Source organism: Dendrobates tinctorius, unplaced genomic scaffold, assembly GCF_039654945.1.
Source record: "Dendrobates tinctorius isolate UK_male_01 unplaced genomic scaffold, ASM3965494v1 ptg000034l, whole genome shotgun sequence".
NCBI lineage: Eukaryota > Metazoa > Chordata > Amphibia > Anura > Dendrobatidae > Dendrobates > Dendrobates tinctorius.
Window position 1 is genome coordinate 9,532,867 of NW_027361702.1, and position 285,370 is coordinate 9,818,236.

The window sequence follows — 285,370 nt, forward strand, 5'->3', positions numbered from 1 at the left end:
CACCCATCTGTGCACTGAAAAATTGTAAACCTAATCCTTTTGCTTGGCCAATAAAGGGATCACTCCTAAAATACATTAGTTATTTTTTGGGCTTTAAAGTGTTTCCATAGATCCATCATAAAAACATTTTAGTGCACAAACTGCAAACCTAAACTAGAGGACATATTTAGTTAAAATGTGTATTTGCTGTCACTTTGCATAACTTAGTTGATTCAAACCACACGTCCAAACTCTTGCCACCTCCTGTCGCCTCCAACTCAAAAATATTTCCAGAATCCTTCCCTTCCTCAACCCTCAATCTAGTAAAACTCTTGTACATGCCCTCATCATCTCCCGCCTTGACTACTGCAGCACTCTCCTCTGTGGCCTCCCTGCTAAATCTCTTGCACCACTCCAGTCTGTCCTCAATTCTGCTGCCTGATTAATCCACCTCTCTCCTCGCTACTCCCGTCTCTCCCCTCTGCAAATCTCTCCACTGGATCCCAATTCACCAACGAATCCTGTTCAAACTACTAACACTGACCTACAAAGCCATCCACAACCTGTCCCCTCCCTATATCTCTGAACTAATCTCCCAATATCTTCCCTCATGTAATCTTTGATCCTCCCAAGACCTCCTACTCTCCTCCACACTTATTCGTTCCTCACAAAACGCCTCCAAGATTTCTCCCAAATATCATCTATCCTCTGGAATTCCATGCCTCAACACATCCGATTATCCACCACCCTCGGATCCTTCAAACGGAACCTGAAAACCCATCTTTTCAGGAAAGCTTACAGCCTTCAATAACCATTCTGCCGCCTCACCACCACCCGAGCCGAGCTTCATCACCACCAGAGCTGCTGCACCCACGACCTTCTGTCTCTTCCCCACTATCCCGTAGAATGTAAGTCCGCAAGGACAGGGTCCTCTCCCCTCTGTACCAGTCTGTCATTGTAAATTAGTTTACTGTTAACGATATCTATAACTTTGTATGTAACCCCCCTTCTCATGTACAGCACCATGGAATTAAAGGCGCTATATAAATAAATAATAATAATTAGTTTTGTGGTTGATCAAAACTATACTTCTATACTGGGGAAAAAAAAACAACGAAAAACTGCATTATGTAGTCAATTTTAAAAACCTTTCTTTTTATTTGGCCCAAACATGGTGATTGTTTATTTAAAGAAAAAAAGTGTTACAGTTTAATATCCAATTAAATTCCTGCCAGTTCCATCAATTTTACTGGTCCATTATCCGAAAGCTGTAAATAGACACTATCTATGTTCTCATTCTCTTCCTGTCCATTGGTTTAGTTATAAGAAATATATATAGTTATATAGAAATATATATACTGCTCAAAAAAATAAAGGGCGCACTATTCCATCGGCAACAGGCTGTTTGTGTTCCCTTGATTTTTTTGAGCAGTATATAAATATATAGCTATAAGAAGTCTCTGCTCTGTTCACTTATTTCAATGGTTGGAATGTAACGTCGCCCAGATTCCGCCTACCCGGCCAGAATGGCTGATCGTGGTAAGATTATCATTTATTAGAGCTTTTAAAAGAATGGTTTATTAAAATATATTTCTTGAAGATAAAAAGTAAATAAGCTGCTGACCGGTCTCCAAAACGTAGACTTCCACGCTTCCTAAATGGCTTCTATCGGAGCCTCTGTTCCTCCGCAGTCCACCCCATTATTTCTCGTATTTCATATGTAAACTAATTATAGATCACCTGTCCCTAGATCAAACTTGTCCAGTGTTGGATCCCCTTCCCCTACTGCGTATTCTTGATTCGTGATATGGTTCCATAGATATTAGTCTTTTTATTTGGTGCTAACTTTGTTTTTACCAAGGGGGCGGTGCTCGCTGGGTAATTATGCAGAACAGCTTAGAGACACGCCTCCATGTATAAAAATTAGCATTCAACAAAAGGCCCATATTTCTGGAACCATAAGGCGAGTTAGGAACAAAATACTCCGTAGGGTAGTGGAAATAAAATCCGAGCAAAAACTGCCAACTTTTGACTTGGTGCCAGGTTGTCTTGGTTTTTACCTTTTGGGGGGTGAACCTGAGCTGCTTTGTCACTGTCCAACCTGCAGTGTCTTCAGCAGTGTGATCACGAGTCTGCTGCCATCCTGTAAGATCGTGCAGACCGCTCACAGGGCTACAAGGAGCTCAGGGTCCGAGTCAGCAAGATGGGGAAGGAGAGGCCGCAGTCTGAAGTTTCTGCGGCATGTGGATTTTTGTAACTTTGCTCCTCTTTTTGCCAAGTTACAGAGTTACACATTTCAATTTTTGATATGATTTGTGAGTGTCACAGACCATAACTTCACAATGTAAAAAGCAGCCTCACTTATAGGAGGAAGCATTCAGAGATGCCTGCCAAACTCAGAAATAGGACGCACACTGGACTCAAGTCGCTGTGAATTGTTACAGGGAAGCTGGAGAGACAGAGACCCTGATTCCAGAAATCTCACTTACTGGGCTGCTTGCTGTAGTTTTGTTAAATTCGATGTTTTATCAACAGATTATCACTAGAGGACTAGTAATCCTGCTACCATGTAGGCCTCCATATTTATGAGCTCTGCATAACCCACACCACTGATTGGCAGCTTTCTGCCTATTCAAAGTGTATACAGAAAGCGGCCAATCAGCAGTGCGGGTGGAGTTATACTGAGCTCTGCATTCATTCAGAGAACTGCTAGATTTGCAGCAGAGAAAACCTGGATTCTATCAAAACTGCAGCAAGCAGCCCAGTAAGTGACACATCGCTGGAATCAGGGTCTCTGGGTCAGCAGACTGCACTCTGACCTATGAAAGTCACGTGCTTGTAGTGGCAGCGTCTGTTCTGGAGATAAGACAGTGCTGGTTTTACTCCCTGTCCTTGGTGCAGATGAGCGCAGGGAATATCACATCATTTCTGCAGAACAGGAGAATGTCTGAAACTTGACAAGGGACACAAGTGTCTCGTCACCGTCCCAAGTTGTTCTACCCAACTTCATTTCTGACTCTGAATCACTTCTCAAAAATAAAACACACAGAAAATATAAACCATTAGAGGGGTTATTGAGGTATGTTAGAGCGTTAGAGTGCAGGGATTGTATTTGCCACTTAATATGATTTTCATCCGTACATTGAGATTTACCCAACACAAAACCTCATTTGTAGTAGTCGTTATGAAACGCTTTGCCGCATATACTGCTAGTAGTGGGTGACGGCTGTTATACAGGGTAGATCCTTAGTGAACAAGTTTTTGGATTTTTTTTTTCTACACATAAGCTTGTAAAACAAAAACAAAAACCAGCCTAAATTTCAAGCATTTTTCATGGCGCTTTTTTTTTTTTTGTTGTTAATTCTGTACAAGGATTTTTATGGCCAACAAAATAAAGTGTATAGTAAAAGGTTAACAATTCTACATACACAGCAAAGTAACATCTGGCTCTCGGATTTTAAAGGGTAATCGTCTTTTAAATTTTTATTTCTTAAATCAGCAGAACACATGACAATAAGTAACTTTGTAATATATCTTATCAGAGAAATCCGCTTCTTTCTCCACCAGGACTGATCATTCATTTTCATTCTATGTAGATGGGAGTGGTGTGGTGGGAGGAGCTCTGACTCCAGCTCCTCCCCCCGGTCCTCAACATAGGAGATGGCAGTTGCTACAGATTCTACCTCAATAATGTAATAATCGTCACTGAATACAGATTTTACCCAGGAATTGAAAATAAAAAATCAGAAGAAGCAGATTTCTTAGAGAAAATATATTACAAAGTTGCTTATTTTCATGTGTAAGCAGTAAGACGACTCTTTAAGCGTTGAATGTTTGAGAATTTTGCCTCCTACTCAAGCTATATTCTTTTGCGCTCGTCAAATGCATCCAGTAAGGCTAGTTTCACACTAGCGTTCTCGGGTGCAGTGCAGGGCCCGCCACTAAGCTCCGCCCCGGCCACGCCCCCTCCAGTCAGCTCCTCCTATGATCGCATGACGCTACATGCGATCAGTGTACCCTATAGTTAGCGTTGGGTACACTGGTCATGCGCTGGTATAATTTTGCTGGCGCTGCGCCCAGCGCACAAAAGCACGCTGTGTTGCACTTTTGTGCACTGGGCGCAGCGCCAGCAAAATCATACCAGCGCATGACCAGCATACCCAGCGCTAAATATAGGGTACACTGATCGCATGCAGCGTCATGCGATCATAGGAGGAGCTGACTAAAGGGGGCACGGCCGGGAGTGGAGCTTAGCGGCGGCCTGCACCCGAGAACGCTAGTGTGAAACTAGCCTAAGGACGTGTTCAGACAAATGTTTTGTTTATTAACCTTGTGCGTATTGGCACACACATGGGCAGAAGACCGACTAACTAACAATGTGCAAGTGTGCACTAGGGTGACCGCAAAAAATCGATGTCGGAATTTTGTCCGTCTGGACCCCACAAAACGATTCCCCTTTCCAGATATTGAGAGAGCCAAAATTTGAGCTCGATCAAACGACGTTAACCCGTGCCGCTCGTCGCTCAAAGTTTGAAAAAATCCAAATTGAGGTATTTTAAGATTTAGGTATTTTGCATAGTCTGTTAGACTATAAAGAATGTGACAACAACATTGCAGAAATAGCCCTGACCAAATTTTCGAACCATTTGTGGTATTTGAATGCAGAGTTGGTGGGATTATCGTTTTTTGATCCCACCATTACAGACAATGAAAAGTTGTTAATGGCTAATAAATTGCTCAGTAGCACAGATGAACCATCAGAGCACGCTAGGGTTGTAAATCCAAAAGTTAGGAAAGAAAAATTAAAAGAGGTAGGAAGTAACCGACTTTAACGACCTTCTGACAAAAGATGAAGAACAAAAGCAATATGTCCTGCAAGTTGTAAGCAAATGCCGAGCATTATATTCTGACGTTTCAAAAACTACTTTAACAAAAGCTCTAGAATAGATTAGATAACTATGTAAAATTATCAACTCATGTAGGTTAGCGTGCTCTGATGGTTCATCTGTGCTACTGAGCAATTTATTAGCCATTAACAACTTTTCATTGTCTGTAAAAAAAAATTGTAGTATGCTGTGTAGCACACTGACAATGACATCTGCAATTTGATAATGTGACTAACTCGATTTTTCATATGGCTGTCTGAATGCGGCCCAGCCTAGAAAAAGCTTGCCACTAGTGTCTTGAAAAGACTTATTAACCAGAAGGTCCTTATTTCGCACACTTTTAGGTCGAATTCAGACCAACTTATATCACAGTCCCAAGTACTGACTGTGCGTCTCTTGGAGGCTATTGAGTTGGATGCAGGAGACCCATGGTCGGCACTTGGACCGTGACATATACATGTGTGAATTTGGCCTTAGTTATTATAGACATGCCTGATTTCTTATATAGTTTTTTGAGGGGAGGTTTTGGTACAAATTAATTGGAATAAAAGGGAAGAAATATTTGTGCCATGTTCAACGCTGGTGTTGAAACATTTCAAAATATGTTTGCCAATTTGTTAGCTTTTGGCCCACTTCATCCCACCACATACTTGGCCTAAACTGTAACTGCTCTGTGTTACTGGCGCTTTGTTTGAGGTGCATGGCGAATGTCAAATCCAACAATAAAGTGCTGGGTCAGAGAATTACCAAACTAGAAAAGAAAAAGTAAATCTAAGACTTTTTCCTCTTGTCTACAGCTACTTCTGAAGAATGAATGTAACAAATCATCACTTTCAATATAAAAACTGTCAGTCTTTAATTCTTGATGCATCTTTGATTGGCCGTGAAGTGCAAATATTGCTTCTTCAAAGTTAATTTTTGTGATGCCAATTAATACTTTTTGCAGGATGTGTAAAAAGAGAATCCAGTATCACGAAGGCAGAGTTGGAGATTCCTGGTTTGTAGTGTCGCCACCTACGGCATAAAAAAAGCAAGTAAGAATTTCTCATTCTCGTTTTAAAGAGGACCTTTAACCATATTTTTCACATTCAACTGGACACAGAATGTAATCGTGAATGCAGAGCAGAATAAAATGTGGAGATATTAGCAATCAAAGTGTTTGGCAGCTGAGCTAACTTTCATTGAGTCCAAATAGAGAGAGTTTTTCACTGGTGGCGTGTACTTCTTGCCCCTGTATGGCACTGACCAATCATAAGCAGGCAGCAACACAGGAAAAAGAAAATGCCCCAACAGAGCTCAGAACAGGCTACTCCTGTGTGTGAGGCATATAATAACACACAAACAGCACAGAATGACAATTGTGCAGAAATATCCTGCAGTAAAACATATACCAGTAATCAGCAAGTGCTGATAAAAAGATGATAACAAATACAGGGTATTTAGTCGATAATTTTTTTGCAAAAAAAAGTATACCAAGCTGCTCCACCGCGTCAAGGTAAACCCTATTGAAGCAGTCCCTATCTAATGTATTTAAAACCTGAACATGTGAACAGTGTCTAAATGAACAGGATGAAGACAGGCGCTTCCTGACTCAATAGGGACTGCTTCAATAGGGGTTACCTTGACGCAGTGGAGCAGCTTGGTATACATTTTTTTGCAAAAAAAGTATCGACTAAATACCCTGTATTTGTTATCATCTTTTTATCAGCACTTGCTGATTACTGGTATATGTTTTACTGCAGAATATTTCTGCATAATTGTCATTCTGTGCTCTCTGTTTGTGTTTGAGTCAGAGGGTGGTATGAACAGTGTCCTACCGACTTGTTCATATGTGTGCATGTCACATGTGTTTTTAATCCAGTTTTTTCCGTGCCTATGCATGATTTGAGAGACCTCACCCCTCTCTTGTGTAACATGCACATAAAGAGCTGGCTTACACCACGTGCCCATACCAGGAAGCGCCTGTCTTCATCTTGTTCATTTAGACACTGTTCACATGTTCAGGTTTTAAATACATTAGATAGGGACTGCTTCAATAGGAGTTACCTTGACGTGGTGGAGCAGCTTTTGGTATACATTTTTTTGCAAAAAAAAAACCGTATCGACTACCCTATATTTGTTATCATCTTTTTATCAGCACTTGCTGATTACTGGTATATGTTTTACTGCAGGATATTTCTGCACAATTGTCATTCTGTGCTCTCTGTGTTTGAGTCAGTGGGTGGTATGAACAGTGTCCTACCGACTTGTTCATATGTGTGCATGTCACATGTGTTTTTAATATAATAACACACAGCCTGATCTTACTGCAGATCTATTACAACAGCAGACAAGTGTGTCGTTGCTGACACCTTTGAGCTTTTATCTAGCAGTCTGGTAGATGGAGAGGAATCACAGCCAGGAGGTGTAAGTAATAGCACACAGGTCTGCTGTGCTCACAAAATTTGTAATGGTTCTGCAGTCAGTTAAGGCTGTCTGTCATTCATTATATGTCTCACAAAGGAGAAAGTCTGCTCTAAGCTATGGTGGGGGTGTGTGTACTTTTTTTCCAGTGTGTTGTTGACCAATCAGCGCTGGCGTCACTGTCCCCGCCTCCTGTCGACTTGCGCATGAAGAGGAAGTCCGAGATCAGATCCAGCCCGGACTTCCTCTTCATGTTTTATTTTTCTGAAGGCGGAGACACTGATGCCAGCACTGATTGGGTCACGTCTCACATCACACAAGAGCATTGGGAGAGCGAGTGTCTAGACCGCAGGACCGGCGCCAACATGGGAGGTGAGTATAGGCTTTATGATTTTATGGGGGCCAAACATTTTGATCAAGAAGAGGTTGTCCTAGTACTGGAAATCCCCTTTAAAAAGAGTTCTTCTGATAGCAATGAGTCTGGCTGTGGAGCCCCCAGTTCAGAATACATTTTGTATGAATACATTAATCAAACACAATATGCAACTTTGATGTCACTGCTGCACAGTTAAAATATCAATTAATAATTTGGGTACATAAAAGTGACAAGTTTCATGACTCTCACTGTCATGCAAAAGTCACGACTGAAAGCATTGGTGGGGGTTTTGGCGATTACACCCCCACTGAACAGTCCCTATGTCATGAAAATAGCAAATAGAAAAAAAAGGGTTACGATAATTAATACAGACAAGATACAAATGAGATACAAGGCTTGATGAAACAACTGTATTAATAGAACATTTTTGTACAAATTGACATACCGCATAATTCCTTATCTTTTGTGTTTGGGAAAGCGTTCCTTAGTTTTTCCATGATGTCCTCCAGATGTAAGCTGACCTCCCTAGTTCCACTGTCCATGTCGTCTAGAGAGAATCATACAGAAATGTGATTGTGTGGGCCTCTAAATGTCTTCATGAAGGTTATGTGAGAAATACACAGAGATTTTTTAAATGCCGTGTGTTTAACAGAAGGTTCTCACAGACAGCCCTTGTCCATATGCTCTATTATGTCTACTAAAAAGTACACTAAAAGGTGACCCCCTCCCCCAAAACTCACCAGCTGATTACCACAAGAGATGCTGCAACATTTTTTCCATGCCAGCCTTAACCTTTGCAAATTCAGAATGCTTTAAAAAATAGAAGTGTTAAAGGGAATCTGTCTGCAGGTTTTCATTATGTAATCCGAGAGCAGCATGATGTAGGAACAGAGATCCTGATTCCAGTGATGTGTCACTTATTGGGCTGTGTTTTGCTGATTTAATACAATCAGTGTTTTATCAGCATAAGATTATCACTACAGGACAAACTGACCTTTGTCTCTTAGGCCCCCTTCACATGTCAGTGTGTCCAGTACATGGGGTGACACTTTTAACACGTACTGGAGACACTTACACAAGTACACCCATTATAATCTATGGGGCTGAGCACAAATCCGTGACATTCTTCTGTGATCTGATTTTGTACTTTGCCTGATTCTGACCCGCTGACCTGACTAGGTCTGCCAGCCTGCACCACCAGCCAGCATCCAATTCCTATTTAATAGTCCTAACCAAGGGACAACTGTGTAAGTCCAGATTCCTGGGACTATAAGTATGAAGACTAGTGATGAGCGAGTATACTCGTTACTTGAGATTTCCCGAGCATGCTCGGTGGTCTCCGAGGAATTTGGAAGTTTTCGGAGATTTAGTTTCTGTTGCCATAGCTGCATGATTTGCGGCTGCTAGACGGCCTGAATACATGTGAGGACTGCCTGTTTGTTTGGGAATCCCCACATGTATTCAGGCTGTCTAGCAGCCGCAAATCATGCAGCTACTGCGACAGAAACTAAATCTCTGAGGACATCCAAATACTCAGAGATCACCCGAGCATGCTCGGAAATTCTCGAGTAACCAATATACTTGCTCATCACTAATGAACACCAGTTCTTCCTCTGGTTTTTCTGCTCCTCAAACTCCTGATCATCTCCTGTTTTATCTTTAGGTGTCTTGTTCTTCCCTCAGCCCATTTATTATTCTTCTGCCTTCTGGGATTTTGTACTTTGCCTGCCCTCCCGATTCTGTCCCGGCTGCACCTGCCAGCCTGCACCACCAGCCAGCTGCCTAGCCCACAGCCCTAACCCTGGGACAACTGTGTAAGTCCAGATTCCTGGGATTTGAAGGGTGAAGGCCGGGGCAAGTCCTGGGATCTGGGAAACGGAGTGGCTACCACTAAGACTGTCTGTGGTAGCTGTATATAACATATATTTATTGGGACAATTTGAGATTTTTTTGAGTGTGGATTTCTTACTAATGACTTTTATTTATTTTTGGGGGGTGGGGCGACTCTGTACTAATTTTTGCCTAAAGCAGCAGAAAACTAGACTTGGCTTTGAGGTCAAACTAATGCCGTAAATTACATAGTTATTTATCTTTCCCAGCTTTATTAAAGTGATTAAAAAAATATATATTTTTTAGGTACGATACATCCTCCTAGCCATGACTTCACAACACATGGAAGACAAGATAGATAATGTAACCTACTCTGATTTCTTTTCTCAATCAACCCCACTCTATAGAGGCGAGCGTTCCCCCAGTACCACTCTTGGTTCTCCGGAGGACCTTCTCCACTACTCCACAAATCTACTAGGTCAACCTATTTCATTGCATGGCTAACACCGAACCTGTAAAAAATCCAATATTCCACCGCGTGTTTTCCCCCACCCTCTGTTTCCATGGCATGGCGGTCCGCAGCTTCAGACCTTAGCTGTTTATTACATACGTGCCTGCTACTTTCTACTGCTCTGATATACTAGCAGTAGGAGCTTTTTCCTAAATCGACCCTTGTACGCTTCTGAACCTATATATTTATATATATATTTTCACTTTCATTAATGCTTAATAAATTTTGATTACAAAACAAAAATATTAAAAAACATAAATTTTAAATCATCCCATGTATCCACAAACAGCAAACAAAATATATATCATATTTGGTATTGCCCGCCAAAACTAATAAAATGTAAAACTATCTCACACGGAGAACACAGAAATAAAGAATACCATTGAAACATCGGCATTCGTTTTTGGTTTTTGTTTTTTTCAGTTGCTGCAATTTTCCTGAAAAAATGTAATAAAATCCATCAAAACGTTGAGTTGACCCCAAAAAATGGTATCGATAAAAATGTCCGTTTGATGCCATCACACAGGTCCATCGATGGAAAAAGAAAAAAAAGTTACAGATCTCATAATATTTTTTTTTTCTAAATTTCTGAATTTTTTTTAACCACTAAGATATGATGATACCTATACGAGTTTGGTATTGCTGATACTGACCATGGGAATCAAGCGGCCAGGTCATAGTGCACAGCACAGAACGCAGTAAAGAAAAATCCATCCTAAAAATTGCATTTTTTTTCCACCACACTTGGAATTTTTCATTACATTGTATGATAAAATAAATGATGTCCTTTAAAACAACACCTCATACTAAAACGAAAAAACAAGCTGTATGTCTGTAAAGCTATGTCCATGGAAACAAAAAAGTTACGGCTGCTGGAAACCACAAAAATGAAAAATCACCCATTCCTTAAATGAGAATCTTACATGAGGTTTTTGCCACCTAATCTGAGAACAGCATAATGTAGAGACGGAGACCCTGATTCCAGCTATGTGTCACTTACTGAGCCACTTGCAGCAGCCTGGCAATGCAATCACAAAGGACTGATGGTTCCCTACCGCAACCGGAGGCCTAACAATGTCCTCCAGGTCGGACATCTTTAACGACCTCCTATGAATATAAGGCCACGTTCACACGCTCAGTATTTTTACATCAGTATTTGAAGCCAAAACCAGGAGTGGGTGATATATACAGAAGTGGTGACGTGTTTCTATTAGACTTTTCCTCTGATTGTTCTTCTCTTTGTTATGGCTACAAATAATGGAGGTAAAATACTGACCGTGTGACCATAACTTAACACTGATAGTCTGGATTAAAAAAAAATTGTTCATCAGCTCATGAAATACATTTACATTTGACCAGGTTGCTTTTTCTGAAATTGCCTGTGCCCCCGACGACCAATGTGTGAAAATTTCGCACGGGCCAAACTAGTTGTTACATATTCCAAAATGATACCAATAAAAATGACAGATAACGACAAGCCCTTACAACGTTCTGTAACATCAAACTGATTTTGTTTGTTTTTTTTACAATGATTTTCTTGTGCAAATGTAGAAACACAAACAAAACTACCGTATTTTTCGGACCATAAGACGCACTTTTTCCCCAAAAAATTTTTGGGGAAAGTGGGGGGTGCATCTTATGGTCGAAATACACTAACCTCCGGAGGCTGGTGCGGGTGCCGCGGGGCTCTGTAGTGCGGTGGTGGCAGCGTGCTGTGCTTCGGTGCAGAGGTAGCGGCTCTCTGTGCTCCGGAGCAGGGGTGGTGGCTCCGCCGGCATTTCCTCCAAGCCCGGAGGCCCCCGCACATCCCTTGCTGGCCGCCGCCATGTTGCCGTGGCCTCCGGGAACATGGACGCCGGGAAGATGGCCGCCGGTCCGGGGACGGCGCATGCGCAGGTTCAGATCTCGTCCCGAGATCTCGGGGGACGAGATCTCGTTGCCAAGATTTGAATCTCGTCCCCCGAGATCTCGGGACGAGATCTGAACCTGCGCATGCGCCGTCCCCGGACCGGCGGCCATCTTCTCGGCGTCCATGTTCCCGGAGGCCACCGCAACATGGCGGCGGCCAGCGAGGGATGTGCGGGGGCCTTTGGGCTTGGAGGAAATCCCGGCGGAGCCACCGCCCCTGCATCGGAGCACAGAGAGCCGCCACCCTCACCCCACAGAGCCCACCTGCTCCAGCCCCAGCACAGCACAGCTGCCCCAGCACAGGTGCCCCAGCACAGCCCAGCTGCCCCAGCACAGCCCAGCTGCCCCTGCACAGCTGCCCCAGCCCCAACACAGCTGCCCCAGCACAGCCCACCTGCCCCAGCACAGCCCAGCTGCCCCAGTACAGCCCAGCTGCTCCAGCACAACCAACCTGCCCGAGCACAGAGTCGCCACCACACGAACCTGGACCACTGAATGACCCCTGTGACCACTCCTCCACCTGTGCCGGATCCCTTCCCAGGTAAGCTGAATTCGGACTGTAAGACGGACCCCCATTTGACACATTATTATTTTTTTCCCTATTTTCCTTCTGAAAATTGGGGTGCGTCTTATGGTCCGGTGCGTCTTATACTCCGAAAAATACGGTAAGCTAAGGCCGACTTCACGCATCAATGTCTCTCGGGCTACAGACCCAAACTTGACAGTCTCATAGCTATATACAGGTAGGTCCAGAAATATTTTGCCAGTGCCAGGATCTTGGTGATTTCAGCTTTGCAGGCCGATATTTTTGATCAAAGATGAAACAACTGAGATATAATTTACATGGAGACTTTTCAGGTTTAATTAAAGGGGTTAAACAGAAATCTCCTGTGAAACGTTTAGAATTGCAGCCATTTTTCTGCAGATCCTCCTCATTTCAGGGGCTCAGAAGTAATTGGACAAATTAACTTTCCCACAAATAAAATGTGCATTTTTAACCCTTTGTAGAGAATCCTTTGCAGCAATGACGGCCTGAAGTCTGGAGGCCATGGACGTCATCATCGCTGGAGTCCTCCTGTGTGAGTCTTTGCCACCTTTACCGCAGTAACTTCAGTTGTTCCTTATTTGTGGGTCTTTCTGTTTTCAGTTTTGTCTTCAGCCTGTGAAAAGCAGCTTGATGACATCTGGTGATGACTCGGCCATTGCAGGATATTCTATTTCTTTCTTTCGCAGGATGTTTTGGGTGATTGTCTATCTGTCCTATGAAGCGTCATAAAATCAACCGTGCTGCATTTGGTTGAATCTGAGCAGAAAGTATCACCCTGTACACCCAAGTCACATCATCAATAAACCCTTGTGACCCTGCACCATTGTAAGCCATGCTTGCCCGTGCCATCACACCGCCTCCACCATGTGTTACAGAGGATGTGCTGTGCCGAGGATCAGGAACCATTCCAAGCCTTCTCCAGACTGTTTATTTCTCATCATTCTGGTACAGGTTGCACTTAGTTTTGCTTTTATGGAAATGGGGGACTGTTTAACATTTTTTTGGACAAAGTCTAATCTGACTTTTCTATTTTAAGATTTATTAATGGTTCGCAACTTGAGATGAACCCTCAGTGAAACTCTCAGAAAGTCTTCTCTTTATGGTAGACTTAGATACTGAGACACCGAGTTCCTGGTGAGTGTCTAGACTTGGGTGGATGTTGCCTTTTTCTGTTCCCAAGATCACCTGTGAGAACTCTTTTTTTTCAGAATGTACCAAACTATTGATTTGGCCACTCCTAACATTTGTGATATCTCTGATGGATTTCTTCTTTTGTTTCCAGCCTAATGATGGTCCGCTTCTCTTCTACTGCGCGCTGCTTTCACTGAATGTTGTGGGTTCACGGCATACCACGCCTGGAATCAGCTCCAGACCTTTTCACTGCTTAACTGATGATGGAATAATAAGGGAAAAGCTCATGCAGCCCATTAGAGAGCTTTGAGGATAATTGTTCAATTAATTTTGGTCCCTTTAAAAAGAGGCAGCTACATATTAAAGAGACTGTGATTCCTAAACCCTTACTCTGATTAGGATGTTGTTAGAATCTGCTCAGTTTGTGACTATCCGCCATTTTCTGGAGGTGTTCTGGTTGCTGGTCTTTTTCCTCTGGTGCTGGGTTTGTCTTAGGTCAGATGATTGTATCACTCTATATTACCCAGCACCTGCCTCCCAGTCCTTGCTGGACAACAGTGTTAATCCACTTGAGTTCTGGCTTGGTGCTTTGCCTTCTGTGTGTGTAATTTGTACATTGCTGGGACCTCTGGTTCCGCTAGTCTTTGTTTCTGTATTCCGTTGGTTTCTGCAGCCTTCTCTGTGCTATATATTAGGAGGTCACCCGTTTTTTGCCCAGTCCTTAGATCTTTCAGGGACCACCTTCCCCCATCTATAGGTCTTCAATTGAGATTAACCTAGGATCGTCGATGGGTCTATTCACAAGGAATGGGTCGCCCACTCCATCGTAGGGTATCAGCCTAGACATAGTGCAGGGTCAGTTTTCCCCCTTCTATCCTAGTCCTGTGTTGCAGATCCGTAACAGATGTGACTACCCACAAATCAAAACTGTGAGTCGGCACCTTAAGCCAAGATTGATAATAAAACTGGATCTTGAAAATGTTTGGATAAAGACGTAAAATAATAAAACGTGTCAGTGTCCAAATATTTCTGGACGTAAGACGTAAAATAATAAAACGTGTCACTGTCCAAATATTTCTGGACGTAGCTGTATAAGGCTTACAAATGTGGGACAGCAGACCTAAGGCTGGTCCATGCATTACAACCAGCCTAAAGTTAAACACTTTTTTGTGCAGCATGGTGAATAGCCTAAAATGTAAAACATAAAAAACAATGTTATAAAATTTGATTTTGACCCTTTCTCTCCATAATGAGTTTATAAAAGTTAAGTAATAAGTCAAATATACCCCCAAAAAATCAAATTTTCAATCATACCAATAGAGAAATGTGATAATATGTTACAATTCATGTACAATATATATTAATTGAACATCCTCAGATTCTGTGAAGTCATCACGCCTTCTGTTTGCCCTCATTTTTGTCTACACTCTTGTATTTTACCTGCAGCTTCAGTATCTGGCGTTCCCCTCTTATCATCCGTCATACACTTGCTCTCCGAGTCCATCTGTGAAGTGCAGGAAGACTTGCTGTCATCTATACTTGGCTAGAAAAAATAGAAACGACAGTTATGCAAAATCGAAGTAAACACAGAAATGCAAAAAAAAATTGAGGTTTATTTATAAATCCCCTGACAAAGCGTTAAAGGTAGCTTAAACCTAAAATCATTAATTTTTATTCTAATGTGATTTTTGTAATGCAAAAAAATTTACCTATTTTGTTACATTACAACCTATATATTTTTGTAATCCAAAATCATAAGACAGATGCTTAGTGACAGGACGTCCACCTGTGTGCAATCTAAGTGTTACATCTCTGTCAGTATATACACGTTACCTTTTCTGAAAGGCCACAGAGGCTGCAACGCCATTAACAAGAGATACCACTAACCAAACACCAGGGAGACCAAGGAGATCAGCAAACAACACCATGAAGACCAAGGAGGTCTCCAAACACCACCATGAAGACCAAGGAGATCTCCAAACAACACCATGAAGACCAAGGAGATCTCCAAACAACACCATGAAGACCAAGGAAATCTCAAAACAACACAATGAAGACCAAGGGGATCTCTAACAACACAATGAAGTCCAAGGAGATCTCCAAACAATACCATGAAGACCAAGGAGATCTCCAAATGGGTCGCCCTCCCAGGGCTGTGGGGTACTCGGTACCGGGCTGGTATCAGTGGGATGTGTCACAGCAGTGGTGACCCGGTCCGTGGCCCTGGGCGCCCAAGTAATAGGAAGATGTGAATGGTTTGAATGAATAGTTCGTGACGCCACCTGTGGTGTTCGGCAAGGGAGGTGTTAAGCCGACGCTGCAGACAGATACTCTGGGACAGATGGTGTGGTGCAGCAAGGATGGTATAGCCCTCCACAGACAGGGCTGTTGCCCCAGGGCAGTGTAGATGTGGAGACACTTAGATGGTGTAGTGTCCGGCGCAGGGGACGTAGCAGTGCCAGGCGGACGGACGCAGGAAGGAATGGAGGACACCAGGGCATGTAGTTCCAAAGCTTTACTCACAGTCTGTAGTGCCCGCTTCTGTGCCATGTCCTCCGGGTCAGGGATTCAGTCAACCTCCAGGCAAGATGGAATGCTCTCTTCCACACTCCGCCAACTTATGTGCCTTTCCTGAACGTCTCCTCTATAGCGCCTTTAAATGTGAAGATCTCCTAGTACTGTGTTACACTGGAGTTCCTCCGGACAGATGTTCCCAAGAACTCTACTTGCATGGCAGACAGCTGTAGCCTGCTTCGGGGACTCTCTACTCCTAAGTCCCGGCTCTCTATCCGTGTTACTGTTGTGCTCTCAAGTCTTAGATGGGAGTAGTGCATTTACAGCCCACTACTCCACCGGTGTCTGCTGCAGAACCATTGGTGTCCATACAACCTCGGAGACCAGGCCCCGGCCTTGCGCTTAGATCTTCTAGGCAGGGTTCTTCCTCTAACCCATGTCCTCTGTGTTCCCTTTTACTACTACGTTCCGTACTTGTCTTTCTCTCCTATGGAAGCTCAGGCTCCAGTTCAACGTCCTTCTCCTTCTTTCCTTTCCCGTGCCAGCTGGCTCAGATCACTGAGGCAGCTGCAGCACTCCTTCCTCCATCCGTCTTCCAGAGATCCCCACTCCTCCCGAGTGGCTTCCTCTCTCCTACTCCACCTCGGAACTCAACTGAACTACTCACCTCAATCCTGGAACTGTCCCGCTCTTGTATATATATTCTGAACTCCACCCACCTCCCAGCATGTCTAGTGTTCCAAGCAGGGAACCACCAAAGGTGCTCTGCCTCTCTCTAAGCAAGGAGCCGCAATGTGGTTTTGCTGAACTACTCTATTGTGTGGGGTGCGAGTGTTGGAGCGTGGTCAGGAGTCCCCAACTTACCTGAATGGTGGGGCACCACACCTTAGGAGAAGTTGCAGTACCTCTGTGGCGACTGAGCCTCAGGGGCACCACACAAACAAGTCAGGGACAAAGTTGTTGAGAAGTACAAGTCAAGGGTTGGGTTATAAAAAATATCCCAATCTCTGATGATCACACGGAGCACCACCAAACCCATTATCAAATGGAAAGAGCATGGTACCACAACAAACCTGCCAAAGAGGGCCGTCCACCCAAACTGTCAGCCCAGGCAAGGAGGTCATTAATCAGAGAGACAGCAGAAAGACCAAAGGTAACCCTGTCCACATGACCACATTAAGCCATACACTCCATAGAGGTGGCCTTTATGGAAGAGTGGGCAGAAAAAGCCTTTAATTATCTCCAAACTGTAAGGCTCGTTTTGAGTTTGCCAAAAGACATGTCAGAGCCTCCCCAAATGTATGGAGGAAGTTGCTGTGGTCAGATGAGACCAAATTTGAACTTTTTATACACCATGGTAAACGCTATGTCTGGCACTAAACCAACACAACTCATCATCTTAAGAACACCACCATGTTTCACTGTGGGCATGTTTTTCAGCAGCAGGGACAGGGAAAATAGTCCTAGTCGAAGGGAAGATGGATGGTGCGAAATACAGGGATATTCTTGAGCAAAACCTGTTTCAGTCTCTCAGTGATTTGAAACTGGGACGGAGGTTCACCATCCAACAAGACAAAGACCCAAAGCATACTGCTAAAGCAATAAAGCAAGTGGTTTAAGAGGAAATCTGTAAATGTTTTGGAGTGGTCGAGTCAAAGCCCAGACTTTAATACAATGGAGAATCTGATTTCAGACTTGAACATTGCTGTTCACCAAATAAAACCATCTAACTTAGAGCAGTTTTGCCTTGTGGAAATATGTGCAAAGCTCATAGAGACTTATCCACAGTGACTTATAGCTGTCATTGCTGCAAAAGTAGGTTCTACAAAGTACTGACTTTAGAGGGGTGAAAAGTTATGCACACTGAAGTTTTCAGTTGTTTTGTCCTATTTGTTGTTTCTTTCACAATAAAAAGAAAAACAAATGTTCACAGTTGTTGGCATGAACTGATGCAAACCCTAAAAAAACAGAAATTCCAGGTTGTGAGGTAGCAAAACATTAAAAATGCCAAAGGGGTGAATACTTTTACAAACAACTGTAAATATCTGCGGCACCCGTACTCTATCAGGATGACACAGCTAGTCAGGTCCACAACTAGCAGATGTGATGGTTCTGGTAAATTCTGCTCTGATAAATTCTGCAGCTGTCGGCTGCATCCACAAATGTAGTTTTCTGAGTCAGAGCCGAGAATGTTATAATGATAAATAATAATAATGAGAATGATATAAAAAGAAGGAAAAAATAAAGTCCTCTTTCAGATGAGTGTATTTGTAAAATTTTAGATGTTTTCTGCGATATGAATTATGGTTCTAATTTAAAGTAACAGGGCTGCTCATATGGTCATGTTTTTTTTTGTTTTGAAATATTTCAAAACTACAACATGAGCCTCAGATAAAAAATGCCCATTAAAGTCTAAGGAGAGTGTTTAACCACTTCCTGACACTGGACAACCTGGTATTTCCAATATCCTGCTCTGTATCTCTGTATATGATGCATGCTCAGGAGCTGATCCTGAATCACACCCTGCAATCACTGACCGTGGCACTTAAAGTGAGTGGTCCAAATGGACAAGCCTTTTCACGTGCAAATTGCCTTCCCTCATGACGCAATTGCGGGATACCGATGGGTTACCATGGCAGTCGCACCTCTGTGAAGACTAGATTGTGGCTGGGCTTCATAGGAGACTACGATTTTCTTTATACAGTGGGTAATGAAAGTATTCAGACCCCTTTACATTTTTCACTCTTTCATTGCAGCCATTTGGTAAATTCAAAAAGTTCACTTTTTTATCATTGGTGTACACTCTGCACCTCATCTTGACTGAAAAAAAAAAACAGAAATGTAGAAATTTTTGCAAATTTACTAAAAAAGAAAAACTGAAATATCACATGGTCATAAGTATTCAGACCCTTTACTCAGACACTCATATTTAAGCCACATGCTGTCCATTTCCTTGTGATCCTCCTTGAGATGGTTCTTCTCCTTCATTGGAGTCCAGCCGTGTTTAATGAAACTGATAGGACTTGATTTGTAAAGGCACACACCTGTCTATATAAGACCTCACAGCTCACAGTGCATGTGTACGTTCCCACAATGAGTTTCTGGTGAGTTTTTACTGAGTTTCAACTCAACCTCTCCAAAACTGAACTTCTTCTGCTCCCGCCATCTACTAACCTCCCTAAATCTGACATTTCCCTCTCCGTGGGTGGCACCATAATAACACTCCGACAGCAGGCACGCTATCTGGGCGTTATGTTTGACTCCGATCTCTCCTTCACCTCCCACATACAATCTCTTGCCCGCTCGTGCCGCTTACACCTAAAGAACGTCTCTAGAATTCGCCCTTTTCTCACCATGGAGACAACAAAAACCCTCACTGTCGCCCTGATCCACTCCTGCCTGGACTACTGTAACGCTCTATTAATTGGCCTCCCCCTCACTCGACTCTCCCCTCTCCAGTCCATCCTTAATGCAGCAGCCAGGGTTGTCCATCTGGCTAATCGTTTCTCTGACGCGTCCGCTCTTCACCAGTCGTTACACTGGCTGCCCATTCATTACAGGATACAATTCAAAGTACTTGTTCTCACCCACAAAGCTATCCACAGTGCGGCACCCCCTTACATCTCCTCCCTCATTTCTGTCTATCGGCCTAACTGACCACTGCGCTCTGCAAATGACTTTCAACTAACCTCTGCCCTAATCCGTACCTCCCACTCCTGACTCCAAGACTTCTCCCGTGCTGCGCCAATCCTCTGGAATGCTCTACCCCAAGACATTAGGACCATCCACAATTTGCATTGTTTTAGGCGCTCGCTCAAAACACATTTGTTCAGAGCGGCCTAACACATTCAGTAATCAAAGTCATTTTATGCTTCTGTGTGTGTGTAGCCCATTCTCTATCATCATCTATCCCCCACCCCCTGAAGATGGCTGGACCATCATTGTAAATACATCATTGTAAATACAAACCTGTGCTTTGTATCGCCCCCACCTCATTGTAGATTGTAAGCTCCCACGAGCAGGGTCGTCTTATTTCGCTTTAATTATTGTATTGTTAACGTTATTACTTATGACTGTTGTGTTTGAAACTGTTCAACTGTAAAGCGCTGCGGAATATGTTGGCGCTATATAAATAAAGATTATTATTATAAGTGACATATTTTACTTAATCGGTGCAGAAAATCTGCAACATCAAAAACTCACCAAAAGTTCATTGTGGAAATGTAGCCTAAGGGTATGTGCTCACACTGACTATTTGCAGATTTTTCTGCAGTAAAAAACAGTGTTGGTAAAAATATGCTATTTTTATGCATTTTTGGATGCATTTGTACCTGTATTTTTTCCTCATTCATTTGAACCTTTTACTTGCCTGAAATCCAGTGACTTGATTGTAGACTAAAAATGTAAAAGTTATTTTTTTTAGATTCATGTGACAAAATGTAAAAATTATTTCAATTACAAGCCGTCATCCTTCGTCATACCTGTAGCAATAGTTCCCTGAGTCGATGTAGCTGGGATTCAAGTTGCTTGTTGTGATCCTCCAATATCTGCATACGAGTCTCTAAACGATTTTTGTGATGGCGCAGTATCCGGGCTTCACTTAACAATTCTTCACTTTGGACATCCCCACTGCCACTACCACCAGAATCGGGTGATACCTCCCCAAGTAAAGGAACCTCTCCCACCTCTGCATGCTGCCATTTCAATCTTTTCAACTCTCCCTGGAGAATTCTGCAATGAAAGAAGTCGCCTAAATGTTCTAATATATCAATATGCACAACAAAGAGCCTAGTAACCAGGGACCTTCCCAGCCTGATAATATAAGCCCGCAGCTGTCAACTTTACCTTTGCTGGTTATTAAAAATAGAGGGGACCCCACATTTTTTTCATGTTTTATTTATTAGCTAACTACAAGTACAGTAAGCTACACATGCACAGCACTAATTATATATTTAACGGATATCTATCTATCTTCTATCTATCTAATGAGAGAGAGAGATAATGTTTTAAGGCATTTTTATTACTTACTGCAAAGTCAAGTTTCCATACACTAAGGGTCCCATTACACTAAACGATGCACCAGCGATCCCAACAACGATATGACCTGGTCAGGATCACTGGTGAGCTCTCAAACAGGCAGACTCACCAGTGATCAGGACCAGCGAGGACGCTAGTATCCAAGGTAAATAGCGGGTAACTAAGCGCGCGCGTGGCTTAGTTACCCTCTGTGCACCCTGGATACCAGCGTGCTCGCGCTGGGAGCTGGTATCCAGATTAAACAGCGGGTAGCCAGGCGCGTCCCCTTTGCACGCGCCTGGCCTTCCCTCGCTCGCCTGTTTGTGCCTAAGCCGTGCCCGCATTTGCCGTGCCCACATTAGCCGTGCTTGTCGGCCAGTGACTTAGCTGTGTCCGTCTGTTGTGCCTCAGCCATGCTCGCCTTACGTCTTGCCCGCCCAGCTAGCCAGAGCCCCAGCCATGCTCTGTGCTTCCTTGCACTCATGCTGTCTCTGCACTGTGCATTGCGTGCCCTCTTGGCACGCGCAGGCCCTTGCCTGCTCTTTGGCATACCTACCCGTGCTTCTCTAAAGCACGCGCAGGTTCTACCATGAACCCTGGCGTGCCTCCTAGCACGCACAGGCCCTAGCCTGAACCCTAGCGTGCCCCTTAGCACGCACAGGCCCTAGCCTGCACCCTGCCGTGCCCTCTAGCACGCACAGGCCCTAGCCTGTACCCTGGCGTGCCCTCTAGCACGCACAGGCCTAGCCTGTACCCTGGCGTGCCCTCTAGGACGCACAGGCCCTAGCTTGTACCCTGGCGTGCCCTCTAGCACGCACAGGCCCTGGCCTGAATCCTGGCGTGCCCTCTAGCACGCACAGGCCCTGGCCTGAATCCTGGCGTGCCTCCTAGCATGCGCAGGCCGTTGCCCTAGCCTGAACCCTGGCGTGTCCCTTAGCACGCACCCTGACTTGGACCCTGGTGTGCCCCCTAGCACACACCCTGCCTTGCACCCTGGTGTGCCCCCTAGCACGCACCCTGCCTTGAACCCTGCCCTGGACCCTGGTGTGTCTCCTAGCATGCATCCTGCCTGGAACCCTGCCTTGGACCTTGGTGTGTCTTCTAACACGCACCATGTCTTGAAATCTGGCGTGCCTCCTTGCCTGAACCCTGGCTTGCCTGCAGGGTGCTGCCAGAGGTCCAGAGCCTGATGACTGCGGCCTGATGACCGGAGCTGATTTCCGCAGCCTGATGTCCGGAGCCTGTCGATCGTTGCCAGATGTCCGGAGTCCAATGCCACCTAGCCCTTGCCTGAACCCAGGCATGCCACCTAGCACGTACCATACCTTGGCGTGCCACACGCACACACCTTGCTTGTTTCACTTTGTCCTCGTAATTATGTTTTGCACTTGATGTTACCCTGAGACCACGCTTTAATGAAGATACCCTGAGATCACACTTTGTCTTTTCTTGTATCCTGCACGTTCCCTGTTGCCTGACACTCACACTGGTGTCTTCCTTGAACCGGCCGTCCGGTTCCAGCAGTCGTGGTGACTCACCCCCTTGGTCTTGCCCCTGACACTACCTGTATAGGGGGTGGTTCCTCACAAGGTCAGCTCGCCTTAGGTGGGTGGGTGCCACGACCCAGAGGATCCACTCAAAAAATCGACTCAGCAGAAGCTGACTCCATCACAGAATACTCAGGCCATGGACTCCGCTGGTACCTCGGCTACTGCTTTAATTGGACTGGAGTTTTCTACTGAAGAATTGGACCTGGTTTATGTCCTCTGAACTTGCTTGGAATATTGTGGCAGCCAGAGAAAGAAGACTTCCTCGTCTACTAGCAGCCCTCTCCACTGGATACCCATGTCTTTGTCTGCGGCTCCTGTATCTTAACCAATGCAGGTGTCCGTTTCAAGATGGCGGATCAACTTTGTGAGGAGTGGCTTGCTCTGAAACTCTGGATTCTGTCCAAAAAAATTTTTTTCCAGCCCCGGTAAGAGGGGGCTTAAAGAGGGGGGTACTGTCATGCCCGTCATGTCTGTTATGCTGCATGACCCCTGGAGTAGTGTGCACGCACACCTCACTGTTAGGCCTGTCGTGTCTGTTATGCTGCATGACCCCTGGAGCAGCGTGCACGCGCATCTCATCATGGCTGCATGCCGTTGCTGTGCGCATGTGTGCCTTACCTTACAGTTGCGCGCCATTGCTGGTGCGCACGCGCATCTCCAGTGCTGGATCCTCCAGCTGGATGCCTGTGCTCGGCGCTGGTGTGCGTGCTCATCTCCATGCTGCCTGCAGCGGCGGTTCCTCTCTATGCTCCTGGAGGACCCAATCCAGCTATCCTCTCTATGGTCCTGGAGGACTCGACCATGTGATCCTCTCTATGGTCCTGGAGGACCCGACCATGTGATCCTCTCTATGGTCCTGGAGGACCCGACCATGTGATCCTCTCTATGGTCCTGCAGGACCCGACCATGTGATCCTCTCTATGGTCCTGGAGAACCCGACAGTGATCCTCTCTATGGTCCAGGAGGACCTCATCGAGCAATCCTCTCTATGCTTCTAGAGGACCTGACCTAGACGTCCTCTCTATGATCCTGGAGGACTCGACCCGGAAGTCCTCCCCATGGTCCTGACCCGGAAGTTCAGGTGCTAATGCCCTATATCAGACCACCCCTTCCTATGGTCGGGGCCTAAGTATCGTGTTGCTTCCCTGCTAGGCTGTTTGGTCCTGCTTGGTCGCTCCCTGTATTCTGTGCCCCTGCACTCTGCCCTGTTGTGCTTCTCTGCACACACTCTGTGCTTGTACTCTGTCTATTGTCCTGTGCCATCTCTTGTGTTGTCTTTTGTGCCATGTTTTGTCTTTGCTATTCTTAGCCTTGTAGTACTCTTCATGTTCTCTTGCTTTGCCTGGCTTTCCTATCCTCTGTCTTATTGTGCTCCTTTTGCACAAGCTCTGCTTCCTTCCCTTGCTCTGCCCTATCGTGCTCTCTTGCACAAGCCTGTTTCCGTACTGTGCCTCTCCGTGCGGTCTGTACACGCTTTGGCCATGTACTCTGCTTTAAGCCTTATCTTTGTATTCTGCCTTCCCGTGCTCCTTTAGCACAAGTCTTGTCTTATACTCTGTGCTTTGCCATATACCCGGCTCTGTGCTCTGGCATACGCTCCGCTTTTCCCTTGTACCCAGCTCTGTGCCTCAGCATACGTTCCGCTACCTGTCTGTACTCTGCTCTATGTCTCTGACCTGGCTCTGGGCTCTAGCATACGCTCCGCTTCTCTTTCTTGTACCCGGCTCTGTGCTTCTGCCTACGTTCCGCTCCTTGTTCTGTACTTTGCCTAGCCTTGCCTTGTTTCTTCGCATGCCCTTTGCACGCGCCTGGCCTTCCCTCGCTCGCCTATTTGTGCCTCAGCCATGCCCGCCTTAGCCGCTCCCACCTGTTTGTGCCTCAGCCGTGTTCGTCGGTCAGTGACTTAGCTGTGTCCCCCTGTTGTGCCTCACCCGTGCTCGCCTCAGTCTTGCCCGCCTGTCTGAGCCTCAGCCCGACCAGCTAGCTAGTGCCCCAGCCGTGCTCTGTGTTTCCTTGCACTCATGCTGTCTCTGCACTGTGCACTGCGTGCCCTCTTGGCACACGCAGGCCCTAGCCTGCTCCTTGGCATACCTCCCGGTGCTTCTCTAAAGCACGCGCAGGTCCTGCCATGAACCCTGACGTGCCTCCTAGCACGCACAGGCCCTAGCCTGAGCCCTAGCATTCCCCTTAGCACGCAGAGGCTCTAGCCTGTACCCTGGCGTGCCTTCTAGCACGCACAGGCCTAGCCTGTACCCTGCTGTGCCCTCTAAAACGCACAGGCCCTAGCCTGTACCCTGGCGTGCCCTCTAGCACGCACAGGCCCTAGCCTGTACCCTGGCGTGCCCTCTAGCATACACAGGCGCTAGCCTGAATCCTGGCGTGCCTCCTAGCACAAACAGGCCCTTGCCCTAACCTGAACCCTGGCGTGTCCCTTAGCATGCACCCTGACTTGGACCCTGGTGTGCCCCCTAGCACACACCCTGCCTTGCATCCTAGTGTGCCCCCTAGCACGCACCCTGTCCTGGACCCTGGTGTGTCTGCTAGCACGCATCCTGCCTGGAACCCTGCCTTGGACCTTGGCGTGTCTTCTAACACGCACCATGTCTGGCGTGCCTCCTTGCCTGAACCCTGACTTGCCTGCCGGATGCCCGGAGCCTGCCGATCGCTGCCAGAGGTCCAGAGCCTGATGACTGCGGCCTGATGTCCGCAGCCTGATGTCCGCAACCTGATGTCCGGAGTCTGTCGATCATTGCCAGATGTCCGGAGTCCGATGCCACCTAGCCCTTGCCTGAACCCAGACATGCCACCTAGCACGTACCATGCCTTGGACCTTGGCATGCCCATGCACGCATCTTGCTATGTTTCACTTTGTCCTCGTAATTATGTTTTGCACCTGATGTTACCCTGAGACCACGCTTTAATGAAGATACCCTGACATCACGCTTTGTCTTGTCTTGTATCCTGCACGTTCCCTGTTGCCTGACACTCACACTGGTGTCTTCCTTGAACCAGCCGTCTGGTTCCAGCAGTCGTGGTGATTCACCCCCTTGGTCTTGCCCCTGACACTCCCTGTATAGGGGGTGGTTCCTCACAAGGTCAGCTCGCCCTAGGTTGGTGGGTGCCACGACCCAGAGGGTCCAATCAAAAAATCGACTCAGCAGAAGCTGACTCCGTCACATTTTGCTTAAGGATTGTTCATTTATTACTGATGTTCAATATTCTTTGTTCTGGGAATGTGTGAAGACTTTATAGCTGTGAGACAAAATTCTGATTTGAATAGTGTACCCTTTTACAGCAGGTCTGACCCCTCTATCATAGTCATAGAGGTTCCCCTATACTTTTTAAAGCTTATCTTTATTACTTTTTTTATTTGTAACTTTTATTCTAAATAATTTCCTTTTTTCCCTGGGAGAAAAGGCCATGCAAAGCACAACAGATCAATTAGTATGGAGACTAAAAGGCTAAAAATGGTTGTGCAATATTTATTGCTGATAAAAGGGACAGTGTTTCCAGTTATCCAATAATTGGACCATTAACAAGGGCATGTACCGAACAAGAAATATATTGATCAATATAATAAAATGAGGGAATGGTAAAAAACCCCAAACATTTATTTTCTAGTTTACTCTTCCCATTTTTGCCCATACACAATTCATTAGGTACTTTACTATAGGCTGATCAGATTTTCAAATAGTTCCCACACATTTTGTTCCACCAGGTGATCAGTAGAGAAAGTGATAACTTATCTATATATATTGTATCATTGAAGATCAAATATTCGTATATGCACACATTAAAAAAAAAAAAGTTCATTTGAGGTATCCTTACTTTTTCACACTGGTGTGCATACTTTTCGTTGAGGTATATATACAGCAAAAAAAGTGATGAAAGTATAAAAAAAGATAGAGAGTAAACAACTACTTTATCATAGTACCTGTTTTCATGCTCCAGTTGGGCCAGTATTTTTTCTAAGCTCCCCTGTTCTTCCTCTGGGTTTAGTCCTCCCATGATCTGTGTAGTAGTACATGGATCCCGATCTGTGATGGGACTGGAGTGGCGCAGAAGATAATGATCCTCGTCACTGTTTACAAAAGAGAGAATATTGGTTCAATACATTTTGACTTTTATATATAATATAATAATAGTTGCAAGTCAGCTGTATGCCCCAATCCCAAGACTCTCAACTTCATGTGCTGCAGATAGATCATGAATCAAGACTAGGATGTGCATATAACATGTCCCCTTCGTTAAAAGATCTCTTAGGCTGGTGTCTAATTCCTGTTTTGCTTTCTAACTAGCCCTATTGTGCAGTGGTTTTATGGTTTTGGTTCATGGTATGCAGTGCTTGATACTTCTAGGCTGTATGCTATAGAACAGGGGTCCCCAACCGGTGGCTCAGGAGCTACATGTGGCACAGGACCACGATGTGTGGCTCGCAGCTGTCTGCCAGCCTGGTGCATTAGCACCTGATCTAGCAAATAGCTATGAAATGCAGGTCTCCAGGTGGTGATTTTTGTGAGTGGGACCACACAGATTGGAGCAGATCTGGATGCGCATATACTGGCCTTACTGTTGGAAAGATAAATAAAGTAAGTGCTAAGCTGGGCATAGGATGATTCGGTCAGATAGATGGGGTGCTTGAGACTGCAATAGCAATAGCGTGTTGGTAGTAGTGCCTGATGCAAGAATACTGAATGATGATAAGGTGGGAACCCCTCCCTCTATGCAAGTATACTGCCTTGGTGTGATTTCTGTGGGGAAGCTTTGGCTATTTTTATACCGAAAACGGGCCTTTGAGTGTCAACACTGTGGGGGACAGAAGAACTGGATGTTACTACTCAGGGGAAGGGGTTCTTGATCTGGCTCGCGACCCTCTTCCAGAGCTGATTGTGACTCTCAAGATGAAAAAGTTTGGAGTCACTTGCTTTAGAGCAGGGGTCTCAAAGTTGCGGGCCAACTGCGGCCCTCGGGACAAAAGTTTCCGGCCCTCACCTCATGGGCCCTCGGCACAATAGTTTGCGGCCTTCACCTCATGGGCCCTCGGGACAATAGTTTGTGGTCCTCATCTCGACCGGGATCACACATGCGAGAAACACGGCCAAGTCTCGCATGTGAAATCCCAGTCACACGTAGTACTGCTCATTAAGGTCATGAATATGGACGCTATTCCACTCTCATAGGCGTAGCGCCCATATTCATGAGCTTAATGAGCAGTACCACGTGACGTGTGACCGCGCGCTCATACAGGAAGAAGATGTCGGTGCTGGACCATCGGAGCTGCAGCAGGAGGAGGTGAGTATGATGATGGCTAGACAGTCACAGCAGCCTGCTGTCAGTAGGCAAGGCGTATGAGTCACACTCACAACACATGGAGCAGGAGCAGCCGAGCAGGGACCGGGCCGCGCCACAGACTCAGGTGCGCCGGGTTCAGAATGAGCGGTGGGGCGATGTGGTATATTGCTCTCGGAGGCGGGACATCAGCCGGCCTTATTGCGAACTTGCGCCATTACCCCGGGCTCAGAAGCAGAGGCGACCGCGGAAATTGCTACTCAGCGGGACAGAAAAAAAAGTAGAAAAGACGCATCGGCTAACACTGAAACAGTGACACCAAGTGGAATTATCTATTACACAGCTCCAAACATGTCATTTTCAAAGCCTGCAGTGAAGAGAAAGGTTGGTGATGAGCACAGACTATTTCAGGAAAAGTGGGAAGTGCAATATTTCTTTGTTGAGCACAGGAGCATCCCGACGTGTCTTATTTGCACATAGAAAGTTGCAGTGCACAAAGAATACAATTTGAAATGTCATTACATAACTAGACATGCTGAGGAGTATGCAAAATACCAGGGAGATGAAAGAGCCAACCGGGTTGCTAATCTTCTGATATCTACTGAGGCAACAAGATTTCTTTAACACCTTCACCCCCAAGGGTGGTTTGCATGTTCATGACCGGGCCAATTTTTACAATTCTGACCACTGTACCTTTATGAGGTCATAACTCTGGAACGCTTCCATGGATCCCGGTGATTCTGACATTGTTTTCTCGTGCCATATTGTACTTCATGTTAGTGGTAAAATTTCATTCAAATAACTTGCGTTTATTTGTGAGAAAAACGGAAATTTGGCGAAAATTTTGAAAATTTCGCAATTTTCCAACTTTGAATTTTTATGCCCTTAAATCACAGAGATATGGCACCCAAAAAACTTGATAACTAACATTTCCCACATGTTTACTTTACATCAGCACAATTTTGGAACCAAAATTTTTTTTGTTAGGAAGTTATAAGGGTTAAAAGTTGACCAGCGATTTCTCATTTTTAAAACACCATTTTATTTTTACGGACCACATCACATTTGAAGCCACTTTGAGGGGTCTATATGATAGAAAATACCCAAAAGTGACACCATTCTAAAAACTGCACCCCTTAAGGTGCTCAAAACCACATTCAAGAAGTTTATTAACCCTTTAGGTGCGTCACAGGAATTTTTTTGAATATTTAAAAAAAAATGAACATCTAACTTTTTTTCACAAAAAAAGTACTTCAGGTTCAATTTTTTTTATTTTACCAAGGGTAACAGGAGAAATTGGACTGCAAAATTTTTTTGCAATTTGTCCTGAGTACGCTGATACCTGATATGTGGGGGGAACGACTGTTTCGGCGCATGGCAGAGCTCAGAATGGAAGGAGCGCCGTTTGACTTTTTCAATGCAAAATTGTCTGGAATTCAGATCGGACGCCATGTCACGTTTGGAGAGTCCTTGATGTACCTAAACAGTGGAAACCCCCTACAAGTGACCCCATTTTGGAAACTAGACCCCCCAAGGAACTTATCTAGATGTATGGTGAGAACTTTGAACCCCCAAGGGCTTCACAGAAGTTTATAACATAAAGCCGTACAATTAAAAAATCATATTTTTTCCACAAAAATGATCTTTTCACCCTCAATTCTTATTTTTCCAAGGGTAACAGGACCCTAAAAGTTATTGTGCAATTTGTCCTGAGTACGCTGATACCCCACATGTGGGGGTAAACCACTATTTGGGCGCATGGCAGAGCTCGGAAGGGAAGCAGCGCCATTTGACGTTTTTGGCTGGAATTGGGATCGGACACCATGTCGCGATTGGAAAACCCCTGATGTACCTAAACAGTGGAAACCCCCCACAAATGACACCATTTTGTAAACTAGACCCCCCAAGGAACTTATCTAGATGTGAGGTGAGCACTTTGAACCTCCAAGGGCTTCACATAAGTTTATAATGCCCGGGCATGAAAATAAAAAAATTGTATTTTTTCCACAAACATGATCAATTAGTCCCCAATTTTTTCATTTTCCCAAGGGTAACAGGAGAAATGGGACCCCAAAAGTTGTTGTCCAATTTGTCATGAGTACGCTGACACCCCATATGTGGGAGAAAACTTCTGTATGGACACACGTCGGGGCTCGGAAGGGAAGTAGTGATGTTTTGGAATGCAGACTTTGATGGAATGGTCTGCGGGTGTCATGTGCGTTTGGAGAGCCCCTGATGTACCTAAACTATTGAAACTCCCCACAAGTGACCCCATTTTGGACACTAGACCCCCCACGGAACTTATCTAGATGTGTGGTGAGCACTTTAAACCCCCAAGTGCTTCACAGAATTTTATAACGCTCGGACGTGAAAATAAAAAAATCATTTTTTTCCACAAAAATGATATTTTTGCCCCCAATTTTTTATTTTCCTATGGGTAACAGGAGAAATTGGACCCCAAAATCGTTTTGCAATTTGTCCTGAGTAGGCTGATACCCTACATGTGGGGGTAAAACACTGTTTGGGCGCATGTCAGAGCTTGGAAGGGAAGGAGCACCATTTGACTTATTCAACTCAGAATTGGCTGGAATTGAAATCAGACGCCATGTTGCATTTGGAGAGCCCCTGATGTGCCCAAACAGTGGAAACCCCCAATTCTAACTCCAACCCGAACCCCAACACACCCCTAACCCTAATCTCAACCCTAACCCTAGCCCTAACCCTAGCCCTAACCCTAACCCTAACCCTAGCCCTAACCCTAACCCTAACGGAAAAATGGAAATAAATACATTTTTTTTATTTTATTATTTTTCCCTAACTAAGGGGGTGATAACGGGGGGTTTGATTTACTATTCATGGCGGTTTCTATGTTTGGCGGCTGTCGCACGCTAAAAGACGCTTTTTATTGTAAAAATAGTTTTTGCATCACCACATATTGAGAGCTATAATTTTTCCGTATTTTAATCCACCGAGTCATGTGAGGTCTTATTTTTTGCGGGATGAGTTGATGTTTTTATTGGTACCATTTTTGGGCACGTGACTTTTTTTGATCGCTTTTTATTCCGATTTTTGGGACGCAGAATGAACAAAAACCAGCGTTTCATGAATTTCTTTTGGGGGGGGTGCGTTTACACCGTTCCGCGTGCGGTAAAATTGATAAAGCGGTTTTATTCTTCGGGTCAGTACGGTTACAGCGATACCTCATTTAGGTCTTTTTTTATGTTTTGTCGGTTTTATGCAATGAAAACTATTTTATATAAAAAATAATTATATTTGCATCGCTTTATTCTGCGAGCTATAACCTTTTTTATTTTTTAGCTGATGATGCTGTGTGGTGGCTCGTTTTTTGCGGGACAAGATGACGTTTTCAGCGGTACCATGGATATTTATATGCGTCTTTTTGATCGTGCGTTATTACACTTTTTGTTTGGCGGTATGATAATAAATCACTATTTTTTGCTTCGTTTTTTATTTTTATTTTTTAAGGGGTTCGCTAAAGGGGTTAACTAATGGGACAGTTTTATAGGGCAGGTCGTTACGGACGCGGCGATACCTAATATATGTACTTTTATTGTTTTTTTGTTTTTTTTTTTATTTTCAAAAAATGGATTTATTTGGGGGAATATTTTTTTTTTTTTGTAATTTATTTGGCGATTTTTTTTAAATTATTTTAACACTTTATTTTTATTTTTTTTTACTTTATTAAATAGTCCCAGGTGGGACATCACTGTTCTGTGACAGATCGCTGATCTGTCGCATCACAGATCACTGTGACAGATCAGCGATCTGTCACAGGCAGTGCACAAGGCTTCCTCATGCCTGCGCTTTGCAGGCACTGAGGAAGCCAGCTTCCTGCAGGCCCCCGAAGGCCCCCGTCGCCATCTTGCAGGAAAGGAGCCCCCGGCAGCAGCGCTGCACATTGCGCTGCCGTGGGGGGCTCAGGGAAGCACGGAGGGAGCCCCCTCCATGCCGATGCTTCCCTTTAACTCCCGGTACACCGCGATCATGTTTGATCGCGGTGTGCAGGGGGTTAACGTGTCGGGGGCGGTCCGTGACCGCCCCTGACACATTGTGCCGGGTGTCAGCTGTGATAATCAGCTGACACCCGGCCGCGATCAGCGGTGCTCACCACGTGGGCTCCGCTGATCGCGGTAGACGTACTATCCCGTCCATGGGCATAGGGGCCCGGGTCCCATGGACGGGATAGTACGTCGGATGTCAGGAAGGGGTTAAGAAAGCAACCAAAGAGAATGCTCCAGCAGTCGAAGCTAGCTACGTGGTTAGTGAGATGATTGCTAAAGCTGGAAAGCCATTCAAAGAAGGTGAATTTGTAAAAAAAGTGCATATTACAGGCTGCAAGTATTGTCTGTCCAGAAAAGAAAGGTCAGTTTAGCAACATCAGCCTTTCTGCCAACACCGTAGCAGAGCGCATTTATGATCTGTCAAGCGACATTTATGATCAACTGTGTGAGAAAGCAAAATGTTTCAGTGTATACTCAGCCGCTCTTGATGAGACCACAGACATCACCGACACTGCCCAGCTCGCAATCTATGTCCGTGGTGTTGATGACAATTTTGAAGTCATAGAGGAGTTGCTCACAGTGATTCCAATGCATGGCCAGACCACCGCTCAGGAGATATTTCACCAGCTGTGTGATGCCATTGAGAATGCCGGTTTACCTTGGAGGAGGTTTGTTGGAATAACAACTGATGGAGCGCCATCAATGACAGGGAGGAAAAATGGACTGGTGGCACTTGTTAAAAAAAAACTGGAAGAGGAAGGTGTGGAGGAGGTCATTGCTCTGCACTGCATTATCCATCAGCAGGCGCTTTGCAGCAAATGCCTGAAGTTTGACAATGTGATGTCTTTCGTTGTGAAATGCATCAACCAAATCCGATCCAGGGGCTTAATCCACAGAAGGTTTCGTGCTTTTTTAGAGGAAATGGAGGCAGAACATGGGGATGTGCTCTACTTCACCGAGGTACGTTGGCTCAGCAGGGGAAACATATTGAAGAGATTTATTGAGTTGAGAGCGGAAGTGAAAGCCTTCATGGAGAAAGATGGGGCTGCTGTTCCTGTGCTAAGTGATCCAAAATGGCTCATGGACTTAGCTTTTTTTGTTGATATCACACATGAGCTTAATGTACTGAACAAGAAGTTACAAGGCCAGGGGCAACTTGTCAGTGCTGCCTATGACAACGTGAGAGCATTCTCTACAAAACTTATGTTATGGAAAGCCCAGCTTTCTCAGACAAACCTTGGCCATTTCCCATCATGCAAGGCACTCATGGAAGCAGGCACACCATTCAGTGGTGAGGAGTATATGGATGTCATTTTGAAGCTACAGGAGGAATTTGATCACAGATTTGCAGACTTCAAGACGCACAGAGCCACATTTCCAATTTTTGCGGACCCCTTCTTCTTTGATGTGCAAGATGCCCTTCCTGTGCTTCATATGGAGCTCAATGACCTGCAGTGCAACTCTGAACTCAAAGCCAAGTTCAGGGAGGTGAGTGGAAAAGCAGACAAGCTCGGGCAATTTTTGAGAGAATTGCCCCCCAGTTTCCCTGAGCTTTCCCGAATGTTCAAGCGGACCATGTGTCTTTTTGGGAGCACATACTTGTGCGAAAAGCTCTTCTCTACCTTGAACTTCAATAAGTCCAAGTACAGGTCCCGACCTACTGATAAGCATCTCCAAGTCCTACTGAGGGTCTCAACTGCTTCCCTCCTTAAGCCAAATGTGGCTCGGCTATGCGAGAGTAAGCGCTGCCAGATCTCTAGCAGCAAGAAGTAGGCAGAAGAAGCCATGTTCAAAACAGTTTATGCTCAATGTTCCATTCATGTTCAGAAAGATAAATGTTAAAGCATTGTTAATACAGATGGAGCGCCCTCACTCACCAGGGCCGTGGGGTACTCGGTACCGGGCCGGTTGATCTTCTCAACGGGGGGGTTGTCACGGCAGCGGTGACCCGGTCCGTGGCCCTGGGGCTCCATTGCAAAGGGGGTTGTTCCAGTGTGCTTATGGTGGTGAAAGTTTATAAGTGTTTTGTGACGCCACCTGTGGTGTTCAGCAATAGAGATGTAAGCCGACGCTGCAGACAGATCCTCTGGGACAGATGGTGTGGTGCAGCAGTGATGTTATAGCCCTCCACAGGCAGGGCTGTAGTCCCAGGGCAGTGTAGGAGAAGTGACACGTAGATGGTGTAGTGTCAGGCGCCAGGGATGTAGCAGTGCTGGGCAGGTTGGCGCCGGAATAAGTGGAGGACACCAGGGCATGTAGTTCCAAAGCTTTACTCACAGTCTATTGAGCATACAGGTGCCTGCATCGGTGCCGTGTCCTCCGGGTCAGGAGCTCAGCCAACTTCCAGGCAAGATGAAGTACTCCTTTCCAAAACTCCGCCAACAACATATGTGCCTTTTCTGAACGTCTCCTCTTATAGCGCCTAAGAAAGAAGTACTCTCAGTACTGAGTTACACTGGAGTGCCTCCTATCAGATGTTCCTATGAAATCTACTTGTACGGCAGACAGCTGTAGCCTGCTTTGGGGACTCCTTGCTACCAAGTCCCGGCTCACTAATACGTTGTTGTTGTGCCCCCAAGTCTTGTGTGGGAATAATGTGGTCACTACTTCTATTCCTCCGGTGTCTGCTGCAGGACCATTAGTATCCATACAACCTCGGGGACCGGACCCCGGCCTTGCGCTTAGAACTTGAAAAGGGTTCTCCTCTAACACTGGTCCTTGTTCTCTTATTCTCCTTACGTTCCGTGCTAATCCTTCTTCCCAATGGAGAATCAAGCTTCCTTTCTCTGTCTCCTTCCTGTGCCAGCAGACCCAGATCACTGTGGCCTGCTGCAGCACTTCCTTCTTCCATCCCTCTTCCGGGGATCTTCTCTGTCTCACACTCCGTCCGTCTACATCCTCACTCTCTGACTGAGTGCAATGACTGACCGACTAACTCAACTCTTCCCGCTCTTTTGTTTCAACTAAACTCCACTCACCTCCCAGCACGTTTCATGTTCCAAGCAGGGAGCCACCAAGGGGTGCTATGCTATACTCCAAGCAGGGAGCCGCCGAAGTTGCTTTGCTACACTACTTTGTGGTGTGGGGTGCATGTGTTGGAGTGTGGTCAGGTGTCTCCACCTTACCTGGATAGTGGGGCACCACACCTCAGGAGGAGGTGCAGTACCTCTGTGGCGACTGAACCCTCAAAGGCGCCACACAGACATCTGAATCTGAATAATAATAATAATTACATTTCTCTAGTCAGCAACTATATGTGGTTTCTTCAGTCTTCTATATCTGCGGTATTATTATCATTTTCATTTTATTTATTTATTACTGATTGATTTATTTTTTTTCTTATGATTTTGTTAATTTATTTTTATTTTTTTAACACAAAATAAGATGAAAAAATAAAGACATTTGATAACATTGGAATGTTTTTGTAAGAGCTTTTCTTGTGGAAAACCTGATGCGGCCCAGCCTCACCCAGATTCTACCTCCAGCGGCCCCCGGGTAAATTGAGTTTGAGACCCCTGCTTTAGAGCCATCAAGTGCCAGTCTGAAGATGGCCAATTCACTTGATCACAGAAGGTCACGAAGACATCTACAACACCAAAGACCCAAAGAACAGACACAATTATGGCTACAGTGGCCTCTATTTCCCAGCTTTCTGACTATCACAACACTACGGCACTAGTAACTGAAGCTCCAACATCTTCATTTTCCTGGTATTTCCATTTTGTCCGGCTGAAGTTCTCCAGCTGATAGTCAGACTGCTACGATTGCAAAGGATGTCTCCAGACTTCTAATGCTTATCCTACATAAAAGACCTGATCTTCAGTACTACACAATGCTACAACTCTGACTTCTCACATATCACTGCAATTACACAGCACCTTGAAGAGCTTGATGCTCACACAGCATAATGCAAGACAGACATAGCCCCAACAACCCAATCAGTCTCTAATAAAAATCATACCGCCCAACAGCTCCTGGAAAAGACTGACGACTAAAGCCCCCGTTACACACTGCGATATCGCTAGCAATATCGCTGTAAAGTCACCGATTTTGTGACGTTACAGCGATATTACTAGCGATATCGCTGCATGTGATACTTACCTCCGACCGGCTCCCCCGCTGGTTATCGCTGATCGCGCGAGAAGCTGCTGGACCATTCCTCGTTGTCCACTTCCTGCGGTGCTTCCTGCTATGACGACGAGCGACGCGTGGAGCCGAGCGGGAGGACGTCAGGATCGCCGCGTCTGACAGGTAAGTATCGATCCCCGTCCCCAGCGATGTCGCTGGTGAGATCTGCCTGAGTGGCAGCTCACTAGCGACGACCCAGCGATTCACCAGCGATCCTGACCGCGTCATATCGCTGGTCAGGATCGCTGGTGAGTCGCTAGGTGTAACGGTACCCTAAGAGTGGGGACATACATAGTACTTGGTGCGGGTGTGTATGTCTGCTAAGATGATGCTTCCTAAATGTCAACCGTTGCTTTCTACTGAAACATTAGAAATTAATAGCTAATGGTTTGCTAATTGTTAATGGTTTTGCTGAAACTGTGCATCATTGACATTAGACAAACAATTGGCAATTATCTTCTTATGACACTTAGGGTACCGTTACACTTAGCATTGCACCAGTGATCCCGACAACGATATGACCCAGTCAAGATCGCTGGTGCATCACTAAGTGGTCGCTAGTGAGCTGCCAAACAGGCAGATCTCACCAGTGACATAGCAGTGGTCGGCGGTCGCTACTTACCTGTCAGACGATGCGATGAAGACGTCCTCCCGCCCGCGTCCACACGTCGCTCGTCGCCACAGCAGGAAGCCCAGCAGGAAGCAGACGACGAGAAATGGCCCAGGACGTTCTCGCACGATCAGCGATAACCAGCGGGGGAGCCAGTTGGAGGTAAGTATCACACATAGCGATATCGCTAGCGATATCGCTGCTGCGTCACAAAACCAGTGACGTTATAGCGATATTACTAACGATATCGCTATGTGTAACAGGCCCTTTAAGAAGTTCCATCTCAGCAGATGCACTTTGGATGCATGCTGAGAAAAAGGAATTCATTAAAGCAGTTGAGGGCCACAATCTGATTAAATTCCTTCCTTTATACCTGTGAGCGGCCTTCAAACTGGCCTTTCATTTCAATCTAAGGGCCCCGTTACATTTAGCGATGCACCAGCGATCCCAACAACGGTATGACCCGGTCAGGATCGCTGGTGCATTGCTAAATGGTCGCTAGTGAGCTGCCAAACAGGCAGATCTCAGCAGCGACACAGCAGCGGTCGTTACTTACCTGTCAGACGCGGCGGTGATGACGTCCTCCACACGTCGCTCGTCGGCGCCAGCAGGAAGCCACCAACAAGAAACGGCCCAGGACGTTCTCGCGCGATCACCGATAGCCAGCGGGGGAGCTGGTCGGAGGTAAGTATCACATGTAGCGATATCGCTAGAAATATCGGTGCTGTGTCACAAAATCGGTGACGCTTTAGCGATACTGCTAGCGATATCGCTATGTGTAAAGCCCCCCTTAACAATAGGAAAACATAGCCATCAGCAAAGAGATGGAACGCCACAAGAAACATTGGCTGATGATTGCAAAATTCCTACATTTCACAACAATTAAGGCCCATTGTTGTAAACACACAGATGCCTTCAGAGATCACCAAGATTTTTTAACCACTGTAACTGCCAAACAGAAATGTTTCCTACAAGCAAAAGCCTATTTGAGGAAAATGTAGAATGCTTACTTTCAGGAATTTCCTTCCCTGAAGATATGCAGAGCCCCTAATCAATTCACTTACCTAGAATGTCCTGATAACTGGAAGAGATTACCTGGAATCTTCACAATGCACCAATCCATCTTATGGGATCCACATATTGATGTTGGATGAGTACCCAAACACTTTCTCTATGCAATGACATTAAAACATTTTACTAAACATCTCATGAACCCAACACAACTTTTTTCTATTTTCTTCCAGTTGCTCTTCACTAAGAACTTAGAAAACATCATCCATTGGGTGATTTTAATGCAGTTCTTTCCCGGCACTTGGATAGAACCTCCATGACCCTTCATGACAAAAAGGCCGCTTCCATAATTTTGTTATATATTTTTTAACAGCCTTCAGCTCGATCTTGAGCCATGGCAGACTTGATGGATGAACGCTCTGTAGGAAGATCAATCTTGTACAAGCCTAGATAGGTCCACCAGGGTCTTCTACACCGTTATCTTGATAGTATTAAGCCACCAGGTTGCTAGTCTTCCTCTTCGCCTTGTTCCTTCTATTTTTCCGACCATGATGTCCTTCTCCAGTGATTGCACTGTTCGTATGATGTGTCCAAAGTAGGCAAGTCGTAGCTTGGTGATCTTCGCTTTGAGTCTGACTTGATTTGCTCCAAAATTGATTTACTTTACTTGTTCCATAATACTTGCTTCCATCATTTTACCAGCAATACAAGATTTTTTTTCTGTGAACCCTGCAATTTATTCTACTCCACAGACAGGGATTACACTCACTTCTCAAATGTTCATAATATCCACTCCCCTATAGACTACTTCTTATTTGCAGATATCCCTTTTCCCCATGTCACACAATCTACAATAGAGCATATTATTATTATTTGGGATCTGGGGCTGGATGAGGGCTTAATTTTTGCATCCTTCCACTTACCTCACCCTGTTACTTTTTTGGTTAATTATTGTAAAATCAATAAAACAGTTTGTGGGAAAAAAAGACACGATTTTACCACATCACAATTACATTTATGATTTAAGATTATTATTGGAGTAAACTGCATTTTCCCATTGTGTGTGGCTACTGGGGCACATGGGGTGAGCGTCAGACAACATACTAACCTAGAGAAGAGGAAAAGAACGTCCGTTGTATGATCTTTGCAGGACGAGGTAATGACTATGTTCTCTTAAGCTGCCTTGTCATCGTATGTTATAGCTTCATATGACATAATGGCGAGTATAATTTTAATAAGAAATCTTTAACACAGGATGGAAATAATGACGCCATAATAGCTGCATAGATTATGCAATCCAAAGACCGAAGATTGTTTTCATTACTATCAGTAGGAATGGAGCGGCGGAGCACATTTCTGTAGCGCTTATCTTCAGCACCCCTACCCATCTAGATTTTACTCATTTGTCTGCATCCCCAGTGTAAGGATTCATGCTCTCAGGTAGGCAGTAGGAAGCATTCACAAGCACTGGATTCTTGCATCCAAACAATGTGACGTTTATTTTTCACTGGTTGCACAGCACCAAACAAAACCATAAACATAGACCCTAACCTTGTCCAGACACTAACTAAACAAAGTAGACCCTGGCTACTCATACACTACTGAGCTAGTTCCAATCCGGTCAAACAGAACACTTATCGTCCATAACAACCAGTGCTACTTGCAGTTTGGCACACACGGCCTCTGCAGACTCTTCACAGAGAGAAATTCTGGCTTGTCTCTCTCCTCAACGCCAACACAATCCATTATGTTCAACTTCCCTGAGTGAACAGACTAAGGAGAACAGTTAGCCTAGTTATATGCAAAGTCAGCCAGGTGATCTAATCAGAACCTGTAGAGCTAGGAGTTAACCCTAGACTACCTGGTTTTGCTAGATACCCCACCCTTTCCCTAAAACCAAGTGCTGGACACCCCATGCCAACACACAGAGCCTACAGGACTTTCAATTGACCCAAACGTGATGCTCATACTTGCTGATATGAGGGTTATCTAGTAACTCCAAGAACCAGCCTCTATTTTTGGGTACAAATTTTCAGCTGTGCTGATTTTTGGAAGATAGCAGAATTCCTGCCACTTTGACAGCTGCAAGGTTAGCTTTTGACAGGGCAAATCAACAAGGGGTTTCGCGCAGGTTCCTACTTTTCCAAGGTTTTAGTAAGTTGCCATAATATATGGGAAAGGCCTTCCCTTTCCCTGATCGGTGTACTTTGTACATGACCTCTCCCACCTTTTCTACAACCTTATAGGGACTCTGCCACTGAGTAAGGAACTTGCTCTCCTCTATGAGCACTAACACAAGTATGCTTTACCAAGGCTTAAATTGTCGCACTTGAGCTGACTGATTATTCCACCTGGGTTTTTCCTCTTGGGCCTTGATGAGGTGCTCTCTTACCTGTCCCTTCACTTTGTTCCCACGATACAACAAGTCTTTATGCCAGGCCCCTTGCGGAAACCGATTATCGGCTCCCATCTCCAGGGTAACCGCATTTACATTTTCCAGAGTACCTTTTACTATTAAGTCTCTGAGCTGGGAAATCCCAAAGATGTCCTGGAACTCCTCCAGGTCAGGGATACTGGCTTAAGGGGATGCTTCCTCATCCTCCTTCTTAACCAGTACAGTGAATGGAAATCAACTGTTTACATCATGTGCCTTTGTTAGCAAAGCTGACTCCAGGCGACATACCAGATTACTGAGTGCTACAGCTTTATTCCCAGAACAAGGAAAATCTCCATCGATAATAATAGCATGCAACAAGTCCTTGACCAATCCCACTTTGTGGAATATGGAATCAGTCTGCATGGATGCCCACCTGGGCCATAGCATTGCTATTGGCGTCTCCATGGGTACACTTTACTCCCATCCCCTTCCCTGAGTCCAGGAGTCCCATCACTTGGATACTGTTCACAGTCACCTGGCATTCCTGAGACCCTTCACAGTGAAGAGGGACAGCACTGCATTAGGGTAGGCAAAGTAGGGGTAGCGCTGGCCTACACTGCAGTCCATGGGCTTCAAGGTCAAGGGACAATTTGCTGATATATTACTCGAGACTTGACACCTCAAACAGATAATGGTACGATATTTACCCTTTGAACCTGGCTCTGACCCCTCTTAGGTCTTTGTGCACCCCCCAGACGTGGACATGGTTGCCTTATTTATTTGGATCTCCCAGAAATGCGAGCTCAGGCTCCCTTGATTGCTCAGGGAGTTTTCCATAGACAAGTATCTTTCCATGAGACTTACAAGGTCATCTGCATTCTGGGGATCTCCTTGGGCAATGCAGCTTTGCACAGATTTCGGTAGTGAGTGGACAAATCGGTCCACTTCCACTCTTTCCACCCTCTGAAGAGCAGGTTTCGGGCTGCAGCTATTTTAGCACCAGGTATAACAGGTCAAACATCTGGGACCGAGGAGGTGTGTTCCTTTTGTAGCGCCACAGGTGAACCCATTGTTCCTGGACTGCCAGGGTGACACTCAAATGTGCCATAATATACAACTTCAGCTTGTCGTACTCTTTGGCATCCTGCAGAGCAAGGTTATAGTATGCTTTCTTCGGTTCCCCAGTAAGTTATAGAGCAAGGATATCTGCCCATTGCTGCCAGCCTCTCAAATACAGTTAGATTAGACTCGAAATCATCCTCCACAGTAAATTTCTGTAAAATCTCCCGTACCATTCGCCTCACACAGGGACGGACTGGGACTGAAATTCAGCCCTGGCCTTTGAAATCACACAGGCCCATGTTGTCCCCGTCCCCAAGCTCCAGACTGGAAATATTACTAATATTACCCTGGATGGAGGAAATCAAGATTTACTGCAAGACCAATATTTCTAATGATACCTGTGGCCTTGTGGGGTAAGTGATGGAGTCAGCGACTTTGTGCTCCGTCACAACTTTTAACAGTATGGGTGTCTTGAGAACAATGATTCTGTTAACAATATAGCAGACAAGGCGGCCCATGACCAGATAGGCCCTTCTGGTATTTGCCAGAATTGCCAGATGGCCAGTCCGTCCCTGGCCTCACCTGAATACCTTCACTTTGGCTGGCGGGTGGTGCCATATCCGGACATTTTCTGTCAGGAGAGCCATCTGCTGCCGATCCTGCTGCTGTTGTAACTGCTGCCGCAAATCCTGCTGCTGCTGAAACTGCTGCTGCTTTATCTCCTGCTGCTGCTGTTTAAACTGCTGGATCAGGAGTTTGCTAGTCTCCTGTTGGATTTGCTTCTGCTGGACTAATCTCTTAACAAGCTCCTCCATGCTTTCAGACTGTGTTCACAATGCTGTAGCTGAATTTACTCAGGACATTCAATTTTTCCACTGCAATTGCCTGTGCTCTCTGGGACTTCACACCCACATTTCATTCACCAATTGTAGGGATTCACACTTTCAGGTAGGCAGTAGGTAGCATTCACACAGTAACTGTCATGATATGTGACTGGCCCTGCGTGACTCAACCCGGTCGGTCACCAAACAACAAGACAAACAAGGGAACACAGGAGACACAATTACAACGGTGGGCCCTGCTATAGGGAACGGGGAAAGGGACACTTCCTGCACTGTCCTACGGATGTGCCCTGATCTCCCTGACGTCCCTATACAGGTTCTTTCAACCTGTCGCCGACCAGGATACCTTAGCCCTCACTTGCCCTGCACCTAACCCTCAATAGGGAATTGGTAAGTCCCACCGCTGCACTAATATAACAACAAGGAAAGATAACAGACAAGGTAAGACAAACAACACTTTGCTTACTCTGCTGCCAATGCTCTGAGCAGCAGAGTAAGGCACCAGATCAGCATTCAGCAGAAGCACCACTGCTCTCAGCCAGCTCCTGTCTTGGCCACGGTTGGTACCCAAAAGGAAGTATATCACCAACACCAGCTGATGCCTCAGGTGACCTTACATAGGAAGGTGGGAGTGGTCACCACCAGCAGACTAACTAAACATGTAGTAACACCAGCGGCCACCGGGGGGGAAAACTGACATTAACCCCCAATAGCCACAAAGGAAAAAAGTTTATATGTGAGCATCTCAAACTGACACAGATCCAAAAATGGATCGTGATTTTTGGATCGTGACATCACGCCCCTATGAGGGGCCTCTGGACCCTCAACACCGCACCTCACCAGAAAACCACCTACAGTGAGGACGCCTAGATCCACCAGAGTTCACCTCAGCAACCACCTGACTCTCAGGTTCATGGCAAATGTGGACTGATGGAGGTGACAACGTATGCTGCGGAGGTACCACAAATCCCCAGAGCACTGACCTGGGTAATGAGTTGAGTATGGGTATTACTGGGGGTAACTCCAGCTGGTAAGTCCCCGGGCCAAGGATGGCCGACATCCGATACGGCCCAATCACCCGAGAACTCCAGACGCCTGCAGCACACCTCTACTGGATGTTTTTGGTGGACACCCATACATACTTGTTCAAACACAGGTCCGGACCTGAACTTTTATTGCCATGCACACGTTTTCCACAAGATGGTGAATTCTTTAAGGAACTGACAACAGAGGCGTCCCCCTGTGTCACAACACTCACACAATTCAGAGAGGGGACCACCACCCTCCTCCGACCCCTCCTCCTACGAGGACTCTGCCTCTTAGAGTTGGCTAATGGTGAGGGTTGAGACTTGCCCCTACTCTCTGGCAGCAACTCTGCTGCCCCCACTGGAGAAGGGGATGATTGGGATGATTGTAGAATGACGGCAGAGACAGTAGCCCCAGGGCAGCAGCCCTCACACAACTGATCCCAGCTGACTATTTCCCTAGACCGCCAATCTATGACCGGGCTGTGTCTTTTCAACCAAGGGAGGCCTAAAACGATAGGTGATAGCATTCCCCCCAAGACGTAGCATGACAGGGACTCATCATGATGAGTCCCTATACGCAGATATACAGTCATGGCCAAAAGTATTGACACCCCTGCAATTCTGTCAGATAATATTCAGTTTCTTCCTGAAAATGATTGCAAACACAATTTCTTTGGTATTATTATCTTCATTTAATTTGTCTTAAATGAAAAAACACAAAATAGAATGAAGCAAAAAGCAAAACATTGATCATTTCACACAAAACTCCAAAAATGGGCCGGACAAAAGTATTGGCACCCTCAGCCTAATACTTGATTGCACAACCTTTAGCCAAAATAACTGCGACCAACCGCTTCCGGTAACCATCAATGAGTTTCTTACAATGCTCTGCTGGAATTTTAGACCATTCTTCTTTGGCAAACTACTCCAGGTCCCTGATATTTGAAGGGTGCCTTCTCCAAACTGCCATTTTTAGTTCTCTCCACAAGTGTTCTATGGGATTCAGGTCTGGACTCATTGCTGGCCACCTTAGAAGTCTCCAGTGCTTCCTCTCAAACCATTTTCTAGAGCTTTTTGAAGTGTGTTTTGGGTTATTGTCCTGCTGGAAGACCCATGACCTCTGAGGTAGACCCAGCTTTCTCACACTGGGCTCTAAATTATGCTGCAAAATTTGTTGGTAGTCTTCTGACTTCATAATGCCATGCACACGGTCAAGCAGTCCAGTGCCAGAGGCAGCAAAGCAACCCCAAAACATCAGGGAACCTCCGCCATGTTTGACTGTAGGGACCGTGTACTTTTCTTTGAATGCCTCTTTTTTCTCCTGTAAACTCTATGTTGATGCTTTTGCCCTAAAAGCTCTACTTTTGTCTCATCTGACCAGAGAACATTCTTCCAAAATGTTTTAGGCTTTTTCAGGTAAGTTTTGGCAAACTCCAGCCTGGCTTTTTTATGTCTCGGGGTAAGAAGTGGAGTCTTCCTGGGTCTCCTACCATACAGTCCCTTTTCATTCAGATGCCGACGGATAGTACGGGTTGACACCGTTGTACCCTCGGACTGCAGGGCAGCTTGAACTTGTTTGGATGTTAGTGGAGGTTCTTTATTCAACATCCGCACAATCTTGCGTTGAAATCTCTTGTCAATTTTTCTTTTCCGGCCACATCTAGGGAGGTTAGCCACAGTGCCATGGGCTTTAAACTTCTTGATGACACTGCGCACGGTAGACACAGGAACATTCAGGTCTTTGGAGATGGACTTGTAGCCTTGAGATTGCTCATGCTTCCTCACAATTTGGTTTCTCAAGTCCTCAGACAGTTCTTTGGTCTTCTTTCTTTTCTCCATGCTCAATGTGGTACACACAAGGACATAGGACAGAGGTTGAGTCAACTTTAATCCATGTTAACTGGCTGCAAGTGTGATTTAGTTATTGCCAACACCTGTTAGGTGCCACAGGTAAGTTACAGGTGCTGTTAATTACACAAATTAGAGAAGCATCACATGATTTTTCGAACAGTGCCAATACTTTTGTCCGCCCTCTTTTTTAAGTTTGGTGTGGAATTATATCCAATTTGGCTTTAGGACAATTCTTTTTGTGTTTTTTCATTTAAGACAAATTAAATGAAGAGACTAATACCAAAGAATTTGTGTTTGCAATCATTTTCAGGAAGAAACTGAGTATTATCTGACAGAATTTCAGGGGTGTCAATACTTTTGGCCATGACTGTATATTATCCACGACTAGGGTCAACCTCCCCTGGCTCAGTGGGACAGACTCAATGGCCTGGACGCTTAGGGGTTTAGCCAGCATCCTACACCTCAGGCCATGGGTCTGGACAAAGTGAGCATTCACCAGATGGACTCCTGCTCCACTGTCCACAAGCACCGGTATACCCTCAGTTACTCTGCCAATCAACACTTCTGCTGACAAGGTACACTGAGGGGAAAAAATGGAGGAAATTACACTCCCTGGTCGTCTCCCTCCACACGACCAGGGGGACGTGGCTTCGTAGGTGGTACAAATGTTTTGGCGCGAGCTGGGCAGACCCCGATAAAATGACCTGTCTGCGCACAGTAAAAACATGCCCCAAACCACGACAAACCGCAGGCGACACCGTTTGGGAACTAGCTCCTCCCACCTGCATGGGTTCGTCCGTCAGCACTGGTGTGTCCTCCTCCCTAGCAAGGACTACAGGGGGCACATTTGGTGTTTGCCTTTCCCTGAGGCATCTATCCACCCGGATGGCAAGGGACAAGGCGGCCTCCAACGACCTGGGGGCGGCGTACTGCACCAGAGCATCCTGCAATTTTGGGGACAGACCCTGCACAAAATGACTCCTAAGGGCAGGGTCATTCCACTGAGTGTCAGTGGCCACCTCCTAAACGCTGAGCAGTACTCCTCAGCAGGCTGACCCCCCTGCTTGATCTTACAGAGTCGGGTTTCAGGCAGGGAGACGCCATCAGGATCTCCATACACCAGCGCCAATGCCGCAAAATCGTCCACTGATCGTAGAGACGGTGAATCAACCGGCAGGGAGAAGGCCCAGGATTGGGGATCACCCTTAAGAAAGGACATAATGATTCCCACCCATTGTTCCTCACTCCCTGATGAACGAGGACGGAGCCTGAAGTATAACTTGCAGGTCTACTGAAAAAACAAAAATGTATCTGTCCCTCCAGAAAACCTGTCAGGGAGAGATATCTTGGGTTCTGGTTGAGCCTGCACCTGAACCAAGGCCCCAAACCCCACCAATTGCTGCAACTGCTGCACCACCTCACCACGCAGCACCCTAAGTTCATCAGTGAGGGTCTGAAGCAGTTGGGCAAAGGCTGCATTTGGGCCATGGCTCACCAGACAAAATGGGACGGCTGGGGATAATGTCACGATATGTGACTGGCCCTGCGTGACTCGACGATCGGTCGGTCACCAAACAACAAGACAAACAAGTGAACACCGGGGAAACAATTACAACGGTGGGCCCTGCTAAAAGGAACGGGGAAAGGGACACCTCCTGCACTCTCCTACGGATGTGCCCCGATCTCCCTGACATCCCTAAACAGGTTCTTTCAACCTGTCACTGAGCTGGATACCTTAGCTCTCACTTGCCTTACATCTAACCCTCAATAGGAAATTGGTAAGTGCAGACACTGGTCCCACCGCTGCACTAATATAACACCAAGGAAAGATAACAGACAAGGTAAGACAAACAACACTTAGCTTTCTCTGCTGCCAATGCTCCGAGCAGCAGAGTAAGGCACCAGATCAGCATTCAGCAGAAGCACCACTGCTCTCTGTTAGGAGTGGCGGAAGGCACTAAAAAAAAATAAAGTGCCTTCGCCACTTGTGGTCCACCGTGCGGTGGATGGTAAAACCGCTGCTGAGAGAGGCAGAGCACAAATATGCACAGGGTTCTAACACACCCAGAAGCAATAAGGCAAGCTCTGTTAAGGGACACAGAGCTGCAGGGAAAATAATACCCAAATAGTATCGCTGAGCCTGTTAACAGCAAAGGATCTCAGCGGCACACGTGCGGTAGCCGGAAACCGGAGTAGTTAAATACAGTCACTACAACCGAGCGGACTTACCGTGTACACGTGTGCTCGGCGTCGCAACTGCGCACGCCTGGACAAGCTGCAACCACAAATATCGCAAGCGCGATGCAGGACGCTAAGCTGTTGGAAAGATGGAGCTTGTGCGCGCTGGCGCTAGCGCAGGTACTAACTGAAAACCACTCACACACACAGACGTATTATCAGAGGGAAGGGGTTTCTTAATGAGTCAGTCACCAATCCAAGCATCTGTCACCATACACACAGCAGCAGTATGAAAATATTAGCGCATGGCATAACGGCCATGCGCACTTTTTAAAGCGTACGGGATCTGCCGGAAATCTCCAGACCCCTGAGCTAAACCAATGGAATCAGGAGCAGGACCTGAGCACCTGACTCCTGAACTCCAAAGGGAGCTCGTCCCGTGGGCATGCTCAGAAGCTGGAAAAAAGGACTTAGCCTCTGGACACAAATGTGAGAATCTGGATTCCCGCATAGGCATCATAGAACCCAGATTCCTAACACTTTCAGCCAGCTCCTGTCTTGACCACGGTTGGTATCCAAAAGGAAGTGTATCAACAACACCAGCTGATGCCTCACGTGACCTTATATAGGAAGGTGGGAGTGGTCACCACCAGCAGACTAACTAAACATGTAGTAACACCAGCGGCCACCGGGGGAAAAAACTGACATTAACCCCCGATGGCCAGAAAGGAAAAAAGTTTATATGTGAGCAGCCCAAACTGACACAGATCCAAAAATGGATCGTGACAGTAACTGGATTCTTGTATCAAAACAAAGTGATGTTTACTTTTCACTGCTTGCACAGCATATAACAAAACCATAAACATAAATCCCTAGCCTTTTCCAAAAGCTAACTAAACAACACAGACCCTTACTACTCATACACGGCTGTGCTAGTCCCAATCCGGTCAAAAACAACAGCTATTTTCCATAGCAACCAGTGATACTTGCAGTTTGGTGAACACGGCCTGTGTAGTCTCTTCTACGAGAGATAAGTCTGTCTTGTCTCTTGAGCTTCAACACAAATCCGCTCTGGTCAGCTTCCCTGAACTGACTAAGGAAAACGGCTAGCCTGGTTATATGCAGGACTAGCCAGATGCAATCAGAGCCTGTAGTGCTAGGATTTAACTATAGTCTACCTGACTTTGTTACACTAGACTGAAAGAAAATAGAAAGAACTCAGCACTAATACACCCAACGGTTGCGCCTTTGGATTTGTGAACTCACTGTGCCACAGGACCGATCCTGCCCAAGGGTGTAGCTAAGCGGTTACCTGGTGTTAATTGGTGCTCCTGATGGTGGAGACAGACTGAGCTACAGATAGCTGCCAGGTACCACTTCTGGGCAGATCCCGGTACTGCACTTCTGGACCCCAAGGGTCGGGTTCGCTGACATGAACTAGGTCTATGTTCATATACACCGGTATAGGATACTAGGTCAGGGACTGGACGCACACAGGCAGGGGACAATATTCAGGCACTGGCCACACTGGACCAGGGGACGTCGGGAACAGGACAATGGCTGCACTGGGACCAGCGGACTTCAGGAACAGGACTGGCCATAACAGGATCAGGGGACAACATTCAGGCACTAACAGGAACGGGACTAGGAAACAATGTTTAGGCACTGGCTGCACTGATACCAGGGGACTTTGGGAACAGGACTGGCGGCACCAGGACCAGGGGACAACATTCAGTCACTGGGAGCACCGAGACCAGGGAATAGACCAGGAGTGCCAGCCATACCACTACAAGCACTCCGTTATCACTTGTGAATTGGATGAGTGTACTATTGCATAAACCATGGATATAATGTGATGCTTAAGTCAAATCACATAACAGTGCTGTTACTTCTTAGTGGTTCATCCACCATCCCATATGCAGTAAGACCGACATACCACCAATCCATCTGCAATCTGACTTTTGATGAAGGTCACATAAGATGACTGATACATTGTGTTACATTCTTGGATTGTACAACAATAAACTCATCCAATTTGCAAGTGATAACTGAGATTGTATTTGTCTTTCTATTGTACTGGAAGGGATTGGGGCGCTACTCAAGCTCCAGAACCTTCATCACGAGAGCCTTATTCTATCCTCTAGATTGAGACATGGCGTGGAGCCTGTGAATAATGTAGGTGCTATGCTTCGCTATGCTCACTTACACATCAGTGTCATCTTTCTTGTTATTACTTGCATGGCTACTTTTGCTTTTCGCTAAATTATTGTGACTAACAGCCTAATATAGTAGATTTACTTGCTGATCTGTCCATTTGGGTCAATAAAAGGCAGCAGCCCTATGAACGTATCATAGGCGGTGCCATCATCCCAACAGATGGCATCCTTGCCACAACATATAACATTCTTAGCACATGCATGACACCCATCATCAGCAAACCGTGTCAGGACTAATCTGAATGACAATGAAAGAGGCTCCAGACTCAAAGAAATTGCTCATTTCGCCTCTCTCCAGCTTGTATACTTTTATGATACAGCAGCAGGAGTAATATACTGGCTGTTGTAACTTGATTCGCGCAGCAGTGAAGAGGGAGGGGAAGGAATTGTAAAGATGCTTGGTCCTTTGCGGTAGGTTCAAGGACAAGTTGAAGTGCTAGATCCACCATATGACGGATATCAAGCCTGCATGCAAGGCTATTAATTTCTTCAAGCTTGATGGAATCTAAAACAGTCTTTTGTGTGTAATATACAGTATATGCAGAATATGTTTAAATAAGGTATATATAAGTGTATTATGCATGAGTATCAATGCGGTGCATGAGCATTATGTGTGCAGTATGCATGTTAAGTTACATTTAAGTGCACTGGGGAAAATTCAGATAGTGAATGAAAGCATTTTTGTACATGTACACCGGATACTTTGAGACAGTGACCGACGTTGTTGTGAATGGCCGGTATGTGTCGCTGAGGAGGAGGTCCTCTACACTGTAAGCCTGAAATGTTGCTCTGGGACCTGTAGTTCCACGAGCTTTGTTTTGCTTATAAGTGGCTGGACTTACAGGGTTGGCCGGAGAGCTGAGCAGCACTGGCCAACCACCTACCTCCCATCAAGGGGCTGTGTCTCATAGGCTCTAATGAGACTGTGGTGTGGTCATATGGTCTCTGTGGTGGAAGGTCCTGCAAGAGGACAGAATTCTTGAATAGCACATGGTGAGGCCATGTACCTGCGGAGCCTGTGAAGGCTGTGTTGGGGAAGCTACCGACCTTCTAAGAGTATGGAACTGTCAGGTGGGACCTTGCTGAGCAAGTCATTGTACGGGAAGTGATCCTAGTAAAGCAGCTTTCCTGGAAGTCAGGACTGACAAGGAGTCAGCATGTGGAGCAGAGCTCCTGGAAGGTAACCTCAGAAAAGGGTTGTAAGAAAAGCCAGAGGGGTTTATCTGCTATATGAACAGAATGGTGGTCATAATGTGGTGGTTTCGTTAATGTAATGAAATGGACTTTAAATTATGCGGTTTATGCTGAGTAAGTAAACCGAATAGACTGGTTTCAGTGAGAAACTGTTCCTGTGTGCCTTAATCCCATTGCCAAGCGAGTGTCCCCCAACACATACAGTGAGCGCTATTTTACACTACAAACTTGTCCAGAGCAAGTCTCACCCTTAGATAAAGGGAATCTGTCAAGTCCCTAAATGCTATTACAGTTGTGCTCAAAAGTTTAGATACCCCAGCAGAATTTGTACTTTCTTGCTCTTTTTTCAGAGAATATGAATGATAACACCAAAACTTTTTCTCCACTCATGGTTAGTGGTTGGGTGAAGCCATTTATTGTCAAACTACTGTGTTTTCTCTTTTTAAATCTTAATGACAAGCCCAAAACCATCAAATGACCCTGATCAAAAGTTCACATACCCTGGTGATTTTGGCCTGATAACATGCACAGAAGTTGACACAAATGGGTTTGAATGGCTACTAAAGGTAACATCCTCACCTGTGACCTGTTTGCTTGTAATCAGCATGTGTTCATAAAAGCTGAGTGAGTTTCTGGGATCCAGACAGACTCTTGCATCTTTCAGCCAGCCACTGACATTTCTGGATTGTGAGTCATAGGGAAAGCAAAAAAACTGTCAAAGGATCTACTGGAAAAGGTAGTTGAACTGTATAAAACAGGAAAGGGATACAAAAAGATATCCAAGGAATTGATAATGCCAGTCAGCAACTGTGAATAACAAATGGAAAATCAGGGGTTCTGTAAAAACAAAACCATGATCAGGTAGATCAACAAACATTTTGTCCACAACTGCCAGGAAAATTGTTCGGGATTCATAGAAAAACCCACAAATAACATCAGCTGAAATATTGGACTCCCTGAAAACTAGCGGTGTGGCTGTTTCAAGATGCATAATAAGGAGGCACTTGTAGAAAAATGGGCTGCATGGTCGAGTCGCCAGAAGAAAGCCATTACTGCACAAATGCCACAAACTATCTCATCTACAATATGCAAAACAGCACAGAGACAAGCCTCAAAACTTCTGGAACAAGGTAATTTGGAGTAATGAGACCAAGATTGAAGTTTTTGGCCACAACCATAAATGTTACCTTTGGAGGTCAACAAGGCTTATGATGAAGGGAACACCATTCCTACTGGAAGTGGATGGCTGATGTTTTGAGAATGTGTGAGCTACAAAGGCACAGGATACTTGGTTAAAGTTGAAGGAAAGATGAACGCAGCATGTTATCAGCAAATACTTGAGGCAAATTTTCAATCATCAGCCCGGAAGCTGCGCATGATGGGACGTACTTGGACGTTCCAACATGACAACAATCCAAAAAACAAGGCCAAGTTGGTGTGTTATTGGCTACAGCAGAACAAAGTGAAGGTTGTGGAGTGGCCATCTCAGTCTCCTGACCTCAATATCATTGAGCCATTCTGGGGAGATCTCGAGAGCGCAGTTCATGCTAGAGAGCCCTGGAATTTACAGGTACTGGAGGCTTTTTGCCAAGAATTGTGGGCACCTTTACCATCTGAGAAAATAAAGAACCTCATCCATAACTACCACAAAAGACTTCAAGCCGTCATTGATGTTAGAGGGGCAATACACGGTATTAAGAAATGGGGTATTTAAACTTTTGATCAGGGTCATTTGGATTTTTTGGGTTGTCATTATGATTTAAAAAGAGAAAACACAGTAGTTTGACAATAAATGGCTTCACCCAACCACTAACCATGAGTGGAGAAAGTTTTGGCGTTATCATTCATATTCTCTGAAAAAAGGCCAAGAAAGTAAGGGTATGTGCACATGCTGCGGATTCTGCTGCGGATCCGCAAAGGATTTGCCTCTGCGGATCCGCACCAGTTCCGCAGACATGGTACAGTACAATGTTATCCTATGGGATTTGAAATCCGCAGTGCACATGCTGCGGATTGTTCCCTGCGGAAAGGCTGCGGTATCAAATCTGCAGCATGCCAATTCTTTCCGCAGATTCCACTGCGGTATGACACCTACCGTATTTTTCGGACCATAAGACGCACTTTTTTCCCCCCAAATTTTGGGTGAAAGTGGGGGGTGCGTCTTATGGTCGCAATATACTCACACTGGTGCGGGTGCGGTGTGGCTCTGTGGTGTGGTGGTGGCAGGCTATGCACCGATGCAGGGGCAGCGGCTTTCCGTTCTCTGTGGGGCAGAGGCTCTGCTGGCATTTTCTCACAGCCCGGAGGCCCCCGCACATCCGTAGCTGCCATGTTGCGGTGGCCTCCGGGAACATGGACGCTGGGAAGATGACCGCCGGTCTGGTTACTGCGCATGCTCAGGTACAGATCTCATCCCGAAATCTCAGGAGACGAGATTCAAATCTCGGCAACGAGATCTCATCTCCCGAGATCTCGGGACGAGATCTGTACCTAAGCATACACAGTACCGGGACCTGCGGCCATCTTGCCGTCGTCCATGTTCCCGGAGGCCACCGCAACATGGCATCTACGGATGTGCGGGGGGCCTCCGGGCTGTGAGAAAATGCCGGCGGAGCCTCCGCCCCTGCACCGGAGCCACTGCCCCTGCACCAGAGTACAGCACCCCTGAGCACAGCACCGTAAGCCCCAGCACAGCACAGAGCCCCCAGCAGAGCACGGCACCCCACAGCCCCCCTTCCCAGCACAGCACGGCGCCCCACAGCGCCCAGTACAGCACAGAGCCCCCAGCACAGCACTCCACAGCCCCCCTTCCCAGCACAGCGCCCCAGCACAATGCCCCCAGTACAGCACAGAGCCCCCAGCACCCCACCCCACAGCCCCAGTACAGCACAGAGCCCCTGTACAGCACGGCGCCCCACAGCCCCCTTCCCAGCACAGCGCCCCAGCACAGTGCCACCAGTACAGACAGCGCCCCAGGAAAGTGCCCCCAGTACAGCACGGTGCCCACAGCACAGCGCCCCAGCACAGTGCCCCCAGTACACCACTGTGCCCACAGCACAGACCCCCTTCCCAGCACAGCATAGTGCTCCCAGCACAGCAAGGTGCCCCAGCACAGTGCCCCCAGCACAGCCCCCCTTCCCCAGCACAGCACCCCTGTCCCAGCACAGAGCCACCACCACACCAGCTTGGGATGGGATTTCCTAGAGGCCACTGCACCAGCCTGGAACACCGAACGACCCCTGTGACCACTCCTCCACCTGTGCCGGATCCCTTCCCTGGTAAGCTGAATTCGGACTGTAAGACGGACCCCCATTTGACACATTATTTTTTTCCCTATTTTCCTTCTGAAAATTTGGGGTGTGTCTTATGGTCCGGTGTGTCTTATAGTCCGAAAAATACGGTATTCCATTGTCCAGGTGTCAAACCGCAGGGGAAAACCGCTGTTCAATCCACAAGAAAACCGCAGGTCACTTTACCTGCGGTTTTACCTGCGGATCCGCAGGGAAAAATACGCAGGTGCATCCGCAGCGTGTCCACACACTCTAAAAATTCAGCCGGGGTATATAAACTTTTGAGCACAACTGCAAATGGCAGATTTAGGGTATGTGCACATGCTGCGGATTCTGCTGCGGATCCGCAGCGGATTTGCCTCTGCGGATCCGCAGCAGTTCCGCAGACATGGTACAGTATAATGTTATCCTATGGGATTTGAAATCCGAAGTGCACATGCTGCGGATTGTTCCCTGAGGAAAAGCTGCGGTTTCAAATCCGCAGCATGTCAATTCTTTCTGCGAATTCCACTGCGGTTTGACACCTATTCCATTGTCCAGGTGTCAAACCGCAGGGGAAAACCGCTGGCCAATCCTCAGGAAAACCGCAGGTCACTTTACCTGTGGTTTTACCTGCGGATCCGCAGGGAAAAATCCGCAGGTGATTCCGCGGCGTGTGCACATAGCCTTAGGGTTATAATATCGCCCGCCGCTTTACTGAAAGTGAGGCTACTAGGAGAAAATAAACTGATTTTCTCCCAGGAGCTGCAAAACGAGTTTCAATCATGGGGGCAGTGCAGGGAACAACTATAATCTCCGCTCTGTATACAGTGAGCAGCTGTTTGCACAACCTGGCACAATGATTGACAGATCGCTCTTCACAGATGAGCTGCAGAGCAAGCTGTCAATGAAGAAGTCGGGGCATGCTTACAGAAGCTCACTGGGTACTGAGCCGTGACTGCAGCTGCACCGGCCGCACCTGTTAGGAATCTGGGTTCTATAATGCCTATGCGGGAATCCAGATTCACACATTTGTCTCCAGAGGCTAAGTCCTTTTTCCCAGCTTCTGAGCTTGCCCACGGCATGAGCTCTCATTGGAGTCCAGGAGTCAGGTGCTCAGGTCCTGCTCCTGATTTCATTGGCTTGGCTCAGGGCTCTGGAGATTTCTGGCAGGTCCCATACGCTATAAAAAGTGACCATGGCCGTTATGCCATGCGCTAGTATTTTTTTTATACTGCTGCTGTGTGTATGGTGACGGATGCTTGGACTGGTGTCTGACTCATTAAGAAACCCCTTCCCTTGGTTATTATGTCTGTGTGAGTAAGTGGTATTCTGTCAGCACCTGCGCTAGCGCCAGCGCGCACAAGCTCCATCTTTCCAGCAGCTTAGTGTCCTCCATCGCGCTTGCGATATTTGCGGTTGCAGCCTGTCCAGGCGTGCGCAGTTGCGACGCCGAGCACACGTGTACACGGTAAGTCCGCTCGGTTGTAGTGACTGTATTTAACTACTCCGGTTTCCGGCTACCGCACTTGTGCCGCTGAGATCCTGTGCTGTTAACAGGCTCAGCGATACTTTGGTATTATTTTTCCCTGCAGCTCTGTGTCATTTAACAGAGCTTGCCTTTTTGCACTTGGGTGAGTTAGAACCCTGTGCATATTACCGCTGTAGTGCTCTGCCTCTCTCAGCAGCGGTTTTGTCATCCACCACACGGTGGACCCCGAGTGGCGAAGGCACTTTAATTATTTATTTTTTTTAGTGCCTTCCGCCACTCCTAACAGCACGTCTATGACTGAAAGCCGGCAATTCCCTGGAGGAATAAAGTTCCCAGTACCAGCATTTTCAGTAAGGTGGCCGGGAGGCATTGTAACGCTATTAACCTGCAGATGGTTTAGTAATCTAATGACGGAGAATGTGGAAGAGGTGAAGAAAGGTTGGACGGGGTGAATCTGTATCAGTAAAAGGGAAAACCCATCTAATGTTTATTTGCTTTTATAAGTGTAAATGTTGCTAATGTAATGTCTGTGATACTCACAGGCTATCATCAGGAGAGAGGCTGTCAGTGAAGAAGGAGCAACTCTGATTTTCCATCTCGGCAAGTCTACAGAAAGAAAGGCAGAAATGTCAGGAATACAGCAGTCATGTATCACTTCTCGCAGCTTTGAAATTGTAGTCACATTATAAGCTCCCTGGTGAATAAGATGAATACTCATATTAAATCCAGGAAAGCTCGAGATTATGCCAAGGTACAAGTAATTAATCTCAAGTAGTTAAATATGAAGCAATTCTAATACATACTATTATTTGTTTTCCCAAAATACACACGTTAGGCTCTAGTTACATCATGTGTTTGTACTCCCTGCACCCCCACCAAGCTGCATAGATGGTAATGAAGGTCTTTAAAATGTAAATCTATCAACACTTTTATATCTTTGATCTGTTTCTGCGTTCACAAGAATTTAATTTGATTTTAATATACAGACCTGCTAGCGAAGTGCTCGATTCTGGAATGTGTGTCAGCGTGAGGAAGCATCGGAGAAGACAATGGCCTGTAGCAGCGAAAAGATGAAAGGCATGAAAAACATGACATGACAATGATCATTGATGAAGATTTTCACTGCTCAGCCTGGATCCTTCACCGTTACCCTGAGCTTAGAAATTTTAAAATTTAGAAATAGAAATATCAGGACTTCATTTGCTTGCTGTAACCGTGAGTGCCATGTAATGACTGCTAGATCCAGAGGAGCCACGCGGCGGTTCTTCCAGCATGCCCCACCACAAAGCAGGACTGCTCTGGAAGGTCTATGTCCGAACATTTGGTGAAAGTAATTCTGCTTATGTTTCACTCTTCATTCTCAAATATCACTTTTTGTTTACAGGCGATGACCACAAGTAAACCCTACAACTTACACTAAGTCTACTCCTGGAAATGCCACCCGTTCCGCAACCTAAAAATCGCCAACTACTTTACGTTTTTAACGTTTACAGCCATATTGGAGTTCTGACACATCATATATACATGTCTACATGCCTGATCCTCCAGTCTTCAAAAGAGCAAAACAATTAAGCCGTCTATATACTTTAGTTGGATTTCGGTCAAATGATGATTTGGTCAGCACACAACTCAACTGGCTCTTCCATACGCAGTCGTGCTTGTTCAGCTCGTTGTTATACATGTCTTTCTGAGATAAGCCATCATCAGATAATACAATTGGCAATCTAACGTCCCGGATCAATATATCTGGAGCTCTACTGCACTTTAGACTGCTAATATAGGTGGATTTGGCCTATAATAGTCGTTAGATCCCATTCACACGCCTGCCGGAGCGCCAATGCTCCCCCTTTCATTTATAATAATCTCTGGAGGTAGATTCTCTTGGAGATCTATGTCCAGCCCAGAGATCTTAACAGCTCATTTACATATAAAACATCAGATCGCTGATATCAAGGTATCATGTTCCTCAGCTTTATATGACCTACATGACCATATAGAGGGCTCAATAGGGCTGATCCTACTGACGGATCCCCTTTAACAACTGTAATGCAAATTTTCCTCCAATTTACATCTCTATGTGTCATTCATCAATAAAAATACTGAAACCCATTTTTGTTGCATATTTAATCGCATGCAAAGCCTGTCAATTACAGTATGGGGGTTATACATCAGGAGGCACTTGTCAGATTAATCCCCCAGCTAGAAACCTTTCTGTGGTTTTTCCACACTTTGCTCAGGAACGCAGTAGTAACATCTCCTCTCTAGGCACCGATTTGTTTAGACCGGAAATTGTCATGCCACTCTTGATGAAGGGGTGGGGTAGAGTCAGGCTCTTACTCCTATCAGGGACTGGAGTGATTTCTGGCGTAAAGAATCAACATGAATAAGAGAAGTGCCTCTTCTGACCTAGCTTCACCCATATTGGTGGAGTTGGGAGAAATTGGTGTGAAAACGCCAAAAGTCACAAAACATTTTCTGAGCTTTCAAAGCAATTTATGCCAGAAATCTGGAGTTACCACTTTGATGAATTAGGTACTATGGGGTCCAGGGTATCGTGCAGGTTAGTCCACATGCTTAATAGAGAATCCTATTGGATTTTTCTTCTTGGTACCTTTATGGGCAGATTGTCCATTTGTTCCACTGAATTGTAGAGTTCACTCTATTTGCTATGTAAGTGTAATATTTTATTTTCCTATGAATTTTTTTGTGGTTTGAACCTATAGATGTGCGGCCACTTTCATGTGATGATTAAGGAGAGTAAAAGCCTTAGGGCTAATTTTTTCTCAAGTACGACAGATTTTTATCAGTGTTATCTGAGTTTCATCCATTTTTCTTAGATGAGAAAGTAAAAAGATTCTCAACCTTCTCCTATCCTGCAGTCCGTGTATCGCGCACAGCACTCGGCTGGCATACGAATGCTGTCCAATTTTTTCACCGATTAATACACTTGCATTGCCACTTTTGGTCAGACACGCGGACATGTCTTAATGCTTTTGTGCGACACAAAAAAATCGGACATACAAACAGTCCAATAGACTAAGCTACAGTAGCTACAAGTTCTAACAAAAAAAAAAAACAGAAAAGAACTTGTACGTGAAAAAGCATGTCCCAGTTTTAATCTAACAAATGCTTTTTTTTAAATGTCTCCATAACTTTCTGATGGTTTTCTAATGCGTCTAATATTGGGGATAAAAACTGTGCGGGTTACGTTGATCTTATTCATAGGACACTTACGTGTCAGATACTTCGACTTCAAGAACAGACTGCACCGGCAGATAGCCCCGCTGTGGATGTCGACTGAAGTAATGACGGGTCCTAAATTTATTCTTTAAAGTGGTCGCAAAATCTCTCATCTTCTCTCCTGAAGTTGTCTGAAGAAAAAAAAAAGAGTAATGTGCGGAATTAAAGAATAAATTAACATGAGAACGTACATACGGTAATGTTATCCCACACGATACCGTATATCAGCGATTAAATCTGATAGGAAAGACACAAATCATCAGCCCCACTGTGCATTATTACATAGGGAATAATCGGGTACTAGAGAATGAAATTGTGGTTACAGATTAGGGGCATAGCTGGGCAAAGGTGCCGTAAGAATTGGGTGACAGGCAAGATACACCACTTTTCACACACTTTTTTTTACATTTTTAGGGCATCCTATATTTTTGACATAAGTACATTTTCAACTAGTTTTTTCCATGGAGATATAGTATATTTGTGTGGGAAAATCATAGTTTGTGGGAGCAATATACTACGTGAGGGCATTGTGGGTGAATTATAGTATGTGGGGGAACTGTGGGAGACTTGTACTAAGTGGGGACACTGTGGGGGAATTATACTACGTGGGGGCACTGTGGGGGAATTATACTACATGGGGGAACTGGGGAAAAATTATAATACGTGGGGGGACTGTGGGGCCATTAAAAGCAGGCAAGAACACTCAAAGGAAAGGAGAACATGAATGGAGTGGCAGTGCTCTTTTAGTATTATTATTTATTTATATAGCGTAATTGATGCCATTGTGCTGTACATGAGAAGGGGTTACATACAAAATACAGATATAAATTACAGTTAATCAACTGAAAATGACAGACCAGTACGGAGGGGAGAGGGCCCTGCCTCTGTGGGTTAACACATGGTGGGGAAGGAGACAGTAGGGTGGGGTGGTTGCAGCAGCTCCGCTGGTAGTGGTGAAGAAGCATTAGTGTCAGTGCAGGCTGTAGCTTTCTTGACAAGATGCGTTTTCAGGTTCTGTCTGAAAGTTCCAAGTGTGGTGGATAATCAAACCCTTGAGGCACAGAATTCCAGAGGATAAGGGATACTCAGGAAACATCTTGGAGGAGATTGGGTGTAGAACGTATAAGATAAGAAGATCTTGGGAAGACCACAGATTGTGTTGGAAGATATCGGGGATTAGTTTGGCAATATGCGCAGGAGACAGATTATGGATGGTTTGTAGGTCAATGTTAGTAGCTTGAACTGGATACATTGGACAATTGGGAGCCAATGAAGGGATCTACAGAGGGGAAAAGCTGAGGAGTAACAATGTTAGATGGATTAGTCAGGCAGCAGAGTTAAGGACAAACTGGAGAGGTGCGAGAGTGTTAGAAGGGAGGTCTCAGAGGAGGATGTTGGAGTAGTCCAGGAGGGAGATGATACGGGGAGAGCTCCAGAGAGCTTTTCCGAGCGACATTTCTTGGAATCAGTGCAGGTTCCAGCTGGCAGACCCCCAGCAATTGGGAAGTTATTGTGATACCTTCTAAATTTGAAAATACCCTTTAGGCCTCTATCACACGTCCCTGTCTCCGGTACGTGTGGTGACAGTTATCACACGTACCGGAGACACGTACACACGATGTCAGTGTGTTTTCACGGACCGTGTGTCCGTGTGCAAAACACGCAGACATGTCCGTTTTAACAGGGACACACGGCCCGCAACACGTGCTGCACACATGCAAACGGAGAACAGTGCACACTGTCCTCTGTGATCACGGATGGCCACCGGGGAAGAAGCGGCTACTGTAAGCCACTGTTCCCCTGCATGTGGTGCTGAACTCGGCTGTCATTCTTCCCTGCTCTGCCGGCAACAGCTTGAGCAGGGAAGAATGAATGAAAACAAACCGACAAGGGGTTCCCCTTATTTTTTAACCAACCCAGTAAAACTATACAGGTGCGGGCTGCTATTCTCAGGCTGGTAAGGGGCCATTAATATGGGCCACCCCCCAGCCTAAAAACAGCAGCGCGTAGCTGTCCAGAAAAGGTGCATCTATTAGATGCGCCTATTCTGGAGTTTTGTCGGGTTCTGCCCACTTGTCCTGTAGCAGTGACAAGTGGGATTAATAAGGGGTTAATGTCACCTTGCTATTGTAAGGTGACATTAAGTCCCGCTTAGTAATGGAGAGATGTCAATAAGACACCTATCCATTACTAATCTTATAGTAATTAAAGGGTTAATTAAACACACGCGCATTAAGAATACATCACAGACTGCTAATTCCATCTTGAAGCCAATGATCACCTGTAAAAAAATTAAAATAAAACAAATCAACAATATAGCATACCTGTCCGGCGCTCAGTCATGTCCCGTGTAAATCCATCTCTGGGGGATGATAAGTTTACAGGCAGAGCGATGCTAATGTGACCACTCGGACTGTAAATTTCTGGGGAATGAATGGGAAGCAGCGTGCACAGGCTCAGTGAATAGCAGTGACATCACTGAGCCTGTGTACGCTGCTTCCCATTCATTCCCCAATAGTTTACAGCCTGAGCGGTTGCATTAGCACCGCTCCGCCTGTAAACTTATTAACCCCCAGAGATGTATTTACACCGTGGGTCATAACTGAGTGCAGGACAGGTATGCTACATTGTTAGTTTGTTTATTTATTTATTTTTTTTACAGGTGATCAATGGCTTCAAGATGGAATTAGCAGTCTAATAAAGATGGAAAAATGTGTGGTGTATTCTTTCATTAAAAGACTTTATTCTTAATGCGTGTGTTTAATTAACCCTTTACTTACTATAGGATTAGTAATGGATCGCTGTCTTATTGACACCTCTCTATTACTAAGCCGGGCTTAATGTCACCTTACAATAGCAAGGTGACATTAACCCCTTATTAACCCCACTTGCCACCGCTATAGGGCAAGTGGGCAGAACCCGACAAAGCTCCAGAATAGGTCGCATCTAATAGTTGTGCCTTTTCTGGGCAGCTGCGGGCTGCTGTTTTTAGGCTGGGGGGGGGCCCATATTAATGGCCCCTTACCAGCCTGAGAATAGCAGCTATAGTTTTGCCGGGTTGGTTACAAAAATAAGGGGAACCCCATGTCGGTTTGTTTTCATTCATTCTTCCCTGCTCACGCTATTGCTGGCAGAGCTGGGAGAATGACAGCCGTGTTCAGCACCACATGCAGGGGAACAGTGCTTGCTGTGGTGCTATTTCCTCTGCGGCAGTCCGTGTGGTACTGATGCGGCACATGGGCGGCACACGTGTGCCACACGGATGTGCCACGTATACACACGGACACGGATATCTCCAGTATCGTTTTTTTTTTGGTACCGGAAATATCTGTGAAAGGACCTTATACATTTGTTAAATATTCCTATACACTTTTAGAGGTGGACCGAAAACTAATGATGAGTATCTTGCAATGTATCCAGTGTGTGTAGGGAATACTTTGTTAAACAGGCAAAATGTTTTATCTAACTAAAACAATGCAGCAGGAATTTGTACTTCCAATTCTATAAGCACACAAAGGATTTTCTACACTGTATACAGAGAGATTATGGACAAGAATGTTTCCTTCCAGCGACTGTGAGTAAAAAAAGATCAAAACTTTACATGCAAGTTTAATAGAAAGTTGCTAAATACTTTAGAGACTGATGGGGAAAAAAGTCTGGTGTCAAAACATGATATGTAAATATATGGAAATATCTATGAAAATATAAGGTGGTCATACCGGTGTGAAATATTCCATGATCGGATAATGGAGTTTGTTTCCTTTCCCTGCCTGTCCGGTTAAAAAGCAGGACTGGCATATATCCACACCAAACTGCTTTAAGCTGCGGTATCTGGAGAACCATAAATAGTTCCATTAATAAGAGTAATTCAAAGCTTAAAGAGTAACTAAACACACACACATATATACTGTATATTATTATTTTCTCAGGCGTGGAAAGTTCTGAAATGGCAAATCATTTTATTAGGAATTTAGCTTTCATTCTATATAGACATAGCATATAAGTAGCTTCCAATCCCAGCTTTTCCCCAATCTATTTTCCTGCCTTTAGCTACAGTAATAACAGAGCGTACTCACTTGGAGCACAGATGATAGCAGTGATGGGTCATCTCTGCCTCAGTGTCTCATTAACTCTAAAGATAAGCTGCAGCAGCAGATTGTTTGTAAAAGTAAAGCACTCAGGGAAGGAAACAGAGGCCGATCCATTACTGCCATCACCAGTACTCCAATTATATCAATGCAACTGAAGGCAGGGAAATAGTCTGGGGAAAAACAGGGGTTTGGAAGCTGATTACATGCAATTTTTTTTTACAGGAATGAAAACAAAATCCCGTAAAAAAGTGATTTGTTAAGTTTCATAACTTGTGTAATGCCATCTCTACATGTTTTTTCCCCCTCTCCCCGGCTTGGACGCTCACCACCACTGTCGCTCTGTTGTTCCTGCTCCCACTGCAGCTCCCAGGTCACAGAGCCTGAGCACACCTCGCAGGTCTCCTGGCAAAGCGTTTGGGGCTGTAAGGTAGCGCTGTTATTCAAGTAGGGGATACTCGCTTAGCCGCCACAAAACCAGATCCGGCACGGATTTTCCATAAAACAATTATAATCCATGCAGTTTATTCAGCATCATAAACCCACAGCAGTAACATAAAGTTCATCACATCAGCATAGCGTCCATGACAGAGTTCAGCTCTGTAACCCTTGTGGTTACACAGGTAAGGCATACACAGGCTCTTCAGTCTCAGTTATCTCACCACGTCAGGGTTTCCTCATGACTGCTTCACCTCATCATGCTGCAGACGTCCATTCGCTCCAGGGAATCATCAGGCCCGTGCAGCCATTCAACACAGCATTCCTTGCAGTCAGGAAGACAGCCCCCATCTCTCCCAGACAGGGCCTTCCAAAACGGACCAATCAGGTATCAGCATTCACCCATGTGACCTACCCTGGCCACCTTATATGGTCTGTAGCCACGCCCACCGGGTCACATGGCTATGACCTAATCACAGGTCCTTCAACCATTCTCACACTCTTTCAATATCGTTCTTAACCACACCCCTGGGTGGATTTGTAGGTAACGCGAGTCCTGCCCGTCTCCCCAGGTACCTGGAGACTTCTCCCGGACACATTGAAACAGCACCTCAGCAGTATCACTGCTGATCAACACACACACACAAGTCTCCATCTCAAGGCCACCCACCTTGAGATACACAATGGTCATTCAGTATTCTGCCATTCATCCTCTCTCCTAGGACATCCACACAGCGCCCCTTAGTGGAAACAGTGGTCACTGCACCACAGGGCATACATGCTCCCTGCTTCTTAAAGGGAGCGACCACACTCTGGAAGTGTCCCTAGCAAATTGGTGGGAGGCATCATGTATTTAAGGCACCCTCCCCTGTACGGAGGTGCCTGAGCAATTTTAGTTTCTACACTGTCTTCTAACCTTCTAGCTCATTGTAAGGTTCCAGCCCTGTCTAAACCAGTACCTGTGATCCTGAACTTGTCTTGTCTAAATCAGCCATCCTGTCTGAACCAGCACCAGTATCCTTTCTGCTAGTTTTCCTGTCCCTGTCTCGCCAGACACTCCGAGTCCGTACCTGCATTCCTGATGCTTGAGGTCAGTCGCTACAGTACCAGGGACTGCCCTGGAGTGGTACCTGGTGGCTACCTGCAGCTCAAGCCTAACACATCAGGGGATTCAAGTGAAAACCAGGCAACTGCTTAGTTACATCCCTCCAGGGTATCCTGGTCTCGTGGTGCCCACCACTACAACAACTTTCAAAGCTGAACAAATTCTTAAAAATGTTGTTGCTTGATATAATCAGTTACGACCAGCCATCTTCCGCACCAAGAGCATTTCATGGTCACATATACAAACCTAAATCCCTTTATTGGACACAGTTTACAGATGGAGCACTTAGTCTGGTGCTTCACAGTCTCCGCTAACGTCACTCGATGTAACACTGGGAGCCATACTAAGGACTGTGGCTCCAGACTTCCCCAATCAAGAAACTGAGACAACTCCAGAAATGATGTTCCATTTCCCTTTTAAAACAATAAAAAATGCATTTGTTTTGGAAATCAGATTCCAAAGTAAAACGAAAATAAAAAATATGAATAAATTCATCAAAACAGAAATTGCAGAAATATAAAACAGTGCAAAAATACATAAATAGTTTAATTCTTGTGACAATCAAGAAAAATGACTAATGAAAATAAAGGAACATCCAGTACATCTAGAAAAAAGCAGTCTGGGTTTTTCGCTGTGAGAGGGATTGTTATTTTTTTACACTGGATATGGTGATCACTAATTTGTTAAACTTAAAGGGTCAGTTCTGTCAAATAAAGGATTAAAAAAAATATATGAGACAATGTTTCTTAAGATTTTATGTATGCTTGTTTTTAAAAAGTGGTATAAGGAGGAACGTTTCTTCTTGTGGAGAGTGCCAAGCTGGTGTAAGGAGACTTATAGGCAATGCAATGCTCCCCTGGCAATTTCAGAGAGGAAGAGGACTTGAAATAGCGCCACTTATATCAACATTAATGGTTTCAGTACTGAAATGATTAAGCAGCGCCATCATGATGCCATACTAAAGTTTCCGTGACCTTGAATTGTTTTTCTCTTACTTCACACTACATTCACTGCTCTCTTTCCTGAGGTCATTTTTGTAAAGTACAGAAGTGACTAATAGGACTTTTTTTTAATTTTATCAGGAGTAAATTAATTAAACTTAAAGAAAAAAAAAATTAACCGTGTAATAAAATGTTTGTACACCTACAAATCGAAAGCAGCTCCTGACACTGGGTTCAACGTTACTTCCTCCAAATGCGGCAACCTCCCCTAGTTGTCGGGGGATCTGGATGGCCTCGTGCAGTAGAAGGCCGAGCTGCCGCTGATCACAAGTTCCTTCAGCTCCCGCTACTTGTGAAAATAAATCTAAGAAAGATAAACAATGTATTAGAGAAACAAGAGTGATACTAAGAAAAGTACTGGGGTTATATCTAACAGCAGGAGACAAGTGTTGGCATAAAACTATGGTCGTCTTGCTTAGTAAACTCATTTTGAGAAGTAGACGATTGGTAATTCTGAGTAATTGGTGCGAAATCTCACAGACTTATGCCTCCTTCACATGTACTGGTGATGACAAACCAGTACTGAGAAAGTCTCACGGTGCAAAGGAGAGTTCAATGCAGTGAAAGTCTCCTGGTGAACTGCGGTGAACTCGCCTCTGCACCATGAGACTTTCTAATGGTGTTAGCGGGGATCTCACCGAGGTCACCACAGTTCAGCCCGGCAAGAAACGCAGCCTCAGGGACTGGCAGTGACCTCAATGACGTCACCACTAGTCACTAGAGATGGGCAAACCCAAACAGTAAAGTCCGGTGTCCGTGCACAAAACTTCACCAGGAAGTCAATGTTACTGTTCGGGTTCGGTCCCCTGAACACCTGGTGCTTGTCATGCTGTTATGTGCATGAGAGCATGGCAAACAACACTTCTGATCAAAAAGCCGCTGGTCAGACAAACGCGGTTCCCATCAGCTGCCGCCTGCTGCCGCTAATAACAGTGAGAGCTGGAGCATCTGATGAGAGCATTCATCAGCTGTCTCCTGCACTGTAAAAAAATAATTAAAAAAAACCGCTGTGGGTTCTCCTGTGTTTTTGATAACCAGCTAGGTAAAACTGACAGCTGTGGGCTGCAACCCTCAGCTGTCAGCATTAGCAAGGCTGGTTATCAAGAACAGAGAGGTCCCCACGCGTTTTTTTTTATTAAATAAATAATTGAAAGAAAAGGCATGGGGTCTCACCCATTTTTGACAACCAGCCTTGCTAACGCTGACAGCTGAGATTTTTTTTTAAAATTATTTATTTAAAGCTCAGGCACCGGCTGATGAATACTCCCATCAGCCGCTCCTGCTCTCACTTTTATTAGCGGCAGCAGGCATTGGCTGATAGGAGCAGTAGTCCAATCAGCCGTCACCAATGACCGGAGGTAAACTTTATACTTCCGATCACAGCTGCGTGCTCACACTGTCATTTGACAGGGTGGTAACTGCGGCTGTCTGACCAGCGGCTGTCTGATCAGAAGCGGTGTTTGCTGTGCTCTCATGCACATGACAGCACGACAAACACTAGGTGTTCATGGGGCCGAACCCGAACAGTAACAATGACTTCCTGGTAAAATCCATGTTCGGTGTCCGTACACAAATAGTAGGTGTTCTGCACGGACGCCGAACTTTACTTTTCAGGTTCACCCATCCATTGTCACTTGCTCAGTATTATCATATTATCATTAGACGACTAGGTGTCATGTGCCAGGCAGTCCAGCTAATTTGTATAACCCCATACCCACCAATGATTGGCAGCTTGCAGAAATAATTATACCTTTTAATGGCTAAATAATAGGACAATGACAATTCAGAAGTTTTTGAGACTACTCAGGTTACTCCAAAAGTAACAGAGTGGCCTGAAAACTTGCAGTTTATAATTATTGTGGTTTGTTTACATATTGCATTTTGGGGCATAAAGTTTTGTAACTGTCCCATTTTGCTGAAACAACCCTAATCATATGAACAAAACTGATTTTCTGTTGCAGAAATTTCTGCAACAAAATCTACATTGTGAAAATGCATCATAGCTTATATTTCAGATAGAAATAAGGCCTCATTCAGACTTCCATTTTCAAATACGTGTTCTGCCTGCAGTTTTCATCAATAGAACATGTATACGTTAAACTCTGTGGTGCTATTCACACGTCTGTGTTTTCTGTTTTGCGATTCTGGCTTTACCTACTTTTACGAATAGAATAAAGCACAAAAACCACTGAACATAGACGAAAATGAAAATCTGCACGTTAAACAACCTGAAGCATGCAGTAGAATACTTACACTGTAGTTTTCCTTTCACATCACAATCACATAAACACACTATTCCAGCCTTAAAGGAAAGGGCCCGTATTCTTCCAACGCGAGCACTGGAATAGTTAAAGGAGACAGCCTTATCAGATTTCAGTTTTAAGAACATCATTAACCATCATCACTTAAGGGTAATCTATCAGCAGGTTTAATATATGTAATCCAAGAGCAGCATGATATCGGGGTAGAGATCCTGATTCCAGGTTGGGTTTTACTGTTTCAAAAAAATCAGAAGTGGATTATCACTACAGGACAAGCTGTCTCGTGACCCCTAGTCAACTGCTCTGTGGAGCTCCGCCCCCACCACTAAGGTACAGAAAAAATCAGTCAATCATTGGTGTGGGCGGGGTTACACACAGCTCAGCATTCTGAGCTCTGCTAGATCTGCAGCACAGAAAACTGTGATTGTATTAAAATCACAGCATACAGAGCAGTAAGTGACACATTGCTGGAATCTGGCACCGTATGTTTGCCTCTGAAACGATGCGGTGTTTCACAGAAAACTATACATTTAATAGCCGCAGGTGGCCGAATTGCACTATTAACTAGTCATACAGGCGGGTCCCCAGCAGCTTCCTCCCACCCACTGACAGTGACTGACAAGCATGTATTAACTGACAGGTCCCCTGTAAAAACAGGGGTCCGGGCACTTTAGCTTCCATGTTATTAAATCTGCTTTGGTTCAGCTCTTTTTAAAGACCTGGCTGCAAAGGGCTTAGTTACACTTAGTTTTGCTAAATATCCTCCAATACATGTTCACACCAGTAATATTAATACCAGCTTTCTGCAGTTAATCTTTTTTACATAAAGCATTTTCCTATCTTTATTGTATTCTATCCTTGCAGTTTTCATAAGCATCAATAGATGGGATCTGCAATCTTTACTCCGGACTGTTCAGGAGACAGAAAACAATGTTGTTGAGCGGGATTCAAGATAGATACAGTATTGTGCAAAAGTGTTAGGCAGGTGTGGAAAAATGCTGGAGAGTAAGAACGACATAAAAAGAAAAGTTTATTTCCATCAATTAACAAAACGGAAAGAGAATGAACAAAACACAAAGGTAAATCATCTCATTATTTGGTGATCGCCCTTTGTCTTCATTACAGTATCAATTCTTCTAGGTACACTTGCACACAGTTTAAGGAACTCTGCAGGGCGGATGTTCCAGACATCATGGAGACCTGACCCCAGATCTTCTGTGTATGAGGCTTGTACAAATGCTTCTGTCTCTTCATGCCAGGCAAACTGGATGATGTGAGATCAGGGCTCCGCGGGGGAGGGATCATCACTTCCAGGACTCCTTGCTTTTCTTTACGCTGAAGATAGGTCTTAATGACATTAGCTGGATGCTGGGGGTTGTTATCCTGCTGCAGAATAAATGTGGATCCAATCAGATGCCTGTGTGATGTTATTACATACACACGTCGACAAAATTGTTGGTACCCCTCGTTTAATGACAGAAAAAGCCACAATGGTCAGAAATAACTTGAATCTGACAAAAGTAATAATAAATAAAAAATCTATCAAAATGAACAAATGAAAGTCAGACATTGCTTTTCAACCATGGTTCCACAGAATTTTTTAAAAATAAAACTCATGAAATAGGCCTGGACAGAAGTGATGGTACCCTTAACTTAATATTTTCTTTCACAACCTTTTGAGGCAATCATTGCAATCAAACGTTTCCTGTAACTGTCAATGAGACTTCTGCATCTCTCAACAGGTATTTTGGCCCACTCCTCAAGAGCAAACTGCTCCAGTTGTCTGGTGTTTGAAGGTTGCCTTTTCCAGACGGCATGTTTCAGCTCTTTCCAAAGATTTATTTTTTAACCCCTTAAGCCCCAAGGGTGGTTTGCTCGTTCATGACCGGGCCAATTTTTACAATTCTGACCACTGTCCCTTTATGAGGTAATAACTCTGAAACGCTTCCAAGGATCCCGGTGATTCTGACATTGTTTTCTCGTGACATATTGTATTTCATGTTAGTGGTAAAATTTCATTCAAATAACTTGCGTTTATTTGTGAAAAAAAACAGAAATTTGGTGAAAATTTTGAAAATTTCGCAATTTTCCAACTTTTAATTTTTATGCCTTTAAATCACAGAGATATGGCCCACAAAAAACTTAATAAGTAACATTTCCCACATGTTTACTTTACATCAGCACAATTTTGGAACCAAATTTTTTTTTTGTTAGGAAGTTATGTGTTAAAAGTTGACCAGCGATTTCTCATTTTTACAACACCATTTTATTTTTACAGACCACATCACATTTGAAGTCACTTTGAGGGGTCTATATGATAGAAAATACCCAAAAGTGACACCATTCTAAAAACTGCACCCCTTAAGGTGCTCAAAACCACATTCAAGAAGTTTATTAACCCTTCAGGTGCTTCACAGGAATTTTTTGAATGTTTAAAAAAAAATGAACATTTAACATTTAATCTCAAAAAAATTACTTCAGGTCCAATTTTTTTTATTTTACCAAGGGTAACAGTAGAAATTGGACTGTAAAAGTTATTGTGCACTTTCTCCTGAGTTCGCTGATACCTGATATGTGGCTGGGAACCACTGTTTCGGCGCATGGCAGAGCTCAGAAGGGAAGGAGCGCCGTTTGACTTTTTCAATGCAAAATTGGCTGGAATTCAGATCGGACGCCATGTCACGTTTGGAGAGCCCCTGATGTGCCTAAACAGTGGAAACCCTCCACAAGTGACCCCATTTTGGAAACTAGACTCCCGCAAAGAACTTATATAGATGTGTGGTGAAAACTTTGAACCCACAAGGGCTTCACAGAAGTTTATAATGTACAGCCGTACAATTAAAAAATCATATTTTTTCCACAAAAATGATCTTTTCACCCCCAATTTTTATTTTCCCAAGGGTAACAGGACCCTAAAAGTTATTGTGCAATTTGTCCTGAGTACGCTGATACCCCATATGTGGGGGTAAATTACTATTTTGGCGCATGGCAGAGCTCGGAAGGGAAGCAACGCCATTTGACTTTTATGGCTGGAATTGAGATTGGACGCCATGTCGTGTTTGGAAAGCCCCTCATGTGCCAAAACAGTGGAAACCCCCCACAAATGACACCAATTTGGAAACTGGACCCCCCAAGGAACTTATATAGATGTATGGTGAGAACTTTGAACCTCCCAGGGCTTTACAGAAGTTTATAACGTACAGTCGTAAAATTAAAAAATCACATTTCTTCCGCAAAAATAATCTTTTCACCCACAATTTTTATTTTCCCAAGGGTAACAGGACCCTAAAAGTTATTATGCAATTTGTCCTGAGTACGCTAATACCCCACATGTGGGGGTAAACCACTATTTGGGCACATGGCAGAGCTCGGAAGGGAAGCAGCGCCATTTGACTTTTTTGGCTGGAATTGGGATTGGACGCCATGCCGCGTTGGAGAGCCCCTGATGTACCTAAACAGTGGAAACCCCCCACAAGTGACCCCATTTTGGAAACTAGACCCCTGAGGAACTTATCTAGATGTGTGGTGAGCACTTTGAACCCCCAAGGGCTTCACAGAAGTTTATAATGCCCGGGCGTGAAAATAAAAAAATCATATTTTTTCCACAAACATGATCTTTTAGTCCCCAATTCTTTTATTTTCCCAAGGGTAACAGGAGAAATTGGACCCCAAAAGTTGTTGTCCAATTTATACTGAGTATGCTGATACTCCATATGTGGGAGAAAACTACTGTATGGGGACTCGTCGGGGCTCAGAAGGGAAGGAGTGACGTTTTGGAATGCAGACTTTGATGGAATGGTCTGCGGGTGTCATGTCGCGTTTGGAGAACCTCTGATGTGCCTAAACTGTTGAAACTCCCCACAAGTGACCCTATTATGGAAACTAGACCCCTAAGGAATTTATCTAGTTGTGTGGTGAGCACTTTGAACCCCCAAGTGCTTCACAGAAGTTTATAATGCCCGGTAGTGAAAATAAAAAAATCATATTTTTTTTCCACAAAAATGATATTTTTGCCCCCAATTTTTTATTTTCCTAAGGGTAACTGGAGAAATTGGACCCCAAAAGTTGTTTTGCAATTTGTCCTGAGTAGGCTGATACCCCATATGTGGGGGTAAAACATTGTTTGGGCACATAGCAAAGCTTGGAAGGGAAGGAGCACCGTTTGACTTTTTCAACGCAGAATTGGCTGGAATTGAGATCAGACGCCATGTTGCGTTTGGAGAGCACCTGATGTGCCCTAACAGTGGAAACCCCCCAATTATAACTCCAACCCTAACCCCAACACACTCCTAACCCTAATCTCAGCCCTAACCCTAGCCCTAACCCTAGCCCTAAACCTAACCATAGCCCTAAACCTAGCCCTAACCCTAACCCTAATGGGAAAATGGAAATAAATACATTTTTTTATTTTATTATTTTTCCCTAACTAAGGGGTGATAATGGAGGGTTTGATTTACTATATATGGTGGGTTTTTATGTTTGGCAGCTGTCATACGCTAAAAGACGCTTTTTATTGTAAGAATAGCTTTTGCATCACCACATATTGAGAGCTATAATTTTTCCATATTTTGACCCACCGAGTCATGTGAGATCTTATTTTTTGCGGGACGAGTTGACGCTTTTATTGGTACCATTTTCGGGCACATGACATTTTTTGATCGCTTTTTATTGATTTTTGGGACACAGAATGAACAAAAACCAGCATTTCAAGAATTTCTTTTGGAGGGTGCGTTTACACCATTCCGCGTGTGGTAAAAGCAGTTTTATTCTTCGGGTCAGTATGGTTACAGCGATACCTCATTTACATCGCTTTTTTATGTTTTGGCGCTTTTATGCAATAGAAACAATTTTATATAAAAAATAATTATTTTTGCATCGCTTTATTCTGCAAGCTATAACTTTTTTATTTCTGATGATGCTGTATGGCAGCTTGTTTTTTGCGGGACAAGATGACGTTTTCAGCAGTACCATGGTTATTTATATCCGTCTTTTTGATCACGCGTTATTGCACTTCTTGTTCGGCAGTATGATAGTTAAGCATTATTTTTTGCTTTGTTTTTTATTTTTATATTTTAAGGGGTTAGCTAAAGGGGTTAACTAATGGGAGAGTTTTATAGGGCAGGTCGTTACGGACACGGCGATACTAAATATGTGTACTTTTATTGTTTTATTTTTATTACCAAAAAATAAATTTATTAGGGAATATTTTTTTTTTAATTTATTTAGCAATTTTTTTTATAAATTATTTTTACACTTTTTTTTTTTTTTTACTTTATTACAATGTCCCAGAAAGGAGCAGAGAGCACAACAGAAATGAATCCCCCTTCCCGTGCCCATATACACATCACACATCCTCCATCCAATAGGCACATCTTCCCACTTAAAGGGATCATTGGTATGGAAGTTAGGGCAAATCCATCCAGCGCTTTGGTACTGACCCTAAGGCCTCTCTTAAAGGGATCTCCGGTATGGAAGTCAGGGCAAATCCCCCAGTGCTCTGATTCTGACCCCAGGCTTCTCTTAAAGGGATCATTGGTATGGAAGTCAGAGGAAATCCATCCAGCGCTTTGATTCTAACACCAGGCCTCTCTTAAAGGGATCCCCGGTATGGAAGCTAGGAAAATTCCACTCAACATTCTGGTTCTGACACCAGACTCTCATAAAGGGATCCCCGGTATGGAAGTCAGGGCAATTGCCTTCAAATACTCTGGTACTGACCCCAGGCTCTCTTAAAGGGATCCCCAGTAAGGAAGTGAAGGCAAATCCACTCTGCGCTTTGGTACAGACCCCAGGCCTCTCTTAAAGGGATCTCCGGTATGGAAGTTAGGGCAAATCCCTCAGTGCTCTGAATCTGACCCCAGGATTCTATTAAAAGGATCATTGGTGGGGGCGGAGCCGGATGTTGATGGAGTAGGACGTGTGGCAGAGAACTCCCCGCAGCCACAGCTACAAAAACGTCCGTAACAACTCACAGACTCACCGGGGGTGTCCAGGATATGGTTAAAAAGCATCAGCAGAAGCCGCCAGACCGATCGGTGCCCTCCTCACAGCACACCCATCAGTTGGGACCTCTGGACGCGTTCCTCCATTCCTCATCAGGGAGGACGCGCTCAGGTAACATGGCGGCGGCGAAGCGGGAAGCACAGGGAGGAAAAGCTACACCGCTGCAGCTGGAGGATTACCGGGCCCAGCTAAGCCCCGTGTCTCCACATAAAGAGTAGAGGGCGCCGGACAGAGGAGGGGGAGGGGAAGGCATAGAGGAATGCGACTCCCGGCGCTGTGCAGTGGAACAGAGAGGGGGGCTGAAAACATGGAAACTTCAGCAGGCGCACAGGCATCACAGCAGCCAGTACAGCAAGGGGTTATGCAGTCCCCAGCGCCCCAAAATGATGCAGCCAAGGGAAGACGATATGATCCTCCACAAACGCAGGGATCTGCAGAAGATTTTTGTCTGTCTGCCACCCCCTCCATGTCCAGATATACACATCCGACCGCCTTTCGTTCCAGCACCCCAGATACCCCTCTTCTACCAGATGAAGACTCACAGAGTATATCCCTGAGGGACTGGAAGCTATATATGGCACACTTGTCCACGAAAGAAGACTTACAATCCATGGTACAGGAAATTAAGGAGGTCTGCAGGGCAGAAATCTCGGCTGTCAGACAGGACATCCAACATATGGCTTATAGAGTAGAATCTCTGGAGAATGACCATGACGAGACGAGGAAATATATGGCTAACCTACAAGCTACCATGACAGCACAACACGACACCCTCCGTGAGTACCAGCGCCATCTTGAGGATTTAGACAACAGGGGACAGCGTCATAATATAAGAATCAGAGGCCTGCCTGAACATAACGGAGAGGAAAACCTATTCATAATTTTACAAAATATATTCAACAAAATTCTGAAGGCTCCGCCATCTCACAAAATAAGCCTAGATAGAGCTCACAGAGCCCTCCGGCCAAAAAATTCCTCCCAAACACCTAGAGACGTCATCTGCTGTGTCACTGACTATAAGCTTAAGGAGGAAATCATGCAGCAGGCACGGAAGCTACGTAATATAGAATATGAAAGTCACTCTCTCCAATTACTGGCAGACCTCTCCTGGATGACCCTACAAAAGAGGAAGATGCTCAGACCTCTCCTGGACACTCTGAGGGAACACCAGATTCTCTATAGGTGGGGATTCCCCTTTAGCCTCTCGGCCAGGAAAAACGGTCGTACAGCCACGCTCAGAGAAGCATCTGATCTTCCCCAATTCTGCGAAATTCTGGAGATTCCTATCCCGAAGTTGTCCAACTGGGGGCTGGTTCCCCCTCCGCCGCCCCCTCCGGAGGTCTGGCGTCGGGTGTCTTCTAAAAGGCAACATTCCCCTGCGTCCCCGGGTTCCGGTGGAGTGGGGGGGGCCAAACACCCCATAAGAAATGAGACACAAAACACAGCCACACTGCAAATATTGAGCAATCCTTGTTGGCCATACTATTCATCACTTACTAAAGATGACTGCGGGGAGTAGACATGCATAAAGCTAGTTGTATACTCTTTTTCTTTTCTATATACATCTTTGTTCAAAGATCCTGGTTTCGAAGCGGAGGCTCTGTTATATAGCCGAATGCGTAGACCCTTACGAGTGAATCTGACTCCTAGAGCACCTACAGCTCTAGAGGGAACAACTCTATTGTTATTCAAGCGTTAATTATAGACACTCGACCACAGTTCTTCTTAACTTTTTGAAGACCGGAAAGACTGATTCCCGATAACTCACTGTCATTGTTGACATACTCATCTGTGATGGTTCTAAATGTTGTTTGTTGTCTCCCTCCTTTCCTAATGTGTTTTCCTAATGTGATTTATCTTTACTTGATTTACATGATGCATGCTGATGTGTTGGCGACGATGGGGAGCAGTCTGGCGGAGATCCACCACGCGGGGATAAGAAAACTACATCTACAGAAGCGGGGTAGGACTAGGACCCATTCTCAACTAAACACTTACAAACACAACCATGATTCGTATAATAACTATAAATGTTAAAGGGCTTAACTCCAATGTTAAGCGACGATTAGCCCTACAGGAGTTAAAAACCTCAAAGGCAGATGTGGCGTTTATACAAGAAACGCACCACGACGACACAGGCTCATTTCACTTTGCACGGAGTAAATTTCCCACAGCATACACGGCTCCCTGTGATAAAAAAAGAGCAGGGGTGGCTATCCTCATAGCCAATGGCTGCCCAATTCAAATCACTAAGGTTATCAAAGATCCCAAGGGTCGATACATCATCCTGACCGGACAACTAAAAGGAGCCCCAATTGTTTTATGCAACATATACGCCCCAAACGTAGGTCAAAAACCCATCCTTGAGCGGGTCCTAAATAAGGTTACTCGGGAGCTCCCTTCCACATTGTTTATTGGTGGCGATTTTAATGTCCCGTTCTCAGAGGTCAGGGATAGACACTCACTGAGTGGCCGACAGACGGGAGCGCACATAGCCAGGCAAGCAAAAGCCTTTCGGGCTCTGATTCACAAGCATGCCCTTTTTGATTTATGGCGAGTGGCGAACCCCACCTCCCGACAATATACATTCTACTCACACCCCCATTCCACACATACACGCATCGACACCTTCCTGGGGAACCTTCCGGCAATGCGCATCACTGGGAGTTCTGAGATTGGCTAGATTACCTGGTCCGACCACGCCCCCGTATTGTTGGACGTATGTGACTCTACCACAACCAGGAGGGTATGCCATTGGAGACTCAATGATCATCTCCTAAAGGTCCCCATGTACCAAACTAAGCTACAAGGCCAATTGGAGGACTACTTTCAACTAAATAAGGGATCTGTCTCCTCCCAATCTGTTTTATGGGAAGCACACAAATCTGTCATGAGGGGTAATTGCATTTCATTGGCATCCCACATGAAAATAGACGCGGAGAGACAGCACCGGGAGCTCACCAGTCAGCTTGTAACACTAGAACGAGACATGCTCACTAGACCCTCCATTGCTAAATTAAAATCCATCGTAACTGTAAGGGGTAAGCTAAAGGATCTGGCGGTTGGGAAGGTGGAGAAAATGATGGCGTTTACTTAACATCGATATTATGAGAGGGGTAATAAGGCCCACTCCCTTCTCGCAGCACAGCTTAGGGACCGAAAGGCGCAATCCACACCCTTGGTTATCAGAGATGCACGAGGACATCTGACATATGACCCCCAGGGACATGCAGATACCTTCAGGGACTACTATGCCGGGTTGTACTCGCTTCCCTCAACTCTTCCGGCAGACCCAGAAACAAGAACCCATTTAATTGATGAGTATCTCGCCGCTCGATCACTCCCAACACTAGACGCGGAAGCTCTTAACACACTTAACACCCCTATTACCACGGAGGAATTGAACTCCGCAATCAAAGAGCTCCCAAGTGGAAGAGCCCCAGGACCAGACGGTTTCTCATATTTATATTATAAAGTATTCCAAGATACACTTGTCCCTCACATGCAGACTCTATTTAATTCATTCCTCAGTGGTAACCCGATCCCTACCTCGATGCTGAAATCCCACATAACAGTGATTCCAAAACCTGGAAAGGACCCCTCGAACTGTGCAAGCTATCGCCCAATATCATTGCTAAACACAGACTTAAAAATATTTGCAAAAATCCTGGCCACCAGATTATCAATATTCCTCCCACGGCTGATTCATGGGGACCAAGTGGGATTTGTTTTGAATAGGCAAGCGGGGGATAACACCAGACGAACGATAGACCTTATAGATGAATTAAACCGCCGGGGAGGGGGCTTGCTTCTCAGTCTCGATGCGGAGAAGGCCTTCGATAGGCTGGGTTGGCCCTTCCTGTTTGCCACGCTTAAAAGATTCGGCATCGAGGGACCTTTTCTGCAGGCTATTCGGGGCTTATATACGAATCCAGGGGCCTCGGTGAAGCTTCCTCACGCGTCATCATCTGCTTTCCCCATATATAATTTCTCTAGACAGGGGTGTCCCCTGTCCCCCCTATTATTCGTACTTTGTATAGAACCCTTAGCTGCACAGGTCAGGGAGAGCCCGGACATTCAGGGAATTCAGGTAGGGGGACACGAGTATAAGTTATCACTTTTTGCAGATGATATCCTTTTAACAATACGGAATCCCCTGATCTCTCTGCCCAACCTACACTCAATTCTAAACGAATATGGCAACCTGTCAGGCTACATAATTAATGATACAAAAACGGAGGCTCTGCCGCTTAACCTAAAACCATCGACCATCGCAACACGGCAATCGGCATTTACATACACCTGGAAAAAAGACCACTTAAAATATTTAGGGATTTACTTAACAGACACATACAAAACGCTTTACTCCCATAATTTCCCCTCTTTTTTGGAAGACCTAAAAAAGACACTGACCAAGTGGGAAAAGCTCCATTTATCATTCTTTGGGAGAATGGCCTCCGTTAAAATGACGATACTTCCAAGATTACTATATTTGCTGGAGACATTACCTATACCGATCGCGAGACTGGTGATCCGACGAATCCAAAAATCGTTAAATAACTTTGTCTGGGCTCACAAACGCCACCGAATTGCCCAAAAGGTGTTGATATCTCCCAGAAAATTGGGTGGCTTAGCTTTCCCTGATATATGAAAATACTACATAGCCACACACCTGAGACGTGTCCCTGCTTGGACCAATTTGACCTCAGTGGATAGATGGAGAGAGGTGGAACAGAGATGGCTGGCCCCTATTCACCCAGCTACCTTATTGTATGGAAATTCCTCAAATGCCACAGATGCGAGTCTTTTGGGACCCATGGCACTCACGAGACGAGTTTGGCGGGCGGCCAGGAAGGCCTTCTCACTAGCACCAACCGAATCTCCACTGACGCCATTTTTATACACAACAGCCTTACAAAACAGTTCAGATAGTCGTGTGACGACCCCATGGATCCGGGCTAGACTCTTTCATTTTGTAGATATTATAGACCCTTGCACCAACACAATACTCCCCTTTGCGGCCCTACGAGAAAAATTTAGACTTCCTAAAGAAGCTTTCTACACCTATGCCCAGATACGTCACTTAGCTATATCAATGATCAAATCAACTACATTCCCCAAACTTACCCCATTTGAGGACCTCTGCAGGCAGGGTCCATCAACTAAGAGATTAATCTCACGATTATATGACATACTCTCGTCGCATATGGAAATACAGCACTCGTACATGACGAAATGGGAAACATATCTAGGAAGAGTGATTCCGAGACAAATGTGGCAGACCATTTGGGAAAGGACAGCAAAGACTTCCATATGCACCACACATAAAGAGAACCAATACAAAATACTGATGCATTGGTACCACACCCCTGAGGTCTTGAATAGACTCTTCCCCAACACACCGGACCAATGCTGGAGATGTAAGCTAGATAAGGGGTCTCTTACCCACATTTTTTGGGACTGTAATGTCCTGGCTCCGTTTTGGAGGGAAGTGGGGAGGTTGATCCACAGAGTTTTGGGGATTGAGGTCGCTTTGGATCCATTCAATTATCTCCTTAATGTTCCACCTATGGGTGTCTCAAGGGACTCGGCCAGGCTGCTCCTACATATCTGGACTTCGGCAAAGTGTCTTATATCCTCGTTCTGGAAGAAGACTTCTCCCCCTACCATTCAAGATCTGGAGCAAAGAATCCAGGAAACAAGGCGACTGGAATACCTCACCGCATGTATTAATAACCAGCTGGAAAAATATCAACGGATATGGTCGCCTTGGGACCTTTTTGTGAACAATAGCACTTAACCGCCAGTGAGCACAGTTTATATATTTTGATATGCTGATCTGTATGCAAAATGTGTCAAATACTCCTTCATACCCTTCCCTTCCCTATCTTTCCCTACGTCTCCCCCCTGTCTAAAAGTCTTGTCAAATTTGATGGAAGGAGAGAGAGGAGGGAAATTTTTTCCTTTTCTCTTTTTCTTGAAATGTAATCTTTCGTGTTTATGTTTTAAAAAAAAACTTTTTCAGATAATAAAAATAAACAGTTTAAAAAAAAAAAAAAAAAAAAGGGATCATTGGTATGGAAGTGAGGGCAAATCCATTCAGCGCTCTGGTTCTGATCCCAGGCTCTCTTAAAGGGATCCCCAGTACGGAAGTGAGGGCAAATCTACTCTGCGCTTTGGTACAGACCCCAGGCCTCTCTTAAATGGATCTCCGGTATGGAAGTAAGGGTAAATCCCTCAGCGCTCTGATTCTCACCCCAGGCTTCTATTAAAGGAATCCTTGGTATGGAAGTTAGGGCTATTCCACTCAGCACTCTGGTTCTGACCCCAGGCTGATGGGATGATGTGGGATATTAGGGGTAGTAGTCTGGTGGCTCTGGCTGACGGGATTATGTGGGATATTAGGGGTAGTAGTCCGGCGACTGTGACTGGATGATTTGAGATATATGGGGTAGTTGTCCGGTGGCTCTGGCTGACGGGATGATCTGGAATATTAGGGGTAGTAGTCCAGTGGCTTTGACGGGATGATGTGGGATATTAGTAGTCCGGTGGCTCTGGCTGACGGGACGATGTGGGATATTAGGGGTATTAGTCCGGTGGCTCTGGCTGATGGGATGATCTGGTATATTAGGGGTAGTAGTCCGGCAGCTGTGACGGGATAATGTGGGATATTAGGGGTATTAGTCCGGTGGCTCTGGCTGATGGGATGATCTGGTATATTAGGGGTAGTAGTCCGGCAGCTGTGACGGGATAATGTGGGATATTAGGGGTATTAGTCTGGTGGCTCTGGCTGATGGGATGATCTGGTATATTAGGGGTAGTAGTCCGGCAGCTGTGACGGGATGATGTGGGATATTAGGGGTAGTAGTCCGGTGGCTATGGCTGACGGGATGATGTGGGATATTAGTAGTCCGGTGGCTCTGGCTGACGGGACAATGTGGGATATTAGGGGTAGTAGTCCGGCGGCTGTGACAGGATGATGTGGGATATTAGGGGTAGTAGTCTGGTGGCTATGGCTGACAGGACGATGTGGGATATTAGGGGTAGTAGCCCGGTAACTCTGGCTGACGGGACGATGTGGGATATTAGGGGTACTAGTCCGGTGGCTCTGGCTGACGGGATGATCTGGTATATTAGGGGTAGTAGTCCGGCAGCTGTGACGGGATGATGTGGGATATTAGGGGTAGTTGTCCGGTGGCTATGGCTGACGGGATGATGTGGGATATTAGTAATCCGGTGGCTCTGGCTGACGGGATGATGTGGGATATTAGTAGTCCGGGAGCTCTGGCTGACGGGACAATGTGGGATATTAGGGGTACTAGTCTGGTGGCTGTGACAGGATGATGTGGGATATTAGGGGTAGTAGTCCGGTGGCTATGGCTGACAGGACGATGTGGGATATTAGGGGTAGTAGTCCGGTAACTCTGGCTGACGGGATGATGCGGGATATTATAGTAAATGTGGCTATGCGGCGTGGGTGGGGCTATACACTCAGCTTTATATATATACACTGTGTTCCAAATTATTATGCAAAAAGAGTTGATAAGGTTAGAATTTTTTTGTTTGTCATTTAAACTCATTGATGGTGATGTGTGTCAGGGCTCTTTATATCACTGAAAGCAATTGCAGATACCTGTGCAAATTAGTTTGGCAGGTGTGTCCAAATAAAGGCAAGACTACTTAAGAAGGCTGTTCCACATTATTAAGCAGCCTACATTTTTTGCCAAAATGGGAAAGAAAAAGGATGTGTCGGCTTCTGAGAAGCAACAAATTGTGGAGTATTTAGGTTAAGGCATGACTACAATCAACATTGCCAAGACACTTCATCGTGATCATCGCACAATCAAGAAGTATGTAGCTGATTCCCAGCACACACGTGTGCGTGCTGATAAGGAAAAATTGAGGACTCTTTCCAACAGGCAATTGCGTCAGGTTAAAAGAGCAGCTGCAAAAATGCCTTGTCATAGCAGCAGACAAGTTTTTGAAGCTGCTGGTTCCTCCAACGTCCCCCGAACAACAAGATGCAGGGTCCTTCAGAGGTTTGCAGCTGTGCGTAAGCCATCCTGTCCACCACCTCTATCCACTGCACACAAGCAGAAACGGCTCCAGTGGGACAAACGATACATGAAGACTGACTTCCAAACTGTTTTGTTCACCGATGAGTGCCGTGCAACGCTCGATGGTCCAGATGGATGGAGTGGAGGATGGCTGGTTGATGGACACCCCATGAAAACACGGCTAAGGCGCCAACAAGGAGGAGGTGGAGTAATGTTTTGGGCTGGAATCATGGGGAGAGAGATTGTCGGCCCCTTTAGGATCCATGAAGGGGTAAAGATGAACTCCATAATCTATGTGGAGTTTCTAAAAGAGCACTTCCTGCCATGGTTCAAGAGGAAGAACCGTGCTTTCTGCAGCAAGATCATTTTCATGCATGATAATGCACCATCTCATGCTGCAAAAAACACATCTGCATCTCTGGCTGCTATGGGCATAAAAGAGGACAAACTTATGGTGTGGCCACCATCTTCCCCTGACCTCAACCCCATTGAGAACCTCTGGAGCATCATCAAAAGGAGTGTCTATGATGGCGGGAGGCAGTTCACATCTAAGCAACAGCTCTGGGAGGGTATTCTGTCCACATGCAAAACAATTGAAGCACAAACCATCCAAAAACTGACAAATTCAATGGACGAAAGAGTTCAGAAGCTTCTTTCGAACAAGGGGTCCTATGTGCAAATGTAACATCACCTAGAATAAAGTCTTGTCTTGAAAACTGTTTGATTTCATTTTGTAATAAGCTGATAATGCTTATAATTTCACAATTGACCATTTTTTTGTTCAAAATAAAAAGGTTGAAAACTCTGCGGTGCATAATAATTTGGAACATGCATTTTGAGTGTTTATTATTTTTAAAAATATACTGTTTTCATAGGCAGTTTGTTCAAAAACATTGCAATTATGCTAGAATATTAGATGACTGGAAAATAACAATGACTGCAATTCATATAGGTAATTTAGAGAAAATATGAGGAAATATGTTTTGCATAATAATTTGGAACACAGTGTAGATATAATCATTATAATTTGTTATAACTAACCGTAGTTAGTTACTATGCCCAGGCAGTGCCGGGCTCTTCAGCTAGTAAATATATATATATATCTAATATATAAAGCTCAATGTGTGTGTGTGTATGTATGTATGTGTGTATGTCCGGGATTGGCATCCGCACCGTCACAGCTACAGCCATAAAATTTGGCACAGTCACACGTCTGGACCCCGAGAGCGTCATAGGGTATGTTGTGAGGTGAAATTTTAACCCCGCAAGTTCCAATTCACCAAACAATTTTGCCCCGACGCGCGGGGGCCCTGAGGAAGGAGACCGAAACGCGCGTCGGGGCGGACGTGCAGCCCCAGCTGACAGCGGTACTACTGTGCATATCCCTTAGAGGTAATTCTAGTTATAGAAAAGGAAATTTTTTTCTGTTATGCCATTTGGCTATATGTTACCTAAGGGTGCACGGGTAATATCATTACGTGGAGATGTGGTTTTTTGATACTTATTTTAAAATTAACTATCTTCACAAATTGTTTGTGACATTATGATATTATAATTGCTAGATTGTTTATAGCAGATATCACTATCTCCTTTTACAATTATTGTACTGTCTGCCGACTGGCTATGCATGTTGATGTATGATCATGGCGGTGAGCCTATAGCCCACTCCCTTCTTTCCCCATATCTTGGCATATGTTTTTAATCTATTTTCTAATAAACTTATTTTGTTATAATTGATGCAATCATTGCCTTATAATCATCTTTTTGTTGAGTCTTATCTATAATGGGGAGAAAGTGTATGTATTGGCTTCTGCACCGTCGTACCTACAGCCACAAAATTTTGCACAGTCACATGTCTGGACCCCGAGAGCATCATAGGCTATGTTGTGAGGCAAAATTTTAACCCCGCGCATTCCAATTCACCAAACAATTTTGCCCCTATCTACATAATGGGGAAAAAGTGAAAGGAAAAGTGTTGGAGGCAAATTGACAGCTGCCAGATGTGAACAAGGGGGACTTAAAGAATGAGAGTGATGGCGCCAAAGAGTATATACCGTACAGTTCCTAAGCTGGGGCCATGATGTAGTAATGGCCCGGATTGGGGAGTGAAGAACATTCATTGATACATACAATACTGTATATTTGGAGGCGCACATTAGTGTAGGACAAATCATCAAATAAAGAAAAAAATTATCTTAATGACAATAGCAAGAAATGTATACATCTGTAAATAACTAAAGCCAGAGTGATAGTGATTATGCAGTTATTAAATATCATGGGAAATATTGAAAATAAATATAAACTAAATAACAAATATGTTTTTAGGAATCCATAGAAGCATATCTACACATCTAATTTATAAAGCTTAAGTGTGTGTATGTATGTATGTATGTGTGTATGTCCGGGATTGGCATCCGCACCGTCGCAGCTACAGCCACAAAATTTGGCCCAGTCACACGTCTGGACCCCGAGAGTGTCCTAGGCTATGTTGTGAGGTGAAATTTTAACCCCGCGCATTCCAATTCACCAAACAATTTTGCCCCTATCTACATAATGGGGAAAAAAGTGAAAGGAAAAGTGTTGGAGGCAAATTGACAGCTGCCAGATGTGAACAAGGGGGACTTAAAGAATGAGAGTGATGGCGCCAAAGAGTATATACCGTACAGTTGCTAAGCTGGGGCCCTGATGTAGTAATGGCCCGGATTGGGGAGTGGTCCACTGCTTACCGCGCACAGACGACACAGAGACAAGACGGAGGCAGATTTTCGGGTACAACAGGTCCAAGTTTATTGGCCGTCCTCCTGACGACCGTCGCAATACACCGCAGCACCTTTACAGCTCTCCGTATTCAGGCCCGGGTACCTGCACTTTCCTTCTGTCATAGTGACGTTCCTCGCGGCTTTCACTGGGGCTGCCCTAGGCCTATCTACTGCCAGCGCTTCACCAGTCCGAGGTCGTCGTCAATTTGGTACCCCCGGGGCCTCGCCTGTTCTGCGGTTCTTCGTGTCGGGGCCACCCCCGACTTCTTTTCTCCTCAGTCCCCTGGTCGAGCTACCTACTGCTGTTCGTTCTCCTTCACTGTCTCTTCTCCTCCTGAGCTCCTCCCAGGACTGGAACCCTCTGGAACCCTCTCCTGTCCTATTTATCTCCCCCCTTGGGAAATCCCCTCCTGGGTTCCTGTCTCCCCGCCCCCATGACTAAGCGGTTTCTAAAGCCATAAGCTGCTGTCAAGTCCTGTACTCACGCTCCCCCCTGCCATCTTGTGATCAAACTTAGGTACTGCACTCCTATTCCATTTTCCCCAAGCTATTTCCCTTCAATTATTATAAACGTCCATCTACAGTGCACCCAGCATCCCTTCTTCCTACAGATAAGTCCGTCCGTCAGGTCACCTTCCCTACACTTCCCCTTCGTCTATTGTCGTCCTCGACAATTGTATTCCCTACCTACGTCGTCCTGAAGCTTGTCCACCATCTGTTGCCGGACCGGTTGTTGGGCCAAACCCGCCATACGCGGGGGGGCCGAACCAATCCGGGAGCACCGTGCTCTGAGCAGCCAACCGCTAATCGCCGGTGTGCACGCCACATGACAACTTCTTTCAAGTTGGGCTAGGTCCACCCGGACTACTCTATGGCGTGTACCTCCCACTACTTTCCCCTTCTGTCACCCTCAACTGTCCGGAACGCCCTGACCGAGGCCCTACGCCTACAAAGTCATCGTCAGCGCCCGCCTGTCCTTCTGGGGTGTCCGTGGTGTCGGGGACCTGACTGAAGGACCACTGTCTGGTTCAATATCTTTCTTCTGTTTGTCCTTTAATTTTAAAAAAAAGTCATGGTCGGCGTCTTCGTCACACCTCATACCCAGGACCTGTTGAACATTTTTCACAGACAACATTTTTTTTTTTTTTTTTTTTTAAACACAAATTTTATTTCAAATTTTCAAATTTTCATAGACATTGCTTCATTTCACATGACAAGTCATTTTTCCAATAAACAGACAATAACTCAGCCTATCATCCTCCCTTCCTACCCTCCCTTAAACAAACCCTCTTCCTCTTACATTTTCAATGATCTCCCCTAGCAACTTCGCACACATGTTATGTCTAGACCACTTGTAAAACACAGATTGCAAGCATCGCCTCTGTAAAATATCACCACACATTTTTCCTTTTCAACTCCTGTCCCTACCAGGACCTTACACCTCGCCTTCATTAGCCAACTTCAGATTCCCCAAATTGTTTTGGATGTCTTCCAGTAGGTACCATTCAGTATATTTAAAGGGCCTTACTATTCTCCTTATTTCCTCTTCATCACATTGTCTTACTATGAAAAGCCTCCATTTTTTAAAGAATTTACCCGTCAGACCCTCCTTGTTCCTTTCTGCCTCCAGCTGTTCGATTCTGAGTAAAGATTTAATCTGTCCCATCACCTCTTCCATCGACGGCACACTTCCCTCAAGCCATTTGGACAGTAAAGCCCTCTTACCTATCATAGCCACCCCATGAAACAATTTTGGTAATTTGGGCCTCTGTTCCTCTCCTCCTCTTACTACCTGTCCCTTGTTTCTAGAATGAAAGATCCACAGCAATGGATCCATTTCAATTTCCACACTCCCCACTATTTGCATAAATGATTGCAATCCTTTCCAGAATTTCTGGCTCTCTGGGCATTGCCAGATCCCATGGAACAGGTCTGTTTTTGGCAATTTACATTTGGGGCACTGAGTCACTCTGTTTATCTGTTGTGTATTTGGGATGTTAAAACCATAAATTGCTCTATGCATCAGTCTATATTGAGTGTCCCTCCAACCTTCATTAATCACCTCCTTCCTCATCTTCATCCACCCCTGTAATATCTTATCCCCTGCTTCAGAGTCACCCAGTTGTCTTGCCCATGCTCTCCAGACCTGTTCTGGGCATATTGGAATCAAAACCTCCCTCAAAGCTTTATATAATGCGGAGATAGAATTCTCATGTCGGTCTTTCATAATAATTCTGTCCAAGTCATTCGTCACCTGTTCCATTCTAACATCCCTCAGTTGTGACATTAGCCCCTTTTCTATCTGTTTGTATTGGAGGATTTGAAATGTGGATAGCCCATATTTTGTCACGATTTCCTGGTATGTCAGCCATCTATTCTCCACCTCATGTATTAGATCTGTCACCCTTTTTATCCCCTTGTTCTTCCATTCTGAAAATAATTTGTTGTCTCTTCCCGCTGGGAAATCTGGGAACCTCCATATATCAAGATGTTTGGATATTCTCCAAGACAACTTGAATTTTTTCCTCACTGCTTTCCAGGCCATCACCGTATCTCTACATACCAGTGAGTGTTTAATGTTCCTTGGTATGTTGGCCAATGACGTGTGTAATAGTGCCCCTAAATCCCAGGGTTTACAAAACTCACTCTCCAAACGTATGTCAGAATGCCCATTTGTCTTCCTCAACCAGTCTATGGCATGCCTCATCAGGCATGCCAAATTATACCCTCTAATATTTGGCAGTTTAATGCCTCCTTGTTCCAAAGATTGCATCAATTTTTCCGTTTTAATTCTCGGTCTCTTCCCCCTCTATAGGAATGTCGAAAATGCTTTATTCAATCTATTTATGTCTGTGTGTTTCAACAACATGGGGATGGTCTGCATTGGGTAGAGTAACTTTGGAAAGCACATCATTTTCAAGAGATGATTTCTACCTAGCAAAGATAACGGTAGCCCTTCCCACAACTTCAATTCCCGTTCTATTTTCTGTATCAAAGGTTTGTAGTTTAATTCATATATCGATGCTGACGTACATCCCATCTGTATTCCTAGATATTTAAGATGTGACTTTGCTATTGGTATCCCACAGATTTCCCCCCTTGTTCCATCTGCTACCATTAGTGGCATCCTTTGCCCACAGAGAAATAGTATTTCACACTTTGTTCTGTTCAATTTAAAACCTGACAAGCTCCCGAACTCCTCTATCTGTTTTATCACTTTCGGTAGGTCCCTCTGAGGATTGTTCATGAATAATATAATATCATCCGCAAATAGCGCTGAGTGCAGCCGTTCCTTCCCAACACTAATGCCTTCGAAACAATCTCCTTCATTTAACAGTCGAGACAATGGCTCAATGGCAAGGTTAAACAGGAGAGGTGACAGTGGACATCCCTGTCTAGTCCCTTTGTTCAAAGGGAAAGACTGCGACAGGAACCCGGGCGTTGCCACCCTCGCCTGAGGATTCGCGTATAATACTCCTATAAATGTACGAAAAGCTCCCTCTATCCCCATATTATCTAGTACCGTCTCCAGCCATGTCCACCCCACGCTGTCGAACGCTTTTTCAGCATCAAGCGTGACCATGGCTGGACATTCCTCCTTTCGAAGATCCCTGTGTCTAATAGCATCCATTACCAACATGGCCCTCCGCACATTTGTCACCGCTGCCCTCCCTTTAACAAACCCCGATTGTGCCGGTGAAATTAAATTTGGTATTATCTCCGCCAACCTATTGGCCATCAATTTGGCCAAGATTTTAAGATCCTGATTTATTAATGAAATTGGCCTATAGTTTGCTGGATTGTCTAGATTCTTATCACCCTTGGGTATCAATTTTATGTACGCAGTGTTGAGATGTCCCGAAATTCCACATCCTCCCAGTATTTTATTGTACATTCTAGTCAAAACCGGCGCTATCTGCTCTCCCATTTCTTTATAAAATTCCCCATTGCACCCGTCAGGTCCCGGTGCCTTGTGTATATTCAAATCCCTTATTACCGACTGTACTTCCTCTATTGTTATTTCCGCGTTCAATCTAGACAGCTCTTCTGAATTTATTTGCGAAAGTTTTATTTTTCCCAACAGATCACTTCCCCTGTCACCCGTCTCTTCCCCCCTGCTATATAAATTCGCATAATACTTCCCCAAAATCTCTGTAATCTCTTTTGGGTTTGAGGATTTGCTCCCGTCCGGTCTAGTCATATTAGTTATCAAGGTCATTGGTCGTCGTCCTTTCGCCAGATTGGCCAATAATTTCCCCGCTTTATTGCCAAATTTGTGTAGATCAACTTCCTGTTGTGATCGTATCAGATCCTCTCTTTTCCCCACCTAAGAGTGAAATTCTTGTCTCGCTGCCTTCCACTCCTCTTTCGCACTTTGTGTCTTGTTTGCTAAGTACCCCGCGTATTTCTCTCTGAGGGCCTCGCTTGCGTTTTGGTATTGTTTATGAGTATGCTTTCTAAGTTTAGCTACATGTCCCATCAATCTACCTCTCAGTACTGTTTCCCAGAACAACATTACATCCGCCGCATGTTCACTATTAGTACTGCTATAATCATCCCACCATGCGATCAGAGTTTTGGCAAATTCCTTGTCTCTAAGCAAAAACGACGGAAACCTCCACAGATAATCTGTCCCCCTCTGTATTGTATCAGTGATGTCTAAAAGCACTGGGCTGTGATCCGATATCACCATATCCTCAATAACCACATCTCTAACCCTATGCATCAGAAGTTGGTCAACCAAAATGTAGTCAATCCTGGACCACGCTTCATGAGGATGTGAATAGTGAGTGTACTCCCGGTCATTTGGATGATGCAATCTCCAGCTATCTTTCAAATTTGTGTCCTCCAAAAGCTTGGCCATTAAACCTTTTACCTCCCTAATCGGCCTACCATCATCCCTACTATATCTCTTGTCTTCCCCCCTTGAAACCACCGCATTAAAGTCCCCTCCAACCACCCTTTTGAGTTCTGTATCATTTCCAATTCCTGAGTGATGAAGTTAAAAAAAGAAGTTTGTTCATTATTGGGGGCATATATGTTATGTATACCAAATTCTCCCTGTGGACTGGAAAGCTTGATGTAGATATACCTCCCTTCCTCGTCATTGGTCTGAGACACTATCGTGTGGTTAAAATTTTTGTTGATCAAAATCATCACCCCTGCCTTGCGTCCCATGGAGCTTGACCCAACTACTTTTCCCACCCATAGTTTTTGCATACGAAAGAAATCTCCCTGGGGTAGGTGAGTCTCCTGTAATAATGCTATATCCACTTTCAATCTTTTGAGGTGCCTCAATATCATCATACGTTTATGTGGTGACTTCAATCCTTTCACATTCCATGTCACTATTTTAACCATTATCCCAATTCCTCAAATATGTCAATTCGCCATGTGGTCTTTCATATGTGTGGTGTTGTGCTTCCTTCAAGCATTCAGTGCGCTTATGCCGTTGCATTCCCTGTACCCATCCAACCTTCCCGTATCCATTAACAATTAACAACCCCTCAACTATCCCCCCCTGTACAATCAAATGTCTCTGCACTCCCATTTTTTCTGTGATGCTCCTGCTCCGCTATTCCCCCTCAGCCATTTAATTAAGAATTATACGGTCTATCCCTCGTTAATTTATTACCCAACTCACCCAGACAAGGCCTTCTTGGTCAGTAGTCTAGCCAACATATAGCACCCCCTCCCTCCTTTCCCATGCGTAATATTTGTCATTACTGAACCCAGAATCTTTCTTCTTCCCAGCGTTGTGGATACCTCAACATCCAACAGAGGAGTTTATCAAATAAAAATATAAATGCAAAAGAAGCCCGATCCCCCCCAGATATTAGTACTCCCCTACCCCTACCCCTCAGAGTAAGCAGAACCCCAAGATCAATAACATCTGGAGAGACGAGAGTAACCAATAAGAAGAGGCCACTTCAACCCCCACTATCCGTCAATCCCTCCTCCCATAAATCCCTCAGTTCAGTCTTCAAACCCATTCCCCAGAGTCTCTCTCAAGGCACTCCCCTGCCCTGGTTTCCCGACTTGTGTGGCGGCGATCTTCGTGCCTTAGGGTTCTCCATGTGAGGCTCCTTCCCTTCCTCTCTCCTTTCAGTCCATTCGTTCCAGCCCTCCTCCCGAACCTCCCCTTCCCTCTCCCCGTGTCGACCACCCCTCCTCTCTGGAGATTCACTTGTCAGGTTTCTGTCCTCCATCTCCTCCATCCATCTCTCCGCCTCTCTCAAGTCCTTTGTCACAAAAAAAGATCCATTTCGTTTTGTCACTCTCAGAAGAGCAGGATAGAGTAGTTGAAACTTTATACCCTTGCGGTACAGTGTGGTGCATATCTTGCTGAAGGACTTCCTTTTCCGGGTGACCTCTGCCGAATAATCCCCAAAGATCAATATTTTATGTCCTTGAAGAGACAGTGGGGTCCTTCGTACTCTAAATGCTCGCAACAACTCTTCTTTGTCCTTGTATTCCAAATATTTTATTATGACTTGGCGCGGTCTGGCTGATCCAGTCACCCCTGCATTACCCTCCTTCCCGTCCGCTCCCCATGTGCCCGTGTTTTCTCTTACAGGGCCCACTCTGTGCGCTCTTTCCACTCTGCATCTGTGTGTCAGGCCCAGCGCCTTGGGAAGCTCTGCTTCACAAATGTTATCCAGCTGCCGCATGGTTATTGATTCCGGTAACCCCACCAGTCTTAAGTTGCTTCTCCTGGACCGGTTTTCTAGATCTTCCAGTTTGTCTTTCATAGCCTGGGAACCCTCCTCCATCTCCTTCATTTTCCCCTTTAACGTTGTCACCTCATCCTCTGTATTAGATAATCTTTGTTCCAGCTCTGTCACTCTGGCTCCCTGCTGTGTGACCTGTTCTTTAATGGGGGATAGCGCCACCCCCACCATGGCCTCCAGGGACTCCTTTATCTTGTCCGCCAGGTGTGCTGCCACTGCTCCTGCCAGGCGATCATAGTCTATGAGCATGTCCGTTAACTGACTGCTCTGCTGGGCTGCCGGCTGCTCATGCTGCCTTCTCCCCTCCTCCTCCATCAGGCTCTGCTCACCTCCCTGCAGACCGCTGTATCCTGCGTCTGCCGCGCCCGCCGCCATTTTGGGATCTCGTGCTGCGTGGTCTTCCCCAGCAGCTCCTGGCTTTAAGTGCTTGCCGCCGCTCCGGAGAAGGTACCGCTCCATATACCGGCGTCTCCTACTTCTTATCCCTCACTTCCCGCTGTCTCCCGCAGCCTTGGGGTGATCTTTGTCGGTCTTTGTAGCTGAGGGGAGCGCGGAGCTCTGTCTCCTGCATCCTCACATCACAGCGCCGGAACCGGAAGTTCAACATTTTTTACAGATAACATTTTAAGCCAACTGTATATACTAGACATAGCATTAACTATACTATTTGTAATAGGTACAACGATTACCCATTCTTCCTACAACATTCTACCTTAATAATCATCCTGACATGCTACTAATAAACTTACTATATATTTTCTATGTAAATTATTCTCTACATCATATCTACATCTATCAGTATTATACAATACTCCAAACATTATCAAAACATTTTCCTTTTTGTTAACAACGGTGCGCCCCCTTCCTTTGTGGGAAGTACTCCCATACATCCCTGCTATAACAAGAGGTGGGGTCTCTTACCCCAAAGGGACGCAGAACAGTCCCTTATACTGCACAACAGCGCACAGCAGTTCCGTTAGTCCGTGTTCAGCAGCGCTCCTGGCCGTCTCCTGATGGCCGATGTTCCGCCAATAGCAAGGAACTGCACAGCCGTGGAGCTCCCGGGATGTCTCGACTGTTCCTGGGCCCCGACTGTTCTTTTTGCCCAGGGCTCAGGGGTCATCTCCCTCCTGAGAGATGCATCAAAAGGGGTAGAAGGGGACGAAGGTGGTTCCACGGCGCGCGTTCCGCGCCATTTCTCTGCTTGAGGACCAGGCCCTGGAACGGGCCGAAGGGAACTCCGCCGCCACAGCATCGTTGACTGGCAGAAAAGTCTCAGGGGCAGAGCCGGCCTCAGTCACCCCCGCGCAGGGATTGGCACCCTCTCCACAGGGCCCAGTGACCCCTGGGGGTGCCCAGCACGGATGTTCAGTGACAGGAGCCTTAGGTCCCATGTTCCCGCTGGGGGACAGTGCAGGGGCCCAGCAGTACACCACCGGTGGTGGCATAGGCACTCTCATCTTCGGTGATGCGATGGCTTCGCTCCATCCGGCCTCAAGCTCCCGCAGTTCCAACCGCAGGCAGGGGACCGGGGTTGTTGACCGGCAAGAAGCGGAGCGGAGAACCTGGGGCCTGCTAGTGGAGACAGCAGACAGCTCCGCAGAGGCGGCGGAGCCCGGCGACCCGGCCGAACCCGCGATCTGGAGTGGGACCGGCGCGGCCGCGGACCTTGATGGGCAGGCTGCAGCCACGGTATGGAATGCAGAGAAGGCGAATCCTGGGGCCTCGGTGAAGCTTCCTCACGCGTCATCATCTGCTTTCCCCATATATAATGGCTCTAGACAGGGGTGTCCCCTGTCCCCCCTATTATTCGTACTTTGTATAGAACCCTTAGCTGCACAGGTGAGGGAGAGCCCGGACATTCAGGGAATTCAGGTAGGGGGACACGAGTATAAGTTATCACTTTTTGCAGATGATATCCTTTTAACAATACGGAATCCCCTGATCTCTCTGCCCAACCTACACTCAATTCTAAACGAATATGGCAACCTGTCAGGCTACAAAATTAATGATACAAAAACGGAGGCTCTGCCGCTTAACCTAAAACCATCGACCATCGCAACACGGCAATCGGCATTTACATACACCTGGAAAAAAGACCACTTAAAATATTTAGGGATTTACTTAACAGACACATACAAAACGCTTTACTCCCATAATTTCCCCTCTTTTTTGGAAGACCTAAAAAAGACACTGACCAAGTGGGAAAAGCTCCATTTATCATTCTTTGGGAGAATGGCCTCCGTTAAAATGACGATACTTCCAAGATTACTATATTTGCTGGAGACATTACCTATACCGATCCCGAGACTGGTGATCCGACGAATCCAAAAATCGTTAAATAACTTTGTCTGGGCTCACAAACGCCACCGAATTGCCCAAAAGGTGTTGATATCTCCCAGAAAATTGGGTGGCTTAGCTTTCCCTGATATATGAAAATACTACATAGCCACACACCTGAGACGTGTCCCTGCTTGGACCAATTTGACCTCAGTGGATAGATGGAGAGAGGTGGAACAGAGATGGCTGGCCCCTATTCACCCAGCTACCTTATTGTATGGAAATTCCTCAAATGCCACAGATGCGAGTCTTTTGGGACCCATGGCACTCACGAGACGAGTTTGGCGGGCGGCCAGGAAGGCCTTCTCACTAGCACCAACCGAATCTCCACTGACGCCATTTTTATACACAACAGCCTTACAAAACAGTTCAGATAGTCGTGTGACGACCCCATGGATCCGGGCTAGACTCTTTCATTTTGTAGATATTATAGACCCTTGCACCAACACAATACTCCCCTTTGCGGCCCTACGAGAAAAATTTAGACTTCCTAAAGAAGCTTTCTACACCTATGCCCAGATACGTCACTTAGCTATATCAATGATCAAATCAACTACATTCCCCAAACTTACCCCATTTGAGGACCTCTGCAGGCAGGGTCCATCAACTAAGGGATTAATCTCACGATTATATGACATACTCTCGTCGCATATGGAAATACAGCACTCGTACATGACGAAATGGGAAACATATCTAGGAAGAGTGATTCCGAGACAAATGTGGCAGACCATTTGGGAAAGGACAGCAAAGACTTCCATATGCACCACACATAAAGAGAACCAATACAAAATACTGATGCATTGGTACCACACCCCTGAGGTCTTGAATAGACTCTTCCCCAACACACCGGACCAATGCTGGAGATGTAAGCTAGATAAGGGGTCTCTTACCCACATTTTTTGGGACTGTAATGTCCTGGCTCCGTTTTGGAGGGAAGTGGGGAGGTTGATCCACAGAGTTTTGGGGATTGAGGTCGCTTTGGATCCATTCAATTATCTCCTTAATGTTCCACCTATGGGTGTCTCAAGGGACTCGGCCAGGCTGCTCCTACATATCTGGACTTCGGCAAAGTGTCTTATATCCTCGTTCTGGAAGAAGACTTCTCCCCCTACCATTCAAGATCTGGAGCAAAGAATCCAGGAAACAAGGCGACTGGAATACCTCACCGCATGTATTAATAACCAGCTGGAAAAATATCAACGGATATGGTCGCCTTGGGACCTTTTTGTGAACAATAGCACTTAACCGCCAGTGAGCACAGTTTATATATTTTGATATGCTGATCTGTATGCAAAATGTGTCAAATACTCCTTCATACCCTTCCCTTCCCTATCTTTCCCTACGTCTCCCCCCTGTCTAAAAGTCTTGTCAAATTTGATGGAAGGAGAGAGAGGAGGGAAATTTTTTCCTTTTCTCTTTTTCTTGAAATGTAATCTTTCGTGTTTATGTTTTAAAAAAAAACTTTTTCAGATAATAAAAATAAACAGTTTAAAAAAAAAAAAAAAAAAAGGGATCATTGGTATGGAAGTGAGGGCAAATCCATTCAGCGCTCTGGTTCTGATCCCAGGCTCTCTTAAAGGGATCCCCAGTACGGAAGTGAGGGCAAATCTACTCTGCGCTTTGGTACAGACCCCAGGCCTCTCTTAAATGGATCTCCGGTATGGAAGTAAGGGTAAATCCCTCAGCGCTCTGATTCTCACCCCAGGCTTCTATTAAAGGAATCCTTGGTATGGAAGTTAGGGCTATTCCACTCAGCACTCTGGTTCTGACCCCAGGCTGATGGGATGATGTGGGATATTAGGGGTAGTAGTCTGGTGGCTCTGGCTGACGGGATTATGTGGGATATTAGGGGTAGTAGTCCGGCGACTGTGACTGGATGATTTGAGATATATGGGGTAGTTGTCCGGTGGCTCTGGCTGACGGGATGATCTGGAATATTAGGGGTAGTAGTCCAGTGGCTTTGACGGGATGATGTGGGATATTAGTAGTCCGGTGGCTCTGGCTGACGGGACGATGTGGGATATTAGGGGTATTAGTCCGGTGGCTCTGGCTGATGGGATGATCTGGTATATTAGGGGTAGTAGTGCGGCAGCTGTGACGGGATAATGTGGGATATTAGGGGTATTAGTCCGGTAGCTCTGGCTGATGGGATGATCTGGTATATTAGGGGTAGTAGTCCGGCAGCTGTGACGGGATGATGTGGGATATTAGGAGTAGTTGTCCGGTGGCTATGGCTGACGGGATGATGTGGGATATTAGTAGTCCGGTGGCTCTGGCTGACGGGACAATGTGGGATATTAGGGGTAGTAGTCCGGCGGCTGTGACAGGATGATGTGGGATATTAGGGGTAGTAGTCTGGTGGCTATGGCTGACAGGACGATGTGGGATATTAGGGGTAGTAGCCCGGTAACTCTGGCTGACGGGACGATGTGGGATATTAGGGGTACTAGTCCGGTGGCTCTGGCTGACGGGATGATCTGGTATATTAGGGGTAGTAGTCCGGCAGCTGTGACGGGATGATGTGGGATATTAGGGGTAGTTGTCCGGTGGCTATGGCTGACGGGATGATGTGGGATATTAGTAATCCGGTGGCTCTGGCTGACGGGATGATGTGGGATATTAGTAGTCCGGGAGCTCTGGTTGACGGGACAATGTGGGATATTAGGGGTACTAGTCTGGTGGCTGTGACAGGATGATGTGGGATATTAGGGGTAGTAGTCCGGTGGCTATGGCTGACAGGACGATGTGGGATATTAGGGGTAGTAGTCCGGTAACTCTGGCTGACGGGATGATGCGGGATATTATAGTAAATGTGGCTATGCGGCGTGGGTGGGGCTATACACTCAGCTTTATATATATACACTGTGTTCCAAATTATTATGCAAAAAGAGTTGATAAGGTTAGAATTTTTTTGTTTGTCATTTAAACTCATTGATGGTGATGTGTGTCAGGGCTCTTTATATCACTGAAAGCAATTGCAGATACCTGTGCAAATTAGTTTGGCAGGTGTGTCCAAATAAAGGCAAGACTACTTAAGAAGGCTGTTCCACATTATTAAGCAGCCTACATTTTTTGCCAAAATGGGAAAGAAAAAGGATGTGTCGGCTTCTGAGAAGCAACAAATTGTGGAGTATTTAGGTTAAGGCATGACTACAATCAACATTGCCAAGACACTTCATCGTGATCATCGCACAATCAAGAAGTATGTAGCTGATTCCCAGCACACACGTGTGCGTGCTGATAAGGAAAAATTGAGGACTCTTTCCAACAGGCAATTGCGTCAGGTTAAAAGAGCAGCTGCAAAAATGCCTTGTCATAGCAGCAGACAAGTTTTTGAAGCTGCTGGTTCCTCCAACGTCCCCCGAACAACAAGATGCAGGGTCCTTCAGAGGTTTGCAGCTGTGCGTAAGCCATCCTGTCCACCACCTCTATCCACTGCACACAAGCAGAAACGGCTCCAGTGGGACAAACGATACATGAAGACTGACTTCCAAACTGTTTTGTTCACCGATGAGTGCCGTGCAACGCTCGATGGTCCAGATGGATGGAGTGGAGGATGGCTGGTTGATGGACACCCCATGAAAACACGGCTAAGGCGCCAACAAGGAGGAGGTGGAGTAATGTTTTGGGCTGGAATCATGGGGAGAGAGATTGTCGGCCCCTTTAGGATCCATGAAGGGGTAAAGATGAACTCCATAATCTATGTGGAGTTTCTAAAAGAGCACTTCCTGCCATGGTTCAAGAGGAAGAACCGTGCTTTCTGCAGCAAGATCATTTTCATGCATGATAATGCACCATCTCATGCTGCAAAAAACACATCTGCATCTCTGGCTGCTATGGGCATAAAAGAGGACAAACTTATGGTGTGGCCACCATCTTCCCCTGACCTCAACCCCATTGAGAACCTCTGGAGCATCATCAAAAGGAGTGTCTATGATGGCGGGAGGCAGTTCACATCTAAGCAACAGCTCTGGGAGGGTATTCTGTCCACATGCAAAACAATTGAAGCACAAACCATCCAAAAACTGACAAATTCAATGGACGAAAGAGTTCAGAAGCTTCTTTCGAACAAGGGGTCCTATGTGCAAATGTAACATCACCTAGAAAAAAGTCTTGTCTTGAAAACTGTTTGATTTCATTTTGTAATAAGCTGATAATGCTTATAATTTCACAATTGACCATTTTTTTGTTCAAAATAAAAAGGTTGAAAACTCTGCGGTGCATAATAATTTGGAACATGCATTTTGAGTGTTTATTATTTTTAAAAATATACTGTTTTCATAGGCAGTTTGTTCAAAAACATTGCAATTATGCTAGAATATTAGATGACTGGAAAATAACAATGACTGCAATTCATATAGGTAATTTAGAGAAAATATGAGGAAATATGTTTTGCATAATAATTTGGAACACAGTGTAGATATAATCATTATAATTTGTTATAACTAACCGTAGTTAGTTACTATGCCCAGGCAGTGCCGGGCTCTTCAGCTAGTAAATATATATATATATCTAATATATAAAGCTCAATGTGTGTGTGTGTATGTATGTATGTGTGTATGTCCGGGATTGGCATCCGCACCGTCACAGCTACAGCCACAAAATTTGGCACAGTCACACGTCTGGACCCCGAGAGCGTCATAGGGTATGTTGTGAGGCGAAATTTTAACCCCGCAAGTTCCAATTCACCAAACAATTTTGCCCCGACGCGCGGGGGCCCTGAGGAAGGAGACCGAAACGCGCGTCGGGGCGGACGTGCAGCCCCAGCTGACAGCGGTACTACTGTGCATATCCCTTAGAGGTAATTCTACTTATAGAAAAGGAAATTTTTTTCTGTTATGCCATTTGGCTATATGTTACCTAAGGGTGCACGGGTAATATCATTACGTGGAGATGTGGTTTTTTGATACTTATTTTAAAATTAACTATCTTCACAAATTGTTTGTGACATTATGATATTATAATTGCTAGATTGTTTATAGCAGATATCACTATCTCCTTTTACAATTATTGTACTGTCTGCCGACTGGCTATGCATGTTGATGTATGATCATGGCGGTGAGCCTATAGCCCACTCCCTTCTTTCCCCATATCTTGGCATATGTTTTTAATCTATTTTCTAATAAACTTATTTTGTTATAATTGATGCAATCATTGCCTTATAATCATCTTTTTGTTGAGTCTTATCTATAATGGGGAGAAAGTGTATGTATTGGCTTCTGCACCGTCGTACCTACAGCCACAAAATTTTGCACAGTCACATGTCTGGACCCCGAGAGCATCATAGGCTATGTTGTGAGGCGAAATTTTAACCCCGCGCATTCCAATTCACCAAACAATTTTGCCCCTATCTACATAATGGGGAAAAAGTGAAAGGAAAAGTGTTGGAGGCAAATTGACAGCTGCCAGATGTGAACAAGGGGGACTTAAAGAATGAGAGTGATGGCGCCAAAGAGTATATACCGTACAGTTCCTAAGCTGGGGCCATGATGTAGTAATGGCCCGGATTGGGGAGTGAAGAACATTCATTGATACATACAATACTGTATATTTGGAGGCGCACAGTAGTGTAGGACAAATCATCAAATAAAGAAAAAAATTATCTTAATGACAATAGCAAGAAATGTATACATCTGTAAATAACTAAAGCCAGAGTGATAGTGATTATGCAGTTATTAAATATCATGGGAAATATTGAAAATAAATATAAACTAAATAACAAATATGTTTTTAGGAATCCATAGAAGCATATCTACACATCTAATTTATAAAGCTTAAGTGTGTGTATGTATGTATGTATGTGTGTATGTCCGGGACTGGCATCCGCACCGTCGCAGCTACAGCCACAAAATTTGGCCCAGTCACACGTCTGGACCCCGAGAGTGTCCTAGGCTATGTTGTGAGGCGAAATTTTAACCCCGCGCATTCCAATTCACCAAACAATTTTGCCCCTATCTACATAATGGGGAAAAAAGTGAAAGGAAAAGTGTTGGAGGCAAATTGACAGCTGCCAGATGTGAACAAGGGGGACTTAAAGAATGAGAGTGATGGCGCCAAAGAGTATATACCGTACAGTTGCTAAGCTGGGGCCCTGATGTAGTAATGGCCCGGATTGGGGAGTGGTCCACTGCTTACCGCGCACAGACGACACAGAGACAAGACGGAGGCAGATTTTCGGGTACAACAGGTCCAAGTTTATTGGTCGTCCTCCTGACGACCGTCGCAATACACCGCAGCACCTTTACAGCTCTCCGTATTCAGGCCCGGGTACCTGCACTTTCCTTCTGTCATAGTGACGTTCCTCGCGGCTTTCACTGGGGCTGCCCTAGGCCTATCTACTGCCAGCGCTTCACCAGTCCGAGGTCGTCGTCAATTTGGTACCCCCGGGGCCTCGCCTGTTCTGCGGTTCTTCGTGTCGGGGCCACCCCCGACTTCTTTTCTCCTCAGTCCCCTGGTCGAGCTACCTACTGCTGTTCGTTCTCCTTCACTGTCTCTTCTCCTCCTGAGCTCCTCCCAGGACTGGAACCCTCTGGAACCCTCTCCTGTCCTATTTATCTCCCCCCTTGGGAAATCCCCTCCTGGGTTCCTGTCTCCCCGCCCCCATGACTAAGCGGTTTCTAAAGCCATAAGCTGCTGTCAAGTCCTGTACTCACGCTCCCCCCTGCCATCTTGTGATCAAACTTAGGTACTGCACTCCTATTCCATTTTCCCCAAGCTATTTCCCTTCAATTATTATAAACGTCCATCTACAGTGCACCCAGCATCCCTTCTTCCTACAGATAAGTCCGTCCGTCAGGTCACCTTCCCTACACTTCCCCTTCGTCTATTGTCGTCCTCGACAATTGTATTCCCTACCTACGTCGTCCTGAAGCTTGTCCACCATCTGTTGTCGGACCGGTTGTTGGGCCAAACCCGCCATACGCGGGGGGGCCGAACCAATCCGGGAGCACCGTGCTCTGAGCAGCCAACCGCTAATCGCCGGTGTGCACGCCACATGACAACTTCTTTCAAGTTGGGCTAGGTCCACCCGGACTACTCTATGGCGTGTACCTCCCACTACTTTCCCCTTCTGTCACCCTCAACTGTCCGGAACGCCCTGACCGAGGCCCTACGCCTACAAAGTCATCGTCAGCGCCCGCCTGTCCTTCTGGGGTGTCCGTGGTGTCGGGGACCTGACTGAAGGACCACTGTCTGGTTCAATATCTTTCGTCTGTTTGTCCTTTAATTTTAAAAAAAAGTCATGGTCGGCGTCTTCGTCACACCTCATACCCAGGACCTGTTGAACATTTTTCACAGACAACATTTTTTTTTTTTTTTTTAAACACAAATTTTATTTCAAATTTTCAAATTTTCATAGACATTGCTTCATTTCACATGACAAGTCATTTTTCCAATAAACAGACAATAACTCAGCCTATCATCCTCCCTTCCTACCCTCCCTTAAACAAACCCTCTTCCTCTTACATTTTCAATGATCTCCCCTAGCAACTTCGCACACATGTTATGTCTAGACCACTTGTAAAACACAGATTGCAAGCATCGCCTCTGTAAAATATCACCACACATTTTTCCTTTTCAACTCCTGTCCCTACCAGGACCTTACACCTCGCCTTCATTAGCCAACTTCAGATTCCCCAAATTGTTTTGGATGTCTTCCAGTAGGTACCATTCAGTATATTTAAAGGGCCTTACTATTCTCCTTATTTCCTCTTCATCACATTGTCTTACTATGAAAAGCCTCCATTTTTTAAAGAATTTACCCGTCAGACCCTCCTTGTTCCTTTCCGCCTCCAGCTGTTCGATTCTGAGTAAAGATTTAATCTGTCCCATCACCTCTTCCATCGACGGCACACTTCCCTCAAGCCATTTGGACAGTAGAGCCCTCTTACCTATCATAGCCACCCCATGAAACAATTTTGGTAATTTGGGCCTCTGTTCCTCTCCTCCTCTTACTACCTGTCCCTTGTTTCTATAATGAAAGATCCACAGCAATGGATCCATTTCAATTTCCACACTCCCCACTATTTGCATAAATGATTGCAATCCTTTCCAGAATTTCTGGCTCTCTGGGCATTGCCAGATCCCATGGAACAGGTCTGTTTTTGGCAATTTACATTTGGGGCACTGAGTCACTCTGTTTATCTGTTGTGTATTTGGGATGTTAAAACCATAAATTGCTCTATGCATCAGTCTATATTGAGTGTCCCTCCAACCTTCATTAATCACCTCCTTCCTCATCTTCATCCACCCCTGTAATATCTTATCCCCTGCTTCAGAGTCACCCAGTTGTCTTGCCCATGCTCTCCAGACCTGTTCTGGGCATATTGGAATCAAAACCTCCCTCAAAGCTTTATATAATGCGGAGATAGAATTCTCATGTCGGTCTTTCATAATAATTCTGTCCAAGTCATTCGTCACCTGTTCCATTCTAACATCCCTCAGTTGTGACATTAGCCCCTTTTCTATCTGTTTGTATTGGAGGATTTGAAATGTGGATAGCCCATATTTTGTCACGATTTCCTGGTATGTCAGCCATCTATTCTCCACCTCATGTATTAGATCTGTCACCCTTTTTATCCCCTTGTTCTTCCATTCTGAAAATAATTTGTTGTCTCTTCCCACTGGGAAATCTGGGAACCTCCATATATCAAGATGTTTGGATATTCTCCAAGACAACTTGAATTTTTTCCTCACTGCTTTCCAGGCCATCACCGTATCTCTACATACCAGTGAGTGTTTAATGTTCCTTGGTATGTTGGCCAATGACGTGTGTAATAGTGCCCCTAAATCCCAGGGTTTACAAAACTCACTCTCCAAACGTATGTCAGAATGCCCATTTGTCTTCCTCAACCAGTCTATGGCATGCCTCATCAGGCATGCCAAATTATACCCTCTAATATTTGGCAGTTTAATGCCTCCTTGTTCCAAAGATTGCATCAATTTTTCCGTTTTAATTCTCGGTCTCTTCCCCCTCCATAGGAATGTCGAAAATGCTTTATTCAATCTATTTATGTCTGTGTGTTTCAACAACATGGGGATGGTCTGCATTGGGTAGAGTAACTTTGGAAAGCACATCATTTTCAAGAGATGATTTCTACCTAGCAAAGATAACGGTAGCCCTTCCCACAACTTCAATTCCCGTTCTATTTTCTGTATCAAAGGTTTGTAGTTTAATTCATATATCGATGCTGACGTACATCCCATCTGTATTCCTAGATATTTAAGATGTGACTTTGCTATTGGTATCCCACAGATTTCCCCCCTTGTTCCATCTGCTACCATTAGTGGCATCCTTTGCCCACAGAGAAATAGTATTTCACACTTTGTTCTGTTCAATTTAAAACCTGACAAGCTCCCGAACTCCTCTATCTGTTTTATCACTTTCGGTAGGTCCCTCTGAGGATTGTTCATGAATAATATAATATCATCCGCAAATAGCGCTGAGTGCAGCCGTTCCTTCCCAACACTAATGCCTTCGAAACAATCTCCTTCATTTAACAGTCGAGACAATGGCTCAATGGCAAGGTTAAACAGAAGGGGTGACAATGGACATCCCTGTCTAGTCCCTTTGTTCAAAGGGAAAGACTGCGACAGGAACCCGGGCGTTGCCACCCTCGCCTGAGGATTCGCGTATAATACTCCTATAAATGTACGAAAAGCTCCCTCTATCCCCATATTATCTAGTACCGTCTCCAGCCATGTCCACCCCACGCTGTCGAACGCTTTTTCAGCATCAAGCGTGACCATGGCTGGACATTCCTCCTTTCGAAGATCCCTGTGTCTAATAGCATCCATTACCAACATGGCCCTCCGCACATTTGTCACCGCTGCCCTCCCTTTAACAAACCCCGATTGTGCCGGTGAAATTAAATTTGGTATTATCTCCGCCAACCTATTGGCCATCAATTTGGCCAAGATTTTAAGATCCTGATTTATTAATGAAATTGGCCTATAGTTTGCTGGATTGTCTAGATTCTTATCACCCTTGGGTATCAATTTTATGTACGCAGTGTTGAGATGTCCCGAAATTCCACATCCTCCCAGTATTTTATTGTACATTCTAGTCAAAACCGGCGCTATCTGCTCTCCCATTTCTTTATAAAATTCCCCATTGCACCCGTCAGGTCCCGGTGCCTTGTGTATATTCAAATCCCTTATTACCGACTGTACTTCCTCTATTGTTATTTCCGCGTTCAATCTAGACAGCTCTTCTGAATTTATTTGCGAAAGTTTTATTTTTCCCAACAGATCACTTCCCCTGTCACCCGTCTCTTCCCCCCTGCTATATAAATTCGCATAATACTTCCCCAAAATCTCTGTAATCTCTTTTGGGTTTGAGGATTTGCTCCCGTCCGGTCTAGTCATATTAGTTATCAAGGTCATTGGTCGTCGTCCTTTCGCCAGATTGGCCAATAATTTCCCCGCTTTATTGCCAAATTTGTGTAGATCAACTTCCTGTTGTGATCGTATCAGATCCTCTCTTTTCCCCACCTAAGAGTGAAATTCCTGTCTCGCTGCCTTCCACTCCTCTTTCGCACTTTGTGTCTTGTTTGCTAAGTACCCCGCGTATTTCTCTCTGAGGGCCTCGCTTGCGTTTTGGTATTGTTTATGAGTATGCTTTCTAAGTTTAGCTACATGTCCCATCAATCTACCTCTCAGTACTGTTTCCCAGAACAACATTACATCCGCCGCATGTTCACTATTAGTACTGCTATAATCATCCCACCATGCGATCAGAGTTTTGGCAAATTCCTTGTCTCTAAGCAAAAACGACGGAAACCTCCACAGATAATCTGTCCCCCTCTGTATTGTATCAGTGATGTCTAAAAGCACTGGGCTGTGATCCGATATCACCATATCCTCAATAACCACATCTCTAACCCTATGCATCAGAAGTTGGTCAACCAAAATGTAGTCAATCCTGGACCACGCTTCATGAGGATGTGAATAGTGAGTGTACTCCCGGTCATTTGGATGATGCAATCTCCAGCTATCTTTCAAATTTGTGTCCTCCAAAAGCTTGGCCATTAAACCTTTTACCTCCCTAATCGGCCTACCATCATCCCTACTATATCTCTTGTCTTCCCCCCTTGAAACCACCGCATTAAAGTCCCCTCCAACCACCCTTTTGAGTTCTGTATCATTTCCAATTCCTGAGTGATGAAGTTAAAAAAAGAAGTTTGTTCATTATTGGGGGCATATATGTTATGTATACCAAATTCTCCCTGTGGACTGGAAAGCTTGATGTAGATATACCTCCCTTCCTCGTCATTGGTCTGAGACACTATCGTGTGGTTAAAATTTTTGTTGATCAAAATCATCACCCCTGCCTTGCGTCCCATGGAGCCTGACCCAACTACTTTTCCCACCCATAGTTTTTGCATACGAAAGAAATCTCCCTGGGGTAGGTGAGTCTCCTGTAATAATGCTATATCCACTTTCAATCTTTTGAGGTGCCTCAATATCATCATACGTTTATGTGGTGACTTCAATCCTTTCACATTCCATGTCACTATTTTAACCATTATCCCAATTCCTCAAATATGTCAATTCGCCATGTGGTCTTTCATATGTGTGGTGTTGTGCTTCCTTCAAGCGTTCAGTGCGCTTATGCCGTTGCATTCCCTGTACCCATCCAACCTTCCCGTATCCATTAACAATTAACAACCCCTCAACTATCCCCCCCTGTACAATCAAATGTCTCTGCACTCCCATTTTTTCTGTGATGCTCCTGCTCCGCTATTCCCCCTCAGCCATTTAATTAAGAATTATACGGTCTATCCCTCGTTAATTTATTACCCAACTCACCCAGACAAGGCCTTCTTGGTCAGTAGTCTAGCCAACATATACAGTAGCACCCCCTCCCTCCTTTCCCATGCATAATATTTGTCATTACTGAACCCAGAATCTTTCTTCTTCCCAGCGTTGTGGATACCTCAACATCCAACAGAGGAGTTTATCAAATAAAAATATAAATGCGAAAGAAGCCCGATCCCCCCCAGATATTAGTACTCCCCTACCCCTACCCCTCAGAGTAAGCAGAACCCCAAGATCAATAACATCTGGAGAGACGAGAGTAACCAATAAGAAGAGGCCACTTCAACCCCCACTATCCGTCAATCCCTCCTCCCATAAATCCCTCAGTTCAGTCTTCAAACCCATTCCCCAGAGTCTCTCTCAAGGCACTCCCCTGCCCTGGTTTCCCGACTTGTGTGGCGGCGATCTTCGTGCCTTAGGGTTCTCCATGTGAGGCTCCTTCCCTTCCTCTCTCCTTTCAGTCCATTCGTTCCAGCCCTCCTCCCGAACCTCCCCTTCCCTCTCCCCGTGTCGACCACCCCTCCTCTCCGGAGATTCACTTGTCAGGTTTCTGTCCTCCATCTCCTCCATCCATCTCTCCGCCTCTCTCAAGTCCTTTGTCACAAAAAAAGATCCATTTCGTTTTGTCACTCTCAGAAGAGCAGGATAGAGTAGTTGAAACTTTATACCCTTGCGGTACAGTGTGGTGCATATCTTGCTGAAGGACTTCCTTTTCCGGGTGACCTCTGCCGAATAATCCCCAAAGATCAATATTTTATGTCCTTGAAGAGACAGTGGGGTCCTTCGTACTCTAAATGCTCGCAACAACTCTTCTTTGTCCTTGTATTCCAAATATTTTATTATGACTTGGCGCGGTCTGGCTGATCCAGTCACCCCTGCATTACCCTCCTTCCCGTCCGCTCCCCATGTGCCCGTGTTTTCTCTTACAGGGCCCACTCTGTGCGCTCTTTCCACTCTGCATCTGTGTGTCAGGCCCAGCGCCTTGGGAAGCTCTGCTTCACAAATGTTATCCAGCTGCCGCATGGTTATTGATTCCGGTAACCCCACCAGTCTTAAGTTGCTTCTCCTGGACCGGTTTTCTAGATCTTCCAGTTTGTCTTTCATAGCCTGGGAACCCTCCTCCATCTCCTTCATTTTCCCCTTTAACGTTGTCACCTCATCCTCTGTATTAGATAATCTTTGTTCCAGCTCTGTCACTCTGGCTCCCTGCTGTGTGACCTGTTCTTTAATGGGGGATAGCGCCACCCCCACCATGGCCTCCAGGGACTCCTTTATCTTGTCCGCCAGGTGTGCTGCCACTGCTCCTGCCAGGCGATCATAGTCTATGAGCACGTCCGTTAACTGACTGCTCTGCTGGGCTGCCGGCTGCTCATGCTGCCTTCTCCCCTCCTCCTCCATCAGGCTCTGCTCACCTCCCTGCAGACCGCTGTATCCCGCGTCTGCCGCGCCCGCCGCCATTTTGGGATCTCGTGCTGCGTGGTCTTCCCCAGCAGCTCCTGGCTTTAAGTGCTTGCCGCCGCTCCGGAGAAGGTACCGCTCCATATACCGGCGTCTCCTACTTCTTATCCCTCACTTCCCGCTGTCTCCCGCAGCCTTGGGGTGATCTTTGTCGGTCTTTGTAGCTGAGGGGAGCGCGGAGCTCTGTCTCCTGCGTCCTCACATCACAGCGCCGGAACCGGAAGTTCAACATTTTTTACAGATAACATTTTAAACCAACTGTATATACTAGACATAGCATTAACTATACTATTTGTAATAGGTACAACGATTACCCATTCTTCCTACAACATTCTACCTTAATAATCATCCTGACATGCTACTAATAAACTTACTATATATTTTCTATGTAAATTATTCTCTACATCATATCTACATCTATCAGTATTATACAATACTCCAAACATTATCAAAACATTTTCCTTTTTGTTAACAACGGTGCGCCCCCTTCCTTTGTGGGAAGTACTCCCATACATCCCTGCTATAACAAGAGGTGGGGTCTCTTACCCCAAAGGGACGCAGAACAGTCCCTTATACTGCACAACAGCGCACAGCAGTTCCGGTAGTCCGTGTTCAGCAGCGCTCCTGGCCGTCTCCTGATGGCCGATGTTCCGCCAATAGCAAGGAACTGCACAGCCGTGGAGCTCCCGGGATGTCTCGACTGTTCCTGGGCCCCGACTGTTCTTTTTGCCCAGGGCTCAGGGGTCATCTCCCTCCTGAGAGATGCATCAAAAGGGGTAGAAGGGGACGAAGGTGGTTCCACGGCGCGCGTTCCGCGCCATTTCTCTGCTTGAGGACCAGGCCCTGGAACGGGCCGAAGGGAACTCCGCCGCCACAGCATCGTTGACTGGCAGAAAAGTCTCAGGGGCAGAGCCGGCCTCAGTCACCCCCGCGCAGGGATTGGCACCCTCTCCACAGGGCCCAGTGACCCCTGGGGGTGCCCAGCACGGATGTTCAGTGACAGGAGCCTTAGGTCCCATGTCCCCGCTGGGGGACAGTGCAGGGGCCCAGCAGTACACCACCGGTGGTGGCATAGGCACTCTCATCTTCGGTGATGCGATGGCTTCGCTCCATCCGGCCTCAAGCTCCCGCAGTTCCAACCGCAGGCAGGGGACCGGGGTTGTTGACCGGCAAGAAGCGGAGCGGAGAACCTGGGGCCTGCTAGTGGAGACAGCAGACAGCTCCGCAGAGGCGGCGGAGCCCGGCGACCCGGCCGAACCCGCGATCTGGAGTGGGACCGGCGCGGCCGCGGACCTTGATGGGCAGGCCGCAGCCACGGTATGGAATGCAGAGAAGGCCACGGGTACCGGTGAGCAGGCCGCAACCCAAGTCAAGGACGGGACGACGGCGGCCACAAGTACCGGTGAGTAGGCCACCACTGGAACCGTGAGCGAGGCAGTGGCGGCCGCGGAGGTCGAAGGGTAGGCCGCGGAGCCTGCCACGGCGTTACGGGACGGGGTCGAAGTGGCGGCAGGTCTCGATGGATAGACCGCCGCTGGAGGATGGAGCGCGGCAGGAGTGGCCATAGGTGGGTTTCGCGCCGGCGACGCGGGACATGGCGCCGCCAAGCAGGGCGGCTTGGGATCGTTGGCCGAGGCATCAGTCGGCCCACTGAGGAGAGAGCGGGAGGCCGAGCGGGGAGGCCGAAGGCCAGTGTCGGGGCCCTGGGACCTGTCTCGTGCTTGGGACATACGGGCGGTACCTGCCTGCGGCGCCACCGGCTGTGCCGGAGGTACTTTCACCATTCCCCGCGCCGCGGCTTTCTGCAGGCTGTTCCTCCACTCTCCCAGAGGTCGGTCAGGGGTATCGCCGGCCTCCACTGCTCCACTGCAGCTCCTCCGCAGCTCCCGCTCCTGTCGTCTGGCGTCCGCTGCTGCTCTTCATCTCGCCCTTCGGCAGGACCAGCCTCCAGGCTGGATAGTTCCGCAATGACGGCCGACAACAGTTCCTCCAGTGGCCGCCCCGGGTAATCCATTTCAGCGCCAACCCCCTCCTGCTCGCAGGTCACCAGCGTTGCAGGGGCACAGAGTCTCTTTTGGGTTTTCTTTTGCTGGCTCCAAACACAGTCCCAATTCGTATTCCACTTGGGCACCATCTTGCAAAGTTTTTTTTCTTCTTCTGCCGTTCCGGATCCACCTGAGGAAAACCAGCAATCCACAGTACAGTTTTTGTACTGCCCCGGATCCTCTGATGACAGCCAATGATCCGGAACAAAGTCTCAAATTTGTAATCCACAAGTAAAGCAATTCAAGTCCTTTTGATTTCTTCTGTCGCAGACTTGCCGCTGAAGTTGTAGTATTGGCGGCGGCGATCCTGCCGACTTCGCCAAATGTAGTAATGGCCCGGATTGGGGGGTGGTCCACTGCTTACCGCGCACAGACGACACAGAGACGAGACGGAGGCAGATTTTCGGGTACAACAGGTCCGAGTTTATTGGCCGTTCTCCTGACGACCGTAGCAATACACCGCAGAACCTCTACAGCTCTCCGTATTCAGGCCCGGGTACCTGCACCTTCCTTCTGTCGTAGTGACGTTCCTCGCGGCTCTTTCACTGGGGCTGCCCTCGGCCTATCTACCGCCAGCGCTTCACCAGTTCGAGGTCGTCGTCAATTTGGTACCCCCGGGGCCCCGTCTGTTCTGCGGTTCTTCGTGTTGGGGCCACCCCCCTGACTTCTTTTCTCCTCAGTCCCCTGGTCGAGCTCCCCACTGCTGTTGGTTCTCCTTCACTGTCTCTTCTCCTCCTGAGCGCCTCCCAGGACTTTAACCCTCTGGAGCCCTCTCCTGTCCTATTTATCTCCCTCCTCAGGAAATCCCCTCCTGGGTTCCCGTCTCCCCGCCCCCATGACTAAGCGGTTTCTAAAGCCATAAGCTGCTGTCAAGTCCTGTACTCACGTTCCCCCCTGCCATCTTGTGGTCAAACTTAGGTACTGCACTCCTATTCCATTTCCCCCCAGCTGTTTCCCTTCTATTATTATAAACGTCCATCTACAGTGCACCCAGCATCCCTTCTTCCTACAGACAAGTCCGTCCGTCAGGTCACCTTCCCTACACTGACATGGGATACTCACCACACACGGGGATATGAACACACACACAAAATGCGCCACACACTACCACGTGCTTAAACACATATACCATCCTCAGCACACATTTCACCACACGTACACCAACCTCACCACATAAAAGTCGAAACACAAAAGTCGCCACTCAAAACTCGTCACGCTGCTCCAGAGCTGTTTAAAAGATGAAAAATTAGCTGTGATTGGTTGCTATCAGCAACAGTTTTCTTTGAAGACAGTTGTGGTAACTGAGGCCTATTATTCTTATCATTTCTATGGTGTTATCGTCCTTCTGTAAAGCTGGAAATAACACAATTTATTACCGTGCCAACACTGACCACCCTCTGACACAGACTGCAGGGGGAGCCCAGTATCACACAGGATAGGATTAGATACATGGCTCAGCAGTCAGTATCACACAGGATAGGATTAGATCCACAGCTCAGCAGTCAGTATCACACAGGAGAGGATTAGACACATGGCTCAGCAGGCAGTATCACACAGGATAGGATTAGATACACAGCTCACCAGTCAGTATCACACAGGATAGGATTAGATACACAGCTCAGCAGTCAGTATCACACAGGATAGGAATAGATACGCAGCTCAGCACACAGTATCACACAGAATAGTATTAGATACACGGCTCAGCAGTCAGTATCACACAGGATAGGATTAGATGCACGGTTTTTATGTGCAATATAATCATTATAATTTGTTATAACTAACCGCAGTTGGTTACTATGCCCAGGCAACGCTGGGCTCTTCAGCTAGTATATATATATATATATATATATATATATATGTACAGTGTACCGTATATATATATGTATATATATATACACATATATACAGTGGGGAAAAAAAGTTTTTAGTCAGCCACCAATCGTGCAATTTCTCCCACTTAAAAAGATGAGTGAGGCCTGTAATTGACATCATAGGTAGACCACAACTATAAGAGTCAAAATGAGAAAACAAATCCAGAAAATCACTCTCAGAGTTGTGGTCTACCTATGATGTCAATAACAGGCCTCTCTCATCTTTTTAAGTGGGAGAACTTGCACAATTGGTGGGCTGACTAAATACCTTTTTTCCCCACTGTATACAGTATATATATATATATATATATATATAGGGACCCGGAAGAGACAGAGCGACGCGCAGTGATGGAGCGGGGATCGGTAAATATTGCCAGTGCCGGGGTCCTGAGCCAGTGGTGACAAGAGAACCTGTCACCGCCTGCTCAGGACACCGGCACCTGGCCCCCACTGACGAGAGGTGAGTATGTAATTTCTTTTATATTTGCAGCGGCAGCAGCAGCAAAATATGGGGGCATAATTATGGAGCCGCATATGGGGGCATAAACTATGGAGCAGCATATGGGGGCATAATTATGGACCAGCATATGGGGGCATGAACTATGGAGCACCATATGGGGGCATAATCTATGGAGCAGCATATGGGGGCATAAACTATGGAGCAGCATATGGGGGCATGAACTATGGAGCACCATATGGGGGCATAATTATGGAGCAGCATATGGGGGCATAATTATATATTTATATATATATATATATATATATACACTCACTGGCCACTTTATTAGGTACACCATGCTAGTAACGGGTTGGACCCCCTTTTGCCTTCAGAACTGCCTCAATTCTTCGTGGCAGAGATTCAACAAGGTGCTGGAAGCATTCCTCAGAGATTTTGGACCATATTGACATGATGGCATCACACAGTTGGCGCAGATTTGTCGGCTGCACATCCCTGATGCGAATCTCCCGTTCCACCACATCACAAAGATGCTCTATTGGATTGAGATCTGGTGACTGAGGAGGCCATTTGAGTACAGTGAACTCATTGTCATGTTCAAGAAACCAATCTGAGATGATTCGAGCTTTATGACATGGCGCATTATCCTGCTGAAAGTAGCCATCAGATGTTGGGTACATTGTGGTCATAAAGGGATGGACATGGTCAGCAACAATACTCAGGTAGGCTGTGGCGTTGCAACGATGCTCAATTGGTACCAAGGGGCCCAAAGAGTGCCAAGAAAAAATTCCCCACACCATGACACCACCACCACCAGCCTGAACCGTTGATACAAGGCTGGATGGATCCATGCTTTCATGTTGTTTACGCCAAATTCTGACCCTACCATCCGAATGTCGCAGCAGAAATTGAGACTCATCAGACCAGGCAACGTTTTTCCAATCTTCTACTGTCCAATTTCGATGAGCTTGTGCAAATTGTAGCCTCAGTTTCCTGTTCTTAGCTGAGAGGAGTGGTACCCAGTGTGGTCTTCTGCTGCTGTAGCCCATCTGCCTCAAAGTTCGACGCACTGTGCGTTCAGAGATGCTCTTCTGCCTACCTTGGTTGTAACGGGTGGCAATTTGAGTCACTGTTGCCTTTCTATCAGCTCGAACCAGTATGCCCATTCTCCTCTGACCTCTGGCATCAACAAGGCATTTCCGGCCACAGAACTGCCGCTCACTGGATTTTTTTTCTTTTTCGGACCATTCTCTGTAAACCCTAGAGATGGTTGTGCGTGAAAATCCCAGTAGATCAGCAGTTTCTGAAATACTCAGACCAGCCCTTCTGGCACCAACAATCATGCCACGTTCAAAGGCACTCAAATCACCTTTCTTCCCCATACTGATGCTCGGTTTGAACTGCAGGAGATTGTCTTGACCATGTCTACATGCCTAAATGCACTGAGTTGCCGCCATGTGATTGGCTGATTAGAAATTAAGTCTTAACACACAGTTGGACAGGTGTACCTAATAAAGTGGCCAGTGAGTGTATATATATATATATATATATATATATATATATACACATACACACACACACACACACATTGGGGAAAAACAGTATTTGATACACTGCTGATTTTGCAAATTTTCCCACCTACAAAGAATGGAGAGGCCTGTAATTTTTATTGTAGGTACACTTCACCTGTGAGAGACATATTCTATAAACGAAATATAGAAAATCACATTGTAGGATTTTTACATAATTAAATTGCATTTTATTACATGAAATAAATATTTGATCACTGACCAACCACCCAGATTTCTGGCTCTCACAGACCTGCCAGTTTTTCTGTAAGAAGCCTCCTACTCTGCACTCATTACCTATATAAAAGACACCTGTCCACACATTCAATCACACTCCAACCTCTCCACCATGGCCAAGACCAAAGAGCTGTCTAAAGACACCAGTGACAAAATTGTTGACTTGCACAAGGCAGGGATGAACTACAGGACAATAGGCAAGCAGCTTGGTGAGAAGGCAACAACTGTTGGAACAATTATTAGAAAATGGAAGAAACGCAAGCTACTGTCCTCGGTCAGGGGCTCCATGCACGATCTCACCCGTAGTGTAATGATGATTCTAAAAATGTCAGGAATCAACCCAGAACTACATGGGAGGACCTGGTCTGTTATCTGAAGAGAGCTGGGACCACAGTGTCAAACATTACTGTTAGTAACACACTAGGCCGTCATGGATTAAAATCTTGCAGTGCACCGAATGTCCAAATTGCAAACAAAAGTTTCTGTGCCAAATATTAACTTCTGTTTTTCTATTGTATTAAATACTTATTTCATGTAAATTAATTATGTGAAAATCATACAATGTGATTTTCTGGGAGTTTAGATTCTGTCTCTCACAAAGGAAGTGTACCTACGATAAAAATTACACACCTCTCCATTCTATGTAGGGGGGAAAACTTCCAAAATTGGTAGTGTATCAAATACTTATTTTCCCCACTGTATTACACATGTAAATACATATTACACAAGTAAATATTTTTTATACACACAAAATACAAATTGCACGAAGCCATATCTACATTTTTTACAAAAAAAGTTGCAAATTTTTACACAAAACAGACATGTGTCAAGATTTTCTAGGCTTTTTTATATCACATAATTGGTGCAAATAGTTTGGTCAATCTCTCCCAATGACTACATCTTGCTCTATGTTCCTTCTAATCTCAAAAAATAAAACATAAAATAGAATAAACCTCCCCTGAAATCTTCAGGAATTTCTTATCAATGGTATCAATCACAACATGTTCACTAAACATAATAAAATGGATTAGCAAAGTCAGGTGCTTGAAATATTAACATTATTAGATATGAATGGCTTTTTCACCTTTTTATATTATACCTAGTCATGAAATACATCACATTAATTTCTGTAATAAGTTTGTACATATTCATCATACAGAATATTGCCTAATTGTTATAGTGGTTAATAGAAGTCACACATAAGGAAAGTTTTCAGTTGCGTACCCATCAAAGACATTTAGCAGCCAGTTGAGGGCCAGGTCCACACACAATGGCACATTGACTAAAAGTCCACGGTCTTCTTCTAATCGCTCATATAGTGAACTCAAACATCGGATGACATCAAGAACATCGAGGGAGCGATCTGAAGACTGCAGGACATCACAACTAAGTACCTGAGAGAGGAGGGGGAGGGTGACTAAGTCCACTAAAAGATGCTCCAACAAAGAAGAAGAAAAGATGGTTGAAGGAATACAAAAGGTGAGGTAAGAGGAAAAAAGGAGAAATAGAAAGGTTGGGTATATGAAAAAGAAGAACAGAGAAAGTGGCAAAATTAATTTGACAGTCCTAGTATGAGTTTTTTTTATAACAATCCCTTCCCTCGGAGATGTTCAATACATTAGGTATTACCATAGTACTTGGATCACCAACGGGCCATGAGTAATGTATTTTACCAATAGTCCATCCTAGGCCAATTGACTAAACATACCATTAAAATTTAGTGTACAAAAGAGGCAGTCATCTCACCACGAAAACCAGGACCAAACGGCCAGCAGTGGAGTCAATATAATAGTAAGAGAAATGATGCCAGCGTCCACAATGGAATGATGTTAATAATGTTTATTGGGATCTTCTTAAATTAGCACTGAGTCATATACATGAAGGACAAAAAGAGAACCATCCGATTACACATTTCACAACCTGTTCTATTTCCAACGACCCATGGCACCACTGATGGCCACAATGGTCTCTTCTTGTCTTCCATCTTTGATTTGGTTACTGCTATTTTAAGAAGATTTAAATCAGCATTATTAATTTTATTAAATTTTGTACGCCAGCATAGTTTCTCTTGCTATTAATATTTAAAGGGTGTGGTTTTGACAGCAGGGAACTCCATGGGTCTCAAGAACAGCATATTTGGTTAACATTTCTGTTGGGAAATTGTTATGCAAGTAGAATCCATCCTCCATTATAATGGATGATAAATAAGGAAACAGCCAAGTGTGCGCACCGTTGTGTCCACACCTCTCATTTACTACAAGGCAGAGGTTGCAGAGACTCATCACACTGCATTTGCACTGCTCTGAGACCAATCTAATATTAGCAAGTGATAGATCAGTGACAAAAAACTGATGTCTCCTGATACACACCATTAAATGGCAGTATTTGCTGCATGATGCCGATCACTCTTGTCTCCTGCTTGTGACTTTCTCAATGACAACTGTTGTGAGTTCATTTTTCCCTTCACCATTGAGGTCTGATGAACTCCCTCCTCTAGTGAAGGAAGGTAGAGAGACTGATTACAAAACACCTGGGCAGCTAGATGATGACTGGGTGGCTGGAATTGAGGACTGGATATAAGGCTGCCGACGCCCTTCTTCCTGGCTGGTGATTTTCCTGCTGGATTCTTGGAGACCAGTCTGATTCCTGCATCTCAAAGCTAAGTTTTTCTGCTCTGCTTTGTACTCTTCAGTTTTGTTTTTGTTTTGCCTTTTTTTTGGGAGTTCTGCCATCCCCGGCCGGGGGTGAGCTGAATTCCATTTTTGTCTCTGATCTGTTGATATTTTGCTCTGTCTTCAGAATATACCTGAGTGCTGATATAGTCTTTTGAAGCCTAGCGACTTCAGGGCCTGTTTTCCTATCAGTCGGTTGGCTCATTTTGATTGGGTTTTTGCGGATGGCAGACAGCAGCTTTCCTATCCTGTCCTATGTAGTTAGCTGGGGCCCCATCATTTGCTCAACCTATCTTTCTATCTGTGTTAGTGTTTTTATCTTGCTTCACCGTCATTATATGTTGGGGGCTGCCTATTGCTTTGGGGTCTGCTCTGGGGCAGTTTAGTTTTTCCCCTTTCTGTCTTTAGGCTATATAGTTCTCCGGCTGTGATCGAGGGGTCTAGGGCACCGTAGGAACCCCCCACGGCTACTGCTAGTTGTTGTGGATAGGTTCAGGGGTCTGCAATCCGATAGCTGCCAACCTCTCTGGTTTTTCTGGACTTAGCTGGTATTTTGTTTTTTCCTCCTTCGGTGACTCATCATAACAGAATCACCAGCCCATACCGCAGATCCTAGGGTACTCAATAGCAGGAGAGAATTGTAAAAAAAAAAAAAAAAGTGTCAGAATAATTTTTTTTTTGTGTGCATATTTTTTCCTCTATATCTCTGAGGCCGTAGGGGGAATTTTTCTCTCAATGGAGATGAAGCAATTGTCAGATCGTGTGGAGCAGCTCGCTGCTGAAGTGCGGGGAATTTCCGCCTATCTTGCTCATTCACATGCTGCTGAACCAAAGATTCCTTCTCCTGATGTATTTTTGGGGGATCGGTCTAAATTCTTGAATTTCAAGAATAATTGTAAATTATTTTTTGCCTTGAAGCCTAACTCGTCGGGGAAATCCGCGCAGCAGGTTAAAATTGTCATCTCTTTGCTGCGCGGCGATCCCCAGGATTGGGCGTTTTTTTTTAAACCTGATGATCCTATTCTGAATAATGTGAAGGCATTTTTTCAAGCCTTGGGGTTGTTGTATGATGAACCTAATGCTATTGATCAGGCTGAAAAGTCCCTGTTAGCATTAAGCTAGGGTCGGGATTCGGCAGAGTTGTACTGTCAAAAATTCCGAAAGTGGGCGGTCCTTACTACCTGGAATGATGGTGCCTTGGCAGCCCTCTTTCGGAAGGGTTTGTCAGAAACTGTAAAAGATACTATGGTGGGATTTCCTGTTCCCTCTAGTCTTGACGATTCTATGTCATTAGCCATTCAGGTGGATCGGCGTTTACGTGTACGCAAAACTACACGAGAGATGTTACCACCTGTTGAACAAATGTCTGAACCTATGCAATGTGATAGAGTTTTGTCTAGGGCGCAACGTCAGGAGTTCAGAAGGCGTAATAAGCTGTGTTTTTTTGTGGAGATGCCTCGCATATTATTTCTGTCTGCCCTAAACGAGAGAAACGTTGTGCACACACATTTTCTGTGGGTGGTGTTCAACCTAAGTTTCTTCTGGCAATTACTCTGATCTGCTCCCTGTCCACATTTTCCGCCAAGGCTTTTGTGGATTCAGGAGCAGCTCTGAACCTGATGGACTTGGATTTTGCTAAACGTTGTGGATTTCCTATGACACCTCTGCGGACGCCTATCCCTTTGAGGGGTATTGATGCTACTCCTTTGGCGAAGAATAAACCTGTTTTGGACCCAGGTGGTAATGCGGGTCGCCCCAGACCATCAAGAAAATTGCAGATTTTTGGTGTTGCATAATTTGCATGATACCATTGTTCTGGGGTTTCCCTGGTTTCAAATCCATAATCCAGTTCTGGATTGGAAATCTTTGTCTGTGGTGAGTTGGGGTTGTCGGTGTGCCCTTAGTGATGCTCCTGTTTTCTCCATCTCTCCCCAGTCACATGATGTTCCTGACTATTTGGCTGACTTTTATGATGTATTTACTGAGAATGAGTCTGCGTCTTTGCCTCCTCATAGGAGTTATGACTGTGCTATTGAGCGGAACCCGAGGTGTAAATTGCCCAAGGGTCGGCTTTTCAATTTATCTGTACCCGAGCACGAGGCTATGCGATCCTATATTAAGGAGGCGTTGGAGAAGGGTCATATTAGACCATCCTCTTCACCCTTAGGTGCTGGGGTTTTTTTCGTGGCTAAAAAGGATGGTTCATTAAGGCCTTGTATTGACTATTGTGCCCTCAGCAAAATTACTGTTAAATATCAGTATCCGTTACCCCTTATTTCTGATCTATTCTCCAGAGTTAAAGGTGCTTGCTGGTTTACCAAGCTTGACCTCAGGGGGGCGTATAATCTTATTCGCATTAAGCATGGGGATGAATGGAAGACGACGTTTAATACTCCGGAGGGACATTTTGAGTACCTGGTGATGCCTTTTGGGCTCACTAATGCCCCTTCTGTCTTCCAGTGCTTCATGAACGATATATTCCGAGACTTTGTGGATAAATTTTTGATTATCTATCTGGATGATATTTTGATCTTCTCCAAGAATTGGGACTCTCATGTGGAACATGTTCGGACTGTGTTCCGGATTTTGAGGGAGAATTCCCTGTATGTCAAGGTATCGAAATGCCTTTTTGGGGTACAGAGGATTTCATTTTTGGGATTTATTTTGTCTCCGTCAACTATTGAAATGGACCCGGCCAAGGTACAGGCCATTTATGATTGGGTTCAGCCCACTTCTTTGAAGGCCCTCCAGAAGTTTTTGGGTTTTGCTAATTTTTATCGGAAATTTATAGCTAATTTTTCTGGTATTGCCAAGCCATTGACGGATTTGACTAGGAAGCGTGCTGATGTGCTGAATTGGTCTCCGGAGGCTGTTTCTTCCTTTCAGGAGTTGAAGCGAAGATTCACTTCTGCTCCGGTTTTGCGGCAACCTGATGTCTCACTCCCGTTTCTGGTGGAGGTGGACGCTTCTGAGATTGGTGCAGGAGCGGTGTTGTCCCAAAAAGATCCTGTGACATCTAAAATTAATCCTTGTGCTTTCTTTTCCCGAAAGTTCTCCCCATCCGAACGTAACTATGATGTGGGGAATCGGGAACTGTTGGCCATGAAATGGGCATTTGAGGATTGGAGACATTGGTTGGAGGGAGCCAAACACCAAGTTGTGGTCCTTACTGACCACAAGAATTTGATTTACCTGGAGTCGGCCAAGCGCTTGAATCCTAGACAGGCTAGGTGGGCCTTGTTTTTCACACGTTTTGATTTTGTGGTCTCTTTTCTTCCAGGCACTAAGAATGTCAAGGCAGACGCCCTCTCTAGGAGTTTCCTTGCTGATTCTCCTGTTGTGACTAAGCCTGCTACCATCTTAGGCGAGGGGGTAGATCTTTCTGCCATCTCGCCCGATTTGAGACGTGCTCTGGAAGAGTTTCAGGAGGACAAACCTGAGCGTTGTCCCAGTGGAAAGTTGTATGTTCCTGACCAGTGGAGGAAGAGAGTGATGTCTGAAGTTCATTGCTCTGCATTGGCTGGTCATCCAGGTATTTTTGGTACTAGAGATCTGGTGAGTCGATCTTTTTGGTGGCCCGCCTTGTCTCGTGATGTCAGGAATTTTGTGCAGTCCTGTGGGACTTGCTCCCGGTCTAAACCTTGTTCTCGCTCTAGTGGGTTGTTGATGCCTTTGCCGGTGCCCAGGAGGCCATGGACCCATATTTCAATGGATTTCATCTCTGATATGCCTGTCTCTCAGAGAATGACTGTTATTTGGGTGATTTGTGATAGATTCTCTAAGATGGTCCATCTTGTACCACTCCCTAAGTTGCCATCTTCCTCTGAGTTGGTGCCCTTGTTTTTGCAACAGGTGGTTCGCTTGCACGGGATTCCTGAGAACATTGTATCTGACAGAGGAGTTCAGTTTGTGTCTAGATTTTGGAGGACTTTCTGTTCCAAGCTGGGAATTCAGTTGTCCTTCTCCTCTGCATTTCACCCTCAGACCAATGGGCAGACGGAGAGAACAAACCAGACTTTGGAGTCGTATTTGAGATGTTTTATTTCTGCCGATCAGGATGATTGGGTTTCATTTTTGCCTTTGGCCGAATTTGCTTTAAATAATAGAGCTAGTTCTGCCACTTTGATGTCACCTTTTTTTGTAACTTTGGTTTTCACCCTCGATTTTCTTCAGGGCAGGTGGAGCCTTCTGCCTGCCCAGGTGTTGACACTGTGGTGGAGAGAATGCACCAGATCTGGGACCAAGTAGTGAATAAGTTGTCTCTCTCCCAGGAAAAGGCCCAGCGGTTTTCCAACCGGCGTAGGACCGTTGGTCCCCAGTTTAAGGTGGGTGATATGGTTTGGTTGTCATAAAAAAATATCGCTATGAAGGTGGCTTCTCCTAAGTTTAAGCCTAGATTTATTGGACCTTACAAGATTTTGGAGATTATTAATCCGGTCTCTTTTCGGTTGGCTCTTCCTGTCACATTTAAAATTCATAATGTGTTTCATAAGTCCTTGTTGAAGAGGTTTGTTGAACCAGTAGTTCCTGTGGTGGCACCTCCTGACCCTATATTGGTTGAAGGTAACATGGAATATGAGGTAGAGAAGATACTGGATTCCCGTCTGGCTAGACGGAGACTCCAGTATTTGGTTAAGTGGAAGGGTTATTGTCAGGAGGATAATTCCTGGGTCTCTGCCTCTGATATTCATGCCGAAAGATTGGTGCGTGCCTTTCATCGGGCTCACCCGGATCGCTCTGGTGGCATGGATGAGGGTTCGGTGACCCCTCCTCAAGGGGGAGGTACTGTTGTGAGTTCATTTTTCCCTTCACCATTGAGGTCTGATGAACTCCCTCCTCTAGTGAAGGAAGGTAGAGAGACTGATTACAAAACACCTGGGCAGCTAGATGATGACTGGGTGGCTGGAATTGAGGACTGGATATAAGGCTGCCGACGCCCTTCTTCCTGGCTGGTGATTTTCCTGCTGGATTCTTGGAGACCAGTCTGATTCCTGCATCTCAAAGCTAAGTTTTTCTGCTCTGCTTTGTACTCTTCAGTTTTGTTTTTGTTTTGCCTTGTTTTTTGGGAGTTCTGCCATCCCCGGCCGTGGGTGAGCTGAATTCCATTTTTGTCTCTGATCTGTTGATATTTTGCTCTGTCTTCAGAATATACCTGAGTGCTGATATAGTCTTTTGAAGCCTAGCGACTTCAGGGCCTGCTTTTCCTATCAGTCGGTTGGCTCATTTTGATTGGGTTTTTGCGGATGGCAGACAGCAGTTTTCCTATCCTGTCCTATGTAGTTAGCTTGGGCCCCATCATTTGCTCAACCTATCTTTCTATCTGTGTTAGTGTTTTCATCTTGCTTCACCGTCATTATATGTTGGGGGCTGCCTATTGCTTTGGGGTCTGCTCTGGGGCAGTTTAGTTTTTCCCCTTTCTGTCTTTAGGCTATATAGTTCTCCGGCTGTGATCGAGGGGTCTAGGGCACCGTAGGAACCCCCCACGGCTACTGCTAGTTGTTGTGGATAAATTCAGGGGTCTGCAATCCGATAGCTGCCAACCTCTCTGGTTTTTCTGGACTTAGCTGGTATTTTGTTTTATTCCTCCTTCGGTGACTCATCATAACAGACAACTGTTACAAGCAGGAGGCAGGGAAAATCATGCAAAGCTGTATTTCCAGCTGTATAGAAATATACAGGAGATTCAGTATACATAAAAAACAGCATAGCCATGAGTGTCATTAATTCATATGATAAATAAGTCAAGGTCAATAGTAAAAAGTTGGAGATATGGGATTTTTAACTTTTGTCTTTAAGTTTTCACAATACAGTGTCCTCTATTTCTAAATAAAAAAGGCCAAGTGTAGCAAATGCTTGAAAATAACCTAACAAGCATTTCAGCTGTTCCTGGGCATGACAGGGGCTTCACCAGTAAGTAATGCTTAGTTTTCTATTTTGAATCAGCCCTCTTCTTATTTTTTTTTTCGGGGATAATTTATTTTGGATAATTCTAGGTATAAACAGGAGAGGTTTAATTAGAAATCAAACTGGTTAAAAAATGTTATGAATGTGCTCAAAACTATAAAAGCATCCAACATAAAATATACAAAATACTGAAACATGCTGTGTATATTGCAGACACATTTACACCACTTTAAAGCCACTGTATCTCACATCTTAGCGCCTTTTGAACTCTTCGCAGTTTCATCGCTGTTCGGTATGCAGAAAATTTTATGTTATTTAAATCTCCTGTAAAAAAGAACATATAAAGCACAATAATTATACCAGATCATTAAAAAATATATGAAACAATGAATTATGTAATATACAGTACTTCCATTTATTGGTTGGGAGCTATATGAGAATCAGGGGAGTGGACTGCTGGGAAATCAAGTTCTTATAATAAAGAGGACATTCAAGGAGGGACTGGACCGGACGCCTGAATTTAAGTGTTAAAGTACAGTATATGGGCACTAGATTCTGTGATGGGACCTTGATCCATGGAACTCGTCTGATTACTGTATGTGGAGTCAGAAAATAAATGTTAGGCTGGAGTCACACTTAACGTATAAAAATATGGACCGTATTGTACGGTCGTAATACGCAGAAATGTTCCCTGAACAGTGATCCGTATGTCATACGTTGTCAGGGTGTGGCCACATATTTTGCGCATGTAAGCATCCGTATGTAATCCGTACGGCATCCGAGATTTGCAGAAACTTTCCCACGCTCATTAGTTCATCTCCGGGCAGCCAGGGGGGCTGCACGGAGATGAGATAATTCATTCTGACAGTGGTTTAGAGCGGGCTGGTTGCATTAGCACCGATCCCCTTAGTAAACAAGCTAACCCCTTCTGATGGATTGCAGTGGGGGACCTGACTGACCAGCAGAGAGGTAACTATATTTTTGCTTTTTTGTTTTATTTTTGTTACAGGTCGATGGTTTAATTTTGGATTAGCAGATGAATAAATCTTGTCAAAAACTTGGTGTCTTTATTTCATTAAAATAATTTTTTATTAATGTCTGTGTGTATTTTTTAACCGTTTAATAGTCTAAGGTTAATAATGGATAAGTGTCTAATTGACACCTCTCCATTATTAATTGGCCTTTTGTCACCTTCCAATAGCAAGGTAACATTAACCCCTTCTTATTAACCCATTAGCCACCACAACAGGGCAATGGGAATAGAGAGGATAAGAGCCAGAAAAGGCGCATCTTATAGATGCGCCTTTTCTGGGGTGTCTGGGGCAGATTTTTGTAGCCGGGGGGGGCAAAAACAATGGTCCCTCTCAAGGCTATTAAAATCTACCCTCGCTCACCTGCTTTACCTCTCTGGTTGTAATTTTGCCGCGGGAGCCCACACATTTTTTTTCAATGAATTAACCCCTTAATTTAACACCTAGATGTCCTAAATTTTACACACAAACCCTATTCTAATTATTAGTCAAAGACATCTAAAAAAATACATGAAATGAAATGGTTTACTGTATGTAAACCTTGTGTCATTTCATGTTGGGTTTTGGAATGATTTTACAGAGCCCGTCAATTGATTTAGCAGCTATTCTGCTATGTAGAACTCTATGAAATATACTGTATATACTCGTGTATAAGCCGAGATTTTCAGTCCATTTTTTTGGGCTGAAAGTCCCCCTCTCGGCTTATACACGGGTCATATACCTAGGGCTCGGCGGGGGGAGGGGGAGCGGGGGTATCAGATCATACCTACCTATCCTGCCGTGGTCTCTGCAGCCTCGCTCGCTTCTCCACTGTCTCCCTTCCTGTCTTCAGCGGGCACGTGGTGCCGCTCATTACCACTCATGAATATGCGCATATTCATGAGTGGTAATGAGCGGTACCACATGACCGCTGAAGACAGGAAGGGAAGGGAGATAGTGGAGAAGAGAGCGAGGCTGCAGAGACCGCGGGAGGATGGGTGAGTATAGGGATATTCACCTGTCCCCCGGTCCATCGCTGCTCACCGCTGTCTCCGCTGCATCCTGTGTCAGTGACGTTTAGGCAGCAGGGGGCGCGGTGACGTGATTAGTGCGCTCCGCCCCTCTGCTGGCTGAACAGTCACTGACACAAGAAGCGGCAGACAGAGGCGATGGACCCAGGAGAGGTGAGTATGGCTTTTTTTGCAGCATATGGGGGCATAGTGTTAAGAATGAGTCACCGTAGGAGGCAAAAACAGAAATACTAGCTAAGTCCAGAAAACCAGAGAAGTTGGCAGCTATCGGATTGCAGACCCCTAAACCTATCAACAACAACTAGCAGTAGCCGTGGGGGTTTCCTACGGTGCCCTAGACCCCTCGATCACAGCCAGAGAGATAAATAGCCTAAAGACAGAAAGGGAAATCTAAACTGCCCCAGAGCAGACCCCAAAGCAATAGGCAGCCCCCAACATATAATGACGGTGAAGCAAGATGAAAAAACACTAACACAGATAGAAAGATAGGCTGAGCAAATGATGGGGCCCAAGCTAACTAACTAGGACAGGATAGAAAAGCTGCTGTCTGCAATCCGCACAAAAACCCTATCAAAACATGAGCCAACAGACTGACAGGGAAAAAAAAGCCCTGAAGACGCTAAGCTTCAAAAAGACTATATCAGTACTCAGGTATTTGAAGACAGCAAAAAGGCAAAAAGGAATTCAGCTCACCCCAGCAGGGAATGGCAAAATCCAGAAAAACAATGCAAAACAAAACCAAAACACAAATGCAAAAAGCAGAGCAGAAAAACTTAGCTTTAGAGGAGCAGGAATCAGACTGGTCTCCTAGAATCCCTCAGAGAAATCACCAGCCAGGCAGAAGGGCGTCAGCTACCTTATATCCAGTCAGCAATTCCCGTCACCCAGTCATCATGATCCAGCTCAGGTGCTTGGTAATCAGCCTCACTCCCTTCCTTCACCAGAAGAGGGAGTTCATCAGACCTCAATGGTGAAGGGGAAAATGAACTCACAACAGTACCTCCCCCTTGAGGAGGGGTCACCGAACCCTCAACCACGCCACCAGGGCGATCAGGGTGAGCCCGATGAAAGGCACCCACCAATCTTTTGGCATGAATATCAGAGGCAGAGACCCAGGAGTTATCCTCCTGACCATAACCCTTCCACTTAACCAAATACTGGAGTCTCCGTCTAGCCAGACGGGAATCCAGTATCTTCTCTACCTCATATTCCATGTTACCTTCAACCAATACAGGGTCCGGAGGTGCCACCCCAGGAACTCCTGGTTCAACAAACCTCTTCAACAAGGACTTATGAAACACATTATGGATTTTAAATGTGACAGGAAGAGCCAACCGAAAAGAGACCGGATTAATAATCTCCAAAATCTTGTAAGGTCCAATAAATCTAGGCTTAAACTTAGGAGAAGCCACCTTCATAGCGATATTTTTTGATGATAACCAAACCATATCACCCACCTTAAACTGGGGACCAATGGTCCTATGTCGGTTGGAAAACCGCTGGGCATTTTCCTGGTAGAGAGATAACTTATCCACCAGTTGGTCCCAGATCTGGTGCATTCTCTCCACCACAGTGTCAACACCTGGGCAGGCAGAAGGCTCCACCTGCCCTGAAGAAAATCAAGGATGAAACCCAAAGTTACAAAAAAAAGGTGACATCAAAGTGGCAGAACTAGCTCTATTATTTAAAGCAAATTCGGCCAAGGGCAAAAATGAAACCCAATCATCCTGATCAGCGGAAATAAAGCATCTCAAATACGACTCCAAGGTCTGGTTTGTTCTCTCCGTCTGCCCATTGGTCTGAGGGTGAAACGCAGAGGAGAAGGACAACTGAATTCCCAGCTTGGAACAGAAAGTCCTCCAAAATCTAGACAAAAACTGAACTCCTCTGTCAGATACAATGTTCTCAGGAATCCCGTGCAAGCGAACCACCTGTTGCAAAAACAGGGGCACCAACTCAGAGGAGGATGGCAACTTAGGGAGTGGTACAAGATGAACCATCTTAGAGAACCTATCACAAATCACCCAAATAACAGTCATTCTCTGAGAGATAGGCATATCAGAGATGAAATCCATTGAAATATGGGTCCATGGCCTCCTGGGGACCGGCAAAGGCATCAACAACCCACTAGAGCGAGAACAAGATTTAGACCGGGAGGAAGTCCCACAGGACTGCACAAAATTCCTGACATCACGCAGATCTCTAGTACCAAAAATACTTGGATGACCAGCCAATGCAGAGCAATGAACTTCAGACATCACTCTCTTCTTCCACTGGTCAGGAACATACAACTTTCCACTGGGACAACGCTCAGGTTTGTCCTCCTGGATCTCTTCCAGAGCACGTCTCAAATCGGGCGAGATGGCAGAAAGAACTACCCCTTCGCCTAAGATGGTAGCAGGCTTGGTCACCACAGGAGAATCAGCAAAGAAGCTCCTAGAGAGAGCATCAGCCTTGACATTCTTAGTGCCAGGAAGAAAAGAGACCACAAAATCAAAACGTGTAAAAAACAAGGCCCACCTAGCCTGTCTAGGGTTCAAGCGTTTGGCCGACTCCAGGTAAATCAAATTCTTGTGGTCAGTGAGGACCACAACTTGATGTTTAGCTCCCTCCAACCAATGTCTCCACTCCTCAAATGCCCATTTCATGGCTAACAGTTCCCGATTCCCCACATCATAGTTACGTTCAGATGGGGAGAACTTTCGGGAAAAGAAAGCACAGGGATTCATTTTAGATGTTACAGGATCCTTTTGGGACAAAACAGCTCCTGCACCAATCTCAGAAGCGTCCACCTCTACCTGGAACGGGAGTGAGACATCAGGTTGCCGCAAAACCGGGGCAGAAGTGAATCTTCGCTTCAGCTCCTGAAAGGAAGAAACAGCCTCCGGAGACCAACTCAACACATCAGCACCCTTCTTAGTCAGATCAGTCAATGGCTTGGCAATACTAGACAATTTTGCTATAAATTTCCGATAAAAATTAGCAAAACCCAAAAACTTCTGGAAGGCCTTCAAAGAAGTGGGCTGAACCCAATCATAAATGGCCTGTACCTTGGCCGGGTCCATTTCAATAGTTGATGGAGACAAAATAAATCCCAAAAATGAAATCCTCTGTACCCCAAAAAGGCATTTCGATCCTTTGACATACAGGGAATTCTCCCTCAAGATCCGGAACACAGTCCGAACATGTTCCACATGAGAATCCCAATCCTTGGAGAAGATCAAAATATCATCCAGATAGATAATCAAAAATTTATCCACAAAGTCTCGGAAAATGTCGTTCATGAAGCACTGGAAGACAGAAGAGGCATTAGTGAGCCCAAAAGGCATCACCAGGTACTCAAAATGTCCCTCCGGAGTATTAAACGCCGTCTTCCATTCATCCCCATGCTTAATGCGGATAAGATTATACGCCCCCTGAGGTCAAGCTTGGTAAACCAGCAAGCACCTTTAACTCTGGAGAATAGATCTGAAATCAGGGGTAACGGATACTGATATTTAATAGTAATTTTGTTGAGGGCACGATAATCAGTACAAGGCCTTAATGAACCATCCTTTTTGGCCACAAAAAAAAAAACAGCACCTAAGGGTGAAGAGGATGGTCTAATATGACCCTTCTCCAACGCCTCCTTAATATAGGATCGCATAGCCTCGTGCTCGGGTACAGATAAATTGAAGAGCCGACCCTTGGGAAATTTCCCCCCCTGCTCAGTTCAATAGCACAGTCATAACTCCTATGAGGAGGCAAAGACGCAGACTCATTGTCACTAAATACATCATAAAAGTCCGCCAAATAGTCAGGAACATCATGCGACTGAGGAGAGGTGGAAAAAACCGGAGCCTCACTAAGGGCACATCGACAACCCCAACTCACCACAGACACAGATTTCCAATCCAAAACTGGATTATGAATTTGCAACCAGGGAAACCCCAGAACAATGGTATCATGCAAATTATGCAACACCAAAAATCCGCAATTTTCTTGATGGTCTGGGGCGACCCGCATTACCACCTGGGTCCAAAACTGAGGTTTATTCTTCGCCAAAGGAGTAGCATCAATCCCCCTCAAAGGGATAGGCGTCCGCAGAGGTGTCATAGGAAATCCACAACGTGTAGCAAAATCCAAGTCCATTAGGTTCAGGGCTGCTCCCGAATCCACAAAAGCCTTGGCGGAAAATGTGGACAGGGAGCAGATCAGAGTAATTGCCAGAAGAAACTTAGGTTGAAAACCACCCACAGAAAACGTGTGTGCAAAACGTTTCTCTCGTTTAGGACAGAAAGAAATAATATGCGAGGCATCTCCACAAAAAAAAACACAGTTTATTACGCCTTCTGAACTCCTGATGTTGCTCCCTGGACAAAACTCTATCACATTGCATAGGTTCAGACACTTGTTCAACAGGTGGCAATACCTCTCGTGCAGTCCTGCGTTCACGTAAACGCCGATCAACCTGAATGGCTAATGACATAGAATCGTCAAGACCAGAGGGAACAGGAAATCCCACCATAGTATCTTTTACGGCTTCTGACAAACCCTTCCGAAAGAGAGCTGCCAAGGCATTATCATTACAGGTAGTAAGGACCGCCCACTTTCGGAATTTTTGACAGTACAATTCTGCAGAATCTCGACCCTGGCTCAATGCCAACAGGGTCTTTTCAGCCTGATCAATAGCATTAGGTTCATCATACAACAACCCCAAGGCTTGAAAAAATGTGTTCACATTAGTCAGAATAGGATCATCTGGTTTCAAAGAAAACGCCCAATCCTGGGGATCGCCACGCAGCAAAGAGATGACAATTTTAACCTGCTGCGCGGAGCTCCCTGACGAGTTAGGCTTCAAGGCAAAAAATAATTTACAATTATTTTTGAAATTCAAAAATTTAGACCGATCCCCAAAAAACACATCAGGAGTAGGGATCTTTGGTTCAGCAGCATGTGAATGAGCAAGGTAGGTGGAAATTCCCCACACTTCTGCAGCGAGCTGCTCCACACAATCAGACAATTGCTTTATCTCCATTGAGAGAAAAAAAAAATTCCCCCTACGGTCTCAGAGATATAGAGGAAAAAATATACACAATTTTTTTTTTTTTTTTTTTACAATTCTTTCCTGCTATTGAGTACCCTAGGATCTGCGGTATGGCTGGTGATTCTGTTATGAATGAGTCACCGTAGGAGGCAAAAACAGAAATACTAGCTAAGTCCAGAAAACCAGAGAAGTTGGCAGCTATCGGATTGCAGACCCCTAAACCTATCAACAACAACTAGCAGTAGCCGTGGGGGGTTCCTACGGTGCCCTAGACCCCTCGATCACAGCCAGAGAGATAAATAGCCTAAAGACAGAAAGGGAAATCTAAACTGCCCCAGAGCAGACCCCAAAGCAATAGGCAGCCCCCAACATATAATGACGGTGAAGCAAGATGAAAAAACACTAACACAGACAGAAAGATAGGCTGAGCAAATGATAGACAGGATAGAAAAGCTGCTGTCTGCAATCCGCACAAACACCCTATCAAAACATGAGCCAACAGACAGACAGGGAAAAAAAAGCCCTGAAGACGCTAGGCTTCAAAAAGACTATATCAGTACTCAGGTATTTTCTGAAGACAGAGCAAAAAGGCAAAAAGGAATTCAGCTCACCCCAGCAGGGAATGGCAAAATCCAGAAAAACAATGCAAAACAAAACCAAAACACAAATGCAAAAAGCAGAGCAGAAAAACTTAGCTTTTGAGGAGCAGGAATCAGACTGGTCTCCTAGAATCCCTCAGAGAAATCACCAGCCAGGCAGAAGGGCATCAGCTGCCTTATATCCAGTCAGCAATTCCCGTCACCCAGTCATCATGATCCAGCTCAGGTGCTTGGTAATCAGCCTCACTACCTTCCTTCACTAGAAGAGGGAGTTCATCAGACCTCAATGGTGAAGGGGGAAAATGAACTCACAACAGCATAGTCTATGGAGCAGTATATGAGGGCATAGTCTATGGAGCAGTATATGGGGGCATAGTCTATGGGGCAGCATATGGGGGCATATTCTATGGGGCAGCATATGGGGGCATAGTCTATGGAGCAGTATAAGGGGGCATAGTCTATGGGGCAGCATATGGGGGCATAGTCTATGGAGCAGCATATTTGGCATATTCTATGGGGCAGCATATGGGGGCATAGTCTATGGAGCAGTATATGAGGGCATAGTCTATGGGGCAGCATATGGGTCATATTCTATGGAGCAGCATATGGGGGCATAGTCTATGGAGCAGCACATGGGGGCATAGTCTATGGAGCAGCATATGGGGCATATTCTATGGGGCAGCATATGGGTCATATTCTACGGGGCAGCATATGGGGGCATAGCCTATGGAGCAGTATATGAGGGCATATTCTATGGAGCAGCATATGGGGCATATTCTATGGGGCAGCATATGGGGCATAGTTTTTGGAGCAGCATATGGGGGCATAATCTATGGGGCAGCATATGGGGGCATAATCTATGAAGCATTTTATGGGGGCATAGACTTCGGGGCAGCATATGGGGGCATATTCTATGGAGCAGCATATGGGGGCATATTCTATGGGGCAGCATATGGGGGCATATTCTATGGAGCAGCATATGGAGCATATTCTATGGGGCAGCATATGGGGCATATTCTATGGGGCAGCATATGGGGGCACAATCTATGGAGCAGCATATGGGGCATATTCTATGGGGCAGCATATGGGGGCACATTCTATGGAGCAGCATATGGGCCATATTCTATGGGGCAGCATATGGGGCATATTCTATGGAGCAGCATATAGGGCAGCATATGGGGCATATTCTATGGGGCAGCATATGGAGGCACATTCTATGGAGCAGCATATGGGACATATTCTATGGGGCAGCATATGGGGGCATATTCTATGGAGCAGCATATGGGGCATATTCTATGGGAGCAGCATATGGGGCATATTCTATGGGGCAGCATATGGAGGCATATTCTATGGAGCAGCATATGGGGTATATTCTATGGGGCAGCATATGGGGGTATATTCTATGGGGCAGCATATGGGGGCATATTCTATGGAGCAGCATATGGAGCATATTCTATGGGGCAGCATATGGGGCATATTCTATGGGGCAGCATATGGGGGCACAATCTATGGAGCAGCATATGGGGCATATTCTATGGGGCAGCATATGGGGGCACATTCTATGGAGCAGCATATGGGCCATATTCTATGGGGCAGCATATGGGGCATATTCTATGGAGCAGCATATGGGGCAGCATATGGGGCATATTCTATGGGGCAGCATATGGAGGCACATTCTATGGAGCAGCATATGGGACATATTCTATGGGGCAGCATATGGGGGCATATTCTATGGAGCAGCATATGGGGCATATTCTATGGGAGCAGCATATGGGGCATATTCTATGGGGCAGCATATGGAGGCATATTCTATGGAGCAGCATATGGGGTATATTCTATGGGGCAGCATATGGGGGTATATTCTATGGAGCAGCATATGGGGGCATAGTCTATGGAGCAGTATATGAGGGCATAGTCTATGGAGCAGCATATGGGGGTATAGTCTATGGGGCAGAATATGGGGGGCATAAACTATGGAGAAGCATATGGGGGCATAATCTATGGAGCAGCATATGGGGGCATATTCTATGGAGCAGCATATGGGGCCATATTCTATGGAGCAGCATATGGGGGCATATTCTATGGAGCAGCATATGGGGGCATAATCTATGGAGCAGCATATGGGGGCATAAACTATGGAGCAGCATATGAGGGCATAGTCTATGGATTCCACCCTCGGCTTATACACGAGCCAATAAGTTTTCCCAGTTTTTTGTGGCAAAATTAGGGGGGTCGGCTTATACACGGGTCGGCTTATACACGAGTATATACGGTAAATATATATGTGTCTCAATGACATATATATATGTATATATGTATTCTATGTGTCTAGATCTATTCTTTCATTTTGTTATTAAACATGTCAGTGTGATTTTATTGTCTCGCAAAATGAATTGCCAGCGGTTGTTAAAGGACACCGATGCGTATTTCTCGCAAGTCACACGTCTGGTCCGTGTGTAATCCGTATTTTTTTGCGCCCCCATAGGCTTGCACTGACGTTTTACAGGCGTAATATGCTGACAGTCACAGTATGCTGCGATTGTCTTGGCCCGTAAAATACGCCCGAGAAATATACGCCAGTTGGGAGCTGACCCATAGAGAATCATTGGTCCGTGTGCAATGCGTGGTTTTAACGCCTCTCACTCGTCCGTATTGCTCTCTAGTGTGACGCTGGCCTTACTCCTAATATGAGGTATTTAAAATATGCCTCATGGTGTTTTTTATTTCCTCTGGATCAACAAGTTATAAGTTGAATTCAATGGAATTTTTGTCTTCTTCCAACAAAACAACTGATACATGCTGCCCGAAACCCGGCAGCCTGTATCAGGCACTGCCTGTATGATTTTGGCCATGTATGTTTGACCCTGAGACAATGCAGCATTTCTGAGAAAAACATACTTTAAAAGCTGCCAGGGGTCCACCTGATAACAGTAACTCACAGGTATGTTCCTGTACACACACATAGGGAAAGACCTGTCAATCAAGGGGTCAGAGTGGGGAGAAGCCGCAGGGTACCCAATCGATGCCAGTGCCTTACTGGTATGTCCCTGCCCACACATACAGAGAGAGACCAGTCAATCAAGGGGTGGGAGCAGGGAGAAGCCATCGGTGGTCGATCCGGTGCATTGCCGGTATGTTCCTGTACACGTACACAGGGAGAGACCTGTCAATCAAGCGGTGGGAGTGAAGAGAAGCCGCAGGGTACCCAAACGGTGCCAGTATGAAAGAAAGTTGCTTCTCCAGAGTGGAAAGGTAAAGACTTCGTCTTTAATAATAAATTCATTAAAATAGGCACAATGTAGATGACAAAGAGATCCTGATGGACTACCAACTGATGACAGTGATTCATAGGTATGTCCCTGCCCACGCACATAGAGATAGACCAGTCAATCAAGGGATGGGAACAGGAAGAAGCAAGTGGTGGTCCACCCCATGCAAATGACTCACAGATATGTCCCTGTACAATACAAACACCAAAAGCAATTATGGGCGCACTGAACTGTGCAAAATAACAATTTCAATGATATGGCCAGGTGTCGCAGCAGAGGAAAATGACTATGAGGAAAAAGCAAGGAAAGTACCCCTGCAAACAAAGCGCACACTGCACCAAATATAATAAGACTGAAACAAGTAATTTTATTGATACAAAAGAGTTATACACAATAAAAACATGATAAAATCACACAATTATGGCATCCAAAATATACACGATACATATTAATACAGAATATTATCCACGTATGCAATTCTAATGTGTGTATATAATCTGACCACACTGTGGCGATATGGCAATCACCCTCCCTATTCCTAGGCTCATGAGGACCATATAACCCTGAACCAAAACACAGCCCCTAGGTGGAGTGAAGCAACCAATGCAACCATCCATATAATGAGGCTTTAATACCAGGACCCTGATAAGCCCAAATAACAAGAAAGAGAGGAAAAAGGTTTGACCTTCTAAATATCAATAGTGCCGAAGCATACAATGAGGCCAAACAGTATCAAACACCGCCATAAGAAATCAATAGCCACAATAAAAGTGCAGATGTATGGATGCCATACCCAGGACCATTACCCCACGCGGATCGCCGTAACCCGTACGGCTCCGTCAGGAAAAGTAACAGAAAAGTGATCCAGGGGGCTTTAAATACCTTGCAAAAATCCGTAAGGGCGTTACCGTGCACTGTGGAAAAACCCCCTCTGTGAAACAACCAGAGCAGGAAACATGTAACCGGCGTCCCGGTCACGTGAACAAGATCCATGGCAGCCACGCATGTAGGCCATTATTAAACATAAGCTGGCGGTGTCGCCGCAACCCGCATGTGCCATAGGAGCATGCAATGAATCCAGAACGCCAGCCCCACTGCGCCTGCGTCCAGTGGAACGCAGGTCAGCGTGCTTGTGTCGCACTGAACCTGTGCGCCTGCGTCCAGTGGAACGCAGGTTAAAATTGTTGAGGCGCACTAAAGCTGCGTATATATTGCCATCACCAGCACGAGTTAGCGCTGGTAAATAAACAAATGCACGCGCCGCTCCTGGGAGCTTGTAAACATACAGAAAACAGACATACATAAACACAAAACAATACAAATATACAAGAGGGAGGACCACAACACAAGACAAAACAATATGAAGATCTTCACCTATAGGATGATACCATGATCGGTGATAAGGAGAATCATTGAGACGGCAACCCCCAAAGATTAGTCTGAAATCCATTTTGCCTCTGGTATAATACCAGAGATATAAGGATGTGGAAAAATACTGTAAATACCAAAAAGGCTATTTGTATCAAAAGCTAGGATGAAAAAGAAAAGGGGAAGGAAAAAGGGGGGAAAGGGGGAAAGGTACAAAATAGTACCCAATGATAATAAGGCTGTAAGTGTTAAGGGGAGAATATATGGCATATGAATATATACGAGAATCAAAACTGTACCACTATATAGACGCTTTGATGAATATTAGGATCATGTTGCTTTAAGATACTTCTGATTCTCTGCTGAATTATTTCTGTGTATGACCCACCTAGGCTTCATGTAAAACCGCAATACTGGGTGGACTAGGGTGGATCGGGCTAAAGAACAATACTTATGTACACGGTGATTGTGTAACACATGGGAACAGTAAACGGTAACTTAGAGATGTACATAGTGATTGTGTACCGATATGGGAACAGTAAACAGTACCTTGGAAATGCACTGTTGATGTAACACAATGAGATAGCATAATTTCTGTTATAAAAGCTGCGCACTCTGAATTAAAGACAGAGAAGAATCATATTGACATGATACACCTTGTCTTGTGTATTCTTTTCTCCGTGCACGTAAAATCTCTACCAAAGATCCAATTTGGCCACAGACAATTAAGATGGGCCACACCATAGTGTGGCAGAATCCATAAGAATCAACAGTTGGCGCTCAAACAGTGGGGCTCAGGACGATACCAGATGATCACAGCCGCAACAAAATCTCCCCCAGGACGGACGTCTTTCCAGCAGGACGAGGCTGCAGCTCGAGACCTGGTGAGAAAATATATCATCTTACCTACCCTTCTGTATTCACGTCCGGCTGGGAGGAGATAGTTGGCTGTCTTCTCTGAACCCTTAAACTGACCACGTTTGAAAGTCCTGAGCCTACGGACCCGGTCAGGTATATAATTCCTTAATTGTCTGTGTGTATTGTCCGGTCTAACCAATTCAGAGGGTGTATCTAGAATCTGTCAAGTATCTGTTAAAAACTATTTCAAACTGCACTAGGGCTACTAGAAGCATACAGAGCAGAGTACAAAGGGGGTGTTTCCACTGGATTATCACCCTGGTTCCGACCTTAGACGGTCGAAGAAGTTATATACAGTGGGGCAAAAAAGTATTTAGTCAGTCAGCAATAGTGCAAGTTCCACCACTTAAAAAGATGAGAGGCGTCTGTAATTTACATCATAGGTAGACCTCAACTATGGGAGACAAACTGAGAAAAAAAAATCCAGAAAATCACATTTTCTGTTTTTTTTTTCATTTTATTTGCATATTATGGTGGAAAATAAGTATTTGGTCAGAAACAAGCAATCAAGATTTCTGGCTCTCACAGACCTGTAACTTCTTCTTTAAGAGTCTCCTCTTTCCTCCACTCATTACCTGTAGTAATGGCACCTGTTTAAACTTGTTATCAGTATAAAAAGACACCTGTGCACACCCTCAAACAGTCTGACTCCAAACTCCACTATGGTGAAGACCAAAGAGCTGTCAAAGGACACCAGAAACAAAATTGTAGCCCTGCACCAGGCTGGGAAGACTGAATCTGCAATAGCCAACCAGCTTGGAGTGAAGAAATCAACTGTGGGAGCAATAATTAGAAAATGGAAGACATACAAGACCACTGATAATCTCCCTCGATCTGGTGCTCCACGCAAAATCCCACCCCGTGGGGTCAGAATGATCACAAGAACGGTGAGCAAAAATCCCAGAACCACGCGGGGGGACCTAGTGAATGAACTGCAGAGAGCTGGGACCAATGTAACAAGGCCTACCATAAGTAACACACTACGCCACCATGGACTCAGATCCTGCAGTGCCAGACGTGTCCCACTGCTTAAGCCTGTACATGTCCGGGCCCGTCTGAAGTTTGCTAGAGAGCATTTGGATGATCCAGAGGAGTTTTGGGAGAATGTCCTATGGTCTGATGAAACCAAACTGGAACTGTTTGGTAGAAACACAACTTGTCGTGTTTGGAGGAAAAAGAATACTGAGTTGCATCCATCAAACACCATACCTACTGTAAAGCATGGTGGTGGAAACATCATGCTTTGGGGCTGTTTCTCTGCAAAGGGGCCAGGACGACTGATCCGGGTACATGAAAGAATGAATGGGGCCATGTATCGTGAGATTTTGAGTGCAAACCTCCTTCCATCAGCAAGGGCATTGAAGATGAAACGTGGCTGGGTCTTTCAACATGACAATGATCCAAAGCACACCGCCAGGGCAACGAAGGAGTGGCTTCGTAAGAAGCATTTCAAGGTCCTGGAGTGGCCTAGCCAGTCTCCAGATCTCAACCCTATAGAAAACCTTTGGAGGGAGTTGAAAGTCCGTGTTGCCAAGCGAAAAGCCAAAAACATCACTGCTCTAGAGGAGATCTGCATGGAGGAATGGGCCAACATACCAACAACAGTGTGTGGCAACCTTGTGAAGACTTACAGAAAACGTTTGACCTCTGTCATTGCCAACAAAGGATATATCACAAAGTATTGAGATGAAATTTTGTTTCTGACCAAATACTTATTTTCCACCATAATATGCAAATAAAATGAAAAAAAAACAGACAATGTGATTTTCTGGATTTTTTTTTCTCAGTTTGTCTCCCATAGTTGAGGTCTACCTATGATGTAAATTACAGACGCCTCTCATCTTTTTAAGTGGTGGAACTTGCACTATTGCTGACTGACTAAATACTTTTTTGCCCCACTGTATATTATATATATACACATATAGGTGCTCACGTCCGGCCATACGCCCACGGTATAAACTGGGCCCGGTGACGTGAATGACACGGCATATATATATATATTTTTAAGGAAAGAGGTGATTACTATTTTTCCCCCTCTGCTGAAATATCAACCACCTATCTAGAGGTGATTACCACTATTTACTACAAGTCCTAGCACCAAAAACCCACCCTGGTCACGATTTCCTTAATTGTCTGCCTTATCTGCTTTGCCTCTCTGCTTTGCTGTTTTGGTTGTTTGCATACGTGATTGTTACCTCAGCCAGCCTGAAAAGGAAAAAAAATATAGATAGGGAGACGCACTGAGCAAATTCACTGTCACTCTGGTTCCGGTCCTGCTCTCGGCTTGACCGATGATCGCAGAAGTCTGAACTGTGTCTCTCCCAGTGGGCAAGTGGGAGTAGGGGCTTGATTACTCTGAGTGATTTTCCAACCTCTAAGTGGTTGATGACTTCTTGCGGGGTTCCCACCGGACATCACCTGGCTAAGGTGATGGTGTTTTAGCTGCAGCATAGGTTCATAAGTTATATGGGTGGAAGGGTAATTTCAATTACCGTGTTGATGTGACTGAGTGATTGCTCTCTCCCTGAAAAGTATGGTTTGCCCAGGTGTAGATTTTTCACCTCTACAAATCAGGCTGGCATATGGATAGGTAAATTGCGAATTGTTTTGGTGTCAAGGATTCGCAGTATTTGATGTCAGTACCAGTTTTAAATTTATTGTCTTTCGTCTTTTGTAGTGTGTATGATTTGCCGGCAGGAGGCGTACTAGCATGTGGTTAAAATTTTTGAATGCATTCTATGTGTGTATACATATATATATATATATATATATATATATATATATATATGTTGTGAAATTAGAGAATTGGTTAAACTAGTTTTGTTCTGCATACTATAATTATAAGGTTAGTTGTTTCAGGTAGAAAGAGAATTACTTGAATGGTAATTGCTTGATTTGTACAGATATCTCTGTGAGATACGAGGTCTATTGTTACTTTTTAGTTATTGTTTTACTAATGTCACTATATTTCTCTATGAGATGGTTTTCTTTGAAATGTTTTAGAGCGAAAGTTTTGAGGAAACAGAAATTTTAACAATTTATAAGGTATTTTTATACTACGCAGTTTCTGGATACACAAGATTTGTGAAATACTCTGGTGTTAGTTGTTTGTTAATTCCCTATATTACTGTGTTCAAGATAGCTAGACATCACTATGTTCACTGAAGACCCCTTTACTCGGACATAAGGAGTACATACAGCTTTTACAGTCACATATCCCACTGTTCATAACCCCGTGAGAATTTGTTTCAAGACGCACACATACATATGTTTTTCAGATATACTCAGAATTCAGATGATAGAATGGGTGGGAGCGGTCAGTCGATATCTATAAGACAGATATGACCCATAGTGGAGTGAGGAAGAAAATGTAAGTTAAGAAACCCTCCGATCCCGAGGGGAGGAGCATTAGATAAGAAGGGATAGAAGAATGTGTTAATGAGTAGAGAGCAGCGTCCCAGCCTCAGGTGTTATGAGGTGTTACAGGACCCTGAAGCATTTTATAAGATGGCAGAGGAAGTTAGGAAAAAAGGGATGAGGAGAGGAATATAACAAGATTGCTGAATTTTGTGCAAAACAAATATTTACACAGGAAGATGTCAGTTGCAATATCTGCATTACATTCATTTATACTTCTATATACATTCCCGATGACTGGACGTGTGCCAGCCGTCAAACACAGAATGCAGAATATCGTGAGACTTGTTCTGACTGTCAGATGAGCAAGCCAAAGAGCCGTACCTTCTTTCCAACTATTTATATAGATGGCACGCCTTATGCTACATCCTGTCCAGCATCCATTATAGGTTTATTAATTAATGTAGTTTATGAAAAGAATAATGAAGAAAAAGATGAATATGACATGGAGGTATATAATTAAACAGAACAGGAGGAGACAGGAAATAAATAGCTCAGACTGATAATCTACAGTATTTATCGTTATATGGTGAGGGGACATAATTATCATCATCATCTTTTAAGCCTCAAAGCTCATACTTTTGTACACAATCTACTACATGCAAGGACTCCTGAAAATACCAGGAGACAGATACCCTAGTAAGCAGCTTGCCAGACCCCCATTCTCCAGGATGTCATGCAGGGAAAAGGAGAACCTGTGGATAATTTCTTCCACCAATGTAACAAAAAGTTTCTGGATCTCAGATTTGAAATGCAAATTAGTTCCAAGTTGGAAGAAGCTTGACACCCACCAATACCGAGCTCCAGATTTTAATAGGGTATTGGCATACTGATTCCACAACCCATGAAAGTACGTATACTCTTACTGCCCCCCTCACAAAAATACAATAGAGAAACAACATCTCTCACCCAGACAGAGGTTGAGGATACTCCTCTCAAATTCCTGGTGGGTCCCGATGCAATCAGAAGAGTAATCAGGGACATTGATCTACTTGCTGAAGAAGTATGTAGTCTTTTCTTTTTACAGGACACATCTGTAGATCATGTGGACATTGAACTAATGGCACTGATCCCAGACTCAATATTGGCAGGCTGAAAATCCAGTTTGTAAAGGTGGGGCCGAAGCCAGTAGCCCTGCTGTCAAGGAAATTGCAATATTCACCCTCGATTTCATAATTTGTAATTATTTCTATGAAGTTATAGTACTGAACACATCTATGGTACCAAACCCACACACTATGTTTTTTTTTAATCAATTCTATTTATTTTTCTATGGTTTATGGTGATTGACCTGGCCAATGCTTTCTTCAGTTTATTTCTACAAGAATCAAAACTGTACCACTATATAGACGCTTTGCTGAATATTAGGATCATGTTGCTTTAAGATACTTCTGATTCTCTGCTGAATTATTTCTGTGTATGACCCACCTAGGCTTCATGTAAAACCGCAATACTGGGTGGATCGGGCTAAAGAACAATACTTATGTACACGGTGATTGTGTAACACATGGGAACAGTAAACGGTAACTTAGAGATGTACATAGTGATTGTGTACCGATATGGGAACAGTAAACAGTACCTTGGAAATGCACTGTTGATGTAACACAATGAGATAGCATAATTTCTGTTATAAAAGCTGCGCACTCTGAATTAAAGACAGAGAAGAATCATATTGACATGATACACCTTGTCTTGTGTATTCTTTTCTCCGTGCACGTAAAATCTCTACCAAAGATCCAATTTGGCCACAGACAATTAAGACGGGCCACACCATAGTGTGGCAGAATCCATAAGAATCAACATAAGAGAGAGATCATAATACTTATATATAAATGAAGGGTATACAAAATAACCACCTATTTTAATAGAAAGGCATCAATAGTTATCCAAGAAATGCCAAAGGCTACTATCCAATTATCCCTCTCAAAGTCCACTATAATAAGCGGATTAAACATAGCCCAAAAAGGAGCACCAATAAATATATATATATATGTAGCTCACCAGGGCTATGATAATATTCCAGGACAGACCCATCCTAATAAACGAGGTCATGTAATTTTAAGCCTAGGGGAAAAAAACCCTCCATTTTCGTCCCTTTAGGCAGAGACAAAGTTATCCGCCAACCAACCCATCCATACCAAACCACCCTTAAAAAGATTGGATGAACGCCACTCCAAAATTTCATTTTATCCTAATACCTTTAGACAACACTGTCCTCATGAGCCCAATAAGAAACTACATAGAGTCTTCTAATGTTTAATGACAACAACAAAATATATGACAATATATTATTGGATAAAGGAACCTCCAAAGGTAAGGCAAGCCCCCCCCTTTTTTTTTTTGCAAACCTCCCAATAATCAAACAATGCATCAATACAATATAAGGAACTCCCGACAGACATAGCTCCACAGCATGAATGTCCAAGAACACATCCAGGGACGACAATGGCTGGTATCCAACAGGTCCAGAGATTTATTGAGGAACTCTGAAGTAACATAGTAACATAGTTTTGAAGGCTGAAGGAAGACCCTATGTCCATCTAGTTCAGCCTATTTTTAGTGCAGCTGTTCTGCATTGTTGATCCTGGGGAAAGCAAAAAACCCACAGAGTAGAAGCCAATTTTCTCCATAGGGAAAAAAATTCCTTCCCCTAAGCTGGGTCAACCATCTACCTATAATATTCTGTTATTCGTAACCTTCTATACTGTTACTCACAAGAAAAGCATCCATTCCTTTCTTACATTCATTCAGTGAGTTGGCCATCACCACTTCCTCAGGAAGAGAATTCCAGAGCCTCACTGCTCTTACAGTGAAGAACCCTCTTCTATGCCGGTGCAGAAATTGTCTTTCCTCCAAACGCAGAGAATGCCCCCTTGTTCTTGTCACAGTCCTTGGTACAAACAGTTCATTGGAGAGATCTCTGTATTGCCCTCTGATATACTTGTACATATATATTAGGTCTCCCCTAAGTCTTCTCTTTTCTAGAGTAAATAGACCTAATTTTGATAACCTTACTGGGAATTGTAGTGAACCAACTCCATTTATCATTTTAGTAGCCCACCTTTGAACCCTTTCAAGTTCAGTAATGTCTTTCTTGAGCACCGGCGTCCAAAACTGCACACAATAGTCCAAGTGTGGTCTGACGAGTGATTTGTACAGAGGGAGAATTATGTTTTCATCTCGTGTCCCCAGACCTCTTCTAATGCATCCCATGACCCTATTTGCTTTGGTGGCAGCTGCCTGACACTGGGCACTCCAATTTAGCTTCTTATTGACTAAGATGCCTAAGTCTTTTTCCGTGTCTGATTTCCCCAGAAAATCTCGCCATACGGATTACATACGGATGCTGACATGCACAAAATACGCAACCACACCTTGCTTACGGATGACATACGGAGCACTGTTTAAAGGTCATTCATCCGTATTACGCATGTAAACTACGGACCGTATTTTGCGTCGGTTAGTGTGACCCCGGCCTTAAGGTAAGGAAAACTCCACCATGATGTTTGCATCTACTCTTTGTGGTGCATGTGCAAAACCAGACAAAGTAATAAAGGTATAAAGCATGAATCAAGAACTATGCACCCACTTGTATAAAGATATCAAGCGCTCAGGTAATCTCTACTGCCCAAAGAGTGAAACAAACAAAATTGAGCACAAAAACGTTACACAACGCTACTCTAGCCGCCCAGTCTTGGTATAAAATTATATTAATGTATTGAATAAATGCACAGTGTGCTCTAAAGCTTCCATTCAGTGGTGCGAGTGGGTTATACAGAGCACAGCATTCAGAGAACTGATACAACTGCACCAAAAAACAACAGGAATTATATAAAAACTGCAGCACCTAGTAAAGTAAGTGATACATCACTGGAATTAGGGTCTCTGTCCCTACATCATGCTACTCTCATATGGAGTGGCAAAAAACCGGGAGACAGATTTAAAATATCACACAGAGTGAATGCCATAAAAAATAACATTAGATTTGCTGTTTTTCTGACACCTCACCTCCCTAAAAACATGGAGCGAAAAGTATGAATAAAATCATAATTACAGAAATGCACTGACACGCAGTTCCACCACTTTTAGCAGTAACCATTGGTATATGCTCATTTTTGTTTTTTTCTTGGGTTTTGTCTAAGAAATTTCCACAATGTGGAAATGCTCTTACACTATGCACGTAGACCACCTTATAATCCCCAGCTCAGTTTTTAAATATTTTGCTCTTGTCCTTTGTACAAACAGGGGCATGGTTCTGCTTTCTGAGCTAACTATTCTATCTGTATAGCTTTCCATGAGTTAGTGTCTCAGTCTGGCCCTGTCCTGCTCGGCCCTTATTCACACTGGATCATCTGACACATGGTAAGGTTTCAATACTAAAGAGAGGTTAGGACTGTCCCGATGGATGCACCTTGTCGCAGTGGGATGGCTTTTATGCTTTTTTGATCAAAATAGCGTTAAAATGTACAGTATTATTACCATTTACAGGTTTAATTGCTCATTTTTGCTTTTTTGTTGTTTTTTTTGGAGTTTTATTCCACTTAAGTTGTCAGGACTCGTGCACCAGGCAGCAGCTCTTCCCTCTGAGCTATTCAGCTTGCTCAAACAGTTCCTTGCTAACCCAGATACTTGTACCTGTGATGTTCCTGATTGTCTCCACACTGAGTTCCTGATTGGCTCCACCCTGAATGAACACTCTACTTAAAGTTGGCATTGGACTTCTTTCCTTTCAAGATTATTGAGCTCCCAACCTTGACTCAAGCTTCCTTTCACCTGTTCCTTCATTCCAAGATTATACTACTGCCACTGTGTACCGACCTCGGCTATTCCTGACTAGGCTATGTGCTGATCCTTTAACTACATTGCTTCTCCTGTGTACTGACCCTTGGCTATTCCTGACTACTCTACCTGCCGGTGCTGCCCCCGTTTGTTACAGTACCACTACTCCAACCCAGGTCAGTCCATAACACAGTTACTGCCTGTGATATCTGCATAATTTGCACTTATACTTTTTATACTGATACAAGAAATAATGTTTTATTAACCATTAAAACAGAATTTGTAGTAAGGGGTTAAAATCTCACCAAGTGCCTGGTACAGCTCCGTCATTTTTGGATGATCCCAGCAAGTAGTTTGGGCCTGATGGCTGCATGTAAAGAACAGACAGGTAATGTTAAGCATTCACCAGCTATCTGCCCCTGGACAAACAATGCAAAAACTTTAAAGACTCCCTCAGGCACGCTGACAATCAGAAACAAGTGTTCATTAGAAGACTCAATCGGCGATTATCAGATTGTGTAAACATGCCTCAAGACACCCGATAAGCTAGCAAAATGCTGCCGGCAACAATGACATCTATGGCCACAAAATATTCATGTTAATAGCCATAGTTGGCTCGTCTAAATGGGCCCTCAAGGTCAATTTACACCTTTGGTGCAGCCATGTCTATTCTTGAGTAAATTGATGGACACTATGACAGGCACCATTATGAGTGAATGGCGTCTGTCCTGGTCTGATGGTGTCATGGTACGGATCCATTCCTGGTATTAAATCTGTTTCATTGTTCCTAATTCTGTATGATGTGCTCTGCACAAAAGAAGACAGAAGAGTAGTACAATCCCCCCCCCAAGAAAAAAACAAAAATGCAACATATTATTTACCTACATAGCACCCAATACATTGTCACGGGCAAGTCTTACAATTTTACGAATCACAAAAACTAGGAAAAAATACTAATTATTTTATCCTTTAATAATAAAAATTAGACATTTATTTGAAAATAATATTCCATAAAATGTATTAGATAGAACATAAAGGTTGTGTTTTTTATTTTATTTTATGCGAACTTCAAGTTCATATTGATACCAAGTCATCTGGTGATACAATTACATTATCGCTTAACTTTGAATATTTGTTCATTTTTTTTTTTATGATGTTATCTGCCTTATTCATTGCTGTTTACTTACAGGTTTGGAATTTGAGTATTGTGGTTGATTGACTCACTCAGGTGCTCACAGATGTAGACACAGGAGCGTTTCTTCTGCTGGTTTATTAAAACACGGCATAAACCAGTGCAGGGTATAACAAAATAAACATGGCCTTTCTGGCACAATGGCAAAACAAAAGATAACTGATAGCACAGTCCATATGCCTGCGGGATTCACCCGCTCCGGATAAAATAAACTTCAGCTCCCACAGAAGCTCCAGACTGGAGATTTTCTTGCCTCCAAACACACAGACCGAAAAAAACTCAGTGACTGGACAGTTAACTTGCCAAACTACACCTTTGGGGAGGAGATATGGTGAGTAACCATCCTGCCCATCTCTTACAGCCACTCACAAAAAAACAACCCTGTCATGGCTAATTAACCCCTCCCAGTACATAACATGCTGGAGAGAAACTTCCAGGTTTCACATCACGAAAGATAGCAATCTTTGAAATATATATCTTCTCTCACATCACATACATTGCCAGCGACCCTGTCACTGTATATATATATATATATATATATATATATATATGCACACTATCACAAAAATGTAGAGATATTTGGCTTTTGAGCAAAATTTAAGGAAAAGCGCATAACGCTCACCCTACAGTGATATTTTATCAGGACAGTTGGGCATTTAAGTGGATGCAGCAATGATGATTTCCTCATCTTAAACAATTTATTGAAACAAAAGCCAACAACAGCAATGTGCATACCCCAACAAAAAATGTCACTGTGTCAGTAACTTTAACTCATGTGGCCTTTAGCATCAATTACAGCTTGACAATGAAGTCTCCTGCTGTTCACAAGTGGAGTTATTATCTGCCCAGGCATGGCATCCCACTGTTCTTGAAGAGTGGCCCTCAGGTCATTGAGGTTCTGGGTACAGCGTTACAAGCCTCTTCAAGGCGACTCAGCTGATCCCATAGCTTTTCTATGGGACTCAGGTTTGGAGAAAGCCGCTCCATTTGAGGTACCTCAGTCTATATCAACCATTCCCTAATGATGCAACCTTGATGAGCTGTAGCATTGTTGTTCATGAAGATGTAATCAGGCCTGTGTCGTTCATGCAGAAGCACAATGTCTGGATTAATGATGGTTTTAAAGTAATAGGGAAGTAGCGGCTTGACACTGTACCATTCACAAAGTGTAGGGCAGTTCTGTTTGACTAGACACACCTGCTCATGCTCCAACACCACCACCGCCAAAGGCTCGTCTGGTGGCAACAGTGGTAGATGCATAGTTCTCTCTTTGACATCTCCAACATTACTGACAACCATCATTTCTACTAGGCGTAAATTGGTCCTAGTGAGCTTGGTGGAAAGACACTTGGCTGCGAATAACTCCCTGAGCAGGAAAGGGAACCTGAGTTCACCTTTCAGGGATACACAGAAGAAGAGGCCCAACATCACCTCTGAGGGGTGCCCAAGGTCACAGGAGGAGTCAGAGCCAGGTTCGAGGGGTAAACCTCGTCACACTGTCTGCTGGAGGTGTCATAACTCAGGTTAGATATCAGCCATTTGTTCCTTGACCTCGGAGCTGATGGACTGCAGCGTAGGCCAGTGCTACGCCTACTTTGCCTACCCTGCATGAAGTGCTGTTTCTCGTTCTGGCGAGGGACCTCAGGAATGCCAGGTGACTGTGAATGGTGTCCAAGTGATGGGACTCCTGGATTCAGGGAGTTTGGTGACCCTGGTAAGGTCCACACTTCCGCATGTGCTAGTTCCTGGGCATAGGGTGGGGTTAAGGTGTATCCATGGAGATGTCAAGAACTATTCCATGGCCCCAGTGGACATACGCATAGACAGTGGCTCTGTGTCCCACCAAGAGGGAGTGGTGTTATGAATGAGTCACCAAGGAGGAAAAACAAAAACAAGCTAAGCCACAGAAAACCAGAGAGGTTGGTAACTAAGCGGATTGCAGACCCATGATCCTATCCACACAACTAGCAGTAGCCGTGGAGCGTACCTACGATGATCCTAGACGCCTCGTCACAGCCGGAGAACTAAATAAGCCTAAAGCAAGAAAAGGGGAGATCTAAACTCCCCCAGAGCAGACCCCAAAGCAATAGACAGCCCCCAAACATGTATTGTCGGTGAGACAAGATGAAAACACAAACACAAATAGAAAAATAGGCTGAGCAAACGATGGGGCCCACACTAACTAGAAAGGACAGGAAAGGAAAGATGCTGTCTGTAATCATGCACAAAACCCTGCCAAAAAATGTCCAACACTTTCTGATAACAAAAACCCTGAAATCGCTAGACTTCAATTCTCTATATCAGCACTCTGGTATATTCTGAAGACAGAGCAAAAACAGACCAATCTGATCAGGGACAAAAAGCAAACTGGCATAAACAGAGACATAAGAATGGAAATTCAGCACAGCCCCAGCAGGGGCTGGCTGACCACAAAAACTGAGTAAACCAGACCAAATCTCATGTGAAAAAATAGCAGAGCACACATAGCTTGAGAAGGCAGGAACAGAACTGGAAACCAGAACCTCAGGGCAGGAAAATCACCAGCACAAAATTAGGGAGTCGGCTGTCTTAAATCCAGTCAGAGACTCCTGATGTCCACTCACAGTCCTCCTCCTCAGGTGGCAAGTCTCTGCCATTTAGATCAGATTCATTACCTACTGCCACCACCAGAGGGAGACCGGATGGAGAACTCACGACTCCTCTGTCAACACAGCCAGCTCCACCACCCTCACCAGAAGCCAGAGGTAAACCAGAAAATGAGTTCACAACAGTGTGGTCTAGAACTTGTTGCATGCTATTGTAATCGGATGTGACTTTCCGTTGTTCTGGGACTTATGGGCTAAACCTGTAGCACCCAGTAGTGCAGTATGGTGTCCAGTAGTTTGCTATGGTAAGAAAGGAACATGATGTAACCGATGAATATCCTTTCATTGTATTGGATATAGAGAAGGATGAGGAAGCATCGCCTAAAGCCAGTGTCCCTGACCTGGAGGGTGTCCCAGGACAACTATGGGACTGCCCAGCTCAGAGACTTAAAGGTAAAAGGTACTCTAGAAAATGTAAGTGTGTTAAATGGTGTTCCCAAGGACCTGATATTCGTTTTCCCGCAATTGGCCAGGCCTAATCATCTGTTGTGAGTAGGGACCAAAGTGAAGAGACAGGTAAAAGTGAACCTTCCCAAGGCTCAAGAGGGAAAATCCAGGATGTATAATCGGTTGGCTTGAGTAAGGGTACCGTCACATTTAACGATGCACCAGCGATCCCGACAACGATACGACCCGGTCAGGATCGCTGGTGCATCGCTAAATGGTCGCTATTGAGCTGCCAAACAGGCAGATCTCACCAGCGATGCAGCAGCGGTCGGCGGTCGTTACTTACCTGTCAGATGCGGCGATGAAGACGTCCTTCCGCCCACGTCCACGCGTCGCTCGTCGGCGCCAGCAGGAAGCCCAGCCCCAGCAGGAAGCGGCCGACGAGAAACGGCCCAGGACGTTCTCACGCGAACAGCGATAGACAGCGGGGGAGCCGGTCGGATATCGATAGCGATATCGCTAGCAATATCGCTGCTGCGTCACAAAATCGGTGACACTTAAGCGATATTGCTAGCGATCTCGCTTAGTGTGACGGGGCCTTAAGACAATTTAAGCTTGGAGATCGGGTACTTGTGTTAGTGCCCATAGGGGAGAACAAGATCCTTGCTCAGTGGCTGGGACTCTACAAGGTGGTGGAAAAGCTGGCAGAGATCAGCTATACAGTACACTGACCAGGGAAAAGGAAGCATTTCCCATATATTATGGCAACCTGTAAAATCCCTTTAAGGATGGGAACTCGCTGGATACTCCTAGCTTGTTTGCCCAGTTAATAGCCATCGTTCCAGATGTCAAAGTAGCAGGAAATTTGTCATCTTCTCAAAGAAAACATGGCTGGAAATTGTTACCCAAGAATAGAGGAAGGTTCTTGCAGTTATTAGTTCACACTCATGTTATCAAACATGAGCCTCCCGCTTGGGTCAATTTAAAACCCTGTAGATTTCCTGAGGCCCACCGGGAGGTAGTCTCAGAGGAGGCAAAACAGAAATTGCCACGCCCCCTCACAAAGTTTGTTTTGGTAAAGTGGCTCCCTGTAGGCTGTGTGTGTTGGCAGATGGTGCACTGCCTTAGGCTTTGGGCAGAGGGGGAGGGTATGTAACAATGTGAGGTAGGCTAGGATTACATCCTAGCTCTGCAGACTTTGATTAGTGCAATTGGCTAGCCCTGCATATAAACTGCCTAGGTGTTCATCTAAGTCAGCTCAGGGAAGCTGACCGAGCTGGATGTGTCTTGGCGCTAAAAAAGTATGGAATCCCACTCTTCTTGAGTCATTGAGGTCATTGAGGTTCTGGAGTACAGAGTTACGAGCCTCTACATGGCGACTCAGCTGATCCCGCTACAGGTTAAAATCTCACAATGGTCTTTTTAGTCGGTGATTACTTTTAATATAACTATAACTAGTTGAAGAGCCCGGCGCTGCCCAGGCATAGTAACTAACTGTGGTTAGTTATAGCAAATTATAATTATCCTCCATCTCATAGTCCCGTGCCCATATACCTATCATACATATCCACAATCCCATAGTCCTGTGCCCATATACCCATCATACATATCCTCCATCCCATAGTCCCATGCCCATATACCCATCACACATCCTCCATCCCATAGTCCCATGCCCATATACCCATCACACATATTCTCCGTCATAATGAGCATCGGGGCTTGCAACCTATGATGACATCAGCGTCGCCATGGCAACCATTATGACATCATAATGAGGGGCGGGGCTTGATACACACACAATTTTTCCCCATTATGTAGATAGAGGCAAAACTGTTTGGTGAATTGGAACGCGCGGGGTTAAAATTTCGCCTCACAACATAGCCTAGGACACTCTCGGGGTCCAGACGTGTGACTGGGCCAAATTTTGTGGCTGTAGCTGCGACGGTGCGGATGCCAATCCCGGACATACACACATACATACATACATACACACACTTGAGCTTTATAAATTAGATGTGTAGATATGCTTCTATGGATTCCTAAAAACATATTTGTTATTTAGTTTATATTTATTTTCAATATTTCCCATGATATTTAATAACTGCATAATCACTATCACTCTGGCTTTAGTTATTTACAGATGTATACATTTCTTGCTATTGTCATTAAGATAATTTTTTTCTTTATTTGATGATTTGTCCTACACTACTGTGCACCTCCAAATATACAGTATTGTATATATCAATGAATGTTCTTCACACTTGCGTTTGGCTGGTCTGTGTAGGGCTGCGTACTGCCTCCCTTAAGCTATGCCAACGCTCTGCCTACTTCAGCATGCGTCCTGCGTCATCTTGCGTTCCCATGGGGTCGGCGGGCATGTCAAAAGGCTGCATGCGGACACATCCGCATGAAACACATGTCACTGCGTACCCAATGTTAAAGATAGGTACGCAAGACGAAGCAGGACGCTTGCAGAAGTAGGCGGAGCGTAGGCGAAGCTAAGGGAGGAAGTACACAGCCATACGCAGACCAGCAAAACACAAGTGTGAACTTAGCCTTAGTCTTCTGTTTTTTTAAGTTTTTTATATTACCGTATATTAGATTGTTTTTTCTATTGCCTATTAGTTCTATTTGTTATCTTATTCATTAAATACAGACGGGTTGTAGCTTGTTTTACAAGCCATATCTGACTGTACATACATGTTTTGGAAAGTCTCAGAATATTGGTCCTATATGATTAGGTTTATAATGTTATCTAATCTATTTTATGTTAGACTTATTTTTAATATTTTTTTGCTATTAGTATAATTACTCTTTGTTCTAGTTTTTGGTGATTCATAAAACAGAAACCAGTCAAGGAAATTAAGTGACCTGAAGGCAAACTACAAAAACAGAGAAAAAGAAATATGAAGGATAAAACATAAATAAACATGAAGAAAGACCAAGAAATAATGGTCGTCGTACTCACTTGATATAATAGGGGACCTTGTTGGGCGATATCGCTCTCTCCCAGGGCACTTGTACGGAAGCTGGAATATAACATGAGGTCAATCTTTTATCACTCATCTCTTAAAGTGTTATTCCAATTTTTTTTACATTTATGGCATTTTATTTTCCATTTTAATCACCCATCTACCTAGCCTCAATTAGTCGCCATGAAACGGAAATACTCTTAAATTAGGAAATAGGCCTTCCCATGGCTCTTAGAGGTTTCCGGAATAAATATCATGCAGTTAGTCCCTTTTCTTATCCAATCGCATGGAATATTCTTTCTCTTTTTGTATTACTATGTTTGCCCTTCTACGTAAAGATTGTTGAGATTCACGCACTGCGTCATTATTGTTGACTATTTTCTTCAATGAATAACACTTTTTTCTTTAAACTTAATTAACACTCTTGGGAAAACTCATCATCTTCCCATCCATGGTCTTACTTTTCTCTATCTTGCCTGTTTGTATTTTATTTGTGTTATTTTGGTGCTGTTTGACATTCTGCCCATTATTCCTTGATACGTATGTGTACTGTAATCCCTCCCTGTAACAGCAGTTTTGTTTTTTTTTTTTACTCAACACTTAAATTTTAAATGTAAAACCAGAGGAACTCACAAGATAAAAAATGTTGAGACTCGGGTCCAAAGTCGCGGTGAGCATCCTGCAGCTGCCGGAGACGTTCTGTAACCGAAGTCTGCACAAGAATATAATACCAGGTTTCATTCATTCCATGTGTTCACAAATACATTTTAAAGGTTATAAAAATATTGTCTAAACAAACAATATCATTGAGTAAATTAATTTTTATGCACATGTATTTGATACGTTATTACCGATTCAGGGTGGACAATGATTAAAATATATATACTATATTTTACTAATAATATATATACTATATATATTATTAGTAAATTAATATTAACATTTAATTAAAGAGGACCTGTCACCGGGTCAAAAGTTGTCTTATTTTATGTTCTCTGCACCGTTGAGTGTCGCATTTTTTGTATTTTTTTCTTTTTAAATCCACCATACAGTACTTTTTAATTTAGTGCACATTGTTATGGTCTTTACAAGACGGTGACGGACATAGGATCCTCTGGGGCGTGTCTTTAGGTAGTTCAGCATTATTATTATAGGATCCTCTGGGGCATGTCTTTAGGCAGCTCAGCATTATTATCATAGGATCAATGAAAAAGAGAACGAACTGCGGCATTCACAATGCTGAAATAAATCTTGAAGTCCTTTTATTTCACCTGTGCAGTAAAGACATTGAGCAGGATATGCAGACTAAAGAGGCATGCGGGGATTGAAGGGGTGGACGATGGCCCTTTCGCGTATAATCACTTCAACGGGTCCAGGCCACCCTTTACTTCCCCACATGCCTCCTTAGTCTGCATATCCTGCTCAATGTCTTTACCACACAGGTGAAATAAAAGGACTTTGAGATTTATTTCAACGTGGTGAGGGCCACAGTTCTTTCTCCTTTTCGTTAATCATGGAATTGTTTGTTAGTTGCTGAGCACCGAAAACCTGTTGAATACGCTATTGCAATTCAGTTAAGATAAGGATTGTTCATCGATAAACGAGTGAGAAAAGTACCCCACTGGTGCAGTTCACTGTGTCTCTTCCAAGAATTATCATAGGATCCTCTGGGGTGAGTCTTTAGGGAGCTCAGCATTAGTACCATAAGATCCTAGGGAGCATGTATTTCAGCATTATTATCATAGGATACTTTGAGGTGTGTCCATAGGTAGCTCAGCATTATTATCATAGGATCCTCTGAGGCGTGTCCTTAGGTAGCTCAGCATTATTATCATAGGATCCTCTGGGGTGTGTCTTTAGGTTGCTCAACATTATTACCCTGTTAGCACCGCCCACTTCATAAAGACCACACAAAGAAGCACTAAACAAAAAGGCACATATCTCTAGAACAGCATATCAGATTGAAAAAAAATGACAAAAACAATATATTCAGGGGAACAGTAGGAATACAACATGTGCAAGAACCGGACGCTTTTGACCTGGCGACACGTCCTCTTTAAAACACTCAAGCTCATAAAACTGGGACAATTGTTTCTTACGGAAAGAGACCAGAGAGATATTTAGACTTATGTCAGTCAAACTACCGGTGTCTGACTGTCGCCATTTAATTTGTACCGTATAGTTAGGAAATATTTGGGAAAGGAATGGTGTCATTATCCTTGGAGGTACTAAAGAGAATTTGATCTAAGACCGGCAGAGTTTTTTTCGACGATATTAGTATTCATTGCCTTGGGAAATTTTAGGCTGTCATTATGGAAGAGGTCATACTGCTGCACCTAGGACGAGGGGCATGAATACAATAGGTGCATAATGAATTATTTTTTACAAGGTTCAACAATTTAATGTTATAGATTACAATCTACCACATTTAAAAGCCGAACCTTCTAAAAAAAATAAGCATTTAATAATCATTGTTATTATTAGTAAATAATGATAATCATTAATTTATACATCTATATATATAATTGTCTTATCATGTCTGTCTGTAACCGAAATCCAAGCGCTGCTGTTTGTAACGGTAAGCTGCGCCTACCGCTGATTGGTCGCAGCCACCACGCCGCGACCAATCAGCAATAGGCGCAGTCGGGCGCAGCGCTCAATCGGGCGCAGGGCTTAATCTGTAAAAAAGAGAATTAAAATAAAAAAAAGGTTATACTCACCTTCCGACGGCCTCCGATCTCCTTTCCACGCGCCCAGCCTCGCAATCCCAGTAATGCTTTGCGCCTGAGATGATGTCACTCTCGCGAGAGCGCAAAGTCATCAGCGGTCTAAGCCGCAAAGCATTACTGGGACCGTGAGGCCGGGCGCGTGGAAATATGTAAAAAATAGAATTAAAATAAAAAAAATAGTTATATACTCACCTTCTGACAGCCCGCGATCTCCACGCGCCCTGCACCTTTCGGTCCCAGTAATGCTTTGCGCTAAGGGCCGGAGATGACGTCACTCTCGCGAGAGCGCGACGTTATCAGCGGTGTTTTGCGCAAAGCATTACTGGGACCGGAAGATGCCCGGCGCGTGGCGCGGAGATCGCACACCGTCGGAAGGTGAGTATATAACTATTTTTTATTTTAACAGAGACCATGCATACCAAGAAAGGGGGGTGACAGGACCATGCATAACAGGAAAGGGGGGTGAGGGGGACCACGCATACCAGGAAAGGGGGGTGAGGGGGACCACGCATACCAGGAAAGGGGGGTGAGGGGGACCATGCATACCAGGAAAGGGGGGTGAGGGGGACCATGCATACTAGGAAAGGGGGGTGAGAGTGACCATACATGCCAGCAAAGGGGGGTGAGGGGACCATGCATACCAGGAAAAGGAGGTGAGGGGACCATGCATACCAGAAAAGGGGGGTAACGGGACCATGCATACCAGGAAAGGGGGATGAGGGGGACCATGCACACTAGGAAAGGGGGGGTGAGGGGACCATGCTTACCAGGAAAGAGGGGTGATAGGACCATGCATTCCAGGATTGGAGGGTGAGGGGACCATGCATATCAGGATTGGGGGGTGAGGGGACCATGCATATGAGGATTGGGGGGTGACAGGACCATGCATAGCAGGAAAGGGGGGTGAGGGGGACCATGCATACCAGGAAAGGGGGGTGAGAGGACCATGCTTACCAGGAAAGGGGGGTGAGAGAACCATGCATACCAGGATTGGGGGGTGAGGGGGGACCATGCTTACCAAGGATTGGGGGGTGAGGGGTACCATGCATGTTAGGATTGGGGGGTGAGAGGACAATGCAAATCAGGATTAGGGGGTGAGGGGACCATGCATATCAGGATTGGGGGGTGAGAGGACCATGCATATCAGGATTGGGGGGTGAGAGGACCATGCATATCAGGATTGGGGGGTGCATTATTGCAATATTATTAAAACTTCATAAATAAACTACATACATATTCTAGAATACCTGATACGTTAGAATCGGGCCACCATCTAGTACAGTATATTTATAATAATTATATATTAATAAAACAACAATTATTTAATAATAACAATTATTACTTAATAAGTATTAATAAAACTGAAAATAATATTGATAGTTATTACAGTATTAAAACTCCATTTACTGGTAGTGACAATTTATGTATTTTTTTATTTTATATTAAAAATAGTCTTTGTGCTGTGCAGAATGAGTTAACGAAGAATCCATCAGTCAGCACTCTGACAATGAGTTTGCACCTCTTTAATATGTGCTATTCTGAGCTCCTCTCAGCTGATTTATTGCCACAGACCACATTAAACTATGCACAATATACAGTACATACATTTAAGTATTTAAAAATAAATAAATAAAATGTTTCCAAAGATGTACAACCCCATTAAGATGAGATTAAAGGGTATTCCCATCTCCAAGATCCTATCCCAATATGTAGTAAGTGTAATAATAATAATATTAATAAATACCTTTAATTAGAAATGTGGTATAGTTCTACAGACGGGGCAGGAATAGGCGCAGCTCCTATGTAAGCCCCATATGACTGCACTTGGGACATGAAGGGGTTTTTATTTTTGTTTTAAAATCAGGTGGGAAAGAAGGGATTGGTGGTTCAGGGATAGGGGAGGAGAGCAGGGGGTGGGGCGTTATATAGGGTCAAGAATGTGCGGGAACCCCTCACTTCGGCCGGAAGGACAGCAGGAGAAGACCCAACCCACCCTCCCCGTTTTAATCGCAAGGGGGTTGGTCGAGGTTGAGCTGGGAGCATGGTGAAGGCATATTAGCGGTGGTTCAAATGGAGGTTGTTTCGTCACAGTGGCAGAATTGGCGGGGGGTGGGGTTCTTGGAGTTAACGCTAAATCAGCGAAAAGGAATTGGAAGTTAAAATTCTGGACAGTTTAAAATTGTTTCGGTGGATCTGGCTTTTGGTTACGGTTCTGGACGGGGTTTTACCCGGGAGCTTTTGGTGGTTGGACTTCCGGATTTTTGGTGCCCTTGAGCTGGTGGTTTACAGCTAAGGGTAACATGGAGTTTTTAAGTTCTTGTGTTTTTGCCAAATATTTAGCCAGAATTTTGGGGGCCTCAAGAACCCTCCCCTCAGGACATATAAGATTGTGTATTTAATACTTATTGTAAATGTTTATGTTATTTGTTAATGAACTGTCCGCTGTGGCCAAAATTATCCAAAGAAGATAATGTGTAGTGTTTTTATTCTAATAGGATGGGTGTTTTCCTAGTACGGGAAGTGTATATTGGGGGTACAGGATGAGGGAAAACCCCCAGATTGGCCATACGCGGTCATGATTTATCTCTTTCCTCATGTGCAAGAATTGCAAGACCTTAGGTATCCAAGGTTACAACCACTAGCAACTAGCTAGCTGTCACTATATCAGTGGCTGTAACTATGGATAACTAAGGTCCTGCAATGTCTGTGCATGAGGAAAGAGACAGCGAATCAGAGGAACTATACTACATTTCTAATTGGCGATATCTGCTAATATTACTATTATTACACCTGCTACATACTGGGATAGGATCTCGGAGATGGGAATACCCCTTTACTCCTAATTGCTCATTGTGTGCCCGGGGTAGGTTTGGTGCTCACTGTACATTATCTGCATGTACCTGTAGCTGTTTCCAACGGCTGTTAATTTGCTCCAGCTCACGAGCATTTTCCATGGACAGGTGGACATCACACAGGGCTAGCTGATGAGCAAGGTCATTTGCCATCTTGTTTGTGTCTTTGATTGGCATTATCTCTTCCTTAAACAGCTAAAGAATAATTAAGAAACACAATCAGTGATTGTGCTAATACTGCACGTATTATCGGCAGCACACTCTCCTCGTTTACCTTCGTAGCCTGGATGTGCTCAGGCAAGGAGTCTATAAACAAGTCTCCTATAGATTCCCATGTTGTCTGCACGCTCTCCGCCTGACTCAGTGCATCCGTAGCTTCTTTCATCGAAACTCCTAAGTCCCGAAGCTGCTCTAATGTTCTTTCCAGATGGCGGTGCTGGTCTAAACTGCGAGCGGTCAGCCTATCCCATAGTTCACTAGCCACACTGGCTTGTTTCCAGAGTAAGCGACTAAGGCTCTGAGATCGGCTCCTAGGAGAGGCATCTGTAAAAATTTTTTAAAAGAAATTAAAGTTAAAGCACTTGTATGAAGCCACTTTTATTAAGCCACTAATTGCTTGCCTGTGACATACGGATCAGCGAGTATAAATGAGAAATGACCACAACCTTTACCAAAATTGCAGTTCCACTGCCAACAGTACAGATAACCAGGGCCAATTTACAGTAAAAGTAACCCCTCTTTTTTCTTAATTTTATCACTAAATACATATAAATCTTTTTCGTTGATACTTTACATTTGTAAAGTCTTGAATATTGTCTTTTCAGCTAAGTCATGTGATATCAGGGTGAAAACCCGAGAATTACATAACGTTCTGTTCAGAAGGACAGAAACTGCTATCACAGTTAATAATGATGATCACACAGCGCCAGTTTACAGTAACAATCAAGGAGATCCCATATCATCCTTCCTGATTGTTTAATTATAATCTATTATCTTAGGGTAACATATTGAAAAGCTATGCCTTGACAATAAAAGTGTCAGAACTACAATTACAACCTCCACCACCCTAAAAAAAAGTGCCATACAGACATTTCCCCTATAACTATAGGGAACATATACAATATACCCCAAAATGGTAGTGCACTATATGGTGTCCCAAACCATAATAGTTATCCACACAGAAGAATATGCCCACTTTTTTTAACAGACAAATAAAGAGTATCACCTTTTCTACCTGATACAGTTGGGCTCAGAGAGAAAATGACAAAAAGTCTTTGACTTCCTTCTTTATAATAGGTATGGACTTGATCTGAATCCTGAGGACACAGATACAGTTACAGTAAAAGTAGTGCTCCTCGGTGGACAGAAGATGCATTAAATATTGTTTTAACAGGGTAAAAATGCTCCTTTTAATATTTTTAATGGGACATATGTAGCCACAGAGGAGTTTACCATTGGCAGTAATTACCTTCTCTAGTATATACTCTATAAAATAGTTTGTGTGATGTGTGTATAATATATAACATAAACAAATCTAAGTCTTAGGTGGAAAAAAATGATTTTTTTAAATTTTTTATATGAAATAGAGCTAAATGTTTAAAAGACTAAGTCCCCATTGGGGAATTTGTCAATGACACTAGATTAAAATAAATCCCCCAAAAATGTATAAATACATCAATGCCAAAAAAAAACAAAACAGGTGGTATCGGCTCCTTAAGAGACAATAATAACAAGACTATTATAGAGGACAAAGAAAAGGCTGAGATATTAAACAGGCACTTTTCATCCGTGTTCAGTAATGGACTGTCTCTTCGAGGGATAATTCAGGGCAAATTTCAAAGTTGACCACCTGATATAACTAATTTAACACAAGAAGTACATCTACATCTGAGCAAATTAAACATTGACAAAACCTCCAACCCAGATGGCATTCATCCACAGATACTGAGGGAATTGAGCTCAATAAGTGACAGACCACTGTATCTCATATTCTTAGACTCTCTTGTAAAAGGAGTGATGCCACAGGATGGGAGGATGGCTGATGTGGAACCAATATTTAAGAAAGGTAAGAAGGTGGGTCGAGTAAGTCTGACATCAGAAGTGTGCAATATGCATGAGGGCATTATAAGAGATGACTTGCAGAAATATATGACAACCAGTATGGATTAATGAAAGATAGATCATGTCTAACTAACATTTTGAGTTTCTATGAGGAGTTTAGTGTAAATCTGGATGTTGGTAATAAGGCTGATGTCATTCATCTCGACTTTACAAAGGCATTTGATACTGTACCACATAACAGCCTTATACTGAAGCTACAGAATCAAGGACTGGGAGAAACTATTTTCAAATAGGTAAGGAATTGGCTAAGTAACAGGAAAAAAAGAGTCAATGTAAATGGTACGTTCTTTAAATGGGATATGGTCAGCAGTATAAAGATCTGTACTGGGAGCTGTGGGGACCACAGGGATCTGTACTGGGAGCAGTGGGGATCACAGGGATCTGTACTGGGAGCAGTGGGGACCGCAGGGATCTGTACTGGGAGCAGTGGGGACTGCAGGAATCTGTACTGGGAGCAGTGGGCACCACAATGATCTGTACTGGGAGCAGTGGGGACCAAAAGGATCTGTACTGGGAGCAGTGGACACCACAATGATCTGTACTGGGAGCAGTGGGGACCAAAGGGATCTGTACTGGGAGCAGTGGGGACCAAAGGGATCTGTGATAGGACCTATTCTTTTGAACCTCTTTATTAATGACCTTGTAGATGGATTGAGAGTAAAGTCTCAGTCTAATTCTTATTCTTTGCTGATGACACCAAACTATGTAGGATATAAAATCTGACCTTGACATTACAATATTACAGAATGATCTGGATGAGACGTCTGATGGACAAACACTTGGCAGATGAGATTAATGTATATAAATGTAGAGAAATCACCGAGGACGGAGTAATCTTATAGCTGCATATACATTAGATGGGAGAATATTCGGAACCACAGAACAGGAGAAGGACGGGGGATACTGGTTACAAGTAAGCTGAGCAGCAGTACTCAATGTCAGACAGCAGCCGCAAACGCAAGCAAGATTTTAGGATGTATAAAAAGAGAGATAAAATCCTGCAATCCCAACGTATTGTTACCCCTTTATAAATCACTGGTGAGGCCACATCTAGAATTTGGGATCCGGTTTTGGGCTCCACTTTTTAAAAAGGAAATTCAGCAGTTAGACTCAGTTCAAAGGCAGCAACTAGATTATTACAAGGGATGGAGGCCTCTAATATATTACACAGGATGGAGGCCTCTCATATATTACACAGGATGGAGGCCTGTCATATATTACATGGGATGGAGGCCTCTCATATATTACACGGGATGGAGGCCTCATATAACACTGGATGGAGGCCTCTCATATATTACATGGGATGGAGGTGTCTCATATATTACATGGGATGAAGGCTTCTCATATATTACACGGGATGGAAGCCTCTCATATATTACATGCGATGGAGGCCTCTCATATATTACACGGGATGGAGGCCTCTCATATATTACATGGGATGGAGGCCTCTCATATAATACATGGGATAGAGACCTCTCATATATTACACGCGATGGAGGCCTCTCATATATTACACGGGATGGAGGCCTCTCATATATTACACGTAATGGAGGTTTCTCATATATTACACGCGATGGAGGCCTCTCATATATGACACGGGATGGAGGCCTCTCACATACTAAACGGGATGGAGGCCTCTCATATATTACACAGGATGGAGGCCTCTCACATATTACACGCGATGGAGGACTCTCATATATTACAAGGGATTAAGGCCTCTCATATATTACACAGGATGGAGGCCTCTCATATATTACATGGGATGGAGGCCTCTCATATATTACACGCGATGGAGGCCTCTCATATATTACACGGGATGGAGGCCTCTCATATATTACATGGGATGGAGGCCTCTCATATATTACAAGGGATGAAGGCCTCTCATATATTACATGGGATGGAGGCCTCTCATATATTACACGGGATGGAGGCCTCTCATATATTACACGGGATGGAGGCCTCATATAACACTGGATGGAGGCCTCTCATATATTACATGGGATGGAGGTGTCTCATATATTACATGGGATGAAGGCTTCTCATATATTACACGGGATGGAAGCCTCTCATATATTACATGCGATGGGAGGCCTCTCATATATTACACGGGATGGAGGCCTCTCATATATTACATGGGATGGAGGCCTCTCATATAATACATGGGATAGAGACCTCTCATATATTACACGCGATGGAGGCCTCTCATATATTACACGGGATGGAGGCCTCTCATATATTACACGTAATGGAGGCTTCTCATATATTACACGCGATGGAGGCCTCTCATATATGACACGGGATGGAGGCCTCTCACATACTAAACGGGATGGAGGCCTCTCATATATTACACAGGATGGAGGCCTCTCACATATTACACGCGATGGAGGACTCTCATATATTACAAGGGATGAAGGCCTCTCATATATTACACAGGATGGAGGCCTCTCATATATTACATGGGATGGAGGCCTCTCATATATTACAAGGGATGAAGGCCTCTCATATATTACATGGGATGGAGGCCTCTCATATATTACACGGGATGGAGGCCTCTCATATATTACATGGGATGGAGGCCTCTCATATTTTGCACAGGATGTAGGCCTCTCATATATTACACGGAATAGTGGCCTCTTATATATTACATGGGATGGAGGCATCTTACATGTTACACTGTTACACAGGATGGAGGCTTCTCAATATATTACACAGGATGGAGGCCTCTCCTATATTACACAGGATGAAGGCTTCTCATATATCATACAGGATGGAGACCTCTCATATATTACACGAGATGAAGGCTTCTCATATATTACACGGGATGGAGACCTCTCATACATTAAACAGGATGGAGGCCTCTCATATACTACACGCGATGGAGGCCTCTCATATATTACAAGAGATGGAGGCCTCTCATATATTACACGGGATGGAGGCCTCTCCTGTATTACACAGGATGGAGGCCTCTCCTATATTACACGGGATGAAGGCTTCTCATATATTACACAGGATGGAGGCCTCTCCTATATTACACGGGATGAAGGCTTCTCATATATTACATGGGATGGAGACCTCTCATATATTACACGGGATCAAGGCTTCTCATATATTACATGGGATGGAGACCTCTCACATATTACACAGGATGGAGGCCTCTCATATATTACACGCGATGGCGGTGTCATGATCCCAGTGCAGGTTTTGACCTGCACATCAGGGGTTATTGTCTTGAGACCAGTGCAGGCTTTGACCTGCACGCCTGGGGTTAATTATTGTTGCCTCTCTTTGGTTCAAGGAAAGCTTCTTATAGCCCTGGGAAACTCCAATCCCCGTCAGTTATACTTTTGCCTTTGGCCGAGTGTGGTGACCCCTGTGTGCCTGTGCTTTCTGATTGTCTTCTAGCTTGCTTATATGGTTCTGACCCGGTTCTGTCCCCTGTTGTGAGTTTGTCTCTTGATTCTGTACTGTGTATCTGCTTCTCTGGTTTCTGACTCATTGCCTAGGTCCTGACTATTCTCTGATTGCCCCTCTTGTACTGTGCTGCTATCTCCGTGTATGACTCATTGCTTACGTTCTGATTACTCTCTGCTTATCCCTCTGGTACCGTGCCGCCCTCTCCGAGTATGACCCCCCATTTGTCTGACTTGAGGATCCCTGTAGTAGAATCCTGCATTCATCTCCAGCAGGATGCTAAGCCCCGCCCCCTGCGGTCACATGATCCTAGGTCCTTCGCTGCTTGCTACTTTCAGCATCCCAGGTCCTGTCTGCCTGAGCATTCCTTGCAGTATCTGACCCTGGGCCCTCCCGCAGTGTGGGTGAGTCACCCTGTTCAGCAGTGGCAGTTCGGACCCTGACAGGAGGCCTCTCATATTTTACAAGAGATGGAGGCCTCTCATATATTACACAGGATGGAGGTCTCTCGTATATAATACCCAGGATGGAAGCTTCTCATATATTACACGCGATGGAGGCCGCTCGTATATTAGACGGAATTGGTGGCCTCTCCTATATTAAACGGGATGGAGCCATATTGAATAACACTGATCTGATTGATGTCCGCTTTTTTCTGTTTTTTATGCTGCAGACAGTCCTCAAAGTCGTGCAAATGCTGCGGTCGCACTGTGGACTGACTCAATACAGTAATTTCGGTGGGAAAATACTGCACAGTTTAAAAAAAAATCCAGAAAAATAGATATTTCAGGAGAGCTAACGGGTCCACTTTAAAGCTACTAACCTTTGGCTAATGTAGATGTGTCCTCTTCTATTTCTTGAAAAGGATGTTGGGTGAGGAAAGCTTGGGCAGACTCAAGTACAGAATATATGTAGGGACCTCGAGACTTCACCTCTTCCATAAAGAGCTGTGGTTATGGTGAAAAGAGCAGGACACAAAAGCAAAATGTTAAAGCATGTAGTAACTTAGTGTCGAGGGCACTTCAGAAGGTGGGAAGGGAAGCAAAAAGATTTATTTTTTTATTTGTTTTTTTTTCATTTGTAACGTTTAAGCACTCTTAGGGGATGTTCACACTGCATCTTTTTCCACTATATTTTGCGTGAAAAATTTTGCAAAAAAAAACAACAACAAAAAAACACTGAAAGACGCATGAAAGAATGAACATATTCACATAGTCATTTCAATGCAAAGATGATTTGCTGATCATATGTTCAGGCTTTCAAGAGGCGCCAAGCATTTAACAGAAGTAACACGACTGTTCTTTGGGTTTTTTCCATTAAGACGCTCGGCACTTTACAATACAAGTCAATGAGAAGGGTCGAAAAGTGTAGGAAGACATCCAGGGTTTTTCTTTTTCTTGCATTTCTGGTATAAAAGTGCTAACGTTTACCTAATTTTTTTGAAGCTCAAAAACCATCTGGAAAACACTATAAAGAAAGGATGGAGAAACATTGAAAGAAACATCAGAAAAAAAAATTGCTAAAGATGCTTCGTATGTACAAAACTCTATTAAATAGAAGAGTTTCCTGAAGTGTCTTCTGCTTCCAAAATGGATGGTTTGGACCAAAATGGTACCGGTGTCATAAGTGTTTTGCATCAGTGTGTCATCAGTGTTTTTTATATAAGGATACATAAATAAATAAAAACATCTTCTATCCTTTGCAATGTTAATCACGGACAGCACACATATTGTACACAGATGCCATTCGTGTGCTGAAAAGATGGTAACAAATTGCAAGCTTTCGAGACTACGCAGGTCTATTCATCAGGCTAGACTAATACAACATCTGAAGAATCACATATTTATACACAACACAGCACAGAAATAACGCAATAGATAAGACAAGTGATGTGAAGCGGAATAGTCATTGTGGGAGAGGGATAAGCATAAATATTGGAGCAGTTCATAGATAAGCAGTGTGAAGGTTTTATTGCCCTCTGATTGCCGGTCTGGTTCTGTGTTGTGATGACCCCAGAAGGTCTGAGGTTCAAATTCCTTAATTGATGTAAAAAGACATAAAGCCATGCGACACATTAATACCTGCACTGAATGTGTTGAAATTTTTCATAAATTTGTATTCAGAGATTCTTCTCTCTCTCTGAGACTTGAAGTTACCTTTTAATACAAGTAATTTAATGTCCATCATGCTATGACCAGGGATACAAAAATGTTTTGCCACAGGTAGACCCATTCTTTTTTCTCTTATTGTGTGGCCATGAGAATTCATCCTTGTTCTCAGTTTTTGCCCTGTCTCCCCCACATACAGAACCCCAGTCGGAGATTTAGTATAAATAATTAAGTACACCACATTAGATGTGATGCAGCTGAAAGTACCAGGGATCTTGTAGTGCTGATGTGAGTTGGGGATCGTTATCTTGTCCGTGGTCATTATAAATGGACAGGTTTTACATTTTTTCTGGTTGCAAGGAATGGTTCCTGCAGCTGTTGGGAGCTTCTGACAATTATGCTTCTTAGATTTGGGGGCTGCCTAAAACACAGCAGTGGGGGGTCTGGAAAAATGGATTGTTATCGGGAATCTTTTTGTAGTAAAGGTTATAATTTCCGTGCAGCTCCCCTTAACACCTCCAGATTTGGATTGTAGGTGACTACTAGAGGCATCCGGTTATTCTCTTCTTTAGCTTTGTAATGTAGCAGGTGATTCCTTGATATTCTGGTGGCCCTTGTAATTTGGTTTTCAATTGTTCTTGGATGGTAACCCTGATTAAAAAAGGTTTTTCTGAGGCGACCAAGGTGTTCATCTCTATCCATGGGGTTGGAACATATACTATTGTATCTGATGGCTTGGCTGTAGATAATAGAGTTGTGTTTTGGATCGAAACTGTCCCATTTAAGGTATGTTGGACGGTCGATTGGCTTCTGATACAGGGATGTCTCTATTTCATTGTCTTTTAGCTTAATGATGGTGTCTAAAAAGTTAATTTCAGTGCTGGAATAGTTGAGTGTTAAGTTGATGGTGGAATGAAATTGATTAAACTGTTCGTGGAATGTCTTTAGCTGTTGTTCAGACACCGTCCAGATGATTAATATATCATCAATGAAGCGGTAGTAGGTCAGAGGCCTGATGGGACATGTGGACAAAAAGTCGCTTTCAAGCTTGGCCATGAAAAGATTTGCATACTGTGGAGCCATTTTACTTCCCATAGCTGTGCCAGTCTCCTGTAAATAGATATTATTGTCAAATTCAAAGTAATTGTGGGTGAAGATAAATTTTGTGAGTTTCACCACAGAATTCGCATCATTCCCGGTGTTTTCCATGAAGACTTTGCAGGCATTTAATCCATCCTGGTGTGGGATATTAGAGTACAAAGATTCCACATCCATGGTGGCCAGGATGGTTCCTTCTGGTAGAGGACCTATTGCTGCTAGTTTATTCAATAGGTCAGTTGTGTCCTGAATGTAGCTGGGTATATCCTTTACCAGGGGTTTAAGAATACCCTCTACCCATCCAGATACCTGCTCAGTAATGAAATAATCGGCCTCCCTGGATTTCCAGATTTGTGGATTTTGGGAAGCATGTAGAATGTCCCTATTCTTGGACTCTCTGGTATGAGGTCAGGTCAGGTATCTCTCTCCCACAATGACTATTCCGCTTCACATCACTTGTCTTATCTATTGGGTTATTTCTGTGCTGTCTTGTGTATAAATATGTTATTCTTCAGATTTTGTATTAGTCTAGCCTGATGAAGAGACCTGCGTAGTCTCGAAAGCTTGCAAATTGTTACCATCTTTTCAGTTAGCCATTAAAAGGTATCAACCACTGAGGACTCTCAATTCTAAATATTCTTCTATCTACTGGCTAACATGGTACAAAGATATATATATATATATATCTTTCCTGTATTCCTGTGCTGGGAATTTAATTCATCCTGCTTGAAAAAAAAAACAGACACCTCTCTGTGATTTTGTACGGTCATACGGTCCGTGAAGAAACACAGGCATGTGAACGTCTCCATAGACTATAATGGGTGCATGTATCCGTAAAAAACATGTTTGTGCAACACTGACATCTGAATGATACCTTAATCTGTAACTAAAAGATCGGAGCATAATGTGATCGAATAGATGAATCACTGATTCTCACCTCCTAACTAAGACCCCATTCAGACGTCAGTGTTTAAACACGAATGTGGAAAAAGGGCTACTGTTGTCCATCAGTGTTCTGGATCAGTGTGAGATCAGTGTTCGGTACTTGTGTTTGTTTTTCAGTGTGTAATCAGTGTATGGTCTGTTTTTCAGCTTTTCTCTGTGCCATCAGTATATGGTCCGTGTGTCATCAGTGTTTGGTCCGTGTGTCCATTTTTCAGTGTGTCACTAGTATTGATAGAACATACATCTTCAATTTCAGGCCTAACCGAGGAAAGATATGCATATTTTTTCGTAATTCTAACACATGCCTATAAGCCCCAAATCAATATTGGCTAGATCACTAACTACAGCAATGTCACGTTTGTTCTTTGGGTAACGGTAAAATCCTGATAAAAAATATGACAGAGATATTGATCTCCTGTGAGCATCAGGAGTGAAGATATTGAGAATGTTGGAAATATAATTTTCTGAAACTGAAGCCCCATCCCACGACCAGTCTTGCTATGTGTCAAAGGTAGGTGTGTGGGTGTAATTTAGGTGCTGACAAAAGTTCAAGTTATGACCTGTGTTTCTGCAAAGAGATACGTATCAATGTATGGGTGATTCCCATCCACTGGACATTTCCAATCAAAGTGCTCTCTTTCGCTAGCTGAGACATCTCTGTGACCAGTCTAGTAAGTTTCTTTTATTTCTCCTTTACTTTATGTAATTGTATATGCTATATTGTTTTATCCCCTTTGTAAAATCTTTTTTATATTTTTTATTAACACTGCCTATCGTTCTGGATAAAATATAAAATGTAATAGTTTTGTTCCTTTTGTTCTGTAAACCGCACCCCTGAAGCCATACACTATCTATAACGGAATCCAATCGGCCGTAAAACGATTAGTGGTGGCAGCGAGTAGTTCTTGGGTTATTGTGGAGTTAGCAGTGACCATACCAGGGTATATATAAATTCCATTCATTGTAATATGAGGGTATATACCATATGCTCACTGTTAGTTTTGCAATAACCAGCCTATTAGTGGAAACAGCATGCGACCTCCTCCAATAATTGACAGTCAATCATGTAATTTTCTGGATGATAGGGGCAGCAGGGATCTGTTTGTGGCAATAAGATAACAGTGAGTGGATCTGCGCTATCTCTCAGGCTGTGATCCTTGATTATTGGTGGCAGCGGTGGGATTCTGTGTGATCTCTCTGGTGTCATCCTTGACAATTGATGGCAGTGGTGGGATTTTGGCGATCTCTCCAGTGTCATCCCTTAATAAGTCTTAGAATTGTACATGTATAGTATATGCATACATACACAAATACATACTATATACAATCCATATAGATATACCCAGTTTTTATGCAACCCACACACCATATACTCTATATACCCACATATACATACTAACCTTCTTTGTTAGATTTTGCACTCATCACGTCTAAGGTTCTTCTTTCCACCCTCTCGGTACAGTCGAAGAGGGGGTCAGACATCACAAAGAGGACATGGACACAGTAAAGACAGGACAGAAGTATTTCTGTGCTTTGAGCCTAACCATTTCATTTCCCTTTCAACTTCTGACCCAACACTGGCAGGAAGCCATGCGTGACATTTTGGGATTATGGAGCATGCACGGCACAAACTGTAAGAAATGCTCTGCATCCTCCATTCTTTTCATGAAGGGTTGCAGAAGCAGGAGGCCCTTTTGTGGATGGGGTCCCTAGGGAAATGCCTAGTTTGCTTCCCTCTTCCCCAATGCTGGCCTTGGGTAATTTGCATCTCTGTCTTTCATGGCTATGGGTGTGGAGCTGCAGAATCAGACTAAAACTGCTGAGCTACTTCCATAACTCTCTCAGAATTAAGAAAGAACTATGGAAACAGCTTATTCAGCCATTTCATGCGGATTCTGTAGCTCCACCTTCAGTGGTTGAAGCTGGGTGGAGTTATTCCAGTCTTAGTAATGAAAGACTGAGAGGATAACAACACCAAATAGGAATATTCCATGCAATTTAACGATGATAGAACTTCTTGATAACTCACCAGATGTTTATCCTTTGCCTGCTCCACCATAATTAGGTCACCTCGCAAGGGAAGCTGGGCTGACAAATCTTCATCCTTCTGCCCTAGCCAGTCAATGATCTCTTGGAGTGGTGGTTGCAACTTTAGGGTGGGATCTGAAAATGCTTCCAGACGAGCTCTAAAGAGAAGTCAGGCAAATAATTTAGTAGATAAGTCTTCCCTGGTACAATAATACTATTTGTCAACATATTATAATGTGAAATATCAGAATTCTATTTTTCCAATGAGCTTAGTATAAAAACATGAAACAATAAATACGAATTTTTGTTACTGGACTGGAAAGTATAATATATGGGAGATTTTACACACAGTTGGCCCGATTCATCATTTGCAATTTTTTAGTCACTTTTCTTTTTTATCTTGTGATATCCACTGATGTTTTTTTTAGTGCCAAATTCATTTGGGTCATGCATTTTCTCCAAAATAAAAAGAACTCTTCATTTTTGTCTTTAACCTGTTTTGTGCCATTTTCGCACAAAACATTGCAAAATAAGCAGCAAAATAACAGGCACACATAAAATCACTCCAGAGGTTAACTACGGAAAAGGGTAGGAACATTCACAAAAAGTTTTGCAACTTTCAAAAAGTCGCAAATGATAAACCAGGCGAAAAGATCTGCAAACCCTAAACTGTGCCCACAGTGGCAAACTAAAGGAAGAAACAAACACATTAAAAAGTACCCTAAAAAAAGACACAAATGTCAAGATGAGTATGGTGCAAACTAAAAAAGATGAAAAACACTTAAAATATGACAAAATAAAATAAGCACAAATGTAATAATGAAGAGAGAGTTTTTTGAAAACCACCATGGTTTTTTGTGAAGTCTTTTTTTATTAAAACATTCAAAGGGAATGGGAATTGGGAAGAAAAGGCTTACATGACTCCTGCCCATAAGATCAACTTCTGGCTTTGGATCGAAGAACTACATAAAAAAACGGCAGTGGTGTTTTTCCAAAAACGCTGTGTGTGAAACTGCCCAAAAGGCAATTTGCCAAAATAATTTATTTCAACACATTGAAAACAATGGAAAATGTTCATAAAAAGTTATCAGTTAAACATAAAAAAAGGTTCTATAGTCTTTTTAAATTTGTCTATTTTGGTAAAAAAAAAAAAAAGACAAAAAGAAAAGGGAACTCACACACTGGAATAAATAGGCTTCAATGGATCCATCTATTGTTACAATAAAATAAAATAAAAAAAAAAAAGTAAGAAAAATTTAAAAAGTAATAACAAATTTAGGGTTGGTCACCCTCTGCTACTCTAGCACTGCCTCTCCACCACTGCCCTTGGGCTTTATTGACAAGCAGAAGGGATGACATCATGACTAAAGCATATTTAGTCACGGTATCCAAACACTGGGCTCAGAGGGGATTCCAGTGATTGTCTGCATCGGTCACGTGTTTTGTAGTGGTTTTGTTACCACTGCAACCTGTAACAAAGAACAGGGGCAGCAGTGGAGAGCCAGTGCTGGAGTAGCAGAGGGTGCTCCTCATTTAATTATTTTTGCCTAGAGCAAGAAAAATGATAATATATACCATGTATAATTATATTAATATTCCTGGAAAACCTTTTAAAATTTAAAAGAATACTTATATTATTTGAGAACTGTGATTCCTTCTTCACATCAATTATCACGACTTCTTACTTTGCCAACAAGGAACCGTGTAACCCCTTATCAAATTTTCCAATTCTGACCACTGTTACTTTATAAGGTAATAACTCTGTAAGACTTCAATGGATCTCACTGATTCTGAGAATGTTTTCTCATGGCATATTGTACTTCTCGTTAGTGGCAAAATTAGGTCAATAAGACTTGCATTTATGTATGAAAAATATTGGAAATTTGCGGAAAAAAATTAAAAATTCACAGTTTTTGAACTTTGAATTTTTATGCCCTTAAAATAGATTGTTATACCACTAAGAATAACTAATATATAACATTTGCCACATGTCTACTTTACATCAGCATCATTTCTGAAACATATTTTTCGGTAGGAAGTTAGAAGGGTTAAAAAGTTATCAGCAATTTTTCATTTTCCGAACAAAAATTACAAAACCAATTTTTTTCTAGGAATACATCACATTGTAAGTGACGTTGAGAGACTTATGTTACAGAAAATACCCAAAAGGTATTCGATTTGGAAAAACTACGCCCCTCAAAGTGCTCCAAACCACATTGAAGAAGTTTATTAACTCTTTAGGTGCTTCACAGGAATTAAAGCAAGGTGGAAGGAAAAAAAAAACAAATTTTATTTTTCCCACAAAAATGTTGCTTCAGTCTCAAAGTTTTCATTCTTGCGAGGGTAGTAGGAGAAATTTTACCCCAAAATTCGGATGGTATGTGGTGGAAAACTACTACTTGGGCGCACGGCAGGGCTCAGAAAGGTAGGAGCACCAAGTGACTTTTGGAGCACAAAATTGTCTGGAATAGATAGCGAACGCCATGTCATGTTTGGAGAGCCCTAGATGTGCTTAAACAATGGAAACCTCCCACAAGTGACATCATTTTGAAAACTAGACACCTCAAACAATTTATCTTTCGATGTGGTGAGCATCTTGAACCCAGAGGTGCTTCACAGAATTTTATAATTTTGAGGTGTGAGCTAAAAAAAACACATTCCTCACCTCCCCCCCCAAAAAATTGCTTTAGCCCAACTTTTTATTTTCACAAGGATAACAAGGGAAAACAGCCCACAAAATTGGAGTATTATGATGCCCCATATTTCAACATGTCAGTGACCATTTTTAACACTCAGGCAATTTACAAAATTGTTTAACATTGGGATGAGTAAAATGTTGCTTTGGCCCCAAGTTTTTAATTTTTAAATGGGTAGCAGAAGAAAATGAACAGTGCAATTTGTTACAATATTTCTCCAGAGTGCTTTGATACCCAAAATGTGGTCAAAAACTACTTTTGAGGCACAGTGCAAAGCACAAAAGGGAAGAGGAGCCATATAGGAGTTCAGATTTTGCTGCACTGGTTTGAGGGTGTCACGTCACATTGGCAGAGCCCCTGAGGTGCCAGAACAACAGAACCCCCCCATAACTTTACAAACTACATCCCCCCATGAATTCATCTAGTGGTGCAGTGATCATATTGACACCACATGTGCCTCACAGAATTTTATACCATCGGGTGGTGAAGAACAAATTAATACATTTCCACTAAAATATGTTTTTAATTTTTATAAGAGCAAGTAGGAAAAAAACACCCAAAGCAACATGTTATTTAACGTATACATTATTTTTCATTTTTTATTCCACATTTTTCCATTTTTTGCAGGATGGAGCAAGGCGCTTTAGAGTTGGTTTGGTGAACTGGGGCTTCTGTCCTTGTGGGGTGCACTTATATTGTACTGGGCAGCCCCGGGGCCAGTGTTAGGGAGAGGCAGACCACTGTGCCTGCCCCTGTCATGCTGTGCCAGCAGCGTAGCTGATGAGTCCAAGCAGAACCTGGTCCAGCGCGGGGAACGGGGAGGAGAGGCAAGTATTGTATGTGTGTACTATGTGTGTACTGTGTGTGTATGAATGTGTATATATGTGTATGTGTGTACTGTGGGCCTGCATTATACTATGTGTGTGTGGGGACTGCTTTATACTATGTGTGTGTGGGGGCTGCATTATGCTGTGTTTGTGGGGGTGGCTGCATTATACTGTGTGTGGGGGAGGCTGCATTATACTGTGTGTGCATGTGTGGGGGCTGTATTATACTGTGTGGGGGGCTAAACTATACTATGTGTTTAGGGGAAGCTGCATTATACTGTGTGTGGGGGGCTGCACTATTCTCTGAGGGGGCTGAACTATACTCTGAAGGGGAAGCACTATACTCTGAAGGGGATGCACTATAATCTGAGGGGGGTTGCAATATACTCTCAGGGGGCTGCAGTATGCCCTGAGGGGGCTACATTATATCATGAGTGGGCTGCATTATACCCTGACGAGGCTGCATTATACCCTGAGGGGCCTGCATTATACTGTGTGTGGGGGGCTGCACTATTCTCTGAGGGGGCTGCACTATACTCTGAAGGGGATGCACTATACTCTGAGGGGGGCTGCATTATACTCTGAGGGGGATGCATTATACTGTGTGTGTGCGTGGGGCTGCAGTATACTGTATGAGGGGGGATGCAGTATACTCTAAGAAAGGGGCTGCAGTGTACTCTGAGGGTGGCTGCATTATACTCTATCAAGGACAATGGGAGTGCAATATACTGTATGGTAGCTACATTATACTGTATCGAGGACTATCTGTCCCCATCATTCTTCCTCAGCCGGTGTAAAAAAACTCGGGAAACAAGCGTCGAAAGACTTCAATATTGTCAATCATGTTCGTTCAACAGCCTGAACTTAGCGCAGGTGAATACAACAGAAATGTTTCTGTGTGATGGCGCAATATGTGAGCATTTAGGGCCCTACTTTAAACTTTTGACCAGGGCCGGTTTTAGACAAAGTGGGGCCCTGGTCAGCCCGCCTGACCTAATAGTATGAGCATCATTAATGGGCTCTAAGCCAAACACTGTGCATCACATGTACATGTGTGACTGCACCCTATACAAGCCTCATCTATGGTTATTTTTTACTAGGCAGCCACCCCTCCATGAATTGGTAGGTTTGTGAGTGGCTGTTTCCATGTATTTTGCACTTGTGCTGCCCCCCCGCCTTTATTATGGGGGTCTGCTGCAATCTGTTTGTACATTTGTCATCTGACTTGGTGTTGGTAAGGCTGTTTCTTTTTCTGGTATGTTTTTTTAATTTACATCCTTTAGTGAGCTGTTGTCAAAACTGCAGTCAAGCGATGCAGGAGAGGAGCAGAGCAGTGCTGGAAACGGCAGAAGACGGCAATCGGTAAGCATGTTAGTACACTCATTACTGCTTACTAACAAAGAAAGCCAAGAACGCTGGAGAGATCCTTTAAATACGTAGATATCTTAGACAGCAATCTTACTTTGAAAATCCATATCGGAATATCTGCATAATCCTGACGTCACTATGAGCAATTTATGAGTCCTGAATGCTGACTGTAATATCAAATGAGAAATATTTTTACAGGGATTCTAATGTGGATTTTCAGAGTGGGTGCACCAATGTCATTAGAGATCTATTATTTAATAATGTATACAGGTCGTAGTGTGAAACTGGGTGACAAATCTACTTCATAGGGAATATGTCATCTTTACTTTTACCCCCTTTCTGATGTAGGATGCAATAGTGCATCCTGCAGTGACCGTAGCCAGCTCAATCAATGGCAGTGGCATTTAAATGGTGATTGCTGGTGTGCATGCGCATCGTCTCCCATCCACCCTAACCCTCTGAAATGTGGGATGTTATCACTAGGTGTGGCTGGGTCGTTACGGTAGTATTGCAGTGTACAAAATAAATGATTTAGGGGACTAAAAATAAAGTAAAAAAAAGTAAATATATATTCAAATCGCCACGCACCCTTTTTCTTTCTGCTTTTAAAAATAAAAAAATAAAGGCTTAGTAGCCAGTGTAAAAATAATATTTACTATTTTGGATGCTTTTACTGAAATGTAAATAGTAAAATTAAAAAAAAATGCAGCAATTTCTTAAAAGAAAATAATAATTATATATACCGTATATATATACACTAGATGGAGGTCCGATGCTATTGCATCGGGAGGGCGGTAATGTCACTATGGGGGCAGGCTTTGCAGCGTTGAGTATCTACCCCCCCATGTGCTCACCCACCTATCCACTCTCTCTTTCCCCATGTGCTGACTTCTCCCGTCTGTGCTTTCTTCTTTGACCTGTCTACCCTATGTGCAATCCCCCTTGTCTGCTGTCTCTCTCTTTCCTGTGCTGTGTTCTCCCCTCACATGCTGTCCCGTTTGAGCAGTCTCCCCCTGTGCTCTGTTTCTCTCACCCCTGTGCGCTTTCTCTATCCCCCATCTGCTGTCTTCTCCTCTCATGTCATCTCTGACCTTTCCCGACACCTACGCACTGCAGTGCTTTGCTCTGCCCTCAACAGGTATGCCTGCGCAGGAGCGCGGAGCCTGGAGTCATGATGCAAGCAAGAGGGTGTTGTCGCAAGAAGATGAGAGGCACCATACCTAGACCTGTGACACCCATCGGACCGGACCGTATTGGTCCGCCCCCCCGGGTGAGTATAATATTTTTTCTTATCTTGCAGGTCGGACTGAGGACTTATCTGCAGCATTATAGAATGCTGTAGATAAGCCCTGAAAGGCAGCGGCCGCATCTTATAGTGTCCAAAACAGGTGACAGGTTCCCTTTAAGCATTCATTGTATGGTTCTATTTTTATTCAATACAGTTTTTCAGGTGTTCGTCACCTTACAGTTTGTAGAAATGTTTTTTTACTATGTTCATCATTTATTTTTTTATTTTGTGTGCACCTGTCTGATCTCAGCCACCACATACCTGCTTGTTGATTAATAAATATTGTTTGATATTTTACGGTAGTTGATGTATTGACCCTTTTTCGGAGCTTCTTCTGTAGGTTCTACAGCACGGAATGTACACAGTCTCAGGATTGTCCTGTGCCGGCACTGGGAGCAGGTGGGAAATTTGCATACATCTAGTCACATGTCAACTAGACATGCGAGTCCTCACTCAATACATGTCTAGTCGGAATGTGGCCGGAAGTATGTAAATCGCATACGTGCAGTCACATGGCCAACTGCTCCCGGCACCGGCACCAAAGAATCCAGGCAGTGTGGTGTGAGGACTCACAAGTCTGCCGTCACATAGACTGACTGCACACTTGTGCCCCAAGCCTGGATAACCCCTTTATTATCAAAATACACAGGACGCTAACCCTTTAGTGACAGAGCCAATTTGGTACTTAATGACCAAGCCAATTTTTACAATTCTGACCACTGTCATTTTATGAGGTCATAGCTCTGGAATGCTTCAACGTATCCCACTGATTCTGAGGTTGTTTTTTCATGACATATTGTACTTCATGTTAGTGGTAAACTTTCTTCAATATGACTTGCGTTTATTTATGAAAAAATGGGAAATTTGGCAAACATTTAGAAAACTTAGCTTTTTTCAAACTTTTAATTTTTGTACCCTTAAATCGGAGGGTGGTGCCACACAAAATAGTTAATAAACAACATTTCTCACATGTCTACTTTACATCAGCACAATTTTGGAAACATAATTTTTTTCAGTTAGAACGTTATAAGGGTTGAAAGTTGACCAGTGATTTTGTTTTTTCCAACAAAATTTACAAAACCATTTTTTTAGGGACCACCTCACATTTGAAGTGAGTTTTGGGTGTCAATATAACAGAAAAAAAACAAATGTGATAAGATTCTAAAAACTGCACCACTCAAGGTGCGCAAAACCACATTCAAGAAGTTTATTAACCCTTCAGGTGCTCCACGAGAACTAAAGCAATGTGGAAGGAAAAAATAAACATTTCACTTTTTTCACAAAAATGTTATACTTTGGAACCATTTTTTTAATTTTCACCAGGGTAACAGGAGAAAATGGACCTACAAAATTTGTTGTGCATCTTCTCCTGAGTACGCCGATACCCCATATGTGGAGGAAAGCCACTGTTTGGGTGCATGGCAGGGCTCAGAAGGAAGGGACCACAGTTTGACTTTTTGAACGCAAAATTGGCTGGAATCAATGGTGGCGCCATGTCGTGTTTAGAGACCCTATGATGTACCTAAACAGTGGAACTCCCCAATTCTAACTCCAACCCTAACCCAAACACACCCCTAACTCTAATCCCAACCCTGACCACAACCCTAACCCCAACTCACCCCTAACCCTATCCAAACCCTAACCATAATCCCAACCATAACCACAACCAGAACCTTAGCCCAACCCTAACTTTAGCCCAATCCTAACCCTCGTCCCAACCCTAACCCTAGCCAACCCTAACCCTAGTCCAACCTTAACCCTAACTTCAGCCAAACTCTAACTTTAGTCCAACTCTAACCCTAATGGAAAAATGGAAATAAATATATATTTTTTTATTATTTTTACCTAACTAAGGGGATGATAAAGGGGGGTTTGATGTAATATTTTTTTCTTTTGATCACTGTGATAGGGTCTCTCACAGCGATCAAAATGAACCAATAGGAAAAATTTCCTATTTTTGCCAGGTGCCGGCCGTCAGATCTCGGCAGGCACACTGGGCGGAAGAAGATGCCAGCGGCCGGGGGTCTTTACGGGGGGATGCAGGGACTCTGGAGGTACTGGGGGAATCGGGGGACTCCATTTCCCTCTCCTCTGATGTGTGATCACATCAGAGGAGAGAGAAATTAAATGTGAAATCGGACTTTTTTTTTGTGGTCGCCGTTATTCCATTAATAACGGCAACCGCAACACTGGGGTCAGTAAAAACCGACCCGAATCATGTTCTCTGGGGTCTGAGCTACCCCCGGTAGCCGAGACCCCGGAGAAATTCTGACCCTGGGAGGCGCTACACACTTATTTCTCAACGCCGTTAAAAAGCAGCATTGAGGAATAAGTACCCTTAATTGCCGCTGTTAAAAGTATTTTGGCTTTAAAGAAGAAAAATAGTTTGCACCTTTAAAAAAGTGGGACATTTGTTTTTCAGTCACTGATGCTTTACTAAAAAATGGAATATAAACAGATTAAAGCATTTTATGCACCCCAAAATTTTACAAATAAACTACAACTCAGCACGCAAAAAAAACATGGCCTGAAAAATGAAAACATTTGGGATGTCAAAAAATGGCAATACAAAACATCTTATATACAGTATAAAGTTTAGAATTTTTATAAAAAAAGTTTATTTATTTTTGACAGGTGATTGTTATCTCAAAATGAACACAGTAAAAACAAACAAAAAAGACCAATGGTGAAATAGTTCTTTTTTTCAACAATTCACCACACTTGCAATTTTCTTTTTTTAGCTTTCTGAACATTGTAAAGTGAATGGTGTCATTCAAAAAACTACAACTCAATCAATAACAAAAAAAAAGTTGATAGAAAAATAAAAAAAAGTTAAGGCTCTTGGAAAAATTAAAGGAAAAAATAAATAAATTGCAAAAATAGAAAGTTAGCTGCGACGGGAAGGGATTAAGAGATACTACATTTGTTACAGAATGTAACAAGCACAATTTTTCCAGTGAATATTCACATACGACAGTTTTGTGCAGAAGTATCAGCCACTAAAACATCACTTCCGTTAATCTAAATAGTCGTTAACATTTCTTCAAATAAGTGACATGTTGAACAGTCTCTTATTAGAAGATACATCACAAATATCGTTCCTTCGGGCCGTTAATAACTATGTAATCCTGAGCCATCGTTCACAAACAGTAGAGGAATTGCCAGCAATGGATGTCATGGTACCTTAGGCTGTGAGATCTCTTCTTTATTTCATTCCAGCAGAGGTTCATGTTGATCGAATCCGAGATGTCTGTCTGCTTAGAAAGTAAGAACTGCAAGAGAAAACAAAGGAATGGAATCAAATCCCAAGAAAATGAATATTAATATGCCAAACATATTGTGAAGTTATAACGCATCATTATCATATATTTCCAAAAGTCTTTGAAGGAGTTTCTTACTGGTGGATGAATCTCACCTGGAGCGGAGTTAAAAGGTGAAGACATTCCGAGGATGACACAATTAGGAAGAAGACGTGGCAATGCTGGGAAAGGAATGGCAGATGAGTGTGAGAAATGAAAGAGTAAAAACAAGACTTATAAAAAATGGTAAAATACATAGAAGGGAGACTAGAAAGGTATTGGGAGAAGAGAGAGAAAGAACTGTCTTCAGAGCCTAGATGGCCGGTGTCCCCTCCTCCTGCCTTAGGAATGTCACTTGGGGGACTGTAACTCTTGTGCCCTTTTGTAAAGAAACCGGGCTTTGTCCGGGATACATTCCAGTCACTCCCCAATGTTGTCTGCCATATAAACACTGAGCATTTATAGACAAGAGAAAAATGTATCCATGACATGGTACCGACCTCCCGCCGATATCACAACTTACATTTCAACAAATTAACGCATTTTTAGATGATAAAAAAATACACCAAATTTTACCAAATTTTTTTTTTTTTACAATTAAATTTTGCTTTTAAGTTTTGTAGTTCTCCAATGTTTGAAAAGTATGGGTTATCATACAATCAAGGCTTGGGGGGGTCACAGCAGCGTATATTGTCTCATCCCAGAGAATTGGGCCGATAAAGCTAATCACGCTCTGTGATCGTAGTGATGGGATGAAGAGAAGATGGTAAAACAAATTGTCCACCTTCTCCATTCTGTCAGTCCGTGAAAATCGGTGTGATATCATCCAAGGGCCATCAGATTTGTTTCTATTCAGTCACTGACTTGCGTGGCCGAGTTCGGTCTGATAATCGGAGCCAACTAGGACATGCTGCCATTTTTTTTCTTCGACCAGCTCAGTACAAGGTAAATCTTGGACATGCGGACGGCCCCACAGATGAACATTGGTAAAGTACGATCCAATGTTTTTTCTGCATGACCCCTAAGTCTGGAGCTACATTCCAACTTTGGATGCGACACAGAACTGAGAGGTGAATGATCACTACATCGCGGCATAATTCAGGCGAATGGGGTCACATTGTCGGCCCGTCTAGAGTTTTTACAGCTTGCTTGTCGCTGTACCTTAGAGGTGTCGTAATGATCCCCCTCATCACCTGCATTACGTTGCGATGTAGCAGCAACACATAGCAATCTCTGACCGCTCGGTCCTGTGTTGCAGCCAAAGTCGCCACATTGCTGTGGCCTATGGGCTTGTTCACACGTTGGTGTTTTTTTTACATTTTTTCGTGTTTTACATTACCAGTAAAGGCAATGAGATTTCTTAAATGTCCAAGAAAAAAAATCTCATGTACACGCTGCTTATTTTTTCCTTGCAAATTTGAATGTTGACGCCACAGTCACACTATTAGTATGTGGTCAGTATTTTATCTCAGTATTTGTAGCCAAAACCAGGAGAGGAACAATCAGAGGAAAAGTCTAATAGAGACATGTCACCACTTTTGTGTATATCACCCACTCCTGGTTTTGGCTTGTAAAGACTGAAAAGTTTTTTTTCAGATCTGCAGCATGTCCCTTCATTCAGAATTTTACTGTAGCAAAAACGTAGCATAAACTAATGTATTTTACACATTATTTTTCCTGCAAATTATTTTGGCTGCACAAAAACCTCCTGCAAACACTCAGTGTGAACATAACCTTGATGTGTCTCTCTTGATTATGGCAGTGTGACTGGAAGTCTGCACATCAGAGTTATCACAAGTGCGCACTGCTCAGATTCAGCTGTCCTGTAATTACATGGTGATACAGATCTAGCACACTGCTGACACCATGCTTGAGCAGCTTAACCCTATAGATGCTGACATCAAAAGCAACTGTGAAACGTAGATGGTTTACAGAAGGTTAGTGCTTAATCAGATTGTAAAAAAAAGTCAATTTGCTGGAATTTTTTTGGTCGCCTCTAGAGTTGAGCGAAATGGGTCGAAAAATTTCAAAAGTCGCCGACTTTTGGCAAACTCGGGTTTCATGAAACGAAACCCGACCCTAGGATGAGGTCGGCCACGAGGTCGGCGACTTAAGCGCCAAAGTCGCGTTTCAAAAGTTTGTTTTGCGCTCTTTTTCAGCCAATCAGGATCCACGGACACTGTGGGCAACGTGATGACATAGGCAGGGGTCACCACCATCTTTCAGAAGGGCATGCAAGTGATTGGCTTGCTTTGGTGGGCATCACAGGGGGTATAAAAGGGCGTGCACGCCGACCGCCATGTTACTCATGCTGATCTCAGAATAGAGAGAGCTGCTGCTGATGATGATTTTGTAGGGAGAGCGTTAGGCAGGGAAGAAGACACCAAAAACTGCTTCTGCTGCTAGCGATATTGCCTGTACAACACACCAGTCACTGTGTGTGCAGTGCAAGTGGAGGCTATATTTTGCTGGATCAGCGGTGTTGGTTGTTAGGCTGCCTTCTAAGGCTTCCTGACGGCTGCATTGCTGTTTACCCACTGCTCTGCAAACTGCTTTTTTAAAAGCAATCCCAATTTTTTTTTTTGTCCTGGTGAGGTACTGAGCGTGCATTTTTTCACACCATACAGCGGAGCACACTCCTCACACAGTACCGTGTAACGGCTGTTATCACGGCCACAGTGAAGCTATCTGTGTGTCGCTCTGTAAGGATAAGTCGAGGACATGTTCCGTTCTTACAGACCTGCACCTTCTAGTTTTGTCTAGTTTTCAAACAGTTAAATATATTTGCTGTTTGATCACATTCAAAACTATAGAGAGACAGCGTGTGTCAGTCTGTATACTTAAAAAACATGGAGCTTGACAATTTTACGTACACCGGACAGCCGTGTACGTGCACACTCCTCTCTCAGTACCGTGTAACGGCTGTTATCACGGCCACAGTGAAGCTATCTGTGTGTCGCTCTGTAAGGATAAGTTGAGGACATGTTCCGTTCTTACAGACCTGCACCTTATAGTTTTGTCTAGTTTTCAAACAGTTAAATATATTTGCTGTTTGATCACATTCAAAACTATAGAGAGACAGGGTGTGTCAGTCCGTATACTTAAAAAACACGGCGCTTGACAATTTTACGTACACCGGACAGCCGTGTACATGCACGCTCCTCTCGCAGTACCGTGTAACGGCTGTTATCACGGCCACAGTGAAGCTATCTGTGTGTTGTTCTGTAAGGATAAGTCGAGGACTTGTTCCGTTCTTACAGACCTACACTCTAGGGAGATTCCTATTCTGCCCAATTCTATATACACCTTGTAGTTTGTCATACACTAGCCAATTTCTGCCTGTGACATAGCGCTGTGATATTCACTGGGCCTCACACAATCCAAAAGTGTCCAGTGTCCACAAGTGTGTGCTGAAATTCAAAATCTCCGTTATCCTCTAGTCACATTTTTCACACCTGCAACATCCAGCCTGTGACATAGCGCTGTGATATTCAGTGGGCCTCACACAATCCAAAAGTGCCCAGTGTCCACAAGTGTGTGCAGAAATTCAAAATCTCCGTTATCCTCTAGTGACATTTTTCACACCTGCGACATTGAGCCTGTGACATAGCGTTGTGATATTCAGTGGGCCTCACACAATCAAAAAGTGTCCAGTGTCCACAAGTGTGTGCAGAAATTCAAAATCTCCATTATCCTCTAGTGACATTTTTCACACCTGCGACATCGAGCCTGTGACATAGCGCTGTGATATTCAGTGGGCCTCACACAATCCAAAAGTGTCCAGTGTCCACAAGTGTGTGCTGAAATTCAAAATCTCCATTATCCTCTAGTGACATTTTTCACACCTGCGACATCTAGCCTGTGACATAGCGCTGTGATATTCAGTGGGCCTCACACAATCCAAAAGTGTCCAGTGTCCACAAGTGTGTGCAGAAATTCAAAATCTCCCCTGTCCTATAGACACCTTGTACCTTGTTTTACATTACTATATAGTTTGTTGGATTTTGTCTACATTTCTACCAAAAATAAGGAAGGCTGGTGGAAGAGGCCGTGGAATTGGGCGGGGGTTGGCAGCTGGTAATGATGGTGTTGGTGGTGGATCTGATGGTAGTGGCAAAAGCAAAATAGGACCGAATGCAGGAGGTGTTGAGCCTGCGTCATCGTCTGGCTCCACAAGGCCTCGACGGCTTAGTTTTCTAGGAGTTGGCAAACCGCTTTTAAAGCCAGAGCTTCAGGAAAAAGTTTTGTCTTACATTGCTGACTCAGCCTCCAGCTCTATCGCCTCCTCTTCTGAAGTTGTAAAAAATAAAAGCACTGAGTCGTCATTGGAGGCTCATGTTCATGAACCACACCTTTCCTTGTGTCCTTCACCCCAACCAAGATTGAAGGATGACGCAGGCCATACTAATGATTACTCCATGGAGCTGTTTTCACATACCATGCCTGGATTATCAAGTCAAATGGTGAATTACCCAGGCCAAGATGAATCTGACATGGAGTGCACTGATGCACAGCCACTGATAGATGATTCTGCTGGTACATTTACTCAGAGCACTACATTGTCCTCGCAGTGTACAGAGCCAGATTCTGACCCTGATGAGACTCAGGTGCCCCTTCCCGCACACTATACCACCATACACGGTGACACAGAGGAAGGTGCACATGACATTGAAGAGGAGGTGATGGATGACCCAGTTGTTGACCCAGATTGGCATCCATTGGGGGAAGAGGGTGCTGCTTCCAATAGCTCAGATGAGGAGGAGGAGCATCCACAGCAGACATCGACATCGCAACAGCTGTTATCTGGCAGGCCCGGAGCACTCCAAAGACAGGTTCCAAAAATCAAAAGAGTTGCTGGACAGCTTGTCCAGAGGGTCAAAATATCACAGCGTGCTAGGCCACAAAATGTCTGCCAAAGTAGGAAGAGTGCAATGTGGCACTTTTTTGAACAAAATCCTCATGATCAGGCCAAGGTTATCTGTAAGAAGTGCGCAAAGACCTTTAGCCGAGGGAAAAATCTGAAAAATTTGAATACCAGTTGCATGCTTAGACATTTAACCAGCATGCACTTGCAAGCGTGGACACAACACCAAACCTCAAGTACCACATGTGCAAATGTTCACAAAGAAGGTAGTCAGCAACGCTACATTGTTTCCCCCACTGTAAGCCCACCGGTTAGCACAGCAGCAAATGTTGAGGTGTCGTTGCAAGGCCACAGCAGTCAGGGAATCCCACTGTTATATCAACGAAAGACTGAATCTAGGCCATCAGAAAGAACACCAACTCCATCACCATCATCAACCGTCTCTCAGTCCGCCCTGTCCACCGCTACTTCCACCATATGCAGCTCTCAAGTCCAGCTCACCCTCCCAGACACTATGAGTAGGTCAAGAAAGTACTCAGTCTCTCATCCGCGTACACTGGGTTTGAACGCCCACATTGCCAAACTAATCTCGTTAGAGATGATGCCCTATCGGTTGGTGGAAAGCGCAGCTTTCCGCGAACTCATGGCCTATGCAGTACCACGCTATGACCTACCCAGTCGCCACTTCTTCTCTCGCAAGGCCATCCCAGCCCTCCACCATCATGTGAAAGACCGCATTGTCCATGCACTCAAGCAGTCAGTGAGTGGAAAGGTGCACCTCACAACTGATGCATGGTCCAGTCGGCACGACCAGGGCTGTTACGTGTCCATCACTGCGCACTGGGTTAATGTGGTGGATGCAGGGTCCACAGGGGACAGCGGTGGTGGGACAGTGCTGCCTAGCCCACGGTATAGGAAACAGTTGGCTGTAGGCGTTCGACCCTCCTCCTCCTCCAGAAGCGAAAGCTCGTCCACAGAGCGCAGTCGTACGAGCACTCCATCTGCAGCTGCCACTCTTGCACACGAGGTGTCCCCCTATCGAGCAGCTAGTGGAAAGCGTCAGCAGGCTGTGTTGCAGATGATGTGTTTGGGCGACAGACACACCGCCGAGGTGCTGGCCTAGTACTTTCAGCGACAAACTGAGTCATGGCTGGGCAGTGTACATCTTGAGGCAGGCAAGGTAGTTAGTGATAACGGCTGTAATTTTGTGGCAGCCATAGCCCTTACAAAACTCAGCCACATACCTTGCTTGGCTCACACCTTGAACCTGGTGGTGCAGTGCTTCCTCAATAATTATCCGGAGTTAACAGCCCTGCTCCAGAAGGTGCGAAGACTGTGCGCGCACATCCGCCGGTCGCCTGTACACTCCATTCGTATGCAGAAGCTGCAGCGATTGCTCCACCTTCCCAACCACCGCCTCATGATCGACATTGCAACAAGGTGGAACTCCACCCTGCACATGGTTGAGCAGCTGTGCGAGCAGAGTTAGGCCATAATTCATTTGTGGGAGGATACACGGCCAGGCACTTTGAGAGCAGACATGGAGTTGACAGGTGTGCAGTGGTCGAAGCTGAAAGACCTCTGAAAAGTCCTTCAGTGTTTCCAGGAATGCACACGGCTGGTAAACGCAGACGATGCCATCCTAAGCATGAGCATCCCACTTATGCGTCTGCTCATGCAAACTTTGACGCACCTTAAGGAGCAGGCGTCTGCAGTCAATGTTGACGAGGAGGAAGAGGTGGAGGGAATCCTTGATGACATTCAGCCATTGTCTGCTCAGGGACCTCTCCTGGACGAGGTGGAGGAAGAAGAGGAGGAGGAGGATGATGATGGGGATGATTACTTAGGGGAGGAGGATGCATCTCGTGGGGCAAGTGAAAATGTTGGCGTGGCAAGGTCTGGTACAGGGTTTGTGCGTCACGCGCAAAGGGATGTGGATTTGCCAGAAAGTGCTCCTCCACCCAGCACTCGCAGTGCATCATTGACACCGGGAACATTGGCCGACATGTCAGATTATGCCTTGCAGATCCTAAAAAGGGACCCACGCATTGCCAAAATGATGAACGATGACGACTACTGGTTGGCCAGCATCCTGGATCCACGCTATAAAGGCAAATTACAAAACATCATGCCACAGGAGAACCTTGACCTAATATTGGCTACTAAACAAGCAACTCTGGTTAACCGGTTGGTTGAGGCATTCCCAGCACACAGCAGCGGTGATGGTTCTCACACGAGCCGTACGGGCCGGGGGCAGCTTGGCAGAGGTGTTCGTGGTGCACACAGCAGAAGTGGCATTGGAGACAGGGGTTTCATGACAATGTTGTGGACTGATTTTTCACGGACCGCTCACACAACTGGTAATACTGCATCGATGGAAAGTGACAGGAGACAGCAGTTGTCAACTATGGTTAACAACTACTTTTCCTCCCATATCGATGTTCTCCCTCACAGGTCATTCCCCTTTGACTATTGGGCCGCTAAACTGGACACCTGGCCTGAATTGGCACAATATGCCTTACAGGAGCTCGCTTGCCCAGCTGCAAGTGTGCTATCGGAAAGAGTCTTCAGTGCAGCTGGATCAATCCTGACAGAAAAAAGGTCCCGTCTGTCAACCCAAAATGTGGATGATCTAACCTTCATTAAAATGAACCATGCATGGGTTTCCAAGGATTTTGTTCCACCTTCCCTTGATGACACATAGGTTGCCAGAAAAATGGCTTGCTTTGGTCCTCCTCCTATTATGCGAACTTTACCTATTTCGCCTTTTGCAGCAGCTGAATGACCCACATCTACATATGCCACTTTGTAAACCTCCCTAAGTGGGCGGCCCCCCCCATGGCCGGGGTCACCATCTAGCGCACAAAACCGTGCGAGTGCCGTTGCCCTGGACAGGTGGGTAGGCCGACTCTTGGGCGCGGGCACTGGCATAGGGTCCCTCATAGTGCAATCAAGTGTCTCTGACAGTGGTGGTGCACACCCGCCGTCAGACACACCGCCGTACTATGAGGGGCCCAGTGCCAGTACCGACGCCCACGAGTGTGCCCCCCTTGCTTGGGCAGGGCCCCAGCATTTGCAATGTTTACCTCTCCCTGCTCTTCCGCTGTGTAGTCTGGGCTGTCAAATCCTTCACTGGGACTGCCACTACAAATTCACTGAACTGAAAGATGATGGTTAAGATGTAGCTATGCCCTGTCCTGCTGGCCGGGCTCTAACTCCAGATGATCAGTGGCTTCCATTTCTTATGGACGTCGACTCACAATTACATGCAGTGGTGGTTTATCATCAGCTTTCACAGTTTTCCTACTCACAAACGTGTGACATTCCGGCGCACATTTCAAAATGTGCCCTCTCATGCCAATCAAATAGAATCGCCTACGGCCTGTGGCTTCTGTCTTTTGCACTCCAAAGTTACGTGACAGATCATGATAGCCAGTGAGCACCATGTTTACATCGCTCCCTGTGATAAAAATTGGATTGAGATGAGTAACAGTGATGGAATTCACGGAAGTGCGATACAGCAAGATTTAATTCACAAAAACATGTTTTCACTGTCTCAACACACAAATTAATTGAGGGTCAGCGTCGCCTATGAGAATTGTGACGGAAGTTTTTCCCGTGAATAATAATTCCTAGATTTCTGCAATCAATAGCCTTTATGTCACTAATTGTATGCATCTCATTTCCTATTGCGGAGAGGCTGGACTGTATTACTGAGACAGAAATATATATGAAGATTTAAAAATAACACCAAAAGTATATAGTTGTGTACGCCTCAAATGCATTTCCTTTTTTCCACTTTTTAGATTGCTGTGTAATCCATACTGAGAACACGGAGATTTTACATGTTTAAACTATGCTATATATACCTGCTATCCAGTGATAAAGTACCTTTTCTCAACTTTGTACAATCTGGTCAAATCCATCTGAGTCTGCCTCCTGATCTATAGACATATATGTTTAATGTGTAAACTAGGCTACATATATACGTGTTATCCGGTGAAACTGTACCCTTTATCAACTTTCTACAATGTTGTTGAATCCATACTGGGCATGAGAACGGCTGCCGAGCTGTTAAGCAAGCTACAGCACCTGTGGTTTGGACACATAATTTTTTCAGGAATGACGGTTAGGCCTAACTCCGGAATTGCGGTTGACCTGAACTTACTGGGAAATCATCGTTCGCGGGGAATAATCTGAATCCCAGATCCCCATCACTAACGGAGGTCAGCAGGTTATCTGCACCTGTAAGCGACAAAAGCTGGTCCTTTCAGTGTAGCGTGCATGCAGCCCCGGACATGTACTGGAATGCTAGACCTGTTATTGCTCGATCTCACGTGCCACAGCCTCGCGTATCGCTCTAGTAAGCTTGACGCGTACCGCGGGGCTATGCCGGAGTCTCGGTCGTTAATGGAATAAAGCTGAGAAATCGCTAGCACAACTACAAACGGACATACCACACCACACACAGAATCGACAAAGCTTGCAATCTGTCCATCTTTTCTGTAGCTTGTATGGTAGTGGTTTCCCGGGAGCAGTCCAATTAAGCCACAGGCTCCACTCCTGGTGGTGCCCTTTTGGACATTCCTTTAAGGTTCAGCTTTGCAATCATACTGCCCCCGGAAACCAAAAACTTTGCCTTCAGGGACGCTGTTTGGAGGTTCATGGGAATAACGCCGCCCGATCAGCAGTCGGCATATGGGTCGCCCTCCCAGGGCTGTGGGGTACTCGGTACCGGGCCGGTGTCAGTGGGATGTGTCACAGCAGCGGTGACCCGGACGGTGGCCCTGGGCGCCCATGTAAATGGCGTGGTATAATGGTAAAGAGTTTATATAGATAGTTTGACGCCACCTGTGGTGTTCGGCAACATAGATGTTAGGCCGACGCTGCATGCAGATCCTCTAGGACTGATGGTGTTGTGCAGCAAAGATGGTGAAGCCCCCCTCCAGGTGGAGCTGGAGTCCCAGGGAAGTGTAGATGTAGTGATGGGGGAAAGGCACAGGCGGTGTAGGTGCTGATACCCAGATGTAGCGGTGCTGGAATAACTGTAGGACACCAGAGCGTGCAGTTCCAAAGCTTTACTCACAGTCTGCAGGTTACACAGATGCCTGCCTCCGTGCTGTGTCCTCCGGGTCAGGACCTCTGCCAACCTCCGGGACCAGAATGGAAAGCTCCCTTCCAACACTCCGCCAACATGTACCTTCCTGAACGTCTCCTTTCTAGCGCTTGTGGGAGAAGCACTCACAGGACCGTGGTTCACTGAAACGCCTCCTGTCTAACAGATGTTCCTCAGACTTTACTTGTATGGCAGACAGCTGTAGCCTTTTCCTTCTGCCTCGCACACGTCGATGCTGGGGCCTCCGAGCCTTAGTTGGGTACAGAGCATTTATAGCTGCTACTTCCCCCGGTTTCTGCTGCAGGAACGTCAGTGTCCCTACAAACTCGGAGACCGGAATCCGGACCATGCGCTCCAGCTAGGAGTGAGCCTTAACTCTGCTCATCCTCGAGCTCCCCTTCTCACGTCCACACACTTCCCCTTCCCTGCACAGAGTGCCCTAACTTACCTCCTCCCGACCACAGAGAGCAGCTCCTCAGCAGTCAGGTTCAGAGGTCTCCCTGCTGGCCTGGAGTGGGAAATGTGTTGTGTGTTGGTTTCACTGCTAGAGAGATCCTTTGTTGCTCCCAAGCTTGACAACACACTCCCTAGGAGGAAGGCAATGCCACAGTGGCGACCGTACTCTTGGGGACGCCACAAGTGCACTGAGGCCCAGCCACTGCTGGATGATGCTGCTGGTACATTGACCCAGACCACTACATTCCCCTCGCACTCTACACAGCCAGAATCTGACCCAGAGGAAACTCAGGTTCCCCTTCTCGCATACTATACTACCTTACACGGTGACAAAGAGGAAGGTGCAGATGAAAGTGCAGGTTCCTTGAGCAGGTGGGGGGGCATACTCATGGGCGATGGCACTGGCACAGGGCACCGCATAGTACGCAAAAGTGTCTCTGCCGGTGGGAGGGCCTAAACAGCCAAGTGCAGTGAGATGGAAGATGGGGACGACAAGGAGTTCAGAGTAGTGCAGGGATTCCCTAGCAAGGAGACTTATGTAATTGTTTTCAATGTTGGGACAGCAATTTTTGGGGAGCACTATACTCTGGTGAATGATATATGGGGCCCACCATACACTGGAGCATTCCAAAGGTGGACATCAGACACTGGAGCAGCATTTACAGGGCCCATTATACACTAGAGCAATAGAAATGGGGCCCATTATATATGGAGCATTATTTGGGTCCATAAGACAGTGGAGCTTCATCCATTGGGACCAACATATACTGTAGCATTATGTGGAGCTCATCATATATGGTTTGAAACATTATATGGGAATAATGATTCTGTATGGAGAAATATATGGGCCTCATTACTCTGTATAGCGCACCAAGCGCTGGCCATAATACTGTATGGAGTTATATACTGTCCGTTTTTGGAGGTATTGGAGAATTTAAAATGGATATCAGTCATGAGATGTAAGAAGTGAAGTATTTTTCATTGTACTATACTGCTATTTCTCTGCCGTATCGGAGCATCATGAGTTGTGGTATGTGTTAAAGGGGCGCTCTTTGGCCCTGGGCCCACGAAAACCTGGAGCCAGCCCTCCCCCCCACAACTGTAGCCAAATAACCCCCATTTTTCAGTGCGTAACTAGTATTATGAAGTTAATTAAGGTTGACAAGCTTCAGTAACAAGAATTTATGCTTTTGGCATTCAAATGGGCACTGTTGGTGTGTTTCCTGTCCTCCTCTCACTGCCGACTTTAATTCTCCATTGACTTACATTGGGTTTCGTGTTTCGGGACGACCCCGACTTTTCCCTATAGTCGGCCGATTTTGGGTTTCATGAAACGAAACTCGACCCTAAAAAACCAAAAGTCACTCAACACTAGTCGCCTCATCTAAAAAAAAATCTGAATAAGTTACTGTATGTTCCCACAGTTGAACGCTGCGTACATCCAATGTTATAGCATGGTGGATGGGATTTCATGAGATCTCATCTCCACTATGCATGCAGGGACGCCTCCGGCCTCCCTGCGTAACCGGACATGTGGCGCATCTTTCCAGACCGCAGCATGTCTCTTTATCTTGCAGAAAATGAGGATGAGTGACCTCATGGAGATCAGCATCCAACACTGCGGAGACACCATCACATGTTTCTCAACGCAGTGATGCTAGAGCAATGCCCCATCCCTTATGGGAAATATGCAAAAACATGTAAATCAACAGCCGCGGAGACACCATCACATGTTTCTCAACGCAAGCAATGACTAGCCAGGTCTTTCACCGGGAAGGAACAACCACGGGAAGGGCAGTCTCCAATGAAGGAAGCCACCTATGCCAAAACATGGTATCCATCCACAGACAGCTGTTTCGGGGTATTGCCCCGTGGTTGTTCCTTCCCGGTGAAAGACCTGGCTAGTCATTGCTTGCATTGAGAAACATGTGATGGTGTCTCTGCGGCTGTTGATTTACATCTTTATCTTGCAGAGACGTAAGATAAAGTCACCCGTATAATGTATTGGATGCGGTGATTCTGCACAGTTCAATGAACACATGCGGAATCACCTGCGTTCAAAAGCCGGCAGCGCTTTGGACGGAGCGGACATGTACTGCATCCAAAGCGCTGCCTAAGGCCGGCGTCACACTTGCCGTATGAAAAACCGGTCCGATTTTCTCGGCCGAGAATCGCAGGAGTGTTCTCCGTATGGTGATCCGTATGCAATCCGTATGCAATGCGATATTAACATGAGCTTTTACATAGAGCACTTCTCTGTCATTGACACATCATCTTAAAACGAAATATTCTTCAAAACAAACACACACATATATATATATATATATATATATATATATATATATATATATATTAGATTGATAGATTAAAAGCCAGCAAATTATCTGCCACATACAGTATAACCACAGAATGACAGGTTAGAATAAAATAGATATATACACACAGAATAGGTGTGTATATATATGTCAGTGATACACATATATATATATGTGACGCCCCCAGGAGTAAGGAGTATGGTCGCCACAGTGGCATTACCTTCTTCCTAGGGAGAGTGATGTCATGCCTGGAAGCAATGAAGGGTCTCTATGGCAGTTAACCATAACATGCAACACACATCCCACTCCGGGCCAGCAGAGGGAGCTCTGAACCTATACTAAGGGGAAGAGCTTCTCTCTGGGGGCCAGGAGGGGAAATTAGTCAGTTAGTGTGAGGAGGGCGTCGTGTGCGGATGTGGAGAAGAAGAGCTGGGGAGACTGAGGAAAGTGGAGAGCTCAGTCCCAGTGATAGCGCATGATCTGGAGCCTGGTCTCCAAGGGTGTATGGATACTTACGGTCCTGCACCAGAAACCAGAGGAATAGGAAGCTGTAAATGCCATACTCCCACATAATCCTCGGAGGCACAACAGCGACGGGTGAGCCAAGAGAGATAGAAGGCTACGGCTGTCTGCCATGCGAGTGGAGTGTGGATAACATCAGAAAGGAGGAACTCCAGTGTATTGTAACTCAGTACTGGGAGTACTTCATAGAGAGCGCTAGTAAGGAGACTGCACAACCCATCTGCTAGAGTAATTCCTGATTTGCTTCCAGGCTAACCAGCTCCTGTGCCATCTGTACTCAGGACCCTGGACTGCATTTGCCAAGTAAAGGTAAAGAAACTGCAACCTATTGTGTCCTTGCCGTCTTGATGCAACCTCCCCAGCACTGCTACATCTCTGTGCCTGACACTGCACCTATCTTCCCAACACCTATCTACACTGCCCTGGGACAACAGCCCTGCCTGTGGAGGGTTATAAGATCCTGGCTGCACCACACCATCTGTCCCAGCGGATCTGTCTGCAGCGTCAGCTTAACATCTTCATTGCAGAACACCACAGGTGGCGTCACGAATCATCTATTCATAAACTTCATTCCATCACTTCACTCCCTTACATGGACGCCCAGGGCCACGGACCGGGTCACCGCTACTGTGACACTTCCCTGTGAAATACCGGCCCGGTACCGAGTACCCCACTGCCCTGGCGGGCGATCCATATATATATATATATATATATACAGTATATATCTTTATAACTCACAGAGAGCTAGATAGAAGAATAGCCGGTAATTCATTTGTCGGCTTCTGTAAAATCACTGCAGGAGCCGACAGGATAGGAGAGATGGATTACATACAGTAAATCCATATAGAATAGGTAGATATATACATGTCACTGTCAAATACAATTAATATAGTGTGTGTGCAAAATTCTGGACATGTATTTAATGAATAAAAGATTAAATTAAGGAAAAAAATGGAGTGGGGTCCTCCTCTAATTAATAGCCAGCAATAGCTATGCAAACAGCTGAGGGCTGATGTTAACAGCCTAGAAAGGGGCCATGGATCCTGGCCCCTGCCCCTGGCTAAAAACATCAGCTCTCAGCCGCCCCATCTCTAAGATGCGCCAATTCTGGCACATAGCCTTGCTCTTCCCACTGCCCTGTAGCAGTGGCATATGGTGTGGTAAAGGGGGGGATGACACCTTACAGGTGACATCAAGCCCCGAGGTTAGTAATGGAAAGGCGTCAATAAGACGCCCCTATTACTAACCCCATAGTCAAATTGTAAAGAAAACAGACACCCAGTAAAAAATCCTTTAATTGAAATAAAGACACAGACTCCATTATTATTCTTAATTAAACCCTCCTTACAAACACACCTAATCCATGCCAAGCCCTCATTCTCCTGTTACAAAAAGAAAATAAAAGAGCAACAATATACCATACCTGTCCGTCGTTGAGTCCCACGCCGTAATCCATATCTGGGGGATATACATTTTTCAACCAGGACGGTGCTAAGATGCAACCGTGCTGGCTGAAAAACCACTGGTGAATGAGGAGATCCTGCCTGCCAGCCTCAGTGACTAGTGCTGACGTCACTGACATCACTCACGGTGATCTGCTAAAAAGACACTGAGCATGACCTGCCGTGACCTCATCACTGTCATTTTCCCACGGTCCTGAGGTCACAGCAGTTCAACCCGGCTGTGAGAACAGCTTCAGTGAATAGCGGTGATGTCACTTATGCTGTGTTCCCTCACAGCTTGACCCGCGTTGAAGTCTGGAGCGTGGGAAAATTAACTGGCATTTTCCCACGCTCCAGAGTTCAGGGCCAAGCTGTGAGGGAGTGCAAACTCAGTGACGTTAGCGCTAGTCATTTAGGCTATCGGGTTAGTAATAGGGGCGTCTTATTGACGCCTCTCCATTACTAACCTCGGGGCTTGATGAAAGGTGACATCAACCCCCCCAACTATTACCCCACATGCCACCGCTACAGGGCAGTGAGAAGTGCAAGGCTATGTGCCAGAATTGGCGCATCTTAGAGATGCACCCTTTCTGGAGCGGCTGAGAGCTGATGTTTTTATGTTTTTAGCCGGGGGGGCAGTATCCATAGCCCCCTCCTAGGCTATTAACATCAGCCCTTGGCTGTCTACATAGCCATTGCTGGCTATTAATTATAGGGGGCCCCAAGCCATTTTTTTTCCATAAAATAATCTTTTATTCATTAAATACATGTCCAGAATTGTGTGCACACACACACACTGTACTAATTGTATTTGTCACTGAAATCTATATATATACCTATTCTATATGGATTTTCTGTATGAAACCCATCTCTCCTAAAGAACACCGGTGCGTATTTCTCGCAAGTCACACGGATGGTCCGTGTGTTGTGTGAGTTTTTCTCGCACCCTTAGATTTGCATTGGTGAGTCTCGGCCAAGATACGGTGGAAATCGCAGCATGCTGCGATTTCACTCGCACGTATAGTACAGCCGAGAAAAGAAACGGTGATGGGAGCTGCTGCAAAGATTAACAGCTGTCTGAGTGCTACGCAATGTTTTATCGCATAGCACTCGTCCGAATTCCTCGCCAGTGTGACGCCGGCCTAATAGTGAACATGGGAACATACCCTCAGTCAACTGAATCCTATAATTATACCAATAAAAAAACACCTTATATCCTGCATAAAACCTCTAAAAAAATTGTATCTCAATACAACAATTCAAAGAAAATAAATTTTCATACATCATTCAATGGAATTTTATTGCACAAAATTAATAAACTATATAAAATATACATGTTTTATTTATCCTTCCTGGGGAAGTATGGAAAAAACTTCAAAATACAATGACAGAATTGCTGTTTCTCTGTAAATTTCACCTCCCAAAAAAGAAGTTCAAAACATTGAAGTTCTTCATCAGGAAAAACCACAATGATAACATGCAACAACATGCACAAACGTACAGTACAGAGGGTGTCGAGAGGATGAGACCACACGGAGTGCAAAGTGACTCCTCAATTGTCGGGAGAGATATAGTTAATAACGGTGACAAAAGCGAAAGAAAAAAGAACAGAGAAAAACAATAAGATTTAAACAACATGTAGCGATTATTGTTGATGCTGCTGATTTATTTTTGTTTTTATTAAAAATGAAAGAAAGAATACAATGAAATAAAATAAATTGAAAATTGTAAAAAAAATTCTAAATAAAAACAAATGACATTAGATTTATGGCAAAATGTTAAATATATGCTGCATTGATTGTGTGCAACAACTGAACAAAAGTGCAAGAAAAGAAATAGCGATAGCCGAAACGTGCGTAGGGGCAGGCACTAGCCCCCACCAGAGGTTGCTTTTGTACCCTATTGATCTTTTCTTTGTAGTTCTTCACATTCCTTTAGGAGAATGTTTTTGGTTTTTTTTTTCACTAGGAATTGTTGGCTCTTGGATGCATTATCCTGGGAAGTGTGTTAGTTTATTACTCTTCATGTACAACCTCTTTATAACATGTGGTGGGTTTTTGATGCCAATTTTTTGGTTTCCCACTTTTTTATAACCTTGTCTGTCTTTTTGGTTCTTTTTTGTATTTTTTATTATGATTGGTTCTTGTGTACATTTTTTCTTTCTCTGATTATTGTGATAAAGACTGCATCTAGTGGCAAGATGATTTATATTATTAATATTTTTTTAAAACGAATCTGTCAGCGTAATCTTAGAGCATCATAATGTAGGGCAGAGACCCTGATTCCAGCCATTTATAAGTAGCAAATCTGCTGCATGTATTCCTCTATATTCATCAGCTTTGTATAACCCTGCCCCCATCATTTATTAACAGCTTTCTGCCTATGCACAGTGTTCATAGAAAGCAGCCAATCAGTGGTGTGGGCAGGGTTATACAGAGCTCTGCACCAGTAGATCTGCAGCAGATAAAACAGGGATATTATCAAAAATACACCCAGCAGCCCTATAAGTAACAGATCACTGGAATCAGTGTCTCTGCCCTTACATCAATTCAAGCTTTAAATTTCATTGCCTAATAATTTAAATCCCTAAAAACACGTATGGGATCAAAATGCTTACTACATCTCATAAAATTCCTAGAGGACTTCAGTTTCCAAAACAGGATCTCTTTGGGTTATTTTTTTTGTGTGTGTTTTGGATCCTTAAGAAGTTTGCAAAATGAAATGGTGCCGAAGAAAATACTAATAAAAATAAAGCCCCCAAATCTACAAAGTGCCTGGGCCATTCACACACATGAATATGATCTGATCTAAGCCTCCACTGTAGCTCAGGCAGGATGCTTAGGGTTGTTGTATTGCTGGAAGTTGAATCTACACCCAAGTCTCAGATCTCCTGCAGCCTCTAACAGGTTTTCCTCCAGGATTGCCCTTTATTTAGCTCCATCCACTCCCATGAACTCTGACCTACTTCCCTGCCCCTGATAAAGAAAAGCCTCCCCACATCATGATGCTGCCACCACCATGTGTGACAGTGGGGATGGTGTTTTCAGGGTGACGTGCTGTGTTAGTTTTCCACCACACATTACGTTTTGGATTTAGTCCAAAAAGTTCTATTCTGGTCTCATCTGACCTGAGCGTCTTCTTCCACATGGTATCTGTGCCCTCTATATGGCTTTTTGCAAATGGGACTTCTTATGGTTTGCCTTCAAATATGGCTTTCTTCTTTGCACTGCAGAGCGACAGTGCTAACCACTGAGCCACCATACAGTGCTAACCACTGAGCCATCGTGATGTATGCCAATGCCAAATGTATATGGTTTTCTTTCTGTTTTATTATTTTGCACAATAAATACACACTGAAAGCAATCACCTGTTTTGTGTCGCAGTATTCAGCTGAGTGATAAGAAGGGTTTATTTTTTTGGGTGACAAACTAATTTATTTTTATTGGTACATGCAATTTTGTGATCACTTTTTATGTGACAATATTAAATACAATTTACATACTATCTTTATTATGTGGGTTGATACAATCACAGAAATATCAAATCTATAGTTAATGTTTATTTTTTAACAAAAACAACTCTTTAAAAAATCACCATATTTTGATACCCATAACTTTATTTTTCTGCAGATGGAGTTATACATTTATTTCTTTTTTTGCCGGCAAGCTGTACTATTGAGGGTGTGTGCACACGCTGCGGATTAGGTGCGGATTCATCCGCGCGGATTTTGTAAAATCCGCAGGTGAAACCGCAGGTCAAAAGACCTGCGGTTTTACCTGCGGATTGCTCTGCGGTTTGGCCCTGCGGTTTTTCATCTCCTCAATGGAGGAGATGGCAAACCGCAGGGGAATCTGCAGAAAGAATTGACATGTCAATTCTTTCTGCGGACTGAAAACCGCAGATAATCCGCGCGGAAAATTCCGCACCGTCTGCATTGCGGTTTTTGATTCCCATAGGGAATCATGGTACTGTACACCGCAGCAAAAACTGCTGCGGGTCCGCAGCGGCCAAAACCGCTGCGGAACCGCAGCAAAATCCGCAGCGTGTGCACACAGCCTTATTGCTATTATAATTGGTTGCACATGGCTTTTTGATCACTTTTTAATTAATTTATTGGTAGGTGGTATAAAAAAAAAACCAATAAGTTTTTTTTTATTATTTTACTTTAGTTCACTATGCACTATAATTTACATGGAAAATCTATTTTGTGGGTCGATACAATTACAGTGATATTGAGTTTATATAATTTTTGTATTAAAACTTTTGCACAATAAAATATTTTTTGTGTGTGGGGGGGAGAGTTGTCCTATTATGAGAGCCCTATTTTTTTATCCTGAATGCAGAGCTGTATGAGGGTTTATTATTTGTATTACGAGCTGTAGTTTTCAAGATAAAAGAAACCACAAAAGCGCGTCCATAGGGCCTTACCAGTGCAGATATAATGAATATAAATTAAATTGTGCAGGGTACTCACCCTCAATAGTTGTGTAAAGCCACAACTACTGTATGCGCTTAGTCACATGCAATGAAGCTGCAGCAGGATGGTGTAGACAGACGGCGTCTGCTTCCATTACTCAAAGAGGAGATCCCAAGAGGGAAAAAAACACCAGATTCCCGCGCTGCTATATTTCAACCATCAAATAGAGGAAATCCAGTAGGTTGTAGAAAAATTGGTTCCAATATCAGTACTTTATTTATGGTACATACAGAGACAACGCGTTTCGAGGTCCATTCAGTGACCTCTTCTTCAGGTCGAATGTAATTTCTGTACATTCGACCTGAAGAAGAGGTCACTGAATGGACCTCGAAACACGTCTTTGTATGTACCATAAATAAAGTACTGATTTGATCAGTTTTTATTGTGCTTTTTTATTAGGCAAGATGAACAAAAACAGCAATACCGGCATAATTTTTCACATTTTTTTAATTGTTCATGGTGTGGGATAAATAATAATACAACTTTATGTTACGAACGATGCAATAACAAATATGTGGTGTTCTTGGAGGTTATTCATTGCAGCACTGGGATCCTGGGATTTAAATGGAACCTGTCATCAGAAATAACGCTATTAGGCCGGCGTCACACACAACGATAAAAAAATCGGTCTGATTTTTACGGACCAAAATCGGATAAATGTTTCATTAACAGTGATCCGTCTCTCATCCGAATTTCCTGCGATGATCCGATTTTATTTGCATCTAAGCATCCGTTTGACATCCATCTGGCGATATTTTCTCGTAGGCTACCAAAATGGATATACACTCACTGGCCACTTTATTAGGTACACCTGTCCAACTGTGTGTTAAGACTTAATTTCTAATCAGCCAATCACATGGCGGCAACTCAGTGCATTTAGGCATGTAGACATGGTCAAGACAATCTCCTGCAGTTCAAACCGAGCATCAGTATGGGGAAGAAAGGTGATTTGAGTGCCTTTGAACGTGGCATGATTGTTGGTGCCAGAAGGGCTGGTCTGAGTATTTCAGAAACTGCTGATCTACTGGGATTTTCACGCACAACCATCTCTAGGGTTTACAGAGAATGGTCCGAAAAAGAAAAAAAATCCAGTGAGCGGCAGTTCTGTGGCCGGAAATGCCTTGTTGATGCCAGAGGTCAGAGGAGAATGGGCAGACTGGTTCGAGCTGATAGAAAGGCAACAGTGACTCAAATTGCCACCCGTTACAACCAAGGTAGGCAGAAGAGCATCTCTGAACGCACAGTGCGTCGAACTTTGAGGCAGATGGGCTACAGCAGCAGAAGACCACACTGGGTACCACTCCTCTCAGCTAAGAACAGGAAACTGAGGCTACAATTTGCACAAGCTCATCGAAATTGGACAGTAGAAGATTGGAAAAACGTTGCCTGGTCTGATGAGTCTCGATTTCTGCTGCGACATTCGGATGGTAGGGTCAGAATTTGGCGTAAACAACATGAAAGCATGGATCCATCCTGCCTTGTATCAACGGTTCAGGCTGGTGGTGGTGGTGTCATGGTGTGGGGAATTTTTTCTTGGCACTCTTTGGGCCCCTTGGTACCAATTGAGCATCGTTGCAACGCCACAGCCTACCTGAGTATTGTTGCTGACCATGTCCATCCCTTTATGACCACAATGTACCCAACATCTGATGGCTACTTTCAGCAGGATAATGCGCCATGTCATAAAGCTCGAATCATCTCAGATTGGTTTCTTGAACATGACAATGAGTTCACTGTACTCAAATGGCCTCCTCAGTCACCAGATCTCAATCCAATAGAGCATCTTTGGGATGTGGTGGAACGGGAGATTCGCATCAGGGATGTGCAGCCGACAAATCTGCGCCAACTGTGTGATGCCATCATGTCAATATGGTCCAAAATCTCTGAGGAATGCTTCCAGCACCTTGTTGAATCTCTGCCACGAAGAATTGAGGCAGTTCTGAAGGCAAAAGGGGGTCCAACCCCTTACTAGCATGGTGTACCTAATAAACTGGCCAGTGAGTGTATAATGGATCCCTATGGCAGGTTAAAATCCAAAACGAAAGAATAGATATATACACATAGAGTACATAAATATAAATATATATATATATATACATATATATATACACACACGCATGTCATTGAGACACACACACATATATATATATTTATAATTCATACAGCTCTTCATAGCTGAATAGCCGCTGAAACATTTGCCGGCTTTTGTAAAATCATTTCCCAACCCGACATGAAATGACACATGGTTTACATCTAGTAACTAGATGAGGGTTTGTGTGTAAAATTTGGGAAGTTGTAGGTGTTAATTTAAGGGATTAATTCGTTGTAAAAAAAATTGCGTGGGCTCCCACGGTAATTTGTCAACCAGAGAGGTAAAGCAGGTGAGTGAGGGCAGATTTTAATAGCCATGAGAGGGACCATTGTTTTTGCCCCCCCCCGACTAAAAAATCTGCCCCAGACACCCCAGAAAAGGCGCATCTATAAGATGTGCCATTTCTGGCACTTATCCTCTCTATTCCCATTGCCCTGAAGTGGTGGCTAATGGGTTAATATAACAAAGGATTAATGTTACCTTGGGATTGTAGGGTGACATTAAGCCGATTAATAATGGAGAGGTGTCAATAAGACACCGATCTATTATTAACCCTATACTATGAAAGGGTTAAAAACCACACACAGACATTAAATAAAAAATCTTTTAATGAAATAAAGACACCAAGTTTTTGTCAAATTTTTATTACTCTGGTAATCCAAAATAAAACCATGACCTGCAACAAAAATAACATAAAAAATCACCAATATCATTACCTCTCCGCCGTTCAGTCATGCCATCCATCAGAAGGGGTTAAATAGTTTACAATGAGGACCGGTGCTAATGCGACCAGCCTCACTGTAATCTACTACAAAATGAATTGATTCAGCTCTGCGCAGCCTCAATGGCTGCCTGTAGATGAACTAATTACCGTGGGAAAGTTTCTGACTTAATGATCAAATTTTTTTACATATATATGTTTTGTATGTTATTATATATTTTTGCACGATATTTTGCACTGTGTCACTTTAGACCATTGAGCTATATTGCATTTTTGTATAACTTATGTGAAATTATTATCACAATACTACACATTGTATTAATTGCTACTAAATACTTGTTATTTGGGTTGCCTTAAATACTGAGCATATGCACTATTGTAACTGCTTGAGAAAGGTCTGCACTCAAGACCGAAACGTCGCCATATGGACTATTAAATAACACTAAAATTTCATATGGTGTGCTGCCTCCATCTTTTTTGATTTCTCTCTCTCTCTCTCTCTCTCTCTATATATATATGTATGTGTGTGTCTCAATGACGTGTGTATATATATACAGTGCCTACAAGTAGTATTCAACCCCCTGCAGATTTAGCAGGTTTACACATTCGGAATTAACTTGGCATTGTGACATTTGGACTGTAGATCATCCTGGAAGTGTGTAATGCACTGCAGCAAAAAAGAATGTTATTTCTTTGTGTAATTTTTTTTTAAATTGTGAAAAGTTTATTCAGAGGGTCATTTATTATTCAACCCCTCAAACCACCAGAATTCTGTTTGGTTCCCCTAAAGTATTAAGAAGTATTTCAGGCACAAGGAACAATGAGCTTCATAAGTTTGGATTAATTATCTTTTTTTCCAGCCTTTTCTGACTATTTAAGACCCTCCCCAAACTTGTGAACAGCACTCATACATCGTCAACATGGGAAAGACAAAGGAGCATTCCAAGGCCATCAGAGACAAGATCGTGGAGGGTCACAAGGCTGGCAAGGGGTACAAAACCCTTTCCAAGGAGTTGGGCCTACCTGTCTCCACTGTTGGGAGCATCATCCGGAAGTGGAAGGCTTATGGAACTACTGTTAGCCTTCCACGGCCTGGACAGCCTTTGAAAGTTTCCTCCCGTGCCGAGGCCAGGCTTGTCCGAAGAGTCAAGGCTAACCCAAGGACAACAAGGAAGGAGCTCCGGGAAGATCTCATGGCAGTGGGGACATTGGTTTCAGTCAATACCATAAGTAACGTACTCCACCGCAATGGTCTCCGTTCCAGACGAGCCCGTAAGGTACCTTTACTTTCAAAGCGTCATGTCAAGGCTCGTCTACAGTTTGCTCTTGATCACTTGGAGGACTCTGAGACAGACTGGTTCAAGGTTCTCTGGTCTGATGAGACCAAGATCGAGATCTTTGGTGCCAAACACACACGTGACGTTTGGAGACTGGATGGCACTGCATACGACCCCAAGAATACCATCCCTACAGTCAAGCACGGTGGTGGCAGCATCATGCTGTGGGGCTGTTTCTCAGCCAAGGGGCCTGGCCATCTGGTCCGCATCCATGGGAAGATGGATAGCACGGCCTACCTGGAGATTTTGGCCAAGAACCTCCGCTCCTCCATCAAGGATCTTAAGATGGGTCGTCATTTCATCTTCCAACAAGACAACGACCCAAAGCACACAGCCAAGAAAACCAAGGCCTGGTTCAAGAGGGAAAAAATCAAGGTGTTGGAGTGGCCTAGTCAGTCTCCTGACCTTAACCCAATTGAAAACTTGTGGAAGGAGCTCAAGATTAAAGTCCACATGAGACACCCAAAGAACCTAGATAACTTGGAGAAGATCTGCATGGAGGAGTGGGCCAAGATAACTCCAGAGACCTGTGCCGGCCTGATCAGGTCTTATAAAAGACGATTATTAGCTGTAATTGCAAACAAGGGTTATTCCACAAAATATTAAACCTAGGGGTTGAATAATAATTGACCCACACTTTTATGTTTAAAATTGATTAAAATTTAACTGAGCAACATAACTTTTTGGTTTGTAAGATTTATGCATCTGTTAATAAATCCTGCTCTTGTGTGAAGTTTGAAGGCTCTAACTTATTTGCATCTTATCAAACCTGCTAAATCTGCAGGGGGTTGAATACTACTTGTAGGCACTGTATATATATATATATATATATTCTATGTGTCTGTATCTATTTTTTCATTTCTTTACGAAACATGTCAGTGTGATTTTACAGTATTGCCAAATGAATTGCCAGCTTTTGTTAAAGGACACCGGGTGCGATTTTATCGCAAGTCACACTTGAAACCAGATATTATACTGATGAATGATATGAGGTGTGGCAAAGAAGACCCAAGACAACATACTCAGAAGGCAGGTATGAAAATTTCTAGAACAATCAACAGGGAGGAGATTGGAACAAAGCAAAATTCTCTAAAATGCATGCTCGCAAACGCCAGAAGCCTGACAAACAAGATGGAAGAACTAGAAGCAGAAATATCTACAGGTAACTATGACATAGTGGGAATAACCGAGACATGGTTAGATGAAAGCTATGACTGGGCAGTTAACTTACAGGGTTACAGTCTGTTTAGAAAGGATCGTATAAAAATCAAAGCGGAGGAGGGGTTTGTCTTTATGTGAAGTCTTATCTAAAGTCCACTTTAAGGGAGGATATTAGCGAAGGGAATAAGGATGTCGAGTCCATATGGGTCGAAATACAAGGATGGAGAAATAGTAACAAAATTCTCTTTGGGGTCTGTTACAAACCCCCAAATATAACAGAAATCATGGAAAGTTTACTACTAAGGCAGATAGATGAAGCTGCAACCCATAATGAGGTCCTTGTTATGGGGGACTTTAACTACCCAGATATTGACTGTGAAACAAAGACCTGCGAAACCCATAAAGGCAACAGGTTTCTGCTAATATCCAAGAATAATTATGTTTCACAATTAGTGCAGAATCCAACCAGAGGAGCAGCACTTTTAGAACTAATACTATCTAACAGACCTGACAGAATAACAAATCGGCAGGTCGTCAGGCATCTAGGAAATAGCGTCCACAATATTGTACAGTGTCACTTGTCTCTCGTTAGGGGGACTTGTCAGGGAGTCACAAAAACACTGAACTTTAGGAAGGCAAAGTTTGACCAGCTTAGAGATGCCCTTAATCTGGTTGACTGGGACAATGTCCTCAGAAATAAGAATACAGAAAATAAATGGGAAATGTTTAAGAACATCCTTAATAGGCACTGTAAGCAGTTTATACCTTATGGGAATAAAAGAACAAGAAATAGGAAAAACCCAATGTGGCTAAACAAAAAAGTAAGAGGGGCAATTAACAGTAAAAAAAAGCATTTAAACCACTAAAGCAGGATGGCACCGTTGAAGCTCTAAAAAACTATAAGGAGAAAAATTCTTTATCTAAAAAACTAATTAAAGCTGCCAAAAAGGAAACAGAGAAGCACATTGCTAAGGAGAGTAAAACTAATCCCAAGCTGTTCTTCAACTATATCAATAGTAAAAGAATCAAAAGTGAAAGTGTAGGCCCATTAAGAAATTGTGAGGAAAGTATGGTTGTAGATGATGAGGAAAAAGCTAATATATTAAACACCTTCTTCTCCATGGTATTCACGGTGGGAAATGAAATGCTAGGTGAAATGCCGAGAGACAAAGAAAACCCTATATTAAGGGTCACCAATCTAACCCAAGAAGAGGTGCAAAACCGGCTAAATAAGATTAAAATAGATAAATCTCCGGGTCCGGATGGCATACACCCTCGAGTACTAAGAGAACTAAGTAATGTAATAGGCAAACCATTAGAGACTCTATAGCGACGGGGTCTGTTCCACAGGACTGGCGCATAGCAAATGTGGTACCAATATTCAAAAAGGGCTCTAAAAGTGAACCTGGAAATTATAGACCAGTAAGTCTAACCTCTATTGTTGGTAAAATATTTGAAGGGCTTCTGAGGGATGTTATTCTGGATTATCTCAATGAGAATAACTGTTTAACGCAATATCAGCATGGGGAATCGCTCCTGTCAAACCAATCTAATCAGTTTTTATGAAGAGGTAAGCTATAGACTGGACCAAGGTGAGTCATTGGATGTGGTATATCTTGATTTTTCCAAAGCGTTTGATACCGTGCATCTGTTTTCTCTCAGAAAGGAAATGTAACATCAACTGTTCTTCACTGTCCTATTAAGGGAATAGAAGAATCCAGGATATCTATAAACAGAAAGATAGTGAGGAAACACTTAGCTAACCTAAATGAATTCAAGTCTCCAGGTCCAGATGAATTACACCCCAGAGTACTGAAGGAAATAGCAGAAGAAATGTTTCAACCCCTCTCCATAATCTTTGAAAATTCTTGGAGAACAGGAGAAGTCCCAGAAGACTGGAGAAGAGCAAATGTTGTTCCTATCTTCAAAAAGGGGAAGAAGGTGGACCCAGGCAACCATAGGCCGGTGAGTCTGACTTCTATACCAGGAACGATCTTTGAACAAATTATTAAACAACATGTATGTCAGTACCTGGATAAGAATGAAGTGATTAAACAGAGTCAGCATGGGTTTCTAACTAATAAGTCATGTCAGACTAACTTAATTTCCTTCTATGACGGAATCACTGATTGGGTGGATCAAGGAAATGCTGTAGATATAGTATATCTTGACTTCAGCAAAGCATTTGACAAAGTATCTCATACAATCCTTATTGAAAAAATGACTAAGTATGGAATGGACAAGACAACTGTTAGGTGGATTCATAACTGGCTTAGTGATCGGACCCAAAGAGTGGTCGTAAATGGCTGCACATCCAGTTGGAAGAATGTCTCAAGTGGGGTACCACAGGGCTCTGTCCTGGGCCCTGTATTGTTCAACATCTTTATTTAGTTGAAGGAATTGAGGGTAAACTGATTAAATTTGCTGATGACACAGAGCTAGGAGGGATAGCTAATACTAGAGAAGAGAGAGAGAGGATTCAAAAAGATATAAATAAACTGGAGAAGTGGGCAGCAACTAACAGAATGGTTTTTAACAGGGAAAAATGCAAAGTACTACATCTGGGCAATAAAAATGAAAAAAGCATATACAGAATGGGAGGAATAGGGCTAAGCAACAGCACATGTGAAAAAGACTTGGGTATACTAATAGATCACAGACTGAATATGAGTCAACAGTGTGATGCAGCAGCAAAAAAGGCAAATGCAATTCTAGGATGTATTAACAGAAGCATACAGTCTAGATCACGTGAAGTCATTATTTAACCCTACTCCTCTTTGGTCAGACCTCATCTGGAATATTGTGACCAGTTTTGGGCACCACATTTTAAAAAAGATATAAACAAACTGGAGCAAGTTCAGAAAAGAGCAACCAGAATGGTGACCGGTCTGCAAACCCTGTCTTATGAGGAAAGGTTGCAGGATTTGGGATTGTTTAGTTTGCAAAAGAGAAGACTGAGAGGAGACTTAATAGCTGTCTACAAATATCTAAAGGGCTGTCACATTGTAGAAGGATCAACTTTATTCTCATTTGCACAAGGAAAGACTAGAAGCAATGGCATGAAACTGAATGGGAGGAGACACAGATTAGATATTAGAAAAAACTTTTTGACAGTTAGAGTGATCAATGAGTGGAACAAGCTGCCACGAGAAGTGGTGAGTTCTCCTTCAATGGAAGTCTTCAAACAGAGGCTGGACAGACATCTGACTGTGAAGATTTAGCGAATCCTGCTTTGAGCAGGGGGTTGGACCAGATAGCCCAGGAGGTCCCTTCCAACTCTACGATTCTATGATTCTAAGAGGTTGGTACACAAAATGAGAATGCTGGGTCTGGGGGAAAATGTGTGTAAATGGGTAAGTAACTGGCTTAGTGATAGAAAGCAGAGGGTGGTTATAAATGGTATATTCTCTAACTGGGTCGCTATGACCAGTCGTGTACCGCAGGGGTCGGTGTTGGGACCTATTCTCTTCAACATATTTATTAACGATCTGGTAGAAGGTTTGCACGGTAAAATATCGATATTTGCAGATGATACAAAACTATGTAAAGCAGTCAATACAAGAGAAGATAGTATTCTGCTACAGATGGATCTCGATAAGTTGGGAACTTGGGCCGAAAGGTGGCAGATGCAGTTTAACAATGATAAATGTAAGGTTATACACATGGGAAGAAGGAATTAATATCACCATTACACACTGAACGGTAAACCACTGGGTAAAACTGACATGGAGAAGGACTTGGGGATCCTAGTTAATGATAAACTTACCTGGAGCAGCCAGTGCCAGGCAGCGGCTGCCAAGGCAAACAGGATCATGGGGTGCATTAAAAAAGGTCTGGATACACATGATGAGAGCATTATACTGCCTCTGTACAAATCTCTAGTTAGACCGCACATGGAGTACTGTGTACAGTTTTGGGCTCCGATGCTCAGGAAGGATATAATGGAACTAGAGCGGGTACAATGGAGGGCAACAAAATTAATAAAGGGAATGGGGGAACTACAATACCCAGAGAGATTAGCAAAATTAGGATTATTTAGTCTAAAAAAAAGACGACTGAGGGGCGATCTAATAACCATGTATAAGTATATAAGGGGACAATACAAATATCTCTCCGAGGATCTGTTTATACCAAGGAAGGTGACGGTCACAAGGGGGCATTCTCTGCATCTGGAGGAGAAAAGGTTTTTCCACCAACATAGAAGAGGATTCTTTACTGTTAGGGCAGTGAGAATCTGGAATTCCCTGCCTGAGAAGGTGGTGATGACGAACTCAGTCGAAGGGTTCAAGAGAGGCCTGGATGTCTTCCTGGAGCGTAACTGGATCGCCCCGTGCCGTGGCAGGGCCGTGGGGTACTCGGTACCGGGCCCGTTGGAGTTTCAATGGGAGATGTCACGGTAGCTGTGACCCGGTCCGTGGCCCTGGGCGTCCATTGTAAAAGGTAGTTAGTTTGAGCATGTTCTTTAATGTGGGTTCCCTCCTGGGGTGATGGAAGCTGGTTTCTTGAGCTGCTGCTTCCAGGGGAGAACTTGTGGACATCCTCTTCCTGCATGTGGGTTAACAAACAATGAAGTGGCAACTGGGGTAACTGCTGCCTGTGGTGTAGCAGGGGTAGCAACCTGTACCATGGGGTGCTGCACTGGAGTGGAGGTGGTTTGCTGTGCTTTGGCAGGTACGATTACCACTGTGGGAGGTATTCCTGCCGGGGGAACATAGGCTTTTTCTTTCTTATAAGCCGATATAAAATCCTCAGGAATATGGTGCACGTTCATAGCATACCAGCCCCGTAGCCCCTCATGCCGGGTGAAAGTGACGTATTCTCCCGGTTGCAGATCACGAGCAGGGTGTCCCCTCCGGAGGTGAGATTCCACGTCCCTCCTGCTGAAGAAGAGGTCAGAGATCCTATGGGGGTCTGAGATGAAACCAAACCCCCGCTCATGGTTGACATTGAGGACCTGACCCCATCCCGCTGAGTCCCGGGGACCATAGTGACCGGCACAGACCCTTTCTTTCCGGTCCATGTCAGGGCCTAGCACTGCCAGTCTCCGTTGCTCCCGTTCTCTCTGCTCGGCTGCCAGCTGGCAGATGGTCGCTTGGCATCGGGCCTCTGTCTCCTCCTCTTCCTGGGATCGGCCTCTACCCACCATGGACAGGGGCACCACTGCTAGGGGTTCAGGTGTTCCCCCCCCAAGGACTCGAGTTCCGGTCCCTGACCAGGTCTAGCACGACCTGCCTGGACGCTGCAATAGCTGTGCGCATCGAGGCCTTCCTGGGTGCAGGGGCGGCGGTCATACCTGGTGCCTCCTGGCATGGTGATATCGGCTCTGGTGCAGGCACTGGACGGCTACCGGTGGCAGCGGTGGTGACGGAGGCTGCCCGGTCCAAGGTTGGAGATGGTGGTGGAGCACATGGCAGCTCCGGGTCCGCAGGGGTCTCCGGTGGGACCTGCGCAGCCGCGCCAGGTCCAGGCAGGAGCATAGCTTCAGCTCCCAGACCCTCCGATAACTCCTCCAGACAAGCAGCGCCCAGCGGCGGTGGCAGCGTGGAGGTGGTGACAGACGCGGCCGGTGATGCCTCAACAGCTGCGGGCTCCACTGGTGCTGCCTGAGGAAGAATTGTAGCAGCGACGGTGGGTACCGGTGGTGGGGGTACCGGAGATATAGGCCCCTCAGGGGCGCGCTGCAGGTTTAGGGCCCAGAGAGCCTCTTGTCTCAGCCGCAGGCGGTGTGTCAGCTGGGCAATCTCATCCTCCAGCTGCTGACGGTCCATTTTGGAAGCAGGGTCGGAGCCTTCATCTTCTGCACCGGGGAAGTTCTGCTCGACCTCCTCGCATTCTTCTTCCTTCCCGGGCTTCTTTCCCGCCACCAGGCCTCGCTCCTCCTTCTCGGGGCGGCGTCTTCTTTCTACTCCTCCAAACCAAGCCAGTATACAAACCCCTCTGGGGGTGGGCCATGTTGCTGTAGTATAGAAGTTAAGGCAGGGGAGGCCCAGGACAGTCCGTGCTCTCTTCTTAGGACCACCCATATTATCACGACCTTCTTTACCGCGCCGGCGGCCATTTTGAGAGTCCATTTTACAGTCTATCAATTTGGTTATTTTGTTATTCTCAGCAATTAAGTCCAATAAATCTTCGGCACACAGAACCCGGTGGTACCGGGCTTCGTTATCCTGTTCATGACGCCAAATAATGGATCGCACCGTGCCGTGGCAGGGCCGTGGGGTACTCAGTACCGGGCCCGATGGGAGTTTCAATGGGAGATGTCACGGTAGCTGTGACCCGGTCCGTGGCCCTGGGCATCCATTGTAAAAGGGGAATGTTGAATGTGTGGATGATGATTAAAGTTTATTAGTGAATGATTCGTGACACCACCTGTGGTGTTCAGCAATGAAGATGTTAAGCTGACGCTGCAGACAGATCCTCTGGGACAGATGGTGTGGTTCAGGGCAGTGTAGGTGAATAGATAGGGGGGAGACGTAGATGGTGCAGTGTCAGGCACAGAGATGTAGCAGTGCTGAGGGTGTTGGCGCAGGAATAAGCGGAAGACACCAGGGCAGTGTAGTTCCAAAGCTTTACTCACAGTCTGTTGTGCATACAGGTGCCCGCATCTGTGCCGTGTCCTCCGGGTCAGGAGCTCAGTCAACTTCCAGGCAAGATGAAGTACTCCGTTCCAACACTCCACCAACATATGTGCCTTTTCTGAACGTCTCCCTTTTGCGTCTATAGTGAAGTACTCTCAGTACTGAGTAACACTGGAGTTCCTCCTGTCAGATGTTCCTATGAACTCTACTTCTACGGCAGACAGCTGTAGCCTGCTTCGGGGACTCCTTGCTACTAAGTCCCGGCTCACTCTCGTTGCTGTTGTGCCCCCAAGTCTTGTGTGGGAATAAAGTGGTGACAACTTCTATTCCTCCGGTGTCTGTCGCAGGACCATTAGTATCCATACAACCTCGGGGACCGGACCCCGGCCATGCGCTTAGAACTTGAGGAAGGGCTCTGCTCTAACCCTAATCCTTAGTTCACTTCTTCTCCTCACGTTCCGTACAAATCAATCTTTCTTATGGAGAATTAGGCTTTCTGAATATCTCTTTCCTGTGCCAGCAGACCAAGGTCCCTGAGGTCTGATGCAGCACTTCCTTCGTCCATCCCTCTCCGGGGATCTTCTCTCTCCTTCTGACCCCGTCAGACTCACTGAGTCAGACTGACCAAATCCTAAACTCTTCCCAATCTTTTGGTGCAGACTAAGCTCCACCCACCTCCCAGTACTCTTCATGTTCCAAGCAGGGAGCCACCAAAGGTGCTTTGATACACTACTATGTTGTGTGGGATGCAGGTGTTGGAGTGTGGTCAGGTGTCTCCACCTTACCTGAATGGTGAGGCACCACACCTCAGGAGGAGGTGCAGTACCACTGGCGACTGATCCCTCAGGGGCGCCACATAACAATATTGTATCTTACAGTTATTGTTAGGTTCTTTAGAAGGACGTAGATCTGGGGATTTATTCTGACAGAATTTTATAGGCTGAACTGGATGGACTAATGTCTTTTTTCGGCCTTACTAATTATGTTACTATGTTACTTGTGGTCCGTTTGTAATCTGATTTTTAATCGCACCCATAGACTTGCATTGGCGAGTCCGATCCGAAAATCGGTGACAATCGCAGCATGCTGCGATTGTCTCGGTCCAAGGAAAAGATCCGAAAAAAAATAGGATGATGGGAGCTACACCATAGAATAACATTGGGAAGATTGCAATGCGATTTTTTTATGTGTGTGATGCCGGTCTTAACCTGCAGATTTGGGGTTAACCAGAAGGTTAATAGCGTTATTTTCCAAGGCATCATAAACACACAGATTAATGAATGGTGTCAGGAGTAATGACAGTGTCTATACCGTACTGTGGAATATGTCGGTAACTTTATAAATAAACTTAAAAAGTAACCATCGCTATAACTTTAATTTCTTATATCTGTAGTACATGTGAAAATGAGAAACTTTGTATATCAGGGTAAAATGTGAAGACAGATTTTCACATTCCAGAGATAGGAGATGACTTTTGAATGTTGGTTGTGCTTTCACACTCGTGGTAGCATGAGATGGACTCTACAACCCACACAAGTGGCTCAGGTAGTGCAGCTCATCCAGGATGGCACACAGGCTCGGTCTGGCCTGGCGGGGTACCGGGTAAATGCCCGGTGGGCCCCGAGGGTCGCTGGGGCCCTTTAAAAATGCTGCCCCTTTAAATGAGGTGGCCCTTTAAGAGCGCGTCCCATGATTTGCAGCCGGGACACGCGTGCACATACCATAGCGCGGCGCCACGCGTACCCCGCTTTTCGGCGGCAGCACAGGAGTCCTGGCTGCAGGGCGCCCTGTGCCACACTCAGGGCCCGCGGCTTCTCCGTCATCTACACATGTGTTATGCGCGGGCACGTGTGCTGCTCCTCCACTGCCGGAGATGGCGCCTCCGCCGCTCTCACCACCACCCGTACAGCTGCTCCTCTCATGGACGGGCCGGGGAGAGTCTCCAGAAAGCCGCAGTCACTGATCCATCCTGTGCACACAGCAGAGGAGCCGCAAGGCATCGGTGTGGGGATAGATCTAATGACATTGTGGGTGCAGGCGATCTCAGGCTGGCAATGAAGCGCCATACTATCAGTATACAGTGTGGCAGAGGTCAGTAGTGAGGTCAGTAGCAGAGGACAGTAGTGAACATGCACCATATACCTCAGCAGGGGTGCAACACTGGCAAGTCGCAGCCAATGATCTGTGCTCCGGATTTTTATATTTAAAAATAGAAAACTTTGGTTAAAACTGAAATTTCTATGAGACTCTCCGAGTCCGCCCATCCTAAACCAGTGCCCCCTGCTGTATGGGCACCATGGTAATAGGTCCGCTGGCCGGGCATGGTTTGTGAAGGGCTATGGGGCTTCCAGCAGTTTTATCCATGTAACAGATCCTTAGGAGAACTGGTTGTATCGGTGGGCGCCCAGCAATCGCCCATTATCCCCGCCAACAGCGCTGGGATGTAGGAGCGAGGCACCGCACATCGTACGGGAAGTGTTTGGTGGCCGCTGCCGGGAACTGCAGAACATTTCCCACTCTGAGCTGCAATACCCGGCAGCGGCCACCAAACCCTGCACTAGATCTGCGGTGCCGGCATCCACGCACTGCTGAGGGGATAATGGCTGTTTGATGGGGGTGCCAGGAGTGAGACCCCTCCTGATCTAGCTTTACACCAAGGGCCCCACGGCATGGTGGTCACCTATGCTGTGTAATAGTATCTCACCATCCTCCCTGGAAGTGCCGGCTACCTGATGGGGCCACAATGAGAGGAAAAATAGGTTTCTTGGGGCCCCACGGTGGTACGGAGAGGAGCCGTGTGTGTACGACATGTACGAAGAGAAGCCGTGTGTGGTACGAGGTGTACGGAGTGGAGCCGTGTGTGTACGAGGTGTACGGAGCGGAGCCGTGTGTGTACGAGGTGTAGGGAATGGAGCGGAGCCGCATGTGTATGAGGTCGACAGAGAGGAGCCGCGTGTGTACGAGGTGGACAGAGAGGAGCCGCGTGTGTACGGAGCAGAGCCACGTGTGTACGAGGTGTACGGAGCGGAGCCGCGTGTGTACGAGGTGTATGGAGCAGAGCCGCGTGTGTATGATGTGTACGGAGCGGAACCCTCCCAGGGCTGTGGGGTACTCGGTACCGGGCTGGTATCAGCGGGATGTGTCACAGCGGTGACGACCCGGACCGTGGCCCTGGGCGCCCAAGTAATAGGAAGATGTGAATGGTGAAATGTAGTTAAATGAATAGTTTGTGACGCCACCTGTGGTGCTCGGCAAGGGAGGTGTTAAGCCGACGCTGCATGCAGATCCACTGGGACTGATGGTGTGGTGCAGCAATGATGTTATAGCCCTCCACAGGCAGGGCTGTTGTCCCAGGGCAGTGTAGATGTGGAGACACTTAGATGTTGTAGTGTTTGGCGCAGGGGATGTAGCAGTGCCAGGCGGACGGACGCAGGAAGGAATGGAGGACACCAGGGCATGCAGTTCCAAAGCTTTACTCACAGTCTGTAGTGCCCGCTTCTGTGCCGTGTCCTCCGGGTCAGGGACTCAGTCAACCTCCAGGCAAGATGGAATGCTCCCTTCCACACTCCGCCAACTTATGTGCCTTTTCTGAACGTCTCCTCTATAGCGCCTTTAAGTGTGAAGATCTCCTAGTACTGTTACACTGGAGTTCCTCCTGACAGATGTTCCCAAGAACTCTACTTGCACGACAGACAGCTGTAGCCTGCTTCGGGGACTCTCTACTCCTGAGTCCCGGCTCTCTATCCGTGTTGCTGTTGTGCCCTCAAGTCTTAGATGGGAGTAGTGCTGTTATGATGAGTCACCGAAGGAGGAAAAAACAAAATACCAGCTAAGTCCAGAAAAACCAGAGAGGTTGGCAGCTATCGGATTGCAGACCCCTGAACCTATCTACAACAACTAGCAGTAGCCGTGGGGGGTTCCTACGGTGCCCTAGACCCCTCGATCACAGCCGGAGAGAAACATAGCCTAAAGACAGAAAGGGGAAAAACTAAACTGCCCCAGAGCAGACCCCAAAGCAATAGGCAGCCCCCAACATATAATGATGGTGAAGCAAGATGAAAACACTAACACAGATAGAAAGATAGGTTGAGCAAATGATGGGGCCCAAACTAACTACATAGGACAGGATAGGAAAGCTGCTGTCTGCCATCCGCAAAAACCCTATCAAAATGAGCCAACCGACTGATAGGAAAAACAGGCCCTGAAGTCGCTAGGCTTCAAAAGACTATATCAGCACTCAGGTATATTCTGAAGACAGAGCAAAAGATCAACAGATCAGAGACAAAAATGGAATTCAGCTCACCCCCGGCCGGGGATGGCAGAACTCCCAAAAAACAAGGCAAAACAAAAACAAAACTGAAGAGTACAAAGCAGAGCAGAAAAACTTAGCTTTGAGACGCAGGAATCAGACTGGTCTCCAAGAATCCAGCAGGAAAATCACCAGCCAGGAAGAAGGGCGTCGGCAGCCTTATATCCAGTCCTCAATTCCAGCCACCCAGTTATCATCTAGCTGCCCAGGTGTTTGGTAATCAGTCTCACTACTTTCCTTCACCAGAGGAGGGAGTTCATCAGACCTCAATGGTGAAGGGAAAAATGAACTCACAACATAGTGCATTTACAGCCCACTACTCCACCGATGTCTGCTGCAGAACCATTAGTGTCCATACAACCTCGGGGACCGGGCCCCGGCCTTGCGCTTAGAACTTCTAGGCAGGGTTCTTCCTCTAACCCACGTCCTCTGTGTTCCCTTTTACTCCTACGTTCCGTACTTGTCTTTTCCCTTCTATGGAAGCTCAGACTTCAGTTCAATGTCTTTCTCCTTCTTTCCTTTCCCGTGCCAGCTGTCTCAGATGACTGAGGCAGCTGCAGCACTCCTTCCTCCATCCCTCTTCCAGGGATCCCCACTCCTCCCGAGTGGCTTCCTCTCTCCTCCTCCACCTCTGAACTCAACTGAACTTCACTCCTGGAACTGTCCCGCTCTTATATATATATATATATATATTCTGAACTCCACCCACCTCCCAGCACATCTAGTGTTCCAAGCAGGGTACCACCAAAGGTGCTCTGCCTCTCTCTAAGCAAGGAGCCGCAATGTGGTTTTGCTGAACTACTCTATTGTGTGGGGTGCGAGTGTTGGAGCGTGGTCAGGAGCCCCCAACTTACCTGGATGGTGGGGCACCACACCTTAGAGGAAGGTGCAGTAACTCTGTGGCGACTGAGCCTCAGGGGCGCCACATACGAAGCGGAGCTGTGCGTGTACGGAGCGAAGCCGCACATGTGCGAGGTGTATGGAGCGGAACTGCACGTGTATAAGGTGTACGGAGCGGAGATGTGCATGTATTTTGGCATGGAGGGGCCCCATTTGAAGGTTTGCACCGGGGCCCATAACTTTGTAGTTACGCCACTGCATGTGAGGCTGTGCTGTATACCATGGTGCTGTGCTGTATACCATGTGGGGCTGTACTGTATACCATGGGCCTGTGCTGTATACCATGTGGGGCTTTGCTGTATACCAATGGGGGGATGTGCTGTATAGCATGTGGGGCTGCGCTATATACCATGGTGCTATGCTATATTCCATGTGGGGCTGTGCTATATACCATGTGGGGCTGTGTTATATACCATGTGGGTCTGTGTTATATACTTTGTGGCTGTGCTATATACTATGTGGCAGTGTTATATACAATGGGGTGTACATTATACATTATATTCTATGGGGGAGGTTGTGTTATGTAATATGGGGGGCTACATTATGGTGCTGTGGTGCTGATAACATGATACGGTATGGGGACAGATTGATAAATTAGTGATTGTTCTGTCCCCATCATTCTTTCTCAGACGGTGGAAAGAGGCCAGGAAACAAGTGTTGAATGACTTCAATATTGTCGATCGCACTCATTTAGCGGCCTGAACTCAGCGCATGTAACTACAATCGAAATACTTCTGTGTGATGTGCAATATGTGAGCATGTGGGGCCCCATTTTTGCCTCCTATATAAGATACACACACCAGACTCTTATATGGCCTATTATGTCATATGAGGCCTGTATACCAACCATACAGACCGCAGTATCATCCTCCTATATGCCGTACATAGGCAGAGAGTGCGATCTGTACAGTATCTAATAGGGCGACAGTCTGTATGTCTTATAGGGGGCCTAATAGGAGGCCGACACTCTGTATTTCTTATAGGGGGCCTAATAGTAGGCCGACACTCTGTATGTCTTATAGGGGGCCTAATAGTAGGCCGACAGTCTGTATGTCTCATAGGATGCCGACAGTCTGTATGTCTCATAGGAGGCCTAGTAGGAGGCCGACAGCCTGTATGTCATATATGAGGCCAATATGCCGGACATACCGCAATATTGGCATCCTATATACTGTACATACCACACTCTCAACCTCTTATAGAAAGTATCTGTTATAGGAGGCTGAGAGTGCGGTTTGTACGATATATAGGAGGCTGAGAGTGCGGTTTGTATGATATATAAGAGGCTGAGAGTGTGGTCTGTACGATATATAGGAGGCTGAGAGTGTGATCTGTACAATATATAGGAGGCTGAGAGTGTGCTCTGTACAATATATAGGAGGTTGAGAGCGTTCTCTTTTGCGCACTGTACAGCTTGCTAAAAGGCACACGTTTTAGTGGGAGAGGCAAAAAAATGAACACGTAATACCGTTTATGGTAGCCATAGGGTGGGCCCCTAGAGTCAATTCCCCTGGTGGGCCCTAGGCACCCCACTCCGACCCTGATGGCACATCAATGCGAGCTGTGGCAAGAAGATTTGCTGTGTCTGTCAGCGTAGTGTCCAGAGGCTGGAGGCGCTACAAGCAGGCCAGTACACCAGGAGTGGTGGAGGGGGCTGTAGGAAGGCAACAACCCAGCAGCAGGACCGCTACCACAGCTTTTGTGCAAGGAGGAACAAGAGGTGCACTGCCAGAGCCCAGCAAAATGACCTCCAGCAGGCCACAAATGTGCATGAGTCTGCACAAACCGTTAGAAACCGACTCCATGAGGATGGTCTGAGTGCCCAATGTCCACAGATGGGGGTTGTGCTCACAGCCCAACACTGTGCAGGAAGCTTGGCATTTGACATAGAACACCAGGATTGGCAAATTTGCCACTGGCGCCTTGTGCTCTTCACACATGAAAGCAGGTTCACACTGAGCACATGTGACAGACGTAAAAGAGTCTGGAGATGCCGTGGAGAGCGATCTGCTGCCTGCAACATCCGTCAGCATGACCCATAACAGGAAAACTGAAAGAATAGAGAAATTTATCAAACCATGGTGTAAACCATAGTTACCTTATCCGAACTGAGATAGCGCCCGTGGTCTGCTGCTAAACCCCTGCGCAGGTTTTCTATTCTTACAGTGTTCCTGTTATGGGTGATTTTGATATATAATAAATCGATTTAAGTTAACATAAGCACTTGCACTTTGTATACCAAAAAAACTCTGTTTGGTTATTTATTATACCTGAAAAAAATTCTTCGGGATACGAATTTAGTAGCTGAAAATAGTTGTTCAGTCAGGTGGTTCTATAGGAAATTGTAGTTCATAGTGTATTATCAATAATGATACTTTTGTGCATATATATGTGAATAATTATCTTGAAATATTCTTGGATTGGAACCCCCCATTTTTTGGTCTGATGTATATCCCCCTTGGGGTATGTTATTGATGAAACATGGATATGTAGCCATTTTTATAAATTTGTCTATTTTTGAATAAAATTATATGGTTTTAGTATATTTGTGGTTCACTTCTTTTTGGGTAATTAAGAAAACATTTTTTGCCCTTAAGTGTGTATTTATGTCTTGAAGTGCCAATTTAAATATTTTGGACATAATTGTGGTTTGACTACATATATAAATACCTTTCTGTGTTCACCAGCTCATGAAATACATTTACATTTGACCAGCTTGCTTTTTCAGAAATTGCCTGCGCCCCCAACGACCAATGTGCGAAAATTTCACATGGGCCAAGCTAGTTATTCACTAATGTTCAGTTCCTCCTGGAGCTCTTGCCAGTGCCCACGCTGTCTCTGCTCCTCTGCGGCGCCGGTGCAGGCAGCAGTGTGATGAGGTCAGTAACGTGATTATGTCATCACACTGCTGCACATCGGACCCAGGGCTGACAGGCGCTCCTCTGCCCCAGTCACGGCACAGCAATGCTCAAATGTCCTTTGCTTCTTTTAGAAGGGAATACATTTGAGCAAGAGAAGGGAGTGGCGTGTGAGTACGGTGGTGGGCCTGGCTTGCGTGCCCACAGAGAGGGCTCTGCGTGCCTCCTCTGGCACACGTGCCATAGGTTCACCACCACTGCCCTAGCTGCACAACTGAAAAATACCACCTCGTACATGGCTCCCAAAAGGCCATCGAGGGGTTTCTTGTACCTCCTGAGGAACCAGAGGGGAGCCTGCAACATGCTGCCATCAAGAGGGGATGGAAGTGTGCAGGAAGATATGAAACCTGAGAATGAGAAAATGAAAACATGTTAATATAGAGTAGAGAGGGAAAGCTAAGGAGAACCAAAAGTAAATGGAATGAATATAACCAGGAACCTAAATAAGTGAACGGAAGAAGAACTGGAAAGGAAAACAAACACTCATTGCAGGAATTCAATTGGTGTTTTTTTTTCCATGCAAGGCAGACCCCTTAGCTGAAGGGCTGGAACTCCTAAACCCAAGCCCACCTAAAGGTATAGCAAGGAAGTGCAGTGAAGGATGACCATAAAAACCCAACCCAGAATGTGATCCGGCAGACCAAAATTGAAAAATGGAAAACACCTGGAGAAAAGCAAACCAAGAAGGGAAAACAAAGACAATTTGATCCTTCAGTATTTGGACACTGACGTAAAGGCAATAGCTCAGCAGACAGGGGAGCCGACCAAGTAGCAACAGGTCAGCGGATCTAATCCCGAAACCCAGCCATTACAGTGGGAACATCAAGCTGTTAGGAGATGGTCTTGGCTTTTACCTTTAACATTTTTGCCTATAATTTTCTTTCTAATCTCCTGAGACAACTTTCTCCTTAGCTTTCTTTGATCCATGTTCAGTGTGTTGAACACCATGATACCAAACAGCACATTGACTACTTTTCACCCTCTAAATAGGCAGACTACATGTTTGTAAAACACCCGTGATGCTAATTACAAGAGACGTGTTAGTGTCACATGTCTCTATGGTCAAATTATTTTACATTTTTGCTAGGGGTACCATAATTTTAATCCAAACCACTTCTATTAGTTGTTTTTTTTTAATCATTTTTCTGTTGAAACAAACTTCAAAAACAATGGCTGAGTCTCGTTAGTTGATATTGAGTAATTTTAAATAGAAAATTACTTTTTTCAGTTTTAAGTTATTTCAGTGACCATTGTGGTGTTTTCTTACTTTAACAGAAGGTGCTAGCTATTTTGTCCACGTCCGTATAAAACGTTTAACTTTCTGTTCTCTGTTGTCTGATGTCTGATTTTATGCACGGCCAAACAAATACACCAATCCTCACCAAATTTGGCACATAGATAAATCAGGCTCTTCCAAAGGTTTTAGACTGTGTGCCCACGATGCGAAGCGTTTTTGCCGCGATTTTCGGCGCAAAAACGCTGCGAAAATGTTTAAAAATCGTGTACAGAACGCCCCCCATGCATTCCTATGGCATTCCGCACTTTCTGTGCTAATGCTGCGCTTTTTTCCGTGGCGGATTCGCATCGCGGAAAAAATCGCAGCATGATCATTCTTTTGTGCGGAATCGCAAAGAATTGCCGCGATTCCGCACTCATAGGAATGCATGAGAACCGCTTACTTCCCGCATGTGGCTATGCCCACCATGCGGGAAGTTAAGCGTCTCATGTGCGGTTGGTACCCACGGTGTGGAGGAGAGGAGACTGTCCTCCAGGCCCTGGGTACCATACCCCTGTAAAAAAAAAAAAAAAAAAAAAAAAAATCGGGGTATATTTACCTTCCGGCGTCCCGCGCTGCATTTCCGACCTCAGTGTTCCCAGTAATGCCTTGCGGCAAGGTCCTGTGATGACGCGGTCTCGCGAGACCGCTATAGTAACGTGAGACCAACGTCATCACAGGTCTCGCAAGGCATTACTGGGAATGCTGAGGCCCGGGATGGCAGCGCGGGACGTCGGAAGGTAAATATACCCCGATTTTTTATTTTTTTTATCATTTTTAACATTTTATCTTTTACTACTGATGCTGCATAGGCGGCCTCAATAGTAAAATGCTGCTCACACTTGTCAAACACTATGTTTGACGAGTGTGACCAACCTGTCACTTTCCAAGAGATGCTTCAAATCGCTTGGAAAGTGCTTGAGAAAATCGCGGCAAAATCGTGAACAGAATCGCGGTAAAATCCCGCGGAAAAAAACACGCGATTTCTAGGAAGGAGTCCAGTTTTCAGTGTGCATTTTAACACGCAACGTGGGCACATAGCCTCAGACTGGTTTTAGCTCTGTAGGACCCTCCATTTTTGAGAGACCAATCTGCACCAAATTTGACACATAGGTAAATCAGGCACTTTGGAAGGTTTTTCACTAGGTTTCAGCTCTCTCCGACTTACCTTTCTTTAGATATTTGCCAAGAAAAAAGAAAAATTAACGCAAATATTAATTTACGGCCAAATGACTAGACTTATCTGCCCCAAATTTGGCATATTGGTAACTGCAGTAAATAATTTTGGAAGGTTGTAAATTTGGTTTTAGCTCTCCCAGGCTTACCGCTCTCAACATATTCACCAAAAGAACAGAACACAAATATTAATTTAGAGCCAAACGAATGGACCAAATTTTTCACGTAGGTAAATCAGGCAATTTATAAGGTTTTGAACTAGGTTACAGCTTTCTAGGACATACTGTTTCTCTAGATATTTGCCCCCAAAAAACAGAATACGAAAGTCAATATTAATTTACGGCGGAACAACGGGATCAGTCTCCACCAAATTTGGTATAAAAGTAACTCACGCACTTTTCACTGAGTTTCAGCTCTCTAGAACCTATCAATCTCAAGATAAATTGCCAACAAATAGAATACGAAGTATTCTCAAGATATTGGCCAAAAAACGGAACACGAAAGCAAATATTAACTTACGGCCAAATGACTTTACCAATCGGCACCACATTTGGCACATAAGTAAATCAGGCAATTCAGAAGGTTTTACACCAGGTTTCAGCTCTCTAGGACCTGCCATCATCGAAAAATTCACAAAGAAACAGAATACAAAAGAATAATTTACGGACAAAACAATGGACCATCCCACCCCAAATTTGGCACACAGGTTCTAGAGCTGGTCTAAAACGGACCAGCCTTGCGGAGATATTGCGGACTTGACTTAGTAAGAGCCTAATGTGCAGATACTGTAAATAGGCTGAGCGTAAATCCTTCTGACTTTAAAGGGAGCCTGTTACCCCCAAACACTAATTAAACCAATTACTAAGGTATGCACGGGGGTTTAATCCTTATAAAAATGATAGCACGCAGTATGTCAACCCTTTGGCAGTTTTTGCAATGTTTTCCATCCCTTCAAATAAATGGGGAAAAAACGCATAAAAAAACATGTATTTATACTGTGTTTTTCCTGCCAATATTCAATGTGTGAACATACCCAAAGACTTCTATGCTAATAAATAATTTAATCCAGTTGTGATCTTTTTTTTTTTGACCGGACAAAAACAAAATCTGCAGACTACGTTTTTTGACCCAGCTAAAAAACCGGTAGCAACCGGAAATGATGCAAGTGGACACTGCCGTTCCCATACAAATGAATGGGTCCTGTACATTTTAATTACGTTTCTATTATCCCAAAACAGATCCAAAAATGGAAATAATTACCGGATAATTGAACAGAGCCTAATAGGACTTTATCAAATGACACACACTGCAAAGGGAAATCTGGGACCCTGTGTTCTCAGGATTGGTGGGGTCCCAGCAATCAGACGTCTATGATTATGTAGCTGGGTAATAAATGTTGTTTATGAAATAGCCACTTTAATAGGCACAAGAATTCGGGATGGCTACAGTAGCACGGATGAATAATACATGTCAGATGATATGGGAATAAAAGCCTTAAACAGAAGCCCCCTTACATTACACTTACAGCCTCCGTCCTGGGCTCATTCCTGGGATCTCGGAAAGCATTTGTGTGGGATGTCAGTGTAGGAAGAGCTATAAGATCTGGAATTTGTGACACTTGTATTGTTTATCATCCATTGTGCTCCTCCTAAAATATTATCACACGGCTGGAGGTTCACACTTAGGACAAGGACGTCTTACACAAAGGAGCAAAAAGTCCCTCCAGGGAAATACCTAAACTTCACAACTTATTGGATCTTCATCTTTATTCTGAGTGTGCACCACTTTACATTTAAAATGATTAGTTTTAAAAGACTAATAAAGATGTATTTGACTATTGTACATGTATTTAAAGGGGTTGTCTTAAATTGGTGGTCCGGTACCTTAATATTGGAGGCCTAGCCTTAGGATAGGTCATCAATACCAGACTGATGAGGGTGCAACTCACGGCACGCCGTCAATCAGCTTTTCCCAATGTCAGCATGTGACAGATGTGTTTAGCTAAGGCAGGGTTCACATTGCGTTAGCGGCAATCCGCTAGCGGAATCCGCTAGTTAGCGGCGCTAACGCTATCTAACGGATCCGTTAGCGCACCCATTGACCGCAATGTTACTAACGCATACTAACGCATGCCGAAATCGGCATGCATTAGCAAGTATGCGTTATTTCCTGATGCACCCTCGAACGCTGATTGCAGAGTTTTTGGGTGCGTTAGTATTAATGCACAGCGAACGGACCCGTTCGCTGTGCATAGAACTGTATGGGCTAACACATGGTAGCGTTAGGTACCGGAGCGCTACCATGCGTTAACGCATACCGTTAGCGCTATGGCGCTAAAGATATCTAAAATGACATTAGCGTTAGCGCATCCGTTTAACGGATCCGTTAAACGGATGCCCTAACGCAATGTGAACCTAGCCTAAATAGCTTAGCGCCACCATGTGCATAGTGGCTGTAGCAGGGTACTGCAGATCCAGTCCTGCTCATTTCAATAGGGGCTGGAGTCCAGAACGTGGCAGCAGCCACTATACAGTTGTGCTCCGCAACTGAGCACATCCGGCCAACAGCAGCATCGGTGGCGGTGCAAAAAGTTACACCCTGTCTGATCTGGTATTTATGACCCATCCTAAGGATAGGCCATCAGAATTAAAGAACCAGACAACCCCTTTAAGAATATATTGAATGTGTATATGGAGTAGTGGAGCATTTATTTTGTTTATAGCTGATATGATCTCAATCTAGGGAGAACTCCTCGCGCAGATATGATATAAATTTATAAACTCCGACTTCTGAAACTTTTTTTAAAAAACTTTCTGTAGCGCACCAACATCAGACAAACCAAGAAAAGGCCCAGGCCCCAACAAAAGGCAATGATGGTGCAGAGCCTCATACTAAAATTGAAAATATTTCTACATTTTGCTTTTTCCGTTCCCGTGAACCCAATAAAACATCACAATAAGTACAAACTGATGCAGCCATGGAAAAGACTGTGATCTCTTCCACGAAACCCGCAGCTGCGCCTCCGCCATCGCCGGCTGCCTCATTCATGAAACCAGCTTCACCAGTCAAAAAGACTGCAAAGACTTCTAATTTTTATGGAAGTGTATTTATTCACTGATCAGCCATAACATTAAAGGGACTGTCTGGGCAAAATAAGACTGGCCAAGGGACAAGGTAAGAAAACAACAAACCTCACGTACCGGCGCCTGAATCCAGCGCAGGCCGCACCATGGTCTGCGCAGAGGCAGGAAGCGGTGATGAAGCCATTTCACCAGTCGCTAGACCTCTGCAGTCAGTGATTGGCTGCAGTGGTTAGGTGAATCTGACCAGCAAGTCATCATACAACATCTGATGATGCACTGCTTGAGTCATCTGACTGCTGCAGCCAATCACAGTCTAGCGGCTGTTACTTTTTACTTATCCCGTCCCCTGAGCAAAGCTTTTTTCCTCCATAACCCCTTCCATCACAGCCAGTTTTGGCCTCCCAAACACAGCGTCTGTTGAAATAAACTGGTAAGTGTCAATTTTGCAAGCCTGGACTTTTTGTAGAAAGTGTCTAAAACAAAAAATAATTATGGTACAAATCATTAAAGGCAGCTTTTTGTGCAAATTACAGCAGAATTCTGGTGCATTCAGCCTGATAAATATTGCATCTCCCACTTTATTTATGGTAGTGGTAAATTTAGGTCAATATGTTTTGTGTTTTTTATGGAAATAGCTCAAATTTCCAGAACATTCTGAAAAATTTACAATTTTTAATCTTTTAATTTTTATGCACTTAAAACAGAAAAACTGACGACTGAACGAGGCCTAAAATTAGGTGTAAAAGCCGCTGCAACAACATGAGAACTGAAAAGTCTGCTCGGCCAGTCCGACTGCTGCAGCAACGCTGAAATCTAAGAGATCACAGCGGATTTCACCTGAAAAAACCTGCAACATTTATTTATCAGGATTATCCAGGGGGGAAAGAGAGTAGAAGACAAACCCACCGTTATCTATATGGGGCCTCGGACTCCCCCCTGACAGATGATTTTGGGAAGAGAGGGATCTAGCATGTTGGTTTAGAGCGCCTCAACCTATAAGACTAAGGCAGTGCATACAGTACCACTGCAGCCAATCACAGGCCTGAGTGGTGATGGTGGCACATACAGTACCACTGCAGCCAATCACAAGCCTGAGTGGTGATGGTGGCACATACAGTACCACTGCAGCCAATCACAGGCCTGAGTGGTGATGGTGGCACATACAGTACCACTGTAGCCAATCACAGGCCTGAGTGGTGATGTTGGCAGGTACAGTACCACTGCAGCCAATCACAGGCCTGAGTGGTGATGGTGGCACATACAGTACCACTGCAGCCAATCACAGGCCTGAGTGGTGATGTTGGCAGGTACAGTACCACTGCAGCCAATCACAGGCCTGAGTGGTGATGGTGGCACATACAGTACCACTGCAGCCAATCACAGGCCTGAGTGGTGATGTTGGCAGGTACAGTACCACTGCAGCCAATCACAGGCCTGAGTGGTGATGGTGGCACATACAGTACCACTGCAGCCAATCACAGGCCTGAGTGGTGATGGTGGCACATACAGTACCACTGTAGCCAATCACAGGCCTGAGTGGTGATGGTGGCACATACAGTACCACTGCAGCCAATCACAGGCCTGAGTGGTGATGTTGGCAGGTACAGTACCACTGCAGCCAATCACAGGCCTGAGTGGTGATGGTGGCACATACAGTACCACTGCAGCCAATCACAGGCCTGAGTGGTGATGTTGGCAGGTACAGTACCACTACAGCCAATCACAGGTCTGAGTGGTGATGTTGGCAGGTACAGTACCACTGCAGCCAATCACAGGTCTGAGTGGTGATGGTGGCAGGTACAGTACCAGGTCGCTGAGACCAGTGACTGTCAGAGCCCGCACCAGGGTAGTGTACAGAAAGTGGCGGGGAGAGCGAGAACAGGTAAATGTGGGGTATTTTATAACAAAACAATTCAGACATGTATTTTTGCAGCTTCCTGGAAATCTCTTGACTGGATTCATGGTGTTACTTGAAGGGGTGATCCGGCCCAAGTCCTACATGGGAAGGTGAGCGTGGCCGGCAATGTACAGCTGGCAGCTCTGTGCAGACGTCAACTCACTGACTGTGCACCTCCCGATGCGGAAGTCAGGCCAGAGCTCCCCTATAACGTCCGCATAGAAAGCAACCTGGAAGCGGAGTATGAGGCAGAGCACAGCCAGAAACACTGACAGCTCAGACACTGCTGACAGCTCAGATATCTCTGATGGCTCACAAACCGCTGACAGCTCGGACATTACTGACAGCTTGGACATTACTGACAGATCGGACATTACTGACTGCGCAGACATTACTGACGGCTCAGATATTTTTAATGGCTCAGACACTGCTGATGCACACACATTTGCTTTAGGTGGTGTACAACCTAAGTTTCTTTTGGCAATTACTCTGATCTGCTCCCTGTCCAAATTTTCTGCTAAAGCCTTTGTGGATTCAGGAGCGGCCTTGAACCTAATGGATTTAGATTTTGCTAAACGTTGTGGTTTCCCTATGACACCCCTGCGGACGCCTATTCCTTTGAGGGGTATTGATGCTACTCCTTTGGCGAAGAATAAACCTCAATTTTGGACCCAGGTGGTAATGCGGGTCGCCCCAGACCATCAAGAAAATTGCAGATTTTTGGTGCTGCATAATTTGCATGATACCATCGTGCTGGGGTTCCCCTGGTTGCAAATACATAATCCAGTTTTGGATTCGAAATCTGTGTCTGTGGTGAGTTGGGGTTGTCGGTGTGCTCTTAGTGACACTCCTGTTTTCTCCACCTCTCCCCAGTCGCATGAGGTTACTGACTATTTGGCTGATTTTTATGATGTGTTTAGTGAGAGTAAGTCTGCGTCTTTGCCTCCTCATAGGAGTTATGACTGTGCAATTGAGCTGAGTCCGGGGTGTAAATTTCCCAAGGGTCGACTTTTTAATTTATCTGTACCCGAACATGAGGCTATGTGTTCTTATATTAAGGAGTCGTTGGAGAAGGGTCATATTAGACCATCCTCTTCACCCTTGGGTGCTGTTTTTTTTTTTTTTGTGGCCAAGAAGGATGGTTCATTAAGGCCCTGTATTGACTATCGCTCCCTTAACAAAATTACTGTTAAATATCAGTATCCGTTACCCCTGATTTCTGACCTATTTTCTAGAGTTAAAGGTTCTTGCTGGTTTACCAAGCTTGACCTCAGGGGGGCGTATAATCTTATTCGCATTAAGCATGGGGATGAATGGAAGACAGCATTTAATACTCCGGAGGGACATTTTGAGTACCTGGTGATGCCTTTTGGGCTCACTAATGCCCCTTCTGTCTTCCAGTGCTTCATGAATGATATTTTCCGGGACTTTGTGGATAAGTTTCTGATCATCTATTTGGATGATATTTTGATCTTTTCCAGGGATTGGGATTCTCATGTGGAACATGTTCGGACTGTGTTCCGGATTTTGAGGGAAAACTCCCTGTATGTTAAGGGATCGAAATGTCTTTTTGGTGTACAGAGGATTTCATTTTTGGGATTTATTTTGTCTCCGTTAACTATTAAAATGGTACAGGCCATTTATGATTGGGTGCAGCCCACTTCTTTGAAGGCTCTCCAGAAGTTTTTGAGTTTTGCTAATTTTTATCGTAAGTTTATAGCCAATTTTTCTGTTATTGCCAAACCATTAACTGATTTGACTAAGAAGGGCGCTAATTTGCTGAATTGGTCTCCAGAGGCTGTTTCTTCTTTTCAGGAGCTGAAGCGGAGGTTCACTTCTTCTCCGGTTTTGCGACAACCCGATGTCTCACTTCCATTTCAGGTGGAGGTGGATGCTTCAGAGACTGGTGCAGGAGCTGTTTTGTCCCAAAAAGATCCGGTGACATCTAAAATGAACCCCTGTGCCTTCTTTTCCCGAAAGTTCTCTCCTTCGGAACGCAACTATGATGTGGGGAATCGAGAACTGATAGCCTTGAAGTGGGCATTTGAGGAGTGGAGACATTAGTTGGAGGGAGCTAGACATCAAGTGGTGGCCCTCACTGGCCACAAGAATTTGATCTACCTTGAGTCGGCTAAACGCTTGAATCCGAGACAGGCCAGGTGGGCCTTGTTTTTCACACGTTTTGATTTTGTGGTCTCCTTTCTTCCGGGCACTAAGAACGTTAAGGCTGATGCCCTCTCTAGGAGTTTTTTGGCTGATTCTCCTATTGTGACCAAGCCTGCTACCATCTTAGGTGAGGGGGTGGTTCTTTCTGCCATCTCGCCTGATTTGAGACGTGCTCTGGAGAAGTTTCAGGAGGATAAGCCTGAGCATTGTCCCAGTGGTAGGTTGTATGTTCCCGACCAGTGGAGGAGGAAAGTGATGTCTGAGGTTCATTGCTCCGCGTTGGCTGGTCATCCAGGTATTTTTGGTACTAGAGATTTGGTGAGTCGGTCTTTTTGGTGGCCTGCCTTGTCTCGTGGTGTCAGAAATTTTGTGCAGTCCTGTGGGACTTGCTCCCGATCTAAGCCTTGTTCTCGTTCTAGTGGGTTGTTGATGCCTTTGCCGGTGCCCAGGAGGCCATGGACCCATATTTCAATGGATTTTATTTCTGATCTGCCTGTCTCTCAGAGGATGACTGTTATCTGGGTGATTTGTGATAGATTCTCTAAGATGGTCCATCTTGTACCACTCCCTAAGTTGCCATCTTCCTCAGAGTTGGTGCCCTTGTTTTTGCAACAGGTGGTTCGCTTGCATGGGATTCCTGAGAACATTGTATCGGACAGAGGAGTTCAGTTTGTCTCTAGATTCTGGAGGACCTTTTGTTCCAAGTTGGGAATTCAGTTGTCCTTCTCCTCTGCATTTCACCCTCAGACCAATGGGCAGACGGAGAGAACAAACCAGACTTTGGAGACTTATTTGAGATGTTTTATATCTGCTGATCAGGATGATTGGGTCTCATTTTTACCCTTGGCCGAATTTGCTTTAAATAATAGAGCTAGTTCTGCCACTTTGATGTCACCATTTTTCTGTAACTTTGGGTTTCATCCTCGATTTTCATCAGGGCAGGTAGAGTCTTCTGCCTGTCCAGGGGTTGACACTGTGGTGGAAAGAATGCAGCAGATTTGGGACCAAGCGGTGGATAAGTTGGCTCTTTCCCAGGAAAAGTTCCAGCGGTTTTCTAACCGGCATAGGACCATTGGTCCCCGGTTTAAGGTGGGTGATATGGTCTGGTTGTCATCAAAGAATATCTCTATGAAAGTGGCTTCTCCAAAGTTTAAACCTAGATTTATTGGACCTTACAAGATTTTGGAGATTATTAATCCGGTCTCTTTTCGGTTGGCTCTTCCTGTCACATTTAAGATTCATAAGCTACTGCTAGTTGTGTGGATAGGATCAGGGGTCTGCAATCCGCTTAGTTACCAGCCTCTCTGGTTTTCTGTGGCTTAGCCTGGGCCTGCTATCCTCCTCGGTGACCCATTCATAACAGCGGACATTATTGAGAGCTCGGACATTACTGACGGCTCTGACATTACTGACAGCCCGGACATTACCTCCGGCATTCCTGACGGCTCAGACATTACCGACAGCTGGGACATTACTGACAGCTCAGACATTACAGCACGGACATTATTAACAGCGTGGACATTACTAGCGGCTCGGACATTACTGACGGCTCGGACATTACTGAAGGCTCGGACATTACTGACGGCTCGAACATTACCTCCGACATTACTGACGGCCTGGACATTACTGACAGGTTGGACATTACTGACAGGTCGGACATTACTGAGAGCGCGGACATTACTGACAGATTGGACATTACTGACAGCTCGGACATTACTGACAGCCCAGACATTTCTGACGGCTCGGACATTACTGACGGCTCGGACATTACTGAAGGCTCGGACATTACTGACGGCTCGAACATTACCTCCGACATTACTGACGGCCTGGACATTACTGACAGGTTGGACATTACTGACAGCTCGGACATTACTGAGAGCTCGGACATTACTGACAGCTCGGACATTACTGACAGCTCGGACATTACTGACAGATCGGACATTACTGACAGCGCGGACATTACTGACAGCTTGGAAATTACTGACATTCCGGACATTACTGACAGCCCGGACATTACTGACAGCTCGGACATTACTGACAGCCCGGACATTACTGAAAGCTTCGCATTACCGACAGCCCGGACATTACTGACAGCTCGGACATTACTGACAGCCCGGACATTATTGACAGATCAGACATTACTGACAGCTCGGACATTACTGACAGCCCGGACATTACTGACAGCTCGGACATTACTGACAGCTCAGACATTACTGACAAATCAGACATTACTGACAGCTCGGACATTACTGACAGATCGGACATTACTGACAGCCCGGACATTACTGACAGATCGGACATTACTGACAGCCCGGACATTACTGACAGCCCGGACATTACTGACAGATCAGACATTACTGACAGCTTGGACATTACAGACAGCCCGGACATTACTGACAGATCAGACATTACTGACAGCTTGGACATTACTGACAGATCAGACATTACTGACAGCCCGGACATTACTGACAGCTCGGACATTACTGACAGCCCGGACATTACTGACAGCCCAGACATTACTGACAGCTCGGACATTACTGACAGCCCGGACATTACTGACAGATCAGACATTACTGACAGCCCGGACATTACTGACAGCCCGGACATTACTGACAGATCAGACATTACTGACAGCCCGGACATTACTGACAGCTCGGACATTACTGACAGCCCGGACATTACTGACAGCTCGGACATTACTGACAGCCTGGACATTACTGACAGCTCGGACATTACTGACAGCCCGGACTTTACTGAAAGCCCGGACATTACTGACGGCTCGGACATTACTGACGGCTCGGACATTACTGAAGGCTCGGACATTACTGACGGCTCGAACATTACCTCCGACATTACTGACGGCCTGGACATTACTGACAGGTTGGACATTACTGACAGCGCAGACATTACTGACAGCTCGGACATTACTGACAGCGCGGACATTACTGACAGCGCGGACATTACTGACAGCTCGGACATTACTGAGAGCTCGGACATTACTGACAGATTGGACATTACTGACAGCTCGGACATTACTGACAGCTTGGACATTACGGACAGATCAGACATTACTGACAGCGTGGACATTACTGACAGCTTGGAAATTACAGACAGTCCGGACATTACTGACAGATCGGACATTACTGACAGCCCGGACATTACTGACAGCTCGGACATTACTGACAGCCCGGACATTACTGACAGCTCGGGCATTACTGACAGCCCGGACATTACTGACAGCTCGGACATTACTGACAGCCCGGACATTACTGACAGCTCCGACATTACTGACAGCCCGAACATTACTGACAGCTCGGACATTACTGACAGCTCGGACATTACTGACAAATCAGACATTACTGACAGCTCGGACATTACTGACAGATCAGACATTACTGACAGCCCGGACATTACTGACAGATCAGACATTACTGACAGCCCGGACATTACTGACAGCTCGGACATTACTGACAGCCCGGACATTACTGACAGCTCGGACATTACTGACAGATCAGACATTACTGACAGCTTGGACATTACAGACAGCCCGGACATTACTGACAGATCAGACATTACTGACAGCCCGGACATTACTGACAGATCAGACATTACTGACAGCCCGGACATTACTGACAGCCTGGACATTACTGACAGCCCGGACATTACTGACAGATCAGACATTACTGACAGCCCGGACATTACTGACAGCTCGGACATTACTGACAGCTCGGACATTACTGACAAATCAGACATTACTGACAGCTCGGACATTACTGACAGAGCAGACATTACTGACAGCTCGGACATTACTGACAGCCTGGACATTACTGACAGCTCAGACATTACTGACAGCTCGGACATTACTGACAGCTCGGACATTACTGACAAATCAGACATTACTGACAGCTCGAACATTATTGACAGATCAGACATTACTGACAGCTCGGACATTACTGACAGCCCGGACATTACTGACAGCTCGGACATTACTGACAGCTCAGACATTACTGACAAATCAGACATTACTGACAGCTCGGACATTACTGACAGATCGGACATTACTGACAGCCCGGACATTACTGACAGATCGGACATTACTGACAGCCCGGACATTACTGACAGCCCGGACATTACTGACAGATCAGACATTACTGACAGCTTGGACATTACAGACAGCCCGGACATTACTGACAGATCAGACATTACTGACAGCTTGGACATTACTGACAGATCAGACATTACTGACAGCCCGGACATTACTGACAGCTCGGACATTACTGACAGCCCGGACATTACTGACAGCCCGGACATTACTGACAGCTCGGACATTACTGACAGCCCGGACATTACTGACAGATCAGACATTACTGACAGCCCGGACATTACTGACAGCCCGGACATTACTGACAGATCAGACATTACTGACAGCCCGGACATTACTGACAGCTCGGACATTACTGACAGCCCGGACATTACTGACAGCTCGGACATTACTGACAGCCTGGACATTACTGACAGCTCGGACATTACTGACAGCCCGGACTTTACTGAAAGCCCGGACATTACTGACGGCTCGGACATTACTGACGGCTCGGACATTACTGACGGCTCGAACATTACCTCCGACATTACTGACGGCCTGGACATTACTGACAGGTTGGACATTACTGACAGCGCAGACATTACTGACAGCTCGGACATTACTGACAGCGCGGACATTACTGACAGCGCGGACATTACTGACAGCTCGGACATTACTGAGAGCTCGGACATTACTGACAGATTGGACATTACTGACAGCTCGGACATTACTGACAGCTTGGACATTACGGACAGATCAGACATTACTGACAGCGTGGACATTACTGACAGCTTGGAAATTACAGACAGTCCGGACATTACTGACAGATCGGACATTACTGACAGCCCGGACATTACTGACAGCTCGGACATTACTGACAGCCCGGACATTACTGACAGCTCAGGCATTACTGACAGCCCGGACATTACTGACAGCTCGGACATTACTGACAGCCCGGACATTACTGACAGCTCCGACATTACTGACAGCCCGAACATTACTGACAGCTCGGACATTACTGACAGCTCGGACATTACTGACAAATCAGACATTACTGACAGCTCGGACATTACTGACAGATCAGACATTACTGACAGCCCGGACATTACTGACAGATCAGACATTACTGACAGCCCGGACATTACTGACAGCTCGGACATTACTGACAGCCCGGACATTACTGACAGCTCGGACATTACTGACAGCTCGGACATTACTGACAGATCAGACATTACTGACAGCTTGGACATTACAGACAGCCCGGACATTACTGACAGATCAGACATTACTGACAGCCCGGACATTACTGACAGATCAGACATTACTGACAGCCCGGACATTACTGACAGCTCGGACATTACTGACAGCCCGGACATTACTGACAGCCCGGACATTACTGACAGATCAGACATTACTGACAGCCCGGACATTACTGACAGCTCGGACATTACTGACAGCTCGGACATTACTGACAAATCAGATATTACTGACAGCTCGGACATTACTGACAGATCAGACATTACTGACAGCCCGGACATTACTGACAGATCGGACATTACTGACAGCCCGGACATTACTGACAGCTCGGACATTACTGACAAATCAGACATTACTGACAGCTCGGACATTACTGACAGATCAGACATTACTGACAGCCCGGACATTACTGACAGCTCGGACATTACTGACAGCTCGGACATTACTGACAAATCAGACATTACTGACAGCTTGGACATTACAGACAGCCCGGACATTACTGACAGATCAGACATTACTGACAGCCCGGACATTACTGACAGATCGGACATTACTGACAGCCCGGACATTACTGACAGCTCGGACATTACTGACAGATCAGACATTACTGACAGCTTGGACATTACAGACAGCCCGGACATTACTGACAGATCAGACATTACTGACAGCCCGGACATTACTGACAGATCGGACATTACTGACAGCCCGGACATTACTGACAGCCCGGACATTACTGACAGGTCGGACATTACTGACAGGTCGGACATTACTGACAGCCCGGACATTACTGACAGCTCGGACATTACTGACAGGTCGGACATTACTGACAGGTCGGACATTACTGACAGCCCGGACATTACTGACAGCTCGGACATTACTGACAGGTCGGACATTACTGACAGCCCGGACATTACTGACAGCCCGGACATTACTGACGGCTCGGACATTACTGACAGATCAGACATTACTGACAGCTTGGACATTACAGACAGCCCGGACATTACTGACAGATCAGACATTACTGACAGCTCGGACATTACTGACAGCCCGGACATTACTGACAGATCGGACATTACTGACAGCCCGGACATTACTGACAGCTCAGACATTACTGACAGCCCGGACATTACTGACAGCCCGGACATTACTGACAGCTCGGACATTACTGACAGGTCGGACATTACTGACAGCTCGGACATTACTGACAGGTCGGACATTACTCACAGGTCGGACATTACTGACAGCCCGGACATTACTGACAGCTCGGACATTACTGACAGCCCGGACATTACTGACGGCTCGGACATTACTGACAGATCAGACATTACTGACAGCTTGGACATTACAGACAGCCCGGACATTACTGACAGATCAGACATTACTGACAGCCCGGACATTACTGACAGATCGGACATTACTGACAGCCTGGACATTACTGACAGCCCGGACATTACTGACTGCCCGGACATTACTGACAGCCCGGACATTACTGACTGCCCGGACATTACTGACTGCCTGGACATTACTGACAGCTCGGACATTACTGACTGCCCGGACATTACTGACAGCCCGGACATTACTGACAGCCCGGACATTACTGACTGCCCGGACATTACTGACAGCCCGGACATTACTGACAGCCCGGACATTACTGACAGCTCGGACATTACTGACAGCCCGGACATTACTGACAGCCCGGACATTACTGACAGCTCGGACATTACTGACAGCTCGGACATTACTGACAGCCCGGACATTACTGACAGCCCGGACATTACTGACTGCCCGGACATTACTGACAGCCCGGACATTACTGACAGATCAGACATTACTGACAGCCCGGACATTACTGACAGCCCGGACATTACTGACTGCCCGGACATTACTGACAGCCCGGACATTACTGACAGATCAGACATTACTGACAGCCCGGACATTACTGACAGCCCGGACATTACTGACAGCCCGGACATTACTGACTGCCCGGACATTACTGACAGCCCGGACATTACTGACAGATCAGACATTACTGACAGCCCGGACATTACTGACAGCCCGGACATTACTGACAGCCCGGACATTACTGACAGCCCGGACATTACTGACAAATCAGACATTACTGACAGCCCGGACATTACTGACAGCCCGGACATTACTGACAGCCCGGACATTACTGACTGCCCGGACATTACTGACAGCCCGGACATTACTGACTGCCCGGACATTACTGACAGCCCGGACCCTGTTGGCCCCTGGTCCTTCCTAGCTGTCACACACCCTCTCACGCGTCCTGCACATGGCGGCCCCGGACCTCGCATAGCGGCGATACACAGACATGTCGCGGACATGAGGGGACACACGGGGGACGGGGATGTGCGCTCTGTGAGCGGCCTACCTGCTGCCGGCTGAGCAGACCCCGAGCTCTCAGTGCGCCTGTGCGACCCCCGCCTTCTGCAGCGGTGGTATTATTCTTCTGGCCGCCTCCCCGGATTGTCCGCATCCCCCAGGACGGCTGTAGCAGCGGACATGGCGGAGTGTGGCTGCGGCGCCCGCAGGCTATCGCTCATGTCACGATAGTGTCATCACGGAGAACTAATCCTAGTAATGTGCGCTGATACTGCGGCAGGGTCCCCCAGGGTTCCTGCACTCCGCAGTGGGGGTCCTCAGCGCTGGGGATGCAAGGGACAGAGAAAGTGAGGAATGGTATAAACCCTTGCACCACCTGCCTCCTGTATCCCTTGGTTTCACTGGCTGCACAATGAGCTAACTAAGGATCTATCAGTAAGCTGCTTCTGACAGTCTTAGCCACCAATGTAAGGTAACAGCCTGTTCTCCCTTCCCGCACTGCCATCACTCCAATGATGTGGAGGTCGCCAGGGCTCGCGTAACATTGTCACCCCACGTGAGCGCTGCAGCCAATCAGTGGCCCCTGTGCAGCTGCTGCGCTCTCACTACACTTTTTTTGCAGTGGATTGTTTTAAAGTGTTTTGACTTAAGACCCTGCTGAATGGCGTCTCTTGTGGATGCATGTTATGCGCTGATATTTTTATATTTAATGTAGATTTATTTTTAAGAAAAAAAAACATTTTCTCATTTTTCGGGATGAGGGGACTCTTTATTTTTCTTTATTTTTAGATATTTTTCCACGATGTTTTTCATAGATTGTGTAGCTGCTTTTTTGTTTTGTTTTTGTCTTTTGTCCGAGATATCAAATAGAAATACTGTTATGCACAAAAAAAAGGACAAAATTATTCTACAAGTGATGCTGCCAGAGAAGTCTATGTAAATGCTTTCTGCCTCTGCTGTGGATCTAGCAGTTGTCCGACTGCTGAGCTCTGTATAATCCCGCCCACACCACTGAATGGCAGCTATCTGTGTACACTGTGCATAGGCAGAAAGCTGCCAAGGAGGAGGAGGGGTTATACAGGGCTCATGAATATAGAGGATTTCATGGCAGCAGGTTTACTAGTCCTCTAGTGATTATCTTCTTCTGATAAAACAGCTTTTATCAAAACTACAGCAACAGCCCAGTAAGTGTCACATCGCTGGAATCAGGGTCTCTGCTCTTCCATCAGGCTGCTCTCAGATTACATACATAAATAAAACATACAAACATAGATACATAACAAAAACCTGGTGACGGATTCTGTTTAACCTCTTAATGACCGCCAATACTTCTTTTTACTGACCTGAGATATAAGAGAATATCATCCCCATACAGGTGACAATCCAGCAGCTGTCGGCTGTCCACTATAGCTGACAACTTGCTGTATCACAAACGATTAGTGTTGGCGCCGTCCATATCTGTTTAACCCCTTAGTTGCTGCTGTAAAAGGTGACTACATCCAATAAATGGTTAATAGATTGTGGGGGCTTGCACTTTAACCTAACTGACACGCCGAGATCATGATTGTGTGGTCCTGATGTTTGCCATAGCAGTTCATGGCCAAATAGCGGCCTTAGAGTTAGCCGCATTTAGGTGGTAAACAAACACTTTTTCATTCCGGCTGTACCACTTTGCATTAATTCCTGAAAATCACCTGAAGGGTTAATAAACTACCTGACAGCAGTTTTCAATATGTCAGTCGGTGCAGTTTTTAAAATGGTATCATGTTTGGGGTTTTCCAATATATAGCACCCCCAAAGTCACTTCAAACTTGGATAGGTCCCTCAAAAAAATAAATTTTGTAAATTTCCTTGAAAAAATGAAAATTTATTGCTACATTTTTAAACCTCCTAAAAGGGTAATAAAATAAATTAGCGTTTTAGAAATGGTGCTGATGTAAAGCAGACATGTGGGAAACGTTGTTTATTACTGTTTTTCTGTAGTATGGCTATCTGGATTAAAGGGATAATCATTCAAAGTTTGAAAATTGCAATTTTTTTTACATTTTTGGAAAGTTTCTGATTTTTTTTTATAAATAAACACAAAACATATCAACTTAAATTTAGCATTACCATATATTATAATGTGCCACGAAAAAACAATCTAAAAAAATCAATGGGATTTGTTGAAGCGTTCCAGAGTTATGACCACATAAAGTAACACTGGTCAGAATTTAAAAAATTGGCCCAGTCACTAAGGGTTAATAGTATTTCAAAGTGAAGGTTCTGGTATAAACTGTGGTCTAAGCCAGGATTGTCAAGGCACCGGCTCTCCCTGTGCCAATGTGGCCAGGTCCAGGGGGCCGCTGGCGTCAGCGTCATTGGATGCACATTCACTTGAAATGTATCGCGGTGCAGAGACGAGCTCCGTGCTGTTACACCAATACCAGCCACCGGCCAAGCAGAGGCCAGCAGCTGATGGCGTCCCAGCGCTGACTGGATATAACGTCATTGCCATGCACTGCTCCGGCTGCGGAGGAGAAGAAGATGCTGTTTGCTGAGGGAGCGAGATCAGGAGAAGGATCTTTTTTCTTCTTTATGTGAATTTGAAGAGAAATGGGACCAAGATGAGGATATTACTACAAGATGGGGGCCAGGATGGGGATATTACTATAAGATGGGGCTAGGATGGGGATATTACTACAAGATGGGGACCAAGATGGGGATATTACTACAAGATGAGACCAGGATGGGGTCATTACTGCAAGATGGGGCCAGGATGGGGATATTACTGCAAGATGGAGACCAGGATGGGGATATTACTATAAGATGGGGCTAGGATGGGGATATTACTACAAGATGGGGACCAAGATGGGGATATTACTACAAGATGAGACCAGGATGGGGTCATTCTGCAAGATGGGGCCAGGATGGGGATATTACTGCAAGATGGAGACCAGGATGGAGCATTAGAGATAGCTCACCTGTCAATACTGTGTGCATATGGCTCAGGGCAGTTTTGGGAAGCAGGTGGGCTGGCTGACTTCAGGCAATGCTGGCACTGGACAAGCAAGTGCTAACAATCAGTACGCCGTTGATGCAGCGAAGCCCCCTCATTTGCATTTGAAATTAAAGTAATTTTTCCAAGAACTCTACCACCAAAATATGCGGTGCTGGTGCGGTTTTTGTGGGGGCCGGGTCCCCTGTGTCACTGTGCAGCTAGTCCGGTGTGCATTTTCGGGGTGACAGACTTCCTTTAATGACTAACTGTGAGCTGACGCACTCCTTTTAATATAAACTATATGTTAAAAATGTGCTCATAAATATTTTCTGTTTATTACAATGCACTTGTCACCAAAAAAAGTGAACCAAGATGGGGTCATTACTACAACATGGGGACCAGGATGGGGTCATTACTACAACATGGGGACCAGGATGGGGTCATTACTACAACATGGGGACCAGGATGGGGTCATTACTACAACATGGGGACCAGGATGGAGCGTTACTATAAGATGGGGCCAGGATGGGGTCATTACTACAAAATGGGGACCAGGAAGGAGCGTTACTGTAAGATGGGGCCAGGATGGGGATATTACTACAATATGGGGACCAGGATGGGGATATTACTACAATATGGGGACCAGGATGGGGACATTACTGCAAGATGGAGACCAGTAAACAACACAATCTCAAGTACAGGATACATAATATATGGCAAATTCCTAGTCATCCAAACCAGGATAACATTGGGTAAATACGCTATGGAGATCCCCCACAATATACAACACAGACCAAAAATGGAGCATATAAACCATAATCATTGAATTAAAAATGTACCAATATAAAACTGCTTTTAATGATACAAATATTTAAGAACAGTTACAGTCACAAATGTTACAAAAGACCACAAACAACAACAGAGCTATATGACGGTCAGAATGCACCGATATAGAAAAAAGTGTTGTGAGTTCATTTTCCCCTTCACCATTGAGGTCTGATGAAGTCCCTCTTCTGGTGAAGGAAGGTAGTGAGGCTGATTACCAAGCACCTGGGTATGATGATGATGACTGGGTGACGGGAATTGCTGACTGGATATAAGGCAGCCGACGCCCTTCTGCCTTGCTGGTGATCTCTCTGAGGGATTCTAGGAGACCAGTCTGATTCCTGCTCCTCAAAAGTTAAGTTTTCTGCACTGCTTTTTGCATTTGTGTTTTGTTTTGTTTTTCTGAATTTCTGCCATTCCCTGCTGGGGTGAGTTGAATTCCTTTTTGCTCTGTCTTCAGAAAATACCTGAGTGCTGATATAGTCTTTTTGAAGCCTAGCGTCTTCAGGGCCTTTTTCCCTATCAGCCTGTTGGACCTTGTTTTGATAGGGTTTTTGGCGGATTGCAGACAGCAGCTTTCCTATCCTGTCCTATTTAGTTAGCTTGGGCCCCATCATTTGCTCAGCCTATCTTTCTATCTGTGTGAGTGTTTTTTCATCTTGCTTCACCGTCATTATATGTTGGGGGCTGCCTATTGCTTTGGGGTCTGCTCTGGGGCAGTTTAGATTTCCCTTTCTGTCTTTAGGCTATGTAGTTCTCCGGCTGTGATCGAGGGGTCTAGGGCACCGTAGGAACCCCCCACGGCTACTGCTAGTTGTTGTTGATAGGTTCAGGGGTCTGCAATCCAATAGCTGCCAACTTTTCTGGTTTTCTGGACTTAGCTAGTATTTCTGTTTTTGCCTCCTACGGTGACTCATTCATAACAAAAAAGGTCCACAAGGATTCTACATCTCCCCCGGGGCATCCTAGTGTCTCTGGCATCGGAGGGCTTTGCGATCCAGTTTGTAAATTTATTGAACATTATCTACAACCTCAGGTGGAGAAGCTGCCCTCCTTTGTCAGGGACAATACAGACGTCCTGAGGCGCCTTGATGGCCTGTCCCTCGACTCTGACACATTCCTAGTGGTAGCAGATGTAGAATCACTATACACTAGCATCCAACACAAAGATGGACTGGAAGCCTCACAATTTTACCTGGAGGCTAGTCATTTAGATCCAGACATCCGGGAGCTGGTATTGGACCTGTTGCGTTTCATTCTCACCCATAATTTCTTTACATTCAAGGATCGCTTCTTTTTACAGGAGCGGGGTACAGCTATGGGAGTGGCCTGCGTGCCGTCCTATGCTAACCTCTTTCTCGGTTTCTGGGAGAGGGGTCTGCTGCTGGATGGCGCGGAGTCCGCTGTTATGAATGAGTCACCGTAGGAGGCAAAAACAGAAATACTAGCTAAGTCCAGAAAACCAGAGAAGTTGGCAGCTATCGGATTGCAGACCCCTGAACCTATCAACAACAACTAGCAGTAGCCGTGGGGGGTTCCTATGGTGCCCTAGACCCCTCGATCACAGCCGGAGAACTAAATAGCCTAAAGACAAAGGGAAATCTAAACTGCCCCAGAGCAGACCCCAAAGCAATAGGCAGCCCCCAACATATAATGACGGTGAAGCAAGATGAAAAAACACTCACACAGATAGAAAGATAGGCTGAGCAAATGATGGGGCCCAAGCTAACTAAATAGGACAGGATAGAAAAGCTGCTGTCTGCAATCTGCCCAAAACCCTAAAACAAGAGCCAACAGACTGATAGGGAAAAAAGCCCTGAAGACGCTAGGCTTCAAAAAGACTATATCAGTACTCAGGTATTTTCTGAAGACAGAGCAAAAAGGAATTCAGCTCACCCCAGCAGGGAATGGCAGAAATTCAGAAAAACAAGGCAAAACAAAACCAAAACACAAATGCAAAAAGCAGAGCAGAAAACTTAGCTTTTGAGGAGCAGGAATCAGACTGGGCTCCTAGAATCCCTCAGAGAAATCACCCGCAAGGCAGAAGGGCGTCGGCTGCCTTATATCCAGTCAGCAATTCCAGTCACCCAGTCATCATCATCCTGCACAGGTGCTTGGTAATCAGCCTCACTACCTTCCTTCACCAGAAGAGGGAGTTCATCAGACCTCAATGGTGAAGGGGAAAATGAACTCACAACAGTCTGCTCCCCAGATCCTTGGATGGTATCGATATAAAGATGACATGTTGTTCATTTGGCAAGGTTCTACTCAAGATCTAGATGCTTTCATGGTGGGTCTGAATCGCAACGGGTCCAATATCAGACTCACCTATACCTACAATCAGTAAGTTGTGTTTTTTCTTGATGTGGAGATTAGGGTGAGTTATGATGGCGTTATTGAAACAGATATGTATCGTAAAGAGACATCAGTAAATTCATTGTTGCACGCATCATCATCACACCCTATATCCACAATCAATGCTATTCCGAATGGTCATTTCCTTCAGGCCTGCTGGATCTGTACCACAGTTGTGTCATTAGAGGGACAGGCTAGGGACCTTGGGCGGAGGTTTAAGGATCGAGGTTACAGCAACAGGAGCATTAGGAAAGGCTATCTAAGAGCAAAAAATACTAAGAGAGGTGATCTTCTAGCCGGACAGAAAACTAAAAAGAAAGAAAAGGATAAGGATGTAGGGATAAGATATATCTCCACTTTCAATCAGCAATGGTATATGATGCGAGCTGTTTTTAGGAAACACTGGCCAATTTTGATGGCTGACCCTTTTCTGGGCCGATGCCTCTCTCCTGTTCCATTGATGACTGATTGAAGGAGCAGAAATTTGAAAGACATACCGTATTTTCCGGCGTATAAGATGACTTTTTATCCCCTGAAAATCTGCTTAAAAGTCGGGGGTTGTCTTATACGCCGGATGTCGTCTTATACGCCGAGTGCATATGGGGGGAGTGGTCCCGATGAACAAGGGAGGGTGTAAGTGGTGTTATCATCCCCCTTTTACCTCATTGGTGGCAGCGGTGCGGCGGCTCCTCCTTCAGCAGTGTGGCGGCTCCTTCAGCAGTGTGGCGGCGGCTCCTCTTTGTCCAGCGTGGGGGCGCTGTTCTGGGGGGCGGCTGCGGCGGCTCTCTGCATCATTGCTGCAATGTGGTGGTGGGTCGCCCTCACACCCAGGGCTGTGGGGTACTCGGTAACCGGCCGGTATCTCAGAGGGGATTGCCTCAGCAGCGGTGACCCGGTCCGTAGCCCTGGGTGCCCATTGTAAATGTTCAGTGTGAATGTGTAAGTCGTGACGCCACCTGTGGTGTTCGACATTGTAGATGTTAAGCCGACGCTGGAGACAGTTCCTCTGGGACAGATGGTGTGGTGCAGCAGTGATGGTATAGACCTCCACAGGCAGGGCTGTAGTCCCAGGGCAGAGTGGATGTAGCGACACTTAGATGGTGTAGTGTTGGGCGCAAGGGATGTAGCAGTGCTGGGCAGGTTGACGCAGGAATAAGTGGAGGACACCAGGACATGTAGTTCCAAAGCTTTACTTACAGTCTGTGGTGGCTTAAGAGCCCGCATCGGTGCCGTGTCCTCCAGGTCAGGAGCCCAGCCAACCTCCAGGCAAGATGAAGCACACCTTTCCAACACTCCTCCAACTTATGTGCCTTTTCTGAACGTCTCCCTCTTAGCGCCTATAAGTGAAGTATTCCTAGTACTGAGTTACACTGGAGTTCTTCCTGTCCAATGTTCCTATGAACTCTACTTGTACGGCAGACAGCTGTAGCCTGCTTCGGGGACTCCTTACTCCTGTGTCCCGGCTCACTATCAATGTTGCTGTTGTGCCCCCAAGTCTTGTGTGGGAATAAAGTGATGACAAACTTCTATTCCTCCGGTGTCTGTTGCGGGACCATAAGTATCCAAACAACCTCGGGGACCGGACCCCGGCCTTGCGCCTAGAACTTGAGAGGGGTTCTCCTCTAACCCTCACTCCTCTGTTCTCTTCAACTCCTCACGTTTCGTACTAATCATTTCCTTCTTATGGAGAGTCAGGCTTCTTTCAGTGTTCCTTTCCTGTGCCAGCGGACCCAGGTCACTGAGGTCGGCTGCAGCACTTTCCCTCCTTCATCCCTCTCAGGGGATCTCCTTACACAGGTCCAACCTCGTCAGACTCCTGTGACTAACTCCCCTATCCTATCCTCTTCCCGCTCTTTAGTGCAAACTAAACTCCACCCGCCTCCCAGCAGGCTTCGTGTTCCAAGCAGGGAGCCACCAAAGGGTCCTTTGCTACACTACTGTGTTGTGTGGGATGCAGGTGCTGGAATGTGGTCAGGGGTCTCCACCTTACCTGAATGGTGGGGTACCACACCTCAGGAGGAGGTGCAGTACCTCTGTGGCGACTGAACCCTCAGGGGCGCCACAGTGGCCTCCGGGACAATGGCCGCTGGAGCCCACGCAAGCTCAGATTCAGATCTCATCCCGAGATCTCTGGAGACGAGATCTGAATCTGAGCGTACATGGGCTCCGGCGGCCATTTTCAGGGAGGCCACCACATCGCAGCAATGGAGCTGCTTTGGCCTCCGGGCATTGGGGAAATGCCGGAGGAGCCCCGACGCTGGACAGAGCCTCTGCAGCCGCCCCCACCACAGCGCCCCCACGCTGGACAAAGAGGAGCTGCCGCCGACCCCCAGCACAGAGACCCGCAGACAGCACCGCTGCCACCAATGAGGTAAAAGGGGGATGATAACTCCATGTACACCCTCCCTTTGTCATCGGGACCACTCTCCCGCACCCGGCATATAAGATGTCACATGGCATATAAGAAGACCACCGACTTTTAAGAAAATTTTCTATTTTAGCTGGAAAAGTTGGGGGGTCGTCTTATACGCCCGGTCGTCTTATACGCCGGAAAATACAGTATTGGTATCAAGTCACTATACCTCAAAGTCACGCTTTCTTTTTAACTCAAGGGGAAAAACAATGGATTCTTCCCATGCAGGAAATGTTTGGCCTGCAGGAACCACATAAGATCCACGTCCTTCACATCATCTGACGGCCTCAGAGTGTTCCAAATTAGGGACTATATTACCTGTTAAACTACACATGTAGTGTATTGTGCCATCCGTAGTTGTAATTTAATTTACATCGGTTTAACTTCACGAGAATTACGTGTAAGAACTTGAGAGCATATTAGGGACATTGAGGCCGCCCGTGATGTGGATGACGTGGATTCATTAAAAACGATACCCAGACATTTTTAGTTGAAACAAATGCAATTCAGGTGATTTGAAGATAAAAGGCATTGATTATGTCAACATGGGGATTCGTGGGGGTGATAATAAAAAGTGCCCTCAATCAAAAATAATGCCGCTGGATTGTGACACTGGGGACTATGGTCCCTGTGGGGCTAAATAAACAGCTCAGTTTTTCATCATATCTATGAGTTGGTGTCGTCTCCACACTGATGGTCACGCTTTTATATTTGTTTTTAATTTGTGTTGTCTCTTCTTTCTTTGTTTAGTCTATGACACATTTATTATGGAACTATTCTGAATGCCTTGCCCTGATGAACCATTGATGAAATAGGACACATAGTCTCCAGAAGTCTATTCCATCTATTACTCATGTGTGGGATGTATATTGGATGTCCATATTTAAATCTATTTGATATTTTGATACAATTTTTTTTCTGTATCAAATTATATTAGAGTGTATTATACATTGATGTGTGCCAATACCTTAAATAATAATGTTCTCTGAAAAAATTATTTTTTTGAGATGGTGTCACATTAAGGGAAAGTATGCCCAGAATTAGTATGGCGTCTTGCAACACATTTCACCATGTTCACCAGTGCACATGTTCCTGGAAGTGGTCGCGCTGTCGGCATCACTTCCGGTGTCTTGCGATGACGTGTGCGGTTCACTGACACCACGTGAGTTTCCTGTGAACCACATCGCCATCTTGATGCCGGGGGTGTTGCTGGACGCCGCCTCCACGTGCTGGCAAAATGCGCCGCCAATGGCGAACCAGGGCTTTATACATAAGAGGCCCAGGAGGGACACTTATTAAATCATAACCCCCCGAGGAAGCTACTGCGAAATGCGTGTAGGGGTGTGCGCTCGTGGGTCGCCCTCCCAGGGCTGTGGGGTACTCGGTACCGGGCCGGTGTCAGCGGGATGTGTCACAGCAGCGGTGACTCGGTCCGTGGCCCTGGGCGCCCAAGTAATGGGGGAGATTGAATGGTGGAATGTGGTTGATTAAATGAATAGTTCGTGACGCCACCTGTGGTGTTCGGCAAGTGAGATGTTAAGCCGACGCTGCATGCAGATCCACTGGGACTGATGGTATGGTGCAGCAAAGATGTAAAAGTTCCCCACAGGTGAAGCTGTAGTCCCAGGGCAGTGTAGATGTGGTTGGCACGGGGATGTAGCAGTGCCGGAAGGGTAGTAAGCAGACAAAGACACAGCAGGGTGCAATTTCTGTACCTTTACTTGATAAATGCAGTCCAGGGTCCTGATTAAAGATGGTACCGGAGCAGGCTAGCCTGGAAGCAGCTCAGGATTCTCTCTCAGCAGATGGGCTGTGCAGTCTCCTTCCCTAGCGCTTATTTGAGTGAAGTACTCCTAGTACTGAGTTACACTGAAGTTCCTCCTAATTCTCTTCTACTAGCACTCCTCGTATGGCAGACAGCTGTAGCCGTATTCTTCTCTTGGCTCACTCCGTGCTGTTGTGCATCCGAGTCTTAGATGAGGGTAGTGCATTTACAGCCTCCTACTCCTCTGGTGTCTGTTGCAGGACCATTAGCATCCGTACAACCGTGGAGACAAGGCTCCAGTTCATGCGCTTTCAATGGAGATGAGCCTTTCCTCTCCGCTTGATCTGGGCATTACTACAAGATGGGGACCAAGATGGGGGGCATTACTACAAGATGGGGACCAGGATGAGGGACATTACTACATGATGGGGACCAGGATGGGGGCATTAATATTAGATGGAGACCAGGATGAGTGACATTACTACAGGATGGGATCATTACTCCAAGATGGGATAATTACTGCAAGATGACCAGGATGGGGTCTTTACTGCAATATGGGGACCAGGATGGGGGACATTACTACAAGATCGGGACCAGGATGGGGACATTACTACAAGATATATACCAGGAGGGGTCTATACTACAAAATGTGAACCAACTTGCGATGTGGGGTCCATGTGGGTTCAATATCGCATATATGGTGGGCGTGCTCGGCCTTGGCGGCCTTCTGGGAAGGTGTTCTTGGGTCGCCCTCGCACACACCCAGGGCAGCGGGGTACTTGGTACCGGGCCGGTGTCAAGGCGGGAGCGTGTCACAGCAGCGGTGACCCGGTCCGTGGCCCTGGGCGCCCAATATCAATGGCGGTGATGTTAATGGTGTTAAAGTTTATATGAATAGTTCGTGACGCCACCCGTGTTGTTTGGCAAGTAAGATGGCAAGCCAACAGATCCGCTGGGACTGATGGTGTGGTGCAGCAAAGATGGTATAGCTCCCCACAGGTGGAGCTGTAGTCCCAGGGCAGTGTAGGTGCAATGGATGAGGAGAGGCGCAGAATGGTATGGAGGCTGGTGCCCAGGTGTAGTGGTGCGGGAATAACTGGAGGACACCCGAGTATGCGGTTCCAAAGCTTTACTCAACTTCACACAACTGCCTGCCTCCGTACTGTGTTCTCCAGGTCAGGGCTCCAGCCAACCTCCAGGCAGGATAGGATTCTCCCTTGCACACTCCGTCAACATGTACTTTACTGAACGACTCCTCCAATGCGCCTTTAGGTGCGAAGCACTCCAGTACTTAGTTACCCTGGAATGCCTCACTCTAGGTGTTCCTAGTCTTTACTTGTATGACAGACAGCTGTAGTCTGCTTCGGGGACTCCACTCTGCGTCCTGGCTCTCTATTCAGTTGCTGTTGTGTCCCAAGTCTATGATGGGAGCAAGGCGTTAGCGGCTCACTACTCCTCCGGTATCTGTTGCCGGACATAAAGTTCTAATCAACCTTGGGGACCGGGCCCCGGCCTTTGCGCTCTCTGGACTGGAAGGGTTCTCTCTTTCTCAACCTGCTTCCCACCGTCCTTCTATTCTCCTTCGTTCTGATCTGTTCTATCTCTCTTATGGAAGGTTAGGTTATCAATCTTATCAGTCTCATTCTCTGGTCTTTTTTTCGTGCCAGCAGCCCAGATCACTGGGACCTGCTGCAGCACGTCCCTCAGACACCCAACTTCTCTCTTCTCTCTCCTCTAACCAACTAACCAACCAACTCTCACTCTTCCCTCTCTTTTATATCTAACTCCACCCACCTCCCCAGCACCTCTCGTGTTACGAAGCCAGGGACCACAAAAGGCACCCTATGACCTTTCCAGCATAAAGCATGGATGGGTCCCTGCTGAACTATCCTGTGTGTGGGGTGCAGGTGTTGGAATGTGGAAGGAGTTCCCAGCCTACCTGGATGGTGGGGCGCTACACCTTAGGAGAAGGTGCAGTACCTCTGTGGCGACTGAAGCCTCAGGGGCGCCACATACCCCCCGTTAAACACAGCACGTCCGCGGGCTGTAAGACAACAAAAGTACAATACAGGAACGCACAAAAATTTTTAAATGCTATTCAACAATACTTATCTAATCTTCCTAATGTAGGAGGCACATTTCTTAAATGTTACAAACAGGTTAACTTCCTATCTTAGTATCAAAAATTTACTTAAGTGCAATTCTCAATTCAAAGTGCTATACTCAACACATTTTCTTTATTACATTTTCTTTCAATTATTCTCTTTTTCTTTCTCTTTCTACTGGACGCAAGACACTGACCATCTACTCTTGGCCTGTCACCTGTCACTTTCAGTTCTTCAGTCTTTATTCAATTCTCACATTCTATCTCAAAACTTTTCTAATTCTCTGTATCAAATATTATATAAAAGACATTTACTTTTCATAAGACATAACATTATCAAATACGTTATCATAAAACATTCAAAGATTCTTGCAAAGTGCTGAGCACTGCTTCCAGCCGGGCTTTCTTGCAGTGTCCCTTGAGGTAGACATCATTCTTCGAAAAGTGTCCATGCAGAAACATTATCTTCGCAAAGTGTCTCTTTATGTAAAACCAAGAGAGAGCACCCAAAGGGGTGCAAACTATTTTCAAGAAAGTTTTGGATCACACAGCATTCATGATCTCCACAGTTCCATTTGTAGAAAAACACTGCCAATCAGAAGCAGGCAACAAAAGTGCTACCGTAAAAACATGATAGCAAAACACAACAAAGCACAACTGGTGCAAACAAACCCTCCTGGGTAACGAGATTTAGTAAACTATTTCAACTGTGGTCCCCTCCTGGGGTTCTGGTAGCTGAACTGGAACTGTTCTTATCCTGATTCCGGTTCCTTGCTATGGGGTCTTGTCTGGTACGAGGTCTAGCTCCTAAGGCTTCTGCAGTGTGTTGGTGCTGATGAGCAACTGCCTGGGGATTTGGCAGTGAAGGGATCCCAAGGTCACCTTCCCAAAACGATCCAGATCCCCCTCTGACCTGTAGATGTCGGATCGGGCATGCCGGCTCCAGAAGTACTCCCACCAGCATGGTCCTCCTCCTCATCAACCCATTAGGAAGGCTGGGGTAAATACCTGGGAGTTCCCGGTGGTGCGGCCTCTGCTCCGGTGCAGGCGTGGTGGTAGCGGGTGCTGCCCGATGAGATGTCGGGGATAGCAGTGGAGCCAATAGCAGCTCTGGTTCTGCGGGGGTGGCTGGCGGGACCTGCGCAGCCGCGCCAGGTCCAGGCAGGAGCTCCTCTTCCTCCGCTTCAGCTCCCTGGGCTGTGTACAACTCCTCCGGTATCAGCGGCAAGGAAGGAACAGAGTACGCTGCTGATGGCATGGCAGCGGCTCCAAGCTCCGCAAGGTCTGCCAGGAAAAGATCCGGTGCAGCAGTGGCGGGTACCGGTGTCGTGAGTAACGCAGGTGTAGGCCCCTCCTGGGCGCGCTGCAGGTTTAATGTTCATAGCCCTTCTCGCCTCAGTCGCAGGACTCGTGTCAGCTGGATAATCTCGTCCTCCAGCTGCTGGGGATTCATTCTTGAGATCGGGTCGGAGCCTTCAGCCATGGCGCCAGGGAGATCCGTTTCCCCGCGCTCCGCAGGCCTCCTTCCCTCACTCTCCAAAATGGCGTTCTGGCATTCTTCTTCTTGCTCCGCCCTTCTGCTCGCCACTGGCTTTCGGCAGAGAAAGCGGGAAGAAGATGCCGCCTCCGGAAGGAGGGGCAGACCTCCTTACGGGGGCGGCGTCTTCTTCCCGCGCCTCCATACCAAGCCAGTATACGAACCCCTCGGGGGGTGGGCCATGCATCGGTCACATAGTAATTCAGGCAGGGACGGCCCAAGACTCTTCGAGGTCTTTTCTTAGGACCTCCCATCTCTTCACGCCCTTCTTCTCCGCGCCAGTGGCCATTTCTAATGTCCATTTTACAGTCTATTAAACTTGGTCTTCTGCACATTTTCAAAAGTTGTAAATCCAAGGCACACAGAACCCGATGGCATCGGGTCTCGTCATCCTGTTCGGGACGCTAAAATTGGGTCGCCCTCGCACACACCCAGGGCAGTGGGGTACTCGGTACCGGACCGATGTCAAGGCGGGAACGTGTCACAGCAGCGGTGACCCGGTCCGTGGCCCTGGGCGCCCAATATCAATGGCGGTGATGTTAATGGTGTTAAAGTTTATATGAATAGTTTGTGACGCCACCCGTGGTGTTTGGCAAGTAAGATGGTAAGCCAACGCTGCATACATATCCGCTGGGACTGATGGTGTGGTGCAGCAAAGATGGTATAGCTCCCCACAGGTGGAGCTGTAGTCCCAGGGCAGTGTAGGTGCAATGGATGAGGAGAGGCGCAGAATGGTATGGAGGCTGGTGCCCAGGTGTAGTGGTGCGGGAGTAACTGGAGGACACCCGAGTATGCGGTTCCAAAGCTTTACTCACTGTTTGCAGTTCACATAACTGCCTGCCTCCGTACTGTGTTCTCCAGGTCAGGGCTCCAGCCAACCTCCAGGCAGGATAGGATTCTCCCTTCCACGCTCCGCCAACATGTACTTTACTGAACGACTCCTCCAATGCGCCTTTAGGTGCGAAGCACTCCAGTACTTAGTTACCCTGGAATGCCTCTCTCTAGGTGTTCCTAGTCTTTACTTGAATGACAGACAGCTGTAGCCTGCTTCGGTGACTCCACTCTGCGTCCCGACTCTCTATTCAGTTGCTGTTGTGTCCCAAGTCTATGATGGGAGCAAGGCGTTAGCGGCTCACTACTCCTCCGGTGTCTGTTGCTGGACATAAAGTTCCAATCAACCTTGGGGACCGGGCCCCGGCCTTTGCGCTCTCTGGACTGGAAGGGTTCTCTCTCTTTCTCAAACTGCTTCCCACCGTCCTTCTATTCTCCTTCGTTCCGATCTGTTCTATCTCTCTTATGGAAGGTTAGGTTATCAATCTTATCAGTCTCTTTCTCTGGTCTTTCTCGTACCAGCAGCCCAGATCACTGGGACCTGCTGCAGCACGTCCCTCAGACATCCATCTTCTCTCTTCTCTCTCCTCTAACCAACTAATCAACCAACTCTCACTCTTCCCTCTCTTTTATATCTAACTCCACCCGCCTCCCCAGCACCTCTCGTGTTACGAAGCCAGGGACCACAAAAGGCACCCTATGACCTTTCCAGCATAAAGCATGGATGGGTCCCTGCTGAACTATCCTGTGTGTGGAGTGCAGGTGTTGGAATGTGGAAGGAGTTCCCAGCCTACCTGGATGGTGGGGCACTACACCTTAGTAGAAGGTGCAGTACCTCTGTGGTGACTGAAGCCTCAGGGGCGCCACATTCTTAAAGCGATTAAAGAAATGACGTGGGTGTCAATCCCTAGAAGCCTGGAAGCAATTCTACTATTTTTGTTTCCCATGCCTAAGAATGCTTTAAGAAATCGTTATTGAGGCACCTTCTTCAGGCTGCTAAGGTGGTAATTCCATGACACTGGAAGTCCTTAGACCTGCCTTTTCTACAGGAATGGTTCGGGGAGGTGGCTAGAGTTCACCGGATGGAATCCCTGATAGTCCATACACAAGAGGCAGCTAACAAAGTGGCTGCAAAATAGTTTGATTGGGAATCCTTCTTATCCTCATCGATGTACCAAAATATGCTAAGATAGTTGCTATCATATCCTTTTACGATATTTAATATGCAGGTGTCATAGTTCATGCTCCGTCTGCCTTAGTGATTTGTCCTCATGGTCTCTATAAACATTTCTTCTCTTTTCTCTTCTTCTTGTTATTTAGTTTAACAGGTTGTCAATTGTCTTTTGCCAACTACTGTTGATACAGTATGGAGTTGTTTGTTTTTATGTTACTACACAATTCTCTATTTCAGGAGTTACTATTCCATATGGTGTGTTTTTTTAAACCAGTTGATATGTTTGTTTTTGTTGTGTGTTATAAAACAATAAAATTTTGAATAAGAAAATGTTAAAGGGAGTCTGTAAAATCCTTTCCAACCATAACCCAATAAGAGCACTGAGTAATGGACTGAAATGGATGTAGAAATATATTTTTGTTTTCTCTGCTTTTATGCATCTCTTTACAGTCACAAACTTTTGTCACATATGCAAATGAGGTTACAAATGCCCAGTGGACAGTCCCAAGGAAACCTAGTGTTCTCTTCAGTAAGCCCCGACCCATGGCGTCGTTATATGTTTAGGGGGAGTCTGTCTCCCCCAGGGTGTGTGCTGGGCTTGCTGTGAAGTGGTGTGGGGGACTTGGCCTCTGTGCACACTGTACTATCACTGTACATGTTATAGTTACAATGTTTGGGATAATTGCCATACTTTTGTTTCGGAGACAGATCAGAGGGCTTTGGTGCAATCTTGGTGTGGCCAAAAGTTCACTGCAATATTTTTATGCCCCCTCAATTAACATTTGGAGGATTTCCACCCTCTTCTGGGCAAGCGAGCGCTGTCAATCATAGCGGGCACTGCCTGGACCCAGCCATGCGTCTTTGCGTGCACACTCATACTGCTTGAGCCTGGTCATGTGGGGAGGAGGACTCCCAGACAGTGAAGGGGCAGGTGCCCAGGGGACCACCATTAGGGTTCCTGAGGGAACGATGCTGGGAGGACAGTAAAAGAAAAGACTTGACTCAAGTTGTCAGGCAAACAGGGGGGCGGACAAGCTTAACAAGAGCAGGGGGCGCGCTGAAGTGGCAGTTGAGAGAGAGAGCCAGACAACAGACAAGAAGTCGGGTGAGACAGAGAGGACCGAGGGAGCGAACGGTGTGTTGTGGAGAGACTGACAGGGCCCTGTGAAAGGAAAGCTGTGGACTTACCGACTAGTGACACGTGAGAGCCTTGCACTGGCGGCCGCTCCCCTCATACGGACGCATACAGCCGCCCCCGCTGTTTCCCTCCCTGCTGTGACAAGTCCACGACCTCCACTGACCGCTGCGACTAGAGACCATTCCTTTACAGCGGTCAGGACACTGCCCCCTGCCTTCTCCCCCAGCTGCAGCCCTGTCATCACCGGCCCTAGGGGGCGCCACCTCACTACAGGCGGCAGTAGTGGCCCCCGTCCAGTTTGCTAAAGGACCCTGAGCAGAGGTTGGTGAACGGTTATATTTAGAGACTGCGTCATGACTATGCTGTGAGACGAGAGTCGCAAGGGGACGCCTGTTGCGCTCATCTGCACAGTTTCTTCAGTGCCTGTTGCGCCCCACCGTCATCGTTTCTTCAGGGCCTGTTGCGCCCCACCGTCATTGTTTTCTCCAGGGCCTGTTGCGCCCCACCGTCATGTTTTCTTCAGGGCCTGCTGCGCCCCACCGTCATCATTTTCTTCAGGGCCCATTGCGCCCCACCGTCATCGTTTCTTCAGGGTCTGTTGCGCCGCACCGTCCTCGTTTCTTCAGGGCCCGTTGCACCCCACAGTCATCGTTTCTTCAGGCCCTGTTGCGCCCCACCGGCATCGCTTTTTCAAGGGTTTGTCGAGCCCAGTTTCACCCCGGAATATCGAGGCGTCAAGGCAGCCGCATCAGCGATCTCTACGCGGCCACGCCTGTGATCCGGACAGATCCCTGGAAAGATAAGTGTACTATATGAGATAAGGACCCCCCAGTTTGGACATACGTGGCCTATAGCAACGGGGCAAACCGGGTTAGTCGCATGCACCATAAGAAAAGTGTTGTTAGGGTTGTTGAGTCCCTGCGTGGACTGATTGTTGTTTACATTTGTTGTTAGCTCAATATAGCCCCGTGGCTACAGTTTTATAAAAGTTTATTCCACAAACCACACTCAGTCTCGTGTCTCGTCACTGCATCCTGCGAACCTGCTAGGACCCTACAGTCACACAAATTGTGTCAGTGCCTATGAGCATACAGTGTACACAGGTGTGTTCTCCTACTTGGCACCCCTGTGCGTCCACAGCTTGCTGCAATCCTACACCCAGAATGGTGCGGCTTTAGAGAAAACGAGAGATAGCTCACATGTCAATACTGTGTGCATATGGCTCAGGGCACTTTTTGGGAAGCATTTGCAGGCGGGCGGGCTGAGTTCAGGCAATGCTGGCACTGGTGAAGCAAGCGCTAACAATCAGTACACCGTTGATGCACCAAAGCCCCTTCATTTGTGGGTCGCCCTCCCAGGGCTGTGGGGTACTCGGTACCGGGCCGGTGTCAGCGGGATGTGTCACAGCAGCGGTGACCCGGTCCGTGGGCCTGGGCGCCCAAATCAACGGGGGAAAGTAAATGGTGGAATAGTTTGTGATGCCACCTGTGGTGTTCGGCAAGTAGGATGTTAGGCCGACGCTGCATGCAGATCCTCTGGGACTGGTGGTGTGTTGCAGCCTAGATGGTGTAGCTCCCCACAGGTGAAGCTGTAGCCCCAGGGCAGCGTGGATGCAATGAAAGAGGAGAGGTGCAGGCGGTGTGGAGAATGGTACCCAGCTGTAGGGGTGCTGAATGTGTTAGCGCACAAATGAATGGAGGACACCGTGGCTTGTAGTTCCAAAGCTTTACTCACAGTCCGTTGTACACACACACAGGTGCCTGCCTCTGGGCCGTGTCCTCCAGGGCGGAGACTCAATCAACCTCCGGGCAAGTTAGGATTCTCCCCTCCAACACTCCGCCAACATGTACCTTTCTGAACGACTCCTCTATAGCGCCTTAAAGTGTGAAGATCTCCTTAGTACTGAGATACACTGGAGTTCCTCCTGACTGATGTTCCCAAGAACTCTACTTGTACGGCAGACAGCTGTAGCCTGCTTCGGGCACTCCCTTCTCCTGAGTCCCGGCTCTCTATCCAATTGCTGTTGTGCCCCAATTCTTAGGTGGGAGTAGTGCATTTACAGCCAACTACTCCACCGGTGTCTGCTGCAGAACCATAAGTGTCCATACAACCTCGGGGACCGGGCCCCGGCCTTGCGCTGAGAACCTATAGGCAGGGTTCCTCTTCTAACCCACGTCCTCTCTGTTCTTGCTACTCCTTTGTTCCGTACTTGTCTTTCTTTCTTATGGAAGCTTAGGTTTCAGTTCTACGTCTTTCTCCTTCTTTTCCTTTCCCGTGCCAGCTGGCTCAGATTACTGAGGCAGCTGCAGCACTCCTTCCTCCATCCCTTCTTCCAGGGATCCTCACTCACTCCTGACTGAGTGACTTCCTACCCGACTGACCTTCTGTCAGACTGAACCCCTCATCCTACACTTTCCCACTCTTTTATGTATCTTACCTCCACCCACCTCCCAGCACGTCCAGTGTTCCAAGCAGGGAATCACCAAAGGTGCTCTGCTACCCTCTGAGCAAGAAGCCGCAATGTGGTTGTGCAGAACTACCCTGTTGTGTGGGGTGCGAGTGTTGGAGTGTGGAAAGTAGCTCCCACCTTACCCGGATGGTGGGGCACTACACCTTAGGAGAAGGTGCAGTACCTCTGTGGCGACTGAGCCTCAGGGGCGCCACATTTGCATTTGAGATTAAAGTAATTTTCCCAAGAACTCTACCACCAAAATATGCGGTGCTGGTGTGGTTTTTGGGGGGTCCAGATCCCCTGCGTCACTGTGCAGCTAGTTCGGTGTACATTTTCGGGGTGACAGACTCCCTTTAATGAATAACCGTGATCTGACGCACTCTTTTCAATACAAATTATATGTTAATAATGTGCTCATAAATGTTTTCTGTTTATTAAAATGCACTTGTCACCAAAAAAAAAAAAAAATTGAACCAAGATGGGGTCATTACTACAACATGGGGACCAGGATGGGGTCATTACTACAACATGGGGACACTACTACAAGATGGGGACCATGATGTAGTCATTAATGCAAGATGGGGACCAGGATGGAGTCGTTAACCCCTTAGCAAATGTGAAAAAGGAGGATGAATGAACTCATGGAGATCAACATCCAACACTACGGAGACACCATCACATGTTTCTCAACGCAGTTATTCTAGAGCAATGCCCCCATTCCTTATGGGAAATATGTAAAAACATGCAAAACACAAGCCGCGGAGACACCATCACATGTTTCTCAACGCAAGCAATGACTAGCCAGGTCTTTCCCCGGGAAGGAACAACCATGGGAAGGGCAGTCTCCAATGAAGGAAACCACCTATGCTAAAACATGGTAGCCATCCACAGACAGCTGTTTCGGGGTATTGCCCCTCATCAGTGTGAAGTAGGAAACTGGCCAGTAGGAGCAATGCCTAGTAGAAGACTGTGAAAAATGAGGATGAATGAACTCATGGAGATCAACATCCAACACTGTGGAGACGCCATCACATGTTTCTCAACGCAATGATTCTAGAGCAATGCCCCCATCCCTTATGGGAAATATGTAAAAACATGCAAAACACAAGCTGCGGAGACACCATCACATTTTTCTCAATGCAAGCAATGACTAGCCAGGTCTTTCCCCGGGAAGGAACAACCACGGGAAGGGCAGTCTCCAGTGAAGGAAACCAACTATGCCAAAACATGGTATCCATCCACAGACATACCATGTTTTGGCATAGGTGGTTTCCTTCATTGGAGACTGCCCTTCACATGGTTGTTTTGCATGTTTTTACATATTTCCCATATTTCCCATAAGGGATGGGGGCATTGCTCTAGAATCACTGCGTTGAGAAACATGTGATGGTGGATGGATACCATGTTTTGGCATAGATGGTTTCCTTCATTGGAGACTGCCCTTCCCGTGGTTGTTCCTTCCTGGGGAAAGACTTGGCTAGTCATTGCTTGCCTTGAGAAACATGTGATGGTGTCTCCACGGCTTGTGTTTTGCATGTTAACCCCTTAGCGACCAGAGGTATTTTTGGCTTTGCATTTTCATTTTGTCACACTCGCGCCTTGGCTGATTGGCGTTAGCCTGGGGATTGTGGCCCCACTGTGCCACAGACCAGACTACCCTGAAAGGAGCGTGACTAAGACAGCTGCCTTGGTCTTCTCTGGAGCCTCCAATGGTGAGGTCAGGGTTGTGCGGCAGGCAACTGCCAGGTGCCACTCCAGGGTGGTGTCTGGCTGTGACTGCTGATCCCACTCGGGGACAGGACACCTGGTGAGGTGCGAGTGACAGGCAGGCTCAGACACAGGGCAGGCAGGCACGGCTTGAGACAGGGCAGGCAGGTGTGGTGTACTAAGGAACAGGTAGGGACCTGTTCACACAGCAGGAGTGGGTACTGGCCGGAAGGAATGGAATATGGAGGAACAGGTAGGGTCCTGTTCACACAGGAGGTGCAGGTATGGGTACTGATAGGAGGGAATGGAATAAGACAGGACAGATTTGGACCCATTCACACGGGAGGAGCAGGTATGGATACAGGTCGGAGTGCGGAGTAAGCGGAGCCATAGGGCTTGCAAGGGTGCAGAGCAGAGACAGGGCATGCAGAGCAGAGACAGGGCGAGCAGAGACAGGGCGTGCAGAGCAGAGACAGGGCGGACACAAAGAAAGACACAGCAAGGAAAGAAGCCAAAGAAAAGGATTCAGAGGTAGGACAGAGTTCAGACAAGGTAAAGGGACAAAGACTCAAGGACCAGGATATACTGCCTCCTGGAAGGCGGACGGAGGTACTAGGCAAGACAAGGTCAGGAGCTATAGCACAGAGACCAGGATATTCAGCCTCCTGGAGGGCAGACAGCAAATACTAAGCAAGACTAGGAGTATTCCTCCAGAGAAGGAGAAGATACACAAGAGAGGACCTGGCAGGCTCAGTAGCAAGATACTAACTGAGTTTAGACATTGCACAGGCAATGTTCCAGTGGGTGGGGCAGACCTAAATAGTAGAGGGCTCTAGGTTATTGGTCAGGGACAGATTAGACAGGTGCACCCTGACTGCATAAGAACCAGAGAGTTCTGGCACCGCCCCCCTATACACACATAGCCAGGAAGCATGCAGGAGAGCAGAGGAACAGAGCATAGGGTTGGCAGCAGACAGAAATCACAGCATATGAACATAAGGATGAGTGACCTCATGGAGATCAACATCCAACACTGCGGAGACACCATCACATGTTTCTCAACGCAGTGATCTAGAGCAATGCCCCCATCCCTTATGGGAAATATGCAAAAGCATGTAAATCAACAGCCGCGGAGACACCATCACATGTTTCTCAACGCAAGCAATGACTAGCCAGGTCTTTCCCCGGGAAGGAACAACCACGGGAAGGGCAGTCTCCAATGAAGGAAACCACCTATGCCAAAACATGGTATCCATCCACAGACAGCTGTTTCGGGGTATTGCCCCTCATCAGTGTGGAGTAGGAAACTGGCTAGTAGGAAATCACAGCATGGCTTGGAGCAGTGAGCAAGTTGGTGAGTGGGGAATGGGAGGCCATGCAGCGATGCCAGCAGGGTTGTTACACATTTATTGCTCCCCTTCTTCCTAGAGCCTTAACTTTTTTTTATTGTTTGCTCAAAATGGCCATGTGAGGGCTTGTTTTTTGTGGGACGAGTTTTTTTTTTTTTGAACGACACCATTGGTTTTAACATATATTGTACTGGAAAACAGGAAAAAATTCCAAGTGCGGTGAAATTGTAAAAAAAAGTGTAATCCCACACTTGTTTGTTTTGCTTTTTACTAAGTTCACTACATACTAAGACTGACCTCCCTTTTTGATTCTCCAGGTCATTACAAGTTCATAGACACCAAATATGTCTAGGTTCTTTTTTACCTAAGTGGTAAAAAAAAATTCCAAACTTTGTTAAAAAAGAAAAAAAATTGCCAGTAGCGTCTCCATTTTTCGTGATCTCAGGTTGGGTGAAAGCTTCTTTTTGCGCACCGCGATGATGTTTTTAATTATACCATTTTGGTGTAGATATGATCTTTTGATCGCCAGTTATTGCATTTTAATGCAATGTCATGGCAACCAACAAAATGTTATTCTGGCATTGTAACTTTTTATTGCTGCGCCGTTTATCCATCAGGTTATTCATTTTTTTTATATTGATAGATTGGATGATTCTGAATGCGGTGATACCAAATATGTGTATGTTTGATTTTATTTTTATTGTTTTATTTTGAATGGGGGTGAAGGGTCAGCTCGGTGGATAGCACTGCAGCTTTGCAGCACTGGAGTCCTAGGTTTGAATCCCACCAAGGACAACATCTGCAAGGAGTTTGTATGTTCTCCCCGTGTTTGTGTGGGTTTCCTCTGGGTACTCCGGTTTCCTCCCACATTCTAAAAACATACTGAAAGGGAATTTAGATTGTGAGCCCCATCAGGGACAGTGATGATAATGTGTGCAAACTGTAAAGTGCTGCGGAATATGTTAGCGCTATATAAAGATTATTAAGGGGGGAGATTTGAACTTTTGTATTTTTAAATATACCTTGTTACTGACTAGTTAGACAATATTCGATATTTCCATTTGTATACATATTTGTGTCATTGTTAATTGTCTACATTGTCATTTGCTTGTTGTTATTTGTGGGGTGTACTGTATGCTATCATTGCACTTTACCTTCTTTACCTTCTTTACCATGGCACTTTACCAGCATTATGCTGTAGGCAGTGTTGGACTGGGGTGTCTACGGCCCACCAGGGGAATGGACTCTAGAGGCCCACCGTACAGCTATATACAAATATCTGTCAGTCGTTATCCCCATTATAGTGGAGCTTCGGCTGTAAAACACAGGCGGCTCCTGCACATCTACTGTGTGCCACCACAAATGGGATGTATAATTATGGTAGTTTACATTAATGGGGTTCTTTGGTTAGAACAAGTTATCACCGATCCATGGGCTCCACAGGATAGGTGATCGCTTAGGTCCAACCATTAGAAAGTGCACCGATCGGAAGAATGAAAACATTTTATCGTTGATAGGACACTTATTCCTATTTTAAAATGGAGTGGCATGTGGGATGTCTGACCGCAGCTCCATTCATTCTCTTTGGAGCATCTAGAAAAAAACAAGTGCAGCCACTGAGGGAAAGAATTGATCAGTGGTCAAGTCAGACATGCCACTCCAGTCTAATGGGGATAAAAAGTTCCACATTTTGCTGAATGGGTCCAAGTACTCATACCCCCACCAATCAATATGTTATCACTTATCCTGATCAGTGGTCAAGTCGGACATGCCACTCCAGTCTAATGGGGATAAAAAGTTCCACATTTTGCTGAATGGGTCCAAGTACTCATACTCCCACTAATCAATATGTTATCACTTATCCTGTGGAGAGATGATTACTTTTTTCCACAGGAAACCCCCTGTAACTATATTTCTGACGCTGTGTACAAAGTATTTAATCTCTAGTTGAAATAAAGAATCTTCTCCTAAATAATATCAGAGAGAACATATGACTGCCATACACATCACAATCCACTATACCAAGACCAACACCACCACATACATGATGAAATACCAAAACACCATGATCAGACTACATGAGATCGAATAATACTACATACAAGAGACAAATACCACCACATCATGACCAGACCACATATTACCACCACATAGTGACCGAATAATATGACATATTACCAGCATATAGGGACCAAATAATACTACATACAAGGAGAAATACTGCCACACCGTGACCAGACCACAAACTACCACCACATAGTGACCGAATACTGATTATGAATACAAACCACAATACTAACAACACTTATTACCACAAGTGACATTATACACAGTACCTCTGTATAAAGTGTCAGCGTACAGGTAATACAGTGATCACCAGTGACATTATACACAGGAGCTCTGTATATAGTGTCAGTGTAGAGGTAATGTAGTGCACTAAGCACTGCTGACATCATACACAGGAACTCTATATAGTGTCAGTGTACAGGTAATACCAGTGACATTATACACAGGAGCTCTGTATATAGTGTCAGTGTACAGGTAATGTAATGCAGTAATCACTGCTGACATTATACACAGGAACTCTATATAGTGTCAGTGTACAGGTAATACCAGTGACATTATACACAGGAGATCTGTATATAGTGTCAGTGTAAAGCTAATACAGTGATCACCAGTGACATTATACACAGGAGCTCTGTATATAGTGTCAGTGTACAGGTAATGCAGTAATCACTGTTGACATTATACACAGGAACTCTATATATAGTATCAGTGTACAGGTAATACAGGGATCACCAGTGACATTATACACAGGAACTCTATATAGTGTCAGTGTACAGGTAATACCAGTGACATTATACACAGGAGCTCTGTATATAGTGTCAGTGTACAGGTAATACAGTGATCACCAGTGACATTATACAAAGGAGCTCTGTATATAGTGTCAGTGTACAGGTAATACAGTGATCACCAGAGACATTATACACAGGACCTCTGTATATAGCATATAGTGTACAAGTAATACAGTGATCACCAGTAACATTATACACAGGAACTCTATATATAGTGTCTGTGTACAGGTAATACAGGGATCACCAGTGACATTATACACAGGAGATCTGCTTATAGTGACAGTGTACAGGTAATACAGTGATCACCAGTGACATTATACACAGGAGCTCTGTGTCACGGTCACGCGTTGCTGGACACAGCACCTCCAGCAGGGTGGATTTAGATGACACGCGTGACCCTGGATACACCGCCTCCAGTGGGGCGAATTTAAATAATAAAACGCCGCCTCCAACAGGCGAATTTAGGTAATACACGTAACACGTAAATCTGGAACCCCGCCTCCAGTAAGGCGAATTTAAACAATAAGGGAAAGCCTGGGTAACAATAACAATGGTGGCCCTGCGATAGGGAATGGGGACGTGGAGACCTCCTGAACTCCCCTGAGTCAGTGTCTCTACACTCCTAGGCCGGTTCCGCACCGAGCGCCGCTCAGGATACCTTTAAACCCTAGCTCGCCCTCCACCTAAACCCTCACTAGTGAAGTGGACGGTGCGGAAACTAATCCCACCACTGCACTAAACACACATAAGGAAAAGAGACAAAACAGGGGAACTCCACTTAGCTTTGCTCTGTTGCTTACGCTCCCAGCAATAGAGCCCACCACCTGCGTGCATCTTTTCCTCTGATCGGGTCCAACACCATAGTGCAGCCTTGGAGCAAACAGAGTCCACCACCTGCGTGCAGCTGTCCAGAAAACAGAGTCCAGCATAAGAGTCCAGCTTTCCGCAAAAGTGTCCAACATCTTGAGTCCAGCTTTTCAGCAACCAAATCCAGCATCATGAGTGCAGCTCTACACCATAGCTGCCACTCCACCAAGCCATGCAAGAACTCCTTGCTGACACCATAGATGCAACTCCACCAAGCCATGCCAGCCCTCCTCGCAGACACCATAGCTGCCACTCAAGGACTCTCACTGAGCTGCCCAGGACTCTCTTTCAGCTCCCCATCCTGCTCCTTCCTTCACACAGGATGGTTGGAAAAGACCAACAATAATAATATCACCAACAGTGATTGACACACCTGACACTCTCTTATAGAGCAATCACACCTATAACATATTTGCGTGCACAAACTAAAGTAACCAAGTGCAATGACGCTCACCACCACCGGGGGGGCAAATTTAGAACAAAAGACACCACCGTTCAATAATCCTAATGGCCACCGGGGGCAAAACCACCTTTGGCACACAGCCAAAGGAAAAAAGGTTACTTTGTGCATTTAGTCTGTCAGATCCAACCTGGATCATGACACTCTGTATATAGTGTCAGTGTACAGGTAATGCAGTAATCACTGCTGACATTATACACAGGAACTCTCTATATAGTGTCAGTGTACAGGTAATACCAGTGACATTATACACAGGAGATCTGTATATAGTATCAGTGTCCGGGTAATACAGTGATCACCAGTGACATTATACACAGGACCTCTGTATATAGCATATAGTGTACAGGTAATACAGTGATCACCAGTGACATTATACACAGGACCTCTGTATATAGCATATAGTGTACAGGTAATACAGTGATCACCAGTAACATTATACACAGGAACTCTATATATAGTGTCAGTGTACAGGTAATACAGTGATCACCAGTGACATTATACACAGGAGCTCTGTGTCACGGTCACGCGTGGCTGGACACAGCGCCTCCAGCAGGGCAAATTTAGATGACACGCGTGACCCTGGATACACCACCTCCAGTGGGGCGAATTTAAATAATAAAACGTGCAGCTGGATACTCCGCCTCCCACAGGCGAATTTAGGTAATACACGTAACACGTAAACCTGGAACCCCGCCTCCAGTAAGGCGAATTTAAACATGAGCACCCATCCAGGCCCCCCCGTTATGTGCATCCATCCAGGCCCCCCCGTTATGTGCACACATCCAGGCCCCCCGTTATGTGCACCCATCCAGGCCCCCCGTTATGTGCACACATCCAGGCCCCCCTGTTATGTGCATCCATCCAGGCCCCCCCCCGTTATGTGCATCCATCCAGGCCCCCCCTGTTATGTGCATCCATCCAGGCCCCCCCGTTATGTGCACCCATCCAGGCCCATCCTTGTTATGTGCATCCATCCAGGCCCCCCCCGTTTATGTGCACACATCCAGGCCCCCCCATGTGCATCCTTCCAGGCCCCCCCCTTACCTGTCTGCGCTCCCGGCAGAGGCGTCCTCCTCGCAGAGGCCAGCGGTGGATGTGTGCGCCCGTCGCATGACACTGACGTCATACGCCGGGCGCACACATGTCACTATTAATCGGGATGCGCGTCGCAGCCGCTGTGTGTGCGTCCCTGCTCTTTTAAAGGGCCCGCGCCCCTTTTTTTAAATTTTTTTTTATTTTTAACTTCTCCTCCTCTGGCTGGCTCCTTCCCACAGCCAAGGGGAGGGCCCACCGGGGAATTCCCCGGTACCCTGCCAGGCCAGACCGAGCCTGGCTGTAGGGTTGTATGGATATTGGGCCACTTTAAGATGGGGGTTTCACTATTGTGTTTTTAAATGTCTTTAACCATGTTTGTGCTTTGGTGACAATATTGCAGGTGTGCACAGTTTATATGCAACAGCTTTTTTCCATTTGCTTATATCCCTCCTCTCAATGCATGGACCAGGATGGAGCGATACTATAAGATGGGGCCAGGATGGGGTCATTACTACAAAATGGGGACCAGGAGGGGAGATTACTGCAAGATGGGGACCAGGATGGATCATTACTATAAGATGGGGCCAGGATGGTGTCATTACTGCAACATGAGAACCAGGATGGAGTCATTACTAAAAGATGGGGACTAGGATGGGTTATTGCTGCAAGATGGGGAACAGGATGGGGTGACATTACTACAAGATGGGGACCAGAATGGGGTTATTACTACAGGATGGGTACATTATTACAAGATGGGGACCAGGATGGGGGACATTACTACAAGATGAGGACCATGATGGAAAACATTACTACACCCACCCACGCCCCCCGAAGAAACACATTGTGAAACGCGCATTGGGGTCTGCTTCTCCCACATTCACGTTTGCAGCAGGTTGGTCACTTTAGCTCCACTATTACCTTCTCTGCCTAGAAAAAAAAGAGATTACCTTTACTAGGATATGTATTTTACATTGTTATAAAGAGAGCACGGCACTCAGGAATAGTTTGGTTGCTGGTGCTCAAGTCGGGTATCCAACCCATCAATCAAAAATGGCAAAAATCTTGGCACTCAATATGTGAAATATTCAGACACTTTTATTTTGTGCATCCAGACAGAAAGGTTTAAACGTTTTCGGTCCAGCATAGGACCTTCATCAGAAAAATCTCGTTTACTGAAATAAATAAATCCTTGCAATGGTAGCCAAAAGAAGGACAAAGTAGATAGTCTGGATGGCCAGTGGAAATGTTAAATGGCTGGCGTCTGGAAAGTGTATGTGGACTGTACAGCGTAGGGCTTCAGAAAAGGGACCTCTAGGGTCACTAAAATAAAGAGTGAAGACAGCGCTGATAGCAGTGGGTATACAACCTCTAGAATTGAATTGCGCTGGTGAAGCCCTGGTCTGTGGTCTGGCTGCCCTGTGTGGAAGACTGTCCTTCTTTTGGCTACCATTGCAAGGATTTATTTATTTCAGTAAACGAGATTTTTCTGATGAAGGTCCTATGCTGGACCGAAAACGTTTAAACCTTTCTGTCTCGATGCACAAAATAAAAGTGTCTGAATATTTCACATATTGAGTGCCAAGATTTTTGCCATTTTTGTATTTTACATTGCACAGGCTGCCTGCACCTTAACTAGGATTTGTATTCAACACTGATCAGAGTATCTTTACCTTATCACTAACATATTCTGCTGAATGGTAACTAGTTATTAGTTGCTCTGGTTGGACCACTTGTAAGAAACGCTGCGGATTTGCAGTAGAATCCGCACCGTGTGCACATACCCTTATTGTTTGATTTCATCTAGCTACCTCTACAAAGGTGAACCCTGTGTAATAAACTGCAGGTACTGAGGATGTCGCCATGGATCCGAGACAGACCAAGAGTTAATGGTTTATTTACAAGGATTTTCTCTCCATGCAGGGAGGAGCAGTAGTGGGTTAAAGGTGACAGTATAAAACAGTAGAATAGCACAATGGAGCTGTAGAAAGCAATAAAACAGTTATGCAGGCATTGAAATGGTTAAGCTCAGAAAAATAGAACTTATCAGTCCAGGGAAAGTTTGATCGAAGGAGTCTACTTCTCCCACGTTGGCACCGATAACAGCGGCGCTTGCAGTCTCTAGAGTCTCTTTTCTAAATGAAGCTGGGACCTCAGGAGTTAAAGCCAGGAGCAGGGAAATGCTGCGAACCTGAGTCTCCCCTGCTCTGAGTCTCTCTATGATACCCCAACTGTCTCTCCACCGGAACGATGCTGCGCACACTGGGAAGTCTCTCTGCCATGCTCAGTGGCTCCAGCTTGTCACTGCGGTCTCCGGGACTGCGCTCTCGGGTCACTGTCTCTGCACTGTCAGCGGGGAAGTCTCCTCTGGTCACGCAGGCTACTGGGTCCATGTACTCACATACGGCACTCTCTACACCTCATTCTTCGGTCTCTGTCTCTGGACGGGAGGTTCTCGTTCTCTGGGAGCGCAGTGCTGCAGCCTGGCCTCTGTCCCAAGTGCCCTGCTCTGCCTTTGGCGCTCTCTGCTTTGTGTCTGATGCGCTCTGCTTTCGCACCCTTTCCCTGCACAACTTCCTGTCCAGCACCTCTCCTCTCTTGTCACAGCCCCCCAAGGTCACATGGTTCAGTGGGTCCGGGACTGAATGTCTTCCCCCCGGCAACCCTGCCGTCTGGCTAGGTGGTTCCGGATATGGAGCAGGAAAGGTAACCCCTTTGAGGCTCTTCTTCCTCTTCACCCCCTTACACCAGTATAGTTGTACTTATATCCTCTGTATCTCTCTTGCTAACTATTGGGCATTCACACGGACTTGTGAATTTTGACTCTGCCCAAACGTGGCACTAAGGTGTCGCTGCCCTTTGAATATTAAACATTTATACTTATGTTTCTATTTTTATGTATATTGTTATACTGTATACCTTTTACGTTATTTGCTCTGTTATCCATTTCTTTTTGGTTATTTAAAGATGGGGACCAGGATGGGGATATTACTACAAGATGGGGACCAGGATGGGACATTACTACAAGATAGGGACCAGGATGGGGATATTACTACAAAATGGGGACCAGGATGGGGATATTACTACAAGACGAGGACCAGTATGGGGGCTTTGATAAAGACCGCGGCAGCGGTCGAAAAGCGTCGCTTGTCTTCCAGTGCAACATTGTGATGTCCGAGGAGCTTTCTATGTTTTTAATTTATTTGGAATAAAGAAGAAATTTTTATATTCAGAGGAGCTGGAACATTTACTTCATTTTTTATGGGGACATTACTACAAGGCGAGCACCAGGATGGGGACATTACTACAAGATGAGGACCAGGATGGGGGTCTTTACCACAAAATGAGGACCATGATGGGGAACATTACTACAAGTTGAGGACCAGGATGGGGGACATTACTGCAAGAGGACAAGGATGGAGTCAATATTACTGTATGGAGCCAATTAGGCAACACAAAAATAAATGGAAACAAATGGTAAGAATTAAAAAAAAGGAAAAAATGTTGGCACTAAAATTGTTGTTTAAGTTTAAACTAAAGAAAACAAAAAAATGAACATTTTTTATGGCTGCATTTGTAAGACCCAAGCTATAAAACTGCCATAACCCATACGATAAATGCCATTTACAAGAATAGCATATAGAACTTGCTAAAAATGTTAAAAAAAATGATCAAAAGGTGTACAGGAAAAAAATATATCACTAAAAATGTCATCTTGTCCCACAAAGAATGTGGCCCTTCAAATTCATTTTTTTCTATGTGCAGCCCATATACCCAGCTGAGTCTGAGACCCCTGCTCTAAGCTGTTCTTTTTCCAGCACTGCTTGGGAGCGCTCATTCAGACATTAGTTTTGCACGTACGAGTCATGTGGTTTTTCCGGATAGAAGTTGTATGTACTCTAGTCTGTGTAGCTGTTCACATGTCCGTGTATTCTTGTGTACCGAGTGCTCTGCACAAAATCACAGAGACAGGTCCTATTTTGATCAGAGTGAAGGATCACTTGCCAATGCTTGTCTGCAAGTCCTTGATAAAATCAGACAGCACCAGGATGCAGGGGCGTACCATCCATAGCGGCATACCACATGGCCGCCATGGGGCTCATAAATCGATGGTCACATGTTCATCATTACAATAAGGCCACGTTCACATGGTCAGTATTTGGTTAGTATTTGACATCAGTATTTCTAGCCAAACCCATAAGTGGGTGATAAATACAGAAGGATGGCTCATTCTCACTGGTGCGAAAATCGGATGAGTGTACAGTCATGGCCAAAAGTTTAGAGAATTACACAAATATTATATTTTCACATGATCTGCTGCCCTCTGGTTTTTATGTGTGTTTGTCAGATGTTTTTATCACATACAGAAATATAATTGCAATCATATTATGAGTAACAAAAGGTTATATTGACAGTTAGAATGAGTTAATGCAGCAAGTCAATATTTGCAGTGTTGACCCTTCTTCTTCAGGACCTCAGCAATTCTCCCTGGCATGCTCTCAATTGTCCACCCGTCTCTTGATGATTGACCACAAGTTCTCAATGGGATTAAGATTTGGGGAGTTTCCAGGCCATGGTCCCAAAATCTCTATGTTTTGTTCCCTGAGCCATTTAGTTATCACCTTTGCTTTATGGCAAGGTGCTCCATCATGTTGAAAAAGGCATTGTTGATCGCCAAACTGCTCTTGGATGGTTGGGAGAAGTTGCTCTTGGAGGACATTCTGGTACCATTCTTTATTCATGGCTGTGTTTTTAGGCAAGACTGAGAGAGAGCCCATTCCCTTGGCTGAGAAGCAACCCCACACATGAATGGTTTCAGGATGCTTGACAGTTGGCATGAGACAAGACTGGTGGTAGCGCTCACCTGGTCTTCTCCGAATAAGCCGTTTTCCAGATGTCCCAAACAATCGAAAAGGGGATTCATCAGAGAAAATGACTTTACCCCAGTCCTCAGCAGTCCACTCCCTGTACCTCTTGCAGAATATCAGTTTGTCCATGATGTTTTTCCAGGAGAGAAGTGGCTTCTTTGCTGCCCTCCTTGAGACCAGGCCTTGCTCCAAGAGTCTCCACCTCACAGTGCGTGCAGATGCACTCACACCTGCCTGCTGCCATTCCTGAGCAAGCTCTGCACTGCTGGTAGCCCGATCCCGCAGCTGAAACACTTTTAAGAGACGGTCCTGGCGCTTGCTGGTCTTTCTTGGGCACCCTGGAGCCTCTTTGGCAACAAGGGAACCTCTCTCCTTGAAGTTCTTGATGATGCGATAGATTATTGACTGAGGTGTAATCTTTCTAGCTGCGATACTCTTCCCTGTTAGGCCATTTTTGTGCAGTGCAATGATGACTGCACGTGTTTCTTTAGAGATAACCATGGTTAACAGAAGAGAAACAATGATGCCAAGCACCAGCCTCCTTTTAAAGTGTCCAGTGGTGTCATTCTTACTTAATCATGACAGATTGATCTCCAGCCCTGTCCTCATCAACACCCACACCTGTGTTAATGGAGCAATCACTGAAACGAAGTTAGCTGGTCCTTTTAAGGCTGGGCTGCAATGATGTTGAAATGTGTTTTGGGGGATAAAGTTCATTTTCTAGGCAAATATTGACTTTGCAAGTAATTGCTGTTAAGCTGATCACTCTTTATAACATTCTGGAGTATATGCAAATTGCCATTAGAAAAAATGAAGCAGTAGACTTTGTAAAAATTAATATTTCTGTCATTCTCAAAACTTTTGGCCATGACTGTAATCCGATTAAAAATCAGATTACACTCTGACCAATGTTAATTAATGGGTGACATCTCCCTTGCGATTTTTTTCCCATTCAAAATCGGACTGAGAAAGAAATCGCAGCATGCTGCAATTTGCTGCGATTTTCCCTAGAAAATCGCCAATGCAAGTCAATGGGCGCGTGTAAAAATCTGACAGCACTCGCACCATGCGAGTGCTGTCAGACTTATACGAACCAGTGTCCTTTGAAAAGCCAGCAATTCACATGTGCACACGTTGCAGATTTGCCTGTGGAATTTTCTGCGCAGATTCTGCATCTCTTGGCAGAAAACGCAGATAAAAATCCACCCGGATTTGATGCGTTTTTGATGCAATTTTTATGTGGATTTGATGCAACTTTTCATGCATTTTTTAATGCGGATTTGTATGCATCTTTGTCAGCTAAATAAAGATATATTATTTAACAAAAAAAATTGTGATGTCATTTCTTTGTCCAACCTCTTTTTTACATACTCCATTGAAGAATGTTTTACACATGAAGGGGATTGAAGGAAGATACCCTTTAATGCCACCTCCCTTTAAGTAGTCCTAGTGTAAATATGTAAATTCCAGATGTGTTAAATGCTAGCGGTGCTGCTACATGAGTATGTGTATTACTGCCTGTCTTATTGGTACTGCCACATTATATATGTGTTACCATGCTGTAAAGATTGTAATATATATTATGCTTTGCATATTTATGTACATATTAGGGTAAGCTAGTGCCTCCTTTGGGGACATTATAGGAGGGCACTTTTAGTATATATTTCATATAAATACGGGTAAGTGTAGTTCTGTTGTGGGCCACTAGATGGAGGAATACTAGTGGACCTTGTAGGTATATCTTGTAGGAAGTTCATAGAGGGTTAATAATAGGAGAAGCTGCTATGGGATAAGAGAGTGTAAGATATAGGAACAGTTTAGAAGGTTGAGCACGCCCGAAGTGTCCAGAAGGGCTCTAGGTCCAGGACGCCATAGCAGTGACGCAACATTCTTTTAGAAGAAAAGTACACGGGCACAGTCAGACCGGTGCTGGATGAGCAAAGCAACCCGCAAGTTATGGTGTTTCACAGCAGCAAGAGAAGGAGAGAATTACCTTTTTCAAGAGTCGTGCAGGAGGGCGCAGGATATTCACAATGTGGCAGATCTTAAATAGAGCTGAAGCTTGTAAGACTGGGGTGAAACGGATGAACGGATCCCCTATGTCTTGAGGTTCTATAGAAGTGATGCTGCGGTACCGCCTAGGGCGCTACTACCCCTTGATGTGCGTGAGGACAAAGAAAAGGAAAAGTGCAGGAGGAATGCTGTGTGCACTGTAATGCTACTGATATGTCTGGGACCGTTGAAGAGAAAAGTAAAATCGTTTGTTTGGCATCTGAACCGGTATCTGTGTCCGTTGTTTCCACCCTATGCACCAAAACTGAGTGTACAGGAGCTGTGCTGCACCGCAGTGGAATCCCTGACGGTGAACCAGGTGTCACGATCCATTTTTGGATCTGTCAGAGTCTGGACTCTCTTATATAAACCTTTTTCCTTTCTGGCCCTCGGAGGTTAATATGGGTTTTTGCCCCCGGTGGCCATTGGTGTTACTACATGTTTAATCAGTCAGCAGGTGTGACCACTCCCTCCTTCCTATAAAGGGTCATCAGGTGCTGCACTCACTGTAGGTGATATTGTTCCTCTTTGGAAACCAACCAAACTGGAGTTCAGGAGCCGACAGAGTTCTGTGGTGCTACAGTTGTATCCTGTTTTCAAGTGGCTAACTGCTGTCCTGGATCATTTCAGCAGAGCAAGCCAAGTCTAGTCTTTTACTTTATTTAACCCCAAGGTGTCTGTATTGCCTTTTCCTTGGGTTTTGGTACAGTATACTTTATTCCCTGTCTCACCTCCTGGGGAGGGGATTGGGGTTTAGCTCAGGGCTAAATAGGAGATAGGGACAGGTCGGGGACTTGGGCCTCACTACCATTAAGTGTACCCCCAAGTTAAGGAAAGTCAGGGCACCCCCTTAGCCTGAGGGGCGGTTCAGGGGCCCAAGTTCCACGTCTCCCGTTTCCCTGCAACTGCCCCGTGACATTGGGCAAGTTAGGATAGGATATGGGTTGAACTAGATGGACTTAAAGTCTCCCTTCAACCTTAATAACTATGTTACTATGTTACATTATCACCAACCCACACTTTTTTTTTCTGGTGAGCCAAGGCCCAAATGCAGGCCTTTGCCACACTGCTTCAGTCCCTCACTGATGAGCTTAGGGTGCTGTGTGGTGAGGTGGTGCAGCAGCTGTAGGTAGGTAGGCCGACTGGGGGGGTGGTCCTCTTACCGCCGCGAGCAGACTGAGACAGAGACTGAAGTGCGTCCAATAGGTCCTCTTTATTGGCCGTCCTCTCGACGACCCGCAGCACCACACAGCAGCTGCTCGACTCTGCACACAGGCCCGGGTACCTTTCACTTCCTTCTGTCTTCCTGTATGATGTCCCTCGCGGCTCTTTCACTGTGGCTGCCCTAGGCCTACCACCACAGCACTTCACCCGTCCGAGTCTGTCCATCTTGTGGTACCCCAGGCTCTCTCTGTCTGCGGCTTCTCCCATCAGGGCCACCCCCCTGACCGTCTCTGTTGTCATTTCCTTCCGGAGCTCCTTCTCTGTCCACTTCTCCCTTTGGTCTTTTCCTCTCCTGAGCTCCTCTTCCCAGACTGACCTTCTGGAACTCTCTTCCCCTATTTATATATCCCCTCCCTGGGAATTCCCCTCTAGAGCTCCTGTAACCCCACCCCCCATGACTTTGCGGTTTTGCAGCCATAAGCTGCTGTTAAGCCCGGCTCTCACTGCTCCCATCTTGTGGCCAAACTGCAGTACTACACCTTCCTCCATTTCTGCTGTCGTTGGTCTCTCCCTAATGGCAAAAACCCTGTACTACAATATCCTTCTCTTCTGTCTAGCTGTTCCCCACCTTCACATACAACAGTCCATGTCCGACATATTGCACATTAACCCTTCCTGCTGCAGACAGGTCCATAGGTCAGTCTGCTTCCCCTACACAGCTGAAGCAGTTGGTGGAGTTTGGGGCTTTGGTACAGGTGCAGGCTCAGCCAGAACACAAAATATCTCTCCTTGACAGGTTTTCTGGAGGGAGAAATAAGTTTTTGTTTTTTCAGGAGGCCTGTAAGTTATACTTCAGGCTCCGTCCTTGTTTATCAGGGAGTGAGGAACAACGGGTAGGAATCATTTTGTCCCTTCTTAAGGGTGATCCTCAATCCTAGGCCTTCTCCCTGCTGGTCGATAAACCATCTTTATGATCAGTGGATGAGTTTTTTGCGGCATTGTAATATAAAATGTCTGTAAAGTAAGATGTTTTCTGTAGCATGCTAGAAATCTCCCATTTCACTCTGATGAGAAAATCTTGTCGCATAGCTGCAGCATCCCCCATCCCCCCTCCTTTTGTTTCTCCCTTCCTCCAAATACAGCTCTCTGCCTGCATTTGGGTAACAGGACATCGTCCATTTCCTGCTGAGAAAGGAATGTTAATTAGTTAAGCTAAAGGATTCCTTTGTCCTGGCCAAGAAGCTGAATAAAGGTATAGGAAATATTAAAAGAAGCCTAGCATGCACCCGTTCGTGCCAGAGATATAATAATTACATTTCTGTGATCTGAGTGGACCCAACTTCGCTACGGTGCTCTTGCGAAGTTTTCGGACCTCCAGAACCTGAGATATGGATTGCTCCCAAACGGAGTGTCCTAATTACGGCATGCTTGATGTTGTTTTATTGTATTCTATAAACAATGATACCCTTGGTGAGTTTATACGAGCCTCCCTCGTTAAGATATGGATATTATAAGTTTTTTGTAAAATTTCAACTTGGAGAGTAGAGGGGTTGGACCTCACCAGATCGCCCCCTTCGTGAGGTCACAGACCCTGGGCTATAAGGTACTCCTCCCATACAGTGCTTCAGTTTTGAGCTGCAGATGCCCTGCTAGAAAGATCTGCCGATGTCTTGGGATGTCTGGTTGCGGCCCATCCCCCAGCCACATGGTCTGCCTAATACCAACTAAGCACGTGTAAGTGTACTTTCTGCTTTCATCCCTGTTATGTTATATTTGCATTGTACATATTTAGCGTCTCAACTTTGTAACAACTTTTATCTGTAATCACTGCCCGCATTTTGGGAATAAATGATATAATTATCAGTTTGTCTCCATGCTCTAAGAAAGGAACTATGCGCCTTTTTTAGATAATTGCTACTAATTTGGGGGTTTGCCACGGACTCTATTAATTAATTGTTTGATTAAGTGAATCGTGGCTGGTGGCAGCATGGTGTGTGCGGTTGGTTAGGCTAGTTGCTGAATGAGAGGCTGAGGCCCAAAGCATTGATAATTCCCTCACTGCAGTAGCCTAATTGCCCGTGCACAACAAGCAGCCCGTCCGGCGACTAAATATCTTAGGTGCAGTTCCCTGACTGACCTGAGGGTAAGGGGGGCGCCGGAGAGCTGCGAGTTCCAAAGTGGAACAGAAAAAGTGTGATATATATATAAATCCCCGCAGTTCTTGGAAGGTTGTTAGCAGTGGTGGGGTATCCAAAATACCCCCCTGCGATAAATTGTTAGAGCGAGATTAGCCTGCTGTATATTTTTGTTACATGGTACCAGTGGCGGGATAACTAAGATAAGCCCCCACTGTGCCTGTGATAGCCGTGTGCTGGCAGTGCATCGCATCCCTCCGTCCGCTGACATACCTGTGTCAGTGGTGGGATCGTGACATATTCGTCACAATTTGGTGGCAGCGGCGTGCTGTCGTCACATATTGGTGGCAGTGGTGGGATCGTGACATATTGGTGGCACAGGGTGCTGTCGTTCATCACATATTGTTGGCAGCAGCTTGCTTTCGTCACAGGCATGAGCGCTGGTGTATGGAGATCCTGATGGCGTCTCCCTGGCGGAAACCCGACTCCATAAGATCAAGCAGGGGGGCCGGCCTGCTGAGGAGTACTGCTCAGAGTTTAGGAGGTGGGCCACTGACACACAGTGGAATGACCCTGCCCTTAGGAGTCATTTTATGCAGGGTCTGTCCACAAAGTTGCAGGATACTCTGATGCAGTACGCCGCCCCAGGTCGTTGGAGGCCGCCATGTCCCTTGCCATCTGGGTGGATAGACGCCTCAGGGAGAGGCATACACCAAATGTGCCCCCTGTAGTCCTTGCTATGGAGGACACACCAGACCTGATGGATGAACCCATGCAGGTGGTAGTTCGCCGTGGTGGGGGGGCATGTTTTTACTGTGGGCAGACTGGTCATTTCATCGGAGTCTGCCCAATGCGCCCCAAATCTTCTGTACCAGATAAGAAGCCGCGTCCCCCTGGTCATGTGGAGGGAGGCGACCAGGGAGTGTATATTGCCTCCATTTCTTTCCCTCAGTGTAACCTAACTGCAGAGTTGGTGCTTGGCGGGGAGACTGAGGGTTTACCGGTGCTTGTGGACAGTGGAGCAGGAGTCAATCTGGTCGATGCTCACTTTGTCCGGACCCATGGCCTGAGGTGTAGGACGCTAGCCAAACCCCTAAGGCCTCTTTCACACATCAGGTTTTCGCCGTCAGGCGTGATCCGGCACTTTTGACAAAAACCGGATCCGGCGAAATGCAATGCCGGATCCGGTTCCCCCCCCCATTGAATTGCATTAGTGCCGGATCGGGCCGGATGGCCATGCGTTTCATCCGTTTTTCGCCGGATCCGGCAACGTGTCGCAATCCGGCATCTGGAAAAAACGGCAACTGTAACGTTTTTTGTCTCCGGCGAAAAAGCCGGACACGCCGGATCCGGCGTATCAGGCTTTTTCACACAATGAAAGCCTATGAGTGGCCGGATCCGTTTTTTTGGGTCTGAGCATGCTCAGTAGCTCTGCCCACAAGCCACATATATAAAAGCATGACAGTGGGACCCTCAGCCACACCCAACATGCCACCCAAGACAGCAACCAGGCGCAGGAGAAGGCAGGAGACCACTGCAGCACCACCACCACCACCCCAAATGGAGCAGCATGCTGAACAACGGGAGGGGAGTCCAGCAGCAGATGAGAGAAGGTAATTATCAAATCCCCCATTCCTCAAAACTAGGGCCATGGAATATCAAGATATTCATTGGCCCTTTGTTTCTCTTTATTCAACAGCCGCCCAAGAGATTCAGCAGCAGTGGCAGCACTGGCAGCAGCAACAGCACCACCCACAGCCATGGAGTCTGGCCAGCAAGAGGACAGCACATCTTCTTCTGGGAGCCCTCCCTCGCATCGTCAGCGTTTGACGGTAAGTTTTTATTTCCAAAATCCATCATCTCTGGAATATATGTCTATTCATTGCCTTTTATTTCAAAACAGGATTCACAAGCTGAAGAGGAGCTCCCAGAAGAAGAAGGAAGGGGTGGACAGACACCTGTAGTGGGCTCACAATTGGTAAGTTTTTTGCATCAAATGCAGAAACACAACATCACACTACACACAACACATAGAAAACAATGTTCTGCAGACCACACACAGCAAACAAATGCCTACATCCAAACACATAATTTTTTTTCTTTTCTTCTCTAGTCTTCCCAATCTGGTGCTCGGCCAAGAGGTCCTCGCAGTGCCTACCAGGGTCGTCGGCGACAGCAACGCGGCGGTCACCAGCGTGTAAGTATAATATTTAAGTGAAATTTTGGTACACTTTTTATTTCATGTCTTAAGTGTGGTGACTAATTTTGCTATTTTTCTCTTTTACTTTAACAGCCTTCACAGCGTGCTCCCGACTCAGACGGTGAGGATGGAGGAATAGATGTGGACCACCTCATCGATCTCGTCAGAGAAAGGGAGCCGCTATGGAATATGGCTGACCGCCGCCATGCTGACCTGATCGTTACCCGACGACTCTGGGAGGAAATCTGTTCGCTCCTTGTGGCCCGCAGGGAGGACCTCGATGCTCGGGCCCAGATTAAAGAGCGTAAGTATATACAGTACCGGTTGCTTGATGTAAACCAGTGTTTCCCGAACTCCAGTCCTCGTGGTCCCCACGGATCATGTGTCCTGAAAACATGACCCCTGGGGACCATGAGGACTGGAGTTTGGGAAACACTGATGTTGTATACTAACCACTTTGTCCTTTCTCGTTTCAGGGGACAGAATTGTGAAGCGGTGGCGGTCTGTGAGGGATCGTTTCAAGAAGGAGTTCAATAAAGAGATGCGGGCCCCGAGTGGATCTGGAGGACGCAGGAGCAAGTACAAGTACGCACGAGCCCTGTCGTTCCTCCGGGATACAATGGTCACCAGAAGGTAAATATTACACACCACATGTGAAAAAAAAATGTTTAGATGTAACCATTTTTTTTCAGCCAAGGCCATGCCATGTCACTATTTTAATTGTTTTTTTTTCTCTTTATTCCACAGCACGGTGAGCAGCACTCGGGAGCCTGCACGATTGGACCCTTCTGAGGCGATCCCTGAGGAGACCGGCACCGAGGAACACTTCGACCGCCCCGGTACATCTGCACCTTCCCACACATTCGACCCATCTGTCCCATCCACCAGCACAGGAGCATCGTGGCCGCCTACATTACATGAAGCTGCTGGTGAGGAGATCGCTTTCCCTTTACCCCACCCTTCTGCCCCTGCCACCTCTAGTACACCTGCGGGTACTGCGCGGCAGCGGCAGAGGGGTCAGGAAAAGACTTATGCGCCAGAGTTCTTGCATCTGAATGCATCTTTCCAGAACTGTCTAAAAGTCTTGTCAGAGAAAATCTCCGCAGGCTTTCAGCAGATCAACTCCAGCATTCTGGAGGTGAAGACACTTCTGCAAACCATGCATTCAGAAGCAAGATCTTCGCCAAACCACACCTTTTTCAGGTCTGTTGTGGAGCGCTTGGCAACGCTCTCTCCTACCCAGCAGATGGATGTAATGCATTCGTGCCACGGTGCTCTACAGCACGTTACCTCCCAACCTCCTCCTCCCACCCCAGTAGTTCCTCCACCTGCACCCCCTCCAGCCACTTTCCATCCTCCCCCTCCTATTACATACCATCAACCTCCCCAGTACCAGCAACCTCCCCAGTACCAGCAACCTCCCCACTTCCAGCAACCTGCCCCGTACCAAACTCCTTTCCCATACAACTTTCCATCAACATCATCTGCTCCAACAGTCCCTGCCCAACCCTCCACTCCACCGCCCACCACCTCTTCTGCCTCCCACATGTCCACCCATTCTGTAGCTTTTTCCACACCTTCACCTCTAACTGTTCCTTCCCCACCACGATCCCAGTCCTCTCTCCACACTCCTAGTGTCGAAGTGTCCAGCAGCCCCTCCAGCAGTATTTCCACCCCACACTACACAGATTTGTAATGTGTGTTTTTTAATAAAAATGCCCATTTGGTTTAAAACCTTTATTAAAAAAGTTTTTTGCACTTTAAAAACATTTTACAAAAAAAAAATATTTTAAATAAAAGTTAAATTATCGTTTCACAATGGTTGTCTGTTATTTCTTTCTGCGGCGAACTATGTTTAAAAAAAAGGTTAAATACAGGGTATTTCAAAGGTAAAAGGGTATTCAAAACCAGGTATATAACTGGGTAAATTTTATTTTTTTGCCACAGTTGTGTTCCTGGTTGTGTTTGAAGCAAAGTATTTCACCTAAAAAGTTGTGTTTATTGTTGGTGATTTCCTAACAATGTACACAACTTTTGTTAAAAGGTGAAATACTTTGCATAAAACACAACCAGGTACACACCTGTGGCCTAAAGGTAAAAATAGTAAGACCATGACAAGATAGCCAACTTTGGTTGGCAAAGGTATATACTGTTGGTACAGAAGGTACACAAGTTTGGTTAGTGCACAAATCTTTCACACTCTGTCATCCTGCCAGTGTAGTCTGCCTTGAGGTGACATAAAGTATAGTGCAAAATTGTCCCTCATTACTGAAACCGTCACAGAACTTCTAGTGGTAATGTCATGGTAATCTTGCAAGGTGGTTTCTTCAGAGGTGTCCTCAATGGAAGTGGGTTCCTTGCAGATAACAAAATTGTGGAGTACCATGCAAGCTTTGATCACCTCGTCCACAGTTTCTGTCTTGAGGTTGATCGCAGTCAATAGGACCCGCCATTTGGCTGTCAGAATACCAAAGGTACATTCAACCATTCTTCTTGCTCTTGTGAGGCGGTAATTAAAAATGCGTTTTGTTCTTGACAATCCTCTGCTACCGTACGGTTTCAAAAGGTGTTCTGACAGCTGGAAGGCTTCATCCCCTACACAGACAAATGGCATAGGTGGGCCAAATGTTTGCGGCAGCGGTCTAGGGGGTGGGAACTGGAAGGTGTTTCCATACAGTTTACGCCCCATGGCAGACAGTTTGAAAACTTGAGTGTCATTGGAGCGGCCATAGGCCCCAATATCAACAGCAATAAATTTGTATTCCGCGTCAGCGATGGCCATGAGGACAATTGAAAAATATTTCTTGTAATTGAAATATTCCGATCCCGATCCAGCTGGCTTTACAATGCGGATATGTTTCCCGTCCACATCACCCAAGCAGTTAGGAAACTGACATATCTGTTGAAACTTTTCTGAAATTTCAATCCACCTCTCTGTTGTGGGCTCTGGTAAAAACTCTTCAGCTAAGGAGTCCCAGAGTGCACGGCATGTGTACTTCACTATTCCAGATATGGTGGAAATCCCGAGTCTGTACTGGAAATGCAGTGACGAAAGGGATTCTCCAGTTGCAAGAAATCTGTGGGGAATTAAAAAACAATTAGGTTAAAATCACAGTATTACATACCAAAAGTCAGCTATAACACTTGGAGCTGCAAACTACCACCAACAAGATTGCAGTGAAAGTGTGCTCTGATGCGAGCATATCCAATAAATGTGGGTTACCTTAAAGTCACCATCAGACGCTCTGCGGGTGAAACAGAGGCGGCAATAGGTGTCCGATTTTCTTATGAGGTGTGCAATGCGCTTCACCAAGTAATCAAAATTCTCCATTTTCATCCGAACATATCCAAAAAATGTATCCGGGTTTCGTCTAAGGTCCATGCAGAGTGTAGAATAGACCCCACGCGTCATTCTCTTGGCTGTGATGGGGTGGATCCACAATTGTCGTGGCGCCTCCGGAGCATACGTTGCCACCTCCATCAGCCAACGTCTGCCATGAACCAGAGAGTCAGGTGGTCGCTGAGGTGAACTCTGGTGGACCTAGACGTCCTCACCGTAGGTGTTTTTCTGGTGATGTGCAGTGTTGAGGGTCCAGAGGCCCCTCATTGAAGGAGGGGTACTGTCACGATCTATTTTTGGATCTGTCAGAGTCTGGACTCTCTTATATAAACCTTTTTCCTTTCTGGCCCTCAGGGGTTAATATGGGTTTTTGCCCGGTGGCCACTGGTGTTGCTACATGTTTAATCAGTCAGCAGGTGTGACCACTCCCTCCTTCCTATAAAGGGTCAACAGGTGCTGCACTCACTATTGGTGATATTGTTCCTCTTTGGAAACCAACCAAGCTGGAGTTCAGGAGCTGACAGAGTTCTGTGGTGCTAGTTGTATCCTGCTTTCAAGTGGCTAACTCAGCTTGCTCTGCTGCAATGCTCCAGGACAGGAAAGTCTAGTCTTTTACTTTATTTAACCCGAAGGTGTATTGCCTTTTCCTTGGGTTTTGGTGGTTTACTTTATTCCCCGTCTCCTTTCCTGGGGAGGGGGTTGGGGTTTATCTCAGGGCTAAACAGGAGATAGGGACAGGTCGGGGACTTTAGTCTCACTACCATTAAGTGTACCCCCAAATTAAGGAAAGTCAGGGCACCCCCTTAGCCTGAGTGGCAGTTTAGGGGTCCAGGTCCCAGGTCTCCTGTTTCCCCGCAACTGCCTCGTGACACCAGGACTCCAAACAGGTACGCTGGCAGAAGCTGACAATTTTTCTGTGGGAGGAGGCCAGGACACCAAGGCCCTGGTGTCCTCTGCCATGACTACCATCCTGGCCGAATCCTACACACACAGATTTATAGATAGAGAGAAAGATAATAGACAGATGATAGATAGACCTATCCATAGATATATCTATCCATATACATATCTATCTATAGATAGATACATAATTCCAAGGCCAATGTTTAGTAATGAACAATGTTTAATTTAAAAAAAAAAAAAAGGGAAAAAAATGGTGTGGGCTCCCGTGCAATTTTCTGCGCCACACAGGGAAAGCCAGCGACTGGGGGTTGATGTGTATAGCCTGGGAAGCGGGTAATACCCATGGATCTTCCCAGGCTATGAATATCAGCCTGCAGCAGTATGTTTAGCCTTTACTGGCTATTAAAATAGGGGGACCCCGAAAAAAAAATTGTGAGGTCCCCCTATAATTGTCAGAAAGGCTATGCAGACAGCTGTAGGCTGATATTCATAGCCTAGGAAGGGGCCACGGATATTGCCCTCCCCCGGCTATAAACACCAGCTCACAGCTGCCCCAGAAATCTTGCATTTTTAAGATGCACCAATTCTGGAACTAAGCCTCTCTCTTCCCACTGCCCTCTAGTGGTGGCATATGGGGTAATAGGGGGTTGATGTCACGTTTGTATTGTAAGGTCACATGAAGCCCAGTAGTAATGGAGAGGTGTGAATAAGATCCTATAGTTGTTAATGGGTCAAAAAAAAACACACAGGCAGAAAAAAAGTATTTTAATGAAATAAAACACCACACAGTTTTCCAACTTTATTATACATCTTATCCATGCGGTGCTGCGGTGCCATCAATCTCCTTCCAAAAACACATACTCCCTGTCCGAAGTAATCCAATTAATAACGAGTGTCCCACAACGATGTCACCTATAGAGCAGTGACATCTGGTGATGTCACTGCTCTACAGGGCCTCCAGTGACACACTGACAGGAGATAATGGCTGAGTTCAGGCTCTCACTTAACGGCAATGCTGAGTGAGAATTTTCTCACACAGCGTTGACGGTGAGAGAATGAACTCAGGTGACTTCTTTCCTGGCGGTGGAGGGATACACCGCGGAGGATTACTTCCGCCTGTCAGGGCATCGCGGGAGGCCCTGTAGAACACTGACATCGCCCAATGTCAGTGTTCTACACAGGAGATCGTTGTGGGACACTCGTTAGTAACTGGACTACGGCGGAAAGGTAATGTATAAGTTGATTTATTATTTTATTTTTATTACAGGAGATCGAGGGCATCGGGAACTAGGTGATTGGGGAGTACGTACTGTATGTTATGTTGTATGTACTGTATGTGTATGTTTGTACTGCCTGTTTTGTTTTTTACAATTGAACACAGCCATTGTCTGATGGTACTACATTCCCATCATCGGCAATGCTGTCACTGTTATATGTGACAGCATTCATAGCCAGATGGGTGCAATAGTCCCATCAGACAATGGCTGCCTACACAGACACGCACACACCAGCACACACACAGGGACACACGCACACACACAGAGACACACACAGACAAGCAGACCCCCACACACATTCTCCGCCCACACACTCTTCCTCCTTCCTATCTGCGTTTCTCGCACCCACATCCTCAGTAAATCCGCAGCTCTTTTTACACCTGCGGTTTTACTGCGAATATGCCTGACAATGGAAGTCAATGGGTGCAGAAACGCTGCAGATCCGCAAAAAGAATTGACATGCTGTGGGAAAAAAACGCTGCAAATCTGCGCAGATTTTTCTGCAGCATGTGCACAACAATTCCTAATTTCACATAGATTAAGGGTATGTGTACACGTTGCGGATTTGCATGTGGAATTTTCTGCGCAGATTCTGCATTTCTTGGCAGAAAACACAGGTAAACATCCACGTGGATTTGATCCAGATTTTCATGCGTTTTTTTAATGTGGATTTGTATGCGTTTTTGTCAGTTAAATAAAGATATATTATTTAACAAAAAAAAAATTGTGATGTCATTTCGTTGTCCAACCTCTCCTTTTACATACTCCATGGAAGAATAATGTTTTACACACACAGATAGGTAATAGCCAGATGACAGATCTATGGATAGATACTATAGATAGATAGATCTATCTATCCATCTGTAGATATATATATATATATATATATATATATATAAAATGGAGTGTATGTTTGTGTATCAACGATGATGTCATAATGGTTGCCATGGAGACGATGATGTAATAATAGGTTGACATGGTGACTATGATGTTATAATAGGTTGCCATGCCGAAAATGATGTCATAATAGTTGCCATGGTGACGATGATGTCATAATGGTTGCCATGGTGACAATGTCATGATAGGTTGCCAAGGTGACGATGATGTCATAATGGTTGCCATGGCGACTGATGTCACAAAAGGTTGTAAGCTATTATGACATCACAGTCACCATGGCACGGGAATATGGGATGAAGGATATGTATGATGGGTATATGGGCTGGGACTATGGGATGGAGGATGCGTGATGGGTATATGGGCAATGGACTTAGTGATGGAGGATATGTATGATGGGTATATGGGCACGGGACTATGGGATGGCAGATATGTATGATGGGTATATGGGAACGAGACTATGGGATGGAGGATATGTATGATGGGTATATGGGCATTGGACTATGGGATGGAGGATAATCAAATATAGTGCTGTGCAAATTAATTGGGACAAAGCACTCACACCTGTTCAAAGCAGTTAAAACTGGTTTGAATCACTGACTGGTAACCAACTTATGATTTTACTTAAAAAAAAAAAAATACTTTGTCCCAATTAATTTGCACAGCACTGTAATTTGTTGTAACTAACCACAGTTACTATGCCCGGGCAACGCCAGGCTCTTCAGCTAGTCTATCTATAGATAGATATACCAAGGCCGATGTTTAGTAATGAACAATGTTTAATTTAAAAAGAAAGGGTAATAAAAATGGTGTGGGCTCCCGCGCAATTTTCTGCGCCAAATAGGGAAAGCCAGCCATTGGGGACTGTTGTTTTTTGCCTGGGAAGCAGGTAATACCCATGGACCTTCCCAGGCTATGACTATCAGCTCGCAGCTGTATATTTAGCCTTTACTGGCTATTAAAATAAGGCGACCCCTATATTTTATAGCCAGAAAGTGTATGCATACAGCTGTGGGCTGAAATTCATAGTCTAGGAAGGGGCCATGGTTACAAACACCAGCTCACAGCCACCCCAGAAATGGCGCATCTGTAAGATGAGCCAATACCTGCACTTAGTCTCTCTCTTCCCACTGCCCTGTAGCAGTGCCATATGGGGTAATAGGGGGTTGATGTCACCTTTGTATTGTAAGGTCACATCAAGCCCGGTTAGTAATGGGGAGGTGTCAATAAGACGCCTATCCATTACTAATCCTATAGTTGGTAATGGATGAAAAAAACCACATAGGCAGAAAAAAGTATTTTAATGAAATAAAACAACACAGTTTTCCATCTTTATTATACGCCTAATCCATGAGATGCCATCAATCCCTGTCCGACGTAATCCAACGATGATCTTCCCTGTAGAACAGTGACATCTGGTGATGTCACTGCTCTACAGGGCCTCCAGTGACACACTGACAGGAGATAATTGCTCCTGCAGTGCATCACTGAAGAGTTTACCTGAGCTCAGGCTTTCACTTTTCAGCAATGCTGCATGAGAATTTTCTCACAGTGTTGCTGGTGAGAGAATGAACTCATGTGACACCTCTCTCCCGGGGGCAGAGGGACACAAAGTGGAGGATTACCACCGGATGTCAGTGCATCGCAGGAGGCCCTGTAGAACACTGACATCACCCAATGTCAGTGTTCTACACAGATCGTTGTCGGACACTCGTTATTAACTGGACTATGGCGAAAAGGTATGTATAGGTTGGTTTTATTTTATTTTTATTACAGGAGATCGAGAGCATCGGGGACTAGGTGATTGAGTATGTACTGTATATGTATGTACTATGTTGTTTCTTTTTACAATTGAACACAGCCATTGTCTAATGGGACTACTGTCCCATCATCAGCAAGTCTGTCACTGTCAGCATTCATAGCCAGATGGGAGTAGTCCCATCAGACAATGGCTGCCTACACAGACACGCACATACCAGCACACACACACACAGACCCGCACACATACATGCAGGCCCCCGCACACATTCTCCGCACAGTCTCTGCCCACACACTCTTCCTCCTCCCAATCTGCAGTGTTTCTTGCACCCACATCCGCAGAAAATCTGCAGATCTTTTTACACCTGCGGTTTTGCTGTGGATATGCCTGACAATGTAAATCAATGTGTGCAGAAACACTGCAGATCCACAAAAATAATTGACATGCTGCAGAAAAAAGCACACAAATCTCCAAGGCTGTCTAGCACCCTGAAAATGGTGGAGGCACACAAAGCAGGAAAAGGCTATACAAAGGTAGCAAAGTGTTTTCAAGTTACCCTTTCCTCAGTTTGAAATGTAGTTAAGAAATGGCAGTTACCAGGAACAGTGGAAGTCAAGGTAAGGCCTGGAAGAGCAAAGAAAATTTCAGTGAGAGATGCTCATAGGATTGCTGGAGAGGCAAATTAGAACCTCCATTTGACTGCCAAAGACTTTAGCAGACTCTGGAGTTGTGGTACATTGTTCTACTGTTCAGAGACACCTGCACAAATTTGGCCTTCATGGAAGAATCGTCAGAAGAAAACCTCTCCTGCATCCTCACCTTGAAATTCAGTGTCAGAAGTATGCAAAAGAATATCTAAACAAACCTGATGCATTTTGGAAACAAGTCCTGTGGACCGATGAGGTTAAATTCTTTAACTACCGACAATACACCTTGTAATGGCGGCAGTTAATAATACTTAAACTTTTTAGCAGCGCTGAGAAATAAGGCCTTTTGACGCTGCGCCGAGCGCACCAAATTGCAACCTGTTGCGTTTGGCTTTGGTCGACGCAGCATCAAAAGGACGCATGCGCCGCCAAACGCATACCTGCGCACGGCCTGTGTCCCCAGTGCTAAAGATAGGGGACGCATGCAGCGTCATGCGTCCGTAGGTGGAGCTACCGGTGGAGGCGCGGCAGGGGGAGGGGCTTAACGGTGGCTGTGCGCAGCCCGACACTGCGGCCGTAAACGCTAATGTGAAACTAGCCTTAGTCACTCCTTTCCCCTTTATAATCTGGGCTCTGTTACAAATCCTTGTCAAAGCTAGCATTTGCTGCATGGCTAATGGAGGGAGAGGCATTCATATGAGTAGAGTTGGAGGAGGTATCTGTGACTGTTGCTTGGTTTGTATGTGTGGTAACTCCCTATCCTTCTCTATTTTGGTTTATTCCCCTACCTCCACACAGTGCATTCCTCTGTTATGTGTAAATATTTTGCATGCCTGGAGTTTTGTTAACCCTTGTTTGTCGGGTTGGTGTACTAGGGTACACAGGGCCCCTCTTCCCTGGGTGAGGGAAGAGAACAGATGGAGGGCTAACTCAGGAGATAAGGCAAGGGTGGAGGCCTCTGCATCTTCACCTTCAGAAGTATCCTGGGGAGTAGGGCGAGCTAGGACACCCCTGTAGTGTTAAGGTACTGTCACACTCAGCTATGTACCAGCGATCCCGACCAGCGATATGACGCGGTCAGGATCGCTGGTACATCGCTAAGTGGTCGCTAGTGAGCTGCCACACAGGCAGATCTCACCAGCGACATCTCAGGGGTCGGGGGTCACTACTTACCTGTCAGACGAGGCGATCCTTACATCCTCCCCCCCGCGTCCACGCATCGCTCGTCGTCACAGCAGGAAGCTGACGACGAGAAACGGTCCAGGACGTTCTCGCGCGATCAGCGATAACCAGCGGGGGAGCGGTCGGAGGTAAGCATCAGACATAGCGATATCGCTAGCAATATCGCTATAACGTCACAAAAACCAGTGACGTTATAGCGATATTGCTAGCGATATCGCTTAGTGTAACAGGCCCTTTAGGGACAGGGAAGGAGTCCCTAATGTCGTGACATTAGCGCTGACCACTACCATTTTCTCTGATCCATGATGGATCCAATTTCTGCTCTGACAGGGCAATTGCAGCAGCTCAGTCTGCAGATGGCGGATTTACGCACGTTGGTTTTGCAGCACCCTAATACATCTGATGTGTAAATCTCATCTCTCAGGCAAGCCATAGTGAACCATGTCATTTGGTCTGACATGGACTGTGAGCTGTGTGCCTTTACAAATCAAGTCCTATCAGTTTAATTAAACACAGCTGGACTCCAATGAAGGAGTAGAACCATCTCAAGGAGGATCACAAGAAAATCGACAGCATGTGACATAAATATTGAGCGCCTGAGCAAAGGGCCTGAATACTTATGACCATATGATATTTCAGTTTTTCTTTTTTAATAAATTTTCAAAAAATTCTACATTTGTTTTTTTCAGTCAAGATGGGGTGCAGAGTGTACACTAATGAGAAAAAAAAAATAACTTTTTTGAATTTACCAAATGGCTGCAATAAAACAGAGTGAAAAATTTAAAGGAGTCTGAATACTTTCCGTACCCACTGTACAAGGTTAAGTACAGTCATATTTCTCTGGCCTTATATAGTGATTTACACTATGTAGTAACTCTGGTTTCACCTTCCCCGTCCAGTGGTCAGCTTTCAAGATCAGATGAATCAGAGATAGCATGGAAACATCAAACGATGGGCCACAAACCCTGAATATAAAAGCCCACAAGGGTTAGATAAAACTACCACAGACAGAGGTTAAATAAATCTTCATGTTTTACAAAAACAAACAGAGAAACATTAAACTGTTTGTGAGGTGAAGACTTTCAGTTCTCAAGATTGTGCCACTATGAACATTGTATGTCTGTAAATGTATGACCAGCAATGCTGCTCTGTCATGGTCTGAATGCATTCAATATGGACTCAAAATAACCATTTTTATATTCACACTACAGGCCTCTCTACCTTCAAAAGTACCCACTGTGAGTATTCCTCATCGCCTATAGGAGCGTATGAGTATCTTCCAAAGAGAAAAAGCATTTATTTTTCTCGTCTGGTAAGGTTCGGATTAACTCTTCACCTTCCTCCTGTTCAGGGTCAGTATAATATGACAATTCCTGTTCTTCTGAACTTGACCATATCTCCCATAACGGCCTTTTTTCCATAGGTGTATCATGGGAGGAATGAGAGGAAACTAACTCCATAACAGAATTTTGGACCTCTTCTCTTTTGACGGCCCTCATATCAGACATGAAGGAGGAATGTTCTTCCTTTACCACTTTGGCAATACACTCTGGATAGATTTGCTTTCCATATGTGTTGAGAAGCTTCATATTGCATGTGGCACATTTTTTACCCTTCTTTTTAGAAACCAAAGGGACCATAGACCTTTTAGGAACATCCTTATCCTGAAGGGATAAAGGTATATAATAATATAGTACTGATGCCAGGCAGAACATAAGGCTAGTAAGTGTGAAAACGTCTATATCACTCACTTGCACCAGGGATTCAGTAGGGGTATCAGACCAGCTAGTATTTTGCCCTGCCATTGCTGGCTGTCTCAATGCTCTGGTAACTCAGCTCCCCTCTGGTAGTGCAATAAATAGCATTCTCTCATTTGTCTTGCATCTGAATCATCAAAAAAATGCCTTCCCTTTAATTAGGTGGATTTTGGAGCTCTTTATACAAATCCCGCAAGTCCGGT

At 45.2% G+C, this 285,370-nt stretch overlaps 1 protein-coding gene across 3 annotated transcripts; it reads right to left on the bottom strand.

Annotated features, from left to right (window-relative positions):
- Positions 1-5,692: 5,692 nt before the first annotated feature.
- DRP2 (dystrophin related protein 2) lies at positions 5,693-233,586 on the bottom strand. Of its 3 annotated transcripts, none has more exons than XM_073573085.1 (24): positions 233,195-233,586; positions 176,772-176,837; positions 176,540-176,628; positions 167,179-167,335; positions 161,822-161,945; positions 155,741-156,009; positions 155,515-155,661; positions 150,519-150,597; positions 149,882-149,942; positions 142,995-143,056; positions 121,522-121,596; positions 113,921-114,122; positions 67,346-67,431; positions 65,239-65,396; positions 64,338-64,504; positions 62,180-62,291; positions 58,455-58,591; positions 56,209-56,274; positions 55,761-55,826; positions 26,586-26,732; positions 20,567-20,816; positions 15,012-15,114; positions 8,090-8,191; positions 5,693-5,879 (listed from the first exon to the last, which is right to left on the bottom strand). In XM_073573085.1, the coding sequence occupies exons 1-24, from the start codon at positions 233,297-233,299 to the stop codon at positions 5,836-5,838; spliced, it is 2,874 nt and encodes a 957-aa protein (XP_073429186.1). In that variant the 5' UTR covers positions 233,300-233,586; the 3' UTR covers positions 5,693-5,835. The 3 variants fall into 3 exon arrangements, with proteins under 3 accessions (XP_073429186.1, XP_073429188.1, XP_073429187.1); XM_073573087.1 differs by lacking the exon at positions 233,195-233,586 and adding an exon at positions 168,356-168,387 and having other exon boundaries at positions 176,772-176,792; XM_073573086.1 differs by lacking the exon at positions 176,772-176,837.
- Positions 233,587-285,370: the final 51,784 nt, after the last annotated feature.

Bases quoted from the DNA above. Each gene is read 5' to 3' on its own strand.
- DRP2 (XM_073573085.1), bottom strand. From the start codon at position 233,299: ATGCGGACAATCCGGGGAGGCGGCCAGAAGAATAATACCACCGCTGCA. The intron at 65,397-67,345 runs GTAAGTATTCTA...TATCTTTCTTAG, and splicing joins TGTGAAAGGAAAACTACAGT to ATTTATTTTCACAAGTAGCG. The intron at 64,505-65,238 runs GTAGGTGTACAA...TTGTTTTAAAAG, and splicing joins TCAGGAGCTGCTTTCGATTT to GGAAATGGAACATCATTTCT.